Genomic DNA, 269,692 nt, shown 5'->3' with positions numbered 1-269,692 from the left:
TCAGAACGTGTCCCGCATAATCGATGCTTGCTGAGGGGGATGTCGCTCTCCCCGGGCCACCCAGGCAGCCAAACAAATATTACTTGACATTTCAGCACACCACCGTCGCCACTATAGACTGTAGAACAAAACCACACACACCCCTCACAACTGACTGGTTGTTGTCAACTTTTTGTTGTTGCCATGACACCGCACTCACGTGCACAGACAGTGACGAGGGACGCAGGTGCAACGCATGCATTGCTTTCATATTAAAAAATGGAGAAAGGTACCGGGGAGATGGCAGGTGAGGCACCGCCACCTCCAGTTAAAAAGAGAAGGTGTATGTACAGGAAAGAGTGGGGAAATGAATATTTGTGGCTGAAAGGGGTTGAGGGGGATACCGAGAGGGCTTTTTGTGACCTTTGCAAAACATCTTTCTCAATCGGACATGGCGGGAAATACGATGTGAAACAAGACAGGCTCGCGGAGACTCACAAGAAACGTGTGCAACAGAAAGAAACGTCTAAATCTACGGATGCTTTCCTCCGACCTAAAAACGACTCTCTAGCTGACAAAGTGACTGCGGCAGAGGTGACGAGTGTGTATCACACTGTCCAACACGCAATATCATATCGGGCAGGAGATTGTGGCACAAAGCTGTGGTTGTGAGTTAAGAGACTTTTTTTCTACTGTTTCTGTGGTGCTGAGCCACTACAATTCCTGTTAATCCACTGAAAACTAAATGGAGACTTGTCACTATTCCTGCTGTACTGATGCACTGCAAAGCCTCAGACTCAATATTATATTATGATTGATTTAAAGTGAATAAATTGTAATGGAAAATAAATAAAATTGAGTAGCTTCAGTAAATCATAAGTGGAAGTGTGTCTGTCAAGTCATTGAATGGTCAAAATATTATGAATGTTTATTTAAAAAAAAAACACACATTTGGTGGCCTGTTCATGACCATACCGTACATCACCAATAACAGCAGAATAGGGTATTATTGATATACCATGTAAGGTAGTATGTGCTAGAAATGGGTAAACCACTATCTGTGAGTCTTCCAGCGGCCGGCGCGGCGCAGTGGGGGCGGCGTCCCACATTGTCCCTCAAAAACATACCCCTTGTCCCCCCTTGGGCTTATGAGCAGGTGGTCACCCTAGCCAGAGGTGGTGGTTGGAGAGGTGGAAAGTGAGGCATCTGAAAGGCAATCTGAGAGTGAGGATGAAGACATTCAGGATCAGATTGAGGGACCGAATGAGGGACAACCCAACGAGTCATTGGGACAACCAGATTCACCATGCATATCAAGTACAGCACCATCAGGTTTGTGATGTTGAACAAATGTGTGTGTGTGTGAGAGCAGTGTCGGCCTACAATTCATATAGCCTACCCTGAAAGTGTGAAGTCTGAATAATAAATATAAAATAAAAATAGATATAATAATAAATTAATAAATGAATAATGATAAATAAATGTTGTTCTCAGTCGCACTCTCATATTTACTGTATTCATCTTTCTCCAGATATCAGCAAGTGCTTGGACGACACTCCAGTGCAGCCACATCTGAAGAAAAGGTTCATTGTGTGCAAAAATAGAAATCTTATTTTACAAAAAAGAGAAACATCGTTTTAAGATTTATTGAGCACAATTTATTTTATGTTTAGGCTATTGAGACAGAAGGTTTATCTCATTGTATTTATGCTCAATGTATTTTGTTTTGGTTTTAAATAAACTAAACAAAAATTTGAACACTTAAATATTGTCATGTTTTGTCCATATGTGCTCCCCTGAAAAAACACTGGCCCCACCTTGGCCCCCCTAGTAATTTTGGTCTAGAACCGCCACTGGGGGGTTTGAGATTTTGGATTAAAGCCTCGGTCACAACTGGCCGTACGTGCTCCTACGGCCGGTCTACGTGCAAAAAACACAAGAAACGCACGGAGGGTGCGCTTGTGACGTGCTGATTTTCTAGCCGTAGACTGGCCACAGAGGTTCTTTGTCATGTCAAACAAACTCTACGGGCGCTTACGTTTTTTTCAGGTTGCAAGACAAACTTACGGCCAACGTGCGTCTTTCTCCACGACCAAAAAAAACGCAGCGATTTGGGAAACGCCAAAAATCGCACGGCCAAAAAATCGTATGTCCGGTTGTGACCTAGGCTTTAGTAGATGTTCCTGCATTCTGGTGGATTTTTGGAGTGGCCTGCTGTGCCATACCTACGTTCTTACACACCCTGACTTGCCAGGCCTTCAGCTTGTGGCCAACAAAAGCACCAAGTTTTGGCTTAAAAGCCCCCACACTAGAAAACTACAGATGACTGCCAATGTTCCTGTAGCCCTATAGACCTGTGTTTCAGATTTAAAGGCAAGTTCATGTTTGAAAATATTTCATCAGCTAAGCCTAAACACCTTCTGAATTGAAACTAAATGTTAAGTTTTAATAACTGTTGCAAAAATAAGATTGTCCCTCACTGACTATTCATTATGCATTTAAGGGCTTTCCCCACCACTGGGTTCAGCAGAAGATTGGCATGGGGAAAAATATCAACAGCAAAAGAACAAATAAAATGCTTAAACAGTAAGCAAAATGTGCATGTGCTACAAGAAACATTAAAATGATTAAGTTTGAACAGTATTGAAACACAAAAAGCTGAACCTTGGCCATAGGTGGGAATGTGCACACAAAGTTGGGCTTAAAAATTTTGGTCATACTTAAATAAGCTATATTAATATATTTCTTATTAATTTATTTCTTATCTATATTTCTTATTAGTAATAGAGCATTCGTCAGGGCCTGTTATCTGACAAATATTCTCTACCTGTCTTGCCCTCTTTGAAACGCTGTCTCCTCAGTATATTGTTCTGTCTTTTTTTTTAATTATTCACAACAAGTTCAAGTTCTTTGATATTACAGGTGACCATGCTTTATTTACTTTAACTGAGCAATTACATACATCATAATTAAAAATAAATACCCTGTAAATAAACAATAGGTATGGTGGCTAATGGCTGCTCTTGCATTTGTAATATTATCTCTTACTTGCTTTATTTTACAACATTTCCAGTATGGCTTCAAATAAAGTCATAAAGTATGATAACATACAGTAAACAAACTAAAAATGCGAGTTAATAAACGTGTGCTAAGGAGGTGCTCTCCCGTGCTGCTTGTTGGGGAAGATAGAGGCTGTGGCACGGCAGGAGGCCTATAATGATTTAGCATGCCTAGTACACAGCTCTTGATATGGCATTAAATATTCTCACAACACTTACAGGCTAAAACAATTCAGAAACTTTATATAAGTTCATAATTACGCCAGTAATGCCACACATTGGCGTGCATATGTACAAACCTGTCTGAGACACCCATCTTCAACTTGGACACCTTCTCCCTCCTCTTCCTCTAAATTGACGGTAGGCAATTATCCAACTTCTGGCGAGTGCAGCATCATTAGATGCACCGCCTACCGTAGGGGAGTGTGTACAGAAGGGAACATAGACATATAAACGTAGACGCCGCATTGAGCTGGTGGCCCCATTGCTGGGATACGTCAGAGTGTCCGCCATATTGGATGTGGCAAATCTTCCCCGTAAACCAATGCAAGTAAATGGACTGAACTTCATAAAGCCCCCTTCTACAATAATATTTAACTTGATGCCTTTTATTCACCCATTAAGACACACGTATATATTTGGGAAACAAACAGGCATCAAAACAACATAATATAACTTTTAATGTGATGGTTATAAATAGTGTGCGAAATACCCAGTACACTGCAAACTAGCGACAGATACGCGATAGATAGCTCAGGTAAGCTAATCAGTCAGCATACCGTAGCAAGCTACCAAAACCTGAGGCCACAATAACCAACCTACAAGACTGAAGATGATAAATGATGGAAATAGTGGAAAAATTGGAAATAGTGAATGAAAATAAAAATTTACTGTTTTATTTATTGAGTCACCACACAGACCTACTCTCGTTGAATAAAGTGAGCTGAATGACCGCCAAACTGAGTTCGGCCAGGTTCTAACGTCATACCAAAACAAAATACATCACGGATTCCTTCACATTCAGAAAGGTTAAAAACATTCATCATATGTTCAAAAATGTTCATCATAGTGTGGCACTTCATTATCTAATTCTCATTGCTTATAACTATACACCTACCCGGTGGAGATGAGCTGGGAAACTGAAGACTGAAGGAACAGCTCCCTCTCTGATCCTGACTGTCTGACCTGTTCTGTCAAAATCCTCCGTTCTGAAGTGAGCATGGATGACGGAGTAGCAGAAAACCCTTCCCGTCGCACAGCTGTCTCCCACTGCTTTTTCATGTCTTTATTTTTGGGAAACCTACATAGTATGTGAAAAGTTAGCTAAGCAGCTAACAACAATCAGCGTAGTTATGAAGGAAATACTTCGTTGTTTGGAGACAGGTTTCACCGAGCGGCTATTATGCGCGAGACTTCATATTAGCCACAAAGTCAGAAAAATCTGTTCGTAAAATTACGTTATAATGACCAAATACAATGAAAAGTATTTTTCCAGTCTCACCTGTGAAAGGTAATCGCATGTGATCTCGTTTGGACGGTAAACCTGTTGGTACAGTTAAACGCAGCACATGAATGAGGCATCTTTATTCTCGGCTACTGTCTAGACCAGGGGTGGCCAACCAGTTGGAGACCAAGAGCCATATTTTTTACTGTGTTACCGCAAAGAGCCACATCATACACATGGGCACACGACATCACCCATCCCTTCCCCTCTCTCTCTCTCTCTCTCTCTCTCTCTCTCTCTCTCACACACACACACACCTCTGCTCAGCCAAATTAATAGTAAATGTCACACACCAACATATTTACTCCTACAGTACTAAGACCACAGGCTGAGGCCAGTCATTTTTAACAATGAACATTGTGTACACTTACTATGCATGCTACTTAGTGGGACTTATGGCATTACCAAAAAAAAGCCACACCATACACATGACCGCACATGATTACATCGCCATCCCCCCCCCAGGGCCGTGCAAAGACCTTTGGAGGGGCAGGGGCTCAACATTCAAAAAAGGGCACTTGGAACAAATTTTTCACACAAGTTAACTTTATTCAAAACTAAATTTCAGTTGCAACTGAACATTGTGTGTGTATGTGTTTTCAAAGCTGCTAGAATATGTTATTAACGCCGTCATTCAAACTAAAGTTTCCGAATCTGCCACGTTAATGAAATGGATGGAGCAAACGGTTTAAATATAGCCTAGGCGGCTTCATTAAATGATAAACAACCCTACGCATTTACTGTTGTGTTCTAAGCTGCACAATATTGCATGTTCAGATAAGAAATGAAAGGAGACTTTCAGTGTGACCTTACCATGCCGTTCCTCGCACTGTCTCCCACTGTCAACCGCCTGCATGCGCTTTCTGCACGGAGGCTCACTGAATGCATGACTTCACGGATTGATGCCCGTATTTACATAGAAAAATGTTATTTTATAAATCTATAATTTCATATATTATTGTCAAATTGTAGAGAATATTGATGTTGGAGCTAACTTATCTTTTACAAATATTTAAAAAAAAAAAACAGTCCCTATGAAAAGGGCACTTTGGACAGCAAACAGAAAAGGGGCAGGGGCTAGAGCACCTGTAGCACCGGTTCATTGCACGTGGGTGTCCCTCACAGACACACACGCTCACGCACGCACCTCTGCTCAGCCAGATTAATAGTAAATGTCACACGCCAACATGAGAGAAATTTACTCCTTCAGTCAGTACTAATACCACAGGCCAGTCATTTACAGCAATCAATATTGTGTGCACTTTACTATGCATGTTGCTTAAATGAGCTAATGACGACTGATATATAAGGCAGAATGGCTTGCCATTACGTTCAACAAAAAAGTATAAACTCTCCCACTCTTAAAAATGTCCTATGTTCGTCTTCATATTTTCGTTTTGCTGTGCATTTTTTCATTGCCATTTTGAGAGGCTACTTGACACAAGATACACCTTACCCAAAAACTTAGCGATTATCTCATGCACATGCGCATTTGACATGACCTGAAAATACCGTAATATACCCAAGCAAAGCGAAGATGCATTTGATGAAAATACCATACTGAACTCAAGCAAAGCGCACACGCACATAAAAAAAAAACCCCACAAACTTCGATATGAACATAAGAGCCGCATGACACCGGGCAAAGAGCCGCATGCGGCTCGCGAGCCGCGGGTTGGCCACCCAAGGTCTAGACGCTATACCAGAGATGGTTGAAGAATCTCTACTTTGCCACATCCAATATGGCGGCGAGGATGACGTATGATTCTACGCAGAAGGCAGCGTCTATGTTTATATGTCTATGGAAGGGAACACCTCTCTGCCTGTTTAGCCGTGCATAAGGCATAATTGATCGATCACAAGTGGTTGGCGTGACGCAATGGGTAGCCGAGATCAGATAGATAAACTAGATTTTTTTCTAGCATGAGAAACTGGAGGTATGGCGTGTGAGCGTGTGAAGACAGTCAAATGCGTATGTCTTATGCTCATTGCGTGAGAGTTGGCAGCCAAGTCCCTATTAATCAGGAAGTCATGGATTACAGCTTGAAAGTTCCTGCACACTCCAATCAACTTGAACATGTACAGTTTAAATGGGAAACATGCTTCAGTTACATTGTTTGCTGTCTTTTCCAGGGGTGCCAATAATAGTGGCACATGTGTTTTTTGTTGAAAATAATTATTTCTTGAAGTATGTTCTTTTCTTAATACATTTTTTATTAGAGGTTGGAGTTTTCTCATTTTTTTCAGTGTGAGATGAAGTGACTTCACCAAAAGGTGGATCTTTTTCTAACCATTTTTACTAATCTTTACAAGGGGTGCCAATAATTGTGGAGGGTCCTGTATAAGCCGATGTTCGATGTTTCCTGTGTTTGTTTGTTTGTTTGTTTGTTTTTGGGTTAAATTGTTTCAAAAGAAAGACAGAAATCATCTGAGCCCCAACACTGTGAAACAAATTCTATTCATTAATAAAAATCAATAAGATTTTTGAGTCCAGTCCCACAAGCACATTGTTTCCTACTTCTCATTAAGCACCACTGGAGCTGCAGTAACACCATTATTATGATCTATCATCTTGCTCAATTCGGGGTGGCACGGTGGTGTAGTGGTTAGCGCTGTCGCCTCACAGCAAGAAGGTCCGGGTTCGAGCCCCGTGGCCGCCGAGGGCCTTTCTGCGTGGAGTTTGCATGTTCTCCCCGTGTCCGCGTGGGTTTCCTCCGGATGCTCCGGTTTCCCCCACAGTCCAAAGACATGCAGATTAGGTTAACTGGTGACTCTAAATTGACCGTAGGTGTTAATGTGAGTGTGAATGGTTGTCTGTGTCTATGTGTCAGCCCTGTGATGACCTGGCGACTTGTCCAGGGTGTACCCCGCCTTTCGCCCATAGTCAGCTGGGATAGGCTCCAGCTTGCCTGCGACCCTGTAGAACAGGATAAAGCGGCTACAGATAATGAGATGAGATCTTGCTCAATTCCTTCATATGACACAACTTTGAAATATATAAAATATTACTAATTCTATATACTAAAATATATTGTATATACACTATTTGAATTTCTAAGTTCTATTCAGATGTGTAGAATATATTTTTTATAAATGTATCTTTCTTTAACACTGGATTGATGAACTGCTGTCCACCAGCCTCTGGACTGTCTGTGTGATTGGATGATTGATCGTTTGACCAGCAGGTGGCTCTAGTGAGCAAGTGAAGCCTCGAGAAATGAACCGATTCTCAACACAACTGGCTGGAAAACTTCAGTGTTTCATGAAGATTTATCTGATCATCACTAACTATAAGATTGTGTTTGGAGTCGCGGATAACCGCAGTGGAAACTGTAAAGCTAACGATCCTCATCACAAACAAGGAGTTCTCAAAATGCGGTGTCTCGGGTTGCAGTCACGTGACGACAGGCCAGTATCTGTGTGCGCATGCGCGCGTCCAAGAGGGGAGGAGGCGGGGTCTGATTGGTCTGGGGTTATTTTTGGACTTCATTCCTGCGCGCGCTCAAATCTGCCTGCACGCTCGCGCAACCTGACACAGCGTTACAAACGTGCCACAAAACCAGCCAATCACAAACTTGGAGAAAGTCATTCTGATTGGCTGTTTCTTATCCAATCACATAGCTACAGCCGTAATGGCGGTCGGCGTTGAGAGATATTACATATACAAACTAACTAACATATATATATATATATATATATATATATATATATATATATATATATATATATCGACAGCCAAGTTTGGTGTAATATATATATATATATATATATATATATATATATATTTTTTTTTTTAACTTTTTTTTTTTACTGGTGTATGGTGCCAAATTAGCTTTGCGTGCTAACCCAAACAGGTTGACAGGCGAGGTAGCTGCAGCCATTCCAACTATCCCGGAAGTTCCAGAGAGAGAGAGCGCGCATCCTGATTGGTTTACTTAGCAAGACAGACCAATCAGTGTTGTGTGTGGGCGGGCTTTAGGTCTTCTCTCCCGGACCGAGACTCCATCAGTTCAGTGTCTCCAGGAGCGTCATGGCGGAGTCGCTGTTCACTGAGGAGGCGACTGTATTACTTTATGGGGCACAGCGTTTACACACAACACCAGCATTAGTGACTGATACAAAGAGCAGGTTTTATTGCCAGAACCTCGACAAATCTGTTATTTTCTTAGAAACAAGTCCAAAATAAAGAAATGTATCTATTTACACCTGAATTTATTACACTGGATGATAAACTGAGAGACTTAATACAAGGTCTATCGTAAAAAGAAATGTGCAGAATCCTGAAGCTCTTGCAGTTTTACAATCCCATATTCTGTAACTGTGAGTTTATAAAAGGTCGAATCCCTTCAACCTCAGAGCATCAGAAACATCTGTTTCATATTTAGTAAACAGTAACTGATATTTAACATTATGTACACACATTACTCTGTCTGACAGAAGAATAGAGAACATGTGGATCCACATTTTCATCACGTCTCTCGCTCCTCTTGGTTTTCTTCTTTGAGAACTGTAGTGCAGCATAACGCAACGAGTCCGAGTCCGGATCCTGCAGAGACACAGAGGACACACAGAGATGATCAGATATAAATAATAAATCAGGTGAACCTCACATATTTCCTCGAGATGTGTTGAGATCATAAAACCCTCATGGTGGAGAAACTTGAGAGCCTCATTCTCTGAGAACCTTGAGGATTTTCTCCTCGACTTTAGCATGTGTGCTTTCATTGTTCCTGAGAATAAACCTGATGGAGCAAAACACCTGAAGATCAAACTATTCAGATTAAAATGCTCTACTCATGAAGGCTGACGAGAAACAGGCCTTTGCACAGTGGTTGAAATCAAAACCAAGGAAAATCATTAAAGTTATCTGTTTATTGTTATTACTATTAATATTAATATTATATTGGTTGTTCTTTATATTTATCATTCTGTTATTACAGTTATAATTATTGTGTCTCCTGTGGATTTAATCCAAACCTCAGTAAGTAAAAAACAAGTCGCCTATAAATAATATCAGCTTGGGCCGAATGTTCTTTCAGTGAACTTTTCAAGAATAAAAATATTTGTGATTTATAAAGAGAGATGCAAAAATATACTTGTATTTAAATAATGAGTCTAACATTTGAACAGTTGGATTATAATCATTAAAAATATGCACTGAGGAGTTTCTGGAAATTTAATTTTACAGGTAAAATGTTTGAGAAACTCTGTTTTAAAGAATGAACACATTTTCATGAAGCGTGATCTAATTCTATTATTGACAAAATATCACTAAGTTCTATTTAACTATATATTTTCTGCTGATTTTTACTGTTTGCTTTCAGCTGCATTCAAACATTTTGATTTAAAACAAAAATGTTTCTAAAATATCCTCAGATGGTAAAAATGAAATGTGACGTGTCCTGCAACAAGAGAGCAGTGAAATATTTTGAGCCTCTCAGTTTCCAGGTCTGAGTTGAAGACAGCAGCGTCGGGTTCAAGCAGAAACGACAAGAACAAGAGGAGCAGACTGCCTCGGCTACAGAAACCACACATTACAACCTGAGAGCTCAAACTCAATCTGCTCAGAAATTATCAGAGAGATACAGTTTTAAATCATCATTATTTAATCTTCAACAAAGCATATTTTTGTTTTTTATTTTTCTTTACAGTATATATGTATACTCTGTGTTATACACTGTATATATTTTAAGAAAATAATAAAATAAATAAATAAAAGGGGCGGCACGATGGAGTAGTGGTTAGCACTGTGGCCTCACAGCAAGAAGGTCCGGGTTCGAGCCCCGTGGCCGGCGAGGGCCTTTCTGTGTGGAGTTTGCATGTTCTCCCCGTGTCCGCGTGGGTTTCCTCTGGGTGCTCCGGTTTCCCCCCCAGTCCAAAGACATGCAGGTTAGGTTAACTGGTGACTCTAGATTGACCGTAGGTGTGAGTGTGAATGGTTGTCTGTGTCTATGTGTCAGCCCTGTGATGACCTGGCGACTTGTCCAGGGTGTACCCCGCCTTTCGCCCGTAGTCAACTGGGATAGGCTCCAGCTTGCCTGCGACCCTGTAGAACAGGATAAAGCGGCTAGAGATAATGAGATGAGATGAAAAAAATTTCCACTAGCTCAAAAAAAAGCATTGATTTCTGTTTCAGTTTAAATCAGGATTAATAAATCAGATCAGTGTATAGATTAGTTTTAAAGATTGTAGTGTCACATTTACTTCCTTATCTTCTGCTCCAGCACCTAAAGCAACGATTATTATTATTATCTCTCATCTCATCATCTCTAGCCGCTTTATCCTTCTATAGGGTCGCAGGCAAGCTGGAGCCTATCCCAGCTGACTACGGGCGAAAGGCGGGGTACACCCTGGACAAGTCGCCAGGTCATCACAGGGCTGACACATAGGTGGGGTTTACATTAGACCGTATCAGCGGATCATCAGATTAACGTTTTTAAAACGATTAACATGCACACAGCAACACCAATACACGATTCACCTGCACACAGCAACGCCAATACACGGATACGCTCGGCTCCGCAGGCATCCTGCGCTCCAAATCACTCCGCCCTGAACAGCGAGTGCCCTCTGGAGGGTGCGCACTCCGGCCCTGCGCAGCTCACAGAGCGCGCGAGCGGAGTGCACGAGCAGTGATTCGGGACTGAGCCGCTGTGTGTGTGCTCTCAGTGCATATCGGGGTATGCGCGTCACTTACCACTTGCAAGTGGAAGGATGGCAAGCCTAAAGACAATCATAACTACACAATGGGCAGTATTTGCATCAGTATTTGCAGTATTTTCATACTTTTATACTCGTTAATGAAAGGTGATACAAGGCGGAAGTCCGCGCCGTTTTTCAGCAGTCACGTCACATGACCAACGCCAGCGAATCAGGAAGGTGGATGTCACAGTGACGTTGTCCAATGACGACGCCAGCTAGAGCTCAGCACAGCGTATCCGCGTATCTCAATGTTTACACAGCACCGGACCAGATACGATCTAGATTGAATACGTGGACGCTGGCGGATTCCCGTTTCCCGGCGTTTCCAGGCGGTTTAATGTAAACGGACAGTGCATCCGCAAAGAAAAACGAGACAGATACGGTCTAATGTAAACTTGGCCATAGACAACCATTCACACCCACGGTCAATTTAGAGTCACCAGTTAACCTAACCTGCATGTCTTTGGACTGTGGGGGAAACCGGAGCACCCGGAGGAAACTCACGCGGACACGGGGAGAACATGCAAACTCCATACAGAAAGGCCTTCGCCGGCCATGGGTCTCGAACCCAGAACCTTCTTGCTGTGAGGCGACAGCGCTAACCACTACACCACCGTGCCGCCTATTATTATTGTTATTATTGTTGTTGTTGTAGTAATATTTTACCTCTGTGTTTTTTTCAGTTCTTCAGTATGATGAAGATCAGGACACTGAGAAGAATTACAGTCGCAGTTACTGCACTAAACACCACATTCAGTATGAAGAACACAGGAGAAGAGACTGAACCTTGGAGAAAAACATTACAGAAAACATTTAGATCCTGAAACCTGCATCATATTTTAATTGAAAAATGTACAGAAGCCTTTTGAAGAACAAAAACAGCAAACCTTTCGCTCTGTCCGGGTTCTCAGAAAGTGTTTTATTTCTGTCTGAAAAATGAAACATTATTTTTACAACCTCAACCATCTGAATCAACTTTTACTGCAACGATTTACTTTATAAATTTACCTTTCACTTGTAAAAAGGTCGAGTTTCTAAAGTTCACTTGGTCCAGATCTATGAAGCTGCAGTAATACAGTCCTGTATCAGAGACATTTACTGCGGTGATGGTGAGAGACGTGTTCTTGCCATGAACAGACATCACTATTCGCTCAATTTCATTATAGAAGTAACAGTTTTGTGATGGAGCTGATGTCCTAAACTTTTTGCACCCAAGAAGAAGTGGAACCGAAGCACTTGTGTGTTTAAACCAGACAATGTAACCTGTATCACTCAGCTCATGTTGGCACCAAACAGTGGCGTTATCTCCAGCTTCCACCTCCACAGTTAAAGAGCACAGAGTCTCTGAGAGCAAACCTGCAACCCAGAAAACACACAACCTCTTTCACACATTACACACAACTTTAATACAGTCAGGATAGATGAGCTTTTATCAGTGTTTCTAACTGGAGCTGATCATCTGTGTTTCATCTTTAATTGAATGAATTTAAAAAGTCTATAAATTCTCAGGAACAAAATCACAAATCTGGACAGGAAAAAAAAAATTTCCCCCCTGAATAATTAAAAATTTTCAGTTACAGAACAATGTAATGAATACAAATATAATTATAATTTACAGTGTGAGATTCTATTGTCAGAGCTATAATGTGCTGGACTGTATGAAGTTCTTCTCATTTCTACAAAATTTCAACATTTTCTTTCATTTAGTGAAGCATTAATGAGATTATTAACACTCACCCATGACACAGAGGGACACATGCAGAATTTCAAACCCAATCATTGTTGAACTATCAGACAAGAGACAAAGAGGAAACGGTCTGTGGGGCAAAACTAATGCAAGGTTTATTTATGTGTGTGGGTGGAGTGTGTATTTTTACAGCTTACTGCTCTGTGGTCACTAAAAAGGCCCAAGGGGGGGGGAATCTAAAACCAGGTGTCTTTATCATGATGTACAGCTTAGTATGGATTTATTTTCATGGCTGAACATATTTGAAGAAAAGTCCTAGTTTGAGTCCACGAGTATATTTTGATATGATAACATTTGTAAGTTTATTAGGTGCCAATGAATCTCTATTCCAGCTCAGAATAATGAATTGGTTTGCAGTGCTGTGCTCACTCTGATGGATTATTGGGGAAAAGCCTTTATGCTCATTGTTTATAGCAGTACCTTACAGTGACCTCTTTAATTTAATTCAACAAGCTAAATTAATTAATTATACAATTTAATACGTCTGATTCAGTTAATCAGGAGCATCTGAATGTGATGTGTGTCAAAATGCAGCCAAACCATTTTTATGTTAATAAATACAGTACATTAGTCTCACTTTTTAATCCAGATTTTCACCTGTTTATATAATTATCAGTAAAATGAACTGCTCTGTGGATGATGTACAGTAATTAAACTTCAAACATCATTTTAGCAAGATGATCATGCCTATAATCTTTCAGGGTGGGTGTTTAATTTAGTGAATAGTGGGAAAAAGATGGGTGGCACGGTGGTGTAGTGGTCAGCACTGATGTTTCATAGCAAGAAGGTTCTGGGTTTGAACCTCATAGCTGACGGGTGCCTTTCTGTGTGGAGTTTGCATGTTCTCGTCGTATTTGCATGGTTTCTTCTAGGGAAGCTGCGACAGGCCGAGCAAGCTCGTAGCATAGATGAAGCATGCTCAAGATAGATGCAGACAGCCTCATGAGAGGCGAGCAACTGACAGGCCACTTGGCCTCCAGGCATCAGGATGAGTGAGTGAAAAAAACGGTGTGAGAAAGAAGCAGCTGGTGGTCAGAATGATAAAATGCAGGTGAGAGAGTCAGAAGTCTTTGCGGTTCAAATGCAAAAGTCATGTGTGCAGAGTGCCAGTTCTGTGGTTGGAAAATGTTCAAACTGTGAAAAGGGCAGTTGCTGCGTGTGGTTGAGTCTCACTGAGCCTCGTGGTTTAAGAGATGGCGGCCTTCTTTGTGCAACTCTGCCTACAAGACAGTTAAAACTTGACTTATAAAAAGTACAAAATTGTTTTATCAATTCAGTTGAAGAATTAATTAAAAAATATCTTAATACCCTAATAATGTGTGTACGGTGGGAAAATATTCAGATCCCATTCACTTTTTGGACTTTAGTTTGTTATAGCTTTAATTTAAAATAGACCGGGTTTTTTCATTAATCTACACACAATAACCAATAATGACAAAGCAAAAAGATGTTTTAGACATTTTTGCAAATTTATTACAAATCAAACACTGAAACCTCTGATTTAGATAAGTGCCGTATTCAGATCCACTCCAACTTCTCAGGATAATCAGATAATGAAAGCACACGGTGGTGTAGTGGTTCGTACTGTCGCCTTCACAGCAAGAAGGTTCTGGGTTTGGGCCCAGTGGTTGGTGGGGGCCTTTCTGTATGGAGTTTGTATGTTCTCCCTGTGTCTGCATGAGTTTCCTCCGGGAGTTTCCCCCACAGTCCAAAGACATGCTGTTAGGTTAACATGGGGCAGCCTTGGGCTGAAGTGCCTTTGAACAAGGTACCTAACCCCTGACTGCTCCCTGGGTGCTGTAGCATGGCTGCCCACTGTTCTGAGTGTGTGTGCATGTGTTCATTGCTTCAGATGGGTTAAATGCAGAGGATGAATCTCACTGTGCTTGAAGTGTGCATGTGATAAATAAAGGTTAGGTTAACTGGCTTCTCTAAATTGTCCAAAGGTGTGAATGGTTGCTTCCCCAAGCCCAGAAATGGGAGGGTTGTGGCAGGAAGGGCATCCAGCGTCAAACTATGATCCTAAAAATTGGGTCCACATGGCAGCGACCCCACACACATAAGTGGGACAAGCTGGAATGAGAGAGAGGGAGAGAGAGAGAAAGAGAGCAGGGGTATTCAATTAAAATTCAGAGAGGTCCAGTTAGAGAAAATTTCTTCAAGCAAAGTCCAGAACATCATGCGTTATGATTCAGTGCCATATATTTTGAAGGAGCCTAGTAGTTGTATCAATGTCTGTATGGAGTCAACAACTGACTGTCAAATAAAATAAAGAAAATACAATTCAGTGGTACTTCAACAATATTTATTATTAATTTTCACAATGAAAATGGAGGGTACCTTAATAATAAAGTAATAATACAATAAATGTTCTTTTCTCATTTAAAGTAAAATAAGGTTTGCATTGAAAGATAAAATAAAGGGGTTTCTGAAAAAGACATCTTAAAAGAAAGTGCTTAATTTTAGAAAAAAAGCTGTAGCTTGAGTTCTCCCTTTTTTCTTATCTGCATTTCACATCTAAACAATCTCAAACATTAACAACTAAACAGCTTTAACACCTCATTTTCTCTTCGTTCCCCACTTTCTCTCGCTCAGTGAGAGAAGTCAGCTCGACCTTGTGCTGCCAGGATTTTAAATCTGTGCCGGAATGGTGTCAGGGCCGTTCTCATCCACACGTCTCAGTGTCCATCTGTGATCCTGGAGCTATGTTTAGTTATTATGTTCATAGTAGAGAAAGCTGCCTCACAGTTGTATGAGGAGCTGAACATGGTCAAGATGTACAGGGCTACTTTCCTCAGACCTGGGAAAGCTGTCTCTGAGAACCAGGAAAGTTTTGGAACCAGGAAGTGGCAGGGTCAGTTCCTCCAAACTGCTCTTTCAGGGCCACATCTGCTTGTAGATCTATCAGTTGCATCTGGAGAGGCCCAGCATTTGACCACTTGAAGTGCTGTGTGAGTTCCTTTGAGAACCCGGTGATATCTGTGGTCTCCAGATGCCTTCACTTGATGCCTTGTGAATTGCTTCATCCAGCTCTCGCACATCCTGGGTGAATATTTCTGTTCTTCTTGTGGCTGTTAATGCTTACGTGGGGATTTGATTGATCTTTTCACAAACTCTTGTGTTTGTTTTCCTTCCAGTAAGGGTTCAGCCACTGCACTCATGCCCTCCTTGACCATTCCTGAGTCAGTAAAAGGTTTTATATGTTTTTCCAAAATCCATGCAGCTTTAAGGGAACATTAACTGGCACATTGTTTCAATGTTTTCATTGTCATTTCAATTCATTTTTCAATCAATACAAAATCAAATTTTGTATTGGTTATAAAATACCACTATTGATCTTTAAAGCACGGAATGGTCTTGCACCACAGTACCTGAGTGAACTTCTGGTCCTTTATGATCCACCACACCTATTTAGATCAAAAGGTGCAGGCTATTTGTTGGTGCCTCATATAGTGAAGGCTTTTCTCACAAAGCCCCACAGTTATGGAACAGCCTTCCAAGTAGTATTTGGGAATTCGACACAGTCTCAGCATTTAAGTCGAGGCTAAAAACATGTCTTTTTACTCAAGCCCTTTGTTAATAGCTTTTTTTTTAAATTAGGTAAAGGAATAGATCTGGAGGGTCTTCAGGCATAGTGTTTCAGTAAACTGGGATGTATGGATGCTGTTGCCCCCCCACTCTCACTCGCTCACTCGGGTTTGTTGACGGTGGAGTGACTGCTGCTTTATGCCCCAGGGCTCCCTCATGTCTGTATTACCTTCTGGCTCTCCCCTTTTAGTTATGCTGTCATTGTTAGTTTTGCACTCAGTGCAAAATGTATTCTGTTCTTCCTCTTCAGGTGACATTGGGCATACCTAACAACCTGTGTTCTCTCTCTTTCTCTGTTGAGTTGCATGTAGATCCTGAGACACCAGTGATGCTGAACCTCTTCTGCTCCTCGGACTCACCTGATCCACCCTGATGCCCTACTTCTGGCTGGAGTCTCATCACGTTGCTCCTGTGGAGGACGGCTCCATATGGACAGTGGAAAGTCGCACTTGGAAGACGCTCTGGACACGTACAGCGATACATTTATGTCTGAGGCCTACAGTTGACTTGATAACTTTAGGACTGTAGTTGTCATGAACAGTTTTACACTCAAGTTTCCATCAATGAACAGTTTATAACATCAACAAAACAGACTTCATGTTAAAACTATAATGAATTTCCTGGTTACACAGTTTTACTTTGTGACTCTACAGGACACAGTTACAGAAGAGAGTTATTTATAATCCCGCTGTCTGTTATCGCCCAGATGAGGGTGGGTTCCATTTTGAGTCCGGTTCCTCTCGAGGTTTCTTCCTCACCACAGATGCCACAGGTTTACTCACTGGGGATAAAACAGCTCATGTTTAAAGTCTTTAGTTGTCTGTAAAGCTGCTTTGCGACAGTGTCTGTTGGTTAAAGCTGCACAAATAAACTTGACTTGATGTTGTTGGGCAGTGAATGATTGTGTCAGGATTGTGGTGGGTCGATCATATTGGGATTTGATCCTGTATGTTCTGAGCCCTCAGTTCGGATTTGAGTGTGTATGATCGCTCAAAACATTTGTGCTTTGTCCCGCAGTGGCACTTCACATTGCTGCTTTTAATTCCAGCCACAGTCTCGGAGCATCTGAGGGAAACTGCTGCTGAACTTCCTGTGGGAAGTGTGAACATATCCGAGTCTGCCATTCTGCACTAAAAGCTCTGTTTTCTGTCTGTTCTCCTTATTTTACAGCACGCCATGTCTGTTTCCCTCATTCACTTCTTCACACTGCTGTATCTCTCTCTGTCTCCTCGAGGCTCTGTGTGTGTGTGTTTCTATTTACTTCTTCTGGTTTTATGGTGGTTGGCAAACCAGCGTATTTGGTGCATTACCGCCAGCGTTTCTATTTACTTACACTTACTCACTTTTACACACACGCCCGCGCGCGCTCCCCTCACAACGTTGCTATGAATACATTATTTGATTGGCTGAGTAGAGTCACGTGGGATGAGTCACACTGCACGCGACTGGTCTGTGCGTTTCCTGTGTACGAACATTGATTACCGTGAAGGCAAGAAAAGCTGCGCAGTTCAAAATGAGACTACCGTAAATGCGAAACACGTCGCGCAGAAAATAGAAACGGTCCGTTAAACTCTAATAACAGGTCTGGGTTCGGATCCGGACCGCGCTCCGCCATTTGGTGACGCCGGCTTTAGAGTTTGGCCAGAGTTTATCTTATGGGACATGGTTTTGAAAAGCACACACTTATTCCCAAAATTCACAGTGTATGTCAGACAAAAAAAAAAACCCTGTGAAGTCAAGTGAACTCTCCACAGACCCTCTGAATAATATGTGTCAACACACAGACTTGAGCAAGAGTATAAATCCATTTCTGGGTTCAGAACAGGCCTCTGAATATCCAGCCAAACCCCAGGCTTGAACTCCAGAGAACAGAAGCTCCCAACCTTTTAAATCAAGTCAGTTTATTTGTATCACACTTTTACCAACAGACACTGCAACAAAGCAGCTTTACAGAAAATTTAAAAGCATAAACATATGAGCTAATTTTATCCCTAATAAATGTATCCCTCATGAACAAGCCTGAGGTGATGGTGGTGAGGAAAAACTCCCTCAGACAATGCGAAGAAGAAACCTCGAGAGGAACCAGACTCAAAATGGAACCCATCCTCATCTGGGTGATAACAGGGTGAATTTTAAATAACTCACTTCTCTAACTGTGTCCTGTAGAGTCACAAAGTAAAACTGTGTAACCAGGAAATTCATGATAGTTTTAACATGAAGTCTGTTTTGTTGAAGTTATAAACTGTTTTTTGATGGAAACTTGAGTGCAAAACTGTTCATGACAGCTGCAGTCCTAAAGTTATCCTGGTGATTGTAGTCCTCAGCCATCATAGCAAAACTGTAAGAGTCCAGAGCGTCTTCCAAGTGTGACTTTCGACTGTCCATATGGGGCCGTCCTCAACAGGAGCAATGTGATGAGACTCCAGCCAGACGTAGGGCATCAGCATGGATCAGACGAGTCCAAGGAGTTCAGGATCACTGGTGTCTCAGGATGGACATGTAATTCGACAGTGAGACAGATATATATATTTTTATATGATAATGATGAGGGGCGGTACGGTGGTGTAGTGGTTAGCGCTGTTGCCTCACAGCAAGAAGGTCCTGGGTTCGAGCCCAGTGGCCGGTGAGGGCCTTTCTGTGTGGAGTTTGCATGCTCTCCCCGTGTCCACCTGGGTTTCCTCTGGGTGCTCCGGTTTCCCCCACAGTCATGCAGGTTAGGCTAATTGGTGGCTCTAAATTGACCGTAGGTGTGAATGTGAGCATGAATGGCTGTATGTGTCTATGTGTTAGCCCTGCGATGACCTGGCAACTTGTCCACGGTGTACCCTGCCTCTCGCCCATAGTCAGCTGGGATAGACTCCAGCTTGCCTGCGACCCTGTAGGACAGGATAAGTGGCTACAGATAATGGATGGATGGTGATGATTTTTGTGTCTCTGCACTGCTTTGGGATGCTTTTATCTTCCCAAGCCATAGCTATGTATAGGTGAAGTGTTCTTGTGCAGAAGTACCCTTCCTGCTTCTGGACCTGAGCAGGGCTGTTGTCACCACCAAGATTGAGGACATGAAGTGGACATTGAAGCAGTTCTTCAAGGATGGAGTTACCTTCACAGAAATGAGAGAGTGACTTCTTGGCTGATGTTCTTACAGTCTTTTGTATCCCTCTGTGAGCTTTCTGCCATCTGAGCACACCAGGTGAGGGGTTGTTCAAGTATATGCGCTTTATGCTTATTGTCCGGCAAGGTGATGATGGTGAATGAGTTCTCATCAAACCAATTGTGATTTAAATAATTAATTAATTAATTAATTTAGTCAAGCAGGGTGCTCCGGTTTCCCCCACAGTCCAAAGACATGCAGGTTAGGTTAACTGGTGACTCTAAATTGACCGTAGGTGTGAATGTGAGTGTGAATGGTTGTCTGTGTCTATGTGTCAGCCCTGTGATGACCTGGCGACTTGTCCAGGGTGTACCCCGCCTTTCACCCGTAGTCAGCTGGGATAGGCTCCAGCTTGCCTGCGACCCTGTAGAACAGGATAAAGCGGCTAGAGATAATGAGATGAGATGAGAACTTATAGAGTATCACTTTGTATCCATGGATGCTGAAGCCAAAGATGGCTTAATCTCTGTTAGCTACTGAGCTACAGTGCATCAAAACACAGCTCTAGCCTCAGCTTTTCTCAAGTAAGCTCAGTGTAGCATCTTCTTGCTTGCTTTTTGCAATTGGAAAGGTTGTTGCACTGCTACATGGAATTTGGTGTCTGCACTTCTCATAGTTCATCCATCCATTACCTGTAACCGCTTATCCTGTGCAGGGTCGCAGGTAAGCTGGAGCCTATCCCAGCTGACTATGGGCGAGAGGCGGGGTACACCCTGGACAAGTCACACCTATGGTCAATTTAGAGCCACCAATTAGCCTAACCTGTGTGTCTTTGAACTGTGGGGGAAACCGGAGCACCCGGAAGAAACCCATGCAGACACGGGGAGAACATGCAAACTCCACACAGAAAGACCCCCGTCAGCCACTGGGTTCGAACCCAGAACCTTCTTGCTTTGAGGTGACAGTGCAAACCACTACACCACCGTGCCGCCCTTCTCATAGTTCATGTTACAAGAAAATCAGTGAAGTCTTTGCACCACACAATGATGCAGTCAGTTAGGTGCCAGGATACCTGTTTTATATTTATTCTTTTGCTGGAAGAATTTGTTTCTGAAGTCTGCATGTGCAGAACAGATAGCAGTCAGAGGAGTGTGGGGAGGGATGTGTTTTTATTCCCAGTCCCACCCTGAAAGGATGTCCACCAGCAGGATATCGTTTTGAGAAGAAGGTGGAGCCCATTGCCTCCTCTAAACCATCACCACAACCAACAAAGCTCTCACACACTAGTGGGGTTTGAAAGCACAGGATCATACAGGTGCTCTGACTGCACCCTACTGGTCTATTCATGCAACTTCACAAAAACCCTCCCATCTCCCAATGAGAGGGCAGAGCTCTGAGTGCTTCCTCATGAGTTGTTGAGAAGTTCTGTGTGCTTTCTGTAATACTGGATTCAGTTCTACTGCCTTGTTTTTGTCAAACAGAATTATCTGGTGCGTTCAATATGTGGAGTAAACTTGCCGGACAATAAGCATAAAGCACATCCTTGAACAACCCCTCACCTGGTGTGCTCAACGGCAGAGAAAAAGAAACTATTTTTGATAATAGGCTACCGGATGTGTCAGCATCATTGATGTCAACTTTTCCAACTCCGTAACAAAATAAACTCCACAAATTCCCCAGTGCTCTGTTTTAAAGTGAGGAGGTGAGGGTCGGACACACTGACGTCAGCGTTCCCTCACTACAGTAAAGTTAGATTAATGTTCATTACCAATGATAACTTCAACAGTGACCTTATCTGTTTACTGTCTTACACTGATAACTATAAGATTGTGTCTGGAGTCGCGGATAACTGCAGTGGAAACTGTAAAGCTAACGATCCTCATCACAAACAAGGAGTTCTCAAAATGCGGTGTCTCGGGTTGCAGTCACGTGACGACAGTCCAGTGTCTGTGTACGCATGCACACGTCCAACAGGAGAAGGGGCAGGGTCTAGGGGCCTCTGCATGCTCTTGCGACAAGGCTTTCGCAGATAGCTTTTCTCAGACAGTTGTAATTTATCGTTGAGCGGGGAGTAATAGGCGTGCGTGATGTTATTCACCGCCACAACGCAAGGGGGCGCGAAGTCGCGAAATCGCTAGGAGTAGTTGGTGGGTGTGGTTAGTGGAGTGTTTATCCTCCGGTTACTTATAATGACTAGAACTGGAGTCGTATAGATGTACGTACTTCCTCACTTCCTCGATTAACCGCTCTTCGTGCTGCTCCATCTTCGCTCGTGTTTTTAAAAATGGCGGTCATGAAAACAAACCAAACCGGGAAAGTAGGGAAGCGGAAGTGTGTGTACAGCGGATGTAGAGTGGACCAATCAGAGCCCTCTTGTCTGCGACGCTGTCTGCGAGGCTTCTGCGGTGGTCAAAATTTTTGGGAGGTGCGCGCAGAGCGTCTGCCAAGGTGGGGGGGCTACGCAGACGCTGTCTGCGACGCCATCTGCGAGGACTGGGTTGTCAGCATAAATTGGCCTTAACTGGTCAAAGCTTTTGCGCTTCGTTCCTGCGCGTGCAGTGGGACTTTCACGAACACAAAAGTTATATTTTAAAGAGAAATATTAATTTGAGCAGCTTGACACAGAGTTACAAAAAACTAATTTGACTGAGAGGACATGAGTTGGGAGAGTTTTTTGTATAGACCCCTTTCACATGACGTCACCGTGCTGCGAGATTTTGTTAGGCGCCATATTGGAAGACCAAGTACATGCACTCACAATATAAAACAAAGTACGAGCGAGAGTAAAGTGACACGATGGATGATAATTCGGGTTATGTGAGTACCAGTTGCAGAAAGGGCACGGTATGTGGAGAAACTGGCTGTGATTGATGGGTTTGACCTATATGATAAGACTAAGAAAAAATTATGTGAATCCAAGCACACAGTTTAACGCAAAAGTTCGTTTATATCCCGACCTTGTCAGCTGTCAGATTTATGTTAATGGACCCGGTAAGCTAGTAAATAATATTTTTTTTTCTTTACCAAATTCTAACAGAAAACGAGAGCGCCCGCAAGGGAAAACCGAGCCGAGCTGCCTCACGGCTGTAATGCAAATTGCTTTCCTCCTCGGTATACAAGTGCGCTTCCATGGCAGGGAAAAAGAAACCACATTTTGCCGCCTATGTAGTCCCCTATTTAAACAAATAGGAGTCATTCAGGATTCAGCCATGTTTTTGCTCCGTGCTTTTACTCGACCAAAGTTATACAGTATTATGAGCTTTAAATTGCATAAATAAAACCATTTGGTGAAACTTTGAAGAAGAGATTGTACTGGTTTAAAGTTTTTACCTAACGTTTTCATGTCGACTCCAATTAATACACTAGTAGAATCGATGACTAGTTTAGTAGGCCAAAACTTTTTTCAATTTTTGACTGTACCAGCCTGAAAAAACTTGCGACAGTCAAATGGAAAAAAAGCAAGCTGGTCATGTTGTACTCGACTAATCTATGACTGATGAGTATAGTAAGTGATACTAGTACTGATACAATAAAACAGACGACTGTAATCTGGTAGGCAGCATGATGTATATTATTTCTCCATGTCAGATACATAAGGAGGACCGGACACCAATTCTGCCATCTGTTTGCTACCCAGACATTGTAAACTATTTGTTGTTTACACCCAGTGCCTACACTGCTGATGACTTGAAAGACTACAAAGGGCTACAGGCTTACAATTATGTTGTTAGTGGCTTGGTTCGTGATATTACAGCTGTTATTAAGAATAACCTACACATAGTTATTATTATTAAATTGTAGAAGTCTGGGAGGCTTGCTCCTCATACAGTTATCAACTTGAGGCCAATTTAGCATGTTTTAAATCTGAATTTCTTGCGTTTGCTTACCTCAAAGTGTCCACAGATCATGCACAGACTTATCCATTATATCCACAGTTTTTTGCCAAGTCTCACACAGGTTTCTTTCAAGTCTACTGTTGGGCCAATAAATCATAAATAAAACAGCTCAGATTTGTTTGTTTAAGTCGTTTGCCACTCCACTTTATTCTCGTGGATTCACATACCGCTGCCATTATCACGAGTTTGTTGGTCTTCCAAAATGGCGCAGGGTCTGTTTACTTCCAGTTTCAGGTGACGTCAGTGAAAGGGGTCTATAGTTTAAAGGGCTGATGACACGTTTTTGACATCTTTGGCGATGTTCATTATCTCTAGCCGCTTTATCCTTCTACAGGGTCGCAGGCAAGCTGGAGCCTATCCCAGCTGACTACGGGCGAAAGGCGGGGTACACCCTGGACAAGTTGCCAGGTCATCACAGGGCTGACACATAGACACAGACAACCATTCACACCTACGGTCAATTTAGAGTCACCAGTTAACCTAACCTGCATGTCTTTGGACTGTGGGGGAAACTGGAGCACCCGGAGGAAACCCACGCGGACACGGGGAGAACATGCAAACTCCACACAGAAGGGCCCTCGCCGGCCCCGGGGCTCGAACCCGGACCTTCTTGCTGTGAGGCGACAGTGCTAACCACTACACCACCGTGCCGCCCCCTCTTTGGCGATGTTTTATAACATAAAAAGTAATTCCCGATGATCCATATATTAATTCACGAAGGCGCCTATTTTACAAGTTATGATAAAAAACGCGGCTATTTGGGCAAATTTGACGGGGCTGCAGCACCCAGGAGACGAAAGAGGAGGAGGAGCTATATGACGTCAGCAAAAGAACCTTCCTCCTAACTTACCAGTTTGTTGTTGATGTGACAGGTGTTCAGTTTGTCATTATTAGTATTATTATTATACATTTTATATATATATATATATATATATATATATATTAGTTATTATGCCTTCGCGTTGTGTTGCCGGCTTTTGCTCCAAAACCTACAAGGATGGGGTAAGTTTATTCAAGTTTCCCAGAGATCCCGAGCTGCATGCGAAGTGGGTGAAGCAAGTCAGGCGCACTCGTGACAAGTGGGAGCCCTCACCAACATCCGTCCTGTGCTCTGAACACTTCGATTTGGATTGTTTTGACACCCTTCCCAGCTTAAAAGAATCTCTTGGGTGTTCAGTTCAGCACAAACGTGTGTTACTACCATCAGCAGTGCCTAACAGTGTTGCCAGATTGGGAGGTTTCCCGCCCAGTTGAGCGGTTTCAAGTGCATTTTGGTGGGTTTTGAACATATTTTGGGCTGGAAAACGTCAGCAGTATCTGGCAACATACTGCTGACGTTTTCCAGCCCAAAATATGTTCAAAACCCACCAAAATGCACTTGAAAACGCCCAACTGGGCGGGATTCCTCCCAAGCTGGCAACACTGCCAGTATTCCGGAGGGGGTCTACTAGTAGCTATGCCAGATCCAAAGACAGTCCTCCTGTTAGAACATGTGTTGTGAAACGACATAAGATAAAGGTACGTAGAGCTATAGATTCTACATGATAATCATAAATGTAATCATAAAGTCAGCGTGATATCACCCAGATAGCAGAGGGTCGTTGATTCGACGTGGAATCATCGGCATGTTCTTCGACCTATACGCCGTCGAATCACCGTCAATCACCGACGTTGATCCAACACCGCTTTGCTCATACGAGTTTCCGTTGAAACGACGTTGAAAAGTGGCTGGTGGTCGACAGAGAATAGACCCCCTTTCACCCTTTATTCAACTACGTATTTCGGTTGATTTATAGTTGAATTTTCGGCGATGATTCCTCCAACTTTACTTCCTGTTTTATGTACAACAGGAAGGCTACAAATCAAGCAAAACAGGCTAAATTAAACTAGCTAACAATAAAGCATCGGGGCTCTTGCCTAGGATGAACACACACATGCATACTTCAACCATGAAAGTGAAACTTTATTTATATCAATGTGCGTAGGCTACGTCCTGTTTAATGTACAACAGGATATAAAAATGCATGCAACAATGCACTTCTCCTAATGTTTGTCAAGCTATCTAATGAGGCATAACTTTTAACATTTATAAGGAACAGAACACACTTGAACAAGTTCTTAGAAACATTTTATGATTTATTTATAATTGTGGCCTATTCCTCCTACGGCGCAGACCTGTACATGGAAACAGAAAAACATAACCAAAATTAATTTGATGCAGCATTGATAAAGAAAGTCAGCAGTAGGCTATGGGTTTCTAAATGCCACCCTACCTCATTATTTGGACATGGGGAAAAACTATATTTAAAATCCAAAGAGGGATGGAGGGAGGAAAATTAAAACAAAAGAAAGAAATGAAATATAGAGTAGAGAATATTTGATAAAATTAAGGATGTTTTTATTCAGTAAACATTTAAAAAAATGTTCTACAACACTCTAGCCTAGTGACTTACCAGTAACAAAATAGACTTGAAGTATTCAGATCCGCTCTGCATAAAGCAGCTAAATCCTCTCTCTGTCTCCTGGCAGAAAGCTCCTTGGTTTGCTTGTGTCTCAATCACAGCTGGTATTCTGTAGAAAGACTTCTTTTCACCTTTCCCATCAGCTTTGTTAGAACCCTAACACAGCACAAAAGTTTACCATTGTAGGTTTATGATGATCCAAGTGCCTCGTGGGTTCACATACCGCGCGCTGCCTTTATTTCCCCCTAATCACGAGTTTGTTGGTCTTCCAATGTGGCGCAGGGTTTGTTTACTTCCGGTTTCGGGTGACGTCAGTGAAAGGGGTCTAATGGGGGCATTACCGCCACCCACTGGATTGGGGTGTAAAGCAGTCTGAACAAAACGTGTAAACATAAACATAGGAGAAATGAACCCGTTTTTCTAACTCGTCCTCACTTAGTCTACTTTTCTTTTTTGATTAGTCTGGATTTGATATTGTAAATTTAAATGTGAATCAATGTATATTCATCGGACATGAACAAATAAATAAATCTTGAGTAATCTTGAGGCGTGTGTGTCCGGGGTGCGGTGTCGCGGGGGGGGATCGAACGAACCCTCCGATCCCCCCTGGCTACGGGCCAGTTGCTCATCCTACCAATGTTGAAAACTGGCCGGCAAAAGTGATGATGGTTCAACGTCGTATATTCAACCTTCTCTGACGGTCGACAGATCAACCTTTACCCACGTTGATTCAACGGTGATAAATCGACCCTCTCAGACGGCGGAGAAATCGACGTTTCACGGTGCCTTTTCAACGTTGATTTTCTGACGTACGACGGAAACCGACCATTCTGACCAAAACTCTACGTCGTTTCAACGACCCTCTGCTATCGGGGCAGTCATGTATTTGCTTGTGAAAGCTTGCGGCTTTCATGTAACTGCCGCCTAGCAACGAGAGGCAAAGGGTAAAGAGGGTAGGCTATCATAGATTCTATTCGGAAGAGATCAACACAATTCTAGACTCCCAGAAGAGGAACAGCTAGCACTAGAGAGTTCACCGGCGTTTTCATGCGCCTTTTCCATTGAGTAGAACCAGAGTAGAACAGTAGTGAACCACAGCGTGTCCTCCTGCTGACGTCACAACATGGCCGCGAGCCACGGACCCAGTTTTCTTGTGCTGTGCAATTAAAAGTTGGATATTTGCGTAACAACAGCTTCTTTTCACGTAATTATAACAGAAATCTAACATGTTTGCCATGTTGTATAGTTTATTTAAGAAATTGCATAGAGTCATGTTCGTGTCATCAGCCCTTTAAATTAGATATCCGGATCCACACTCCATGCCAGTAGGTGGCGGTAATGCACCAATTCATTGTTGCCAACCGCCAACAAAGCTCAAAGAAGTCGCCGCCACTAAACCTGTAATGGCTGTGTTTGGAGATTTTACACAATATTACGCACCCAAATTATACATATTTTTAAAACTTGGCCCCAAATTTGGTATATATATATATATATATATATATATATATATAAAATTGTTTTTTTGTGGGGTTTTTTTTTTGCTGTTTTTACTATGCACTGGTGCCAAGTTAGCTTTGCGTGCTAACTCAGACAGATTGGCGTGCGAGGTAGATGCCAAAATAAAAACTTTTGTGTGCATGTAAAACTTTTAGTTGCCCAAGTGAATTTCAGGGGGAAAAAAGAATATAAAACGCTACAAGCCCGGTATTTATTCTCAAACTTGCACGTTGACGATAGTCAAAACCACCATCCGTCAGCTAAATTATTAACTGAGTCATAACAACAACTTCCGTTCAAAATGTCTTGATGTCGGGCTTGACCACGCCCACTTAGTGACGTAAGCGAATCGTTGCTCAAGAAATTTAATTTTCTTTGGACTCAATTACAGTTCACTTTTAATTAGTAAAATAAACATTTGAGTGAAATGAACACATGTTTATTACATCCTCAGATAACACAGTTTATTTAATGCCGAACCAGGTCGGTATTTTAAAGAGACATGTATAGTTGGTGTGTGTGATGTGTAAAATGTCTCCACAGTGCTAAACGTAGCCATTCCGGCTCCAGTGAGGCTGTGAGAGAAGCTTTTCTGAAGGAACGGGGCAAAGCACAACACCAGGGCTCTCAAGTTTTGAAGTCAGTTCAGAGTGAGATTTTGTTGGGAAGGGCAGGGGTGGTGTTGGTGAGGGGTGTCGGCGGGGGCGGGGGGGGGGGGGGGGGGGGGGGGGGGGTTATGATTGGTGTTTTGTTAGGGCCTCTGCATGCTCTTGCGACAAGGCCTTCGCAGATAGCTTTTCACAGACAGTTGTAATTTATTGTTGAGCGGGGAGTAATAGGCGTGCGCGATGTTATTCACCGCCACAATGAAAGAGGGCGCGAAGTCGCGAAATCGCTAGGAGTAGTTGGTGGGTGTGGTTAGTGGAGTGTTTATCCTCCGGTTACTTATAATGACTAGAACTGGAGTCGTATAGATGTAAGTACTTCCTCACTTCCTTGATCAACTGCTCTTCGTGCTGCTCCATCTTCGCTCGTGTTTTTAAAAATGGCGGCCGTGAAAACAAAACAGACCGGGAAAGTAGGGAAGCGGAAGTGCGTGTACAACGGATGTAGAGTGGACCAATCTGAGCCCTCTTGTCTGCAACGCTGTCTGCGAGGCTTCTGCGGTGGTCACAATTTTGGGAGGTGCGCGCAGAGCATCTGCGAAGGTGGGGGGCTACGCAGACACCATCTGTGATGCCGTCTGCAAGGACTGGGTTGTCAGCATAAATTGGCCTTTAGTGGCAGATTTTGAGGCCTTCAGGATGGGGGTAGGGGGCTCCCACTTGAAACACAGAGGTTCCAGGCCTGCCATTTTAACAGGCATGATTGAGGAGAGAGTTCTGTCAAGGGCCAAGCTGTTTCTGGTCTTGGTCTTATTTAAGTCAACCATGGAGAAAACCCTCTCTGCATCAGCAGGGTTAATTCTGATATCTTGGATAGCCTCCCAAACTGGAGTATAAAATTGTGCAACACTGCTGGCTGAGTTAAGAGCCTGTTCCTTGGCCCAATGTCCCTTACTTTCGACGTGCCTGCTTACGTTCCTCACGCCTTGATGGACACAGGAGTTCTCTTGTTTGCAGACAGAGCACCAGTAGTAGGAGCTGGTGGTGCCTATAGTGATGAATGGCCATTTGGTTGACCATTCATTCCTAAAAGAACATCTATAATACCCTGTCCACACGAGGGATTTTGTACCAATATGAAACTACTTTCGTACCGCAACACCTGTCCACACTAGCAACTATACCGGTACTGTAGCGGTATAACTGTATCGGTACGAAACCCACAAATGTATGGGTTTCGTACCGGTACAGTATCGGTACTGTAGCGCTTCGCGTAGTGTGGACAGATGAAGCGGCTCTGTATCGATACAAATACAGTGGTGCTTGAAAGTTTGTGAATCCTTTAGAATTTTCTATATTTTTGCATAAATATGACCTAAAACATCATCAGATTTTCACACAAGTCCTAAAGGTAGATAAAGAGAACCCAGTTAAACAAATGAGACAAAAATATTATACTTGGTCATTTATTTATTGAGGAAAATGATCCAATATTACATATCTGTGAGTGGCAAAAGTATGTGAACCTCTAGGATTAGCAGTTAATTTGAAGGTGAAATTAGAGTCAGGTGTTTTTAATCAATGGGATGACAATCAGGTGTGAGTGGGCACCCTGTTTTATTTAAAGAACAAGGATCTATCAAAGTCTGATCTTCACAACACATGTTTGTGGAAGTGTATCATGGCACGAACAAAGGAGATTTCTGAGGACCTCAGAAAAAGTGTTGCTGATGCTCATCAGGCTGGAAAACATTACAAAACCATCTCTAAAGAGTTTGGACTCCACCAATCCACAGACAGACAGACTGTGTACAAATGGAGGAAACTCAAGACCATTGTTACCCTCCCCAGGAGTGGGCGACCAACAAAGATCACTCCAAAGCAAGGCGTTTAATAGTCGGCGAGGTCACAAAGGACCCCAGGGTAACTTCTAAGCAACTGAAGGCCTCTCTCACATTGGCTAATGTTAATGTTCATGAGTCCACCATCAGGAAAACACTGAACAACAATGGTGTGCATGGCTGGGTTGCAAGGAGAAAGCCACTGCTCTCCAAAAAGAACATTGCTGCTTGTCTACAGTCTGCTAAAGATCATGTGGACAAGCCAGAAGGCTATTGGACAAATGTTTTGTGGCTGGATGAGACCAAAATAGAACTTTTTGGTTTAAATGAGAAGCGTTATGTTTGGAGAAAGGAAAACACTGCATTCCAGCATAAGAACCTTATCCCATCTGTGAAACATGGTGGTGGTAGTATCATGGTTTGGGCCTGTTTTGCTGCATCTGGGCCAGGATGGCTTGCCATCATTGATGGAACAATGAATTCTGAATTATACCAGCGAATTCTAAAGGAAAATGTCAGGACATCTGTCCATGAACTGAATCTCAAGAGAAGGTGGATCATGCAGCAAGATAACGGCCCTAAGCACACAAGTCGTTCTACCAAATAATGGTTAAAGAAGAATAAAGTGAATGTTTTGGAATGGCCAAGTCAAAGTCCTGACTTTTATCCAATCAAAATGTTGTGGAAGAACCTGAAGTGAGTAGTTCATGTGAGGAAACCCATCAACATTCCAGAGTTGAAGCTGTTCTGTATGGAGGAATGGGCTAAAATTCCTCCAAGCCAGTGTGTAGGACTGATCAACATAAGTGGCCACAAACATTTAGTTGCAGTTATCGCTGCACAAGGGGGTCACACCAGATACTGAAAGCAAAGGTTCACATACTTTTGCCACTCACAGATATGTAATATTGGATCATTTTCTTCAATAAATAAATGAGCAAGTATAATATTTCTGTCTCATTTGTTTAACTGGGTTCTCTTTCTCTACTTTTAGGACTTGTGTGAAAATCCGATGATGTTTTAGGTCATATTTATGCAGAAATATAGAAAATTCTAAAGGGTTCACAAACTTTCAAGCACCACTGTATAATGCGCATGCGCAAAGTCACACACCTCAATCGATGTCTTCGCTGAATAAAATAGTGAAGAACGGAGATTTGTTTGTTTCTTTCTCAACTGCCTCGCGCGTTTTATACGATTCGACTGAATAAATGACCACCAGAAATACAGACTGTACATTGACAACAAAAAGCACACACACGTTGTTTCATCCGCCATATTCTCGGAAGGAAGTTACTCGGTAACCATGGAAACATTTCGCGCACGTGCATTTCAACTACCGTGAAAGAAAACCGCAAACATTTCTCGCTAGTGTGGACAGATGCACTAAACTGTACCAGTATACTTTGTATCGATACAGTTATACCACTTTCGTACCGGTATAAGTGTGAACACAGCATAAGTGGCCGCTCCAGACAATCCTCTCTTTTTTCCTGTTTCCACTGGCTTGCCCACTGTCTCCTCTATTGAGGTATTTCACCTGACGTCACAGGGTCACGTGACGCCCCGGTGTCCACCATTTTGGACGGCAAGCTAGCTAATGTCAACAACAGTAGCTAGTATGTTACTGTAGCAATATTTACGTTCAGTCATTTGGATGACTGTTAAAACCTTTCAGTCTCAAGTTTTTCCTTTACTGGATTTACTAGTTTACTGAGCTAGCGCGCGATGGCTCCCGGCTCGGCCGGAGAGCGCGCGATGGCTCGGCTGGAGAGCGCGCGATGGCTCGGCCGGAGAGCGCGCGATGCCTCGGCCGGAGAGCGCGCGATGCCTCGGCCGGAGAGCGCGCGATGCCTCCCGGCCTGGCCAGAGAGCGCGCGATGCCTCCCGGCCTGGCCGGAGAGCGCGCGATGGCTCCCGGCCTGGCCGGAGAGCGCGCGATGGCTCCCGGCTTGGCCGGAGAGCGCGCGATGGCTCCCGGCCTGGCCGGAAAGCGTGCGATGGCTCCCGGTTTGGCCGAGCGCGCTAGCTCAGTAAACTAGTAAATCCAGTAAAGGAAAAACTTGAGACTGAAAGGTTTTAACAGTCATCCAAATGACTGAACGTAAACATTGCTACAGTAACATACCAGCTACGATGTTGTTGACATTAGCTAGTGCTAACAGCTAGCTGCTAGTACACTGCTACAACACAGACACCGACCCTAATAATACAGTTCTTAGTCATTGCCTGGTAACAGCAAATTTATAACGGGCCATGTCTCAACAGACTAAGAAGTTATTTCAGTGACATTTAATAACATTTTGTTTATCCTGAGGACCGAAAGTAAATAAAAATGTGAACAAACCTTAGCTGTAATCAGATGGCGACCACCGGCTCCAGGGACGACCCGCTGATGTAGGCATGTTACCCAGCCTGACAAAATATTTGTAGGCATCCAAACTCTTCTACGCTTTCAGATCAATACCTGTGTATGGCGATGGGTTTTTAACGACATAGGTATACAGATCATGTGGGCCGAAGTCAGGTAAAGACGAGGGCTTCGTGTACTTCCGTACGTCAGTGAACAATCCTGGTGGAAGCAGGTAAACATCGTTCTCTAAGCCTGCTAACCTCAATTTTTGCAAATACCTCTCCCTCTGCTCACCCTGTAAATGCCCTACATTGCTGGATAGTGAAGGTGTTTTCTGCATCTCGCTCCTTTTTCTTTTATGTTTTTCGTTTGTCGCCTTCCTCGCATTCAAACTGATTCGAGCCGTGCCATCCAAAATGGCAGCATCACATGACTTGGTCACGTGAGTGAAATACCTCAATAGTCTCCTCGATGGTCTCTTCCACTGACTCTTCTGCTACTGATACCCTAGCTGTCTCCTTCACTGCCTCCTCCACTGTCTCATCTACTGCCTCCACCATTGCCTCTTCCACAGTCTCCTCCTCTGACCTGGCAACCTTTTTAGGGGGCTGACCCTTCAGAGTGAAGCATGAAAGAATGCTCATTTGCTTCTTCCCCGACATCTCTGAAACAGATAAATCTCATCTCATTATCTCTAGCCACTTCATCCTGTTCTACAGGGTCGCAGGCAAGCCGGAGCCCATCCCAGCTGACCATGGGCGAGAGGCGGGGCACACCCTGGACAAGTCGCCAGGTCATCACAGGGCTGACACATAGACACAGACAACCATTCACACTCACATTCACACCTATGGTCAATTTAGAGTCACCAGTTAACCTAACCTGCATGTCTTTGGACTGTGGGGGAAACCGGAGCACCCGGAGAAAACCCATGCGGACACGGGGAGAACATGCAAACTCCGCACAGAAAGGCCCTCGCCGGCCACGGGGCTCGAACCCGGACCTTCTTGCTGTGAGGCGACAGCGCTAACCACTACACCACTCTGCCACCCTGAAACAGATAAATGCAATGATTAATGTATGCATGGCCAGGACATAAAATATAAATGAAATATTACAACTAAAATAGCCTACGGGCGGCACGGTGGTGTAGTGGTTAGCGCTGTCGCCTCACAGCAAGAAGGTCCTGGGTTCGAGCCCCGGGGCCGGCGAGGGCCTTTCTGTGTGGAGTTTGCATGTTCTCCCCATGTCCGCGTGGGTTTCCTCCGGGTGCTCCGGTTTCCCCCACAGTCCAAAGACATGCAGGTTAGGTTAACTGGTGGCTCTAAATTGACCGTAGGTGTGAATGTGAGTGTGAATGGTTGTCTGTGTCTATGTGTCGGCCCTGTGATGACCTGGCGACTTGTCCAGGGTGTACCCCGCCTTTCGCCCGTAGTCAGCTGGGATAGGCTCCAGCTTGCCTGCGACCCTGTAGAAGGATAAAGCGGCTAGAGATAATGAGATGAATGAGAAAATAGCCTACTGACTAAAATGGACTATGCAACGATGGAATTGTATTTACTAGAACTGCACTAAAACTGGTAAGCCTAACAACAAAAACAGATAATGGAAATATGACTACACTAGTGGAGGACAAGAAGTGATAACAGAATAAGCCACCCCCTTCCTATATATTTTTCAAGTTATTTCATTTCAAATGTATTGTTCTGTGTAGAGCCCTGTGATGACCTGGCGACTTGTCCAGGGTGTACCCCGCCTTTCGCCCGTAGTCAGCTGGGATAGGCTCCAGCTTGCCTGCGACCCTGTAGAACAGGATAAAGCGGCTAGAGACAATGAGAGATGAGATGTTCTGTGTAGCTCACAAAATAGTATCTGCGCTGAGAAGTAGTACATAAAGAGAGGTGTGGTTTCTCCTTTTGGCCACAAGGTGGAGTATCCGCTAAAGTGGGCACTGCTCATGAGGAAACAAGGCAAGCACATGGACTGTAGTGCTAAGCGAGAGACCATGTAAACATAAGCGCCTGACCATCTGCTACTCTATCTGTGTATTTTGCAGTTTGGCGAGTACCCAGTAAAGGAAGAGAGGGAAAAAAATCACACAGTTTTCATTCAAGTGTGCAACACTAGGACTAGAAACAGGTGTCAAAAATAGGTGCTGAAATTAGCAACGATTCAAGATTGAAGTGGCGAGACAAGCTCTCAGACTCTGGGCAAACTGATAGTTAACATTATTAGCTGGAGACAATATTCCCCAACATCAGCCCTCATTATTTTTGTCATGCAAGTACTAATTTCGATCAGGAAATACAAACTCATATGAGATGATTTACTGTGCTGTAGGCGACTCGTCAAATATGGCACTCCCGCGTCGTCCAGTGTGTGTCGGTCTGCACTTCACCACATCGACTGCTTTGGAAAGTTATTGGCGGGATCACGCAAGTTTTACCCGGATACAACAATGCTATTTTTTGATTGGCTGTTGGGTAGCTACATTTCTCAATTTATTGACAGTTAAAAAGTAGCGGTGCACCTTGGTGGGCGGTGGCCGAGTGATTTCTGTGCGTGAGAGATGCAGGGTGTGGCATGTGAACTGCTTGAAATGCGTGTGTGAGACTTGAGAGCCCTGACAACACTGTTTATGTTCATCTGAGAAGCGGAAAGATATTTTCGGCTCATGGTGAAACTATGGCGGAGCCCACAGTCTACAGACAGGGGCGCTTTATCAACACCCGTGGCCCAGGGGCTACTGGGTTTTTTGAGGCCCCTCATAGGCTACCTGTCAACCCTACCCTTACCATTGGCCAGGAAAACACTCTTATTTTATTTGCAATACGTGTCAAGCATTTACAGTGTAAGCGCGTAATTAGCCTAGAAGCCTACGATAGGTTACGTTTGGCTCAGCGTAGCTGCGCAAGCCCCATGCTCACATCGCTCAACACATCCGACCACAGAGGGAGAGAAGAACGCCCGCATTATCATTACAGAGCCGGTTGTGATTACGGACAGGACAGTGATACTGCGTAACTTTCACGCAGGGGCATGACCAGAGATAACCACACAAGTGCACGTGCGCTATAATGTAGACCTATGTGTTGTAAACATAAAACACACACACACCTACAGACAAGTCCTTTTAAAAAATAAAATACATAAAAATAGCTCGGCGGCATGAAAACAAACATTCACTGCAAGTCAAGGTACTTGGCTCGGCGGCCACATGGAACATAAACACCATGGACAGCGGCCAAACTCATAACTCTACAGACCGAAATACACGAAACCAAGTCCTACTAGGGTCTATTTTACCGATCTATGTTCAAGCATCATGCAAGTCTTCCTTCTTGAATTAGACCGTGCATTCAACGGCCTTTTTGACATGACTGCATCGAAATACCACTTGCAACAATATTTCACGCACTCCATCAAGAAAAAAGTTAAGCATGATGAACACGGGCATACTGTTTTGAGCATGCGATTTTTTAAAAAGAAACTAGCTACATCAAAGTCCTTCAATAAACCCATCCTTTAGCGCAAATGAGCTTAACCTAGTTCAAAGCATGACGCTAGCAGTAGCTGCATAAGGCAAAATCATGTGGGCCTTTCGTCAACAACAAGCCACGGCGGGCAAACATTAATAATCAAGCGTCCTTACCTTAAAACGTTGTCTTGACCACAGAACTTCTCAAGTATTTCACTTAAATCCACACGGGTTAGCAACACACCCAACACAGCTAGCGAGAAATGTGGATCTGCGCTAGCTTTGTATTGCTATTCCCCTCAGTATGCTTACTCTGTCTGCTGCCCGAACTGTGACAATTATAGGCTCCAATCTTTTCATCAATTTCTTCAGTAGATGCCGTTTTAGACATTTTATTATCCCCATCGAAATATGCTATTACATGCTATCCCTCCTCCTCTCGGTTTCATTTGAGCAGTTGACACCCTCCTCTTCCTCAGCACAGTTCCAGTTTGTCTCATCTGCCTCGCTGACTTGGTTCTCCTCCACCTTCACAAACGTAAAAAACAGTACCTTAATGTAATAATATGCTATCCGTTACCTCATAGCATATCTAGCCTACAGTAGCTACACATAGCCTAGCTGCTGGTACGGCTGATAACTGATAAGTAGCTGATATTCTGAACAGATTGGTGATCCTTACCTTAAAAAAGTCTGTGACTTTAGGCAACGATTCTATCATTACCTGCATCTCTCTTTTTTTTTCCTTTTATGCGCCCCGCTAACATGTGAACGCTTCATCTTTCAAAGCCTCTAAATTTGTGTCTCAGTAGTCTGCAGTCTTTGGCGCACTTTCGTGCGTGACGTTACATTTTGTTACATTTTATTCTGGTACAGTTGTGGGTGTTCATTTTGCGAACCACATCCACCATGTCTCTTACAGCAGGCTACTGTGCGCTCATTTATTTCTAACCTTATTTTCAGGGCTGGTTCTGCCCTAATCTGGACCCGGGTGCAACATCGCACAACACCCCCCCCCCCCCCCCCCCCCCCCCCAAAAAAAAAAAAAAAAAAACACACACACACACACACACACACCAGTCTAAATCAGGACAACCATCACATAACTATAACTATAAACATTTTACATCAACTATTTTAACTAAATGGGCTATAATAAATAAGCCTGCAGCCACGGCGGGCTGCCTCAGAAAAGTAACCATTCAATGACACAACTGAAAGCCTGCAGCCACGGCGGGCTGCCTCAGAAAAGTAACCATTTGTCCTACCTTAAAACTCGTTTTGCATTTTCTGCCTCCTTTTTTGTATTTTCGACCCTGCGTTTTTCTTTCCTTTTCTGAAAACCCGATTTGTGTCCAGACATTTTGTTCTGCTACTGTTGGGGTTCACCCAGAAAGAGACCTCGATTCCTTCGTGAGCCCCCTCGGATCCGAGGACGAGAATGATCAGGTCGAGAGAAACAGACAGGGGAAAAGAGTTCACATGCCAGTTTATTCGCACAGTCACTTCGTCCAAATGAAAACATTTTTGAAAACGTCTTATAGTGTCTCTGTGTTTATGTTTTGTCTTCGTGTGTGTGTGTGTGTGTGTGTGTGTGTGTGTGTGTGTGTGTGATGGGTGTGCGTCTATGTGGAAGTGTGTAATAATCTTGAATCAATCATAATATAATAACATATTTCTGATGACAGTAAGGTACAGATAGATATCAGAGTCTCGGCTTATAATCAATATTATGGTTAATATCCATGGAATAGCATGGAATGTTAAACATAGATAATGTCTAGTCTGCGGAGAAGGTCAAAGACACTAGTTTGCACAGAAAGGATCTTAATAATTGACATGAATAATTCTTAACACATGCATGTGTGTTCAGTCAGTAAATTACATCTTGATTTCATCAACATAAGTAAAATAACAAATAACAATGTCTTTAATAATGCTAAAACAAGGAATGTCATAAAATAAACATAAAAATAAGAACAACTTAAACATAAGAACAATGAGAATATGTCTGAAAGAGAGAGAACAATTAAACAACTCACAGGATTAAACTCATAACTAAATTAGGTTAATGCTTTTAAACTAAAAACCCTTAGAATCATAAGATCTTAACTATAATTATAATGTCATTATGAAACTAATCTCAAACTATAAAACTAACAATCACGGAATGCATTCATTAATTACGGGATCCAAATCACTACCATAGTATATTTCAAGCTTTTAAGAAGCTATAAACCTAAGTTTAATCTAAACATGAATTAGCATAAACATGAACCTTAATTCTACCATTTCAGAGTGTGTGTGGGTCGATCTGACACCAAAACAGACCTTGGTGAATCTTTCAGACACCTCTCTGAATGAATACACATTCATATCAAAAAATAAACAAAATGTTCCCAAACAATGTCCAGCCGAGACAGAAGGTCATTTTTAACTGAACCCTAAGTTAATCCTTAATTTTGTCACCATTTTAATAAATTACTTAATAATTAATAATAATTAATAATTACTGCCTTCTTGGTCAAGAATAATACTTATATAAACCTAACAGCTACCAACGAACTAACTCGTCAGGTCTTGTCTCTCGAGACCACGATGATTCCCGTGGGAAGGGCAACAATTAATACATTTTTACAAACAACCAATAAACAGCCAATAGGGAGGTTGCAACGTTCAGGCTCTCCTTTGCTCAGAGACACTCAGTAATGCACTTATTCAGGAGCAGAGAGAACTCTTTATTTTATCTTATTTTTTGGGGCCCCTCTCCACACCAGTCCCGGGTGCAAATGCTACCGTTGCTACCCCTCCAGAACCCGCCCTGCTTATTTCTATCCGTACATTAATGTAGGCCCACGATTCCGACAGTTTATTATTTTATTAATATTACAAGGCCCCTTTACGAGGCCCCTGATTGGCTGTGGCCCAGGGGCTGGAGCCCCCCGAAGCCCCCCCCCTTAAAGCGCCGGTGTCTACAGAGCCTCATTAATGGGCAACAGGGGGTTATTGAGCAACTCCAACACACAATCCAGTCATTTTAATGATATTAGGTGAATGATCTTTTTAAAAATCCCATGTAATGATTAATTAGTACACACTACTACAATAAAAATAAATGATTAAAACTACGTCCATGAAATTCAAACATGTGTCCTGGTTAAAGAGAGTAAAGTGTCCCACTTTAACAGGATCACAGGAAAAGAAATAAACAGAGATGAGAAGATGGGCCATTTTAACTGTGTTGGGTTTCACCTGAGGTTTGTTTCTGAATCGTGTAAGGGGAATTTTAACCTTTTTTATATAATGATATGGTGTTAGACTATAAGACTGGGATGATGATAAAAAGTGCAGAAAAAGTCACATTTTCAAAAGTGTCCCACTTTACCAACATTCACTATAAAATTGTTCACACATTAACGACTCATCCTGACTGAAAAAGATTTCAGACTCCTGAGATTCCACTTGGAACAGATGGATTAACAAATATTTTATTTCATTGAGGAGGCGACTGTATTACTTTATGGGGCACAGCGTTTACACACAGCATCAGCATTAGTGACTGATACAAAGACCAGGTTGTATTGCCAGAGCCTCGACAAATCTGTTGTTCCTAAGAAAATCAGTCCAAAATAAAGAAATGTATCTACTAGTATTTGCACCTGAATTTATTGCACTGGATGATAAACAGAGACTTAATGCAAGGTCTATAGTTAAATAAAGTGCCAAATCCTGAAGCTCTTGCAGTTTTACAATCCCATATTCTGTAACTGTGAGTTTATCTCATCTCATTATCTCTAGCTGCTTTATTCTGTTCTACAGGGTCGCAGGCAAGCTGGAGCCTATCCCAGCTGACTACGGGCGAAAGGCAGGGTACACCCTGGACAAGTCGCCAGGTCATCACAGGGCTGACACATAGACACAGACAACCATTCACACTCACATTCACACCTACGGTCAATTTAGAGTCACCAGTTAACCTAACCTGCATGTCTTTGGACTGTGGGGGAAACCGGAGCACCCGGAGGAAACCCACGCGGACACGGGGAGAACATGCAAACTCCACACAGAAAGGCCCTCGCCGGTCACGGGACTCGAACCTGGACCTTCTTGCTGTGAGGCGACAGCGCTAACCACTACACCACCGTGCCACCCCTTACAGACCTTCTAATGTTGTAAATATTGAAAATCATCAACAACTTGTTTCAGTCCTATGTTAAAGAAAACAGAAGGAAAAACAATCCCTGTGTCCCTGAACATGTGAAACTGCTTGGATTCAGTGCAGTGTATACAACTGTGACAGATGAGGGATCAGAGACATTTACACTGAGAGGACAACAGGAGCTTTGGACACACTGAGTGTGTGATCTATAAAACACACAAAGACTAGCTTTTCACCTGATGGACATTGATTACACATGAATAATGAGAAGTCTTTTCTTTAAGAAAGAAAGAAGTCGGTCTCAGTGATGTGAATGTAAAGCCACACCCATCCTCTCTACATGAATAATGTAAAAAATAATGGAAATATTTCACAAAATCCATTTTCATAAATTAGTTAAAGGTTTCATGTTCACTTCCACATGGGTTGTGCTGAGACAAGTGTTGTCTTTTACAGAGGGTTGAAATACTGTAATCTGTCTCAGATATGTGTTTTCTAAAGAGTTTCTATCAGGAAAAATATCACAAATCCTCCATATGATCAATTTTCACAAACTAGTAAAAATGTTTCAGACGGTCAATTATTATACTTAGATTGTTTTTCTCTGTGTGTGTGTGTGTGTGTGTTTCAACAGAGACCTAAAATTGGGTTATTAATGTGTGTAGCGTGGTGTCAGCTTTTATTTTGAAGTTCTGTAGAGTACAGAAGAATAGAGGAGCAGCCAGTATGAAGTGCCGCACGAGTATGAACTTTATGGATTGTCTAAAGTTATAATGACTGAGAATCAGTCACCCTTCCTCTAGTATGTTACCGCCTATAGACAGGACTTTACTTAAGTTTAGACATGGAGCTGTTTTTTTTTTCTTTTTGTTTATTTTGCCTCTTTCCTGGGAAATGTTTGGACTATAACACGGAGCTGGACAGTTCCGGAAGTTCTGTTTATCTTCCGCTTTCTGTTCATCTTTCATCAGCAGGTGAGTTTAGTGTAATTCCTTCTCACTAAAAGATACGTGGACACCAGTGGAAAGTTTTAACTGTTTACTGAACACATGCCGGCATCATTACACGTGTCGTAGCCCTAACAGGAACATACACTACTTCCGCCATACAGCCTTTTTAATCAGACTGTCATGAGCCTATACTGCCACCTACAGGGCATTTCTGAGATCACACTCCCATTTACTCCATTCAGGCTGGGTTGCACCAATGCGGTTTAATTTTTAAACTGGATTAAATCACAGTTTACTGACTAATTATATTGCACCAAACTTCAACCTAGTTTAAATATAGTTTACATTAATCTCTGGTTTAATCTAAACCATGGATAATCTCAGGTTTAAATCACATTTAAACGTAGATTAAATGTAAATCTGTTGCACCAGTGATTTTAAACCCAGGATAAACCTGGATTGCCAGTTTAAAATAAACCACCCCTGGAGGAGGTTTAAGTTAGAGGTTTTCAGTGTTACTGACAACATGGCTGCATATATTCGCTTGTTGGAATTAGAAGAAAGAGTTCCACGCAGGAATATTCGAGATAGGCTTAACCCTATGCTATTTTATAGCAACAGTGAGTTTTTCCAGCGGTACAGATTCACAAAAGAATCTGTAATTTACCTCAATGGGAAAGTTGGACCAGCTATCAAGCACAGAAGTGACAGGAACGCTGCTGTGCCGCTACTTCTCCAGCTCTTGGTTGCTTTGCGCTTTTATGCCACAGGTTGCTTTCAAATGGTTGATGGGGATCTATTTGGAGTTCACAAGTCCACAGTTTGCAGAATTGTCAACAGGGTGTCAAAGGCTATTGCAAGCTTGAGAGATCAGTTCATTCGTTTTGAGCAAAGTAGGGAGATAACAGCTGGATTCTACAGAAAAGCAGGATCTCTTGGGGTAATTGGCACTATTGACTGCACACATATTTTAATATCTAACCCAGGTGGTGAGAATGGGGAACTTTTCCGTAATCGCAAGGGCTACTTCTCTATCAATGTCCAAGTTGTGTGCGATAACCAGGCCCAGATTACAAACATTGTTGCAAGATGGCCAGGATCCTCACATGACAGTCGGATTTTTGAGAACAGCCATCTCTGTGCACTTCTGGAAGGAGGGCAGATAGGTGGATATCTAGTGGGAGACAGTGGCTATGCATGTCACTCATACCTGATGACTCCACTCTTGAACCCTGAAACTCAAGCTGAAAGGAACTACAACAACTCTCACATTCAAACAAGAGCAGTTGTTGAGAGAGCGTTTGGGATGTGGAAGCGAAGATTTCCATGTTTGAGATTGGGACTACGCACCAAACTGGACACTACCCTAACAGTAATAGTAGCAGTGGCTGTGCTTTACAACTTTGGGAAGAGAGTCAGAGACGAGCTGCCAGAGGAGAATGAGGACCCACATGAGGATGAGGATGTTGAGGAAGTGCAAGCAGGCCTACAAAATGCTGCAAATATCAATGGAAATGCTGTGAGGAGAACACTGATTGAAAACCACTTTGCAGTCTAATCAAGGTAAATCAGTAATTCCAGAGCTATGATTTAAATTTGTTATGACCCAACTAATATACAAAATATTTTTTGTCATCCATACAGGGAGGAACCCTGATGGGACTTTTTATTTACACAATGTAACAATTTAAATACACATGAAACATTTAAAGCATATGCAATGAAAAAGCAATAAACTTATTAAAACAAAAATATGATTACATCATTTCATTCAACAGAGCCCCGAGGGAGGCCTCGGGTGGCTGGCTCATCTCCTCCAATTTTTGCTTTTGAAGTGTTAAAACTTCCTTTTTATGTAAAAGTACTTCTTTGAAAAGCTTTGCATTTTCAGTGTCCAGAAGACACCGCTCTTTCTCAAGTTCTATAATTTCATGATGGGTCAGCTTGGTGCGCTTCTCAGGAGGTGGTCTAAGAGATGGTACTGTTGCTCCAATGACATTGTTCACAGGTTCCAGGACAATGACGGTGTCCTCTATTATCCCAAAACACAAACACGCAAAGGAGTAATCATTAGACCAGAGAGGCATCATCCTCAGCTTTTACTGCCCTCTCCTAACTGGCCATTATTTTCCAAGCCAAGACAAATCAGGACAAAATAAAAAAAAACATAAATATAATAAATTGTTATTTAGAATATAAGTTAAAAATTAACAAGTGTATGCCTGTGTCATTACATTGTATTTGATGTTTGTGGGCCTCGGTCTAATTAGTCACTTTAAATTTTGGCATGAGCCTAATGCTAGGCTACAGGACTTTGGTGAAACCACAAACTTTGCTTTTAATTTTATGCAAGGTGCTAGTGGAAATCAGTAGGCTGCTGTAGATGTTAATGTTTATTTTTATGTTTTCTATTGCATCAGTTATAAATAAATATTCATAAACAATCTTCATTGGATTATAGGAGAGATGTGTCTAACAAGAATGTTATCCTTTTGGTGAGTAACTTTAAGCAGCTACATTAGCCTACTGTGTATAGATGAATATAGCGTTAGCATCGTTAGCAACTTACCAAAGTCTGTTGTTTTATCCAGAGTTCCGTCGTCGTCGTAAGGGTTGGGGAGGGGAGAAATCTGCTGTGGGATAATCTCGGTGACTTTAGCAGACAACGGGTCGGTGTTTTCTTTTTGTCTTCCCCCGCCAGTTTTAAATCTCTCTTGTCTGTCTTCAGCCGCATCCCCTTTCGCCTTGCTCTTCAGATTTTTCCAGCAGCCTTTAAGTTGAGCCTTGTCCCTTGACTCCTTAATGCCAGCTGATGCATTGAACCTCTCCGTTAACTCCAACCACGCCTGCTCCTTCTTTTCAGATGTGACACTGTCTGTTTTCTTGTCCTCAATCACTTTACCAAACTCCTCCATGAGCTCAGCCAGCAAGTTTTTTTCAAATGATGAAAAATTTGAGCCTCTGTGCCGTGGTGCCATGATGGTAAAAGATCACAGGCCGTTACTTATTATAACCATTTAAGCGTGAGCGATAATAATGATACAGTATAACGGTAGTCACGAGACGTTTGTTTAAAAAGTAGTAAATGTTCTACTCCTTGTATCATTATTTTGGTGTCATTTATTAGACTTTGTATTTATTTACATCTTGTCAGAATCCATCATGGTGGACAATAAACATAGATTAATTTTATTTTAATCCTCGCTTAAAGGGGTTCGGGATTTTTGACATGAATCTGTATGGCATCCCCATCAATAGTGTCGTGCAAACACAGTCACTACGTTTACATGCACATAGAGAGAATCGAATTTCTGCCGTTGCTCGACTGAAATCGAAGTTCAAAATGCCATGTATACACCTTAATTCGGCTGAAATTGAACCGAACTTGATTTCTCGGAATCGAGCTACACGACCTAGTTTATGCGATTTCTGCCGAGCTACTTTGTGCATGTATACCCTATCGAGCTAGTAGTCGAGCTACTTCCGGAAGTGACGAGTGACGAGACCACAAGCGGGAAACACAACAGCCTCGGTCAGCATGACAACAGTAGTAGCGAGCAGCAGAAGAGGTCAGGAGGAACAAACGAAGAAGAGAAAATGGCGATGTAGAGCTCTCTGAAGTGTGGGTGGAGCACAGAGGACGGCAGGACAAAGCTTCTGGTACTAATAGGCTTTTTATTGTCAGACTTTTCAGTTTAACAGCGTACTTTTATTCTTGAGAGAAAAACGCGCGCGCGCTGTGTTCTAGTCCCGGGATGAGCTTTCCCCTCTGCTCTCCCTCTGCCTCCTTAAATAGGGCGCGGTTACTGGGAAGACACACAAACACAGGTTAATTACCGTCAGGTGAAGTGATTCTGCCACTCACCTTCCCTGGCTCCGCCCTCCTGTCACAGACCGGTGCTTGACCACGCCCCCACTGCCACAGGCAAGCAGAAACGTGCACTTCTGGAGCAATGAGGAGACAGAGTTCATGCTCATTCAGCTTAAGGAGTTGAATATATTAAAATTCATGGACGGGAGAAAAACGCACAATGGAGAACACGGAACTGATAACTTTGTTTACACTCTTGAATAGCTCTTCTTCATGACGACAACCGGAAGTGTACCAACACGATGGGGCGTGTTGTGCCACCTGTGGCTCGGATGCACAATGCACCTCACACAATAGCCCGATTTCATTGTGTGCATGTAGGATTGGATTTCTCTGGCACCCTGCTGGGACCTTCAGCTCGATTACCGACAGCAACTCGATTTGGATGTGCATGTAAACGTAGTCAGTGACTTACCCCTGACAGCATCCTGTGAGTCCAGTTCTTGTCCAGTTTTGGTCCAGACGAAAGTAGTCCGGCAAGTTTGTTGGGGTCACGAAAGTAAAACGTTTTTCGTCTCAAAACAGTATGTGTTCAAAAGAGTGATATATTTGCATCACAAAACCGTTGCCAAATAAAAAGTCAGACCTCGAAATCGCTTGGCACTATTTTCTCTCCCTTCTTATCACTGCACGCTGTCATGTTGACATCTGCGCAGGAATCAACACCTTTCCCATTGTTTGGCAGTGATTAGGAGTTCAGATCAGCGGCACTAACAAGCTAATTTGAGAGCAAGAACAGCGACAAATTTATCACCTTCTATAACCTATACAATAATATATTTGTGAAAATGGTGCGCACTTGCGACTATCCAGGCTGTAGCAACAAAGTTGTGGCTGAATCTCCGCACACATTTCACCGTCGTAGTCAGACATGTTGTCGCTAACTTTGCTAGCAGTAAACAATGTAGTGATGTGTCGGTCGCGAACGATCCGGTTCAAAGAGCCGGCTCTTTGAAGTGAACGACGGGAGCCGGCTCTTCGGTGGGAGCCGAGTTGGGGAGCCGAATTAGTTTTTTGTCCTTAGGTGCCTCAGAGAGAGAGAGAGGGAGACAGAGTTCAGCTCAGCTGAAGGATGATTGTCTATTTGACAACCATGATCATTGTTTTGTTGCCGTGAATTCCTAAAGCTCATGATATAAATTGTCGCTCATAAATTGACAGGTTCGGTCGGCAACCGCCTTGGCATGGCCAGATTAATCTGCGGTATACAACGAGACAGCAGTCATTATAACAGGAGCATATTTGCTGTTCCAGCGGCTTCTCATTACTGGTGGAGCAGAGTGCGGCACTTTTTTCTCTTTTTACATGCGCTCAAGGTGCCACATATTTTGTTGCACATTGTTCTGTGTTTGTTAAAATAATTTCCAACTTTGCTTCATAGTTTCTTAAGCCTGATTTATACTTCATAATTTATTTTGTGGCATTTTGTTCAAGGTCGAGTGTGAAATAAAGCCATAAAGGATAAACAGTTGATGTCTTCTGTGTATTTTATATTGGTAATATAACACAGTTTTGCATTATGTTTGTGAGAAAATAATTTATTAATTGGTAAGTTTTATTTCTATAGCTAGAACATTGTTACACTGCTATACTTTACAAAGCTTTACAATGGCTACAAAAACTAAAAAATAAAATGGAAAACATCCTATTGATAAAATATAAATAATAATGTAATTAATTAACTAGTTAACTGCAGCAATTAAATCAAAAATAAAATCTCAGGAGCCGTTTGGGAGCCGAAAGAGCCGGGTCCTTATAGTAAGAAGAGCCAAAAGAGCCGGCTCTCGAAAAAGAGCCGAAATTCCCATCACTAAAACAATGAATGAAACAGCTGTGGCTGTCACCTGGCGGCAGCACGCAGTGATAAGAAGGGAGAGAAAATAGTGCCAAGCGATTTCGAGGTCTGACTTTTTATTTGGCAGCGGTTTTGTGATGCAAATATATCACTCTTTTGAACACATACTGTTTTGAGACGAAAAACGTTTTACTTTCGTGACCCCAACAAACTTGCCGGACTACTTTCGTCTGGACCAAAACTGGACAAGAACTGGACTCACAGGATGCTGTCAGGGGTAAGTCAGTGTGTTTGCACGACACTATTGATGGGGATGCCATACAGATTCATGTCAAAAATCCCGAACTATCCTTTTAAAATGGTTTAACTAATCCAAGGTTAAAATTAAGACGTGCAACATATCTCTGATTAATTTAAACCCGATTTAAACATAGATTTACTAAACCTAGTTTAGGCCTAAACTAGGTTTAATTTATGTTGGTGCAACCCAGCCTTAGAAATGTAAAATATCAACTCATTGAAAGGTGTGTGTGTGTGTGTGTGTGTGTGTGTGTGTGTCAGTAGTGACAGAGTGTAAATTACACAGCTCACTCTGGGGAATAAAAAAGTGTAATCTGGTACTGAAGGTGTCACCAGAGGTTTTCTTTTGAGGTGCTTCACTTTTCAGTGAGGTTTTGCTCTCCGCTCTGAAATTGAGGGTTTTCAATTAATTGCTGCCAAGGAGGGTGTTGTCATATATATATTTTTAATTTGTGTGTGTTTGTCTGTAAACAGGATTATGCAAATACTAACAACCCAAGTTTAATTAAACTTGGGTTGTTTTTGGCAGGGGCCAAAGAGGAACCCGTTAGATCTCAGAGCGGGACCGACTCGCAGGCCGGTTTGCTCGGTTGCGACGTTTTGTCTTGGTGGAGGTCTGAACTCTGAGTGCCCTTGAACACCGACCACTCGCGCGTGCATGCGCAGTACCCGCTCAGCGGCAGACCGCCATTTTGTATGAAACATGACATATTCAGGTCATGGGATAATTTTGTTTTGTTTTTTTCCAAATACAACCCCAATTCCGGGGGCGGCATGGTGGTGTAGTAGTTAGCGCTGTCGCCTCACAGCAAGAAGGTCTGGGTTCAAGCCCCGTGGCCGGTGAGGGCCTTTCTGTGCGGAGTTTGCATATTCTCCCCGTGTCCGCGTGGGTTTCCTCCGGGTGGGGGAAACCGGAGCACCCGTTTCCCCCACAGTCCAAAGACATGCAGGTTAGGGCCAAGTTTACATTAGACCGTATCTGTCTCGTTTTCTTCGCGGATGCACTGTCCATTTACATTAAAACGCCGGGAAACGGGAATCCGCCAGGGTCCACGTATTCAATCCAGATCGTGTCTGGTCCAGTGCTGTGTAAACATTGAGGATACGCGGATACGCTGTACTGAGCTCTAGCTGGCGTCGTCATTGGACAACGTCACTGTGACATCCGCCTTCCTGATTCGCTGGCGTTGGTCATGTGACGCGACTGCTGAAAAACGGCGCGGACTTCTGCCTTGTATCACCTTTCATTAAAGAGTATAAAAGTATGAAAATACTGCCCATTGTGTAGTTATGATTGTCTTTAGGCTTGCCATCCTTCCACTTGCAAGTGGTAAGTGACGCGCATACCCGATATGCACTAGGATCACACACACAGCAGCTCAGTCCCGAATCACTGCTCATGCACTTCACTCACGCGCTTTGTGAGCTGCGCAGGGCCGGAGTGCGCACCCTCCAGAGGGCACTCGCTGTTCAGGGCGGAGTGATTTGGAGCGCAGGATGCCTGCGGAGCCGAGCGTATCCGCGTATTGGCGTTGCTGTGTGCACGCAAATCGTGTATTGGCGTTGCTGTGTGCACGCTAATCGTTTTAAAAACGTTAATCTGATGATCCGCTGATACGGTCTAATGTAAACCCCACCTAGGTTAACTGGTGACTCTAAATTGACTGTAGGTGTGAATGTGAGTGTGAATGGTTGTCTGTGTCTATGTGTCAGTCCTGTGATGACCTGGCGACTTGTCCAGAGTGTACCCCACCTTTCGCCCGTAGTCAGCTGGGATAGGCTCCAGCTTGCCTGCGACCCTGTAGAACAGGATAAAGCGGCTAGAGATAATGAGATGAGATGAGACAACCCCGATTCCAAAAAAGTTGGGACAAAGTACAAATTGTAAATAAAAACTGAATGCAATAATTTACAAATCTCAAAAACTGTTATTGTATTCACAATAGAACATAGACAACATATCAAATGTCGAAAGTGAGACATTTTGAAATTTCATGCCAAATATTGGCTCATTTGAAATTTCATGACAGCAACACATCTCAAAAAAGTTGGAACAGGGGCAATAAGAGGCTGGAAAAGTTAAAGGTACAAAAAAGGAACAGCTGGAGGACCAAATTGCAGCTCATTAGGTCAATTGGCAATAGGTCATTAACATGACTGGGTATAAAAAGTGCATTTTGGAGTGGCAGCGGCTCTCAGAAGTAAAGATGGGAAGAGGATCACCAATCCCCCTAATTCTGCGCTGACAAATAGTGGATCAATATCAGAAAGGAGTTTGACAGTGTAAAATTGCAAAGAGTTTGAACATATCATCATCTACAGTGCATAATATCATCAAAAGATTCAGAGAATCTGGAAGAATCTCTGTGCGTAAGGGTCAAGGCCGGAAAACCATACTGGGTGCCCATGATCTTCGGGCCCTTATGGCCCTTTTCCACTACCCTTTTTCAGCTCACTTCAGCTCGCTTCAGCTCACTTCAGCCCGACACGGCTCGCGTTTCGACTACCAAAAACCAGCACGACTCAGCTCGTTTCAGCCCTGCTTAGCCCCTAAAACTCGCACCGTTTTGGAGTGGGGCTGAAGCGAGCCAAACCGTGCCGAGTGAGGTTGGGGGCGTGAGCAGACACTCCCCTGTGCACTGATTGGTGAGGAGGAGTGTCCTCACATGCCCACACACGCCCCGCGAGCGCGCTGGGATCTGTAAACACCGCAAACCCGGAAGAAGGAGAATTATGAAGCCTTATGCGCCTCGCCTCATCTATACGCTCTTGCCAGTATCTGTCCGCGTTGTCGGTGACAACAAGCCACAGAACCAAGACCAGCAACACTAACGACTCCATGTCCTCCATGTTTATTGTTTACTATTCGGGTCGTGAGACTACCGCTTAAAAGCTCACTGATGTCACTGTTTGCGCTGCTTAACGACATCACGTGACGTCCACCGACTTTCGCTAACTCCACCCAATGTGTCCACCCACTTCCAGCCAGCACGGTTCAGCGCGGTTGTAGTCGAAATGCAACTCCAACAGCCCCGCTCAGCCCGACTCAGCACGGCACGGCTCAGCCCAACTCAGCCGCGTTTGTAGTGGAAAAGCGGCATTAGACGGCACTGCATCACATACAGGCATGCTTCTGTATTGGAAATCACAAAATGGGCTCAGGAATATTTCCAGAGAACATTATCTGTGAACACAATTCACCGTGCCATCCGCCGTTGCCAGCTAAAACTCTATAGTTCAAAGAAGAAGCCGTATCTAAACATGATCCAGAAGTGCAGACGTCTTCTCTGGGCCAAGGCTCATTTAAAATGGACTGTGGCAAAGAGGAAAACTGTTCTGTGGTCAGACAAATCAAAATTTGAAGTTCTTTATGGAAATCAGGGACGCCGTGTCATTCGGACTAAAGAGGAGAAGGACGACCAAGTTGTTGTTGTTGTTGTTCTTCTTCTTCTTCTTCTTCTTCTTATTATTATTATTATTATAATAAGTTAAATTTATATAGCGCCTTTCAGAAAACCCAAGGACGCTTTACAATTATAGACAAGGAAAGAAAAAATAAAAATAAATAAAAAGTAAAAAGTCCACCAAGTAGGGTCAGAATGTAATTCCAGTGGTGTAGCAGCCACAGTCCCACCAAAAGGCGCATGAAAACAAGTCCCACATCTCCAGCACCGCCGCCGTGACGCCGTCAGCAACATCGCTCGAACACCACGCTGTGGATCCACAAAGTGAGCAGAGAAGCTCCGCCACACAGAGCGCTGGTGTGTCCCAAACCGCCTGCACAGCTGCTGCGACACCACCGAGCAACATCGCTCGGAACATCACGCCAAGCGTTAAAGCACAGAGCGCTGGACAACCACGATGTAAAATGAGCAACGAGCTCACTGCAGTCCACAGCTGGGAGCGCAGGCATCACCCACAGCGAACCAAGGCCTGGAGGGAACCAACGCCCAAAACTAGGTCCGGAGCTACACCACAACCGGCGGACAAAACACTCAAACAAACATCAAACTACACAAACACACAGAAAAAAAATTAGAAAAAGAAATAAAATAAAATAAAAAAGCCCTGGTGAGATGCGGCAGCCAGAACGCGCACGACGTACTCTCAACCGGAAATGGAAACGAAAAAAAAAGAGTAAAAATCAGCGCTCAGTTCAGAAGCCTGCATCTCTGATGGTATGGGGTTGCATTAGTGCGTGTGGCATGGGCAGCTTACACATCTGGAAAGACACCATCAATGCTGAAAGGTATATCCAGGTTCTAGAGCAACATATGCTCCCATCCAGACGACGTCTCTTTCAGGGAAGACCTTGCATTTTCCAACATGACAATGCCAAACCACATACTGCATCAATTACAGCATCATGGCTGCCTAGAAGAAGGGTCCGGGTACTGAACTGGCCAGCCTGCAGTCCAGATCTTTCACCCATAGAAAACATTTGGCGCATCATAAAACGGAAGATATGACAAAAAAAAGACCTAAGACAGTTGAGCAACTAGAATCCTACATTAGACAGGAATGGGTTAACATTCCTATCCCTAAACTTGAGCAACTTGTCTCCTCAGTCCCCAGACGTTTACAGACTGTTGTAAAGAGAAAAGGGGATGTCTCACAGTGGTAAACATGGCCTTGTCCCAACTTTTTTGAGGTGTTGTTGTCATGAAATTTAAAATCATCTAATTTTTCTCTTTAAATGATACATTTTCTCAGTTTAAACATTTGATATGTCATCTATGTTCTATTCTGAATAAAATATGAAATTTTGAAACTTCCACATCATTGCATTCCGTTTTTATTTACAATTTGTACTTTGTCCCAACTTTTTTGGAATCAGGGTTGTACTACTACTAATAGACCCCTTCGCATGTTTGTAAACAAACCGACCGTTGCCAGGATGCGCGCGCAGCCTGGACTCAGAAACAATGGCGCTGCCCATAGACCGGCATTATGAGCTGTCATATTATGCAAAACAATTGTCGTTACAAGATCGAGAATGCTACATAAATAAGTTAACTCTAACAAGTGGACATCATCTACCGGATCCGTATTTAATTAAAGAGTGGACGGACGATGTTAGTAAGTTCCCTGGTATACAATGGCCAGATATATACTCGTAGCTTTAGCTACAACAGCAAATACCAACACTAAACAGCAATTTGCAGGAGGTAATGGCATGAAAGGAATAGTGTTGCCACCTGTCCCGGTTTTTCCTGATTGTCCCGGATTTTCATGGTCTGTCCCGGAAAAAAAAAAAAAAATCCGGGACACTGAATGTCCCGGTTTTTTGTACATGATGGGCAAAATGTGTATTTCAACTTGCGAGCCAGCTGAGAACCAGTTTGCTTTTCCATAGCTCGCCCGTGCTAAGCGCCGCTAAGCGGAGCCACGTCATCATGTCACTGAATACGTTATTACGTCGCTGTATACGTCACTTACGTCGCTGTATACGTCAGTTACGGCGCTACGTTTACATAAACCTTGGCGCGAATATCAAAGCAAAAACACGGAAGAAGCAGCAGTAACAACAACAACAATAATAATAATAATAATAATAATAATAATGGATGACTTCGCGTTTGTACAGCTGCTGCTTCTCGGCGCTTAAAAATGACGATCTTTCGCGGTCTTGTTATTGTTGTTGGTCTTAACAACTCCGCCCCGCTGCTGACGTAAGCGGTTCTTTCCTCTGGCCCAGCAGAGAGTTGGTGCTAGCCTGGAACCGGTTTGGACTGATAAAAGAAACATACTCTCTGTTGCAATGGTGAAGGCTGAGCTTCAAGTCAGGCTAAACTTTCAGTTGTCCTGTACTGAGTTCAAGACATTCATTGAAAATCAGCCAGGACTCATAGCAGCAGCAAAGAAAAACACCAAATATAAATGGAAGATTAGGTAAGGTTTTGGTGAATTAAATGAAATAGTGTAGTGTAGTACATACTCCTGTATGTGCTCAGTTATATCAGTTACATGTCCTCCTATGTATTTGTTTAGCCAAGAGCAGCAGAGGCACAGGCAAGCACAAGCAAAGCACACACCACACTCTAAGCAATCAGGTAAGCTGTTTGACACTACACCTTACATTGTTACATTCAGGTATTCTTAGATACAATGAAAAATTAGATTATTTATTTTTATTCCAGTGTACCCCGCCTTTCGCCCGTAGTCAGCTGGGATAGGCTCCAGCTTGCCTATAGAAGGATAGAAGGATAAAGCGGCTAGAGATAATGAGATGAGATGAGATTTTTATTCCACATAAGCAAACAAACAGAACTTAATTATGTATTCCCCTTTTACCTCTGCCCACTACTCCCCCAGGTGTCCACAACCAAAAATTGTTGGAAATAAACCAAAATAATGAAGACCTAGCCTAGTAAACTAGACCCACCCGCCTAGCGGCCAAAAATATTTTTGCCTAGCGAATGGGTCTAGCCTCGCACCATATAAACAAAAACACTCCGGGCATGAAATCGTGCCCGCCAATCACAACGCAAGGTTTTTGTTTGGATTCTTTGGGCAGGCTTTTGCAGGAGTGACGACAAAGCTGCGCGACGCTGGAGAAAGCGCAGCAGGAAAGATGGCTACGGCTAGTGAACAGCGCGCGTTTGACTCCGCTTTGGAATCAGTTTTAGAGGAATTAGACTTGGAGTTTTCTTTGAAACATGAGCAGGAAGAGGCTCTCCGCTCATTCCTTTTCAAGGACATTTTCGCTGTTTTGCCGACCAGCTATGGCAAAAGTCTGATCTACCAGCTGGCTCCGCTCGTAGCCAAAAGGATGGGGCTAGTTTGTGCAGTACGAAGAATTAATAAACAGCTTTGAAGCATTACTTTTTGATTGTTTCTTATTTTCCCGTTATTTTAAATTTAAGGGAAATGATTTCACCAAACACCACTAAATAAAAACTCTCAAAAACAGTTTAAGCAAACCCTTGAAAAACACTTGGGAAAAAAAATGAGTGTATGTTAAGTATGTGGTACAGACTCCAAACTTCTTAATATCTAGAACCTGTTTATTAATTAATACGCATTTTGAAAAATTATTTATTTCAAGGTCTCCCCCACTGCTTTCTGTCGCTCTGACTACGTCACAGTCACTGTTGCGCTGATTGGTCAGAGCGTTGGCCTATACGCACAGAGACAGTTTGAAAGACAGCGGTTTGTTCATCCCACCCCCGTCAGAAATGTCTACGGATCGAGGCCAGACTAAATATTCACATTTAGTCTGGCTTGCCAGGCTAATGAAAACCTGCTATATTATGTAAAGCAATTAACTAAACAAATAATTAGCAAAAGCGTCATTTTTACTAATTAGAGCAATACAATTTCAGCGTAGAAGGGCGATTTTTGTCTTGGGTTAGATGTGCGAAGGGCGCCGTTGCTTACAAGCAAAAAGGTCGATTGGATGGTCGAAATGTCCAGGATTTTTGTCAGACACAGGTGGCAACCCTAGAAAGGAATGATAGTGTAAAGAGTGCAGCTAAGAGAAATCAGAGCTGCGTAAAAAGCGAGAGGCAGAGACCAGAAATGAAACTGAACGGGGCGGGAGCTAGGTTAGAGCCAGTGTTGGGCACGTTACTTTCAAAAAGTAATTAGTTATAGTTACTAGTTACTTTTCCCAAAAAGTAACTGAGTTAGTAACGGAGTTACTTTGTCATAAAAGTAACTAATTACCAGGGAAAGTAATTATTCCGTTACATTTTGTTCCCCCTCAAAAAAAAAATCAAATTCAGTTAGTGTAATCATAATAAAAGTGAATGTTAAATGTGTTTAATGACTGAAATGGACACTTAACAGAACCAATTAGTAATGTTATCTACACTATATTAATATTTTTGTGGGACAATGTGAGATAAGACATCTATCAAATGTACTAATATATTTTTGTAGTTATTAAAATTATGTTACTAATTACTGGCCACTGATGAGGACAAACGCTTTGTTCCTCGACATAATGTGCATTGCACGTAAACACTCTTGCCTTTTATTTCAAGTAATGAAAAGTAATGGCTGTATTTCCAATGTGAAAGCGCAGTGCTGGGCTGACCGCTCGCCATCGCTGGGTCTTCCGATTGAAAGAGCGCGCAGTAGTGCAGTAGGTGTGGCCTACCTACGTATCTATGTTGTCCAAATCTACTCTGATTGGCTGACTGTGCCGTTGTCTTGCGTCTCCCCGCCCCACACGAAAGCAGAGTAAAGAAAGGCTGAGCGAGCAGCGTGCCAGATGAGAACAGCTTTAATAAAGTAACGCATAGCATTTTATTGTAAGTAACGGGAACGGCGTTATAACGATGTAAAAAGTAATTAGTTAGATTACTCGTTACTAAAAAAAGTAACGCCGTTAGTAACGCCGTTTATTTCTAACGCCGTTATTCCCATCACTGGTTAGAGCAGTCACCGTAAGTTGGCATTTAGAGTGAGGGCACGCAATTTTACCTTTCCATCCTTGCTTTAAAATTGTGATTTTCGGCATACACAAATGATGATGGCACAAAATCTGGACTGCTTGAGTCAAGCGAGACCTCTCCTACAAACAAAATTGCATGCAAAGCTAAGTTAACTTGCTAACAATATTCATTACATTGTGTAACTATGACCCAGCTAATCAGACAAACGTTACCAAAATATTTTGCTACATCAATAAACGAAGACTAGAAAGAATAAAAAAGAAAGATTTAATAAATAGCCTGATCTTACCTGTGATGAAGTGGGCGCTGCAAACCCACGCATTTTTGATAGTGCTTTCATCCCAGTCTACACGTTTGATGGCTTGTAGCCATAGACGTCAGCGATTTTTTTGGAATGGGTGAGATCCTGCTGGAATTCTGTACATTTTAACCCCATCACTGCTACGATTCTGACACCCGACAACACAACAACTAGGCATTCGCTGAGTCTTTTTTGAGTCCAGGCTGCGCGCGCAATTTCCGCTTACGTATGAATGACGTTTACTGCGAAGGGGTCTATAATAATAATAATAATAATAACATTAACAACAAGTATTACTAGTAGTATTATTGTTTATTATCAGTTCAATCATTATATCAATGTTCACTATTAAAAACAAATTATCTATAATCCATGAATAATTGTTTGTATCACTACTACTACTACTAATAATAATAATAATAATTACTACTTTTTTAATAATTTTAACTATTCTTATAACTCAATTTTATAGCATTTTAATAATCACTACTTATTATTTCTTAGTATAATTTAGTAGTTGATAATAATTACTACTTATTATTAAATTACATTTTGATAATCACTGCTTATTAAGTAGTAATTAATAATACTGAATTATAATAATTGCTACTCTAATTATTAATATAGCCAATAAGTAGTGCTTATTAAAATGTTATAAAATTGAGTTAATTTTTTTTAATTATTATTAAAAAAGTAGTTTTTTATTATTATTATTATTAGTAGTAGTAGTAGTAGTAGTAGTAGTAGTAATACAAACAATTATTCATGGATTATAGATAATAATTAATGATTATTTTTGAATAATGAACATTGATATAACAATTGCACTGATGATTAGTTTGCAGTTATTACAACACATTGATTAATATTGATAATGGTTATGAAAGGTGACAGTTGTTTTTCTGTGTTTAATGTAGGGGTGGGCGATGTGGCAAAAATGTCATATCACGATTTTTTAACATAAAATCTCGATTTCGATTTTTTATCACGATCTTCCATCAAAAAAAACAAAAACAGGCATTTTGGGGCTACAAACCTTTCTGAACAGATTTTAATGAATAGTAGCAATTTTGCATGTGCAAACATTGTAAACACACTGATAACACTGATAAAGTGCACTATTGGTTGTGAAGACAACAACACTAAGTAAACATCACTCTGATAAAGTGAACATCCTCACTCTGATAAACATCACTCTGATAAAGTGCATTCTTAGAATATAAAAAAAGAAAGTAAAATATGAAATGTTGAATAACACACAGTCTTCGGTTATTTTGAAATGATTTAAGTATCAAAACACCAAATAGCTTTTTGAAAATGGTCCAGACTGGTGGTGGGGAGGCTTCTGCATAGCTTTATTGTGGCTGTTTGAATGTTGCTAGCACCAGCCTCTTGTGCTCGAAATGTAGTTTATATTTAAAGAAGCTTCCCCAAACTTGACAGCCAGAGACCTCTGCCCTCTCCCCAAAGAACCAGCGCGGGCACGGCGCACCAGCCTCGGGACGTATTTCGCCCCAAGGCGCGCCGCAGGGCTCCGCTTAGGTTTCGTTTCTATCCCGGGCTCCAGCCCGACTTTACAGCGCCTCCGCACGAAGAGCCACGGTGCTCGGCTTTAGTTTCATTTTCCCATCGGCGGCTCCAGCCCCACTTTGGACGCATAGCTTGGGCAGGGGAGGTCCCAGCCTCCCCAAGCTTAGAATGTGTAGATTCCATTTCTGACAATAAATTCCGTTTCAGACGCATAATTCCGCGATTTCCGTCCGTTTTCCGCGATCGCGGATTTTCAGTCCCTCTACAGGTTAAGGACGTCTTACGTCTGCCGCGTCGGTGGGAACCAGCATAGAACGTCAAGTTATTGTACCCAAAGGGAAAAAAAGTTATTGCGCTCATTGGCCAAGGCGATCTATACGATTTCTCCACTTTGGCAGATCGTCTGCGATCTTCTACTCATTCTTAACGATTTTATATCGTCAGATCGCACACCCCTAGTTTAATGTAACGCTGTGATGATTGTATGACTGCATAAACAGGTTTATGCTGTTACCTGCTATAATGCAGAAGATACTCGAGAACTTCCTCAGCCAGCTGTGTACTGTACGACACTCAGACTGATTTTGCTGTCAGACACAAAATCACACATCAAAGATAATCTTTGGGGATTGAAATAATGCCGGCTAAGGTTGTTCAGCTGGTTCTACTTGCCGTTTATTGTTTTTGTTTTTGAAATGATTTATGGTGTTTTCTCCAGTAAACACCAGTCTTCTCCTTGCTGCTACAGTAGTTCTGCAGGCCCAAAACACACGACTTTGCTTCAGCTGTTTGCATGGCTCTGCATGCTCTTGCGACAAGGCTTTCGCAGATAGCTTTTCGCAGACAGTTGTAATTTATCATTGAGCGGGGAGTAATAGGCGTGCGCGATGTTATTCACCGCCACAACGCAAGGGGGCGCGAAGTCGCGAAATTGCTAGAAGTAGTTGGTGGGTGTGGTTAGTGGAGTGTTTATCCTCCGGTTACTTATAATGACTAGAACTGGAGTCGTATAGATGTACGTACTTCCTCGATCAACCGCTCTTCGTGCTGCTCCATCTTCGCTCGTGTTTTTAAAAATGGCGGTCGTGAAACCAAACCAAACCGGGAAAGTAGGGAAGCGGAAGTGCGCGTACAGCGGATGTAAAGTGGACCAATCAGAGCCCTCTTGTCTGCGACGCTGTCTACGAGGCTGTCTGCAGTGGTCACAATTTTTGGGAGGTGCGCGCAGAGCGTCTACGAAGGGGGGGGGCTTCGCAGACGCCATCTGCGAGGACTGGGTTGTCAGCATAAATTGGCCTTAACAGTTGCCATTGATTCACCCTGTTGTTCACCAATTGTGTGCATTCTTCTTCAAGTTAGTAAAAAAAAGCTATCGCAGAAAACAGTTTTAAGTTGTCATATTTATCATTTTCTTTGCCATGGTACAGTCTTAATTTTTCCATTTAGAAGTCTTGAAAAGGTCTTAAAAGTCTTTAAATTTGTACTTGAAAAATGTGCAGACACCCTGCTTATCCATGTAAATTCATTCTCCCAGGCAACCTGGTATTTGCTTTCATATTTTTGCCGTTTGGTATTGGGTTTAGTGGCCATAGTGAATGACTGCTTGTAAAAAATGTCGGACAGCCTACGTTACGGAAGTGACTGTCGTTCTGTTCGTTGATTGGTTAAAAATCAGTTGACGTCAGCAGTGTTTCTCATACGATTCTGAATGGACATATTCTGGAGTATTTTTAACTTGGTGGTAGGGATTTCCCAAAACCGGGAGATTATCCAGTTTTTAACAAATACGATCGGGAGGCAGGAGACAACAGAGGCTAAAATCGTGAGCCTCCCGCCGAAATCGGGAGGGTTGGCAAATATGTAGTTGGGGCCCCAGAAAAGGATATCTGGTAAGTGCGAGTCATGCAAGTACAGGGCTCAACATTAACGCTTGTCCGGGACAAGTGATACTTTATGTCGGACAAGTTCATTGTCTCAGTTCCTTGTCCGATCGGACAAGTGCCAAAATACGCCGATATTCGGGTTACATATCAAATTTTATCAGTTTATTCACATGATTTTCGAAGCATCTCACTCGGCATATTGTTTTGATGAATCGCCGGATGTTTCTATTCGGAAAGAGCGATGTGCGCATGCGCAATATTCCACTTGCAAAACCAGCCAATGGGGTCCGAACACGCAGAACTCAAGGGTTGATAGATGAAGATGAATAGAAACTTTATTTGTATCCATTCATCTGAGGGTCAATAGAGGTGTGGAGGTTTTCATAACAAGATATATTATCTTGTCATTTGATAACTAGATTTCAGTGTATAATAATCAGTGATTTACAGTATTAATCAGTCAATTTTGTTATCAGTTGTTTTTATTTGTAGCATTGTTGTTATTTGTTTCTCTTGTCCAAACTAGTGATATCTCATCAAGTCATAAATTTTATGATAATGTTACTTTTTGTGATATTTGTTACTGAACTGCAGAGTACTGATCTGTGTGTATATAACGATTAGTGTTTCTGGATCTCATAGTATAGTTATTTTGTTCTTAAAATGTTGTGTTCATAATTTCTACTCTATTGGAATATATTGCTTCTGAACTTCAGCATAATAATTGGTGAATTATGGTATCAATCAGTCTGTTTTACTATATTGTAGGTGTATGTATGTATGTGCAATTGGTCTTAAGTGATCAATCTCATTAAATCATTCAACCAGTCTCATTAAATCAGTCTCATTAATAATACCATTAATTTTGGTGCTTAATAATAAATTACCAAACAGCTAAATTATGGTATATTGCAAATTGTTATGATCACTACCGTATTACCTAAATACTACAACCAATGGCATTCATATACACTTTGGAATTCTTTGAGATTGTGTGACTTCAAAAATATCGGTACAACAGACACAGTTTAACAGAATAGTTGAATTTATTATAACAAAGATAAAAATGAGTAATAGCAGTTGAAATACATTCAAATGGTCCTCAGTGATATATATGTCGGTATGTAAGCATAAACAATGATATATCTGGGTGTGTGTGGATGTGTGTTGGAGAGTGTGTGTGTGTGTGTGTGTGTGTGTGTGTGTGTGTGTGTGTGTGTGTGTGTGTGTGTGTGTGTGAGAGAGAGTTGGGAGAGGGGGGCAGTCCCATCTCGTGTTTTAAGGAGAACAAAGGGGCGTATGTGTGGGGGAGGTGACCACGTGGGGTTTGAGAAGACAAAGGATTAGCTCAGATTTGCTAATTCACTAGCTTATACCATTCCTAAATTCACTGAAATCTTGATGAGGTCAAAATATGTGTAATAATGAAATTAAAGGTGTTAGGAAGGAATAGAGAAAAGAGCATGCAACGCTTATCTATTAACAATTGAGAGATCAAAACAAAATAGAACAATGATCAATTCAACATACTGAGTGTCTACAGTGTAAACAATTAAACCGTTCCTGAGTTTAAATTCACACTACTTCATAATAGCTAATTCCTATGACTAGTTTTGTGCCCAAAAATGCCAGTCTTACTTCAGTATCTTGCTTATATGCAAGATTATAGAGACGTTCCAAAACTTCTGAGTTCACAGGAGCACGTGAGTCGCTTCCATGGAAGTGCAGAGAATCCTTGGTCCGACGCTTTGTCGTTCGTGAAGGAAAGTCTCTGATCAAACAATGTGCACAGCAATTTAGTTAGAAGGAATCCGGTCGCTTCTAACTTTTAATTAAACTGCTTTGGGCGGCAGTCGTAATGCTACTCATAATACAAATAAAGGAAACCGGTTGTAACTCATCTGAGTTAGATCGTGCGATTTTGGAAGTTTACCGTGGCCAGTGGTAAATGAAAACGCGCTGAATTCTTACTTGCAAAGCAGACGTCTGTATCTTGGATGCTCTGGTGAGCGGGCCTCTTTATCTCTGTAGAATGCGCCGGTTGTGACAAGATTCACAGCACCAAAGAGGCCGAGTTGGAAGTTTCCGGGTCACTTATAGCTTCAGGGAGGATGTGACGTAGGTGATCCCACCCAGGTGTGACATAGGGCATTGCGGAAGTTGGTTGATGGGATCTGTAGTTCTTAGATGGGACGTGACTGTACCTACAATATTTTTGAACTTTTGCCTCAGTATATCAAGTATTGATTACTTTTGATTCATAGATATTATGCATGTTGTGAATTCGGAAACAAATGCCATAAAGATTGTTGGGTTACAAATAGTTTTTGTGTTTTTTTTTCTCAAATATTTCTTTGGACAAGTCAACTTCACATTTGGACAAGTAAATTTCCTTTCAACTTGCCCGACAGGACAAGTGGTTTCAAAAGTTAATGTAGAGTCCTGCAAGTATATATATATATTTTTTATGTAATTTGGTCTAATAAAACCAATCTCTCCCCACAAGCAGGCCCAGCCAAACGTGCTTGTCACTCGCTGATTCCCATAATTTCCGGTTTCATTTTCATTTTGCAATGGCAGTCCGCAACATGTGCAAGGAAGGAGTTTTTGTTGAACATTTCTTGGATTTTACATGAATACTAGGTGGGAACCCATCGTTTTGACCGTACTCGCAGAGCTGGTGCAATCTTTACTCGCTATTCGATTTCACAACTCACATTTGGCGAATGGCGAGTGGTTAAACTACATGCTGCAAATGCATTACATTTATAATTAGCAACAGAGGAAAAATATCATGCTGGATATCTTCAGAATAAAACAGTGTGTCTGTTGATTGAGCCTCCACATGTGGATGTTTATGAAGTAAAAAAAAAAAAATGCATTATGATATGCTCACCATAATGTTTGATCTATTACAAAACCCTGCAGTAATGATGTCCCACTTTATCAGTATCCTCAAAAAAGTTTTGGGGTTTGGTAAGTTGAGTGTTTTATAATGATATGCATGGATAAACTGGAAACTTTTTTTTTTTTTAAACCAGAAAGTAACAAGATAGTAAGCATGTGATAACATTTGCTTTTTGAAAAAAAAATGTGAAAACTGAAAATGTTATGAAAAAAAGAAACTGCATTTTCTCCTTTTAGCACTGTCGCCTCACAGCAAGAAGGTTCTGGGTTCGAACCTGTCGGTCGACTGGGGCCTTTCTGTATGGAGTTTACGTGTTCTCCCATGTCACAGCTCCTCTTTTTGTAATTTGTGAAGGGAATGTGATATTTTACAGAGTTGCCATGGTGATGTGATCAGCTGATGTCACACTGCAGAAACAGTAAAGTGTGGCAGGATTCCACTGTACATTGACTGATGTGGCACAAAATTCACATGGATGTTAAATTCTGGGGCAGAATCACATGCTAATAGTGACGAACTGTCATAGTGTCACTAACAGGAAATAGGTTTTATATACAGTACTGTGCAAAAGTCTTAGGCCCCTTTTTTCATCCGAACTTTGTTATAGATTTCTATTTTATAACTTCTACATTATTGAGTACAAAAACATTTTAGAGTCCAAATGTTCATTTTCCAGCACAAAATTAAATGTTACAGAAAAAAAGTTTGCATTTGAGCAGCATATTCCATAAGAGAGCACTTTTCAGATTACAAAAGAAAACATAATGAAGGCTGCTGGGTTTTAGTGCAAAATGAAGAAGCGAGTGTGACAGTGTCCAGAAGAACTGGGGCTGGTCCTGTAAGATGCTCAGTAAAACCTACAGCTCATTTCCGCATAAAACTGCCCTCACTGGACCGGAGACTACTGTTTTTTTTTTGTTTGTTTGTTTTTTTTAAAGCAAAGGATCACCTTACACCAGATATCTCATCTCATCTCATTATCTCTAGCCGCTTTATCCTGTTCTACAGGGTCGCAGGCAAGCTGGAGCCCATCCCAGCTGACTACGGGCGAAAGGCGGGGTACACCCTGGACAAGTCGCCAGGTCATCACAGGGCTGTTCAAACATTTAATTTCATTATTTTTGAAGGCAGTTTTGGTCTACAGCATTTCTTTACATGTGCCTAAGACTTTTGCACAGAACGGGATATTAGAGCTTTAATAATCATGTTGGAGAAATGATAATCATTCATAATGCTAAATTGTGAAGGAATTTGTGAGGTTTTTGTCATAGTGCCACCAACTGGCAATGAAACATGATGTTTAAATAACATTTTACATTCTGCTCCATAAAAATAATAATATTCACAGGAATTCATCACACCTACCCTTCTACATTAAAATGAAAACTTTTTACTTTATCGAATAAATGTTAAATAGCAACACAATTAATTCACATCTGACACTGAAAATCTTCCTGAATTATTCCACAGTGCATCCTGTGATGGAGCTGTTATTAAAAGCACTGTTCCTCCTGCTTTAACATGCCAACAGAGTAATAGCACTTTTTACTGCTAACAGGAAGTGACACTCATATCACACACAGTTTATTGGTTTTAGATGACCTTTACCATGGAAGCACATGAGGATGACGTGCAGATAACGTTGCCACACTCTTGGTGTTTGGATCCTCCAATCGCTGTTGCAGCTCGATTTTATCTTGCTGTTGATAATAAATCTATCGCTTTGCTCTCAACGAAGGTGGTCACGTTTTTCTCCCTCTCCCTTATCTTCCCTACTTTGCTCCTCTCGTCTCGTCTGTCTGCTGTCTATACCTTTGAGAGACTCTCTCCTCACTGCTCTCCAAACTAAAAAATCATGGAATTGATAAATTGGTCTCTCAACGCAACTGACACTATTTTCTCGATGAGAAGTCTGCGTTCGGGGGAGCCGGCCTGCCCTGCTGGAACGTTCACAGCTGGCTACACGATGGACGCGTGGGAGAGGTGGCGGGTCGTGTGCCTGGCGGTTCTTTCTGTGGAGGACGTTGAAGACATCTACCCATTCGGAACCGTGATTACAGGTCTTTTGCTGATTGGATTAGGCATTGCCCTGGTTTATCGAGGAAATCAGAAAACAGTGACAGCTGTCCAAAGCCCCATAAAGCTGCCCGACATGATTGAAGCGGTGGGCAGAGCTGTCGGCACTCAGACTGTGGCTATTCAGAACTTGAACCGCAACATGGATAACATCATGGAGAAGCTTTTGGCTTTGCAAAGGAAAATGGATCGATTCGGAGACCAGAATGGACAAATGGCGTAGTCGTGTAAAATAATGCGTCTACTTGCCCCAAGACCAAACAATCCCAATTTTATCTGCTTTTGGCCCCCTCAAACAGCACTGGCCTCGGTCAAGGCCGTTGCTGGAACAACAACTCCCCCGAAGATCACTGCAGTGAGACGCTCTTGCATCCCTTCCCCCACTTCCCACGGTCACCTGCTGATTGTTGACTCTGTCTGGGACCCGATCAAGGTTTGTCTCCATGGCAACTTGCTGTGTTGTCGCTATGACAATCCTGCGGACTGAGGCACCAAGATTGTGATGCCAGGCGAAGCGACTCTCCAGGCCTACACATACACGAACTCCTACATACATACATATGCAATCACCCCTCCTACACCCCCCCCCCATCCAACGCCTTTGCCGCTTTTACCCCCAGTGTGACAAGCGGGTCCACGACCAGCTCCTTGAATGGCTGCAGGAACGGACGACTGCTTGCTTGCGCTGGGTTAACTCCATCCCTCCCCCCTCCCCTGATGCAAGTCCCGAGTTTTTTCATGTTGTAAAAGTGTACTTATTATGTGCTTATGTTGCTGAGGTGTTTTTTTGTATGTTCTCACACTACTCCCCACAGGAGCATAGTGTGGGGGTTGCTTTTTTCTCCTCCTCTCTCCTCATGTTACTCTTTTTTTTTCCCATCCCTATCTTCCTGTCCTGTCTACCCCCCCTGTCAAATTGTATATGTACGGACGGGTTGATGGCTAATTTCGCTTGTACTTGTGACTAGTGACAATAAAGGTTCATTCATTCATAAACACTGCAGCCTGTGTCACTAAACAGATCTGACATTGTCTGGGCTCCGATTCTAATCCCTTAATCTACAATGGGTTAAATAGATGTTTTATCATTATTTTAAAATCAATAATCTATAATGAAAAGGCAAAAACATTATTTTTTTTTTTAGTAATTGCGAATTAAAAATCTTATTTACTTCCACCCGTGATCTTTGAAAGCGAGTGTGTGTGTGTGTGTGTGTGTGTGTGTTGAGCAGTCTTATTAACTCAGTCAGTCGGTGGGGATTTTGGTGACATTGTTCTGAATTTTGTAGAATTTATACATCTTTATAGTTTTACTTTAAATGTAATTAGTTACTAAAACTTTACCCTTTTACAGGCTCACACACTCTGCAGTACCAGTACACTGCTGTCAGAGGAATAAATCTCCCAGAATTCACTGCTGCTGGTCTGGTGGATGAAGAGCAGTTTGTATTCTATGACACCAACAAAAAGGAGATGATCCCAAAGACAGAGTGGATACAGAAGATGAGAGGAGATGATCCACGTTACTGGAACAGAGAGGCAGAGCGTATGGTGGATCAACAGGACCGTTTCCATGTCTTGATGAAGCCAGACACGCATATCTTTAATCACACTGAAGGTGAAACACACTCAGAGTTTTAATCACTAATGCACACACTGTACTTTGTGTACACACACACACACACACACACACACACACAAGAATTTTATTGAACACTTAAATAAAATAGTCATATTTTGTCAGTTTTCAGGCTCCATATGATGTTTTTAATAATAATAATAATAATAATAATAATAATAATAATTTTATTATTATTATTATTATTATTATTATTATTATTATTATAATACCCCTGCTCCGAAGGAGGAGGGTATACTGGTTTACCTCTGTCCGTCCGCCTGTATCTCCGTCTGTCTGAAACACCCTTTTTCTCAGCAAACACATATCATAGCCACTTGGGACCAAACTTCAGCTTGGGGCTCTATACCATGTGTATTCCATTTTATGGCTTTGATGTAAAGCACTTTGGGTACCTTTTGGTTATTGTAAAGGGCTATATAAATAAAATTTGATTGAAATTTGATTGATGTGTACCGTTTTCAGGTCTGTCGCACATTGACGTCCTGTTTACTGACTGAATGTATTTACGAAACATATAGAGTGGATTTACAAAATTTTTGTAACACTTTTCTCAGCAACTACAAATCACAACTGCTTGATATTTGGTACTGAGCTTCAGCTTGGGGTTCTATACCATGCACACCGTTTTCAGGTCTGTCGCATGTCGACTTCCTGTTTACTGACTGAATGTATTTATGAAACATATAGGGTGGATTTTAACACTATTTCAAGAAGCAAAATGCTATTTCAGAATGACAGTTTACCAGGATGCTGTTTGAAATCCCTGGGGAGAGACACTGCTCTTTACTTACTTGTTTCAGGGTTCATTATTTGTTGAAGTCAACATTCATAATAAGTGTCCTATTCCTTCGATCGCTTGCGTTCTGATCTACCGTAAGTGAGAGCGGCGGGGGGATACGGAAGCGAGCAGTAGCTCACAGTTGCTCTTGTTTATATTCTGCAGTAGACCTGGTCCATCAGAGCCTGCATTGGTATTTTCTGCTTCCTGTGATGCTGTTTAAATGCTTAATATCCCTAAAATTAGCACAAGCTGCTAAAGCTAAAAGGCTATACTTTATTTCAGAAGTTTACATACACTCATATTGGACATGATCATCATGGGAATATTGGACTTTCACTGATTTCTTTGAACAATTCTTTATCTGTGGCAGAATGATTGTACAATTTACATCTTTAATTAAAAACAAAACAAGAATTTAGTGCAAATGTTTTAATTTATTTTAGGTTTTCTGAAAACAATACATTGTCAAACATATACATACAGCACACCTATTCTTTGGTGAAATGCCCCTTAACAAGCTTCACTTTGACCAGATGCTTTTGTTAGCCATCAACAAGCTTCTGGCAGAATTCAGGTTGGATATTTGACCAATTTTTTGGCAGAATTGGTAAAGTTCGGTTAAATTTGTGTGTTTCCTGGAACAGACCTGACTTTTATATGCATTCCATATATTTTCAGGAGGGCCATTCCAAAAGCTTCATGTTAGCCTGCTTTATCCCTCACAACCAGCTCTGATGTGGGTTTGGGGTCACTGTCCTGCTGGAATACCCAATTGTGTCCAAGTTTATGATGGTTTGAGGTTATGCTCACGCAGTAAGACGTGTAAAATAGCTGTTGAGGAAAGACAGGGGAGGTGATTTTTAAAGCACTTCCTGTTTCTGACAGTACACCACTCTGTGTGGCTGCTCACCTGCTGAACTCCGAATGAGACGATGTCTTTATTTTAAATGACCTGTTAAAGACGATCCCCGTGAAATAAAGTTGTGACTGTTCAGCTCTGTGTAATAAACCTGTTAAAGTAACACAGAAATACAGTTTCCTTTCTGACTTCATCTCAGGATTTATTGTGAATCCACAAACGAGCACAGAACAATACTGATGTGCAAAATAATGTTCTGTATTCTCAGTAGTACACAGTGGTTCTGTAACATCGATTAAACAGCAGCAGGTCATTATATCATCAGAGTCACAAACCCTTGGGCTTTGTCTCAAACTGCAGACTCTCACACTAAAGAGCTTCTCTCTACACTTTTAATGTTTTTTCTATTTAGGCAAACTACTGAGTGTCCATTATACAGTTTGGGTCACAGATTAAAACGATCCGAATGTGTTTTTACTTTACACACAGAGCTGTGAATCCATGCAGTGTAGAAGGACACAAAACACACATTATTAAATATTCTTTTACTGACAATAACATTGTTCTACTACAAAGGACAAAATGTAAAAAGGACGAGTAGAAAAACGCGGTGTAGCAGTTTGAATAGAGAGTGTAGAAGGAAAGTCAGCTCATCTGATCTCACCTCATTACGTGTGTGTGTGTGCAGGAGTTCATACACTCCAGAGGATGTATAGCTGTGAGCTTGATGATGACGGCACCCCTAGAGGATATGATCTGTACGGTTATGATGGAGAAGATTTCATGAGTCTGGATCTGAAAACTGGAACCTGGACTGAAGCGAATCCTCAAGCTAGAAAACTTCTAAAGAAGTGGGATCGTAAAGATGAAGCTAAATACTGGAAGAGCTACCTGGAGAATGAATGTATCGAGTGGTTAAAGAAGTTTGTGTCTTACGGCAGAGAGACTCTGGAGAGGAAAGGTAAAGTGTGTGATCTGCTCTGTTACTGTAACTGCAGCTGTTAGACAAACACACATCTTATACACACACATTGTGCATATACTAATAACACACTCCTTCCCTGCAACACACACACACACTGATGGTGCACTATGGCAGGGTTTTTTATACCAAAAGTTAAATAAAAATCCAAACCCCATTTTTCCATTTCTTTTCCCATATACTGTATGTGCACAAAGATGGTCCCACAATGAAATAATAGAATTCCATTTGCATTTAAATTTTCCATTAAAGCGTTCAACATTAGTGTCAAAATTAACAATAAATCAAAAATTAAAACATCAGCCATATTCAAACCGAGCCAACCTGTGAATATTTGAACATTGCATGTTTTTATTGTAAAATGTGTTGTGATCTAAAAATACCTCAGAGATCGACCGCTACATCGCAAACAGCAGGTTAATGACCGCTGGAGTACAGGAGAAATACTGCACTCTTTAATGTTTATACCTCCATCTTAATAATTCATGCAGCCAGAAAATGTTGATCACATGACAAATAACACTTAATTTTCAATGTCAAAAAATATTCATGCCTCTGTGTCTCTGCAGTTCGTCCCGAGGTGTCACTGTTCCACAAACACTCGCCTTCTCCAGAGGTGGTATGTCACGCTACAGGTTTCTTCCCCAAAGCCCTGAATATCACCTGGCAGAAGGACGGAGAGGACATGATTGAGGACGTTGAGCTCAATGAGACGTTACCCAACCAGGATGGAAGCTTCCAGAAGAGGAGCATTCTGAAAGTCCCAGCTGAGGAGCTGCAGAAACACAAATACACCTGCGTGGTTCAGCACAGCAGCTGGGAGAAGGATTTAATCCTAGAAGTAGCAAAAGGTCTGAATAAAACTACGCATTTAGAGGGTAAAAGCTGATTTACTGCTGCAGCAGAGAATAAAGACTCTGTGCTGATTTAACAGGTGGAGGATCAGATGGAGAATCAGGTGGAGGATCGACTGGTATCATCATTGGTGTCCTTGTGGCTCTTGTTGCTGTTGTCGCTGTTGTCGCTGCTGTTGTCCTCTGGAAGAAGAGGAACTCTGGTGAGAGGAGGAAGGAGGCAGATGTGAAGTTTTCAGAGAACAGATTTACACTTTCTCATTCTGAGAGGATTTGATGAATATTGTGCATATTTTTAATCTTCATTAATAAATTAGACGAGACAATAAACTGATATGAACTCATTATCTCATGAAGCCAAACACAGCACTGAGATTTTATAATAACTGTCTGTCCATCATCTGTGTTTCAGGATTCAAACCTGTTCCCCCCAGACCCTGTAAGTGAACCTTTATGATCCATAAATGATGTTTAAAACCACTACATTATTTATTAGCAGTGTTTAGTTCACTTTGTGACGGATTTGAATGTTTTACAGCCTCTGAAGGAAATTCTTCCTCCAACAACTCTTCAGCTGTGGTTGTGTGTCTTCCTGCTGGAGTGAGAGAGTAAGACCTGATGATGTTTACAGTGTAATATGGAATAAAAATGGGTGTATGGAGTGAAAATCCAGCAGAAAAGCCTGAGCTCACATTAAATCTCAGATCAGAGCTGATATTTGTCTCCATTGTCAAGTGCAGTTTAATGTCCAGCTATAAGATTGTGCGGAAATATTTCTCTCCCTGTTGCTCTCCTCTTTCACAGGTGAGGAGGTGCAGTCATGCTTCTTCTGCTTCTTATCGCATTTAGCAGAGTGTGTAATGCCTTACTGCCACAAACTGGAATGCAGTGTGTAACACTGGGATCGGGTCTTTATATCTGTATTTTAACAAGAAATGAAAAATTCTACAAAAACAAATAAGTCCTGTAATAATGCCCTGTCGCGCTTAGAAACTTTATATATCCTGTACATATTCTTCCTTTTTATTGTGGAATCCTTTGTAAATATTACTCTACTGTAAATATTACTCTACTGTAAATATTACTCTACTATCCTGTCCTCTGTAAAAAGGATTGAAATTCTCACAGTTGGTGCTGAACACTTTACCTCCATCACTCATGTAATAAATTTTACTTTGTCAGTCCATGAATAAATCTTTATTTACTCTGTCCTGGTGTTTGTATGGCTGTTCTTTGGGTTGAGGATTTTATTTCTGCTGGTTTTTCCAGCCTGATGAGCATCAGCACCGCTTTTTCTGAGGTCCTCAGAAATCTCCTTTGTTCGTATCATGATACACTTCCACAAACATGTGTTGTGAAGATCAGACTTTGATAGATCCCTGTTCTTTAAATAAAACACCTGATTGAAGACACCTGACTCTAATTTCACCTTCAAATTAACTGCTAATCCTAGAGGTTCACATACTTTTGCCACTCACAGATATGTAATATTGGATAATTTTCCTCAATAAATAAATGACCGAGTGTAATATTTTTGTCTCATTTGTTTAACTGGGTTCTCTTTATCTACTTTTAGGACTTGTGTGAAAATCTGATGATGTTTTAGGTTATATTTATGCAGAAATATGGAAAATTCTAAAGGGTTCACAAACTTTCAAGCACCACTGTATTTTTGATAATAGGCTATAACTTCTACAGTGACCTTGTTGACATATGTAATGTGAATGTGTATGACTGACAGATGTATTCTGTACATATGTTTTGGTTCCACTCCACAAGGGGGAGCTATCGATTTTTCAATAAGAGGTCAAGTGTATTGGTGACGTCACTCCCAATATAAAAGACGGTTCCCTCTTGTGATCATTCTCTTCTCTTCTCTTGAACTCTTGGCTCTGTGCCTGATCTAGAGGACATGCAAGAAAGAGCAATGTTTAGTTTGCCAATTTAATAAATATGCCTCAACGGCTGAAGATGGACACTCGACTCGCCTACTTTTCTAACTTGCACTATTGATTCCTGCTGTGTGTTGGTATACTCTGCCAACAGGTTATGGGCCCAGTAACGACGAAATAGTTGCAACGGAAGGAAGTCCGGCGTCGAGCACGTTAGCTAGTAAGCTAAAAGTGTGGTAGCTAGTTAAGCGCGGTGAAACCGGGGAAGCTCAACTAAGCAAAGAAGATGGCAAACAACAAGACAAAGTGGCCAACGTTCGACGGCAGAGCCGAGGAATATGAACTCTGGGAGGAACGGATGCTGTGTTGCATGCACCGTGTCGGATTAAAAGAGATTATTCTGAACGAGCCAGGTGGACCACTGACTGTGGAGGAACAGGCCGAGTACGACAGGCTAAATGCTGATGCATACTGCGCGTTAGCTCCACTGCTGGACAACGTGAGTTTGGGACTAATATTTCGAGAGACTAAAAACAAGGGACGCGAGAGTCTGGAAGTGCTGAGAGAGCACTACATTGGCAAAGGTAGGCCGAGAATTGTTTCCATGTACATAACTTTGACATCGCTAAAGAAAGCCGACACAGAGACTGTAACCGAGTACATTATACGGGCAGAGCAAATCATTACGGCACTGAAGGCAGCAGGTGAAGCGCCTAGTGAGGGACTAATGATGGCCATGATTATGAGAGGACTTCCAGAAAAATACAAGCCGTTTACGCTGATGGTAACACATGGTTCAGCGGACGTGAAACTGGCGGAGTTTAAGGCAAAACTGCGCAACTTCGAGGCTTCGGAGGATGCAGAGCCAGTAGCCGAGGAGGCGGGAGAAAGGGTGCTAAAAGCCCGCGCGGCACCGAAGAAAAAGAACAGTGGATTTCCGAGCGACATGGCGTGTTGGCGATGCGGAGAAAGGGGACATCGAAAAGACGAATGCACAAGGAACGCTTGGTGCAATTCCTGCAAAAGCTCAAGTCACACGGACAAAGCGTGCAGAAAGAAAGAGCGTGCACAAGGCTCCAGGTGCGCTCGCGCTCAAGATGGCAGCGGCGGCGGTCGTGCAGCCAGTCGTGGAGGACGGATCGAAGCGCGGGGACCAGCGAGAAGCGATGCGACGTTCTGGGTAGAGGCGGAGGACACCTGCGAACCGGCGCAGGTGCACCAGATCGACAGAGGAGGGCTGATCGTGGACACGGGCGCCTCATCCCACATCCTGAACGACAGGAGTAGGTTCAAGACATTCGACAGCGCATTCAAACCGGAGAGGCACAGCATGGAGCTGGCCGACGGGAAGCGAACTTTCGGGTTGGCGCAAGGCAGAGGAGACGCACAAGTGTGTCTCATTGACAGCGAAGGATGCCGACGTACAGTGACTCTTAAGAACGCCCTGTACATCCCTTCATTCCCTCAAGAGCTGTTCTCAGTAAAATGTGCCACTGCACATGGTGCCATGGTATTCTTCGAGGAAGGTAACAATGTTATTGTACAAAATGGGTTAAGGTTTAACATTGAAGTGTGTAACAGAATGTACTACTTACAAGTGGAACGTAATGACAATGATGTGTGCAATGTTAGCCATGATATCCAAACCTGGCACGAGATTATGGGTCATTGCAATTACGATGACATACTAAAACTACAGGATGTAACAACAGGCATGCACATTAAAGGTGCAAAGCGGAAGCCTGAGAAAGAGTGTTATGTGTGCATAGAAGGAAAGTTTACTCAGACGAGAAACAGAAATGCAACTGACAAGGTGAAAAAGCCACTTGAGATGGTAAATACCGATCTAGCGGGTCCAGTGACAAATGAGTCAATTGATGGTTACAAGTACATGCAGTCTTTTACAGATGTGTGCACAGGAGTAGTCTTCACTTACTTTCTCAAAGCAAAAAGCGATGCAGTACAAGCTACTGAAAAGTTTCTGGCTGATGTAGCGCCTTATGGCACTGTGAAGTGTATCAGGTCGGATAACAGGACCGAGTTTACTAACAGAGAATTTCTGACACTACTGAGAAAGAACAAAATCAGACACGAGACGTCCTGTCCTTACTCACTGCACCAGAACGGGATAGCTGAGAGGGAAGGGCGCACTCTCTTCGAGATGGCTAGGTGTAAACTCATTGACAGCAACTTGCCAAAGAGTCTATGGCATTATGCGGTTCAGGAAGCAGCCTACACTAGGAACAGATGCTTTAACAAGCACATTGGTACAACACCGTACACAGCACTGACAGGGAAGAAGTGTGATCTAGCCAAAATGCACAAATTCGGGTCAGAATGTTACGCATACTTGCAAGACAAGGGTAAACTGGATCCTAGGTGTGAGAAGGGGCTCTTTGTAGGGCATGACAAGGGCAGCCCAGCTTTCCTAGTTTACTATCCCAGTAAGGAAAAAGTGCAGAAGCACAGGTTAGTCAAGTTCATCACAAAGACCACAACTGAGAGCGAGACTCAGACACAGGGAGTAGGATTTAACCCCAGTGTAAATGACAAGACTGACGCATCACAACTCAGTGCTACTACTAGCACAGACGTAGCGACTGACCGTCCACAATCTCCTAGAGATGATGATGGCGAGGAGCACCACATGGTGACGCCACAGGCCCAAAGCAGTGGGAGATACCCCACGAGAGAGCGTAAGCCCCCGAGTTATCTTAACGACTATAATCAGGAAGACAGTGGTGAAGATGACAGCACGCTCACTACTGTAGACTATTGCTATCGAGCAGTGTGTGGAATGCCACTTACCTTTAAGGATGCGATGGCATCACCACAGTCCAGTAGATGGAAGAGGGCAATGGACGAAGAGATGCAGTCACTAGAGGAAAACCGGACATTTACCTTGACCAAATTGCCAGAGGGCAGAAAGACAGTGGGAGGTAGGTGGGTATACTCCATTAAGGAGGATAGTGATGGACAAGAACAGTACAAGGCCAGATTTGTGGCAAAAGGATATAGCCAGAGGGCGGGGATAGACTATGGTGAGACATTTTCTCCCACGGCCAATCTAACCAGTGTTCGCAAAGTCATGCAGAAAGCAGCTCAGGAGAATTTGGTACTACACCAAATGGATGTAAAGACGGCGTATCTACACGCACCCATAGACAGAGACATCTATATGGATCAACCTGAGGGTTATGAAAAAGATGGAGAGAACTTAGTGTGTAAACTAGAGAAATCTCTCTATGGCCTGAAGCAGTCTGGACGAAATTGGAATGACATGCTACACCAATGTTTGATAAATGACGACTTTACACAGAACCCAGCGGACCATTGTGTCTACACGAAAGAGTCTAAGCAGGCAGGGAAAGTGATTATTGTGATTTGGGTGGATGATCTTATCATCGCAGCAAATAACATGACGAGTCTAAAGCAAGTGAAAGCAATGCTTTCAACAAGGTTTAAAATGAAGGACCTAGGCAGATTGAAAAATTTTCTAGGCATAGACTTCAGTCAACCTGATGAGTGTGTGACAATGTCACAAAAGAGGTATGTGGAGAAGATCCTCAACCGTTATGATATGCAGGAGTGCAGAACACGTGAGACACCATGTGAACAGAAGTTAGATTACTCTGAAGATGCACCAAAGATGACTGATGTGAGGAAGTACAGAGAAGCAGTAGGTAGCCTTATCTATTTAGCTACTTGTACTAGACCTGACTTATGTTTTGTAGTAGGCAAGCTATCACAACATTTTGCGAACCCCACAGATGAAAACTGGATGACAGTGAAACATGTATTGCGTTATTTAAGAGGTACTACAGACAAGCAGCTGACTTTTAGGAAAAGCAGCCATGGTTTAGGCCTACGGGCATACAGTGACGCAGATTGGGGGTCAGACACCAGCGACAGGCGGAGCACGTCTGGTTACTGTGTGAGCATGAGCGAAAACAGCTCACTGGTATCTTGGAGGAGTAAAAAGCAACCAACGGTAGCTTTATCCACATGTGAAGCCGAATACATGGCTTTAGCTCTAACAATACAGGAGGGTATCTATTTGGAGCAGTTACTGAAGGGTATTGACAACTGTGAATATGTTAAAACTGTTGTCTATGAGGATAACCAAGGAACGATTGCACTTGTTAAAAACCCGGTGTGCAGACAACGATGTAAACATGTGGATATCAAGTATCATTTCATCAGGTCAACCATTAAAGAAGGAAAAATGACACTTGTGTACTGTCCGACAGATGAGATGATTGCAGATGCTATGACCAAACCTGTTACAAAGGTTAAACTGATGAGATTTTCAGGAAAGATGTTTGGTGTAAGTGTCTGATCGTCAAGTGTATATATGTTAGTACATAGGGATGTACTGAAATGTTTGACATCTGTCATTTACTTTTGAAGTTGTTTATTTTGATTGTTAAAAGCTGTACAGAATATAGTCATTCATAAGTGGGAGTGTTGACATATGTAATGTGAATGTGTATGACTGACAGATGTATTCTGTACATATGTTTTGGTTCCACTCCACAAGGGGGAGCTATCGATTTTTCAATAAGAGGTCAAGTGTATTGGTGACGTCACTCCCAATATAAAAGACGGTTCCCTCTTGTGATCATTCTCTTCTCTTCTCTTGAACTCTTGGCTCTGTGCCTGATCTAGAGGACATGCAAGAAAGAGCAATGTTTAGTTTGCCAATTTAATAAATATGCCTCAACGGCTGAAGATGGACACTCGACTCGCCTACTTTTCTAACTTGCACTATTGATTCCTGCTGTGTGTTGGTATACTCTGCCAACAGGTTATGGGCCCAGTAACGACGAAATAGTTGCAACGGAAGGAAGTCCGGCATCGAGCACGTTAGCTAGTAAGCTAAAAGTGTGGTAGCTAGTTAAGCGCGGTGAAACCGGGGAAGCTCAACTAAGCAAAGAAGATGATCTGTTTACTGTCTGACACTGATTACTTTTAGATTGTGTTTGGAGTCGCGGATAACTGCAGTGGAAACTGTAAAGCTAACGATCCTCATCACAAACAAGGAGTTCTCAAAATGCGGTGTCTCGGGTTGCAGTCACGTGACGACAGTCCTCTGTGTGTGCACGCGTCCAAAGGAGGAAGGGGCGGGGTCTGACTGGTCTGGGGTTATTTTTACACTTCCTTCCTGCACTTGCAGTGGGACTGGGGAGGCACCAAGATGGCGGACTGATAAGTCGTGTTTTGCAGGAGCTCCGGAAAAAAAAAAAACCCGCAAAATTTGTTTGTAAAACGTGTTATCTTCCGCTTGAAATGTAACAATGGACGTACAGAAGCTGATTAAACCGGCAAAACTTCAATTAGCACGTTCGAAATCCAACCGCAAAATGCAGTCGCAAATAATGGAAGTTGAACACGACTATGTTAATGTGGAGCTAGCTAACGCAGGGCTAAACAAGCGGGAGAGGGGAGAAGATTCTGCGCCCCCAACTCCTTCAAAACAACCACCAGAGGAGAAAAGGTCCAAGCCAGCGGAGGAAGGAGATGGCATCTCCAACAAAAAAATACTCGAAGCTATCTTGGGGCTAGAGAAGAAATATGAAGCACAGCTGGAGGACATTAAAGAACAAAACAGACAGAGCGCCGCCATGATTGCTAGTTTGGCAAAGGCAGTAGAGTTTAACGCTGCAGAAGTGAAGGATTGCAAAAACAAAGTTATCCAACTGGAGAATAAAAATTAACAACTGCTCAAAGAAAACAGATTTGAAAGAAAGAGTGAGGGAGCAAGAGCGATACAGAATGAGATGGTGCCTACGATTGAAAGGTATGAAAGAAACCAAAGACGAGAACATAAGAGAAAATGTTTTACAAATCCTCCAGAAGATTACTCCGGAGCTGAAGTTGGAAGAGGCAGTGGATATCGTCCACCGGTTAGGAAAACGAGCAGATGGCAGAAACAGAAATGTTGTTCTCTTCACTCAAAGACGAATCAAAGAGGGAATCTGGAAACGCAGCAAGGATTCACCAGTCTGCAAACGAGAAGGCATTAGCTTCACAGAGATGTTACTGCAAGAGGACCTGGAAGACCGAAGGCGCCTGTGGCCTTTGATTGACGAGGCAAGACGTGCAGGTAAACGGGCCTACTTTCGAGCAGAGCCCTGCACTCTCGCGGGACCCGCCGCAAAGCAGTGCGGCGCGGGACAAATTTTGAAAGCTCATTGCGGGCGGGAGTGGTGATAAGCTGCAGTCCCGCTAACTAAAAACGTGTTTGAAATAAAATTTATAAATTATTAATTTATGTCTATCATATATAATTTGTGCTGGATATTTTATTTGGCATCAATAAAAACATTTTAAGATGCCTAAATTTGCAGAGAGAGTCAGGCCAAGTTTACAGTAGACCGTATCTGTCTCGTTTTCTTCGCGGATGCACTGTCCGTTTACATTAAACCGCCTGGAAACGCCGGGAAACGGGAATCCGCCAGCGTCCACGTATTCAATCCAGATCGTGTCTGATCCGGTGCTGTGTAAACGTTGAGATATGCGGATACGCTGTGCTGAGCTCTAGCTGGCGTCTCATTGGACAACGTCACTGTGACATCCACCTTCCTGATTCGCTGGCGTTGGTCATGTGACGCGACTGCTGAAAAACGGCGCGGACTTCCGCCTTGTATCACCTTTCATTAAAGAGTATAAAAGTATGAAAATACTGCAAATACTGATGCAAATACTGCCCATTGTGTAGTTATGATTGTCTTTAGGCTTGCCATCCTTCCACTTGCAAGTGGTAAGTGATATGCGCTGGGATCACACACACAGCGGCTCAGTCCCGAATCACAAGCTGTGCACTTCACTCGCGCGCTCTGTGAGCTGCGCAGGGCCGGAGTGCGCACTCTCCAGAGGGCACTCACTGTTCAGGGCGGAGTGATTTGGAGCGCAGGATGCCTGCGGAGCCGAGCGTATCCGTGTATTGGTGTTGCTGTGTGCACGCAAATCGTGTATTGGCGTTGCTGTGTGCACACTAATCGTTTTAAAAACGTTAATCTGATGATCCGCTGATACGGTCTAATGTAAACATGGGCTCAGATTGCCAGATTGAGTGAGGAATGGCATCTTAAATTTGCCATTGATCGCTCTAACGGGCAATCCTTTGATCACTCTAATGACTCGCCGTTCACACCCAGCCTCCAGTGACCCACACTAACATGATGCCTCAATGACACCTTAGATGAGCTGGTCATCAGGATTCTGATTCTGATCCAGGAGAGGATAAATAACTCTCGTACGTTTCCGATTCCTTTCCTCTTCCGTGTTTGAGATCTCCGATCATGGCAGAAGAGCAGAGCTCCTTTACTGAAGCTCACAGTGCTTCAAAAGTAAGTGCTGCTTACTTTTATGCTGCTTAATTTTTTTTTATCGCGAGATTAACGCTCTGTGACATGATGTAGGTTTTTCATAAGCTTTTGAAACTGCCAGGAACTTGGAACAGAGACTTTGCTTAGAAAAACGATAACAGCTAGACTGTAAAGAGTGCGATCCATCTCTCCTTTCACACTAATTATTCATAGGAAATGCACCACGGGAGAGCGCATACTTAAATGATTAGCCTACTTAAATAATAATAATTTATTATTATTATTATTATTATTATTATGTCTACATGCTGCCATTTCAACATTCTGAATTCAGAAACAAGGTAAATAATAATAAACGTGAACGTGAGCTGTAGATATTTATGCTCAAATCCACTCAAAGTAGGGGGCGGGGCACCATCACGCTGTGTCAAGACAAGAACTTTCCTGAGAAATAACGCGAACGTCTGCATCATGCGGGATTTGCGGGTGGGAGCGGGACTGAAAATCATAATTCTTTGCGGGCAGGAGCGGGACTGAAAAATCCAACCCGCGCAGACCTCTACTTTCGAGGTCCCCATGGATTCATCGACGGGCGCAAAATTGAAGATAAACAAGTGAACTAAACATGCCAAAAACTGAAACAGTGGAAATTAGTGAGCGGTTTGAGGAGCTCAACCTTTATACCGTTTTTTGGGTGTTTTTTTTTCTTTCTTCCTTTTCACACGTGGAGGAAATTTTATAATTCTTTATAGTTCATGATAAATGTTAATATTTTATTTGGTTCTTTAAATGTTAGGGGCTTGAAAGAAATTGTTAAAAGAAAGGCTTTATTTTTATACTGCAAAGGTCGAAAATCTGTGTATTTCTACAAGAAACTCATTCTTCAGACAGTGATACAACTTTTTGGACAAACCAATGGGGTGATGAGATCCTGTTCAGCCACGGCTCATCACGATCGGGAGGTGTGGCTATATGTTTCAACAACTTTCCTGGAGATATCATGACACACCGCACTGATACGAATGGACACTGGTTGATTGCTGTAACGAAAGTTGAAGGTTTGTTTGTCATTCTAACTAATGTATACGGGTATAACAATGACAATCAGAACAAAATAATGTTGGAAGAAATAACAAATAGTATTTCAGAACTAAAAGGTCGATATCCTACCGAGTACATTCTGATGGGGGGTGATTGGAATATGACACCGAATGAGTGGCATGACAGGTGGCCCTCAAGAACTAGCAGACCCCAATATAACAATTTAATTTGTGACTTTATGGCAAATAATAATTTAACAGATGTTTGGAGAGCAATGAATCCAGGGCTTCAGTGTTTTTCATGGTTTAAACCAAATGGAGCATCTAAATCTAGAATTGACTTTTGGATGGGAAGTGACGGTACTTAATCAAACCTCAAAAGCTTTGATTTCAAATACACCTCTTTCAGATCATTGTTTTATAGAGCTGAATTTTGAACCTGAAATAAGGAAAGTCAATAAGAAGAGTTATTGAAAGTTTAATGCTAAACTTTTACAAAATGAAGACTATTGTAATATAGTTAGAAGGATTATTAAAGATATTTTGGCTAATGTTTCGATTGTAGGGTATATCAATAAATGGGAATTTATAAAATTTAAAATTAGAGAATTTAGTATTCAGTTTAGTAAAGACCAAATTCGAAAACAAAAAGATGAAAGTAAGTTACTGCAAGAAATAAGTGAATGCTGCAGTCAAAGCAATCTGACTATGCAAGAAAAAAGTAGACTTATGGAATTGCAAACTCAATTAGATCAACATTATCTGAATAAAGCACAGGGAGCTTTTGTAAGATCCCGTGCTAAATGGATCGAAGCTGGGGAAAAAAATTCCTCATATTTTTCCAACCTGGAGAAAAGTAGACAAAAAGGAAACTTTATATCTAGCCTATTAATTGATGATAATGTAAAGATCCCAAAGTCTTAGAAAATGAGATTTATACATTCTATTCTAAATTGTACTCTTCTCACTTTTCCCAAATAGATTGTGATGCTTTTTTTTGATAAAATTGGTCATTTGATTCCACAGATTGATAGTTCATTTAACGAATTCTGTGAATCAGATCTTAAAATTGAAGAATTAGATGCAGTTATCAGAAAAATGACATCAAATAAGTCCCCAGGGTCAGACGGGCTCACAGTTAATTTTTTCAAATTCTTTTGGGAGGATGTGAGAATTTTATTTTATTTTTTTTTTATGTATGATTTATTTATAAAAGTTATACAAGACAATATGCACAACAGTCTTCACAAATAGTTACGTAGCTACAAAACGTATCAGACAACCAAATAGTGAAGACACACTATACAACAAACCCCCACCCCCACCCTTCCCAAAAAAAAAAAAAAAATACCAGCAAAGAACCTGTACCAATGGCAGTTGGGAGGTTAGAGTCTCATACTGTATTGTAACCCATGTTCATTCATCATCAATTCAACCACTCACATTCACACCAATGTACACACACACACCACACACTCACTTCCACTCACATCCATAAGGATACACACACACACACACACACACACACACACACACACACACACACACACAGGCTCCTCCACTTGCATTAAGTGAGTAGTTTATAGGAAGCATATGGAAAGAAAAAAAAATTCTTGCATGCTGCTAAACTAACTTACTGTTATTATAGGCTGTCATGGTACTGGGCTATGGTGCATTGGAGGAGGTTATTTAATCAATGGTGGCGACATCTAGTTAAAAGGAATTGACATAATCTAAAACAGGTTCCCAAACCCTATAAAATTTGGGTGAGATACCACGCAAAGAATATTTGACTTTCTCCAGAGTCATGAAATGAACGGCATCCCTAATCCATTGAGAAAGGGAGGGGGGGTGGGAATCTTTCCAGTGCAGCAATATGATACGTCTTGCTAAAAGTGATAGAAAGGCCACCAGTTCACAAAAATAGGGTGGTAGTTTATTGCCAACAGGTAGGACACCAAACAATGCAGTTAATGGTGACGGACAGATGTTAGTGGATGTGATAGCAGACAGAGCGTCAAACACACCCTGCCAAAAGTGCCCAAGAGCAGGACAAGCCCAGAACATATGGCCAAGAGTGGCTGGTCCTAAATGGCACCGGTCACAGCTAGAGTCTACCCCTGGATATACACGGGCTAGTCTACTTTTGGACCAATGGACCCTATGCACTACTTTACATTGTAAGACTCCATGCCGGGCACAGACAGAGGATGAATGCACCCATTTCAGAGCAGGATCCCACTCCACAGGGTCTATCTCTGTATTGAGATCAGTCGACCATGCAGTGCGTAGTGCATTGGAGGCTGAGGAGTGGTGCGCAAGGAGAGTGCAGTAAATCCTTGAGATACTACCTTTCATGTAAGGGTTGATTTTGAGAATGATGTCTATGAGTGTGGGAGGGGGTTTAGTGGGAAATTCAGAAAAATGTTTCCGTACAAAATCTCTTATCTGCAAGTATCTGAAAAAATGGGTTGAAGGCAAGTCATAGGCCTGTGCTAACTGACCAAAAGAAGCAAATTTACCATCAATATAAAGATGGTTAAATGATATAATTCCCTTATCTCTCCAAATTAAGAAAGCGTTATCAATGCTAGATGGAGTGAACAGGGGATTAGAGTACACAGGAGCCAAAGCAGGCATAGATTGTAATGCAAAATGTTGCTTAAATTGTGTCCAGATTTTAAGACAATTTTTAACAACTACACTATCTGAATGCACAGACGGTGATGAAGTTGTGGGAAAGCACAGAAGGGAAAGTAGAGATGATGGACTACATGAGGCCTCCTCAACTTGTAGCCAAGGTGGAGGTTGGTCACTAGAATAATAGCAGTGTAACAAGGCTCTAATATTTGCTGCCCAATAATAAAGTAAGAAGCTGGGGAGAGCCAGACCACCCAGCTCTTTAGATTTTTGCAAGGTGTCTTTCTTAATTCTAGGGGCCTTATTATTCCATAAGAAGTGAGAGATGATTTGATCCAATGAATGAAAGAAACGTTTACTAAGAAAGATAGGTATACATTGAAAGAGATATAATAATTTGGGGAGCACATTCATTTTAACACAGTTTATCCATCCTGCAAGAGAGAGAGGCAAGAGAGACCATCGCTGAAAATCCAGAGACAGCCTGAACAGAAGTGGGGAGAAATTACACTTAAATAAATCTGAATAATTTTTGGTTATACAAACACCCAAGTACTTGAAACATTCTAAAGATGTTTTGAAAGGTAAGTCAGATAACGGATATGCCCTGGCCGCTGCATTAATTGGCATTACCTCACTTTTATGGAAATTTAGTTTGTAACCTGAAATCTGACCAAATTTCTGCAGCACATTTAACACAAGAGGGACAGCCCTGTCCAAGTCTGATATAAAGAGAAGAAGGTCATCGGCATATAGGGAAACCTTATGTTCAACACCACCCCTTAAAATGCCAGGTATCTGGCTGGACCTAAGGGCCACTGCCAGTGGTTCAATGGCAATGGCAAATAATAATGGAGAGAGCGGGCAGCCCTGCCGAGTCCCACGCTTAAGAGAGAAGTAGTCAGAATAATCATTGTTTGTGCGAACACAAGCTTGGGGGGACATATAAAGAAGCCTAATCCATGATATAAAGGTATAACCAAAACCAAACCGTTTCAACGCATAGAACAGGTAAGGCCATTCGACACGATCAAATGCCTTTTCTGCATCCATGGAGACTACCACCTCAGGGGTGTCAGAGGAAGTTGGAGCATAAATGATATCAAATAAACGACTAACATTATGAAAAGAATGTCTGTTTTTAACAAACCCTGTCTGGTCAGAAGCCACAATAGTTGGTAGAACCTTCTCCAGACGCCTAGCTAACATTTTGGCCAATAGCTTAACATCTGCACAGAGCAAAGATATGGGGCGGTAGTTACCACAAGAAAGTGGATCTTTATCCTTTTTTAAAAGAAGGGAAATGGTGGCCTGTCTTAATGTGAGGGGGAGACAACCATTTTGTAAAGATTCATTGAACATGTTAAGTAAAATTGGAGCTAACTGATCTGAGAATGACTTATAAAATTCAGCAGGAAGCCCATCAGGGCCCGGGCATTTGCCATTCTGCATTAGCATTAAGGCACTTCTGAGCTCATCTACTGAAAAGGGTTCATCTAAACCAGATGATGTTGCATTGTCTAAAGAGGGAATATCTAAAGAGTCAAAGAAACTGTCATACTGCCTCTCATCAGCCACGCATTCAGAGGTGTATAATTCAACATAGAAGTCTCTGAACTGTTTATTAATTAACTGTGGATCGATAGTTGACCCATTCGTAGTACTAATCTGAGTAATATGCTGTAGTGAAGATGCCTGCCGGATTTGATGTGCAAGGAGTTTACTAGACTTATCTCCAAACTCATAGTATTTATGACGTGATTTTAACAATGACTCTGCAGCATCATTGGAAGCCAAAAGGTCAAATTCAGCCTTTTTCATGAGCAATTCTTTTGAAAGATCTGCATTAGGCGAACCCACACATTTAGATTGGAGTTCTGATATATCTCTAGCAAGGCCAACCCTTGCCTCTGAGGAGACCTTTCTCTGATAAGCTGAGTATGATATGATTTCTCCTCTTAAGTAGGCTTTGCATGCCTCCCAAATGGCTGCTGCTGATGTATCAGTGTTTACATTAGTAGAGATATAGAGCTCAATGGAGTTCTTAATAGTAGAAACAAAATTTGGATCAGAAAGCAAAAAAGAGTTAAAGCGCCAGGGGGAACGCGTCATAGATCTACCAGAAAGGGAGATGTCCAACGCCACTGGTGCATGGTCTGATATCACAATAGGATTGTAGGAACATGAACTGACAGATGGAAGAATTTTACTGTCAATGAGAAAGTAATCAATGCGGGAGAATGTACCATGAACAGGAGAAAAGAAAGAAAACTGTTTTGAACTAGGGTTGAGGAAGCGCCAGGCATCTACAACTGCATACTGCTCCATAAACATCTGAATTACTTTTGAGGATTTAGATAAACTACAAGGTTTACTGGATGAACGATCAAGTGAAGGGTCAAGACAGCAATTGAAATCACCGCCAAGGATAAGTTGGTGGGAGTTCAAGTTGGGAAGAGAGAAAAAAAAGTTTTTGAAAAAATTATCATTATCCCAGTTTGGGCCATATACATTCGCTAAAATCAGGTTATTACTTCCCATTTTACCTATGATAATAACATAGCGCCCATTTGTGTCAGACATCACTTTAGTCACAGAGAATGGTACGGATTTATGAATAAGAATTGCTACCCCCCGGGCCTTACTTGAAAAGGAGGAATGAAAAAATTGACCCACCCACCCCCTGCGGAGCCGAAGGTGATCCGAAGGCAGAAGGTGAGTCTCTTGTAAAAAGGCAATTTTAGTGTTTAGATGTTTAAGATGGTCAAACACTTTATTGCGCTTGACAGGAGAGTTCATACCCTTAACATTCCAACTAACAAATCTTAGAGCGCCACCCGATGTACGCAGTGTGTTTGTGTGCGCCATTATGTGATAGAATGACAATGAAGGCCTATAACACCACCAATAATTGATTCGTCCACCAAAAATAATTGCACCTGCCCCCACCCAAGCACCAGATATAAGAAATAAAGCACTTGGCTACCTTGAGTAGGCCTATATAAAGTAAAAGCGACATGCATGCAAGAGAAAACAAAATGCACATAAAACACAGAAAATCTAACTGAAAATACGATAACCCAAGACCCACCCACCACCCTCCCAAATCCCGTAGATCCAGCTACTGCACTAAAGAGCAGCAACATGGCGCACTCTGATTCTATGATCAGCATATTTTCCACACTTCCTAAAGTAACGCGCTGCTCCCACACACACAAAAAAAACTCGTATTCTATTGCATGGTGATACTATAACAGAAAACGGTTTCTGCATAGGCAGGCTCACATTTAACACTAATAACACGCCAACTAGGCATAACATTGTCCAAACTCAAACCAACCAACCTCGCATAAAACATGGAAGGAAACAAAACAGCTCACGGCGCTATATCTAAGCACGTAGCAGGCTAAGCAAAAAAAAACCATTCTCGTTGTGAAACATTGACACCTGGAGCAATGTCGAGGAGTTCAATGTTAGCATAGTCTGTATAGCTAATGAGACAAAAAAAAAAAAAAAACATTCATTAACGTTAGCACTGCCAAATACACACACACACACCAAAAAGGACGCTTACGCTCATGGCACTAAATGCAAAGTTCAGTCACTTTCAGTCACACTGTTATCCACCTACAGATTGCGAACAAACTTAGTAGCCTCTGCGACAGACAAAAGCCATGCCCTCTCTCCGTTAGGCAGAGTAACGCGCAGCTTGGCTGGATAGATAAGAGCCGGCTTGTATCCACGCTGATAGAGTTCAGACATACAGGTTTTGTACTCGGCGCGCTGTTTCAACAGGTCCGGACTGTAATCATCGTAGAGGCGAATCTTGTGGCCATTGTAGAGCAGTTCACCTCGCTTGCGTGCTTCACGAATAACCTGGTCCTTGACCTGAAAACGATGGAACCGTACGATCACTGGTCGTGGCCGCTCGCCCGGAGCAGGTTTAGGAGCTAGACTTCTGTGGGCTCGGTCCAGCTCAGGAAGAGAGGCAAGCATGTCCGAGCCAAAGACGTCAACGAGGAGTTGGGAGAAGAAAGTGGACGGGCGGTTGCCTTCGATGTTCTCAGGTAGGCCGATTATCCTTATGTTTTGTCGTCTACTTCGACCCTCTAGATCAGCCACCTTGGTTCTAAGATACTCGTTGTTACATTTAATAGCAGAGCATGCAAACTCCAATTGTTGTCTGCGGTTATCCATGTCGGTAGCATTGTCCTCCAAAGAGGAAATTCTTTGACCAAGGTCTGTAACCATATTGTGGAGGGAGTCCAATGTAGAAGAAAAGGAGTCAAATGATGACTTGAAGTCAGCAGCAAGAGCATTCCTGTGTTCCTCCAGTAAAGAGCTAATTTCAGCCATGCTGATGCTAGCGCTGGCCGGAGTAGAATTGTTTTTATCGAGTTTCCTGTTAGGCTTGGACATTTTGAGCTTGCCAGAATGAACAACAGTCGATGTAAAACTGTTTTCAAGAAAATAGTTTAAAAAAGATACTAGATAAAAAGGTAAATAAAAAGCTTATTGTGGGAGCGAGCTGCGCACACGTCTACTCCACACACTACATACCGGAAGTGTGAGAATTTTATTTAAAGCATTATTAGATTGTATGGAAAATAGAGAACTAATGACAAGTATGAAACAAGGGATAATCACCTTAATTACTAAACCAGGAAAAGATAAACGGCAATTAGATAACTTAAGACCCATAACACTATTAAATACAGACTACAAAATCTTCTCTAGCTCACTTGCAGCAAGAATTAAACATGGGGTGTCAGATATAATCAGTGAGACACAATCAGGTTTTTTAAAAGAAAGGAATATTCATAATAACATTAGACTTGTCTTAGATTTAATTGATTATAGTGACTTAATTGAGTGACAGTTTTATTCTTTTCTTAGATTTTTATAAGGCATTTGACTCTGCAGAGCATCCTTTTATTTTAAACTCTCACACGATTTGGATTTGGAAAAAAATTTAGAAATACAATTAGTATGCTCTATAACGATATAAATAGCTCAGTGTCTTTAGGCCACGGAACATGCAAAAGATTCAGCATCAAAAGGGGCATTCGTCAAGGTTGTGGAAGCTCACCTTTGCTGTTTATAATGGTTGCAGAGATGCTCGCCATTTTAATTAAAAACAGTAATATTGCTGGTATTGAGGTCATGGGTAAATCATTAATAATTAGTCAGTTAGCTGATGACACAGCCCTTTTTTTAAAGAATAAACATCAAATTCCTTTGGCTCAACAAATTATTGTTAAATTTTCTAAAGCCTCAGGACTGCAACTAAACTTGAATAAATGTGAACTATTTGCTTTAAAAGACCATCCCTTGCAATCGTTGTACAATAGAAAGGTGAAGAAAGAGGTGAAATACTTAGGTATAGTCATTACAAAAGATAGTAATATTCGGGACAAAGCAAATATATCTGATGTTGACAAATGTAAACTAATCTTAAATAGATGGTTAAAGCGAGATGTCACTGTCTTTGGCAGGATATTACTGACCAAAATGGAGAGTCTCTCTAGATTAATTTATCCTGTGTATTCCCTCCCTATTTCAAAAAGAATGATAAAAACATTTAATAGATTAAACTTTAACTTCATTTGAAAGAACAAATGTCATTATATAGGTAAAGATGATCTAATCAAACCCTATGGTGAGGGAGGGGGAAATGCAATAGATTGACATCATGAACGGTGTACTAAAACTTAAATGGCTAAAGTCTTTTCTAAATAATAGTCACTCTATCTGGTATTACATACCCGACCTCATTTTCAATAAGCTCGGTGGAATCGACTTCCTATTAAAATGTGATTTTGAGTTAAATAAACTTCCTCAGACACTTTCTGACTTTCATCAACAGGTCCTCCTTTATTGGAAAATAATATTTAAGCATAATTTTACCCCTCATAATAGCCCAGTGTGGAATAATAGGTATATATTGGTTAATAGAAAATCTATTTTTATTGAGGAATGGTTTTCCAAAGGTGTGTGGGCTATTGCTCACTTTATGAATGATGGACAAATTTTACAACATGGTCATTTCTGTCAGAAATTTCAGATTCAATGTACAAAAAGAAAATACAACCAAATCGTAAAGGCTATTCCTGTACCAATCTGAACTATGGTGGAACAGGATATGGTGTACTCTGACATCTCTCCTGGACTGAGACAACTTTGGATTGAAGGTGTCGAATTTTGTAATAAAAAGTGCAATAACAAATTTTTAAGACGTTCCTTACAAAATAATTGCTTTCCTAATTCTGTCAAAAGAGATTACATATTAAAAGATTTTGAAACAGTAGAAATTAAAAAGATTAGAACTAAATATCTCTCCTTTCTAATTCCCTTCAAAGTGAAAGAAATACAGTTCAAAATTTTGAATAGAATTTACCCAACCAAAGAATTTCTTAAGAAGAAATTTTAAATTTGAAACTGGTAAATGTGTGTTTTGTGAAACAGAGGAGGAGGATTTGGAACGTCTTTTCTTTCTATGTGATTTTAATACAAAGATTTTGGATTGATTTTCAGGCTTGGCTACAGTCTAGGGGGATTCAGTTTGCCCCTTTATCCATTAAAGAAATTAAATTTGGAGTGTTTTTAAATAATAACAAAATTGAATATGGTATTAATAATTTACTACTTTTAGGTAAACACTTTATTCACAAATGTCGTTTTTTTAAAACTAAACCTTATGTTACACACTGGAAGAATGACCTCAAGCTTTTTTCCAAATCTTTAAAGTTAGTTGAAAATAAGGATGTTGGTTATTTTATATCCTTTTTGGATGACTTTGATTTACTCGATTAACATATGTAAAGATAGTTAAGTAGCCCCTTTCTTGTTCATATTTTTTACTTTTGCTATGTGTGTGTTTTACTACTTTGATGTTTTTGGATCTGTATATATATGATGCTCTATTTGTTTGTATTTTGAATGTTTTGGGAAATAAAAAAAAAACTTGCAGTGGGACTTTCACAAACACAGAAATTATATTTTAAAGATAAATATTAATTTGAGCAGATATGTGTTTTCTAAAGAGTTTCTATCAGGAAAAATATCGCAAATCTTCCATATGATCAATTTTCACAAACTAGTAAAACTCTTTCAGATGGTCATTTATACTTGAATTGTCCTTTGTGTGGGTTATTATTTTTCAATTGAGACCTGAGACCGGGTTATTAATGTGTGTAGTGTGGTGGCGGCTTTTATTTTGAAATTTGTGTTCAGAGCAGGAAGAGAAATCGAAAGTAGATCAGCAGTGGTAATCTGTGGTTGGTATACGCAGTGGTAGTTTTACTGACATTCTAAAAAGCTGTAAACACTGAGAATCATCCGCCTTTACTCCAGTGTGTTACCGCCTATAGACAGGACTTTACTAAAGTTTAGTTATGAAATTGTTTATTTTTGTTTATTTTTCCTCTTTGCTGGGAAATGTTGGGACTGTAAGATGGAGCTCGACAGTTCCGGAAGTTCTGCTTTTTCTCCTGTTTTCTGTTCATCCTTCATCAGCAGGTGAGTTTAGAAATGTAAAATATCAGCTCATTGAAAGCTGTGTGTGTGTGTGTCAGTAGTGACAAAGTGTAAATTACACAGCTCACTCTGGGGAATAAAGAAGTGTAATGTGGCACTGAAGGTGTTTATCTCTGGTGCCCCGATATTCTTTTGAGCTGTTTGACTTTTCAGTGAGGTTTCTCTCTCTGCTCTGGACGGGTCCCTGCCAATATGTCTGACTGAAGAGAAAAAGAAAACCAGTTCCGCTCCGTGCGCGGTACACAGTTACTAGCCCAGGAGTAATAGGGTTATACCCGGAACAAATTAGTAACAAGCTGAAAATTTCAGAATACCTTTAGGAATAACATACTAAAAGTCCCCGGAAATCCCCCTTGTGCTCTCTGAGAAATTCAAGATGGCGTCCAAAATGGCCGCCAAATGTAGCTCTGCCCATATCTCAGGCCCAAAACAAAATATTAATGCAATTAAAAGGTCAGAATATATGTTTTGTAGGGTAGGAGAGTAAATTCCAACATGTGTGTATTAATTACATTGTGTATTAACATTATATAATAATAAATGTACACATTATTATAACAGTATATTTGTGTATAATGTGTTCGCTTGCCATGTCTGGTTAGATTGCCATATTTTTGGCACTTCACCAGTTCACATTTATGAATGTGCACAGTACTATGAATGTGTGTAGGTTTCATCCAGTCCGATCCTTGAATCAAGTATCAATCTTGAAACGCCCTGGCCCATAAATTCACATCCAAGAAGAAATAACAATGACTGTTATGACAAAATAATCATGGTATCATGAAGATATCTCATATGTTTTTGAAATGGCTTCAGTTCTTAATGTTTAGGACTAATAATTACAGACTTATAATTGTAAATCTATACATGTGCTATTTAATGTACACTACCGATTATAGAGTGTGGATCCATTGGTTACTCGTTCACTCCGTATCATCCTATTCTGTTCACAAAACAACAAACACAATTACCAGGGGTTGGAGCACTTATTTTCATTAATATTAATTAAAGTAAATTGGTGGTGTAAAATGAAAAATGGCATGTTAAAAGGTCATGCTGAGTTCAGTCATTTTTAAAAGGTCATGCTGAGTTTAGTCATTTTTTGTCCGAATACACTGGCATTGCTAGTAGTAAAGACTGGTGCTAGAAACTCAAAGATTAATTTTTTTCCACCCTTAAACAAGCTTGAATAAATTCCCTACTTCATTGATGGTACAACAAAGGTCCAAGCATTACAACTGAGGCACTGAGAAGTGTTTAAGTCTACTCATTGTTTATAAGCAAGAGCTTTTATTGAGGCAGACCTTTTTGTCATGAAAGTCGCCAGAATGTTGAAGAAGTGTACTGAAACAGCTTGCCATTGTAGTTTTAGAAGATAGAGTTCTCAAATTTAATTTCCCTTTAATATTTTATCAAAGCTTAAAGATGCACTAAATATTAAGGAAATTGATGTCTAATTGTTGTCTTACATTATGTTCATGTATGTAGGTAGCCTACTAAGGTGGTGTTTACATTAGACCGTATCAGTGGATCATGAGATTAACGTTTTTAAAACGATTCGCGTGCACACAGCAACGCCAATACACGGATACGCTAATCACATGACTAATTAGACGGCACGTAAGTTGAAATGTGTCAGTGCGGCTCAGCGCTTCCTCCTCAGTGGCTGCGCTCCAAATCACCCCGCCCTGAACAGCGAGTGCCCTCTGGAGGGTGCGCACTCCGGCCCTGCACAGCTCACAGAGCGCGCGAGTGAAGCGCACGAGCAGTGATTCGGGACTGAGCCGCTGTGTGTGTGATCCCAGTGCATATCGGGCATGTGCAAGTCACTCACCACTTGCAAGTGGAAGGATGGCAAGCCTAAAGACAGTCATAACTACACAATGGGCAGTATTTGCATCTTACCATGAACAACATTAAGAATGACAAAGCAAAGCATTATAGTCATGCTTTTATACTCTTTGATGAAAAACAAAAAGGTGATACAAGGCGGAAACAATAGCAGGAAGTGAAGTCCGCGCCGTATTTCAGCAGTCGCGTCACATGACCAACGTGGCATGAACAACGCCAGCGAATCAGGAAGGTGGATGTCACAGTGACGTTGTCCAATGGCGACGTCAGCTAGAGCTCAGCACTGCGTTTCCTCGTATCTCAATGTTTACACAGCACCGGATCAGATACGAACTGGGTTGAATACATGGGCCCTAGCGGATTCAAGTTGTTCCGCCTGTGGAGTCGTTTCCTCGCGTTTTAATGTGAACTGACAGTGCATCCGCGACGAAAACGAGACGGATACGGTCTAATGTAAACACCACCTAAGCTAATCTGTCAATCATGTCAACCATCAAATTCCATGTAATTTCCACATTAATGACCTTGTAATCTTGGTTAATTTTAATTTTAACAGTGTGACAATGGTGAATTTGCATTGCTTGTATGAGAGAACATATAATTTAACATTTTAATTGCATTTATATTATGTTTTATCCCTGAGATATTGAAAAATCTCCAATCGGCGGCCATTTTGGACGCCATCTTGAATTTCTCAGAGAGCACATGGTGGATTCCCGGGGACTTTTATGGCCCTTTTCCACTACCCTTTTTCAGCTCACTTCAGCTCACTTCAGCCCGACACGGCTCGCGTTTCGACTACCTCAGAGCGACGCGACTCAGCTCGCTTCAGCCCTGCTTAGCACCCAAAACTCGCACGGTTTTGGAGTGGGGCTGAAGCGAGCCAAACCGAGCCGAGTGGGGCTAGGGGCGTGAGGAGACACTCCCCTGTGCACTGATTGGTGAGGAGGAGTGTCCTCACATGCCCACACACGCCCCGCGAGCACGCTGGGATCTGTAAACACCGTAAACCCGGAAGAAGAAGAATTACGAATTACGAGAATTTCTGAATCCTTATGCGCCTCGCCTCATCTATATGCTCTTGTCAGTATCTGTTGGCGTTGTTGGTGACAACAAGCCACAGCACCAAGACCAGCAACACTAACGACTCCATGTCCTCCATGTTTATTGTTTACTATCCAGGTCGTAAGATGACCGCTTAAAAGGTCACTGATGTCACTGTTTGCGCCGCCTAACGACATCACGTGACGTCCACCCACTTTCACTAACTCCACCCAATGTATCCACCCACTTCCAGCCAGCACGGTTCAGCGCGGTTGTAGTCGAAATGCAACTCCAACAGTCCCACTCAGCTCGACTCAGCCCGACTCAGCACGGCACGGCTCAGCCACGTTGGTAGTGGAAAAGCGGCAATAGTATGTTATTCCTAAGGGTATTCTGAACATATTCTGAATAGTGCTGTCAAAAATGTCACGTTATTAACGCGTTAACTTGACTCAATTTTAACGGCGATAATTTTTTTATCGCGAGATTAACGCTCTGTGACATGATGTAGGTTTTTCATAAGCTTTTGAAACTGCCAGGAACTTGGAACAGAGACTTTGCTTAGAAAACCGATAACAGCTACCACGCCCCGCACAGCCAGAGTCCTCTGCCCCCCCCCCCCCCCCCCCCCCCCCCAAGAATCAGCGCGGGCAGGGCGCGCTAGTAGAGATGGGATTTATGGCTCTTTGATGGGATCCGCATCTTTGTGATCCGTTCTTTGAAAAGAGCCGTTCAAAAGACTGGCTCATTTGGCTCTTTTTAAATATTTATTCAGTTTTAAGAAGACAGCGTCTAAAGAAGCTAGATCCCTCTGAACTGTAAACTCAATGCTATCCCAGAAATCCTTCCTGTAATATGCAAATTTGGCCACCTCTGATTGGACAGCGCGACGCATCAACAGGCAGAAAGTGTAAAAGTACAAAATGTGTTAAGTGAGCTGAAACAGTAAAGATCAGATTCAATGCAATATTTATCAACGAACAACTTAAACTTAATATAATAGTGTACTTTATATTATAATCAAGCATGTCAAGCCTACCGTCACTGTGAGTTGTAGACTAACTCAAGCAGTAGATCACTTCACTCATGGTTCTTTTGCTAGCACTGGTGCTTGGCTTAGGTTTCACTTTGCAGTGGCTGTGTCAAGACGTGTTATGCTTTACAACAAAAAAAACATTGGTACAAAGCAAGCCCATTCACTTTTTTTATGCTGATAAGAGAATTACAATGGTTTTTCATGTGACAAAAATGTGCGATTAAATTGCGATTAATCGTGAGTTAACTATGACAGTCGCGACATTAATCGCGATTAAATATTTTAATCGCTTGACAGCACTAATTCTGAAAAATTCAGCTTGTTACTAATTTGTTCCGGGTTGGACTCAATTTTAAGCTAATGCTCTTGGGCTATACTGTAGGTTTCCACTGGGCGAAACACACAATTCGCTCACGACACGAATATTCACTCTGGGGGTGTGCTCGCGAAAACCGGAAGTATGTTCGGCTACCAAGTCAATTAGGAAGTGCAGTGAGCGGCTGCTAGCTAACAAGCAAGACTCTGTGCAATATTAGCCAACATTAGCACAATCTGATAGGATTTAATAATGTCTTTGTGACCTTAATAAACACCAGTTGTTGTCGGTATCAAGTCGGATTGTTATTTATTGATATTATAAAATGAATTTGAGAAGTAAATTATTTAATACTAGTGAAATTATTTTCCTGAATGGACAGATGATTTTACTTCACAAGGACATCTTGGAATAAGTTGGTTACAAACTAGAACTAGGTTTAATAATTTCAGAGTTGGTCTCTTGTGTCCTTCTAATAGGAAAATGCGAGATCGTTTCAACTATGTTCAAGATATTGTTATTATTACACAGTGCAGTGGTGCAGTGGTCATCACTGTCACCTCATAGCAAGAAGGTTCCAAGTTTGAATCTCACAGTCGACGAGGGCCTCTCTGTGTGGAGTTTGCATGTTCTCCTCATGTCCGTGTGAGTTTCCTCCCAATTCAAAGACATGCAGTTTAGGTAAAAAATTGCTGAACTTGTTGTTTGTTGCTCTGGATAAGAGCAGCTGCTAAATGCCTGCCATGTAATTTGCTAAGATGCGATGTTTTACAGTGTAGGGATTTGACTTTCTGATCTCTGCTGCCTGGAGGCATTTATTCCACCAAGTTTGTTCCAATCGAGAACAGAAAGAAGAGGGAGGGAAGAAAATAAAGGGAGTAGAAGATTAGGGAAACAAAATATTGAAAAAGATTAAAAAGCAAGCAAAGAGTAGTTCATAGAGTAAAGTAAATGTCAGGCTACTTACAGGCTTCATGTCAGTAAATGCCTTCTTGGTCTCTTCCACACCGTGTCACATTTTTCTGCCTACTTTATGAACTGCGGGTGGTTGAAGAGAGGGCAGCATGCGGAGCACGAGTACTCCCTTGGCATCTGTAGGTTACATGAAACCTTGCCATCAAGATAACTTGTCTGCTCAGGCTAATTTTAGCTAAGTGTCTTTGGTGCTAGCTAGCTACAGTTATGTTCAAATAGATAACAGTGCGTTTAAAAAAATGTGAATAAAGTGAAATATTTTGAATAGCTTTTATTTCCATATTTCAAATGTAGTGGAAACATTTACACATCCAATTCCAAATCAAAGCATGCAGAGATTTTATCAAGTCTGTGTTATTATTTTACAGAAAGGAAAGAAAAGGAATATTAATCTGTTAAAAAAAAGCAGCGTTGACATTTTTCTCTTCAAACTCAAACTGAACTCATATTTAGCTGCATAAACATTGTTTTTGATAACTGCTGCACTTCTGCGTTGCACTGAATCAACCAACATCTGGCGCCTATCAGCAGGTATTTCAGCTCAGGATGAACGAACTACATGCCACAGTTCCTGTGAATTTTTGGGTTTTGCTTCAGAAACTGCATTTTTAATGGCACCCTACAGGTTTTTAGTGGGGTTGAGGTCTGGGGATTGAGCTGCCACTCCATTACCTCAATCCGTTTTGTCTGGAACCAAGATGTTACTCGTTTATTCGTGTGTTTGGGGTCGTTGTCTTGTTGAAACACCCATTTCGGGGCATTTCCTCTTTGGCATACGGCAACATAATCTCTTCAAGTATTGTGATATATTCAGACTGATCCATGATCTCTGGTACAGTGCCTTGCAAAAGTATTCTTACCCCTTGAACTTTTTCACATTTTTCCACCTTACAACCACGAACTTAAGTTTTTTATTGAGATTTTATGTGATAGACCAACACAGAGTAGCACATAATTGTGAAGTGAAACAAAAATGATAAATGGTCTTCAAAAATTTAAACAAATAAAAATCTGAAAAATGTGGTGTGCATTAGTATTCAGCCCCCTGTACTCTGATACCTCTAAATACAATCCAGTGCAATCAATTGCCTTCAGAAGTCATCTAATTATTTAATAGAGTCCTACTGTGTGTAATTTACTCTCAGCATAAATACACTTGTTCTGTGAAGGCCTCAGTGGTTTGTTAGAGAACACTGAAGAACAAACAGCATCATGAAGACCAAAGAACTCACCAGACACGTCAGGGATAAAGTTCTGGAGAAGTTTAAAGCAGGGTTAGGTTATAAAAAAATATCCCAAGCTCTGAACATCTCAAGAAGCACTGTTCAATCCATCATTCAAAAATGGAAAAAGTATGGCACAACTGCAAACCTACCAAGACATGGCCGTCCACCTAAACTGACAGAGCGAGCAAGGAGAGCACTGGTCAGAGAAGCAGCCAAGAGGCCCATGATCACTCTGGAGGAGCTGCAGAAATCCTCAGCTCAGGTGGGAGAATCAGTGCACAGGACAACTATAAGTCGTACACTCCACAAATCTGGCCTTTTTGGAAGAGTGGCAAGAAAGGCATAAGAAGCCATGTAGGGGACACAGCAAACATGTGGAAGAAGGTGCTTTGGTCAGATGAGACCAAAGTGGAACTTTTTGGCCTAAATGCAAAGCGCTATGTGTGGCAGAAAACTAACACTGCTCATCACCCTGCACACACCATCCTCACTGTGAAACATGGTGGTGGCAGCATCATGCTATGGGGATGCTGTTCTTCAGCAGGGACAGGGAAGCTGGTCAGAGTTGATGGGAAGATGGATGGAGCTAAATACAGGGCAATCCTGGAAGAAAACCTGCTGGAGGCTGCAAAAGACTTGAGACTGGGAAGGAGCTTCACCTTCCAGCAAGACAATGACCCTAAACATACAGCCAGAGCTACAATGGAATGGTTTAGATCAAAGAATATTCATGTGTTAGAATGGCCCAGTCAAAGTCCAGACCTAAATTCCATTGAGCATCTGTGGCAAGACTTGAAAATTGCTGTTCACAGATGCTCTCCATCCAATCTGGCTGAGCTTGAGCTATTTTGCAAAGAAGAATGGGCAAAAAATTCAGTGTCTAGATGTGCAAAGCTGGTAGAGACATACCACAAAAGACTTGCAGCTGTAATTGCAGCAAAAGGTGGCTATACAAAGTATTGACGCAGGGGGGCTGAATACTAATGCACACCACATTTTTCAGATTTTTATTTGTTTAAAATTTTGAAGACCATTTATCATTTTCGTTTCACTTCACAATTATGTGCTACTCTGTGTTGGTCTATCACATAAAATCTCAATAAAAAACTTTTAAGTTCGTGGTTGTAAGGTGGAAAAATGTGAAAAAGTTCAAGGGGTATGAATACTTTTGCAAGGCACTGTGTACGATCAATAGGTCCAACACTGTAGTATGAAAAACATCCCCATACCATGATTTTTACGCCACCGTGTTTGTGTACTGTGGCTTGAATTCAGAACCCGGGGTTCGTCTGATGTACTGTTGATGACCACTCGACCTGAAAAGAACAATTTTACTCTCATCAGTCCACAGGATGTTACGCCATTTCTCTTTGGGCCAGTTGATGTGTTCCTTGGCAAATTTTAACTGATTCTGCACATGGCGTTTTTTCAACAACGATGCTTTACAGGAGCTTCTTGCTGATGTTTGATCGAAGCTCAGCTGTCTTCTGACTATGACAGCACTTACAGGTCATTTTAGATCGTTTTTCAACCTGATGAACCAGTTCAGTTTGAGTTTGAAGAGAACAAAATGTTGACACTGCTGTTTTTTTTTTAACAGATTAATATTCCTTTTATTTTCTTCCTGTAAAAGAATAACACAGACTTGATAAAATTTGTGAACACTTTGATTTGGAACTGAATGTGTAATGTTTCCACTACATTTTGAAATATGGAAAAAAAAAAAGCTATTAAAAACATCCATCCATCTGTTATCTGTAGCCGCTTATCCTGTGCAGGGCGAGCTGGAGCCTATCCCAGCTGACTTTGTGTGAGAGGCAGGGTTCACCCTGGACAAGTCGCCAGGTCATCACAGGGCTGACACATAGACACAGAACTATTCACACTCACACCTACGGTCAATTTAGAGTCACCAGTTAACCTAACCTGCATGTCTTTGGACTGTGGGGGAAACCGGAGCACCCGGAGGAAACCCACGGGGAGAACATGAAAACTCCGCACGGAAAGGCCCTCGCCGGCCACGGGGCTCGAACCCAGAACCTTCTTGCTGTGAGATGACGGTACTAACCACTACACCACCGTGCTGCCCTATTAAAAACATTTCACTTTATTCACTTTTTTTAATGCGCTGCTGTTTATTTGAACACAGCTGTATATGTGCGCTCTCTGTCCGTCACTCGATCTCCTCCGCTGCGTGGCTACTACAAAATCGTCTCTGGCTCCTATTATAGCACGACACCTCCACAAAACACTCAGCACCATTAATACACTGCCCTGCTGATCCGCCCAAACCACTCAGCACCTTCAATACCTCCATCAGTTCTGGCAGCTACCCGGTTGGCCATTGGCGCAAATCCATTTTCAGATCTCACTTGATTAAAAAAACAAAAACAAAAAAAAACCCATGGTGGATTTCAAAGTTTGAAGTTTACACAACAATACTCCAGCTAGCTAGAGGTTGACTGCGAGATTTTTTTTTCGATGTGCACCGTCTAACCTCCAGCATCTCAACGCTAAAAATAAGGAGCAAATTTTTACGCATCACAATATCACTGAAGAGCTGTAAATATGCTGTCAGTTTCAAATATAAACATGCATTCCTGATTATTTCTGGAGCAGTTGATAATTATCGATCCTATGCCAGATTGTGTTCTAAAATTGTATTATTTCAATGTAATGAACATTTTATTCTTGCAATGAACAGTGAACCTCCTACACGTGCTGTAATCCAGAAGCTGTGGTAATTACAAAATGCAGAAGCCGTATTGTATTGAGCGAAACCAGTGTGACATAGCATATGTTTACATGTAAATTTTGTTTTCTAAAATTAATAATTTTTTTCTGTGTGAGAAATAAATGAACTTCCATGCAAATACATACAACAGCGATAATCTTTATAAAAAATTTTATGGACATGCCTTCACTCAAAACTGTGGTTTTTTTTGGTCGATTAACCGAAAGTAATGAAATTTGCATACACAATTTCATGGGAAATTTGACTGGATGGTTTTGTCACTTTGGAATTTAATGATAACGTTATCGTTTTTCATAAACTCTTCCTGTCTATGACATTCAACAATATTTGGTCATGTTAGTCTGAAATTATTGATTAAAAGAGCAAATTTACCTCTTCCAGCTACTGCAAGTTCTCTGCTGCCGAATATTGGCGTGAATTTCGATTGTTTTAACTGTAGAATGCCCTCATATATCTGTATGCAGCCAGCTGGATGTTTTTCTGTTGCAATCGCGTGGCCACTTCAGGTCGCCCCGTATGTGTTCATTTAATGGTCTTCTGCGTGTTAAATAGTTACAAAATTATAATAAAGCAAATACTTTGATTTATTTGGTGTATACTGAAGTAATTTTTTTTTTTTGGCCATGGGAAGGGTGGCGGGCCAGAATTATAATGTAGCGGTGTGCCACTTTAAAAGGGCCCGTGGAGAACGCTGCACTGTGTTTATTTCACCCCAAAATCAGCTCTTTTCCAGTGCATTTGAAAACTACTGGTCAGGATGGTTTTTTAAACTTGTGTTGCTCAAATCCTATAACAGCCGAGTTAAATTGACCAGCTGCTGGGTAGATTGTGTTATATCTGCCAGAGGAGAGGCCACCGTCCTCAAACACTAACCCAGCTGCTGGCTTACGGGAAACAACCCAGAATGAGTTAAAAATAACCCCACGGTACGACCCAACAGCCTTAACCCAGTGTTTGGGTGCTGCTTTTTACACTGTTTCGACAATTTAAAGTGCTGATGACACGTTTTTGACATCTTTGGCGATGTTTTATAACATAAAAAGTAATTCCCGATGATCCATATATTAATTCACGAAGGCGCCTATTTTACAACTTATGATAAACGCGGCTATTTGGGCAAATTTGACGGGGCTGCAGCACCCAGGAGACGAAAGAGGAGGAGGAGGAGCTATATGACATCAGCGAAAGAACCTTCATCCTAACTTACCAGTTTGTTGTTGATGCGACAGGCGTTCGGTTTATCATTATTAGTATTTTTATTATACATTATTATACATTTTATTTATATATATATATATATATATATATATATATATATATATATAGAGAGAGAGAGAGAGAGAGAGAGTTATTATGCCTTCGCGTTGTGTTGCCGGCTTTTGCTCCAAAACCCACAAGGATGGGGTAAGTTTATTCAAGTTTCCCAGAGATCCCGAGCTGCATGCGAAGTGGGTGAAGCAAGTCAGGCGCACTCATGACAAGTGGGAGCCCTCACCAACATCCGTCCTGTGCTCTGAACACTTCGATTTGGATTGTTTTGACACCCTTCCCAGCTTAAAATAATCTCTTGGGTGTTCAGTTCAGCACAAACATGTGTTGCTACCATCAGCAGTGCCTACACAGTGTTGCCAGATTGGGAGGTTTCCCACCCAGTTGGGCGGTTTCAAGTGCATTTTGGTGGGTTTTGAACATATTTTGGGCTGGAAAATGTCAGCAGTATCTGTTGCCAGCGTTTGTCATCAGATGTAAAAAAAAAAAAAAAGACCATGATAATTTCAAAACTTTTCCCACCTTTAATGTGAACTATAATCTGTACAATTCAATTGAAAAACAAACAAATCGGTTTGGGGGGAAAACATAAAATATGCAACCAGCTTACTGTATGTTTAAGTGTACACACCCTTAAACTAATACTTTTGTTGAAGCTCCTTTGGATTTAATTACAGCATTCAGTCTTTTTGGGTCGGAGTCTATCAGCCTGCCACATCTAGACTTGGCAATATTTGCCCACTCTTCCTTGCAAAAGCGCTCCAAATCTGTCAGATTGCAAGGGCGTCTCTTGTGCACAGCCCTCTTCAGGTCACCCCACAGAGTTTCAATTGAATTTAGGTCTGGGCTCTGGCTGGGCCGTTCCAAAACTTGAATTTTCTTGTGGTGAAGCCATTCTTTTGTTGATTCGATGTGGGTGATTCTCATGAAGCTGCAGTGAACATGTCCAGGACGCATTTTCCAAAATCAGTACTTAATTCACATAAAGTCTGATATTTTGTGTAAAGAAAATAGGGAGCACTGTATGGATAAATGGTTTTCATCGTCATATAAACTAATTTTTATATCAATTAAACAAAAAATCTATGGAAATTCTCATTACCGTTATGTGTCTGCATCCCTTTTTTTAATGTTTACTTTAAATCATATAAAAATTCCTTATTATATAAAAAATAGTGTAAAGTTATTTTAAAATATCTGTTTATGCATAATATTAATATTTTTTGTGTTGAACAAAAAAAGGTACTCGATTTTAAACAAAATAACTGTGTCCGCACCGAATGTTTCTCATTACCGTTTCATGATTTCACCCCCCTATAAAAAGTACACCGTGCCTTTTAAATTGATCAGCTATCCCATGATGCATCACTTCAGATACAAGATTCAAAATGGAGACAAGGTCAGTTGCTCACTCTTCTCTTACTTTGTGATATTTATGTTAATGTTGCTAAATCTGTCCTCAGTTACACTGTCTATTATCATTACCGTTATGGTTTAATACGCATTACTTTTAAAAAATAAAAATATATATTATTTTATGATTATTATCACAATATAAGGCTTTAACATGTGGCAAAGTTATAGGTTGCTAGCATTTCAGGTTATTTGTGAAATTAGCCAAGAGTATCTCATTACCGTTACTCAATATTCTCATTACCATGCACTGTGAGGGCAATAAATAAATGTCAAAAAATATATAAAATAATTGTAATGGACTGTGCTGTTCATTTAATGGGATATTTTGTGTAAATATGAAATAAATTGTCAAATGTTTTTAACTCATGATCTAGCTTCATCATTTACTGTAATGGTGATGAGAATTATTCTGGATCATGTAAGCCTCAAATAAGAAGAAAATTCCATTAAAATATTTTTCCATTAAAAAAAGATCAACATAGTAAAGTTCATGCTCTATTTTAGGCTCTCAACTTGAAAAAATACCGAAATGAGGTGAAAAACTTTGTTAATGTGAAGGTCTTCATGAGAATCACCCATGTATGCTTGAGGTCATTGTCATGCTGAAAGATGAAATTCCTCTTCAGCTTTCTAGCAGACACCTACAGGTTTTGGGCCAAAATTGACTGGTATTTAGAACTGTTGATAATTCCCTCCACCTTGACTAAAGCCCCTGTTCCAGCTGAAGAAAAACAACCCCAAAACATAATGCTGCCACCACCATGCTTCACCATGGGTATGGGGTTCTTTTGGTGATGTGCAGTGTTTTTGCACCAAACATACCTTTTGGAATTGTGGCCAAAAAGTTCAACCTTGGTTTCATCAGACCAGAACACTTTTTCCCATGTGCTTTTGGGAGAGTTGGGTTTTGTTTTGTTTTTCACAAAATTTAGCCAGGCCTGGATGTTTTTCTTTGACCCTACTTCATAGTCCAGACATATGGAGAATACGGGAGATTGTTCTCACATGTAGTACACAACCAGTACTTGCCAGAAATTCCTGGAGCTCCTTCAGTGTTGCTGTAGGCCTCTTGGCAGCCTCCCTGACCAGTTTTCGTCTTGTCTTCATCAATTTTGGAGGGATGTCCAGTTCTCAGTAATGTCCCTGTTGTCACATTTTCTCCACTTTTTGATGACTGTCTTCACTGTGCTCCATGGTATATCTAATGCTGCAGAAATGTTTTTGTCCCCTTCTCCTGACTGATACCTTTCAACAATGAGATCCTTTAGCTCTCTGGGAACCCTGGCTTTTGCTGGACGATGCAACTGAGTAAATGTCTGAACTTTATTTGGGGTTAATCAGTCATTTTAATTGATAGCAGGTGTGAACCCAAAATGACTGAATGCTGTAATTAAATCAAAAGGTGCTTCAACAAAGTATTAGTTTAAGGGTGTGCACACTTGTACAACCAGCTTTATTGTACATTTTTTGTTTTTGTCCCCCCCCCCCAACAGATTTTTCAATTGAACTGTACAGGTTATAGGTCGGGGCGGCACGGTGGTGTAGTGGTTAGCGCTGTCGCCTCACAGCAAGAAGGTCCGGGTTCGAGCCCCGTGGCCGGCGAGGGCCTTTCTGTGTGGAGTTTGCATGTTCTCCCCGTGTCCGCGTGGGTTTCCTCCGGGTGCTCCGGTTTCCCCCACAGTCCAAAGACATGCAGGTTAGGTTAACTGGTGACTCTAAATTGACTGTAGGTGTGAATGTGAGTGTGAATGGTTGTCTGTGTCTATGTGTCAGTGGATGACAAGAAAATTGTTTTTATAGTCTTTAACGTACTGAAGACTTTGGAGCGGCTCTTCCTCAGCCTCCTCAGACCCCAGGTACAACATGCCCAGGACTGTCTGCAGTTTGCGTACCGGGTAGGTGTTGGTGTGGAAGACGCCATCCTCTACCTGCTACACAGAGCCCACTTGCATCTGGATAAGGGAAATGGCACAGTGAGGATCCTCTTCTTGGACTTCTCAAGTGCCTTCAACACCATCCAGCCCTTACTGCTTCAGGACAAACTGAACAGGATGCGAGTGGACCCCTGCCTGGTCACCTGGATCTCCAGCTACCTCACTGACAGGCTGCAGTACGTCAGGCTGAAGGACATCACGTCTGACACTGTAATTGGCAGCACCGGAGCACCCCAGGGCGCAGTGCTGGCCCCTCTTCTCTTCACCCTGTACACCGCGGACTTCTGCTACAACTCGGAGCTGTGTCACATTCAGAAGTTTGCCGATGACAGCCATCGTTGGGTGTATCAGTGATGACAGAGAGGAGGAGTATAGGAGCCTGCTGAGGGACTTTGCTGTGTGGTGCAACAGGAATTATCTGCAGCTCAACACCTCGAAGACCAAGGAGCTGGTCATTGACTTTGGGAAGTCCAGACCAAGGTCACGACCAGTTCTGATCGAGGGAGTCAAGGTGGAGGCTGTGGATTCCTACAAGTACCTCGGGCTGTGGCTGGACAGCAAGCTGAACTGGACTTTTAACACCAATCACTTATACAGGAAGGGACAGAGCAGGCTATACTTCCTTAGGAGGCTGCAGTCCTTTAACATCCGCAGGAAACTCCTGTGGATGTTCTATCAGTCTGTGGTCGCCAGTGTCCTGTTTTACACCATGGTGTGCTGGGGGGAACGGCAGCAGATCCAAGAAGGACACATCCAGGCTGGACAAACTGATCAGGCGGGCCGGCTCTGTGGTCGGCATGAAGCTGGACTCTCTGGTGACTGTGGCAGAGAAGAGGTCTATGGACAAACTTTTGAACATCATGGATGATGCTAGTCACCCTCTGCACACCGTCATCAGCAACCAAAGGAGCCTGTTCAGTGACTGAATGCTCCTTCCCAAGTGCAGGACGAATAGGCTCAAACTCCTTTGTCCCTCACTCCATCAGACTGTACAACTCCCCTCTGGGGGGGAGGAGGGGTAACAGGAGGACAGAGGACGGGAAGGAGCAGTAGCCTAGCCTAACAATAAGCAATTGAGGTTTTTCACCCACGTGACCAAGTCATGTGATGCATCGTTAGGCTGCCATTTTGGACGTCACAGCTCGAATCAGTTTGAATGCGAGGAAGGCGACAAACGAAAAACATAAAAGAAAAAGGAGCGAGATGCAGAAAACACCTTCACTATCCAGCAACGTAGGGCATTTACAGGGCGAGCAGAGGGAGAGGTATTTGCAAAAATTGAGGTTAGCAGGCTTAGAGAACGACGTTTACCTGTTTCCACCAGGATTGTTCACTGACGTATAGAAGTACACGAAACCCTCATCTTTACCTGACTTCGGCCCACATGATCTGTATACCTATGTCGTTAAAAACCCATCGCCATACACAGGTATTGATCTGAAAGTGTATAAGAGTTTGGATGCCTACAAATATTTTGTCAGGCTGGGTAACATGCCTACATCACTGGGTCGTCCCTGGAGCCGGTGGTCGCCATCTTATTACAGCTAAGGTTTGTTCACATTTTCATTTACTTTCGGTCCTCAGGATAAACAAAATGTTATTAAATGTCATTGAAATAACTTCTTAGTCTGTTGAGACATGGCCCGTTATAAATTTTTGGCACTAGCTAGCTACAGATAAATAGCAATGCGTTTAAAGGTCCCATGGCATGAAATTTTCACTTTCTGAGGTTTTTTAACATTAAAATGAGTTCCTCTGACCTTCTTAAGTCACCCCAGTGGCTAGAAATTTCATAATGTGTAAACCAAACTATGCCCAATATTTGAGAATGGCGCGTTAAAATGGCGCGTTGAGAAGCTCTTCCCTTGCCCACGTCAGCAAGGGAGATGATCCCCACGCCCCCCCTCTGGATTCCCACCCACCGTATGGATTGCCCGCCCAGTTGTAGTGAGTAGACCATAGAGGACACAACAACATGGCACCACCTAAGCGAGCGAAACATGGAAATTGCGCTGTACATGGATGTGACAACACAGAAAAGAGTCTGTTTTTACTGCCAACGGGAGAGCCCCTGAAGACGCAGTGGCTTAATTTTATTTACTTCAATAATACGCCGTTGAGTCTACCTAAGACGGTGTATGTTTGTCGGAAGCATTTTACTGATGAATGTTTCCACAACTTGGGACAGTACCAGGCAGGTTTTGCACATCAACTGTTACTGAAGCCTGGGTCCATACCAAGCATCCCTGCCGTATCAGCCACAAACACCGAACAAGTAAGTGTATAACTGGTCGTTTTGCCGTGTTTTAAAATCGGTGCCACGTTAGCCTAGCAATGGCTACATTAGCTGTGCAGCTAACTGCTTCCTGCAGTTAGCCAGGTACTCTGCGCTACAAAACCAAAAAGCATGCAGCATGCTCTGTTAAACTGAGTTTAGTCTGGAAATTGACTAACTTATGAGCTTATGTTTTGCCCTGTTTTAAAATTGGTGCCACGTTAGCCTTGCAATGGCTACATTAGCTGTGCAGCTAACCGCTTCCTGCAGTTAGCCAGGTACTCTGTGCTACAAAACCAAAAAGCATGCAGCATGCTCTGTTATAATAGCCAATCAAAACAATTTTTACAAAGACACCCACTTTTTTTTTTAAGTCACTCGTTCATTTTATGTGTTTGTTTGTTCAGTAAAAACCCAAACATTTGTTGAATTTATTTTATTTCCTCGCGTCGCACCTTAATGACGTCAGTGCACGGTATTTTTCCCTTCGCGGTTTGTTCCTTCTCTCTCACCATAGTAAGACGCCCACATCCGCTTGTTCTGACCCACTGGAGGTAGCGTCACAGTGCTGTTAGCCAATCAGAGGTAACCAGGGGTGTAGTGGTAAAAAAAGAGGTGGGTAAACTATAAATTTTGGGATCGGGGGACCACGACGTTGTAAGGGCCAATTCATAGTCGACGCAAGCATGACGCAAGGATGCTACGATGCGTATTGTATGAAACAACTTTTCTGACACATAGGAGTGTGTGTGTGTGTGTGTGTGTGTGTGTGTGTGTGTGTGTGTGTATGTGTGTGCATGACAGTGCATGTGTGTGTGTATATGACAGTGTTTGTGAATGTGCATGTGTGTGTACTTGTGTGTGTGAGTGCATGTATGTATGTGTGTGACAAGGGTTCCCTGAGGTCTCTACTCTATATCATTCATAAAACAAGATACACAATAAGTATGTTTGAGGTTTATTAAATCTTAATAAAGAGAAATATAATGTCAGTGTGAAAGAATGGCAAATTACACATACCAACAGTAGGCCATATGAAATCCATAAGCTGACAGATATATCACAGCAGTAGACCTTGCACTAGAAGAATGTTAACTTTTGTATGTGTGTGTATGAAAGTGTTTGTGTGTGTGTGTGTGTGAGTGTGAATGTGCATGTGTGTTTACTTGTGTCCATGTGTGAGTGAGTCCAAGCATTTGTGTGTGTGTGTGTGTGTGTGTGTGTGAGACACCAAGTAGAGTGGTGTTTATGAAATCAAAATAATCAATAAAGAGAGAAAAATAAAGACTGTGTAAGAATGGCAAATTACACATACTTTCAGTCCAGATGTGTGGATGGCATCTGATGCTTTCTGATACTGTCTCAGTTTCCTCTGCCTCCATTTCGTCTGTCTCTGCATCTTCTCTGTCTGATTCTCCTCCCTCATTTTCTCTTCCTTCTGTTCCGTATATTTCTGTTTTTCTTCCCTCATTTTCTCCTCTCTCTGTTTCTCCCTCAGTTTCCTCTATCAAAGTTTCTCTTAAAGGCCTATCTGATTCTCCATCCATTTGCCTTCTCTCTTTTCCTCCCTTTTCTCCTCTTGTAGTTGATCCTGTTTCATCCTCTCTTTGCCCTATTTTCCTCCTCTCACTCTCTCCTCCTTCTGTCTCTCCTCCTGCTGTTTCTCCTGGCCCCGCAACACTGTCTGTCTCTCCACCACTATCTGTAAAATAAAATTAAAACGGCTAAGTACACCAATCATGTGGACAAGTATTTCTGCCCAATCTGAATGCTATAGCCTTCTTTAAAAAATAAACACACACACCCACACACCGAGAAGGGCGGGGAGGAGTGACTTGCCTAACGTTACTTTAGGCTAAGTTCTCTATATTATGTCCGTGACATGAAGCTAGCATGCTGTCATCATGACTTCGAGATTAACATGAAATGACAACTATTTGTCTTACAATGCGCTACAAATACTGAATTTATGTTGATATAATAATTACCAAAAACTTTAGACTGCACTAACAACGTCATTTGTCTGCCAGAAAGGTAGGCTAATTTGTTGGCACAAGTGAACAACCTAACGTTAGTTAGTGGCATGGTTCACAAACCAAAACGATGGGGAGTTTATCCTAAAAACGTGAAGTTCAGGATTCTTTTTGGACTCACTGTGTCGAGACGTTTTGCTGGTATCACCTGGAAGGGTGATGCTCCGACGCTTCAGAAATCGCCTAATATCCATTTCTTCACCATTTCTTCACACACGTAATCAGTGACTAATGAATCTCGCAGTCTGCTGGCTCCCGCAAGAGGGCGAGCGGTAGACAGACAATTACTACACGTAGGCTATGCAGTGTTGATAAAACCCACAAGAACTTGTGCAGGATCTACTAGGTGTAGGCAATTGAAAAATAACGGAAAAGCTGTTTTAATATCTGTATAAAACAAGAGACATACGTGCGTAAACTGTATTTAGAGGTGGGTAAACTATGCTTGGACGTGCGTAAACTATATTTAGAGGTTCATAAACGCTATTTCCTAAAATCTGGAGGTGGGTAAACGGCGTTTATGTGCGTTTACGCACCACTACATCCCAGGAGGTAACACGTTTACATGTCATGAATATTAATGATAAGACCCGCCCCACTCTCTACCCTTCCCCGCCTCCTGCTTCTCATTAGCAAAACGACGCACTGGGAAAAGCGCTGAAATGGAGCTTTCTCCCAGGAGGCTATATCTACGTGCCGAGGGTTCATTTCGAGAAAGGCTGCGGATATAACATCCGGAAACCTCCACGAGCCCGTTTAAAGCATCAACAAACCACCATGCCATGGGTCCTTTAAAAAAACGTGAATAAAGTGAAATATTTTGAATAGGTTTTATTTCCATATTTTAAATGTAGTGGAAACATTTACACATCCAATTCCAAATCAAAGCGTTCACAAATTTTATCAAGTCTGTTATTATTTTACAGAAAGGAAAGAAAAGAAATATTAATCTGTTCAAAAAATAGCAGTGTTGACATTTTTCTCTTCAAACTCAAACTGAACTCATATTTAGCTGCATAAACATTGTTTTTGATAACTGCTGCACTTCTGCGTTGTAGCAAGTCAACCAACATCTGGCGCCTATCAGCAGGTATTTTAGCTCAGGCTGAACGAACTACATGCCACAGTTCCTGTGAATTTTTGGGTTTTGCTTCAGAAACTGCATTTTTAATGGCACCCCACAGGTTTTCAGTGGGGTTGAGGTCTGGGGATTGAGCTGCCACTCCATTACCTCAATCCGTTTTGTCTGGAACCAAGATGTTACTCGTTTATTCATGTGTTTGGGGTCGTTGTCTTGTTGAAACACCCATTTCAGGGGCATTTCCTCTTCGGCATACGGCAACATAATCTCTTCAAGTATTGTGATGTATTCAGACTGATCCATGCTCCCTGGTATACGATCAGTAGGTCCAACACCGTAGTGTGAAAAACCTCTCCATACCATGATTTTTGCGTCACCGTGCTTCAGTGTACTGTGGCTTGAATTCAGAACCCGGGGTTCGTCTGATGTACTGTTGATGACCACTCGACCTGAAAAGAACAATTTTACTCTCATCAGTGCACAGGATGTTACGCCATTTCTCTTTGGGCCAGTCGATGTGTTCCTTGGCAAATTTTAACTGATTCTGCACATGGCGTTTTTTCAACAACGATGCTTTACAGGAGCTTCTTGCTGATGTTTGATCGAAGCTCAGCTGTCTTCTGACTGTAACAGCGCTTACAGGTCATTTTAGATCATTTTTCAACCTGATGAACCAGTTCAGTTTGAGTTTGAAGTAGGGGTGGGCGATATGGGCAAAAAATAGTATCTCAATATTTTTTAGGATTTTAACGATAACGATATTTTGACGATATTAAAAAAAAAAAAAACACTTGCTTAAAGATTACAATAATTACAATGACTAAAAGAATCATTGCAGTGACACAAGTATTTAAGGTAAAGCCATATTTATTTCCTTAAACAACTTTAAATTAATAAAAATGAATAATTCAATTGACAGTTCGTAACGGCAGCAAACATTCTAATCAACCGTCTCTGACGGCAGTACGGGTCTGCAAATATCCCGCCTGTTCCACTGCCAACAACCAATCATATGTCGATCTGAACCAACAGCTTTCCAATCATCTTGCAGCTTCGTGCTCCGCTGTCCCTCTCCTGCCGTTATAGAAGTACTGCGCCTGCGCAGTGTCAAAATAATCCACGAGAAAAGTGGATTTTAAAGCTTTGAGTCATGAGAACCAACCTAACACTCAAGTATAATCAACTTTTCATGGCGATTTCAATCATATGCTCTTCGCGACCATTAGTTTTCGCAGAGTCCAGTATTGATATCTTCCCATTCATGTTCAGAGGGTCTGGTCTCACTAATCCGAAAAAGATGCCTGAAAGTGGCCGGCGAGTGACCGCACTTGGCCTGATAGGAGCCCGTCACAGCTTCTTCTTCTTCTTTTTTTTTCCCCTCAAAAAAAAAAACGTAAACTACAAGTCAATGTTTTTCAGTATAACAATAAAAAGAAAAATGTGCTCAATTTAAAATGTATTGAAACTATTCGAAATCGGCTGATCGGTTCATTCATTATTATCCGTGAGTACAGAAACACTAGTAATAATTTCTGGGTCATTGCTATAAACGTGGACTAATATTTCTTGGGAACCAATGGGTTAATGTAATGGAATGAACCAACCGACCAATCGCATTTTTCCTTCAAATGGTATCTGGGTAAATGAGCAGCTGTCTCAGCCAATCACATTTTATTGCTGGACGGGATCATATCACGACATCTTCCGGTAGATACCCGAAATCAGCTTTGTGCGTTGTGAGGCCAGCAGAGCAAAAAAAAAAAAAACTTTTAATATGCTGAGCAATGTTTGATACATTTTGGAAAGTTGTTTTGGTTGCTTTATAGGTTTCTTAGAATATTTAACTCGTCATGTCTGTGCTGCTCTCCTGGCTTGCTAGAAACAGTTGTGTTGTCCTGGCTTGGCGTATAAAATGTGTGCCCCCCCCCCCCAAAGCAATTCAAGGCCAGTCCGTGTCTGGCGCCGGGTCTGCTCCGCTCTGTATTGATTTTTGGCGGCTTAATTAAAAAAACTCGATAATGCAAAATTACACATCGTCAAAACAACATTCACGATGACATCGCAGACGATACATATCGCCCATCCCTAGTTTGAAGAGAAAAAAAATGTTGATGCTGCTATTTTTTTTTGAACAGGTTCATATTCCTTTTCTTTTCTTCCTGTAAAAGAATAACACAGACTTGATAAAATTTGTGAACGCTTTGATTTGGAACTGAATGTGTAATGTTTCCACTACATTTGAAATATGGAAAAAAGCTATTAAAAACATCCATCCATCCGTTATCTGTAGCCGCTTATCCTGTGCAGGGGGAGCTGGAGCCTATCCCAGCTGACTTTGGGTGAGAGGCAGGGTACACCCTGGACAAGTTGCCAGATCATTGCAGGGCCGACACATATGCCCCTTTTCCACCAAAGCAGTTCCAGGGCTGGTTCGGGGCCAGTGTTTAGTTTGGAACCGGGTTTTCTGTTTCCACTGACAAAGAACTGGCTCTGGGGCCAGAAAAACCGGTTCCAGGCTAGCACCAACTCTGCTGGGCCAGAGGAAAGAACCGCTTACATCAGCCGGGGGGGCAGAGTTGTTAAGACCAACAACAATAACAAGACCATGAAAGATCACCATTTTTAAGCGATGAGAAGCAGCAGCTGTACAAACGCGAAGTCATTTATTATTATTATTGTTGTTGCTGCTGCTTCCGTGTTTTTGCTTCGATATTCACGCCAAGGTTTATGCAAATGTAGCGACGTAACTGACGTATACAGCGATGTAATGACGTGGCTTCCCTTAGCACCGCGAGCTATGGAAAAGCAAACTGGTTCTCAGCTGGCTCGCAAGTTGAATGAGTTGTGCACCAGCACTGGCCCCAAACCAGCCCTGGAACTGATTTGGTGGAAAAGGGGTAATGGAGACAAACAACCATTCACACTCATATTCACAACTATGATCAATTCAGAGCCACCAAGTAGCCGAACCTGCATGTCTTTTGGACTGTGGGGGGAAACTGGAGCACCTGGAGGAAACCCGCGGGGAGAACATGCAAACTCCGCACAGAAAGGCCCCTGTTGGCTACTGGGCTCGAACCCAGAACCTTCTTGCTGTGAGGCGACAGTGCTAACCACTACACCACCGTGCCGCCCTATTAAAAACATTTTCACTTTATTCACTTTTTTAATGCGCTGCTGTTTATTTGAACACAACTGTATTTGTGCGCTCTCTGTCAGTCACTCGATCTCCTCCGCTGCGTGGCTACTACAAAATCGTCTCTGGCTCCTATTACAGCGCGACACCTCCACAAAACACTCAGCACCGTTACACACTGCTCTGCTGATCCGCCCAAACCACTCAGCACCTTCAATACCTCCATCAGCTCTGGCAGCTACCCGGTTGGCCATTGGCGCAAATCCATTTTCAGATCTCACTTGATTTAAAAAACAAAACAAAACAAAAAAAAAAAACCATGGTGGATTTCAAAGTTTGAAGTTTACACAAGAATACTCCAGCTAGCTAGAGGTTGACAAGATTTTTTTTTCGATGTGCACTAGGGTTATGCCTGTGAAAGTGTTTTCAAAATTTCTGCTTTCCTGATGTTGCATTTGGTGAACTTTTACTCATATATTACTTTTTTGAAGTTATTTTTATTGGGTCATGCAAAAACCTCCTGTACCCATCACCTCACTTTTGATAAATACATGTATATTAAATAAATAAATTATGATTATAAAATAAATTCATTGAAAGATGTGTAAAGTACTTTTATATAACAATAAATTGCTTAACAATTGTTGTAATGATTATAATTGTTAATACAAATTTAATAATAAATTATTATTAAATTTGTATTATAATTATAATTGTATTAATTATAATTGTTAATACAAATTTAATAATTTATTATTACATTTGTATTAACAATTATAATTATTATTACAACAATTGTTACAGCTGAAACACAATCACTGGTTCTTGGGTATTTGCTTATTTAAATCCAAAAAGTGATTTATTTATTGGCCAGGCAGTGTGTGTGTGTGTGTGTGTGTGTGTGTGTGTGTGTACACAGTGTGTGTATATATAAACATAGTGATCAACTGATAGATACGACACATGTGAAATTATATATGAACACTAACATGAGGCTGTACAGACCGAACACTTGTGATTCTGTTGGTGTTTAGTGCTCGATTTGCAGAGAGTTATAAAAATTAAATTCTTGTGCGTGCACACATTTTTCTGATTTGATTTTTTTTTTTTTTCTCGCAAAACCAGAAAGTAACAATATGGTAAGTGGTGCATGTGAGAACATTTGCTTCCAGAAAAAATTGTGAAAATAGAAAGTGTGAAAAGAAGCTGCGGTTTCTCCTTTTATCACTGTCGCTTCACAGCAAGAAGGTGTTGGGTTCGAACCTGCCGGTCGACTGGGGCCTTTCTGTACGGAGTGTACATGTTCTCCCGTGTTACAGCTCCTCTGTTTGTAATTTTGCAAAGGAAATGTGATATTTTCGAGTTGCATGGTGATGTGATCTGCTGATGTCAAGTGTGTTTTTTTGTTTGTTTGTTTTTTAAATTGGAAACTGAAATCGGTTATTTACTTCCATGTGTTATCTCAGAGAGGGAGAAAGTGTGTTTGTGTGATAGGTGATATTTTAGATTTGCCATGGTGATGTAATCAGCTGATGCCACTTTTTTTTATTATTATTATTATTTTTTTTTTTAAATAGGAAACTGAAATGTTATTTACGTGTGTGTGTGTGTGTGTGTGTGTGTGTGTTAGGTGGCCTTATTAACTCAGTCAGTCAGTGGGGATTTTGGTGACATCGTTCTGAATTTTGCTGAATGTATGCATCTTTATCGTTTTACTTCATCTGTGATGAGTTACTGAAACTATTTACCCTTTTACAGTCACACACACTCTGCAGTACCAGTACACTGCTGTCGGAGGAATAAATTTCACAGAATTCACTGCTGTTGGTCTGGTGGATGGAGAGCAGTTTGTGTTCTATGACACCAACATCAAGGAGATGATCCCAAAGACAGAGTTGGCACAGAAGATCAGCGCTGATGATCCAGATTACTGGAACAGGGAGACAAAACGTATGCGGGAAGAAGATGACAGATTCAGAGACAGACTGGTTAACATAATTCAGAGTTTTAATCAGACTCAAGGTGAGGGTGAACCACACTGAGCTTTTATAACTAGTGTGCACACTCACTCACTCACTCACTCACTCACTCACTCACTCAATGGCAGTTTAATAAGCTGGTGAAACAGCTCTGTGTAATAAACCTGTTAAAGTAACACAGAAATACAGTTTCCTTTCTGACATTATCTCAGGATTTATTGTGAATCCACAAACGAACACAGAACAATACTGATGTGCAAAATAACGTTCTGTATTCTCCAGTGTTTTTGGCAGCCATTTCTGATTTAGTTTTAGTCTTAGTCTTTTGGACGAAATGCTTATTAGTTTTAGTCACATTTTAGTCAATTCCATCCTTGGCAGTTTTGGTCCAGTTTTAGTCATTCATTTTAGTCGAAAAAATAATTACTTTAAAACATTAAATTAGGCCAATACAGAGATAGGAAATTGTAATCAAGGTTGACAGGTTGTGCATAACATATTCTCGACAGAAACGCTGCCTAGTGCACGCGCTCTACAGAAACGCTGTAGAGTGTTTCTGCCTCTGTTTAACATGTCGCAATGCGCTGATAGAGCACAAACATGTCATGATGAACACACAACTAGAAGATGACCACGCTGTCCGTTAATGTAAATATGATGGCTAAACATGCTGCTAATGTTAGAGTAGCCAGGTGTGCTGCTGCTCATTTAAGGCACAGCAACAGGTGTGAAAAGCTACGTTCCCCCCGTATGTTTCACAGTAACTCAAATATGGGTCAATATATGACAAAGCATTCAGTTGCTGTCCCACCAAAAATCCCTGCAGGACAAGTTTTTGTAACCCTTGTTACGATGTAATAACAGAGCACAGGTAAGTAATAGTAAATGTTAATAGATGGACCAGTAATAGAAGACTATGAACTTGTGAGAGCCTTTGTTGTTGAGTATTCAAAAGACATGGGCAACAGTGGTTTGAGGGGTTTTTTTGTGTGGCCACTTGTTATTAATAACCAATAACACAATAAAAATACACAGTTTGTTGCAAGGCATTCAATGAAAAATAACAACTAAAATAATAAAGCCGGCAAAATAAAACCCTCTGTCCCAAAGTTAGCGTTGGGGCCCTTTTTCTTCAGATCCATGTCAAGTGTATCAGTGTATGTGTATTCTGTCCTACCACACAGTCCGTGAGGAAGGGGGAATGAAGGAATCCTTCACCACTCTCAGTTCAATATCGGTGGTTTCAATGTGGCTCGCCACCCAGCTCACACTGGGAATCTATGGATCATGGACTCTAGAAACAATCTCTCTGGATCTCTGGAAACCTCACATGAACCCAGCTGGAAACTCCCCGATAGACGATGGACCGTGGCTGGGACCTCATCAAATAAAGTCACAGAGAAAAACCTGACCTACAGATACCCCTTTTCCACCAAATCAGTTCCAGGGCTGGTTCGGGGCCAGTGCTGGTGCTGGTTCACAACTCGTTCAACTTGCGAGCCAGCTGAGAACCAGTTTGCTTTTCCATAGCTCGCGGTTCTAAGGGAAGCCACGTCATTACGTCGCTGTATATGTCAGTTACGTCGCTACGTTTGCATAAACCTTGGCGCGAATATCGAAGCAAAAACAACACAGAAGAAGCAGTAGCAGCAACAACAATAATAATGGATGACTTGGCGTTTGTACAGCTGCTGCTTCTCGTCGCTTAAAAATGGCGATCTTTCGCGGTCTTGTTGTTGTTGGTCTTAACAACTCCGCCCCCCGCTGACGTAAGCGGTTCTTTCCTCTGGCCCAGCAGAGAGTTGGTGCTAGCCTGGAACCAGTTTTTTCTGGCCCCAGAGCCAGTTCTTTGTCAGTGGAAACACAAAACCCAGTTCCAAACTAAGCACTGGCCCCGAACCAGCTCTGGAACTGCTTTGGTGGAAAAGGGGCAAGAGAGGTCAAAGCAGATCCAAATAGCATGTTATCACCAATCAATAATACTCATTTGCATTAACTGGTTTAAATCATGCTCTCAAAAGGTTTAGTTGTACAACAAAAATCAAATCTATCTTTAGTTCAAGAGTTCAAGTATTAATTTGTAGTTGCGAAACTATAAATACATTCAAAGTGCTTTTTTTATATTCAAGTACTGTAGTTACATTAACTGTTTTCAAGAGCTGAAATAGTTTGTTACATTAGTAACAAAGAAAATATAATTTTTCAAAATTATAAAAAAAATATATATTGCATAGTAGCCTTTAATTTGGTAGAAAACTGCATTAAATTCAGAAACCCCATGGTAGCTAGAGGCATTAAGGCCTAATGTGCTTAATTGTCTCTCCTTGCACCGGTAACAATGAGAAACTGCACTAAATATTTACCTCTTTAAGTACCACAAGCACACACTTTCATCAAGCAGTCTCACCAATATCTTATTTTTTTTCAACATATGCAATGAACAACAGCTTAGAAAAATATTCCTTAGTAAATAATAAACAACACTGAAATGATTTAGGTGGTGTTTACATTAGACCGTATCAGCGGATCATCAGATTAACGTTTCTAAAACGATTCGCGTGCACACAGCAACGCCAATACGCGGATACGCTAATCACGTGACTAATTAGACGGCACGTAAGTTGAAATGTGTCAGTGCAGCTCAGCGCTTCCTACTCAGCGGCTGCGCTCCAAATCACTCCGCCCTGAACAGCGAGTGCCCTCTGGAGGGTGCGCACTCTGGCCCTGCGCAGCTCACAGAGCGCGCGAGTGAAGTGCACGAGCAGTGATTCGGGACTGAGCCGCTGTGTGTGAGATCCCAGTGCATATCGGGCATGCGCAAGTCACTCACCACTTGCAAGTGGAAGGATGGCAAGCCTAAAGACAATCATAACTACACAATGGGCAGTATTTGCATCTTACCATGAACAACATTAAGAATGGCAAAGCATTATATTCATACTTTTATACTCTTTAATGAAAAACAAAAAGGTGATACAAGGCGGAAACAATAGCAGGAAGTGTAGTCCGTGCCGTTTTTCAGCAGTTGCGTCACATGACCAACGTGGCATGAACAACGCCAGCAAATCAGAAAGGTGGATGTCACAGTGACGTTGTCCAATGACAACGTCAGCTAGAGCTCAGCACTGCGTTTCCTCGTATCTCAATGTTTACACAGCACCGGATCAGATACGAACTGGGTTGAATACGTGGGCCCTGGCGGATTCAAGTTGTTCCGCCTGTGGAGTCGTTTCCCGGCGTTTTAATGTGAACGGACAGTGCATCCGCAACGACAACGAGACGGATACGGTCTAATGTAAACACCACCTTAGATGTGACCCCAACAAGCTAAGGTGGGGTTTACATTAGACCGTATCAGCGGATCATCAGATTAACGTTTTTAAAACGATTAGCGTGCACACAGCAACGCCAATACACGATTTGCGTGCACACAGCAACGCCAATACACGGATACGCTCAGCTCTGCAGGCATCCTGCGCTCCAAATCACTCCGCCCTGAACAGCGAGTGCCCTCTGGAGGGTGCGCACTCCGGCCCTGCGCAGCTCACAGAGCGCGCGAGTGAAGCACACGAGCAGTGATTCGGGACTGAGCCGCTGTGTGTGTGATCTCGGTGCATATCGGGCATGCGCGTCACTTACCACTTGCAAGTGGAAGGATGGCAAGCCTAAAGACAATCATAACTACACAATGGGCAGTATTTGCATCAGTATTTGCAGTATTTTCGTACTTTTATACTCTTTAATGAAAGGTGATACAAGGCGGAAGTCCGCGCCGTTTTTCAGCAGTCGCGTCACATGACCAACGCCAGCGAATCAGGAAGGTGGATGTCACAGTGACGTTGTCCAATGACGACGCCAGCTAGAGCTCAGCACAGCGTATCTGCGTATTGTCAATGTTTACACAGCACCGGACCAGACACGATCTGGATTGAATACGTGGACCCTGGCGGATTCCCGTTTCCCGGCGTTTCCAGGCGTTTTAATGTAAACGGACAGTGCATCCGCGAAGAAAACGAGACAGATACGGTCTAATGTAAACTTGGCCTAAGCTGCTAAGTTCAGGTCAATGGCCCATTAATCATCACAACACAGTCTCAGGCCCTGTCCACACGGCAACGGATTCAGGTGACTCCGATACAATTGCTTATCGTTTAGGCCTGGCGTCCACACGGCACCGGCGTTTTGGGTGCCCAAAATGCAATCTTTTTGAGAACGGGTTCCAGAGTGGAAAGATCTGGCAACGTTGCCGTTGTGAAGTTGTCTGGATGAGTAGAACAGATTTGTTTACGATGACGTCACAACCACATGACTGTGAGTGCTTCACGCCGGGTAGAAGTGTAACGAATATCACCAGGAAAAAGCCTTACAGAGCACTAGTGAGAGTGAAACACGAGCTTGGATATTATTATTATTATTATTATTATGTTCAGTGTTAGTTCACAGTAGTAATGCAAGAAGCAGAATAGTGACAGTAATAGTGAAGCAAAAACATGCAATTGTACAAACACTGCAGCTCTACAGCAAAATATTCATTTATGAAATGGTCTGATTCTTAACACCAGTAGTGCCAATGATCTTCTCATTGCAATGCGATGCGAGTTGTCAACAAATCCTATAACTTGGTTCATGAAACGCGCTTACAAAATATTTTCACTGTGAATATTTATTGTGTAATGGTGCAAAGTGAGAGAGAGAGATAGAGAGAGACTCTGTCCTTAGGGCAGAGTCAATCCCACCAGCAAAAATAGGGAAAAAAAGGAGCGATCTCACCTCTTCAGATGTTGATTTAAGTCCAACAATACATTCCTCAAAAAGGGCGTAGAGGAGCAAATTAATCCATCAACGTGTATCATTCAATTTATTCCGGACCATTAAAGATGCCGCCTTCCGCGTAGAATCATACGTCATCCTCGCCGCCATATTGGAGAGGTCAAAGCGGAGAATAAAGATTAGCTGCGTTTAACTGTACCAACAGGTTTACCGTCCAAACGAGATCACATGGGATTACCTTTCACAGGTGAGACTGGAAAAATACTTTTCATTGTATTTGGTCATTATATTGTAATTTTACAAACAGATTTTCCTGACTTTGTGGCTAATATGAAGTCTCGCGCATAATAGTTTATGCGCATGCGTCCTTACTACTTCTGTTGTCCTGGTGTCTCCGAAGGGACCGTCTTACAGCGCCCCGAGAGGTGTGGCATGTGTATTGCATCGTTTTCAGCAAGCGTTGCGTTGCCATATGGACCTGATATTTTACTGATCGTTGCCCATTTGGACGCGATATAGTTTTAAATAACATCTCGTTGCCGTTGTCGTGTGGATGTAGCCTCAGGCAGCTATAGCACCATTAGCACCTTCTTCATGGCTGCTGCGCCGATTAACATAACTTTCAGATGCTTTACAAATCAACCAAACAAGTTAGGCCAAGTTTACATTAGACCGTATCTGTCTCGTTTTCTTCGCGGATGCACTGTCCGTTTACATTAAAACACCGGGAAACGGGAATCCGCCAGGGTCCACGTATTCAATCCAGATCGTGTCTGGTCCGGTGCTGTGTAAACATTGAGAATACGCGGATACGCTGTGCTGAGCTCTAGCTGGCGTCGTCATTGGACAACGTCACTGTGACATCCACCTTCCTGATTCGCTGGCGTTGGTCATGTGACGCGACTGCTGAAAAACGGCGTGGACTTCCGCCTTGTATCACCTTTCATTAAAGAGTATAAAAGTACGAAAATACTGCAAATACTGATGCAAATACTGCCCATTGTGTAGTTATGATTGTCTTTAGGCTTGCCATCCTTCCACTTGCAAGTGGTAAGTGACGCGCATGCCCGATATGCACCGAGATCACACACACAGCGGCTCAGTCCCGAATCACTGCTCGTGTGCTTCACTCGCGCGCTCTGTGAGCTGCGCAGGGCCGGAGTGCGCACCCTCCAGAGGGCACTCGCTGTTCAGGGCGGAGTGATTTGGAGCGCAGGATGCCTGCAGAGCCGAGCGTATCCGTGTATTGGCGTTGCTGTGTGCACGCGAATCGTGTATTGGCGTTGCTGTGTGCACGCTAATCGTTTTAAAAACGTTAATCTGATGATCCGCTGATACGGTCTAATGTAAACCCCACCTTAGTGTGTTTGGGTTTTTTTTTTTTTCCCACTCACCGAGTGATCAGTTTAGGAATGAGCATTCCAGCAATTACCCTCGCCTGATCGGCAGAAATCGTCCGGTCTCACACTGCTCTATAAAGTTTAAATATTAACAATATACCGGTCAACCAGTGTTTAACATCATTAAGAATTATTCCAACTCAGTTTAAAACATTATTTTCAGGTCTTACCCCGTGGATGAAAACAGGTTTTATCTGCGTTTGGATCAGACAATGCACGAGGCAGCAACCGTAAACATGACCGCAAAACAGGAAGCGACGACTGGATTTAACCTACGAGGTTGATCACCTGGGGCGCACGAGGTGCACTAATTGGCTATTTGGGAAGATCGTTCTACGTAGCCCTCTGCAGCAACTCTTTTTTTTTTTCTTTTTCTCCATTTTAAACACTTTTCAATAGTTTTTAGTGCATATAACCAATTTCAATGAATTATTTATTTCAAAATAAGATGAATTGCTTTTAGAATTTTAATGACTGCTCAATGACTTTTTCAATGAATTGTTTTTTTGTTTGCTTTTTTCCACAAATAAAATGGATTATTTTAAGGGGATAGTCTTAACAAAATTATGCCACTTTACAGCCTGGGCTACATTTTACTCATGTTAATTGAATTTAAGTTAGCTTAACCAAGCCAACTTTAGCATGAAGCTAGCAGTCCCATTCATTTTCGCCAGGTCGCGGTGTTTTGGAAAACTTCATAGGAAATTCATCACAGCCCGATTGCTGAGTGACATTAACCAAAGCTAGCAAACGTATACATGATCTGTTAAGGACTTATGGTAACGTTAACTTACTGTCGCAGAAATAGCAGCATGGTGAGCTTTAGATGCCTCTTGAGGTTGGTCGTATTCTTGCCACGTAGTTTATAGCCACAGCGTGTACCTCTGTCTCCCACTGCAAGGCATTCCGTTTTATTTTCTGCTGGATTATGTGTAAAGTATGTCCATAAATCATCACGTCTTTTCTGCCCACCAAGCCCTTGTGCTGGCATTGCCGCCGCCATGGTCCATGAACTGTGTGTGGCTGCCCTGGTGTTCACTGTGCCCGGACATGCCCGGTGGTGGGCGTGACCAAATAAGGACAGGATGCAGGTGCATTGCTGATATTGTCAGCATTTGGCAGACACCGTTGGAGGAAACGCCATGCATTTTGATAGTCCTATAGCCAACCCACTAACATTTTCGTCTCGTCTAGTCAACGAAAACGACAGATACGTCTCGTCATGTTTTCGTGATCAAAGAGTTATGTTTAGCTCGTCACTGTCTCATTTTAGTCATGAAAAAAAGGTGCGTTAACGAAATCATTGTCATCGTTAATGAAAACAACACTGGTATTCTCAGTAGTACACAGTGGTTCTGTAACATCGATTAAACAGCAGCAGATCATTATATCATCAGAGTCACAAACCCTTGGGCTTCGTCTCAAACCGCAGACTCTCACACTAAAGAGCTTCTCTCTACACTTTTAATGTTTTTTCTATTTAGGCAAACTACTGAGTGTCCATTATACAGTTTGGGCCACAGATTAAAACGATCCGAATGTGTTTTTACTTTACACACAGAGCTGTGAATCCATGCAGTGTAGAAGGACACAAAACACACATTATTAAATACTCTTTTACTGACAATAACATTGTTCTACTACAAAGGACAAAATGTAAAAAGGACGAGTAGAAAAATGCAGTGCAGCAGTTTGAATAAGCCTGGGTCACAACCGGACGTACGATTTTTTGGCCGTGCGATTTTTGGCGTTTCCCAAATCGCTGCGTTTTTTTTTTTTTTTTGTTCATGGAGAAAGACGCACGTTGGCCGTAAGTTTGTCTTGCAACCTGAAAAAAAACATAAGCGCCCGTAGAGTTTGTTTGACATGACAAAGAACCTCTGCGGCCGGTCTAAGGCTCGAAAATCAGCACGTCACACGTGCGCGCCCTCCGTGCGTTTCTTGCGTTTTTTGCACGTAGACCGGCCGTAGGAGCACGTATGGCCGGTTGTGACCAAGGCTTTAGAGAGTGTAGAAGGAAAGTCAGCTCATCTGACCTCACTTCATTACGTGTGTGTGTATGTGTGTGTGTGTGTGTGTGTGTGTGTGTAGGAATTCATACACTCCAGAGGATGTACAGCTGTAAGCTTGATGGTGACGGCACCACTACAGGATATGATCTGTACGGTTATGACGGAGAAGATTTCATGAGTCTGGATCTGAAAACTGGAACCTTGACTGAAGCGAATCCTCAAGCTGGAATCTTTATAAAGAAGTGGGATCCTACAGACGCTAAAGCTAAACACTGCAAGAGCTACCTGGAGGATGACTGTATTTATTGGTTAAAGAAGTTTGTGTCTTACGGCAGAGAGACTCTGGAGAGGAAAGGTAAAGTGTGTGATCTGCTCTGTTACTGTAACTGCAGCTGATAGACAAACACGCAGCTTATTACACACACATTGTGCATATACTAATAACACACTGATAATGCACTACGAGGTTGTTTTTTTGTTTTTGTTTTTGTTTTGTTTTTTTTTAAATGCCAAAAGTAAAATAAATGGGAACTGGGGTTTGTATTTTTCTTTTCCCATATGTGTGCACAAAGATGGTCCCACAATGAAATGATAAAATGCCACTTGCATTTAAATTTTCCATTAAAGCGTTCAACATTAGTGTCAAAATTAACAATAAATCAGAACATTTAAAGAATTAACTCGTGGCCTTTCTGGACTTACAGTTGTGTTCAAATAAATAAAAGTGCGTTAAAGTAAATAAAGTGAAATATTTTGAATAGCCTTTATTTCCACATTTCAAATGTAGTGGAAACATCCATCCATCCGTTATCTGTAGCCGCTTATCCTGTGCAGGGTCACGGAAGAGCTGGAGCCTATCCCAGCTGACTACGGGTGAAAGGCGGGGTACACCCTGGACAAGTCGCCAGGTCATCACAGGGCTGACACATAGACACAGACAACCATTCACACTCACATTCACACCTACGGTCAATTTAGAGTCACCAGTTAACCTAACCTGCATGTCTTTGGACTGTGGGGGAAACCGGAGCACCCGGAGGAAACCCACGCGGACACGGGGAGAACATGCAAACCCCGCACAGAAAGGCCCTCGCCGGCCATGGGGCTCGAACCCAGAACCTTCTTGCTGTGAGGCGACAGTGCTAACCACTGCACTGCTATGCTGCCCACTAGTGAAAACATTACACATTCAAATCCAAATCAGTTCCAGGACGGAAAGAAAAGGATCTGTCCAAAAAAATAGCAGTGTCGACATTTTTTTCTCTTCAAACTCAAACTGAACTCATATTTAGCTGCATAAACATTGTTTTTGATAACTGCTGCATTTCTGCGTTGCACTGAATCAACCAACATCTGGTGCCTATCAGCAGGTATTTCAGCTCAGGATGAACGAACTACATGTCACAGTTCCTGTGAATTTTTGGGTTTTGCTTCAGAAACTGCATTTTTAATGGCACCCCACAGGTTTTCAGTGGGGTTGAGGTCTGGGGATTGAGCTGCCACTCCATTACCTCAATCCATTTTGTCTGGAACCAAGATGTTACTCGTTTATTCGTGTGTTTGGGGTCGTTGTCTTGTTGAAACACCCATTTCAGGGGCATTTCCTCTTCGGCATACGGCAACATAATCTCTTCAAGTATAGTGATGTATTCAGACTGATCCATGCTCCCTGGTATATGATCAATAGGTCCAACACCGTAGTGTGAAAAACCTCCCCATACCATGATTTTTGCGTCACCGTGCTTCAGTGTACTGTGGCTTGAATTCAGAACCCGGGGTTCGTCTGACGTACTGTCAATGACCACTCGACCTGAAAAGAACAGTTTTACTCTCATCAGTGCACAGGATGTTACGCCATTTCTCTTTGGGCCCGTCGATGTGTTCCTTGGCAAATTTTAACTAATTCTATACATGGTATTTTTTCAACAACGATGCGTTACAGGAGCTTCTTGCTGATAGCTGAGCTTCGATCAAACGTCTTCTGACTGTAACAGCACTTACAGGTCATTTTAGATCATCTTTGATCTTTCTGGAGGTGATGATTGGCTGATTCTGTGCAATTCTGACTGTTCTTCAATCCGTTTTAACAGTGGTTGCTTGTTTTCTTCTGCATGTTTCGGGTTTTTGTTGCCACTTTAAAGCATTTGAGAATTTTTGCTGAGCATCCTATACTTTACTGCACTTCTTTGTACGTTTCCCCCTCTCCAATCAGCTTTTTAATCAAATTACCATACATTGTTCCTCCAATCAGTGTTTGGAACGGTCCATTTTACTGAGCAATTCAGAACGAAATGTATTTTATAACAGCGTGTGAAACATTTACTTCCCTTCTTCCTTAATAAAGGACAATTAATGGCCTTTTATTATAATTATTAAACTCCACACTGCTATTATTTTGAACAGTGAATTCAGTGAATGAGTCAGTTACTCAGAATAAGCAGCGTGCATGTCATAACGGTTGGGTCTGTTGTTTTTCTATTACACTATTACATCTACAAGGAAATGATTTGCCAGGCAGAAATATCAGTATTACTAATAACAGTGGTTCATCAGGTTACTGATGTTGTCCTGCTATTTTTTTTTTTTTAACACAAGTGTAACTATAATAACTAGACTGCATTTCCACAGAGAAAATGCAATGTGTGCTTGCTGAGCTGTAGCAGAACAGCTAGCATGCTAAAAGCTAGCATACCAACATGCTAATAGATTACATGGTAACAGCTAGCATTCTAACTTGCTAATGATTAACATGCTATTTGTTAAAATTCTAACACTTTAAGCTAATATGCTAACAGGCTAACATGCTAATGGCTAGTATGTTAACTTTTAGCATGCTAACACATTGAGGGTGACATGCTAATATGCTAACAGTTAGCATGCTAACATGCTCAGGCGAACTTGCTAACAGCAAACATGCGAACTCTGCATGCTACCATGCTAATCCTAACATGTTAACAGTTCTCATGATAACATGCTAATGGTGAACATGCTAACAACTCGCACGCTAACAGCAGGCATGATATCATAATGGGTAACATGCTAACAGGTAGCATGGTAACATGTGAATGCTTGTATGTTAATTGCTATCGTGTGTGCGCATGTAAGTATTCCTAATAAAGTGGCCATTGAGTTGAAGTTGATTTGCTGTCAAAGTCTCAACAGATTCTTGCCAAATGCATCATCACCTATGGGGGAAGGGAGGAATGACTCAGTCAAGCTTCCATTGATTAGTGGCAAAATGGAGAAAAACTGGACGGATGAAAGGCAAGAGAAAGCCGAGTGCGGGTCAGAACCGATATCATGTGTGTGATGGTGATTTGGCCTGAGGTGCCGTATGAAGTTTGGTGGATGTGTGGTGAAGTGTTACTGAGCAAAACTCCATTCATTTGAATGGGGCCAAAAATCAATGGAAGCCTATGGAGGTAAAAAGAGATGCGTGAAAACCAAGGAAAAGACGAGTGCAGGTCTCAGATGAGGGGATGGATCTGTGCGGGGACTTGGCCTGAGGCATCAAGTGAAGTTTCTTGAAGTTTGGTCACTTGGTTAAAAAAACTGATGGAGAGTGAAAGTTTTTCTCCTGAAACACCATTCATTTCCAATGGGGCCAAAAATCAATGCAAGCCTATGGAGGAAAAAAGGATGAGCAAAAAGAAAGGAAAGATAGTGTGGGTCAGAACCGATCGCATGTATGTGTTGGGGAAGTTGGCTTGAAGTATCACATGAGGTTTGGTGCATCTGCGATGGAGCGTGTCCGAGTAGGACGATTCAATTCATGAGCCCTATTCATTCTCTATGGGGGGAAAAACAAAAGAAAAATGACAAGAACAAGAGAACGGGCACGTTGATCCAAAAGCTGTATTCAGGCACACATCACTTCGGGCCAGACGTCTCAGAGTTGGAACAGTGTCTCTATCTCGAACGGCCTAGGAGGAGTAGTGGATCCAAAAACCGTGTCGGAATAAGGCAGAATAAGTAAACTTAAGAAGAACAATAGTGTGCTTGCCTTTGGCGCAAACACAGCAGCCGAGCAAGCACGCTAATAATCCTGACATTCTGCTGAAGTCATTAATTCCTGAGCGATCTCTCTCATGCTGCTGTTCGCTGCACTTCCGTCCTCCACATTGTTTAAAGGGGAACTGAAGTCATTTTTAAACTTGCTTTATTTCTTAATTAACGTGTTCAATTACGTTTTCGGTTTTGGTAACTTTATATCGTGACTCATATTGGCAACTAATTGCAATTAAATATTATATTTATCGGCCTATTCGGTTTTTAGCCGTGTTGAATTTAGTTCGTTTGGTCCACGGCAGGCGTCGCTTATCCGCGCGATCTTCACGAGACTTGTGCGAGACTTCGAAATGTGACGTGTCAGCCAGGTGTCAGTGCCGCCATTTTGAAAACTGTTTTCCAAACGAAATATTGCACAAAAACAAGTTTAAATGACGATTATTGCCTACTTTTTTTTTTCAAACTTTCCTGATTGCTATCAAAACAAACAACTTCCAGCTTGATCACATCAGCATTCGAAAGAGGACGCGCGCGTCTTTTGACAATGTTGGCAGATGTTGGTCACTTTGATTTCTGCTGTACGTTTTACTTCCGTCCTACGATGTCTTGCACAGAAAAAAGGAAAGACAAAGTATGCATTCAAATATTAATTTTAATGTTGGCACCCAGTTTCCATTTTATGAAGAAAATGAAAGCTAAAGTGTCGTTTCTTTTCTTTTTCCCTGTTAGTGCGTTAACTTTAATTTTGGTCACAAAATACCAATATGAAGACAATTAAATGACAAAATGATGTTTTTAATTTATTTTTGACACTAATGCATGCTTACATTGAAAATCCCATTTTACTTTGCATTGTGTCACTATCTTTACATGATAATGTACACAATAATAACACACACCTTCCCATTTACACTCACTCACACTGATTTCCTGCAGTTTTCACTGTTAATTCGTGGACAGCAGTCAGTTTCACCTTTTAGTGATCGAGAAATGTCCTCGAATAACAACTCCACTCTTCTCATTCCTGCTGCTGGACAAAGTGTATTAGTTTTTAAAGTCTGTGAATAATGTGACTGTCGTGGCTTCTTTTAAAAATCTCACTGTGGTGAAGGGGCGTCTTGTGCTTGGCCAGGAGATGGAGAACACGGAATGACTCCTCAGTAGCAGCTTTAGCTCTCCTGGTGGGTTTTGTGAAAAGTGATGGCTGGGCTTTAAAACCAGTTGTAACTCTTGAATTCTTTTCTCTCCTATTTCACTTTTGGGTGGGAATGAATCCTTGAATTTCAGATGGTAAGTGATGTAATGGCAGGCAGTCTTTTCTTTCACTCCTGTAAAAGCAAGTTCATTTTCCCATTCAGAACGGTAATGATGTATTCTCACCTTCTTTCGTTGCTTGGCCATGGTTTCCTGAACAGAGTTTGCTCAGTAACAGAACACAGCTGTAGTTAACATTAGCTATGGAGCTTAGCAGCAGGTTGATGTGACGCAGCCGGAAACAGTTATCTGCAAAAATTCATCATCATAATCAGCCAGAATTATTTTGTTCTTGGGCTCCTCCCTGCCCATAGAGATGCACAGCACTAATTAAATATGTAGCAGAATTCAAACTGGACCAACCTGTGAATATTTGAACACTGCATGTGGTTTTTTTTTTTTATTGTAAAATGTGTTGTGATCTAAAAATATCTCCGAGATCGACCGGGAGATCGCGAGCAGCAGGTTAATGACCACTGGACTACAGGAGAAATACTGCACTCTTTAATGTTTATACCTCCAGCTTAATCATTCATGCAGCCAGAAAATGTTTAGCACATGATAAATAACAATTGAGCTTCAATTTTCTTTAAATTTGTGTCTCTGCAGTTCGTCCCGAGGCGTCAGTCTTCCACAAACACACTCCTCCTCCAGAGGTGGTGTGTCACGCTACAGGTTTCTTCCCCAAAGCCCTGAATATCACCTGGCAGAAGGACGGAGAGGATGTGATTGAGGACGTGGAGCTCAAAGAGATGTTACCCAACCAGGATGGAAGCTTCCAGAAGAGGAGCATTCTGAAAGTCCCAGCTGAAGAGCTGCAGAAACACAAATACACCTGCGTGGTTCAGCACAGCAGCTTGGGGGAGGAGAACATAGTCCGAGAAGTACCGAAAGGTCCTATTAAAACTACGCATTTAGATGGTAAAAGCTGATTTACTGCTGCAGCAGAGAATAAAACTACACATTTAGAGGGTAAAAGCTGATTTACTGCTGCAGCAGAGAATAAAGACTGTGTTCATTTAACAGGTGAAAGAACAGATCAAGTGTCAGGTAGAAGACAGATTGGAGTCGTCATTGGTGTGGTCGTCGTCCCTCTCTTCGCTATTGTCGCTGCTGTTGTCCTCTGGAAGAAGAGGAACTCTGGTGAGAGGAGGAAGGAGGCAGATGTGAAGTTTTCAGAGAACAGATTTACACTTTCTCATTCTGAGAGGATTTGATGAATATTTTGCATATTTTTAATCTTCATTAATAAATTAGACGAGACAATAAACTGATATGAACTCATTATCTCATGAAGCCAAACACAGCACTGAGATTTTATAATAACTGTCTGTCCATCATCTGTGTTTCAGGATTCAGACCTGTTCCCCCCCCAGACCCTGTAAGTGAACCTTTATGATCCATAAATGATGTTTAAAACCACTACATTATTTATTAGCAGTGTTTAGTTCACTTTGTGACGGATTTGAATGTTTTACAGCCTCTGAAGGAGATTCTTCCTCCAAAAAATCAACTGTTTCTTCCTGCTGAAGAGAGAGAGAGAGTAAGACATGATGATGTTTACAGTGAAATATGGAATAAAAATGTGTGTGGAGTGAAAATCCAGCAGAAAAGCCTGAGCTTACATTAAATCTCAGATCAGAGCTGATATTTGTCTCCACTGTCAAGCGCAGTTTAATGTCCAGCTATAAGATTGTGCTGAAATATTTCTCTCCCTGTTGTTCTCCTCTTTCACGGGTGAGGAGATGCAGCCATGCTGCTTCTGCTTCTTCTCTTACTGCCACAACTGGACTGCAGTATGCAACACTGCAGTCGAGTCTTTTATATCTGTATTTTATAGGGAGATGAAGAAAAATGTTATAAAAACAAAACTCCTGTAATAACATCCTGTAGCTCTTAAAAACTTCAGATTTCCTGCTTGTATTCTTCCTTTTTTTGTGGAAGCCTTTGTAAATGTTACTCTACTGTAAATATTACTTTACTGTAAATATTACTCTGCTATCCTGTATTTTGTAAAAACTGTAAAAAGAATTGAGATTCTAACAATTGGCGCTGAACACTTAAAGGGGAACTGAAGTCATTTTTTAAAAACTTGCTTTATTTCTTAATTAACGCAGTGTTCGAAATACCCGTCTGCAGTCTGCATTTTGCAGAATGATTTTCAAGATTGCACAATGAAAAAATCAGGCTCAGGATTCAATGGTTCTCAATTTAGCAAACTAGCGGCGCTGTAAATAAACTGAAACCTGCGCCGCGCGAACCTGACGGCGTTTTCCAGGTCAAAGTTGAGCAATATTTGCGTAATGGGAGGACCCGACAACTACCTCAGCAGTGTTCGGCAGTTTCCGCTATGCATCTCCCAGAATTCAATGCGGCACAACAAACATGGCTCCCAAGAAGAGGATTGTTTCTTCGGGGCATGAGTCCGGCAAAAACGCCAAGAAAACAAGGACGATTTTGTCGTATCTCGGCAAAACCAGCAGCCAGCGTGACTCCAACAGCGACAGATCGCGCGTCCGCGAGGGTGACAAAAATGAAGACGGTTGCTGTTATAGTTGGATTGCTGTGGCGGGTACATCGCAGTCAAGCGAGGCCTACAGAGAAAATCGCGATCATGGTGACCCAGAAATAGAGGGAACTTTCCGCGAAGATCATGAGCACATGATCATGGTCAGTTGGGTTTTATTCCTTAATGGTATCAATTCTTTGCATCATCGTAAGATGTAACAGTGTACAGGGCTGTGAAATTTTCACGGAATTCCGCGGATTCTGTCGCGAAAAATATCATCTTCACAAAACGTCTATTTTTACATTAAAAATCATTGGGGGGTGGGGGGTCTAGTCGGTTTTAATCGCCTTGCACGAGACCAGTGGCTCAATACAGCCGGACTCGCGGAGTTTTATGCCAGCTGAGCATGGAACACGTCTTGACTGCGACTCAGGAGTGCATGACAGAGCTAAAAATAGCGTGACCTGGCACCGCGTATGTGAATTTTACAGACGAACGACATTACAATACTTCCTATTTTTACAACATTGCAACGAATGCTTTGCAGCATTCGCGCCAACTTCTGTCTTTCCTGTCTTGGAAATTCGCTTTCTATTCAAGAAGAAGGACTTTCTTCATGATGCAGTTGACAGTAAGTTATGCCAAAATCTTAGGACATCTTACAAGGCCTACAATGATGAGAAAGCAGAGAAGGCAAGACTTAAGCAGCAGAGGGCACAGGCAGGGGCAGGGTGTAAGATCAGACATAGTTAAGATGCCATCAGAAAGGAAGCTAAGGAGGTGTTTGAGAGAGATGCAAAGAGGGCTAGAAAAGAACACACAGACAGACTGAAGGAAAAGATGAAAAAGAACAAGTTTGCAAAACTGAAAGAGATGGTGTTAAAAAAAAGAAAATTAAAAGACTTTCATTAGATGCTGTTTGACAGACTATGAACATTTTGTAAATAGCTTTAATAGAGGAATGCAAATACTGTAGAACTAATAACTAATAGCCTTACTGAAAGATGAATTGAAAGAAATAGCTGGGAGTGATGCAAAGAGGAATAGAAGGAGCCAGAAGTAAAAGAAAAGATGTAAATAATATATTAGATAAGAAACATTAGTTTTTTTTAAACTTTTGCTCTGTAGACAAGAGACATTGTGAGAGATTCTTGGAAAAAGCCAGGACATAATACAAGAATTAAGTGTAATTTGGAAGACAACAGGTATCTCTCACTTAAATATTGAGCATGATTTTTCACAAAGTCATTTTGAAAGGCCCATCAAAGTTTTCTTTTATTAACATTTCTTTAAATTATTTACACATTTTTTACTTTTATTTTGATTAAGAGATAAAATACATAGGCACTTATTAGATATTTCAAGGTATTTTACATGGATCTTTCATTTTAAAAGAGAAAACTGTTGATAGGTATTTTATATGGCAAAATGAAGACCAAGACTAGTCAAATATTTACTTGTTGAGAAATTTTTTACTTGCAGGAAATGCTCAGAATACACCATATAACACCTAAAATGGCTTGGTGTCTGGGGCCCTGCGGGCCCCAGACACCCCCCCCCCCCTTTTCCTCGGATTTCTTATTTACAATTTCACAGCCCTGAGTGTAGAATTGAAACCTTGCTTTCAATTTAAAACTTCAGGTTGCAGATGCAAACACTGAATGAAGTGCATTTTGGGTAACAATCTATTGTTCAAGCTAGAAACTTAAACTTGACAAAATGTAACGACGTGTAACATGAAAATGAATGTTTGTTTTGTTTCTTGAAGAACAGCTGTGTTCTATTTTTATTGTGGTGATGCCTTTATTAGTATGTTGTGTGGAAGGATGATGTGTGCGTGTGATAACTAGTACATTTATGAATTAGTTGGTATACTTCAAGTTGTAGTAGCCCGTAGTGTCAGGGTGAGGGGGATGAAAGACCTGTGGCGGTATCATGGAATGATAACTTTGCTGCAGAGAAGGATCTGTGTAGACTGAAATTAAAAATAGTGAGAGAATAAAGAATTACAGTAATGCTATGAGTTGTAAAGCTAGATATGATGTTAATATAGGCATTATTAGGTTGAGAAGGGTGTAGTGTGGAGGCTTGTGTATTTGCAGAAAATATTTCCAAATTGCAGAACAAAATTTTGACATTCTGCAATATTGCAGAACACTGGAAAAAAATATTTCGACCACTGTAATGTGTTCAATTACGTTTTCGGTTTTAGTAACCTTATATCTTGACTTGTATTGGCAACTAATTGCAATTAAATATGACACTTATTGGTCTATTCGGTTTTTAGCCGTGTTGAATTTAGTTCATTTGGTCCACGGCAGGCATCGTTTATCCGCGCGATCTTCACGAGACTTGTGCGAGACTTCGAAATGTGACGTGTCAGTGCCGCCATTTTGAAAACTGTTTTCCAAACAAAATATTGCACAAAAACGAGTTTAAATGACGATTACTGCCGACTTTTTTTCAAACTTTCCTGATTGCTATCAAAACAAAACTTCCAACTTAATTACATCAGCATTTGAAAGCGAGCACGCGTGTCTTTTGACAACGTTGGCAGATGTTGCTCTGTGTCTGAAATCACTCCCTACTCACTATATAGGGCACTATATAGTGAGGAGCCATTTTGTAGTGAGGCTTATTTACACCGTATATAGTGCACTCAAAGTATCCCACAGTGCATCATGGAAAGTAGTGTACAACCGATGGTCACTAACCAAAGCAATATATCCCATCATGCATTGCGGTTGTGCTGAAAAAAATCAAGTCTCAGATTTGATTTAATAAAAGGCGGCGGCAAAATAAGTATTCGGCCTTGATTTAAAAAAAAAACTGAAGGCTGCAGGTATTTTGTATTTGTTAATGTGGGAAATGCGCTCCAGTACAATATGTATTTTTCACAAAAATACACGCATGTGTTTAGAAGAAGAAACCTTTATTCATCACATGCACACTTCAAGCACAGTGAAATTCATCCTCTGCATTTAACCCATCTGAAGCAGTGAACACACGCACGCACACACCCAGAACAGTAGGCAGCCACACCAGAGCGCCCGGGGAGCAGTCAGGGGTTCGGTACCTCACTCAAGGGCACCTCAGCCCAAGGCCGCCCCACGTCAACCTAACTGCATGTCTTTGGATTGCGGGGGAAACCGGAGCACCCGAAGGAAACCCACGCAGACACGGGGAGAACATGCAAACTCCACACAGAAAGGCCCTCGCCAGCCACTGGGTTCAAACCCAGAACCTTCTTGCTGTGAGGCGACCGTACTAAACACTACACCACCGTGCTGCCCTATTTTGTAATAACTTTATTTTGTAAACCCACCAGCAGACTGATCTGGCATGTTTTAGTCATGTGACAGTAATGACGTAAATACCAGCTTGACGGACTAGTGTCCAAAAGTGTTTTTTCATTTTACCAATGAGCTCACTATATAGTAATTCCCTATATAGGGAGTAGTGAACGAGTGAGTGATTTCAGACACAGGGAATGTTGGCAGATGTTGGTTACTTTGATTTCCGCTGTATGTTTTTCTTCCGTCCTACGATGTCTCGCACAGGTCTCGATGAATCTCATTTACGGCCATTGCTTTGACATATTTCAAACACTCATAACTTGCTATAGCAGTGACAAAATGGCCATCAAGAGCGGCATAGTGGTGTAGTGGTTGGCACTGTCGCCTCACAGCAAGAAGGTCTGGATTCGAGCCCCGTGGCCGGCGAGGGCCTTTCTGTGCGGAGTTTGCATGTTCTGTCTGCATGGGTTTCCTCCAGGTGCTCCGGTTTCCCCCACAGTCCAAAGACATGCAGGTTAGGCTAATTGGCGGCTCTAAATTGACCGTAGGTGTGAAATGTGCGTGTGAATGGTTGTGTGTCTCTATATGCCAGCCCTGCAATGACCTGGCAACTTGTCCAGGGTGTACCCCGCCTCTCACCCATAGTCAGCTGGGACAGGCTCCAGCTCGCCTGTGACCCTACACAGGATAAGCGGTTACAGATAACCGATGGATGGAAAATGGCTATCCAAAATGCATTCCTATATTTAATAAAATGAGAAATAGAATTTTGATGATAAAAAAATTTGCCTTCAGTTCTCCTTTAACTACCTTTATCACAATGCTATAAATGCTATTTTGTCAGTCCATGAATAAATCTTTATTTACTCTGTGCTGGTGTTTGTGTGGCTGTTATTTGGGTTGAGGATTTTATGTCTGCTGGTTTTGATTTTGTCAGGATTCTCCTTCCTGCTCTCCTCCATATCCAGTACTACAGGACTATACTGACCTCCACAGATGCAACACTTCACTCTTTCCCCAGACCTGCATCTTCATGTTTCCTTCCACATCCAGCACATTGCTGTTTACCAGGAGACAGTGGGGCTCGTCCACAGGGGCAGGTGGAGCACAAACCTGATTCACAGATCCACACATTTTACTGTCACCAATTTATTTGACAGATACGGTGCCCTCCACAATTATTGGCACCCCGGTAAAGATTTGTTTAAAAAAAAAAGGTTACAAAAAAAATCCACCTTTTGGCGAAGTTGCTTCATCTCACACTGAAAAAAATTAGAAAAATCCAACCTTTTTGACTAAAATTTATTCAGAGAAAAACAATTCCCTCGTCAAGAAATAATTATTTTTCAATAAAAGCACGTGCCACTATTATTGGCACCCCTGCATTTAATACTTTCTACAACCTCCTTTGCCTGTAAAACAGCACTGAGTCTCTCCGGTAACATTTTATAAGGTTGGAGACACAGAACAGGGCATCTGAGACCATTCCTCTTTCCCCAATCTCTCCAGATCATCCAGAGTACTCAGCCCTCTCTCGTGCTCTCTCCTCTTCAGCTCCGCCCACAGGTTTTCACTGGGGTTCAGCTCAGGGGACTGAGATGTTCATGGCAGAAGCTTGATTCTGTGTTCAGTGAACAGTTTTTTTCATTGTCCTGCTGGAAGATCCAGTGACGACCCAATTTTAGTTTCCTGACAGAGGAGCCAGATTCTGATTTAAAATGTCCTGCTATTTCATGGAGTCCATGATGCCATATTCAAGGTTTCCAGGCCTTTGGAGGAAAAACAGACCCAAAACATTACAGAACCTTCACCACATTTTACAGTTGGGATTGGTTTCTTTTCATTAGAGCTATCCTCCTTTTTACACCAAACTCACCTTGCGTGTTTATTGCCAAAAAGCTCCAGTTTTGTTCTATCAGACCGGAGAACACGGTTCCAGTCAAAGTTGTAGTTGCGTTTCCCAAACTTCAGGTGCTTAAGTTTGCGGTTAACTGACAGAAAAGGCTTTTTTCTGGCAAATCTTCCAAATAATCTGTTGGTATGGAGGTGGAGTCTGATGGTGGTTTTGGAGACTTGGAAACCCCAAGATTTTACTTTTTTCTTGTAATTCATCAACAGTGATCCTTGGTGATTTTATTTATTTTTGCCTCTCTTTGCCCTTCTCACTGTACATGGGGCAAAATAAACTTGGGTTCTCTTCCAGGCAAGTTTGTAGCAGTTCCAGTTGGTGTCCACTTTTTTATTTTTGCTTGAGCAATAGAAAGGGACATTTTCAGGTGAGGAGATATTTAAAAAAAAAAAAAAAAACATTCTGACTTATGAAGGTCAACACACTTCATTTGGTTTGTGTGTTCTCTTCTCTTTCCCATGTTTATGGATGACTAAGGGAATTTGGCCTCTGTATCACCTCATGTTTGTTCCCCAGGGCTGCCAACTTTTCACAATTCCTTGGAGTGAGAGGTTTTTTTTGGGGGGGAGGGGGGTTGACGGCAAAGTTTTTCCGCACACCACGCAGTAAGTGAGGAATTTTGTATTCAGTTTGATATTCACTTGTCCCCCTGCATTCTGGTGTTTTGTTTGTGGGGGGGGGTTCATAGGCGGTTTTAAACGGGGGCCAGAGGGGGCCAGTGCCCCTTTAAAATTGCTCCTGGCCCCTGTTGTGGCCCCTGTGCTGAACAGATAATAAGTTTTATTAATTTCGACGTGCGCTGGCTTGAAGATCGGAACTGACATGACTGAGTGTTCTACACGGACTCCTTAAAGCGCTGCACGCACACTGTTACCTGCAGCAGAAAGACCAGCAGCAGCGCGAATTGCAAACTTCGGACGTGAGAGATAACAGCTGCAGCCCTGCAAGGACTAGGCTACTGCAAAGAGGCGAAGGTAAGGAAAATTATTCAATTTCGTAACGTCAGTGTTTGCACATATCCGTGTTTTACTGTTGTTGTTCACTACAATAATAAATCCGTTTTATTGCGCTTTCTTAAAAGTGCGTTGCACAGCAATAAGTAGCCTAACTTGATATTTTTGGGAAATGGGTAAAATAACCGACAGTGTTTAACCTTCTTGTAAAACTTGAATGGCCTTGTGATATGTAGAGGCTACATTCCTCTCCGTTTACTTTTTAGTATAGGCCTACTGTAGGCTATCATCATGCAAAGGAGCAAGAAGGACATTATGTCCTTTTTTGCCCCTGTTGGCAAAAAGCAACATAGAGTAAGGAAGATGAAGATTATGAAAAAGGAGAGAGAGCCAGAGGTGGAGAGAGAGCCAGAGGTAGGGTGACCACCTGTCCCGCATAGCGCGTACAGCATTTGAAGCCGAATTTATGCGTCCCGCAAATTCAGAACGTGTCCCGCATAATCGATGCTTGCTGAGGGGGATGTCGCTCTCCCCGGGCCACCCAGGCAGCCAAACAAATATTACTTGACATTTCAGCACACCACCGTCGCCACTATAGACTGTAGAACAAAACCACACACACACCCCTCACAACTGACTGGTTGTTGTCAACTTTTTGTTGTTGCCATGACACCGCACTCACGTGCACAGACAGTGACGAGGGACGCAGGTGCAACGCATGCATTGCTTTCATATTAAAAAATGGAGAAAGGTACCGGGGAGATGGCAGGTGAGGCACCGCCACCTCCAGTTAAAAAGAGAAGGTGTATGTACAGGAAAGAGTGGGGAAATGAATATTTGTGGCTGAAAGGGGTTGAGGGGGATACCGAGAGGGCTTTTTGTGACCTTTGCAAAACATCTTTCTCAATCGGACATGGCGGGAAATACGATGTGAAACAAGACAGGCTCGCGGAGACTCACAAGAAACGTGTGCAACAGAAAGAAACGTCTAAATCTACGGATGCTTTCCTCCGACCTAAAAACGACTCTCTAGCTGACAAAGTGACTGCGGCAGAGGTGACGAGTGTGTATCACACTGTCCAACACGCAATATCATATCGGGCAGGAGATTGTGGCACAAAGCTGTGGTTGTGAGTTAAGAGACTTTTTTTCTACTGTTTCTGTGGTGCTGAGCCACTACAATTCCTGTTAATCCACTGAAAACTAAATGGAGACTTGTCACTATTCCTGCTGTACTGATGCACTGCAAAGCCTCAGACTCAATATTATATTATGATTGATTTAAAGTGAATAAATTGTAATGGAAAATAAATAAAATTGAGTAGCTTCAGTAAATCATAAGTGGAAGTGTGTCTGTCAAGTCATTGAATGGTCAAAATATTATGAATGTTTATTTAAAAAAAAAACACACATTTGGTGGCCTGTTCATGACCATACCGTACATCACCAATAACAGCAGAATAGGGTATTATTGATATACCATGTAAGGTAGTATGTGCTAGAAATGGGTAAACCACTATCTGTGAGTCTTCCAGCGGCCGGCGCGGCGCAGTGGGGGCGGCGTCCCACATTGTCCCTCAAAAACATACCCCTTGTCCCCCCTTGGGCTTATGAGCAGGTGGTCACCCTAGCCAGAGGTGGTGGTTGGAGAGGTGGAAAGTGAGGCATCTGAAAGGCAATCTGAGAGTGAGGATGAAGACATTCAGGATCAGATTGAGGGACCGAATGAGGGACAACCCAACGAGTCATTGGGACAACCAGATTCACCATGCATATCAAGTACAGCACCATCAGGTTTGTGATGTTGAACAAATGTGTGTGTGTGTGAGAGCAGTGTCGGCCTACAATTCATATAGCCTACCCTGAAAGTGTGAAGTCTGAATAATAAATATAAAATAAAAATAGATATAATAATAAATTAATAAATGAATAATGATAAATAAATGTTGTTCTCAGTCGCACTCTCATATTTACTGTATTCATCTTTCTCCAGATATCAGCAAGTGCTTGGACGACACTCCAGTGCAGCCACATCTGAAGAAAAGGTTCATTGTGTGCAAAAATAGAAATCTTATTTTACAAAAAAGAGAAACATCGTTTTAAGATTTATTGAGCACAATTTATTTTATGTTTAGGCTATTGAGACAGAAGGTTTATCTCATTGTATTTATGCTCAATGTATTTTGTTTTGGTTTTAAATAAACTAAACAAAAATTTGAACACTTAAATATTGTCATGTTTTGTCCATATGTGCTCCCCTGAAAAAACACTGGCCCCACCTTGGCCCCCCTAGTAATTTTGGTCTAGAACCGCCACTGGGGGGTTTGAGATTTTGGATTAAAGCCTCGGTCACAACTGGCCGTACGTGCTCCTACGGCCGGTCTACGTGCAAAAAACACAAGAAACGCACGGAGGGTGCGCTTGTGACGTGCTGATTTTCTAGCCGTAGACTGGCCACAGAGGTTCTTTGTCATGTCAAACAAACTCTACGGGCGCTTACGTTTTTTTCAGGTTGCAAGACAAACTTACGGCCAACGTGCGTCTTTCTCCACGACCAAAAAAAACGCAGCGATTTGGGAAACGCCAAAAATCGCACGGCCAAAAAATCGTATGTCCGGTTGTGACCTAGGCTTTAGTAGATGTTCCTGCATTCTGGTGGATTTTTGGAGTGGCCTGCTGTGCCATACCTACGTTCTTACACACCCTGACTTGCCAGGCCTTCAGCTTGTGGCCAACAAAAGCACCAAGTTTTGGCTTAAAAGCCCCCACACTAGAAAACTACAGATGACTGCCAATGTTCCTGTAGCCCTATAGACCTGTGTTTCAGATTTAAAGGCAAGTTCATGTTTGAAAATATTTCATCAGCTAAGCCTAAACACCTTCTGAATTGAAACTAAATGTTAAGTTTTTCATAACTGTTGCAAAAATAAGATTGTCCCTCACTGACTATTCATTATGCATTTAAGGGCTTTCCCCACCACTGGGTTCAGCAGAAGATTGGCATGGGGAAAAATATCAACAGCAAAAGAACAAATAAAATGCTTAAACAGTAAGCAAAATGTGCATGTGCTACAAGAAACATTAAAATGATTAAGTTTGAACAGTATTGAAACACAAAAAGCTGAACCTTGGCCATAGGTGGGAATGTGCACACAAAGTTGGGCTTAAAAATTTTGGTCATACTTAAATAAGCTATATTAATATATTTCTTATTAATTTATTTCTTATCTATATTTCTTATTAGTAATAGAGCATTCGTCAGGGCCTGTTATCTGACAAATATTCTCTACCTGTCTTGCCCTCTTTGAAACGCTGTCTCCTCAGTATGTTGTTCTGTCTTTTTTTTTTAATTATTCACAACAAGTTCAAGTTCTTTGATATTACAGGTGACCATGCTTTATTTACTTTAACTGAGCAATTACATACATCATAATTAAAAATAAATACCCTGTAAATAAACAATAGGTATGGTGGCTAATGGCTGCTCTTGCATTTGTAATATTATCTCTTACTTGCTTTATTTTACAACATTTCCAGTATGGCTTCAAATAAAGTCATAAAGTATGATAACATACAGTAAACAAACTAAAAATGCGCGTTAATAAACGTGTGCTAAGGAGGTGCTCTCCCGTGCTGCTTGTTGGGGAAGATAGAGGCTGTGGCACGGCAGGAGGCCTATAATGATTTAGCATGCCTAGTACACAGCTCTTGATATGGCATTAAATATTCTCACAACACTTACAGGCTAAAACAATTCAGAAACTTTATATAAGTTCATAATTACGCCAGTAATGCCACACATTGGCGTGCATATGTACAAACCTGTCTGAGACACCCATCTTCAACTTGGACACCTTCTTCTCCCTCCTCTTCCTCTAAATTGACGGTAGGCAATTATCCAACTTCTGGCGAGTGCAGCATCATTAGATGCACCGCCTACCGTAGGGGAGTGTGTACAGAAGGGAACATAGACATATAAACGTAGACGCCGCATTGAGCTGGTGGCCCCGTTGCTGGGATACGTCAGAGTGTCCGCCATATTGGATGTGGCAAATCTTCCCCGTAAACCAATGCAAGTAAATGGACTGAACTTCATAAAGCCCCTTTCTACAATAATATTTAACTCGATGCCTTTTATTCACCCATTAAGACACACGTATATATTTGGGAAACAAACAGGCATCAAAACAACATAATATAACTTTTAATGTGATGGTTATAAATAGTGTGCGAAATACCCAGTACACTGCAAACTAGCGACAGATACGCGATAGATAGCTCAGGTAAGCTAATCAGTCAGCATACCGTAGCAAGCTACCAAAACCTGAGGCCACAATAACCAACCTACAAGACTGAAGATGATAAATGATGGAAATAGTGGAAAAATTGAAAATAGTGAATGAAAATAAAAATTTACTGTTTTATTTATTGAGTCACCACACAGACCTACTCTCGTTGAATAAAGTGAGCTGAATGACCGCCAAACTGAGTTCGGCCAGGTTCTAACGTCATACCAAAACAAAATATATCACGGATTCCTTCACATTCAGAAAGGTTAAAAACATTCATCATATGTTCAAAAATGTTCATCATAGTGTGGCACTTCATTATCTAATTCTCACTGCTTATAACTATACACCTACCCGGTGGAGATGAGCTGGGAAACTGAAGACTGAAGGAACAGCTCCCTCTCTGATCCTGACTGTCTGACCTGTTCTGTCAAAATCCTCCGTTCTGAAGTGAGCATGGATGACGGAGTAGCAGAAAACCCTTCCCGTCGCACAGCTGTCTCCCACTGCTTTTTCATGTCTTTATTTTTGGGAAACCTACATAGTATGTGAAAAGTTAGCTAAGCAGCTAACAACAATCAGCGTAGTTATGAAGGAAATACTTCGTTGTTTGGAGACAGGTTTCACCGAGCGGCTATTATGCGCGAGACTTCATATTAGCCACAAAGTCAGAAAAATCTGTTCGTAAAATTACGTTATAATGACCAAATACAATGAAAAGTATTTTTCCAGTCTCACCTGTGAAAGGTAATCGCATGTGATCTCGTTTGGACGGTAAACCTGTTGGTACAGTTTTAGCCATATTTTTTACTGTGTTACCGCAAAGAGCCACATCATACACATGGGCACACGACATCACCCATCCCTTCCCCTCTCTCTCTCTCTCACACACACACACACACCTCTGCTCAGCCAAATTAATAGTAAATGTCACACACCAACATATTTACTCCTACAGTACTAAGACCACAGGCTGAGGCCAGTCATTTTTAACAATGAACATTGTGTACACTTACTATGCATGCTACTTAGTGGGACTTATGGCATTACCAAAAAAAAGCCACACCATACACATGACCGCACATGATTACATCGCCATCGCCCCCCCCCCCCCCCCCCCCCCCCCCCAGGGCCGTGCAAAGACCTTTGGAGGGGCAGGGGCTCAACATTCAAAAAAGAGCACTTGGAACAAATTTTTCACACAAGTTAACTTTATTCAAAACTAAATTTCAGTTGCAACTGAACATTGTGTGTGTATGTGTTTTCGAAGCTGCTAGAATATGTTATTAACGCCGTCATTCAAACTAAAGTTTCCGAATCTGCCACGTTAATGAAATGGATGGAGCAAACGGTTTAAATATAGCCTAGGCGGCTTCATTAAATGATAAACAACCCTACGCATTTACTGTTGTGTTCTAAGCTGCACAATATTGCATGTTCAGATAAGAAATGAAAGGAGACTTTCAGTGTGACCTTACCATGCCGTTCCTCGCACTGTCTCCCACTGTCAACCGCCTGCATGCGCTTTCTGCATGGAGGCTCACTGAATGCATGACTTCACGGATTGATGCCCGTATTTACATAGAAAAATGTTATTTTATAAATCTATAATTTCATATATTATTGTCAAATTGTAGAGAATATTGATGTTGGAGCTAACTTATCTTTTACAAATATTTAAAAAAAAAAAACAGTCCCTATGAAAAGGGCACTTTGGACAGCAAACAGAAAAGGGGCAGGGGCTAGAGCACCTGTAGCACCGGTTCATTGCACGTGGGTGTCCCTCACAGACACACACGCTCACGCACGCACCTCTGCTCAGCCAGATTAATAGTAAATGTCACACGCCAACATGAGAGAAATTTACTCCTTCAGTCAGTACTAATACCACAGGCCAGTCATTTACAGCAATCAATATTGTGTGCACTTTACTATGCATGTTGCTTAAATGAGCTAATGACGACTGATATATAAGGCAGAATGGCTTGCCATTACGTTCAACAAAAAAGTATAAACTCTCCCACTCTTAAAAATGTCCTATGTTCGTCTTCATATTTTCATTTTGCTGTGCATTTTTTCATTGCCATTTTGAGAGGCTACTTGACACAAGATACACCTTGCCCAAAAACTTAGCGATTATCTCATGCACATGCGCATTTGACATGACCTGAAAATACCGTAATATACCCAAGCAAAGCGAAGATGCATTTGATGAAAATACCATACTGAACTCAAGCAAAGCGCACACGCACATAAAAAAAAAACCCCACAAACTTCGATATGAACGTAAGAGCCGCATGACACCGGGCAAAGAGCCGCATGCGGCTCGCGAGCCGCGGGTTGGCCACCCAAGGTCTAGACGCTATACCAGAGATGGTTGAAGAATCTCTACTTTGCCACATCCAATATGGCGGCGAGGATGACGTATGATTCTACGCAGAAGGCAGCGTCTATGTTTATATGTCTATGGAAGGGAACACCTCTCTGCCTGTTTAGCCGTGCATAAGGCATAATTGATCGATCACAAGTGGTTGGCGTGACGCAATGGGTAGCCGAGATCAGATAGATAAACTAGATTTTTTTCTAGCATGAGAAACTGGAGGTATGGCGTGTGAGCGTGTGAAGACAGTCAAATGCGTATGTCTTACGCTCATTGCGTGAGAGTTGGCAGCCAAGTCCCTATTAATCAGGAAGTCATGGATTACAGCTTGAAAGTTCCTGCACACTCCAATCAACTTGAACATGTACAGTTTAAATGGGAAACATGCTTCAGTTACATTGTTTGCTGTCTTTTCCAGGGGTGCCAATAATAGTGGCACATGTGTTTTTTGTTGAAAATAATTATTTCTTGAAGTATGTTCTTTTCTTAATACATTTTTTATTAGAGGTTGGAGTTTTCTCATTTTTTTCAGTGTGAGATGAAGTGACTTCACCAAAAGGTGGATCTTTTTCTAACCATTTTTACTAATCTTTACAAGGGGTGCCAATAATTGTGGAGGGTCCTGTATAAGCCGATGTTCGATGTTTCCTGTGTTTGTTTGTTTGTTTTGGGGTTAAATTGTTTCAAAAGAAAGACAGAAATCATCTGAGCCCCAACACTGTGAAACAAATTCTATTCATTAATAAAAATCAATAAGATTTTTGAGTCCAGCCCCACAAGCACATTGTTTCCTACTTCTCATTAAGCACCACTGGAGCTGCAGTAACACCATTATTATGATCTATCATCTTGCTCAATTCGGGGTGGCACGGTGGTGTAGTGGTTAGCGCTGTCGCCTCACAGCAAGAAGGTCCGGGTTCGAGCCCCGTGGCTGCCGAGGGCCTTTCTGCGTGGAGTTTGCATGTTCTTCCCGTGTCCGCGTGGGTTTCCTCCGGGTGCTCCGGTTTCCCCCACAGTCCAAAGACATGCAGGTTAGGTTAACTGGTGACTCTAAATTGACCGTAGGTGTGAATGTGAGTGTGAATGGTTGTCTGTGTCTATGTGTCAGCCCTGTGATGACCTGGCGACTTGTCCAGGGTGTACCCCGCCTTTCGCCCATAGTCAGCTGGGATAGGCTCCAGCTTGCCTGCGACCCTGTAGAACAGGATAAAGCGGCTACAGATAATGAGATGAGATCTTGCTCAATTCCTTCATATGACACAACTTTGAAATATATAAAATATTACTAATTCTATATACTAAAATATATTGTATATACACTATTTGAATTTCTAAGTTCTATTCAGATGTGTAGAATATATTTTTTATAAATGTATCTTTCTTTAACACTGGATTGATGAACTGCTGTCCACCAGCCTCTGGACTGTCTGTGTGATTGGATGATTGATCGTTTGACCAGCAGGTGGCTCTAGTGAGCAAGTGAAGCCTCGAGAAATGAACCGATTCTCAACACAACTGGCTGGAAAACTTCAGTGTTTCATGAAGATTTATCTGATCATCACTAACTATAAGATTGTGTTTGGAGTCGCGGATAACTGCAGTGGAAACTGTAAAGCTAACGATCCTCATCACAAACAAGGAGTTCTCAAAATGCGGTGTCTCGGGTTGCAGTCACGTGACGACAGGCCAGTATCTGTGTGCGCATGCGCGCGTCCAAGAGGGGAGGAGGCGGGGTCTGATTGGTCTGGGGTTATTTTTGGACTTCATTCCTGCGCGCGCTCAAATCTGCCTGCACGCTCGCGCAACCTGACACAGCGTTACAAACGTGCCACAAAACCAGCCAATCACAAACTTGGAGAAAGTCATTCTGATTGGCTGTTTCTTATCCAATCACATAGCTACAGCCGTAATGGCGGTCGGCGTTGAGAGATATTACACATACAAACTAACTAACATATATATATATATATATATATATATATATATATATATATATCTCGACAGCCAAGTTTGGTGTAATATATATATATATATATATATATATATATATATATATATATATATATATATAAACTTTTTTTTTTTACTGGTGTATGGTGCCAAATTAGCTTTGCGTGCTAACCCAAACAGGTTGACAGGCGAGGTAGCTGCAGCCATTCCAACTATCCCGGAAGTTCCAGAGAGGGAGAGCGCGCATCCTGATTGGTTTACTTAGCAAGACAGACCAATCAGTGTTGTGTGTGGGCGGGCTTTAGGTCTTCTCTCCCGGACCGAGATTCCATCAGTTCAGTGTCTCCAGGAGCGTCATGGCGGAGTCGCTGTTCACTGAGGAGGCGACTGTATTACTTTATGGGGCACAGCGTTTACACACAACATCAGCATTAGTGACTGATACAAAGAGCAGGTTTTATTGCCAGAACCTCGACAAATCTGTTATTTTCTTAGAAACAAGTCCAAAATAAAGAAATGTATCTATTTACACCTGAATTTATTATTACACTGGATGATAAACTGAGAGACTTAATACAAGGTCTATAGTAAAAAGAAATGTGCAGAATCCTGAAGCTCTTGCAGTTTTACAATCCCATATTCTGTAACTGTGAGTTTATAAAAGGTCGAATCCCTTCAACCTCAGAGCATCAGAAACATCTGTTTCATATTTAGTAAACAGTAACTGATATATAACATTATGTACACACATTACTCTGTCTGACAGAAGAATAGAGAACATGTGGATCCACATTTTCATCACGTCTCTCGCTCCTCTTGGTTTTCTTCTTTGAGAACTGTAGTGCAGCATAATGCAACGAGTCCGAGTCCGGATCCTGCAGAGACACAGAGGACACACAGAGATGATCAGATATAAATAATAAATCAGGTGAACCTCACATATTTCCTCGAGATGTGTTGAGATCATAAAACCCTCATGGTGGAGAAACTTGAGAGCCTCATTCTCTGAGAACCTTGAGGATTTTCTCCTCGACTTTAGCATGTGTGCTTTCATTGTTCCTGAGAATAAACCTGATGGAGCAAAACACCTGAAGATCAAACTATTCAGATTAAAATGCTCTACTCATGAAGGCTGACGAGAAACAGGCCTTTGCACAGTGGTTGAAATCAAAACCAAGGAAAATCATTAAAGTTATCTGTTTATTGTTATTACTATTAATATTATATTGGTTGTTCTTTATATTTATCATTCTGTTATTACAGTTATAATTATTGTGTCTCCTGTGGATTTAATCCAAACCTCAGTAAGTAAAAAACATGTTGCCTATAAATAATATCAGCTTGGGCCGAATGTTCTTTCAGTGAACTTTTCAAGAATAAAAATATTTGTGATTTATAAAGAGAGATGCAAAAATATACTTGTATTTAAATAATGAGTCTAACATTTGAACAGTTGGATTATAATCATTAAAAATATGCACTGAGGAGTTTCTGGAAATTTAATTTTACAGGTAAAATGTTTGAGAAACTCTGTTTTAAAGAATGAACACATTTTCATGAAGCGTGATCTAATTCTATTATTGACAAAATATCACTAAGTTCTATTTAACTATATATTTTCTGCTGATTTTTACTGTTTGCTTTCAGCTGCACTCAAACATTTTGATTGAAAACAAAAATGTTTCTAAAATATCCTCAGATGGTAAAAATGAAATGTGACGTGTCCTGCAACAAGAGAGCAGTGAAATATTTTGAGCCTCTCAGTTTCCAGGTCTGAGTTGAAGACAGCAGCGTCGGGTTCAAGCAGAAACGACAAGAACAAGAGGAGCAGACTGCCTCGGCTACAGAAACCACACATTACAACCTGAGAGCTCAAACTCAATCTGCTCAGAAGTTATCAGAGAGATACAGTTTTAAATCATCATTATTTAATCTTCAACAAAGCATATTTTTGTTTTTTATTTTTCTTTACAGTATATATGTATACTCTGTGTTATACACTGTATATATTTTAAGAAAATAATAAAATAAATAAATAAAAGGGGCGGCACGATGGAGTAGTGGTTAGCACTGTGGCCTCACAGCAAGAAGGTCTGGGTTCGAGCCCCGTGGCCGGCGAGGGCCTTTCTGTGTGGAGTTTGCATGTTCTCCCCGTGTCCGCGTGGGTTTCCTCCGGGTGCTCCGGTTTCCCCCACAGTCCAAAGACATGCAGGTTAGGTTAACTGGTGACTCTAAAATTGACCGTAGGTGTGAATGTGAGTGTGAATGGTTGTCTGTGTCTATGTGTCAGCCCTGTGATGACCTGGCGACTTGTCCAGGGTGTACCCCGCCTTTCGCCCGTAGTCAGCTGGGATAGGCTCCAGCTTGCCTGCGACCCTGTAGAAGGATAAAGCGGCTAGAGATAATGTGATGTGTGTGAAATAAAAGGGGCGGCACGATGGAGTAGTGGTTAGCACTGTGGCCTCACAGCAAGAAGGTCCGGGTTCGAGCCCCGTGGCCGGCGAGGGCCTTTCTGTGTGGAGTTTGCATGTTCTCCCCGTGTCCGCGTGGGTTTCCTCTGGGTGCTCCGGTTTCCCCCACAGTCCAAAGACATGCAGGTTAGGTTAACTGGTGACTCTAGATTGACCGTAGGTGTGAGTGTGAATGGTTGTCTGTGTCTATGTGTCAGCCCTGTGATGACCTGGCGACTTGTCCAGGGTGTACCCCGCCTTTCGCCCGTAGTCAACTGGGATAGGCTCCAGCTTGCCTGCGACCCTGTAGAACAGGATAAAGCGGCTAGAGATAATGAGATGAGATGAAAAAAATTTCCACTAGCTCAAAAAAAAGCATTGATTTCTGTTTCAGTTTAAATCAGGATTAATAAATCAGATCAGTGTATAGATTAGTTTTAAAGATTGTAGTGTCACATTTACTTCCTTATCTTCTGCTCCAGCACCTAAAGCAACGATTATTATTATTATCTCTCATCTCATCATCTCTAGCCACTTTATCCTTCTATAGGGTTGCAGGCAAGCTGGAGACTATCCCAGCTGACTACGGGCGAAAGGCGGGGTACACCCTGGACAAGTCGCCAGGTCATCACAGGGCTGACACATAGGTGGGGTTTACATTAGACCGTATCAGCGGATCATCAGATTAACGTTTTTAAAATGATTAACATGCACACAGCAACACCAATACACGATTCGCCTGCACACAGCAACGCCAATACACGGATACGCTCGGCTCCGCAGGCATCCTGCGCTCCAAATCACTCCGCCCTGAACAGCGAGTGCCCTCTGGAGGGTGCGCACTCCGGCCCTGCGCAGCTCACAGAGCGCGCGAGCGGAGTGCACGAGCAGTGATTCGGGACTGAGCCGCTGTGTGTGTGCTCTCAGTGCATATCGGGTATGCGCGTCACTTACCACTTGCAAGTGGAAGGATGGCAAGCCTAAAGACAATCATAACTACACAATGGGCAGTATTTGCATCAGTATTTGCAGTATTTTCATACTTTTATACTCGTTAATGAAAGGTGATACAAGGCGGAAGTCCGCGCCGTTTTTCAGCAGTCACGTCACATGACCAACGCCAGCGAATCAGGAAGGTGGATGTCACAGTGACGTTGTCCAATGACGACGCCAGCTAGAGCTCAGCACAGCGTATCCGCGTATCTCAATGTTTACACAGCACCGGACCAGATACGATCTAGATTGAATACGTGGACGCTGGCGGATTCCCGTTTCCCGGCGTTTCCAGGCGGTTTAATGTAAACGGACAGTGCATCCGCGAAGCAAACGAGACAGATACGGTCTAATGTAAACTTGGCCATAGACAACCATTCACACCCACGGTCAATTTAGAGTCACCAGTTAACCTAACCTGCATGTCTTTGGACTGTGGGGGAAACCGGAGCACCCGGAGGAAACTCACGCGGACACGGGGAGAACATGCAAACTCCATACAGAAAGGCCTTCGCCGGCCATGGGTCTCGAACCCAGAACCTTCTTGCTGTGAGGCGACAGCGCTAACCACTACACCACCGTGCCGCCTATTATTATTATTATTGTTATTATTGTTGTTGTTGTAGTAATATTTTACCTCTGTGTGTTTTTCAGTTCTTCAGTATGATGAAGATCAGGACACTGAGAAGAATTACAGTCGCAGTTACTGCACTAAACACCACATTCAGTATGAAGAACACAGGAGAAGAGACTGAACCTTGGAGAAAAACATTACAGAAAACATTTAGATCCTGAAACCTGCATCATATTTTAATTGAAAAATGTACAGAAGCCTTTTGAAGAACAAAAACAGCAAACCTTTCGCTCTGTCCGGGTTCTCAGAAAGTGTTTTATTTCTGTCTAAAAAATGAAACATTATTTTTACAACCTCAACCATCTGAATCAACTTTTACTGCAACGATTTACTTTATAAATTTACCTTTCACTTGTAAAAAGGTCGAGTTTCTAAAGTTCACTTGGTCCAGATCTATGAAGCTGCAGTAATACAGTCCTGTATCAGAGACATTTACTGCGGTGATGGTGAGAGACGTGTTCTTGCCATGAACAGACATCACTATTCGCTCAATTTCATTATAGAAGTAACAGTTTTGTGATGGAGCTGATGTCCTAAACTTTTTGCACCCAAGAAGAAGTGGAACCGAAGCACTTGTGTGTTTAAACCAGACAATGTAACCTGTATCACTCAGCTCATGTTGGCACCAAACAGTGGCGTTATCTCCAGCTTCCACCTCCACAGTTAAAGAGCACAGAGTCTCTGAGAGCAAACCTGCAACCCAGAAAACACACAACCTCTTTCACACATTACACACAACTTTAATACAGTCAGGATAGATGAGCTTTTATCAGTGTTTCTAACTGGAGCTGATCATCTGTGTTTCATCTTTAATTGAATGAATTTAAAAAGTCTATAAATTCTCAGGAACAAAATCACAAATCTGGACAGGAAAAAAAAAAATTTCCCCCCTGGATAATTAAAAATTTTCAGTTACAGAACAATGTAATGAATACAAATATAATTATAATTTACAGTGTGAGATTCTATTGTCAGAGCTATAATGTGCTGGACTGTATGAAGTTCTTCTCATTTCTACAAAATTTCAACATTTTCTTTCATTTAGTGAAGCAGTAAATGAGATTATTAACACTCACCCATGACACAGAGGGACACATGCAGAATTTCAAACCCAATCATTGTTGAACTATCAGACAAGAGACAAAGAGGAAACGGTCTGTGGGGCAAAACTAATGCAAGGTTTATTTATGTGTGTGGGTGGAGTGTGTATTTTTACAGCTTACTGCTCTGTGGTCACTAAAAAGGCCCAAGGGGGGGGAATCTAAAACCAGGTGTCTTTATCATGATGTACAGCTTAGTATGGATTTATTTTCATGGCTGAACATATTTGAAGAAAAGTCCTAGTTTGAGTCCACGAGTATATTTTGATATGATAACATTTGTAAGTTTATTAGGTGCCAATGAATCTCTATTCCAGCTCAGAATAATGAATTGGTTTGCAGTGCTGTGCTCACTCTGATGGATTATCGGGGAAAAGCCTTTATGCTCATTGTTTATAGCAGTACCTTACAGTGACCTCTTTAATTTAATTCAACAAGCTAAATTAATTAATTATACAATTTAATACGTCTGATTCAGTTAATCACGAGCATCTGAATGTGATGTGTGTCAAAATGCAGCCAAACCATTTTTATGTTAATAAATACAGTACATTAGTCTCACTTTTTAATCCAGATTTTCACCTGTTTATATAATTATCAGTAAAATGAACTGCTCTGTGGATGATGTACAGTAATTAAACTTCAAACATCGTTTTAGCAAGATGATCATGCCTATAATCTTTCAGGGTGGGTGTTTAATTTAGTGAATAGTGGGAAAAAGATGGGTGGCACGGTGGTGTAGTGGTCAGCACTGATGTTTCATAGCAAGAAGGTTCTGGGTTTGAACCTCATAGCTGACGGGTGCCTTTCTGTGTGGAGTTTGCATGTTCTCGTCGTATTTGCATGGTTTCTTCTAGGGAAGCTGCGACAGGCCGAGCAAGCTCGTAGCATAGATGAAGCATGCTCAAGATAGATGCAGACAGCCTCATGAGAGGCGAGCAACTGACAGGCCACTTGGCCTCCAGGCATCAGGATGAGTGAGTGAAAAAAACGGTGTGAGAAAGAAGCAGCTGGTGGTCAGAATGATAAAATGCAGGTGAGAGAGTCAGAAGTCTTTGCGGTTCAAATGCAAAAGTCATGTGTGCAGAGTGCCAGTTCTGTGGTTGGAAAATGTTCAAACTGTGAAAAGGGCAGTTGCTGCGTGTGGTTGAGTCTCACTGAGCCTCGTGGTTTAAGAGATGGCGGCCTTCTTTGTGCAACTCTGCCTACAAGACAGTTAAAACTTGACTTATAAAAAGTACAAAATTGTTTTATCAATTCAGTTGAAGAATTAATTAAAAAATATCTTAATGCCCTAATAATGTGTGTACGGTGGGAAAATATTCAGATCCCATTCACTTTTTGGACTTTAGTTTGTTATAGCTTTAATTTAAAATAGACCGGGTTTTTTCATTAATCTACACACAATAACCAATAATGACAAAGCAAAAAGATGTTTTAGACATTTTTGCAAATTTATTACAAATCAAACACTGAAACCTCTGATTTAGATAAGTGCCGTATTCAGATCCACTCCAACTTCTCAGGATAATCAGATAATGAAAGCACACGGTGGTGTAGTGGTTCGTACTGTCGCCTTCACAGCAAGAAGGTTCTGGGTTTGGGCCCAGTGGTTGGTGGGGGCCTTTCTGTATGGAGTTTGTATGTTCTCCCTGTGTCTGCATGAGTTTCCTCCGGGAGTTTCCCCCACAGTCCAAAGACATGCTGTTAGGTTAACATGGGGCAGCCTTGGGCTGAAGTGCCTTTGAACAAGGTACCTAACCCCTGACTGCTCCCCGGGTGCTGTAGCATGGCTGCCCACTGTTCTGAGTGTGTGTGCATGTGTTCATTGCTTCAGATGGGTTAAATGCAGAGGATGAATCTCACTGTGCTTGAAGTGTGCATGTGATAAATAAAGGTTAGGTTAACTGGCTTCTCTAAATTGTCCAAAGGTGTGAATGGTTGCTTCCCCAAGCCCAGAAATGGGAGGGTTGTGGCAGGAAGGGCATCCAGCGTCAAACTATGATCCTAAAAATTGGGTCCACATGGCAGCGACCCCACACACATAAGTGGGACAAGCTGGAATGAGAGAGAGGGAGACAGAGAGAAAGAGAGCAGGGGTATTCAATTAAAATTCAGAGAGGTCCAGTTAGAGAAAATTTCTTCAAGCAAAGTCCAGAACATCATGCGTTATGATTCAGTGCCATATATTTTGAAGGAGCCTAGTAGTTGTATCAATGTCTGTATGGAGTCAACAACTGACTGTCAAATAAAATAAAGAAAATACAATTCAGTGGTACTTCAACAATATTTATTATTAATTTTCACAATGAAAATGGAGGGTACCTTAATAATAAAGTAATAATACAATAAATGTTCTTTTCTCATTTAAAGTAAAATAAGGTTTGCATTGAAAGATAAAATAAAGGGGTTTCTGAAAAAGACATCTTAAAAGAAAGTGCTTAATTTTAGAAAAAAAGCTGTAGCTTGAGTTCTCCCTTTTTTCTTATCTGCATTTCACATCTAAACAATCTCAAACATTAACAACTAAACAGCTTTAACACCTCATTTTCTCTTCGTTCCCCACTTTCTCTCGCTCAGTGAGAGAAGTCAGCTCGACCTTGTGCTGCCAGGATTTTAAATCTGTGCCGGAATGGTGTCAGGGCCGTTCTCATCCACACGTCTCAGTGTCCATCTGTGATCCTGGAGCTATGTTTAGTTATTAATTATGTTCATAGTAGAGAAAGCTGCCTCACAGTTGTATGAGGAGCTGAACATGGTCAAGATGTACAGGGCTACTTTCCTCAGACCTGGGAAAGCTGTCTCTGAGAACCAGGAAAGTTTTGGAACCAGGAAGTGGCAGGGTCAGTTCCTCCAAACTGCTCTTTCAGGGCCACATCTGCTTGGAGATCTATCAGTTGCATCTGGAGAGGCCCAGCATTTGACCACTTGAAGTGCTGTGTGAGTTCCTTTGAGAACCCGGTGATATCTGTGGTCTCCAGATGCCTTCACTTGATGCCTTGTGAATTGCTTCATCCAGCTCTCGCACATCCTGGGTGAATATTTCTGTTCTTCTTGTGGCTGTTAATGCTTACGTGGGGATTTGATTGATCTTTTCACAAACTCTTGTGTTTGTTTTCCTTCCAGTAAGGGTTCAGCCACTGCACTCATGCCCTCCTTGACCATTCCTGAGTCAGTAAAAGGTTTTATATGTTTTTCCAAAATCCATGCAGCTTTAAGGGAACATTAACTGGCACATTGTTTCAATGTTTTCATTGTCATTTCAATTCATTTTTCAATCAATACAAAATCAAATTTTGTATTGGTTATAAAATACCACTATTGATCTTTAAAGCACGGAATGGTCTTGCACCACAGTACCTGAGTGAACTTCTGGTCCTTTATGATCCACCACACCTATTTAGATCAAAAAGTGCAGGCTATTTGTTGGTGCCTCATATAGTGAAGGCTTTTCTCACAAAGCCCCACAGTTATGGAACAGCCTTCCAAGTAGTATTTGGGAATTCGACACAGTCTCAGCATTTAAGTCGAGGCTAAAAACATGTCTTTTTACTCAAGCCCTTTGTTAATAGCTTTTTTTTTTAATTAGGTAAAGGAATAGATCTGGAGGGTCTTCAGGCATAGTGTTTCAGTAAACTGGGATGTATGGATGCTGTTGCCCCCCCACTCTCACTCGCTCACTCGGGTTTGTTGACGGTGGAGTGACTGCTGCTTTATGCCCCAGGGCTCCCTCATGTCTGTATTACCTTCTGGCTCTCCCCTTTTAGTTATGCTGTCATTGTTAGTTTTGCACTCAGTGCAAAATGTATTCTGTTCTTCCTCTTCAGGTGACATTGGGCATACCTAACAACCTGTGTTCTCTCTCTTTCTCTGTTGAGTTGCATGTCGATCCTGAGACACCAGTGATGCTGAACCTCTTCTGCTCCTCGGACTCACCTGATCCACCCTGATGCCCTACTTCTGGCTGGAGTCTCATCACGTTGCTCCTGTTGAGGACGGCTCCATATGGACAGTAGAAAGTCGCACTTGGAAGACGCTCTGGACACGTACAGCGATACATTTATGTCTGAGGCCTACAGTTGACTTGATAACTTTAGGACTGTAGTTGTCATGAACAGTTTTACACTCAAGTTTCCATCAATGAACAGTTTATAACATCAACAAAACAAAACTTCATGTTAAAACTATAATGAATTTCCTGGTTACACAGTTTTACTTTGTGACTCTACAGGACACAGTTACAGAAGAGAGTTATTTATAATCCCGCTGTCTGTTATCGCCCAGATGAGGGTGGGTTCCATTTTGAGTCCGGTTCCTCTCGAGGTTTCTTCCTCACCACAGATGCCACAGGTTTACTCACTGGGGATAAAATAGCTCATGTTTAAAGTCTTTAGTTGTCTGTAAAGCTGCTTTGCGACAGTGTCTGTTGGTTAAAGCTGCACAAATAAACTTGACTTGATGTTGTTGGGCAGTGAATGATTGTGTCAGGATTGTGGTGGGTCGATCATATTGGGATTTGATCCTGTATGTTCTGAGCCCTCAGTTCGGATTTGAGTGTGTATGATCGCTCAAAACATTTGTTCTTTGTCCCGCAGTGGCGCTTCACATTGCTGCTTTTAATTCCAGCCACAGTCTCGGAGCATCTGAGGGAAACTGCTGCTGAACTTCCTGTGGGAAGTGTGAACATATCCGAGTCTGCCATTCTGCACTAAAAGCTCTGTTTTCTGTCTGTTCTCCTTATTTTACAGCACGCCATGTCTGTTTCCCTCATTCACTTCTTCACACTGCTGTATCTCTCTCTGTCTCCTCGCGCCTCTGTGTGTGTGTGTGTGTTTCTATTTACTTCTTCTGGTTTTATGGCGGTTGGCAAACCAGCGTATTTGGTGCATTACCGCCAGTGTTTCTATTTACTTACACTTACTCACTTTTACACACACGCCCGCGCGCGCTCCCCTCACAACGTTGCTATGAATACATTATTTGATTGGCTGAGTAGAGTCACGTGGGATGAGTCACACTGCACGCGACTGGTCTGTGCGTTTCCTGTGTACGAACATTGATTACCGTGAAGGCAAGAAAAGCTGCGCAGTTCAAAATGAGACTACCGTAAATGCGAAACACGTCGCGCAGAAAATAGAAACGGTCCGTCAAACTCTAATAACAGGTCTGGGTTCGGATCCGGACCGCGCTCCGCCATTTGGTGACGCCGGCTTTAGAGTTTGGCCAGAGTTTATCTTATGGGACATGGTTTTGAAAAGCACACACTTATTCCCAAAATTCACAGTGTATGTCAGACAAAAAAAAAAAAAACCCTGTGAAGTCAAGTGAACTCTCCACAGACCCTGTGAATAATATGTGTCAACACACAGACTTGAGCAAGAGTATAAATCCATTTCTGGGTTCAGAACAGGCCTCTGAATATCCAGCCAAACCCCAGGCTTGAACTCCAGAGAACAGAAGCTCCCAACCTTTTAAATCAAGTCAGTTTATTTGTATCACACTTTTACCAACAGACACTGCAACAAAGCAGCTTTACAGAAAATTTAAAAGCATAAACATATGAGCTAATTTTATCCCTAATAAATGTATCCCTCATGAACAAGCCTGAGGTGATGGTGGTGAGGAAAAACTCCCTCAGACAATGCGAAGAAGAAACCTCGAGAGGAACCAGACTCAAAATGGAACCCATCCTCATCTGGGTGATAACAGGGTGAATTTTAAATAACTCACTTCTCTAACTGTGTCCTGTAGAGTCACAAAGTAAAACTGTGTAACCAGGAAATTCATGATAGTTTTAACATGAAGTCTGTTTTGTTGAAGTTATAAACTGTTTTTTGATGGAAACTTGAGTGCAAAACTGTTCATGACAGCTGCAGTCCTAAAGTTATCCTGGTGATTGTAGTCCTCAGCCATCATAGCAAAACTGTAAGAGTCCAGAGCGTCTTCCAAGTGTGACTTTCGACTGTCCATATGGGGCCATCCTCAACAGGAGCAATGTGATGAGACTCCAGCCAGACGTAGGGCATCAGCATGGATCAGACGAGTCCAAGGAGCAGAAGAGTTCAGGATCACTGGTGTCTCAGGATGGACATGTAATTCGACAGTGAGACAGATATATATATTTTTATATGATAATGATGAGGGGCGGTACGGTGGTGTAGTGGTTAGCGCTGTTGCCTCACAGCAAGAAGGTCCTGGGTTCGAGCCCAGTGGCCGGTGAGGGCCTTTCTGTGTGGAGTTTGCATGCTCTCCCCGTGTCCACCTGGGTTTCCTCTGGGTGCTCCGGTTTCCCCCACAGTCATGCAGGTTAGGCTAATTGGTGGCTCTAAATTGACCGTAGGTGTGAATGTGAGCATGAATGGCTGTATGTGTCTATGTGTTAGCCCTGCGATGACCTGGCAACTTGTCCACGGTGTACCCTGCCTCTCGCCCATAGTCAGCTGGGATAGACTCCAGCTTGCCTGCGACCCTGTAGGACAGGATAAGTGGCTACAGATAATGGATGGATGGTGATGATTTTTGTGTCTCTGCACTGCTTTGGGATGCTTTTATCTTCCCAAGCCATAGCTATGTATAGGTGAAGTGTTCTTGTGCAGAAGTACCCTTCCTGCTTCTGGACCTGAGCAGGGCTGTTGTCACCACCAAGATTGAGGACATGAAGTGGACATTGAAGCAGTTCTTCAAGGATGGAGTTACCTTCACAGAAATGAGAGAGTGACTTCTTGGCTGATGTTCTTACAGTCTTTTGTATCCCTCTGTGAGCTTTCTGCCATCTGAGCACACCAGGTGAGGGGTTGTTCAAGTATATGCGCTTTATGCTTATTGTCCGGCAAGGTGATGATGGTGAATGAGTTCTCATCAAACCAATTGTGATTTAAAAAATTAATTAATTAATTAATTAATTAATTAATTAATTAATTTAGTCAAGCAGGGTGCTCCGGTTTCCCCCACAGTCCAAAGACATGCAGGTTAGGTTAACTGGTGACTCTAAATTGAGCGTAGGTGTGAATGTGAGTGTGAATGGTTGTCTGTGTCTATGTGTCAGCCCTGTGATGACCTGGCGACTTGTCCAGGGTGTACCCCGCCTTTCACCCGTAGTCAGCTGGGATAGGCTCCAGCTTGCCTGCGACCCTGTAGAACAGGATAAAGCGGCTAGAGATAATGAGATGAGATGAGAACTTATAGAGTATCACTTTGTATCCATGGATGCTGAAGCCAAAGATGGCTTAATCTCTGTTAGCTACTGAGCTACAGTGCATCAAAACACAGCTCTAGCCTCAGCTTTTCTCAAGTAAGCTCAGTGTAGCATCTTCTTGCTTGCTTTTTGCAATTGGAAAGGTTGTTGCACTGCTACATGGAATTTGGTGTCTGCACTTCTCATAGTTCATCCATCCATTACCTGTAACCGCTTATCCTGTGCAGGGTCGCAGGTAAGCTGGAGCCTATCCCAGCTGACTATGGGCGAGAGGCGGGGTACACCCTGGACAAGTCACACCTATGGTCAATTTAGAGCCACCAATTAGCCTAACCTGTGTGTCTTTGAACTGTGGGGGAAACCGGAGCACCCGGAAGAAACCCATGCAGACACGGGGAGAACATGCAAACTCCACACAGAAAGACCCCCGTCAGCCACTGGGTTCGAACCCAGAACCTTCTTGCTTTGAGGTGACAGTGCAAACCACTACACCACCGTGCCGCCCTTCTCATAGTTCATGTTACAAGAAAATCAGTGAAGTCTTTGCACCACACAATGATGCAGTCAGTTAGGTGCCAGGATACCTGTTTTATATTTATTCTTTTGCTGGAAGAATTTGTTTCTGAAGTCTGCATGTGCAGAACAGATAGCAGTCAGAGGAGTGTGGGGAGGGATGTGTTTTTATTCCCAGTCCCACCCTGAAAGGATGTCCACCAGCAGGATATCGTTTTGAGAAGAAGGTGGAGCCCATTGCCTCCTCTAAACCATCACCACAACCAACAAAGCTCTCACACACTAGTGGGGTTTGAAAGCACAGGATCATACAGGTGCTCTGACTGCACCCTACTGGTCTATTCATGCAACTTCACAAAAACCCTCCCATCTCCCAATGAGAGGGCAGAGCTCTGAGTGCTTCCTCATGGGTTGTTGAGAAGTTCTGTGTGCTTTCTGTAATACTGGATTCAGTTCTACTGCCTTGTTTTTGTCAAACAGAATTATCTGGTGCGTTCAATATGTGGAGTAAACTTGCCGGACAATAAGCATAAAGCACATCCTTGAACAACCCCTCACCTGGTGTGCTCAACGGCAGAGAAAAAGAAACTATTTTTGATAATAGGCTACCGGATGTGTCAGCATCATTGATGTCAACTTTTCCAACTCCGTAACAAAATAAACTCCACAAATTCCCCAGTGCTCTGTTTTAAAGTGAGGAGGTGAGGGTTGGACACACTGACGTCAGCGTTCCCTCACTACAGTAAAGTTAGATTAATGTATATTACCAATGATAACTTCAACAGTGACCTTATCTGTTTACTGTCTTACACTGATAACTATAAGATTGTGTCTGGAGTCGCGGATAACTGCAGTGGAAACTGTAAAGCTAACGATCCTCATCACAAACAAGGAGTTCTCAAAATGCGGTGTCTCGGGTTGCAGTCACGTGACGACAGTCCAGTGTCTGTGTACGCATGCACACGTCCAACAGGAGAAGGGGCAGGGTCTAGGGGCCTCTGCATGCTCTTGCGACAAGGCTTTCGCAGATAGCTTTTCTCAGACAGTTGTAATTTATCGTTGAGCGGGGAGTAATAGCCGTGCGTGATGTTATTCACCGCCACAACGCAAGGGGGCGCGAAGTCGCGAAATCGCTAGGAGTAGTTGGTGGGTGTGGTTAGTGGAGTGTTTATCCTCCGGTTACTTATAATGACTAGAACTGGAGTCGTATAGATGTACGTACTTCCTCACTTCCTCGATTAACCGCTCTTCGTGCTGCTCCATCTTCGCTCGTGTTTTTAAAAATGGCGGTCATGAAAACAAACCAAACCGGGAAAGTAGGGAAGCGGAAGTGTGTGTACAGCGGATGTAGAGTGGACCAATCAGAGCCCTCTTGTCTGCGACGCTGTCTGCGAGGCTTCTGCGGTGGTCAAAATTTTTGGGAGGTGCGCGCAGAGCGTCTGCCAAGGTGGGGGGGCTACGCAGACGCTGTCTGCGACGCCATCTGCGAGGACTGGGTTGTCAGCATAAATTGGCCTTAACTGGTCAAAGCTTTTGCGCTTCGTTCCTGCGCGTGCAGTGGGACTTTCACGAACACAAAAGTTATATTTTAAAGAGAAATATTAATTTGAGCAGCTTGACACAGAGTTACAAAAAACTAATTTGACTGAGAGGACATGAGTTGGGAGAGTTTTTTGTATAGACCCCTTTCACATGACGTCACCGTGCTGCGAGATTTTGTTAGGCGCCATATTGGAAGACCAAGTACATGCACTCACAATATAAAACAAAGTACGAGCGAGAGTAAAGTGACACGATGGATGATAATTCGGGTTATGTGAGTACCAGTTGCAGAAAGGGCACGGTATGTGGAGAAACTGGCTGTGATTGATGGGTTTGACCTATATGATAAGACTCAGAAAAAATTATGTGAATCCAAGCACACAGTTTAACGCAAAAGTTCATTTATATCCCGACCTTGTCAGCTGTCAGATTTATGTTAATGGACCCGGTAAGCTAGTAAATAATATTTTTTTTTCTTTACCAAATTCTAACAGAAAACGAGAGCGCCCGCAAGGGAAAACCGAGCCGAGCTGCCTCACGGCTGTAATGCAAATTGCTTTCCTCCTCGGTATACAAGTGCGCTTCCATGGCAGGGAAAAAGAAACTACATTTTGCCGCCTATGTAGTCCCCTATTTAAACAAATAGGAGTCATTCAGGATTCAGCCATGTTTTTGCTCCGTGCTTTTACTCGACCAAAGTTATACAGTATTATGAGCTTTAAATTGCATAAATAAAACCATTTGGTGAAACTTTGAAGAAGAGATTGTACTGGTTTAAAGTTTTTACCTAACGTTTTCATGTCGACTCCAATTAATACACTAGTAGAATCGATGACTAGTTTAGTAGGCCAAAACTTTTTTCAATTTTTGACTGTACCAGCCTGAAAAAACTTGCGACAGTCAAATGGAAAAAAAGCAAGCTGGTCATGTTGTACTCGACTAATCTATGACTGATGAGTATAGTAAGTGATACTAGTACTGATACAATAAAACAGACGACTGTAATCTGGTAGGCAGCATGATGTATATTATTTCTCCATGTCAGATACATAAGGAGGACCGGACACCAATTCTGCCATCTGTTTGCTACCCAGACATTGTAAACTATTTGTTGTTTACACCCAGTGCCTACACTGCTGATGACTTGAAAGACTACAAAGGGCTACAGGCTTACAATTATGTTGTTAGTGGCTTGGTTCGTGATATTACAGCTGTTATTAAGAATAACCTACACATAGTTATTATTATTAAATTGTAGAAGTCTGGGAGGCTTGCTCCTCATACAGTTATCAACTTGAGGCCAATTTAGCATGTTTTAAATCTGAATTTCTTGCGTTTGCTTACCTCAAAGTGTCCACAGATCATGCACAGACTTATCCATTATATCCACAGTTTTTTGCCAAGTCTCACACAGGTTTCTTTCAAGTCTACTGTTGGGCCAATAAATCATAAATAAAACAGCTCAGATTTGTTTGTTTAAGTCGTTTGCCACTCCACTTTATTCTCGTGGATTCACATACCGCTGCCATTATCACGAGTTTGTTGGTCTTCCAAAATGGCGCAGGGTCTGTTTACTTCCAGTTTCAGGTGACGTCAGTGAAAGGGGTCTATAGTTTAAAGGGCTGATGACACGTTTTTGACATCTTTGGCGATGTTCATTATCTCTAGCCGCTTTATCCTTCTACAGGGTCGCAGGCAAGCTGGAGCCTATCCCAGCTGACTACGGGCGAAAGGCGGGGTACACCCTGGACAAGTTGCCAGGTCATCACAGGGCTGACACATAGACACAGACAACCATTCACACCTACGGTCAATTTAGAGTCACCAGTTAACCTAACCTGCATGTCTTTGGACTGTGGGGGAAACTGGAGCACCCGGAGGAAACCCACGCGGACACGGGGAGAACATGCAAACTCCACACAGAAGGGCCCTCGCCGGCCCCGGGGCTCGAACCCGGACCTTCTTGCTGTGAGGCGACAGTGCTAACCACTACACCACCGTGCCGCCCCCTCTTTGGCGATGTTTTATAACATAAAAAGTAATTCCCGATGATCCATATATTAATTCACGAAGGCGCCTATTTTACAAGTTATGATAAAAAACGCGGCTATTTGGGCAAATTTGACGGGGCTGCAGCACCCAGGAGACGAAAGAGGAGGAGGAGCTATATGACGTCAGCAAAAGAACCTTCCTCCTAACTTACCAGTTTGTTGTTGATGTGACAGGTGTTCAGTTTGTCATTATTAGTATTATTATTATACATTTTATATATATATATATATATTAGTTATTATGCCTTCGCGTTGTGTTGCCGGCTTTTGCTCCAAAACCTACAAGGATGGGGTAAGTTTATTCAAGTTTCCCAGAGATCCCGAGCTGCATGCGAAGTGGGTGAAGCAAGTCAGGCGCACTCGTGACAAGTGGGAGCCCTCACCAACATCCGTCCTGTGCTCTGAACACTTCGATTTGGATTGTTTTGACACCCTTCCCAGCTTAAAAGAATCTCTTGGGTGTTCAGTTCAGCACAAACGTGTGTTACTACCATCAGCAGTGCCTACACAGTGTTGCCAGATTGGGAGGTTTCCCGCCCAGTTGAGCGGTTTCAAGTGCATTTTGGTGGGTTTTGAACATATTTTGGGCTGGAAAACGTCAGCAGTATCTGGCAACATACTGCTGACGTTTTCCAGCCCAAAATATGTTCAAAACCCACCAAAATGCACTTGAAAACGCCCAACTGGGCGGGATTCCTCCCAAGCTGGCAACACTGCCAGTATTCCGGAGGGGGTCTACTAGTAGCTATGCCGGATCCAAAGACAGTCCTCCTGTTAGAACATGTGTTGTGAAACGACATAAGATAAAGGTACGTAGAGCTATAGATTCTACATGATAATCATAAATGTAATCATAAAGTCAGCGTGATATCACCCAGATAGCAGAGGGTCGTTGATTCGACGTGGAATCATCGGCATGTTCTTCGACCTATACGCCGTCGAATCACCGTCAATCACCGACGTTGATTCAACACCGCTTTGCTCATACGAGTTTCCGTTGAAACGACGTTGAAAAGTGGCTGGTGGTCGACAGAGAATAGACCCCCTTTCACCCTTTATTCAACTACGTATTTCGGTTGATTTATAGTTGAATTTTCGGCGATGACTCCTCCAACTTTACTTCCTGTTTTATGTACAACAGGAAGGCTACAAATCAAGCAAAACAGGCTAAATTAAACTAGCTAACAATAAAGCATCGGGGCTCTTGCCTAGGATGAACACACACATGCATACTTCAACCATGAAAGTGAAACTTTATTTATATCAATGTGCGTAGGCTACGTCCTGTTTAATGTACAACAGGATATAAAAATGCATGCAACAATGCACTTCTCCTAATGTTTGTCAAGCTATCTAATGAGGCATAACTTTTAACATTTATAAGGAACAGAACACACTTGAACAAGTTCTTAGAAACATTTTATGATTTATTTATAATTGTGGCCTATTCCTCCTGCGGCGCAGACCTGTACATGGAAACAGAAAAACATAACCAAAATTAATTTGATGCAGCATTGATAAAGAAAGTCAGCAGTAGGCTATGGGTTTCTAAATGCCACCCTACCTCATTATTTGGACATGGGGAAAAACTACAGTATATTTAAAATCCAAAGAGGGATGGAGGGAGGAAAATTAAAACAAAAGAAAGAAATGAAATATAGAGTAGAGAATATTTGATAAAATTAAGGATGTTTTTATTCAGTAAACATTTAAAAAAATGTTCTACAACACTCTAGCCTAGTGACTTACCAGTAACAAAATAGACTTGAAGTATTCAGATCCGCTCTGCATAAAGCAGCTAAATCCTCTCTCTGTCTCCTGGCAGAAAGCTCCTTGGTTTGCTTGTGTCTCAATCACAGCTGGTATTCTGTAGAAAGACTTCTTTTCACCTTTCCCATCAGCTTTGTTAGAACCCTAACACAGCACAAAAGTTTACCATTGTAGGTTTATGATGATCCAAGTGCCTCGTGGGTTCACATACCGCGCGCTGCCTTTATTTCCCCCTAATCACGAGTTTGTTGGTCTTCCAATGTGGCGCAGGGTTTGTTTACTTCCGGTTTCGGGTGACGTCAGTGAAAGGGGTCTAATGGGGGCATTACCGCCACCCACTGGATTGGGGTGTAAAGCAGTCTGAACAAAACGTGTAAACATAAACATAGGAGAAATGAACCCGTTTTTCTAACTCGTCCTCACTTAGTCTACTTTTCTTTTTTGATTAGTCTGGATTTGATATTGTAAATTTAAATGTGAATCAATGTATATTCATCGGACATGAACAAATGAATAAATCTTGAGTAATCTTGAGGCGTGTGTGTCCGGGGTGCGGTGTCGCGGGGGGGGGATCGAACGAACCCTCCGATCCCCCCTGGCTACGGGCCAGTTGCTCATCCTACCAATGTTGAAAACTGGCCGGCAAAAGTGACGATGGTTCAACGTCGTATATTCAACCTTCTCTGACGGTCGACAGATCAACCTTTACCCACGTTGATTCAACGGTGATAAATCGACCCTCTCAGACGGCGGAGAAATCGACGTTTCACGGTGCCTTTTCAACGTTGATTTTCTGACGTACGACGGAAACCGACCATTCTGACCAAAACTCTACGTCGTTTCAACGACCCTCTGCTATCGGGGCAGTCATGTATTTGCTTGTGAAAGCTTGCGGCTTTCATGTAACTGCCGCCTAGCAACGAGAGGCAAAGGGTAAAGAGGGTAGGCTATCATAGATTCTATTCGGAAGAGATCAACACAATTCTAGACTCCCAGAAGAGGAACAGCTAGCACTAGAGAGTTCACCGGCGTTTTCATGCGCCTTTTCCATTGAGTAGAACCAGAGTAGAACAGTAGTGAACCACAGCGTGTCCTCCTGCTGACGTCACAACATGGCCGCGAGCCACGGACCCAGTTTTCTTGTGCTGTGCAATTAAAAGTTGGATATTTGCGTAACAACAGCTTCTTTTCACGTAATTATAACAGAAATCTAACATGTTTGCCATGTTGTATAGTTTATTTAAGAAATTGCATAGAGTCATGTTCGTGTCATCAGCCCTTTAAATTAGATATCCGGATCCACACTCCATGCCAGTAGGTGGCGGTAATGCACCAATTCATTGTTGCCAACCGCCAACAAAGCTCAAAGAAGTCGCCGCCACTAAACCTGTAATGGCTGTGTTTGGAGATTTTACACAATATTACGCACCCAAATTATACATATTTTTAAAACTTGGCCCCAAATTTGGTATATATATATATATACCAAATTTGGGGCCAAGTTTTAAAAATATGTATAATTTGGGTGCGTAATATTGTGTAAAATCTCCAAACACAGCCATTACAGGTTTAGTGTCTACCTCGCACGCCAATCTGTCTGAGTTAGCACGCAAAGCTAACTTGGCACCAGTGCATAGTAAAAACAGCAAAAAAAAAACCCCACAAAAAAACCATTTTATATATATATATATAAAATGGTTTTTTTGTGGGGTTTTTTTTTGCTGTTTTTACTATGCACTGGTGCCAAGTTAGCTTTGCGTGCTAACTCAGACAGATTGGCGTGCGAGGTAGATGCCAAAATAAAAACTTTTGTGTGCATGTAAAACTTTTAGTTGCCCAAGTGAATTTCAGGGGGAAAAAAGAATATAAAACGCTACAAGCCCGGTATTTATTCTCAAACTTGCACGTTGACGATAGTCAAAACCACCATCCGTCAGCTAAATTATTAACTGAGTCATAACAACAACTTCCGTTCAAAATGTCTTGATGTCGGGCTTGACCACGCCCACTTAGTGACGTAAGCGAATCGTTGCTCAAGAAATTTAATTTTCTTTGGACTCAATTACAGTTCACTTTTAATTAGTAAAATAAACATTTGAGTGAAATGAACACATGTTTATTACATCCTCAGATAACACAGTTTATTTAATGCCGAACCAGGTCGGTATTTTAAAGAGACATGTATAGTTGGTGTGTGTGATGTGTAAAATGTCTCCACAGTGCTAAACGTAGCCATTCCGGCTCCAGTGAGGCTGTGAGAGAAGCTTTTCTGAAGGAACGGGGCAAAGCACAACACCAGGGCTCTCAAGTTTTGAAGTCAGTTCAGAGTGAGATTTTGTTGGGAAGGGCAGGGGTGGTGTTGGTGAGGGGTGTCGGCGGGGGGGGGTTATGATTGGTGTTTTGTTAGGGCCTCTGCATGCTCTTGCGACAAGGCCTTCGCAGATAGCTTTTCACAGACAGTTGTAATTTATTGTTGAGCGGGGAGTAATAGGCGTGCGCGATGTTATTCACCGCCACAATGAAAGAGGGCGCGAAGTCGCGAAATCGCTAGGAGTAGTTGGTGGGTGTGGTTAGTGGAGTGTTTATCCTCCGGTTACTTATAATGACTAGAACTGGAGTCGTATAGATGTAAGTACTTCCTCACTTCCTTGATCAACTGCTCTTCGTGCTGCTCCATCTTCGCTCGTGTTTTTAAAAATGGCGGCCGTGAAAACAAAACAGACCGGGAAAGTAGGGAAGCGGAAGTGCGTGTACAACGGATGTAGAGTGGACCAATCTGAGCCCTCTTGTCTGCAACGCTGTCTGCGAGGCTTCTGCGGTGGTCACAATTTTGGGAGGTGCGCGCAGAGCGTCTGCGAAGGTGGGGGGCTACGCAGACACCATCTGTGATGCCGTCTGCAAGGACTGGGTTGTCAGCATAAATTGGCCTTTAGTGGCAGATTTTGAGGCCTTCAGGATGGGGGTAGGGGGCTCCCACTTGAAACACAGAGGTTCCAGGCCTGCCATTTTAACAGGCATGATTGAGGAGAGAGTTCTGTCAAGGGCCAAGCTGTTTCTGGTCTTGGTCTTATTTAAGTCAACCATGGAGAAAACCCTCTCTGCATCAGCAGGGTTAATTCTGATATCTTGGATAGCCTCCCAAACTGGAGTATAAAATTGTGCAACACTGCTGGCTGAGTTAAGAGCCTGTTCCTTGGCCCAATGTCCCTTACTTTCGACGTGCCTGCTTACGTTCCTCACGCCTTGATGGACACAGGAGTTCTCTTGTTTGCAGACAGAGCACCAGTAGTAGGAGCTGGTGGTGCCTATAGTGATGAATGGCCATTTGGTTGACCATTCATTCCTAAAAGAACATCTATAATACCCTGTCCACACGAGGGATTTTGTACCAATATGAAACTACTTTCGTACCGCAACACCTGTCCACACTAGCAACTATACCGGTACTGTAGCGGTATAACTGTATCGGTACGAAACCCACAAATGTATGGGTTTCGTACCGGTACAGTATCGGTACTGTAGCGCTTCGCGTAGTGTGGACAGATGAAGCGGCTCTGTATCGATACAAATACAGTGGTGCTTGAAAGTTTGTGAATCCTTTAGAATTTTCTATATTTTTGCATAAATATGACCTAAAACATCATCAGATTTTCACACAAGTCCTAAAGGTAGATAAAGAGAACCCAGTTAAACAAATGAGACAAAAATATTATACTTGGTCATTTATTTATTGAGGAAAATGATCCAATATTACATATCTGTGAGTGGCAAAAATATGTGAACCTCTAGGATTAGCAGTTAATTTGAAGGTGAAATTAGAGTCAGGTGTTTTTAATCAATGGGATGACAATCAGGTGTGAGTGGGCACCCTGTTTTATTTAAAGAACAAGGATCTATCAAAGTCTGATCTTCACAACACATGTTTGTGGAAGTGTATCATGGCACGAACAAAGGAGATTTCTGAGGACCTCAGAAAAAGTGTTGCTGATGCTCATCAGGCTGGAAAACATTACAAAACCATCTCTAAAGAGTTTGGACTCCACCAATCCACAGACAGACAGACTGTGTACAAATGGAGGAAACTCAAGACCATTGTTACCCTCCCCAGGAGTGGGCGACCAACAAAGATCACTCCAAAGCAAGGCGTTTAATAGTCGGCGAGGTCACAAAGGACCCCAGGGTAACTTCTAAGCAACTGAAGGCCTCTCTCACATTGGCTAATATTAATGTTCATGAGTCCACCATCAGGAAAACACTGAACAACAATGGTGTGCATGGCTGGGTTGCAAGGAGAAAGCCACTGCTCTCCAAAAAGAACATTGCTGCTTGTCTACAGTCTGCTAAAGATCATGTGGACAAGCCAGAAGGCTATTGGACAAATGTTTTGTGGCTGGATGAGACCAAAATAGAACTTTTTGGTTTAAATGAGAAGCGTTATGTTTGGAGAAAGGAAAACACTGCATTCCAGCATAAGAACCTTATCCCATCTGTGAAACATGGTGGTGGTAGTATCATGGTTTGGGCCTGTTTTGCTGCATCTGGGCCAGGATGGCTTGCCATCATTGATGGAACAATGAATTCTGAATTATACCAGCGAATTCTAAAGGAAAATGTCAGGACATCTGTCCATGAACTGAATCTCAAGAGAAGGTGGATCATGCAGCAAGATAACGGCCCTAAGCACACAAGTCGTTCTACCAAATAATGGTTAAAGAAGAATAAAGTGAATGTTTTGGAATGGCCAAGTCAAAGTCCTGACTTTTATCCAATCAAAATGTTGTGGAAGAACCTGAAGTGAGTAGTTCATGTGAGGAAACCCATCAACATTCCAGAGTTGAAGCTGTTCTGTATGGAGGAATGGGCTAAAATTCCTCCAAGCCAGTGTGTAGGACTGATCAACATAAGTGGCCACAAACATTTAGTTGCAGTTATCGCTGCACAAGGGGGTCACACCAGATACTGAAAGCAAAGGTTCACATACTTTTGCCACTCACAGATATGTAATATTGGATCATTTTCTTCAATAAATAAATGAGCAAGTATAATATTTCTGTCTCATTTGTTTAACTGGGTTCTCTTTCTCTACTTTTAGGACTTGTGTGAAAATCCGATGATGTTTTAGGTCATATTTATGCAGAAATATAGAAAATTCTAAAGGGTTCACAAACTTTCAAGCACCACTGTATAATGCGCATGCGCAAAGTCACACACCTCAATCGATGTCTTCGCTGAATAAAATAGTGAAGAACGGAGATTTGTTTGTTTCTTTCTCAACTGCCTCGCGCGTTTTATACGATTCGACTGAATAAATGACCACCAGAAATACAGACTGTACATTGACAACAAAAAGCACACACACGTTGTTTCATCCGCCATATTCTCGGAAGGAAGTTACTCGGTAACCATGGAAACATTTCGCGCACGTGCATTTCAACTACCGTGAAAGAAAACCGCAAACATTTCTCGCTAGTGTGGACAGATGCACTAAACTGTACCAGTATACTTTGTATCGATACAGTTATACCACTTTCGTACCGGTATAAGTGTGAACACAGCATAAGTGGCCGCTCCAGACAATCCTCTCTTTTTTCCTGTTTCCACTGGCTTGCCCACTGTCTCCTCTATTGAGGTATTTCACCTGACGTCACAGGGTCACGTGACGCCCCGGTGTCCACCATTTTGGACGGCAAGCTAGCTAATGTCAACAACAGTAGCTAGTATGTTACTGTAGCAATATTTACGTTCAGTCATTTGGATGACTGTTAAAACCTTTCAGTCTCAAGTTTTTCCTTTACTGGATTTACTAGTTTACTGAGCTAGCGCGCGATGGCTCCCGGCTCGGCCGGAGAGCGCGCGATGGCTCGGCCGGAGAGCGCGCGATGGCTCGGCCGGAGAGCGCGCGATGGCTCGGCCGGAGAGCGCGCGATGCCTCGGCCAGAGAGCGCGCGATGCCTCGGCCGGAGAGCGCGCGATGCCTCCCGGCCTGGCCGGAGAGTGCGCGATGGCTCCCGGCCTGGCCGGAGAGCGCGCGATGGCTCCCGGCTTGGCCGGAGAGCGCGCGATGGCTCCCGGCCTGGCCGGAAAGCGTGCGATGGCTCCCGGTTTGGCCGAGCGCGCTAGCTCAGTAAACTAGTAAATCCAGTAAAGGAAAAACTTGAGACTGAAAGGTTTTAACAGTCATCCAAATGACTGAACGTAAACATTGCTACAGTAACATACCAGCTACGATGTTGTTGACATTAGCTAGTGCTAACAGCTAGCTGCTAGTACACTGCTACAACACAGACACCGACCCTAATAATACAGTTCTTAGTCATTGCCTGGTAACAGCAAATTTATAACGGGCCATGTCTCAACAGACTAAGAAGTTATTTCAGTGACATTTAATAACATTTTGTTTATCCTGAGGACCGAAAGTAAATAAAAATGTGAACAAACCTTAGCTGTAATCAGATGGCGACCACCGGCTCCAGGGACGACCCGCTGATGTAGGCATGTTACCCAGCCTGACAAAATATTTGTAGGCATCCAAACTCTTCTACGCTTTCAGATCAATACCTGTGTATGGCGATGGGTTTTTAACGACATAGGTATACAGATCATGTGGGCCGAAGTCAGGTAAAGACGAGGGCTTCGTGTACTTCCGTACGTCAGTGAACAATCCTGGTGGAAGCAGGTAAACATCGTTCTCTAAGCCTGCTAACCTCAATTTTTGCAAATACCTCTCCCTCTGCTCACCCTGTAAATGCCCTACATTGCTGGATAGTGAAGGTGTTTTCTGCATCTCGCTCCTTTTTCTTTTATGTTTTTCGTTTGTCGCCTTCCTCGCATTCAAACTGATTCGAGCCGTGCCATCCAAAATGGCAGCATCACATGACTTGGTCACGTGAGTGAAATACCTCAATAGTCTCCTCGATGGTCTCTTCCACTGACTCTTCTGCTACTGATACCCTAGCTGTCTCCTTCACTGCCTCCTCCACTGTCTCATCTACTGCCTCCACCATTGCCTCTTCCACAGTCTCCTCCTCTGACCTGGCAACCTTTTTAGGGGGCTGACCCTTCAGAGTGAAGCATGAAAGAATGCTCATTTGCTTCTTCCCCGACATCTCTGAAACAGATAAATCTCATCTCATTATCTCTAGCCACTTCATCCTGTTCTACAGGGTCGCAGGCAAGCCGGAGCCCATCCCAGCTGACCATGGGCGAGAGGCGGGGCACACCCTGGACAAGTCGCCAGGTCATCACAGGGCTGACACATAGACACAGACAACCATTCACACTCACATTCACACCTATGGTCAATTTAGAGTCACCAGTTAACCTAACCTGCATGTCTTTGGACTGTGGGGGAAACCGGAGCACCCGGAGAAAACCCATGCGGACACGGGGAGAACATGCAAACTCCGCACAGAAAGGCCCTCGCCGGCCACGGGGCTCGAACCCGGACCTTCTTGCTGTGAGGCGACAGCGCTAACCACTACACCACTCTGCCACCCTGAAACAGATAAATGCAATGATTAATGTATGCATGGCCAGGACATAAAATATAAATGAAATATTACAACTAAAATAGCCTACGGGCGGCACGGTGGTGTAGTGGTTAGCGCTGTCGCCTCACAGCAAGAAGGTCCTGGGTTCGAGCCCCGGGGCCGGCGAGGGCCTTTCTGTGTGGAGTTTGCATGTTCTCCCCATGTCCGCGTGGGTTTCCTCCGGGTGCTCCGGTTTCCCCCACAGTCCAAAGACATGCAGGTTAGGTTAACTGGTGGCTCTAAATTGACCGTAGGTGTGAATGTGAGTGTGAATGGTTGTCTGTGTCTATGTGTCGGCCCTGTGATGACCTGGCGACTTGTCCAGGGTGTACCCCGCCTTTCGCCCGTAGTCAGCTGGGATAGGCTCCAGCTTGCCTGCGACCCTGTAGAAGGATAAAGCGGCTAGAGATAATGAGATGAATGAGAAAATAGCCTACTGACTAAAATGGACTATGCAACGATGGAATTGTATTTACTAGAACTGCACTAAAACTGGTAAGCCTAACAACAAAAACAGATAATGGAAATATGACTACACTAGTGGAGGACAAGAAGTGATAACAGAATAAGCCACCCCCTTCCTATATATTTTTCAAGTTATTTCATTTCAAATGTATTGTTCTGTGTAGAGCCCTGTGATGACCTGGCGACTTGTCCAGGGTGTACCCCGCCTTTCGCCCGTAGTCAGCTGGGATAGGCTCCAGCTTGCCTGCGACCCTGTAGAACAGGATAAAGCGGCTAGAGACAATGAGAGATGAGATGTTCTGTGTAGCTCACAAAATAGTATCTGCGCTGAGAAGTAGTACATAAAGAGAGGTGTGGTTTCTCCTTTTGGCCACAAGGTGGAGTATCCGCTAAAGTGGGCACTGCTCATGAGGAAACAAGGCAAGCACATGGACTGTAGTGCTATGCGAGAGACCATGTAAACATAAGCGCCTGACCATCTGCTACTCTATCTGTGTATTTTGCAGTTTGGCGAGTACCCAGTAAAGGAAGAGAGGGAAAAAAATCACACAGTTTTCATTCAAGTGTGCAACACTAGGACTAGAAACAGGTGTCAAAAATAGGTGCTGAAATTAGCAACGATTCAAGATTGAAGTGGCGAGACAAGCTCTCAGACTCTGGGCAAACTGATAGTTAACATTATTAGCTGGAGACAATATTCCCCAACATCAGCCCTCATTATTTTTGTCATGCAAGTACTAATTTCGATCAGGAAATACAAACTCATATGAGATGATTTACTGTGCTGTAGGCGACTCGTCAAATATGGCACTCCCGCGTCGTCCAGTGTGTGTCGGTCTGCACTTCACCACATCGACTGCTTTGGAAAGTTATTGGCGGGATCACGCAAGTTTTACCCGGATACAACAATGCTATTTTTTGATTGGCTGTTGGGTAGCTACATTTCTCAATTTATTGACAGTTAAAAAGTAGCGGTGCACCTTGGTGGGCGGTGGCCGAGTGATTTCTGTGCGTGAGAGATGCAGGGTGTGGCATGTGAACTGCTTGAAATGCGTGTGTGAGACTTGAGAGCCCTGACAACACTGTTTATGTTCATCTGAGAAGCGGAAAGATATTTTCGGCTCATGGTGAAACTATGGCGGAGCCCACAGTCTACAGACAGGGGCGCTTTATCAACACCCGTGGCCCAGGGGCTACTGGGTTTTTTGAGGCCCCTCATAGGCTACCTGTCAACCCTACCCTTACCATTGGCCAGGAAAACACTCTTATTTTATTTGCAATACGTGTCAAGCATTTACAGTGTAAGCGCGTAATTAGCCTAGAAGCCTACGATAGGTTACGTTTGGCTCAGCGTAGCTGCGCAAGCCCCATGCTCACATCGCTCAACACATCCGACCACAGAGGGAGAGAAGAACGCCCGCATTATCATTACAGAGCCGGTTGTGATTATTACCACACTGTAAAATATAATAAGTTGACTTTACTTAAAAAAAATATGCAAAGTCGTTGCCTCAAAAAAAGTCATTTATGTTGATTTAGATAAATTAGATTGGGTTAACTTATTTTTTGTGAGTTTGCAGTACTCAAATTAACTTAGATTAGTTTGATTACATTAACTTATTTATTGTGAGTTTGCAGTACTCATCTTATATAATTTTGATTACATTAACTTATTTATTTTAAGTTTACAGTACTCAAATCAATGGCTTTCAGATATCTTTTTTCATAAATTTAACTTAATATTCATGAATTGTGAAAGCTTAATTCTCTAGTTTTACTCATCCTTCATATTGAGGCCAATTTAACTTTAATTTTCTTGACCAAAGAGTTTTGCGAAAGACAATAGGACACATGCTAATTTAATAAAAAAAAAAACACACACAATACAAGGTAATGAGCCCCCAAACAAATGAATGGTGAACACATTGGATTTACTTTGCAATTAACATTTATTTTAAATGCTAAACAACGCATCATTTAAGGCTCTGGAAACATGTTCCACTTTTGTTAATCCTGGTGCATGTGCTGAAAAGACCGCGCGTAGATGGGGCAGGTCTGCGCATGTCTAAACACAACGCCCAAAGGACTCTGGGACAATAAATTATATTTTCTAATTTAACTGAAGTGGAGTACACTAAGTTAAGCGTGTTCTCCAACTTGAAATTAGCAGTTATTTATTTAATATTAGTGTTGACAACAGGTTGATGATTTCTAAGTTTGATTCACTAATCATTTCTAATTAATTTGAATATTTGCATTTACAGTGCACGGACAGGACAGTGATACTGCGTAACTTTCACGCAGGGGCATGACCAGAGATAACCACACAAGTGCACGTGCGCTATAATGTAGACCTATGTGTTGTAAACATAAAACACACACACACCTACAGACAAGTCCTTTTAAAAAATAAAATACATAAAAATAGCTCGGCGGCATGAAAACAAACATTCACTGCAAGTCAAGGTACTTGGCTCGGCGGCCACATGGAACATAAACACCATGGACAGCGGCCAAACTCATAACTCTACAGACCGAAATACACGAAACCAAGTCCTACTAGGGTCTATTTTACCGATCTATGTTCAAGCATCATGCAAGTCTTCCTTCTTGAATTAGACCGTGCATTCAACGGCCTTTTTGACATGACTGCATCGAAATACCACTTGCAACAATATTTCACGCACTCCATCAAGAAAAAAGTTAAGCATGATGAACACGGGCATACTGTTTTGAGCATGCGATTTTTTAAAAAGAAACTAGCTACATCAAAGTCCTTCAATAAACCCATCCTTTAGCGCAAATGAGCTTAACCTAGTTCAAAGCATGACGCTAGCAGTAGCTGCATAAGGCAAAATCATGTGGGCCTTTCGTCAACAACAAGCCACGGCGGGCAAACATTAATAATCAAGCGTCCTTACCTTAAAACGTTGTCTTGACCACAGAACTTCTCAAGTATTTCACTTAAATCCACACGGGTTAGCAACACACCCAACACAGCTAGCGAGAAATGTGGATCTGCGCTAGCTTTGTATTGCTATTCCCCTCAGTATGCTTACTCTGTCTGCTGCCCGAACTGTGACAATTATAGGCTCCAATCTTTTCATCAATTTCTTCAGTAGATGCCGTTTTAGACATTTTATTATCCCCATCGAAATATGCTATTACATGCTATCCCTCCTCCTCTCGGTTTCATTTGAGCAGTTGACACCCTCCTCTTCCTCAGCACAGTTCCAGTTTGTCTCATCTGCCTCGCTGACTTGGTTCTCCTCCACCTTCACAAACGTAAAAAACAGTACCTTAATGTAATAATATGCTATCCGTTACCTCATAGCATATCTAGCCTACAGTAGCTGCACATAGCCTAGCTGCTGGTACGGCTGATAACTGATAAGTAGCTGATATTCTGAACAGATTGGTGATCCTTACCTTAAAAAAGTCTGTGACTTTAGGCAACGATTCTATCATTACCTGCATCTCTCTTTTTTTTTCCTTTTATGCGCCCCGCTAACATGTGAACGCTTCATCTTTCAAAGCCTCTAAATTTGTGTCTCAGTAGTCTGCAGTCTTTGGCGCACTTTCGTGCGTGACGTTACATTTTGTTACATTTTATTCTGGTACAGTTGTGGGTGTTCATTTTGCGAACCACATCCACCATGTCTCTTACAGCAGGCTACTGTGCGCTCATTTATTTCTAACCTTATTTTCAGGGCTGGTTCTGCCCTAATCTGGACCCGGGTGCAACATCGCACAACCCCCCCCCCCCCCCCCCCCCCCAAAAAAAAACACACACACACACACACACACACACACACACACACACACACACACACACACACACACACCAGTCTAAATCAGGACAACCATCACATAACTATAACTATAAACATTTTACATCAACTATTTTAACTAAATGGGCTATAATAAATAAGCCTGCAGCCACGGCGGGCTGCCTCAGAAAAGTAACCATTCAATGACACAACTGAAAGCCTGCAGCCACGGCGGGCTGCCTCAGAAAAGTAACCATTTGTCCTACCTTAAAACTCGTTTTGCATTTTCTGCCTCCTTTTTTGTATTTTCGACCCTGCGTTTTTCTTTCCTTTTCTGAAAACCCGATTTGTGTCCAGACATTTTGTTCTGCTACTGTTGGGGTTCACCCAGAAAGAGACCTCGATTCCTTCGTGAGCCCCCTCGGATCCGAGGACGAGAATGATCAGGTCGAGAGAAACAGACAGGGGAAAAGAATTCACATGCCAGTTTATTCGCACAGTCACTTCGTCCAAATGAAAACATTTTTGAAAACGTCTTATAGTGTCTCTGTGTTTATGTTTTGTCTTCGTGTGTGTGTGTGTGTGTGTGTGTGTGTGTGTGTGTGTGTGTGATGGGTGTGCGTCTATGTGGAAGTGTGTAATAATCTTGAATCAATCATAATATAATAACATATTTCTGATGACAGTAAGGTACAGATAGATATCAGAGTCTCGGCTTATAATCAATATTATGGTTAATATCCATGGAATAGCATGGAATGTTAAACATAGATAATGTCTAGTCTGCGGAGAAGGTCAAAGACACTAGTTTGCACAGAAAGGATCTTAATAATTGACATGAATAATTCTTAACACATGCATGTGTGTTCAGTCAGTAAATTACATCTTGATTTCATCAACATAAGTAAAATAACAAATAACAATATGTCTTTAATAATGCTAAAACAAGGAATGTCATAAAATAAACATAAAAATAAGAACAACTTAAACATAAGAACAATGAGAATATGTCTGAAAGAGAGAGAACAATTAAACAACTCACAGGATTAAACTCATAACTAAATTAGGTTAATGCTTTTAAACTAAAAACCCTTAGAATCATAAGATCTTAACTATAATTATAATGTCATTATGAAACTAATCTCAAACTATAAAACTAACAATCACGGAATGCATTCATTAATTACGGGATCCAAATCACTACCATAGTATATTTCAAGCTTTTAAGAAGCTATAAACCTAAGTTTAATCTAAACATGAATTAGCATAAACATGAACCTTAATTCTACCATTTCAGAGTGTGTGTGGGTCGATCTGACACCAAAACAGACCTTGGTGAATCTTTCAGACACCTCTCTGAATGAATACACATTCATATCAAAAAATAAACAAAATGTTCCCAAACAATGTCCAGCCGAGACAGAAGGTCATTTTTAACTGAACCTTAAGTTAATCCTTAATTTTGTCACCATTTTAATAAATTACTTAATAATTAATAATAATTAATAATTACTGCCTTCTTGGTCAAGAATAATACTTATATAAACCTAACAGCTACCAACGAACTAACTCGTCAGGTCTCGTCTCTCGAGACCACGATGATTCCCGTGGGAAGGGCAACAATTAATACATTTTTACAAACAACCAATAAACAGCCAATAGGGAGGTTGCAACGTTCAGGCTCTCCTTTGCTCAGAGACACTCAGTAATGCACTTATTCAGGAGCAGAGAGAACTCTTTATTTTATCTTATTTTTTGGGGCCCCTCTCCACACCAGTCCCGGGTGCAAATGCTACCGTTGCTACCCCTCCAGAACCGGCCCTGCTTATTTCTATCCGTACATTAATGTAGGCCCACGATTCCGACAGTTTATTATTTTATTAATATTACAAGGCCCCTTTACGAGGCCCCTGATTGGCTGTGGCCCAGGGGCTGGAGCCCCCGAAGCCCCCCCCCTTAAAGCGCCGGTGTCTACAGAGCCTCATTAATGGGCAACAGGGGGTTATTGAGCAACTCCAACACACAATCCAGTCATTTTAATGATATTAGGTGAATGATCTTTTTAAAAATCCCATGTAATGATTAATTAGTACACACTACTACAATAAAAATAAATGATTAAAACTACGTCCATGAAATTCAAACATGTGTCCTGGTTAAAGAGAGTAAAGTGTCCCACTTTAACAGGATCACAGGAAAAGAAATAAACAGAGATGAGAAGATGGGCCATTTTAACTGTGTTGGGTTTCACCTGAGGTTTGTTTCTGAATCGTGTAAGGGGAATTTTAACCTTTTTTATATAATGATATGGTGTTAGACTATAAGACTGGGATGATGATAAAAAGTGCAGAAAAAGTCACATTTTCAAAAGTGTCCCACTTTACCAACATTCACTATAAAATTGTTCACACATTAACGACTCATCCTGACTGAAAAAGATTTCAGACTCCTGAGATTCCACTTGGAACAGATGGATTAACAAATATTTTATTTCATTGAGGAGGCGACTGTATTACTTTATGGGGCACAGCGTTTACACACAGCATCAGCATTAGTGACTGATACAAAGACCAGGTTGTATTGCCAGAGCCTCGACAAATCTGTTGTTCCTAAGAAAATCAGTCCAAAATAAAGAAATGTATCTACTAGTATTTGCACCTGAATTTATTGCACTGGATGATAAACAGAGACTTAATGCAAGGTCTATAGTTAAATAAAGTGCCAAATCCTGAAGCTCTTGCAGTTTTACAATCCCATATTCTGTAACTGTGAGTTTATCTCATCTCATTATCTCTAGCTGCTTTATTCTGTTCTACAGGGTCGCAGGCAAGCTGGAGCCTATCCCAGCTGACTACGGGCGAAAGGCAGGGTACACCCTGGACAAGTCGCCAGGTCATCACAGGGCTGACACATAGACACAGACAACCATTCACACTCACATTCACACCTACGGTCAATTTAGAGTCACCAGTTAACCTAACCTGCATGTCTTTGGACTGTGGGGGAAACCGGAGCACCCGGAGGAAACCCACGCGGACACGGGGAGAACATGCAAACTCCACACAGAAAGGCCCTCGCCGGTCACGGGACTCGAACCTGGACCTTCTTGCTGTGAGGCGACAGCGCTAACCACTACACCACCGTGCCACCCCTTACAGACCTTCTAATGTTGTAAATATTGAAAATCATCAACAACTTGTTTCAGTCCTATGTTAAAGAAAACAGAAGGAAAAACAATCCCTGTGTCCCTGAACATGTGAAACTGCTTGGATTCAGTGCAGTGTATACAACTGTGACAGATGAGGGATCAGAGACATTTACACTGAGAGGACAACAGGAGCTTTGGACACACTGAGTGTGTGATCTATAAAACACACAAACACTAGCTTTTCACCTGATGGACATTGATTACACATGAATAATGAGAAGTCTTTTCTTTAAGAAAGAAAGAAGTCGGTCTCAGTGATGTGAATGTAAAGCCACACCCATCCTCTCTACATGAATAATGTAAAAAATAATGGAAATATTTCACAAAATCCATTTTCATAAATTAGTTAAAGGTTTCATGTTCACTTCCACATGGGTTGTGCTGAGACAAGTGTTGTCTTTTACAGAGGGTTGAAATACTGTAATCTGTCTCAGATATGTGTTTTCTAAAGAGTTTCTATCAGGAAAAATATCACAAATCCTCCATATGATCAATTTTCACAAACTAGTAAAAATGTTTCAGACGGTCAATTATTATACTTAGATTGTTTTTCTCTGTGTGTGTGTGTGTGTGTGTTTCAACAGAGACCTAAAATTGGGTTATTAATGTGTGTAGCGTGGTGTCAGCTTTTATTTTGAAGTTCTGTAGAGTACAGAAGAATAGAGGAGCAGCCAGTATGAAGTGCCGCACGAGTATGAACTTTATGGATTGTCTAAAGTTATAATGACTGAGAATCAGTCACCCTTCCTCTAGTATGTTACCGCCTATAGACAGGACTTTACTTAAGTTTAGACATGGAGCTGTTTTTTTTTTTCTTTTTGTTTATTTTGCCTCTTTCCTGGGAAATGTTTGGACTATAACACGGAGCTGGACAGTTCCGGAAGTTCTGTTTATCTTCCGCTTTCTGTTCATCTTTCATCAGCAGGTGAGTTTAGTGTAATTCCTTCTCACTAAAAGATCCGCGGACACTAGTGGAAAGTTTTAACTGTTTACTGAACACATGCCGGCATCATTACACGTGTCGTAGCCCTAACAGGAACATACACTACTTCCGCCATACAGCCTTTTTAATCAGACTGTCATGAGCCTATACTGCCACCTACAGGGCATTTCTGAGATCACACTCCCATTTACTCCATTCAGGCTGGGTTGCACCAATGCGGTTTAATTTTTAAACTGGATTAAATCACAGTTTACTGACTAATTATATTGCACCAAACTTCAACCTAGTTTAAATATAGTTTACATTAATCTCTGGTTTAATCTAAACCATGGATAATCTCAGGTTTAAATCACATTTAAACGTAGATTAAATGTAAATCTGTTGCACCAGTGATTTTAAACCCAGGATAAACCTGGATTGCCAGTTTAAAATAAACCACCCCTGGAGGAGGTTTAAGTTAGAGGTTTTCAGTGTTACTGACAACATGGCTGCATATATTCGCTTGTTGGAATTAGAAGAAAGAGTTCCACGCAGGAATATTCGAGATAGGCTTAACCCTATGCTATTTTATAGCAACAGTGAGTTTTTCCAGCGGTACAGATTCACAAAAGAATCTGTAATTTACCTCAATGGGAAAGTTGGACCAGCTATCAAGCACAGAAGTGACAGGAACGCTGCTGTGCCGCTACTTCTCCAGCTCTTGGTTGCTTTGCGCTTTTATGCCACAGGTTGCTTTCAAATGGTTGATGGGGATCTATTTGGAGTTCACAAGTCCACAGTTTGCAGAATTGTCAACAGGGCGTCAAAGGCTATTGCAAGCTTGAGAGATCAGTTCATTCGTTTTGAGCAAAGTAGGGAGATAACAGCTGGATTCTACAGAAAAGCAGGATCTCTTGGGGTAATTGGCACTATTGACTGCACACATAATTTAATATCTAACCCAGGTGGTGAGAATGGGGAACTTTTCCGTAATCGCAAGGGCTACTTCTCTATCAATGTCCAAGTTGTGTGCGATAACCAGGCCCAGATTACAAACATTGTTGCAAGATGGCCAGGATCCTCACATGACAGTCGGATTTTTGAGAACAGCCATCTCTGTGCACTTCTGGAAGGAGGGCAGATAGGTGGATATCTAGTGGGAGACAGTGGCTATGCATGTCACTCATACCTGATGACTCCACTCTTGAACCCTGAAACTCAAGCTGAAAGGAACTACAACAACTCTCACATTCAAACAAGAGCAGTTGTTGAGAGAGCGTTTGGGATGTGGAAGCGAAGATTTCCATGTTTGAGATTGGGACTACGCACCAAACTGGACACTACCCTAACAGTAATAGTAGCAGTGGCTGTGCTTTACAACTTTGGGAAGAGAGTCAGAGACGAGCTGCCAGAGGAGAATGAGGACCCACATGAGGATGAGGATGTTGAGGAAGTGCAAGCAGGCCTACAAAATGCTGCAAATATCAATGGAAATGCTGTGAGGAGAACACTGATTGAAAACCACTTTGCAGTCTAATCAAGGTAAATCAGTAATTCCAGAGCTATGATTTAAATTTGTTATGACCCAACTAATATACAAAATATTTTTTGTCATCCATACAGGGAGGAACCCTGATGGGACTTTTTATTTACACAATGTAACAATTTAAATACACATGAAACATTTAAAGCATATGCAATGAAAAAGCAATAAACTTATTAAAACAAAAATATGATTACATCATTTCATTCAACAGAGCCCCGAGGGAGGCCTCGGGTGGCTGGCTCATCTCCTCCAATTTTTGCTTTTGAAGTGTTAAAACTTCCTTTTTATGTAAAAGTACTTCTTTGAAAAGCTTTGCATTTTCAGTGTCCAGAAGACACTGCTCTTTCTCAAGTTCTATAATTTCATGATGGGTCAGCTTGGTGCGCTTCTCAGGAGGTGGTCTAAGAGATGGTACTGTTGCTCCAATGACATTGTTCACAGGTTCCAGGACAATGACGGTGTCCTCTATTATCCCAAAACACAAACACGCAAAGGAGTAATCATTAGACCAGAGAGGCATCATCCTCAGCTTTTACTGCCCTCTCCTAACTGGCCATTATTTTCCAAGCCAAGACAAATCAGGACAAAATAAAAAAAAAACATAAATATAATAAATTGTTATTTAGAATATAAGTTAAAAATTAACAAGTGTATGCCTGTGTCATTACATTGTATTTGATGTTTGTGGGCCTCGGTCTAATTAGTCACTTTAAATTTTGGCATGAGCCTAATGCTAGGCTACAGGACTTCGGTGAAACCACAAACTTTGCTTTTAATTTTATGCAAGGTGCTAGTGGAAATCAGTAGGCTGCTGTAGATGTTAATGTTTATTTTTATGTTTTCTATTGCATCAGTTATAAATAAATATTCATAAACAATCTTCATTGGATTATAGGAGAGATGTGTCTAACAAGAATGTTATCCTTTTGGTGAGTAACTTTAAGCAGCTACATTAGCCTACTGTGTATAGATGAATATAGCGTTAGCATCGTTAGCAACTTACCAAAGTCTGTTGTTTTATCCAGAGTTCCGTCGTCGTCGTAAGGGTTGGGGAGGGGAGAAATCTGCTGTGGGATAATCTCGGTGACTTTAGCAGACAACGGGTCGGTGTTTTCTTTTTGTCTTCCCCCGCCAGTTTTAAATCTCTCTTGTCTGTCTTCAGCCGCATCCCCTTTCGCCTTGCTCTTCAGATTTTTCCAGCAGCCTTTAAGTTGAGCCTTGTCCCTTGACTCCTTAATGCCAGCTGATGCATTGAACCTCTCCGTTAACTCCAACCACGCCTGCTCCTTCTTTTCAGATGTGACACTGTCTGTTTTCTTGTCCTCAATCACTTTACCAAACTCCTCCATGAGCTCAGCCAGCAAGTTTTTTTCAAATGATGAAAAATTTGAGCCTCTGTGCCGTGGTGCCATGATGGTAAAAGATCACAGGCCGTTACTTATTATAACCATTTAAGCGTGAGCGATAATAATGATACAGTATAACGGTAGTCACGAGACGTTTGTTTAAAAAGTAGTAAATGTTCTACTCCTTGTATCATTATTTTGGTGTCATTTATTAGACTTTGTATTTATTTACATCTTGTCAGAATCCATCATGGTGGACAATAAACATAGATTAATTTTATTTTAATCCTCGCTTAAAGGGGTTCGGGATTTTTGACATGAATCTGTATGGCATCCCCATCAATAGTGTCGTGCAAACACAGTCACTACGTTTACATGCACATAGAGAGAATCGAATTTCTGCCGTTGCTCGACTGAAATCGAAGTTCAAAATGCCATGTATACACCTTAATTCGGCTGAAATTGAACCGAACTTGATTTCTCGGAATCGAGCTACACGACCTAGTTTATGCGATTTCTGCCGAGCTACTTTGTGCATGTATACCCTATCGAGCTAGTAGTCGAGCTACTTCCGGAAGTGACGAGTGACGAGACCACAAGCGGGAAACACAACAGCCTCGGTCAGCATGACAACAGTAGTAGCGAGCAGCAGAAGAGGTCAGGAGGAACAAATGAAGAAGAGAAAATGGCGATGTAGAGCTCTCTGAAGTGTGGGTGGAGCACAGAGGACGGCAGGACAAAGCTTCTGGTACTAATAGGCTTTTTATTGTCAGACTTTTCAGTTTAACAGCGTACTTTTATTCTTGAGAGAAAAACGCGCGCGCGCTGTGTTCTAGTCCCGGGATGAGCTGTCCCCTCTGCTCTCCCTCTGCCTCCTTAAATAGGGCGCGGTTACTGGGAAGACACACAAACACAGGTTAATTACCGTCAGGTGAAGTGATTCTGCCACTCACCTTCCCTGGCTCCGCCCTCCTGTCACAGACCGGTGCTTGACCACGCCCCCACTGCCACAGGCAAGCAGAAACGTGCACTTCTGGAGCAATGAGGAGACAGAGTTCATGCTCATTCAGCTTAAGGAGTTGAATATATTAAAATTCATGGACGGGAGAAAAACGCGCAATGGAGAACACGGAACTGATAACTTTGTTTACACTCTTGAATAGCTCTTCTTCATGACGACAACCGGAAGTGTACCAACACGATGGGGCGTGTTGTGCCACCTGTGGCTCGGATGCACAATGCACCTCACACAATAGCCCGATTTCATTGTGTGCATGTAGGATTGGATTTCTCTGGCACCCTGCTGGGACCTTCAGCTCGATTACCGACAGCAACTCGATTTGGATGTGCATGTAAACGTAGTCAGTGACTTACCCCTGACAGCATCCTGTGAGTCCAGTTCTTGTCCAGTTTTGGTCCAGACGAAAGTAGTCCGGCAAGTTTGTTGGGGTCACGAAAGTAAAACGTTTTTCGTCTCAAAACAGTATGTGTTCAAAAGAGTGATATATTTGCATCACAAAACCGTTGCCAAATAAAAAGTCAGACCTCGAAATCGCTTGGCACTATTTTCTCTCCCTTCTTATCACTGCATGCTGTCATGTTGACATCTGCGCAGGAATCAACACCTTTCCCATTGTTTGGCAGTGATTAGGAGTTCAGATCAGCGGCGCTAACAAGCTAATTTGAGAGCAAGAACAGCGACAAATTTATCACCTTCTATAACCTATACAATAATATATTTGTGAAAATGGTGCGCACTTGCGACTATCCAGGCTGTAGCAACAAAGTTGTGGCTGAATCTCCGCACACATTTCACCGTCGTAGTCAGACATGTTGTCGCTAACTTTGCTAGCAGTAAACAATGTAGTGATGTGTCGGTCGCGAACGATCCGGTTCAAAGAGCCGGCTCTTTGAAGTGAACGACGGGAGCCGGCTCTTCGGTGGGAGCCGAGTTGGGGAGCCGAATTAGTTTTTTGTCCTTAGGTGCCTCAGAGAGAGAGAGAGGGAGACAGAGTTCAGCTCAGCTGAAGGATGATTGTCTATTTGACAACCATGATCATTGTTTTGTTGCCGTGAATTCCTAAAGCTCATGATATAAATTGTCGCTCATAAATTGACAGGTTCGGTCGGCAACCGCCTTGGCATGGCCAGATTAATCTGCGGTATACAACGAGACAGCAGTCATTATAACAGGAGCATATTTGCTGTTCCAGCGGCTTCTCATTACTGGTGGAGCAGAGTGCGGCACTTTTTTCTCTTTTTACATGCGCTCAAGGTGCCACATATTTTGTTGCACATTGTTCTGTGTTTGTTAAAATAATTTCCAACTTTGCTTCATAGTTTCTTAAGCCTGATTTATACTTCATAATTTATTTTGTGGCATTTTGTTCAAGGTCGAGTGTGAAATAAAGCCATAAAGGATAAACAGTTGATGTCTTCTGTGTATTTTATATTGGTAATATAACACAGTTTTGCATTATGTTTGTGAGAAAATAATTTATTAATTGGTAAGTTTTATTTCTATAGCTAGAACATTGTTACACTGCTATACTTTACAAAGCTTTACAATGGCTACAAAAACTAAAAAATAAAATGGAAAACATCCTATTGATAAAATATAAATAATAATGTAATTAATTAACTAGTTAACTGCAGCAATTAAATCAAAAATAAAATCTCAGGAGCCGTTTGGGAGCCGAAAGAGCCGGGTCCTTATAGTAAGAAGAGCCAAAAGAGCCGGCTCTCGAAAAAGAGCCGAAATTCCCATCACTAAAACAATGAATGAAACAGCCGTGGCTGTCACCTGACGGCAGCGCGCAGTGATAAGAAGGGAGAGAAAATAGTGCCAAGCGATTTCGAGGTCTGACTTTTTATTTGGCAGCGGTTTTGTGATGCAAATATATCACTCTTTTGAACACATACTGTTTTGAGACGAAAAACGTTTTACTTTCGTGACCCCAACAAACTTGCCGGACTACTTTCGTCTGGACCAAAACTGGACAAGAACTGGACTCACAGGATGCTGTCAGGGGTAAGTCAGTGTGTTTGCACGACACTATTGATGGGGATGCCATACAGATTCATGTCAAAAATCCCGAACTATCCTTTTAAAATGGTTTAACTAATCCAAGGTTAAAATTAAGACGTGCAACATATCTCTGATTAATTTAAACCCGATTTAAACATAGATTTACTAAACCTAGTTTAGGCCTAAACTAGGTTTAATTTATGTTGGTGCAACCCAGCCTTAGAAATGTAAAATATCAACTCATTGAAAGCTGTGTGTGTGTGTGTGTGTGTGTGTGTGTGTGTGTGTGTGTGTGTCAGTAGTGACAGAGTGTAAATTACACAGCTCACTCTGGGGAATAAAAAAGTGTAATATGGTACTGAAGGTGTCACCAGAGGTTTTCTTTTGAGGTGCTTCACTTTTCAGTGAGGTTTTGCTCTCCGCTCTGAAATTCAGGGTTTTCAATTAATTGCTGCCAAGGAGGGTGTTGTCATATATATATATATATATATATATATATATATATATATATATATATAATATATATTTTTTTATTTTTTTTTTAATTTGTGTGTGTTTGTCTGTAAACAGGATTATGCAAATACTAACAACCCAAGTTTAATTAAACTTGGGTTGTTTTTGGCAGGGGCCAAAGAGGAACCCGTTAGATCTCAGAGCGGGACCGACTCGCAGGCCGGTTTGCTCGGTTGCGACGTTTTGTCTTGGTGGAGGTCTGAACTCTGAGTGCCCTTGAACACCGACCACTCGCGCGTGCATGCGCAGTACCCGCTCAGCGGCAGACCGCCATTTTGTATGAAACATGACATATTCAGGTCACGGGATAATTTTGTTTTGTTTTTTTCCAAATACAACCCCAATTCCGGGGGCGGCACGGTGGTGTAGTAGTTAGCGCTGTCGCCTCACAGCAAGAAGGTCTGGGTTCAAGCCCCGTGGCCGGTGAGGGCCTTTCTGTGCGGAGTTTGCATATTCTCCCCGTGTCCGCGTGGGTTTCCTCCGGGTGCTCCGGTTTCCCCCACAGTCCAAAGACATGCAGGTTAGGGCCAAGTTTACATTAGACCGTATCTGTCTCGTTTTCTTCGCGGATGCACTGTCCATTTACATTAAAACGCCGGGAAACGGGAATCCGCCAGGGTCCACGTATTCAATCCAGATCGTGTCTGGTCCAGTGCTGTGTAAACATTGAGGATACGCGGATACGCTGTACTGAGCTCTAGCTGGCGTCGTCATTGGACAACGTCACTGTGACATCCGCCTTCCTGATTCGCTGGCGTTGGTCATGTGACGCGACTGCTGAAAAACGGCGCGGACTTCTGCCTTGTATCACCTTTCATTAAAGAGTATAAAAGTATGAAAATACTGCCCATTGTGTAGTTATGATTGTCTTTAGGCTTGCCATCCTTCCACTTGCAAGTGGTAAGTGACGCGCATACCCGATATGCACTAGGATCACACACACAGCAGCTCAGTCCCGAATCACTGCTCATGCACTTCACTCACGCGCTTTGTGAGCTGCGCAGGGCCGGAGTGCGCACCCTCCAGAGGGCACTCGCTGTTCAGGGCGGAGTGATTTGGAGCGCAGGATGCCTGCGGAGCCGAGCGTATCCGCGTATTGGCGTTGCTGTGTGCACGCAAATCGTGTATTGGCGTTGCTGTGTGCACGCTAATCGTTTTAAAAACGTTAATCTGATGATCCGCTGATACGGTCTAATGTAAACCCCACCTAGGTTAACTGGTGACTCTAAATTGACTGTAGGTGTGAATGTGAGTGTGAATGGTTGTCTGTGTCTATGTGTCAGTCCTGTGATGACCTGGCGACTTGTCCAGAGTGTACCCCACCTTTCGCCCGTAGTCAGCTGGGATAGGCTCCAGCTTGCCTGCGACCCTGTAGAACAGGATAAAGCGGCTAGAGATAATGAGATGAGATGAGACAACCCCGATTCCAAAAAAGTTGGGACAAAGTACAAATTGTAAATAAAAACTGAATGCAATAATTTACAAATCTCAAAAACTGTTATTGTATTCACAATAGAACATAGACAACATATCAAATGTCGAAAGTGAGACATTTTGAAATTTCATGCCAAATATTGGCTCATTTGAAATTTCATGACAGCAACACATCTCAAAAAAGTTGGAACAGGGGCAATAAGAGGCTGGAAAAGTTAAAGGTACAAAAAAGGAACAGCTGGAGGACCAAATTGCAGCTCATTAGGTCAATTGGCAATAGGTCATTAACATGACTGGGTATAAAAAGTGCATTTTGGAGTGGCAGCGGCTCTCAGAAGTAAAGATGGGAAGAGGATCACCAATCCCCCTAATTCTGCGCTGACAAATAGTGGATCAATATCAGAAAGGAGTTTGACAGTGTAAAATTGCAAAGAGTTTGAACATATCATCATCTACAGTGCATAATATCATCAAAAGATTCAGAGAATCTGGAAGAATCTCTGTGCGTAAGGGTCAAGGCCGGAAAACCATACTGGGTGCCCATGATCTTCGGGCCCTTATGGCCCTTTTCCACTACCCTTTTTCAGCTCACTTCAGCTCGCTTCAGCTCACTTCAGCCCGACACGGCTCGCGTTTCGACTACCAAAAACCAGCACGACTCAGCTCGTTTCAGCCCTGCTTAGCCCCTAAAACTCGCACCGTTTTGGAGTGGGGCTGAAGCGAGCCAAACCGTGCCGAGTGAGGTTGGGGGCGTGAGCAGACACTCCCCTGTGCACTGATTGGTGAGGAGGAGTGTCCTCACATGCCCACACACGCCCCGCGAGCGCGCTGGGATCTGTAAACACCGCAAACCCGGAAGAAGGAGAATTATGAAGCCTTATGCGCCTCGCCTCATCTATACGCTCTTGCCAGTATCTGTCCGCGTTGTCGGTGACAACAAGCCACAGAACCAAGACCAGCAACACTAACGACTCCATGTCCTCCATGTTTATTGTTTACTATTCGGGTCGTGAGACTACCGCTTAAAAGCTCACTGATGTCACTGTTTGCGCTGCTTAACGACATCACGTGACGTCCACCGACTTTCGCTAACTCCACCTAATGTGTCCACCCACTTCCAGCCAGCACGGTTCAGCGCGGTTGTAGTCGAAATGCAACTCCAACAGCCCCGCTCAGCCCGACTCAGCACGGCACGGCTCAGCCCAACTCAGCCGCGTTTGTAGTGGAAAAGCGGCATTAGACGGCACTGCATCACATACAGGCATGCTTCTGTATTGGAAATCACAAAATGGGCTCAGGAATATTTCCAGAGAACATTATCTGTGAACACAATTCACCGTGCCATCCGCCGTTGCCAGCTAAAACTCTATAGTTCAAAGAAGAAGCCGTATCTAAACATGATCCAGAAGTGCAGACGTCTTCTCTGGGCCAAGGCTCATTTAAAATGGACTGTGGCAAAGAGGAAAACTGTTCTGTGGTCAGACAAATCAAAATTTGAAGTTCTTTATGGAAATCAGGGACGCTGTGTCATTCGGACTAAAGAGGAGAAGGACGACCAAGTTGTTGTTGTTGTTGTTCTTCTTCTTCTTATTATTATTATTATTATTATTATTATTATAAGTTAAATTTATATAGCGCCTTTCAGAAAACCCAAGGACGCTTTACAATTATAGACAAGGAAAGAAAAAATAAAAATAAATAAAAAGTAAAAAGTCCACCAAGTAGGGTCAGAATGTAATTCCAGTGGTGTAGCAGCCACAGTCCCACCAAAAGGCGCATGAAAACAAGTCCCACATCTCCAGCACCGCCGCCGTGACGCCGTCAGCAACATCGCTCGAACACCACGCTGTGGATCCACAAAGTGAGCAGAGAAGCTCCGCCACACAGAGCGCTGGTGTGTCCCAAACCGCCTGCACAGCTGCTGCGACACCACCGAGCAACATCGCTCGGAACATCACGCCAAGCGTTAAAGCACAGAGCGCTGGACAACCACGATGTAAAATGAGCAACGAGCTCACTGCAGTCCACAGCTAGGAGCGCAGGCATCACCCACAGCGAACCAAGGCCTGGAGGGAACCAACGCCCAAAACTAGGTCCGGAGCTACACCACAACCGGCGGACAAAACACTCAAACAAACATCAAACTACACAAACACACAGAAAAAAAATTAGAAAAAGAAATAAAATAAAATAAAAAAGCTCTGGTGAGATGCGGCAGCCAGAACGCGCACGACGTACTCTCAACCGGAAATGGAAACGAAAAAAAAAGAGTAAAAATCAGCGCTCAGTTCAGAAGCCTGCATCTCTGATGGTATGGGGTTGCATTAGTGCGTGTGGCATGGGCAGCTTACACATCTGGAAAGACACCATCAATGCTGAAAGGTATATCCAGGTTCTAGAGCAACATATGCTCCCATCCAGACGACGTCTCTTTCAGGGAAGACCTTGCATTTTCCAACATGACAATGCCAAACCACATACTGCATCAATTACAGCATCATGGCTGCCTAGAAGAAGGGTCCGGGTACTGAACTGGCCAGCCTGCAGTCCAGATCTTTCACCCATAGAAAACATTTGGCGCATCATAAAACGGAAGATATGACAAAAAAAAGACCTAAGACAGTTGAGCAACTAGAATCCTACATTAGACAAGAATGGGTTAACATTCCTATCCCTAAACTTGAGCAACTTGTCTCCTCAGTCCCCAGACGTTTACAGACTGTTGTAAAGAGAAAAGGGGATGTCTCACAGTGGTAAACATGGCCTTGTCCCAACTTTTTTGAGGTGTTGTTGTCATGAAATTTAAAATCATCTAATTTTTCTCTTTAAATGATACATTTTCTCAGTTTAAACATTTGATATGTCATCTATGTTCTATTCTGAATAAAATATGAAATTTTGAAACTTCCACATCATTGCATTCCGTTTTTATTTACAATTTGTACTTTGTCCCAACTTTTTTGGAATCAGGGTTGTACTACTACTAATAGACCCCTTCGCATGTTTGTAAACAAACCGACCGTTGCCAGGATGCGCGCGCAGCCTGGACTCAGAAACAATGGCGCTGCCCATAGACCGGCATTATGAGCTGTCATATTATGCAAAACAATTGTCGTTACAAGATCGAGAATGCTACATAAATAAGTTAACTCTAACAAGTGGACATCATCTACCGGATCCGTATTTAATTAAAGAGTGGACGGACGATGTTAGTAAGTTCCCTGGTATACAATGGCCAGATATATACTCGTAGCTTTAGCTACAACAGCAAATACCAACACTAAACAGCAATTTGCAGGAGGTAATGGCATGAAAGGAATAGTGTTGCCACCTGTCCCGGTTTTTCCTGATTGTCCCGGATTTTCATGGTCTGTCCCGGAAAAAAAAAAAAAAATCCGGGACACTGAATGTCCCGGTTTTTTGTACATGATGGGCAAAATGTGTATTTCAACTTGCGAGCCAGCTGAGAACCAGTTTGCTTTTCCATAGCTCGCCCGTGCTAAGCGCCGCTAAGCGGAGCCACGTCATCATGTCACTGAATACGTTATTACGTCGCTGTATACGTCACTTACGTCGCTGTATACGTCAGTTACGGCGCTACGTTTACATAAACCTTGGCGCGAATATCAAAGCAAAAACACGGAAGAAGCAGCAGTAACAACAACAACAATAATAATAATAATAATAATGGATGACTTCGCGTTTGTACAGCTGCTGCTTCTCGGCGCTTAAAAATGACGATCTTTCGCGGTCTTGTTATTGTTGTTGGTCTTAACAACTCCGCCCCGCTGCTGACGTAAGCGGTTCTTTCCTCTGGCCCAGCAGAGAGTTGGTGCTAGCCTGGAACCGGTTTGGACTGATAAAAGAAACATACTCTCTGTTGCAATGGTGAAGGCTGAGCTTCAAGTCAGGCTAAACTTTCAGTTGTCCTGTACTGAGTTCAAGACATTCATTGAAAATCAGCCAGGACTCATAGCAGCAGCAAAGAAAAACACCAAATATAAATGGAAGATTAGGTAAGGTTTTGGTGAATTAAATGAAATAGTGTAGTGTAGTACATACTCCTGTATGTGCTCAGTTATATCAGTTACATGTCCTCCTATGTATTTGTTTAGCCAAGAGCAGCAGAGGCACAGGCAAGCACAAGCAAAGCACACACCACACTCTAAGCAATCAGGTAAGCTGTTTGACACTACACCTTACATTGTTACATTCAGGTATTCTTAGATACAATGAAAAATTAGATTATTTATTTTTATTCCAGTGTACCCCGCCTTTCGCCCGTAGTCAGCTGGGATAGGCTCCAGCTTGCCTGCGACCCTGTACACGGAGTGCAGAATTATTAGGCAAGTTGTATTTTTGAGGATTAGTTTTATTATTGAACAACAACTATGTTCTCAATCAACCAAAAAGACTCATAAATATCAAAGCTGAATATGTATGGAAGTTAGAGTGGGGCGTTTTTAGTTTTGGCCATTTTAGGAGAATATGTATGTGTTCAGGTAACTTTCACTGTGCAGAATTATTAGGCAACTTAATAAAAACCAAATATGTAGCCATTTCACTTATTTATTTTCACCAGGTACACTGATATGACAACTCCAGATTTGCAAATAAACATATCTGACATTCAAACACAAAACAAAAACAAATCAGTGACCAATATAGCCACCCTTCTTCATGAGGACACTCAAAAGCCTTCCATCCATAGATTCTGTCAATTTCTTTATCTGTTCACGACCAACATTGTGTGCAGCAGCAACCACGGCCTCCCAGACGCTGTTCAGAGAGGTGTACTGTTTTCCCTCTTTGTAGACCTCACGTTTTATAATGGACCACAGGTTCTCTATGGGGTTTAGGTCAGGTGAACAAGGGGGCCATGTCATTATTTTTTCACCTTTCAGACCTTTACTGGCTAGCCACACAGTGGAGTATTTGGACGCATGAGATGGAGCATTATCCTGCATGAAAATCATGTTCTTCTTGAAAGATGCTGACTTTGTCCTATACCACTGCTTGAAGAAGGTTTCTTCCAGGAACTGGCAGTAGGTCTGGGAGTTGAGTTTGAGTCCATCCTCAACTCAAAAAGGTCCAACAAGCTCGTCTTTGATGATACCAGCCCATAGCAGTACTCCACCTCCACCTTGCTGGCGTGTGAGTCGGAGTGGAGCTCTGTGCCCATTACTGATCCAGCCACAGGCCCATCCAGAGTCACTCTCATCTCATCAGACCACAGCACCTTAGAAAAATCAGTCTTAAGATATTTCTTGGCCCAGTCTTGACGTTTTATCTTGTGTGCCTTACTCAGTGGTGGTCGTTTTTCAGCCTTCCTTACCTTGGCCATGTCCCTCAGTATTGCACACCTTGTACTCTTTGACACTCCAGGAATGTTGCAACTCTGGAATATGGCAGAACTGGATGCTAATGGCTGCTTGTTAGCTTCACGCTTGATTTTCCGCAGATCATGTGCAGTTATTTTGCACCTTTTTTTTTTCCACATGCTTCTTTCGACCCTGTTGACTATTTGCAATGAAACGCTTGATTGTTCGGTGATCACGTTTCAACATCTTCGCAATTTCAAGAGTGCTGCATCCATCTGCAAGACATCTCACAATTTTAGACTTTTCAAAGTCTGTCAGATCTCTCTTCTGACCCATTTTGCCAGAGGAAAAGAGGTTGCCTAATAATTATGCACACCTGATATAGGGTGTTGATGTCATTAGACCACACCCCCTCTCATTACACAGATGCACAGCACCTGATATACTTAATTGGTAGTAGGCTTTCAAGCCTAAACAGCTTGGAGTGGGACAACATGCATTAAAAGGATGTTGTGGTCAAAATACTCACTTGCCTAATAATTCTGCACTCAGTGTAGAAGGATAAAGCGGCTAGAGATAATGAGATGAGATGAGATTTTTATTCCACATAAGCAAACAAACAGAACTTAATTATGTATTCCCCTTTTACCTCTGCCCACTACTCCCCCAGGTGTCCACAACCAAAAACTGTTGGAAATAAACCAAAATAATGAAGACCTAGCCTAGTAAACTAGACCCACCCGCCTAGCGGCCAAAAATATTTTTGCCTAGCGAATGGGTCTAGCCTCGCACCATATAAACAAAAACACTCCGGGCATGAAATCGTGCCCGCCAATCACAACGCAAGGTTTTTGTTTGGATTCTTTGGGCAGGCTTTTGCAGGAGTGACGACAAAGCTGCGCGACGCTGGAGAAAGCGCAGCAGGAAAGATGGCTACGGCTAGTGAACAGCGCGCGTTTGACTCCGCTTTGGAATCAGTTTTAGAGGAATTAGACTTGGAGTTTTCTTTGAAACATGAGCAGGAAGAGGCTCTCCGCTCATTCCTTTTCAAGGACATTTTCGCTGTTTTGCCGACCAGCTATGGCAAAAGTCTGATCTACCAGCTGGCTCCGCTCGTAGCCAAAAGGATGGGGCTAGTTTGTGCAGTACGAAGAATTAATAAACAGCTTTGAAGCATTACTTTTTGATTGTTTCTTATTTTCCCGTTATTTTAAATTTAAGGGAAATGATTTCACCAAACACCACTAAATAAAAACTCTCAAAAACAGTTTAAGCAAACCCTTGAAAAACACTTGGGAAAAAAAATGAGTGTATGTTAAGTATGTGGTACAGACTCCAAACTTGTTAATATCTAGAACCTGTTTATTAATTAATACGCATTTTGAAAAATTATTTATTTCAAGGTCTCCCCCACTGCTTTCTGTCGCTCTGACTACGTCACAGTCACTGTTGCGCTGATTGGTCAGAGCGTTGGCCTGTACGCACAGAGACAGTTTGAAAGACAGCGGTTTGTTCATCCCACCCCCGTCAGAAATGTCTACGGATCGAGGCCAGACTAAATATTCACATTTAGTCTGGCTTGCCAGGCTAATGAAAACCTGCTATATTATGTAAAGCAATTAACTAAACAAATAATTAGCAAAAGCGTCATTTTTACTAATTAGAGCAATACAATTTCAGCGTAGAAGGGCGATTTTTGTCTTGGGTTAGATGTGCGAAGGGCGCCGTTGCTTACAAGCAAAAAGGTCGATTGGATGGTCGAAATGTCCAGGATTTTTGTCAGACACAGGTGGCAACCCTAGAAAGGAATGATAGTGTAAAGAGTGCAGCTAAGAGAAATCAGAGCTGCGTAAAAAGCGAGAGGCAGAGACCAGAAATGAAACTGAACGGGGCGGGAGCTAGGTTAGAGCCAGTGTTGGGCACGTTACTTTCAAAAAGTAATTAGTTATAGTTACTAGTTACTTTTCCCAAAAAGTAACTGAGTTAGTAATGGAGTTACTTTGTCATAAAAGTAACTAATTACCAGGGAAAGTAATTATTCCGTTACATTTTGTTCCCCCTCAAAAAAAAAATCAAATTCAGTTAGTGTAATCATAATAAAAGTGAATGTTAAATGTGTTTAATGACTGAAATGGACACTTAACAGAACCAATTAGTAATGTTATCTACACTATATTAATATTTTTGTGGGACAATGTGAGATAAGACATCTATCAAATGTACTAATATATTTTTGTAGTTATTAAAATTATGTTACTAATTACTGGCCACTGATGAGGACAAACACTTTGTTCCTCGACATAATGTGCATTGCACGTAAACACTCTTGCCTTTTATTTCAAGTAATGAAAAGTAATGGCTGTATTTCCAATGTGAAAGCGCAGTGCTGGGCTGACCGCTCGCCATCGCTGGGTCTTCCGATTGAAAGAGCGCGCAGTAGTGCAGTAGGTGTGGCCTACCTACGTATCTATGTTGTCCAAATCTACTCTGATTGGCTTACTGTGCCGTTGTCTTGCGTCTCCCCGCCCCACACGAAAGCAGAGTAAAGAAAGGCTGAGCGAGCAGCGTGCCAGATGAGAACAGCTTTAATAAAGTAACGCATAGCATTTTATTGTAAGTAACGGGAATGGCGTTATAACGATGTAAAAAGTAATTAGTTAGATTACTCGTTACTAAAAAAAGTAACGCCGTTAGTAACGCCGTTTATTTCTAACGCCGTTATTCCCATCACTGGTTAGAGCAGTCACCGTAAGTTGGCATTTAGAGTGAGGGCACGCAATTTTACCTTTCCATCCTTGCTTTAAAATTGTGATTTTCGGCATACACAAATGATGATGGCACAAAATCTGGACTGCTTGAGTCAAGCGAGACCTCTCCTACAAACAAAATTGCATGCAAAGCTAAGTTAACTTGCTAACAATATTCATTACATTGTGTAACTATGACCCAGCTAATCAGACAAACGTTACCAAAATATTTTGCTACATCAATAAACGAAGACTAGAAAGAATAAAAAAGAAAGATTTAATAAATAGCCTGATCTTACCTGTGATGAAGTGGGCGCTGCAAACCCACGCATTTTTGATAGTGCTTTCATCCCAGTCTACACGTTTGATGGCTTGTAGCCATAGACGTCAGCGATTTTTTTGGAATGGGTGAGATCCTGCTGGAATTCTGTACATTTTAACCCCATCACTGCTACGATTCTGACACCCGACAACACAACAACTAGGCATTCGCTGAGTCTTTTTTGAGTCCAGGCTGTGCGCGCAATTTCCGCTTACGTATGAATGACGTTTACTGCGAAGGGGTCTATAATAATAATAATAATAACATTAACAACAAGTATTACTAGTAGTATTATTGTTTATTATCAGTTCAATCATTATATCAATGTTCACTATTAAAAACAAATTATCTATAATCCATGAATAATTGTTTGTATCACTACTACTACTACTAATAATAATAATAATAATTACTACTTTTTTAATAATAATTTTAACTATTCTTATAACTCAATTTTATAGCATTTTAATAATCACTACTTATTATTTCTTAGTATAATTTAGTAGTTGATAATAATTACTACTTATTATTAAATTACATTTTGATAATCACTGCTTATTAAGTAGTAATTAATAATACTGAATTATAATAATTGCTACTCTAATTATTAATATAGCCAATAAGTAGTGCTTATTAAAATGTTATAAAATTGAGTTAATTTTTTTTAATTATTATTAAAAAAGTAGTTTATTATTATTATTATTATTATTATTATTATTATTATTAGTAGTAGTAGTAGTAGTAGTAGTAATACAAACAATTATTCATGGATTATAGATAATAATTAATGATTATTTTTGAATAATGAACATTGATATAACAATTGCACTGATGATTAGTTTGCAGTTATTACAACACATTGATTAATATTGATAATGGTTATGAAAGGTGACAGTTGTTTTTCTGTGTTTAATGTAGGGGTGGGCGATGTGGCAAAAATGTCATATCACGATTTTTTAACATAAAATCTCGATTTCGATTTTTTATCACGATCTTCCATCAAAAAAAACAAAAACAGGCATTTTGGGGCTACAAACCTTTCTGAACAGATTTTAATGAATAGTAGCAATTTTGCATGTGCAAACATTGTAAACACACTGATAACACTGATAAAGTGCACTATTGGTTGTGAAGACAACAACACTAAGTAAACATCACTCTGATAAAGTGAACATCCTCACTCTGATAAACATCACTCTGATAAAGTGCATTCTTAGAATATAAAAAAAGAAAGTAAAATATGAAATGTTGAATAACACACAGTCTTCGGTTATTTTGAAATGATTTAAGTATCAAAACACCAAATAGCTTTTTGAAAATGGTCCAGACTGGTGGTGGGGAGGCTTCTGCATAGCTTTATTGTGGCTGTTTGAATGTTGCTAGCACCAGCCTCTTGTGCTCGAAATGTAGTTTATATTTAAAGAAGCTTCCCCAAACTTGACAGCCAGAGACCTCTGCCCTCTCCCCAAAGAACCAGCGCGGGCACGGCGCACCAGCCTCGGGACGTATTTCGCCCCAAGGCGCGCCGCAGGGCTCCGCTTAGGTTTCGTTTCTATCCCGGGCTCCAGCCCGACTTTACAGCGCCTCCGCACGAAGAGCCACGGTGCTCGGCTTTAGTTTCATTTTCCCATCGGCGGCTCCAGCCCCACTTTGGACGCATAGTTCGGGCAGGGGAGGTCCCAGCCTCTCCAAGCTTAGAATGTGTAGATTCCATTTCTGACAATAAATTCCGTTTCAGACGCATAATTCCGCGATTTCCGTCCGTTTTCCGCGATCGCGGATTTTCAGTCCCTCTACAGGTTAAGGACGTCTTACGTCTGCCGCGTCGGTGGGAACCAGCATAGAACGTCAAGTTATTGTACCCAAAGGGAAAAAAAGTTATTGCGCTCATTGGCCAAGGCGATCTATACGATTTCTCCACTTTGGCAGATCGTCTGCGATCTTCTACTCATTCTTAACGATTTTATATCGTCAGATCGCACACCCCTAGTTTAATGTAACGCTGTGATGATTGTATGACTGCATAAACAGGTTTATGCTGTTACCTGCTATAATGCAGAAGATACTCGAGAACTTCCTCAGCCAGCTGTGTACTGTACGACACTCAGACTGATTTTGCTGTCAGACACAAAATCACACATCAAAGATAATCTTTGGGGATTGAAATAATGCCGGCTAAGGTTGTTCAGCTGGTTCTACTTGCCGTTTATTGTTTTTGTTTTTGAAATGATTTATGGTGTTTTCTCCAGTAAACACCAGTCTTCTCCTTGCTGCTACAGTAGTTCTGCAGGCCCAAAACACACGACTTTGCTTCAGCTGTTTGCATGGCTCTGCATGCTCTTGCGACAAGGCTTTCGCAGATAGCTTTTCGCAGACAGTTGTAATTTATCGTTGAGCGGGGAGTAATAGGCGTGCGCGATGTTATTCACCGCCACAACGCAAGGGGGCGCGAAGTCGCGAAATTGCTAGAAGTAGTTGGTGGGTGTGGTTAGTGGAGTGTTTATCCTCCGGTTACTTATAATGACTAGAACTGGAGTCGTATAGATGTACGTACTTCCTCGATCAACCGCTCTTTGTGCTGCTCCATCTTCGCTCGTGTTTTTAAAAATGGCGGTCGTGAAACCAAACCAAACCGGGAAAGTAGGGAAGCGGAAGTGCGCGTACAGCGGATGTAAAGTGGACCAATCAGAGCCCTCTTGTCTGCGACGCTGTCTACGAGGCTGTCTGCAGTGGTCACAATTTTTGGGAGGTGCGCGCAGAGCGTCTACGAAGGGGGGGGGCTTCGCAGACGCCATCTGCGAGGACTGGGTTGTCAGCATAAATTGGCCTTAACAGTTGCCATTGATTCACCCTGTTGTTCACCAATTGTGTGCATTCTTCTTCAAGTTAGTAAAAAAAAGCTATCGCAGAAAACAGTTTTAAGTTGTCATATTTATCATTTTCTTTGCCATGGTACAGTCTTAATTTTTCCATTTAGAAGTCTTGAAAAGGTCTTAAAAGTCTTTAAATTTGTACTTGAAAAATGTGCAGACACCCTGCTTATCCATGTAAATTCATTCTCCCAGGCAACCTGGTATTTGCTTTCATATTTTTGCCGTTTGGTATTGGGTTTAGTGGCCATAGTGAATGACTGCTTGTAAAAAATGTCGGACAGCCTACGTTACGGAAGTGACTGTCGTTCTGTTCGTTGATTGGTTAAAAATCAGTTGACGTCAGCAGTGTTTCTCATACGATTCTGAATGGACATATTCTGGAGTATTTTTAACTTGGTGGTAGGGATTTCCCAAAACCGGGAGATTATCCAGTTTTTAACAAATACGATCGGGAGGCAGGAGACAACAGAGGCTAAAATCGTGAGCCTCCCGCCGAAATCGGGAGGGTTGGCAAATATGTAGTTGGGGCCCCAGAAAAGGATATCTGGTAAGTGCGAGTCATGCAAGTACAGGGCTCAACATTAACGCTTGTCCGGGACAAGTGATACTTTATGTCGGACAAGTTCATTGTCTCAGTTCCTTGTCCGATCGGACAAGTGCCAAAATACGCCGATATTCGGGTTACATATCAAATTTTATCAGTTTATTCACATGATTTTCGAAGCATCTCACTCGGCATATTGTTTTGATGAATCGCCGGATGTTTCTATTCGGAAAGAGCGATGTGCGCATGCGCAATATTCCACTTGCAAAACCAGCCAATGGGGTCCGAACACGCAGAACTCAAGGGTTGATAGATGAAGATGAATATAAACTTTATTTGTATCCATTCATCTGAGGGTCAATAGAGGTGTGGAGGTTTTCATAACAAGATATATTATCTTGTCATTTGATAACTAGATTTCAGTGTATAATAATCAGTGATTTACAGTATTAATCAGTCAATTTTGTTATCAGTTGTTTTTATTTGTAGCATTGTTGTTATTTGTTTCTCTTGTCCAAACTAGTGATATCTCATCAAGTCATAAATTTTATGATAATGTTACTTTTTGTGATATTTGTTACTGAACTGCAGAGTACTGATCTGTGTGTATATAACGATTAGTGTTTCTGGATCTCATAGTATAGTTATTTTGTTCTTAAAATGTTGTGTTCATAATTTCTACTCTATTGGAATATATTGCTTCTGAACTTCAGCATAATAATTGGTGAATTATGGTATCAATCAGTCTGTTTTACTATATTGTAGGTGTATGTATGTATGTGCAATTGGTCTTAAGTGATCAATCTCATTAAATCATTCAACCAGTCTCATTAAATCAGTCTCATTAATAATACCATTAATTTTGGTGCTTAATAATAAATTACCAAACAGCTAAATTATGGTATATTGCAAATTGTTATGATCACTACCGTATTACCTAAATACTACAACCAATGGCATTCATATACACTTTGGAATTCTTTGAGATTGTGTGACTTCAAAAATATCGGTACAACAGACACAGTTTAACAGAATAGTTGAATTTATTATAACAAAGATAAAAATGAGTAATAGCAGTTGAAATACATTCAAATGGTCCTCAGTGATATATATGTCGGTATGTAAGCATAAACAGTGATATATCTGGGTGTGTGTGGATGTGTGTTGGAGAGTGTGTGTGTGTGTGTGTGTGTGTGTGTGTGTGTGTGTGTGTGTGTGTGTGTGTGTGAGAGAGAGTTGGGAGAGGGGGGCAGTCCCATCTCGTGTTTTAAGGAGAACAAAGGGGCGTATGTGTGGGGGAGGTGATCACGTGGGGTTTGAGAAGACAAAGGATTAGCTCAGATTTGCTAATTCACTAGCTTATACCATTCCTAAATTCACTGAAATCTTGATGAGGTCAAAATATGTGTAATAATGAAATTAAAGGTGTTAGGAAGGAATAGAGAAAAGAGCATGCAACGCTTATCTATTAACAATTGAGAGATCAAAACAAAATAGAACAATGATCAATTCAACATACTGAGTGTCTACAGTGTAAACAATTAAACCGTTCCTGAGTTTAAATTCACACTACTTCATAATAGCTAATTCCTATGACTAGTTTTGTGCCCAAAAATGCCAGTCTTACTTCAGTATCTTGCTTATATGCAAGATTATAGAGACGTTCCAAAACTTCTGAGTTCACAGGAGCACGTGAGTCGCTTCCATGGAAGTGCAGAGAATCCTTGGTCCGACGCTTTGTCGTTCGTGAAGGAAAGTCTCTGATCAAACAATGTGCACAGCAATTTAGTTAGAAGGAATCCGGTCGCTTCTAACTTTTAATTAAACTGCTTTGGGCGGCAGTCGTAATGCTACTCATAATACAAATAAAGGAAACCGGTTGTAACTCATCTGAGTTAGATCGTGCGATTTTGGAAGTTTACCGTGGCCAGTGGTAAATGAAAACGCGCTGAATTCTTACTTGCAAAGCAGACGTCTGTATCTTGGATGCTCTGGTGAGCGGGCCTCTTTATCTCTGTAGAATGCGCCGGTTGTGACAAGATTCACAGCACCAAAGAGGCCGAGTTGGAAGTTTCCGGGTCACTTATAGCTTCAGGGAGGATGTGACGTAGGTGATCCCACCCAGGTGTGACATAGGGCATTGCGGAAGTTGGTTGATGGGATCTGTAGTTCTTAGATGGGACGTGACTGTACCTACAATATTTTTGAACTTTTGCCTCAGTATATCAAGTATTGATTACTTTTGATTCATAGATATTATGCATGTTGTGAATTCGGAAACAAATGCCATAAAGATTGTTGGGTTACAAATAGTTTTTGTGTTTTTTTTTCTCAAATATTTCTTTGGACAAGTCAACTTCACATTTGGACAAGTAAATTTCCTTTCAACTTGCCCGACAGGACAAGTGGTTTCAAAAGTTAATGTAGAGTCCTGCAAGTATATATATATTTTTTTTATGTAATTTGGTCTAATAAAACCAATCTCTCCCCACAAGCAGGCCCAGCCAAACGTGCTTGTCACTCGCTGATTCCCATAATTTCCGGTTTCATTTTCATTTTGCAATGGCAGTCCGCAACATGTGCAAGGAAGGAGTTTTTGTTGAACATTTCTTGGATTTTACATGAATACTAGGTGGGAACCCATCGTTTTGACCGTACTCGCAGAGCTGGTGCAATCTTTACTCGCTATTCGATTTCACAACTCACATTTGGCGAATGGCGAGTGGTTAAACTACATGCTGCAAATGCATTACATTTATAATTAGCAACAAAGGAAAAATATCATGCTGGATATCTTCAGAATAAAACAGTGTGTCTGTTGATTGAGCCTCCACATGTGGATGTTTATGAAGTAAAAAAAAAAAATGCATTATGATATGCTCACCATAATGTTTGATCTATTACAAAACCCTGCAGTAATGATGTCCCACTTTATCAGTATCCTCAAAAAAGTTTTGGGGTTTGGTAAGTTGAGTGTTTTATAATGATATGCATGGATAAACTGGAAACTTTTTTTTTTTTAAAACCAGAAAGTAACAAGATAGTAAGCATGTGATAACATTTGCTTTTTGAAAAAAAAATGTGAAAACTGAAAATGTTATGAAAAAAAGAAACTGCATTTTCTCCTTTTAGCACTGTCGCCTCACAGCAAGAAGGTTCTGGGTTCGAACCTGTCGGTCGACTGGGGCCTTTCTGTATGGAGTTTACGTGTTCTCCCATGTCACAGCTCCTCTTTTTGTAATTTGTGAAGGGAATGTGATATTTTACAGAGTTGCCATGGTGATGTGATCAGCTGATGTCACACTGCAGAAACAGTAAAGTGTGGCAGGATTCCACTGTACATTGACTGATGTGGCACAAAATTCACATGGATGTTAAATTCTGGGGCAGAATCACATGCTAATAGTGACGAACTGTCATAGTGTCACTAACAGGAAATAGGTTTTATATACAGTACTGTGCAAAAGTCTTAGGCCCCTTTTTTCATCCGAACTTTGTTATAGATTTCTATTTTATAACTTCTACATTATTGAGTACAAAAACATTTTAGAGTCCAAATGTTCATTTTCCAGCACAAAATTAAATGTTACAGAAAAAAAGTTTGCATTTGAGCAGCATATTCCATAAGAGAGCACTTTTCAGATTACAAAAGAAAACATAATGAAGGCTGCTGGGTTTTAGTGCAAAATGAAGAAGCGAGTGTGACAGTGTCCAGAAGAACTGGGGCTGGTCCTGTAAGATGCTCAGTAAAACCTACAGCTCATTTCCGCATAAAACTGCCCTCACTGGACCGGAGACTACTGTTTTTTTTTTGTTTGTTTGTTTTTTTTAAAGCAAAGGATCACCTTACACCAGATATCTCATCTCATCTCATTATCTCTAGCCGCTTTATCCTGTTCTACAGGGTCGCAGGCAAGCTGGAGCCCATCCCAGCTGACTACGGGCGAAAGGCGGGGTACACCCTGGACAAGTCGCCAGGTCATCACAGGGCTGTTCAAACATTTAATTTCATTATTTTTGAAGGCAGTTTTGGTCTACAGCATTTCTTTACATGTGCCTAAGACTTTTGCACAGAACGGGATATTAGAGCTTTAATAATCATGTTGGAGAAATGATAATCATTCATAATGCTAAATTGTGAAGGAATTTGTGAGGTTTTTGTCATAGTGCCACCAACTGGCAATGAAACATGATGTTTAAATAACATTTTACATTCTTCTCCATAAAAATAATAATATTCACAGGAATTAATCACACCTACCCTTCTACATTAAAATGAAAACTTTTTACTTTATCGAATAAATGTTAAATAGCAACACAATTAATTCACATCTGACACTGAAAATCTTCCTGAATTATTCCACAGTGCATCCTGTGATGGAGCTGTTATTAAAAGCACTGTTCCTCCTGCTTTAACATGCCAACAGAGTAATAGCACTTTTTACTGCTAACAGGAAGTGACACTCATATCACACACAGTTTATTGGTTTTAGATGACCTTTACCATGGAAGCACATGAGGATGACGTGCAGATAACGTTGCCACACTCTTGGTGTTTGGATCCTCCAATCGCTGTTGCAGCTCGATTTTATCTTGCTGTTGATAATAAATCTATCGCTTTGCTCTCAACGAAGGCGGTCACGTTTTTCTCCCTCTCCCTTATCTTCCCTACTTTGCTCCTCTCGTCTCGTCTGTCTGCTGTCTATACCTTTGAGAGACTCTCTCCTCACTGCTCTCCAAACTAAAAAATCATGGAATTGATAAATTGGTCTCTCAACGCAACTGACACTATTTTCTCGATGAGAATTCTGCGTTCGGGGGAGCCGGCCTGCCCTGCTGGAACGTTCACAGCTGGCTACACGATGGACGCGTGGGAGAGGTGGCGGGTCGTGTGCCTGGCGGTTCTTTCTGTGGAGGACGTTGAAGACATCTACCCATTCGGAACCGTGATTACAGGTCTTTTGCTGATTGGATTAGGCATTGCCCTGGTTTATCGAGGAAATCAGAAAACAGTGACAGCTGTCCAAAGCCCCATAAAGCTGCCCGACATGATTGAAGCGGTGGGCAGAGCTGTCGGCACTCAGACTGTGGCTATTCAGAACTTGAACCGCAACATGGATAACATCATGGAGAAGCTTTTGGCTTTGCAAAGGAAAATGGATCGATTCGGAGACCAGAATGGACAAATGGCGTAGTCGTGTAAAATAATGCGTCTACTTGCCCCAAGACCAAACAATCCCAATTTTATCTGCTTTTGGCCCCCTCAAACAGCACTGGCCTCGGTCAAGGCCGTTGCTGGAACAACAACTCCCCCGAAGATCACTGCAGTGAGACGCTCTTGCATCCCTTCCCCCACTTCCCACGGTCACCTGCTGATTGTTGACTCTGTCTGGGACCCGATCAAGGTTTGTCTCCATGGCAACTTGCTGTGTTGTCGCTATGACAATCCTGCGGACTGAGGCACCAAGATTGTGATGCCAGGCGAAGCGACTCTCCAGGCCTACACATACACGAACTCCTACATACATACATATGCAATCACCCCTCCTACACCCCCCCCATCCAACGCCTTTGCCGCTTTTACCCCCAGTGTGACAAGCGGGTCCACGACCAGCTCCTTGAATGGCTGCAGGAACGGACGACTGCTTGCTTGCGCTGGGTTAACTCCATCCCTCCCCCCTCCCCTGATGCAAGTCCCGAGTTTTTTCATGTTGTAAAAGTGTACTTATTATGTGCTTATGTTGCTGAGGTGTTTTTTTGTATGTTCTCACACTACTCCCCACAGGAGCATAGTGTGGGGGTTGCTTTTTTCTCCTCCTCTCTCCTCATGTTACTCTTTTTTTTTCCCATCCCTATCTTCCTGTCCTGTCTACCCCCCCTGTCAAATTGTATATGTACGGACGGGTTGATGGCTAATTTCGCTTGTACTTGTGACTAGTGACAATAAAGGTTCATTCATTCATAAACACTGCAGCCTGTGTCACTAAACAGATCTGACATTGTCTGGGCTCCGATTCTAATCCCTTAATCTACAATGGGTTAAATAGATGTTTTATCATTATTTTAAAATCAATAATCTATAATGAAAAGGCAAAAACATTATTTTTTTTTTTTAGTAATTGCGAATTAAAAATCTTATTTACTTCCACCCGTGATCTTTGAAAGCGAGTGTGTGTGTGTGTGTGTGTTGAGCAGTCTTATTAACTCAGTCAGTCGGTGGGGATTTTGGTGACATTGTTCTGAATTTTGTAGAATTTATACATCTTTATAGTTTTACTTTAAATGTAATTAGTTACTAAAACTTTACCCTTTTACAGGCTCACACACTCTGCAGTACCAGTACACTGCTGTCAGAGGAATAAATCTCCCAGAATTCACTGCTGCTGGTCTGGTGGATGAAGAGCAGTTTGTATTCTATGACACCAACAAAAAGGAGATGATCCCAAAGACAGAGTGGATACAGAAGATGAGAGGAGATGATCCACGTTACTGGAACAGAGAGGCAGAGCGTATGGTGGATCAACAGGACCGTTTCCATGTCTTGATGAAGCCAGACACGCATATCTTTAATCACACTGAAGGTGAAACACACTCAGAGTTTTAATCACTAATGCACACACTGTACTTTGTGTACACACACACACACGCACACACACACACACAAGAATTTTATTGAACACTTAAATAAAATAGTCATATTTTGTCAGTTTTCAGGCTCCATATGATGTTTTTAATAATAATAATAATAATAATAATAATTTTATTATTATTATTATTATTATAATACCCCTGCTCCGAAGGAGGAGGGTATACTGGTTTACCTCTGTCCGTCCGCCTGTATCTCCGTCTGTCTGAAACACCCTTTTTCTCAGCAAACACATATCATAGCCACTTGGGACCAAACTTCAGCTTGGGGCTCTATACCATGTGTATTCCATTTTATGGCTTTGATGTAAAGCACTTTGGGTACCTTTTGGTTATTGTAAAGGGCTATATAAATAAAATTTGATTGAAATTTGATTGATGTGTACCGTTTTCAGGTCTGTCGCACATTGACGTCCTGTTTACTGACTGAATGTATTTACGAAACATATAGAGTGGATTTACAAAATTTTTGTAACACTTTTCTCAGCAACTACAAATCACAACTGCTTGATATTTGGTACTGAGCTTCAGCTTGGGGTTCTATACCATGCACACCGTTTTCAGGTCTGTCGCATGTCGACTTCCTGTTTACTGACTGAATGTATTTATGAAACATATAGGGTGGATTTTAACACTATTTCAAGAAGCAAAATGCTATTTCAGAATGACAGTTTACCAGGATGCTGTTTGAAATCCCTGGGGAGAGACACTGCTCTTTACTTACTTGTTTCAGGGTTCATTATTTGTTGAAGTCAACATTCATAATAAGTGTCCTATTCCTTCGATCGCTTGCGTTCTGATCTACCGTAAGTGAGAGCGGCGGGGGGATACGGAAGCGAGCAGTAGCTCACAGTTGCTCTTGTTTATATTCTGCAGTAGACCTGGTCCATCAGAGCCTGCATTGGTATTTTCTGCTTCCTGTGATGCTGTTTAAATGCTTAATATCCCTAAAATTAGCACAAGCTGCTAAAGCTAAAAGGCTATACTTTATTTCAGAAGTTTACATACACTCATATTGGACATGATCATCATGGGAATATTGGACTTTCACTGATTTCTTTGAACAATTCTTTATCTGTGGCAGAATGATTGTACAATTTACATCTTTAATTAAAAACAAAACAAGAATTTAGTGCAAATGTTTTAATTTATTTTAGGTTTTCTGAAAACAATACATTGTCAAACATATACATACAGCACACCTATTCTTTGGTGAAATGCCCCTTAACAAGCTTCACTTTGACCAGATGCTTTTGTTAGCCATCAACAAGCTTCTGGCAGAATTCAGGTTGGATATTTGACCAATTTTTTGGCAGAATTGGTAAAGTTCGGTTAAATTTGTGTGTTTCCTGGAACAGACCTGACTTTTATATGCATTCCATATATTTTCAGGAGGGCCATTCCAAAAGCTTCATGTTAGCCTGCTTTATCCCTCACAACCAGCTCTGATGTGGGTTTGGGGTCACTGTCCTGCTGGAATACCCAATTGTGTCCAAGTTTATGATGGTTTGAGGTTATGCTCACGCAGTAAGACGTGTAAAATAGCTGTTGAGGAAAGACAGGGGAGGTGATTTTTAAAGCACTTCCTGTTTCTGACAGTACACCACTCTGTGTGGCTGCTCACCTGCTGAACTCCGAATGAGACGATGTCTTTATTTTAAATGACCTGTTAAAGACGATCCCCGTGAAATAAAGTTGTGACTGTTCAGCTCTGTGTAATAAACCTGTTAAAGTAACACAGAAATACAGTTTCCTTTCTGACTTCATCTCAGGATTTATTGTGAATCCACAAACGAGCACAGAACAATACTGATGTGCAAAATAATGTTCTGTATTCTCAGTAGTACACAGTGGTTCTGTAACATCGATTAAACAGCAGCAGGTCATTATATCATCAGAGTCACAAACCCTTGGGCTTTGTCTCAAACTGCAGACTCTCACACTAAAGAGCTTCTCTCTACACTTTTAATGTTTTTTCTATTTAGGCAAACTACTGAGTGTCCATTATACAGTTTGGGTCACAGATTAAAACGATCCGAATGTGTTTTTACTTTACACACAGAGCTGTGAATCCATGCAGTGTAGAAGGACACAAAACACACATTATTAAATATTCTTTTACTGACAATAACATTGTTCTACTACAAAGGACAAAATGTAAAAAGGACGAGTAGAAAAACGCGGTGTAGCAGTTTGAATAGAGAGTGTAGAAGGAAAGTCAGCTCATCTGATCTCACCTCATTACGTGTGTGTGTGTGCAGGAGTTCATACACTCCAGAGGATGTATAGCTGTGAGCTTGATGATGACGGCACCCCTAGAGGATATGATCTGTACGGTTATGATGGAGAAGATTTCATGAGTCTGGATCTGAAAACTGGAACCTGGACTGAAGCGAATCCTCAAGCTAGAAAACTTCTAAAGAAGTGGGATCGTAAAGATGAAGCTAAATACTGGAAGAGCTACCTGGAGAATGAATGTATCGAGTGGTTAAAGAAGTTTGTGTCTTACGGCAGAGAGACTCTGGAGAGGAAAGGTAAAGTGTGTGATCTGCTCTGTTACTGTAACTGCAGCTGTTAGACAAACACACATCTTATACACACACATTGTGCATATACTAATAACACACTCCTTCCCTGCAACACACACACACACTGATGGTGCACTATGGCAGGGTTTTTTATACCAAAAGTTAAATAAAAATCCAAACCCCATTTTTCCATTTCTTTTCCCATATACTGTATGTGCACAAAGATGGTCCCACAATGAAATAATAGAATTCCATTTGCATTTAAATTTTCCATTAAAGCGTTCAACATTAGTGTCAAAATTAACAATAAATCAAAAATTAAAACATCAGCCATATTCAAACCGAGCCAACCTGTGAATATTTGAACATTGCATGTTTTTATTGTAAAATGTGTTGTGATCTAAAAATACCTCAGAGATCGACCGCTACATCGCAAACAGCAGGTTAATGACCGCTGGAGTACAGGAGAAATACTGCACTCTTTAATGTTTATACCTCCATCTTAATAATTCATGCAGCCAGAAAATGTTGATCACATGACAAATAACACTTAATTTTCAATGTCAAAAAATATTCATGCCTCTGTGTCTCTGCAGTTCGTCCCGAGGTGTCACTGTTCCACAAACACTCGCCTTCTCCAGAGGTGGTATGTCACGCTACAGGTTTCTTCCCCAAAGCCCTGAATATCACCTGGCAGAAGGACGGAGAGGACATGATTGAGGACGTTGAGCTCAATGAGACGTTACCCAACCAGGATGGAAGCTTCCAGAAGAGGAGCATTCTGAAAGTCCCAGCTGAGGAGCTGCAGAACCACAAATACACCTGCGTGGTTCAGCACAGCAGCTTGGAGAAGGATTTAATCCTAGAAGTACCAAAAGGTCTGAATAAAACTACGCATTTAGAGGGTAAAAGCTGATTTACTGCTGCAGCAGAGAATAAAGACTCTGTGCTGATTTAACAGGTGGAGGATCAGATGGAGAATCAGGTGGAGGATCGACTGGTATCATCATTGGTGTCCTTGTGGCTCTTATTGCTGTCGCTGCTGCTGGAATTGTCCTCTGGAAGAAGAGGAACTCTGGTGAGAGGAGGAAGGAGGCAGATGTGAAGTTTTCAGAGAACAGATTTACACTTTCTCATTCTGAGAGGATTTGATGAATATTGTGCATATTTTTAATCTTCATTAATAAATTAGACGAGACAATAAACTGATATGAACTCATTATCTCATGAAGCCAAACACAGCACTGAGATTTTATAATAACTGTCTGTCCATCATCTGTGTTTCAGGATTCAAACCTGTTCCCCCCAGACCCTGTAAGTGAACCTTTATGATCCATAAATGATGTTTAAAACCACTACATTATTTATTAGCAGTGTTTAGTTCACTTTGTGACGGATTTGAATGTTTTACAGCCTCTGAAGGAAATTCTTCCTCCAACAACTCTTCAGCTGTGGTTGTGTGTCTTCCTGCTGGAGTGAGAGAGTAAGACCTGATGATGTTTACAGTGTAATATGGAATAAAAATGGGTGTATGGAGTGAAAATCCAGCAGAAAAGCCTGAGCTCACATTAAATCTCAGATCAGAGCTGATATTTGTCTCCATTGTCAAGCGCAGTTTAATGTCCAGCTATAAGATTGTGCGGAAATATTTCTCTCCCTGTTGCTCTCCTCTTTCACAGGTGAGGAGGTGCAGTCATGCTTCTTCTGCTTCTTATCGCATTTAGCAGAGTGTGTAATGCCTTACTGCCACAAACTGGAATGCAGTGTGTAACACTGGGATCGGGTCTTTATATCTGTATTTTAACAAGAAATGAAAAATTCTACAAAAACAAATAAGTCCTGTAATAATGCCCTGTCGCGCTTAGAAACTTTATATATCCTGTACATATTCTTCCTTTTTATTGTGGAATCCTTTGTAAATATTACTCTACTGTAAATATTACTCTACTGTAAATATTACTCTACTATCCTGTCCTCTGTAAAAAGGATTGAAATTCTCACAGTTGGTGCTGAACACTTTACCTCCATCACTCATGTAATAAATTTTACTTTGTCAGTCCATGAATAAATCTTTATTTACTCTGTCCTGGTGTTTATATGGCTGTTCTTTGGGTTGAGGATTTTATTTCTGCTGGTTTTTCCAGCCTGATGAGCATCAGCACCGCTTTTTCTGAGGTCCTCAGAAATCTCCTTTGTTCGTATCATGATACACTTCCACAAACATGTGTTGTGAAGATCAGACTTTGATAGATCCCTGTTCTTTAAATAAAACACCTGATTGAAGACACCTGACTCTAATTTCACCTTCAAATTAACTGCTAATCCTAGAGGTTCACATACTTTTGCCACTCACAGATATGTAATATTGGATAATTTTCCTCAATAAATAAATGACCGAGTGTAATATTTTTGTCTCATTTGTTTAACTGGGTTCTCTTTATCTACTTTTAGGACTTGTGTGAAAATCTGATGATGTTTTAGGTTATATTTATGCAGAAATATGGAAAATTCTAAAGGGTTCACAAACTTTCAAGCACCACTGTATTTTTGATAATAGGCTATAACTTCTACAGTGACCTTGTTGACATATGTAATGTGAATGTGTATGACTGACAGATGTATTCTGTACATATGTTTTGGTTCCACTCCACAAGGGGGAGCTATCGATTTTTCAATAAGAGGTCAAGTGTATTGGTGACGTCACTCCCAATATAAAAGACGGTTCCCTCTTGTGATCATTCTCTTCTCTTCTCTTGAACTCTTGGCTCTGTGCCTGATCTAGAGGACATGCAAGAAAGAGCAATGTTTAGTTTGCCAATTTAATAAATATGCCTCAACGGCTGAAGATGGACACTCGACTCGCCTACTTTTCTAACTTGCACTATTGATTCCTGCTGTGTGTTGGTATACTCTGCCAACAGGTTATGGGCCCAGTAACGACGAAATAGTTGCAACGGAAGGAAGTCCGGCGTCGAGCACGTTAGCTAGTAAGCTAAAAGTGTGGTAGCTAGTTAAGCGCGGTGAAACCGGGGAAGCTCAACTAAGCAAAGAAGATGGCAAACAACAAGACAAAGTGGCCAACGTTCGACGGCAGAGCCGAGGAATATGAACTCTGGGAGGAACGGATGCTGTGTTGCATGCACCGTGTCGGATTAAAAGAGATTATTCTGAACGAGCCAGGTGGACCACTGACTGTGGAGGAACAGGCCGAGTACGACAGGCTAAATGCTGATGCATACTGCGCGTTAGCTCCACTGCTGGACAACGTGAGTTTGGGACTAATATTTCGAGAGACTAAAAACAAGGGACGCGAGAGTCTGGAAGTGCTGAGAGAGCACTACATTGGCAAAGGTAGGCCGAGAATTGTTTCCATGTACATAACTTTGACATCGCTAAAGAAAGCCGACACAGAGACTGTAACCGAGTACATTATACGGGCAGAGCAAATCATTACGGCACTGAAGGCAGCAGGTGAAGCGCCTAGTGAGGGACTAATGATGGCCATGATTATGAGAGGACTTCCAGAAAAATACAAGCCGTTTACGCTGATGGTAACACATGGTTCAGCGGACGTGAAACTGGCGGAGTTTAAGGCAAAACTGCGCAACTTCGAGGCTTCGGAGGATGCAGAGCCAGTAGCCGAGGAGGCGGGAGAAAGGGTGCTAAAAGCCCGCGCGGCACCGAAGAAAAAGAACAGTGGATTTCCGAGCGACATGGCGTGTTGGCGATGCGGAGAAAGGGGACATCGAAAAGACGAATGCACAAGGAACGCTTGGTGCAATTCCTGCAAAAGCTCAAGTCACACGGACAAAGCGTGCAGAAAGAAAGAGCGTGCACAAGGCTCCAGGTGCGCTCGCGCTCAAGATGGCAGCGGCGGCGGTCGTGCAGCCAGTCGTGGAGGACGGATCGAAGCGCGGGGACCAGCGAGAAGCGATGCGACGTTCTGGGTAGAGGCGGAGGACACCTGCGAACCGGCGCAGGTGCACCAGATCGACAGAGGAGGGCTGATCGTGGACACGGGCGCCTCATCCCACATCCTGAACGACAGGAGTAGGTTCAAGACATTCGACAGCGCATTCAAACCGGAGAGGCACAGCATGGAGCTGGCCGACGGGAAGCGAACTTTCGGGTTGGCGCAAGGCAGAGGAGACGCACAAGTGTGTCTCATTGACAGCGAAGGATGCCGACGTACAGTGACTCTTAAGAACGCCCTGTACATCCCTTCATTCCCTCAAGAGCTGTTCTCAGTAAAATGTGCCACTGCACATGGTGCCATGGTATTCTTCGAGGAAGGTAACAATGTTATTGTACAAAATGGGTTAAGGTTTAACATTGAAGTGTGTAACAGAATGTACTACTTACAAGTGGAACGTAATGACAATGATGTGTGCAATGTTAGCCATGATATCCAAACCTGGCACGAGATTATGGGTCATTGCAATTACGATGACATACTAAAACTACAGGATGTAACAACAGGCATGCACATTAAAGGTGCAAAGCGGAAGCCTGAGAAAGAGTGTTATGTGTGCATAGAAGGAAAGTTTACTCAGACGAGAAACAGAAATGCAACTGACAAGGTGAAAAAGCCACTTGAGATGGTAAATACCGATCTAGCGGGTCCAGTGACAAATGAGTCAATTGATGGTTACAAGTACATGCAGTCTTTTACAGATGTGTGCACAGGAGTAGTCTTCACTTACTTTCTCAAAGCAAAAAGCGATGCAGTACAAGCTACTGAAAAGTTTCTGGCTGATGTAGCGCCTTATGGCACTGTGAAGTGTATCAGGTCGGATAACAGGACCGAGTTTACTAACAGAGAATTTCTGACACTACTGAGAAAGAACAAAATCAGACACGAGACGTCCTGTCCTTACTCACTGCACCAGAACGGGATAGCTGAGAGGGAAGGGCGCACTCTCTTCGAGATGGCTAGGTGTAAACTCATTGACAGCAACTTGCCAAAGAGTCTATGGCATTATGCGGTTCAGGAAGCAGCCTACACTAGGAACAGATGCTTTAACAAGCACATTGGTACAACACCGTACACAGCACTGACAGGGAAGAAGTGTGATCTAGCCAAAATGCACAAATTCGGGTCAGAATGTTACGCATACTTGCAAGACAAGGGTAAACTGGATCCTAGGTGTGAGAAGGGGCTCTTTGTAGGGCATGACAAGGGCAGCCCAGCTTTCCTAGTTTACTATCCCAGTAAGGAAAAAGTGCAGAAGCACAGGTTAGTCAAGTTCATCACAAAGACCACAACTGAGAGCGAGACTCAGACACAGGGAGTAGGATTTAACCCCAGTGTAAATGACAAGACTGACGCATCACAACTCAGTGCTACTACTAGCACAGACGTAGCGACTGACCGTCCACAATCTCCTAGAGATGATGATAGCGAGGAGCACCACATGGTGACGCCACAGGCCCAAAGCAGTGGGAGATACCCCATGAGAGAGCGTAAGCCCCCGAGTTATCTTAACGACTATAATCAGGAAGACAGTGGTGAAGATGACAGCACGCTCACTACTGTAGACTATTGCTATCGAGCAGTGTGTGGAATGCCACTTACCTTTAAGGATGCGATGGCATCACCACAGTCCAGTAGATGGAAGAGGGCAATGGACGAAGAGATGCAGTCACTAGAGGAAAACCGGACATTTACCTTGACCAAATTGCCAGAGGGCAGAAAGACAGTGGGAGGTAGGTGGGTATACTCCATTAAGGAGGATAGTGATGGACAAGAACAGTACAAGGCCAGATTTGTGGCAAAAGGATATAGCCAGAGGGCGGGGATAGACTATGGTGAGACATTTTCTCCCACGGCCAATCTAACCAGTGTTCGCAAAGTCATGCAGAAAGCAGCTCAGGAGAATTTGGTACTACACCAAATGGATGTAAAGACGGCGTATCTACACGCACCCATAGACAGAGACATCTATATGGATCAACCTGAGGGTTATGAAAAAGATGGAGAGAACTTAGTGTGTAAACTAGAGAAATCTCTCTATGGCCTGAAGCAGTCTGGACGAAATTGGAATGACATGCTACACCAATGTTTGATAAATGACGACTTTACACAGAACCCAGCGGACCATTGTGTCTACACGAAAGAGTCTAAGCAGGCAGGGAAAGTGATTATTGTGATTTGGGTGGATGATCTTATCATCGCAGCAAATAACATGACGAGTCTAAAGCAAGTGAAAGCAATGCTTTCAACAAGGTTTAAAATGAAGGACCTAGGCAGATTGAAAAATTTTCTAGGCATAGACTTCAGTCAACCTGATGAGTGTGTGACAATGTCACAAAAGAGGTATGTGGAGAAGATCCTCAACCGTTATGATATGCAGGAGTGCAGAACACGTGAGACACCATGTGAACAGAAGTTAGATTACTCTGAAGATGCACCAAAGATGACTGATGTGAGGAAGTACAGAGAAGCAGTAGGTAGCCTTATCTATTTAGCTACTTGTACTAGACCTGACTTATGTTTTGTAGTAGGCAAGCTATCACAACATTTTGCGAACCCCACAGATGAAAACTGGATGACAGTGAAACATGTATTGCGTTATTTAAGAGGTACTACAGACAAGCAGCTGACTTTTAGGAAAAGCAGCCATGGTTTAGGCCTACGGGCATACAGTGACGCAGATTGGGGGTCAGACACCAGCGACAGGCGGAGCACGTCTGGTTACTGTGTGAGCATGAGCGAAAACAGCTCACTGGTATCTTGGAGGAGTAAAAAGCAACCAACGGTAGCTTTATCCACATGTGAAGCCGAATACATGGCTTTAGCTCTAACAATACAGGAGGGTATCTATTTGGAGCAGTTACTGAAGGGTATTGACAACTGTGAATATGTTAAAACTGTTGTCTATGAGGATAACCAAGGAACGATTGCACTTGTTAAAAACCCGGTGTGCAGACAACGATGTAAACATGTGGATATCAAGTATCATTTCATCAGGTCAACCATTAAAGAAGGAAAAATGACACTTGTGTACTGTCCGACAGATGAGATGATTGCAGATGCTATGACCAAACCTGTTACAAAGGTTAAACTGATGAGATTTTCAGGAAAGATGTTTGGTGTAAGTGTCTGATCGTCAAGTGTATATATGTTAGTACATAGGGATGTACTGAAATGTTTGACATCTGTCATTTACTTTTGAAGTTGTTTATTTTGATTGTTAAAAGCTGTACAGAATATAGTCATTCATAAGTGGGAGTGTTGACATATGTAATGTGAATGTGTATGACTGACAGATGTATTCTGTACATATGTTTTGGTTCCACTCCACAAGGGGGAGCTATCGATTTTTCAATAAGTGGTCAAGTGTATTGGTGACGTCACTCCCAATATAAAAGACGGTTCCCTCTTGTGATCATTCTCTTCTCTTCTCTTGAACTCTTGGCTCTGTGCCTGATCTAGAGGACATGCAAGAAAGAGCAATGTTTAGTTTGCCAATTTAATAAATATGCCTCAACGGCTGAAGATGGACACTCGACTCGCCTACTTTTCTAACTTGCACTATTGATTCCTGCTGTGTGTTGGTATACTCTGCCAACAGGTTATGGGCCCAGTAACGACGAAATAGTTGCAACGGAAGGAAGTCCGGCGTCGAGCAAGTTAGCTAGTAAGCTAAAAGTGTGGTAGCTAGTTAAGCGCGGTGAAACCGGGGAAGCTCAACTAAGCAAAGAAGATGATCTGTTTACTGTCTGACACTGATTACTTTTAGATTGTGTTTGGAGTCGCGGATAACTGCAGTGGAAACTGTAAAGCTAACGATCCTCATCACAAACAAGGAGTTCTCAAAATGCGGTGTCTCGGGTTGCAGTCACGTGACGACAGTCCTCTGTGTGTGCACGCGTCCAAAGGAGGAAGGGGCGGGGTCTGACTGGTCTGGGGTTATTTTTACACTTCCTTCCTGCACTTGCAGTGGGACTGGGGAGGCACCAAGATGGCGGACTGATAAGTCGTGTTTTGCAGGAGCTCCGGAAAAAAAAAAAAACCCGCAAAATTTGTTTGTAAAACGTGTTATCTTCCGCTTGAAATGTAACAATGGACGTACAGAAGCTGATTAAACCGGCAAAACTTCAATTAGCACGTTCGAAATCCAACCGCAAAATGCAGTCGCAAATAATGGAAGTTGAACACGACTATGTTAATGTGGAGCTAGCTAACGCAGGGCTAAACAAGCGGGAGAGGGGAGAAGATTCTGCGCCCCCAACTCCTTCAAAACAACCACCAGAGGAGAAAAGGTCCAAGCCAGCGGAGGAAGGAGATGGCATCTCCAACAAAAAAATACTCGAAGCTATCTTGGGGCTAGAGAAGAAATATGAAGCACAGCTGGAGGACATTAAAGAACAAAACAGACAGAGCGCCGCCATGATTGCTAGTTTGGCAAAGGCAGTAGAGTTTAACGCTGCAGAAGTGAAGGATTGCAAAAACAAAGTTATCCAACTGGAGAAGAAAAATTAACAACTGCTCAAAGAAAACAGATTTGAAAGAAAGAGTGAGGGAGCAAGAGCGATACAGAATGAGATGGTGCCTACGATTGAAAGGTATGAAAGAAACCAAAGACGAGAACATAAGAGAAAATGTTTTACAAATCCTCCAGAAGATTACTCCGGAGCTGAAGTTGGAAGAGGCAGTGGATATCGTCCACCGGTTAGGAAAACGAGCAGATGGCAGAAACAGAAATGTTGTTCTCTTCACTCAAAGACGAATCAAAGAGGGAATCTGGAAACGCAGCAAGGATTCACCAGTCTGCAAACGAGAAGGCATTAGCTTCACAGAGATGTTACTGCAAGAGGACCTGGAAGACCGAAGGCGCCTGTGGCCTTTGATTGACGAGGCAAGACGTGCAGGTAAACGGGCCTACTTTCGAGCAGAGCCCTGCACTCTCGCGGGACCCGCCGCAAAGCAGTGCGGCGCGGGACAAATTTTGAAAGCTCATTGCGGGCGGGAGTGGTGATAAGCTGCAGTCCCGCTAACTAAAAACGTGTTTGAAATAAAATTTATAAATTATTAATTTATGTCTATCATATATAATTTGTGCTGGATATTTTATTTAGCATCAATAAAAACATTTTAAGATGCCTAAATTTGCAGAGAGAGTCAGATGGCCCTTTTCCACTACCCTTTTTCAGCTCGCTTCAGCTCACTTCAGCCCGACACGGCTCGCGTTTCGACTACCAAAAACCAGCACGACTCAGCTCGTTTCAGCCCTGCTTAGCCCCTAAAACTCGCACCGTTTTGGAGTGGGGCTGAAGCAAGCCAAGCCGTGCCGAGTGAGTCTGGGGGCGTGAGCAGACACTCCCCTGTGCACTGATTGGTGAGGAGGCGTGTCATCACATGCCCACACACGCCCCGCGAGCGCGCTGGGATCTGTAAACACCGCAAACCCGGAAGAAGAATAATTATGAATTACGAGAATTTCTGAAGCCTTATGCGCCTCGCCTCATCTATACGCTCTTGCCAGTATCTGTTGCCGTTGTCGGTGACAACAAGCCACAGCACCAAGACCAGCAACACTAACGACTCCATGTCCTCCATGTTTATTGTTTACTATTCGGGTCATGAGACTACCACTTAAAAGATCACTGAATCAGTGACATACAGAGCATCGTGGACGAGTTCGCGGAGCGCAAGGCTCGTCGTATGCCCTTCAAATAATGCGCGCAGTAGGCTATTGATGTTTTATTATGAGCCATGTACAGTATGTCGCCTAATGTTTTTTTGTTTCTGAGTTACATGTTCGTTTGAAGGACTTAATGTACAAAATAACATAGTTGCACCCCGTAGTGTTAAAATTGGTAAACACAGTGCATTCAGTGAGGTTTGCACCGCCCTCCTTTTATTTCTGACTCTTCCTGTCACCGTTGCAACCTCTGAGCGCTCATTCGTATGCCCTTCAAATAATGTGCGCAGTATAGGCTATTGATGTTTTATTATGAGCCATGTACAGTATCCTAATGTTTTTTGTTTCTGAGTTACATGTTCGTTTGAAGGACTTGATGTACTAAATAACATAGTTGCACCCGGTAGTGTTGAAATTGGTAAACACCGCAGTTGCGGACATTTTGTAGCCTAAAATGATGTTATGATAAGCTTTAATAAAGGGCCCGGTCATTTGCCCCGCCCCCGGCCCGGCTCTGACTTGTTCCGCCACTGTCACTGATGTCACTGTTTGCGCTGCTTAACGACATCACGTGACGTCCACCCACTTTCGCTAACTCCACCCAATGTGTCCACCCACTTCCAGCCAGCACGGTTCAGCGCGGTTGTAGTCGAAATGCAACTTCAATAGCCCCGCTCAGCTCGACTCAGCTCGACACGGCACGGCTCAGCCGCGTTTGTAGTGGAAAAGCGGCAAGATTGAGTGAGGAATGGCATCTTAAATTTGCCATTGATCGCTCTAACGGGCAATCCTTTGATCACTCTAATGACTCGCCGTTCACACCCAGCCTCCAGTGACCCACACTAACATGATGCCTCAATGACACCTTAGATGAGCTGGTCATCAGGATTCTGATTCTGATCCAGGAGAGGATAAATAACTCTCGTACGTTTCCGATTCCTTTCCTCTTCCGTGTTTGAGATCTCCGATCATGGCAGAAGAGCAGAGCTCCTTTACTGAAGCTCACAGTGCTTCAAAAGTAAGTGCTGCTTACTTTTATGCTGCTTAATTTTTTTTTATCGCGAGATTAACGCTCTGTGACATGATGTAGGTTTTTCATAAGCTTTTGAAACTGCCAGGAACTTGGAACAGAGACTTTGCTTAGAAAAACGATAACAGCTAGACTGTAAAGAGTGCGATCCATCTCTCCTTTCACACTAATTATTCATAGGAAATGCACCACGGGAGAGCGCATACTTAAATGATTAGCCTACTTAAATAATAATAATTTATTATTATTATTATTATTATTATTATTATTATGTCTACATGCTGCCATTTCAACATTCTGAATTCAGAAACAAGGTAAATAATAATAAACGTGAACGTGAGCTGTAGATATTTATGCTCAAATCCACTCAAAGTAGGGGGCGGGGCACCATCACGCTGTGTCAAGACAAGAACTTTCCTGAGAAATAACGCGAACGTCTGCATCATGCAGGATTTGCGGGTGGGAGCGGGACTGAAAATCATAATTCTTTGCGGGCAGGAGCGGGACTGAAAAATCCAACCCGCGCAGACCTCTACTTTCGAGGTCCCCATGGATTCATCGACGGGCGCAAAATTGAAGATAAACAAGTGAACTAAACATGCCAAAAACTGAAACAGTGGAAATTAGTGAGCGGTTTGAGGAGCTCAACCTTTATACCGTTTTTTGGGTGTTTTTTTTTTTTCTTTCTTCCTTTTCACACGTGGAGGAAATTTTATAATTCTTTATAGTTCATGATAAATGTTAATATTTTATTTGGTTCTTTAAATGTTAGGGGCTTGAAAGAAATTGTTAAAAGAAAGGCTTTATTTTTATACTGCAAAGGTCGAAAATCTGTGTATTTCTACAAGAAACTCATTCTTCAGACAGTGATACAACTTTTTGGACAAACCAATGGGGTGATGAGATCCTGTTCAGCCACGGCTCATCACGATCGGGAGGTGTGGCTATATGTTTCAACAACTTTCCTGGAGATATCATGACACACCGCACTGATACGAATGGACACTGGTTGATTGCTGTAACGAAAGTTGAAGGTTTGTTTGTCATTCTAACTAATGTATACGGGTATAACAATGACAATCAGAACAAAATAATGTTGGAAGAAATAACAAATAGTATTTCAGAACTAAAAGGTCGATATCCTACCGAGTACATTCTGATGGGGGGTGATTGGAATATGACACCGAATGAGTGGCATGACAGGTGGCCCTCAAGAACTAGCAGACCCCAATATAACAATTTAATTTGTGACTTTATGGCAAATAATAATTTAACAGATGTTTGGAGAGCAATGAATCCAGGGCTTCAGTGTTTTTCATGGTTTAAACCAAATGGAGCATCTAAATCTAGAATTGACTTTTGGATGGGAAGTGACGGTACTTAATCAAACCTCAAAAGCTTTGATTTCAAATACACCTCTTTCAGATCATTGTTTTATAGAGCTGAATTTTGAACCTGAAATAAGGAAAGTCAATAAGAAGAGTTATTGAAAGTTTAATGCTAAACTTTTACAAAATGAAGACTATTGTAATATAGTTAGAAGGATTATTAAAGATATTTTGGCTAATGTTTCGATTGTAGGGTATATCAATAAATGGGAATTTATAAAATTTAAAATTAGAGAATTTAGTATTCAGTTTAGTAAAGACCAAATTCGAAAACAAAAAGATGAAAGTAAGTTACTGCAAGAAATAAGTGAATGCTGCAGTCAAAGCAATCTGACTATGCAAGAAAAAAGTAGACTTATGGAATTGCAAACTCAATTAGATCAACATTATCTGAATAAAGCACAGGGAGCTTTTGTAAGATCCCGTGCTAAATGGATCGAAGCTGGGGAAAAAAATTCCTCATATTTTTCCAACCTGGAGAAAAGTAGACAAAAAGGAAACTTTATATCTAGCCTATTAATTGATGATAATGTAAAGATCCCAAAGTCTTAGAAAATGAGATTTATACATTCTATTCTAAATTGTACTCTTCTCACTTTTCCCAAATAGATTGTGATGCTTTTTTTTGATAAAATTGGTCATTTGATTCCACAGATTGATAGTTCATTTAACGAATTCTGTGAATCAGATCTTAAAATTGAAGAATTAGATGCAGTTATCAGAAAAATGACATCAAATAAGTCCCCAGGGTCAGACGGGCTCACAGTTAATTTTTTCAAATTCTTTTGGGAGGATGTGAGAATTTTATTTTATTTTTTTTTATGTATGATTTATTTATAAAAGTTATACAAGACAATATGCACAACAGTCTTCACAAATAGTTACGTAGCTACAAAACGTATCAGACAACCAAATAGTGAAGACACACTATACAACAAACCCCCACCCCCACCCTTCCCAAAAAAAAAAAAAAAATACCAGCAAAGAACCTGTACCAATGGCAGTTGGGAGGTTAGAGTCTCATACTGTATTGTAACCCATGTTCATTCATCATCAGTTCAACCACTCACATTCACACCAATGTACACACACACACCACACACTCACTTCCACTCACATCCATAAGGATACACACACACACACACACACACACACACACACACACACACACACACACACACACACACACAGGCTCCTCCACTTGCATTAAGTGAGTAGTTTATAGGAAGCATATGGAAAGAAAAAAAAAATTCTTGCATGCTGCTAAACTAACTTACTGTTATTATAGGCTGTCATGGTACTGGGCTATGGTGCATTGGAGGAGGTTATTTAATCAATGGTGGCGACATCTAGTTAAAAGGAATTGACATAATCTAAAACAGGTTCCCAAACCCTATAAAATTTGGGTGAGATACCACGCAAAGAATATTTGACTTTCTCCAGAGTCATGAAATGAACGGCATCCCTAATCCATTGAGAAAGGGAGGGGGGGTGGGAATCTTTCCAGTGCAGCAATATGATACGTCTTGCTAAAAGTGATAGAAAGGCCACCAGTTCACAAAAATAGGGTGGTAGTTTATTGCCAACAGGTAGGACACCAAACAATGCAGTTAATGGTGACGGACAGATGTTAGTGGATGTGATAGCAGACAGAGCGTCAAACACACCCTGCCAAAAGTGCCCAAGAGCAGGACAAGCCCAGAACATATGGCCAAGAGTGGCTGGTCCTAAATGGCACCGGTCACAGCTAGAGTCTACCCCTGGATATACACGGGCTAGTCTACTTTTGGACCAATGGACCCTATGCACTACTTTACATTGTAAGACTCCATGCCGGGCACAGACAGAGGATGAATGCACCCATTTCAGAGCATGATCCCACTCCACAGGGTCTATCTCTGTATTGAGATCAGTCGACCATGCAGTGTGTAGTGCATTGGAGGCTGAGGAGTGGTGCGCAAGGAGAGTGCAGTAAATCCTTGAGATACTACCTTTCATGTAAGGGTTGATTTTGAGAATGATGTCTATGAGTGTGGGAGGGGGTTTAGTGGGAAATTCAGAAAAATGTTTCCGTACAAAATCTCTTATCTGCAAGTATCTGAAAAAATGGGTTGAAGGCAAGTCATAGGCCTGTACTAACTGACCAAAAGAAGCAAATTTACCATCAATATAAAGATGGTTAAATGATATAATTCCCTTATCTCTCCAAATTAAGAAAGCGTTATCAATGCTAGATGGAGTGAACAGGGGATTAGAGTACACAGGAGCCAAAGCAGGCATAGATTGTAATGCAAAATGTTGCTTAAATTGTGTCCAGATTTTAAGACAATTTTTAACAACTACACTATCTGAATGCACAGACGGTGATGAAGTTGTGGGAAAGCACAGAAGGGAAAGTAGAGATGATGGACTACATGAGGCCTCCTCAACTTGTAGCCAAGGTGGAGGTTGGTCACTAGAATAATAGCAGTGTAACAAGGCTCTAATATTTGCTGCCCAATAATAAAGTAAGAAGCTGGGGAGAGCCAGACCACCCAGCTCTTTAGATTTTTGCAAGGTGTCTTTCTTAATTCTAGGGGCCTTATTATTCCATAAGAAGTGAGAGATGATTTGATCCAATGAATGAAAGAAACGTTTACTAAGAAAGATAGGTATACATTGAAAGAGATATAATAATTTGGGGAGCACATTCATTTTAACACAGTTTATCCATCCTGCAAGAGAGAGAGGCAAGAGAGACCATCGCTGAAAATCCAGAGACAGCCTGAACAGAAGTGGGGAGAAATTACACTTAAATAAATCTGAATAATTTTTGGTTATACAAACACCCAAGTACTTGAAACATTCTAAAGATGTTTTGAAAGGTAAGTCAGATAACGGATATGCCCTGGCCGCTGCATTAATTGGCATTACCTCACTTTTATGGAAATTTAGTTTGTAACCTGAAATCTGACCAAATTTCTGCAGCACATTTAACACAAGAGGGACAGCCCTGTCCAAGTCTGATATAAAGAGAAGAAGGTCATCGGCATATAGGGAAACCTTATGTTCAACACCACCCCTTAAAATGCCAGGTATCTGGCTGGACCTAAGGGCCACTGCCAGTGGTTCAATGGCAATGGCAAATAATAATGGAGAGAGCGGGCAGCCCTGCCGAGTCCCACGCTTAAGAGAGAAGTAGTCAGAATAATCATTGTTTGTGCGAACACAAGCTTGGGGGGACATATAAAGAAGCCTAATCCATGATATAAAGGTATAACCAAAACCAAACCGTTTCAACGCATAGAACAGGTAAGGCCATTCGACACGATCAAATGCCTTTTCTGCATCCATGGAGACTACCACCTCAGGGGTGTCAGAGGAAGTTGGAGCATAAATGATATCAAATAAACGACTAACATTATGAAAAGAATGTCTGTTTTTAACAAACCCTGTCTGGTCAGAAGCCACAATAGTTGGTAGAACCTTCTCCAGACGCCTAGCTAACATTTTGGCCAATAGCTTAACATCTGCACAGAGCAAAGATATGGGGCGGTAGTTACCACAAGAAAGTGGATCTTTATCCTTTTTTAAAAGAAGGGAAATGGTGGCCTGTCTTAATGTGAGGGGGAGACAACCATTTTGTAAAGATTCATTGAACATGTTAAGTAAAATTGGAGCTAACTGATCTGAGAATGACTTATAAAATTCAGCAGGAAGCCCATCAGGGCCCGGGCATTTGCCATTCTGCATTAGCATTAAGGCACTTCTGAGCTCATCTACTGAAAAGGGTTCATCTAAACCAGATGATGTTGCATTGTCTAAAGAGGGAATATCTAAAGAGTCAAAGAAACTGTCATACTGCCTCTCATCAGCCACGCATTCAGAGGTGTATAATTCAACATAGAAGTCTCTGAACTGTTTATTAATTAACTGTGGATCGATAGTTGACCCATTCGTAGTACTAATCTGAGTAATATGCTGTAGTGAAGATGCCTGCCGGATTTGATGTGCAAGGAGTTTACTAGACTTATCTCCAAACTCATAGTATTTATGACGTGATTTTAACAACGACTCTGCAGCATCATTGGAAGCCAAAAGGTCAAATTCAGCCTTTTTCATGAGCAATTCTTTTGAAAGATCTGCATTAGGCGAACCCACACATTTAGATTGGAGTTCTGATATATCTCTAGCAAGGCCAACCCTTGCCTCTGAGGAGACCTTTCTCTGATAAGCTGAGTATGATATGATTTCTCCTCTTAAGTAGGCTTTGCATGCCTCCCAAATGGCTGCTGCTGATGTATCAGTGTTTACATTAGTAGAGATATAGAGCTCAATGGAGTTCTTAATAGTAGAAACAAAATTTGGATCAGAAAGCAAAAAAGAGTTAAAGCGCCAGGGGGAACGCGTCATAGATCTACCAGAAAGGGAGATGTCCAACGCCACTGGTGCATGGTCTGATATCACAATAGGATTGTAGGAACATGAACTGACAGATGGAAGAATTTTACTGTCAATGAGAAAGTAATCAATGCGGGAGAATGTACCATGAACAGGAGAAAAGAAAGAAAACTGTTTAGAACTAGGGTTGAGGAAGCGCCAGGCATCTACAACTGCATACTGCTCCATAAACATCTGAATTACTTTTGAGGATTTAGATAAACTACAAGGTTTACTGGATGAACGATCAAGTGAAGGGTCAAGACAGCAATTGAAATCACCGCCAAGGATAAGTTGGTGGGAGTTCAAGTTGGGAAGAGAGAAAAAAAAGTTTTTGAAAAAATTATCATTATCCCAGTTTGGGCCATATACATTCGCTAAAATCAGGTTATTACTTCCCATTTTACCTATGATAATAACATAGCGCCCATTTGTGTCAGACATCACTTTAGTCACAGAGAATGGTACGGATTTATGAATAAGAATTGCTACCCCCCGGGCCTTACTTGAAAAGGAGGAATGAAAAAATTGACCCACCCACCCCCTGCGGAGCCGAAGGTGATCCGAAGGCAGAAGGTGAGTCTCTTGTAAAAAGGCAATTTTAGTGTTTAGATGTTTAAGATGGTCAAACACTTTATTGCGCTTGACAGGAGAGTTCATACCCTTAACATTCCAACTAACAAATCTTAGAGCGCCACCCGATGTACGCAGTGTGTTTGTGTGCGCCATTATGTGATAGAATGACAATGAAGGCCTATAACACCACCAATAATTGATTCGTCCACCAAAAATAATTGCACCTGCCCCCACCCAAGCACCAGATATAAGAAATAAAGCACTTGGCTACCTTGAGTAGGCCTATATAAAGTAAAAGCGACATGCATGCAAGAGAAAACAAAATGCACATAAAACACAGAAAATCTAACTGAAAATACGATAACCCAAGACCCACCCACCACCCTCCCAAATCCCGTAGATCCAGCTACTGCACTAAAGAGCAGCAACATGGCGCACTCTGATTCTATGATCAGCATATTTTCCACACTTCCTAAAGTAACGCGCTGCTCCCACACACACAAAAAAAACTCGTATTCTATTGCATGGTGATACTATAACAGAAAACGGTTTCTGCATAGGCAGGCTCACATTTAACACTAATAACACGCCAACTAGGCATAACATTGTCCAAACTCAAACCAACCAACCTCGCATAAAACATGGAAGGAAACAAAACAGCTCACGGCGCTATATCTAAGCACGTAGCAGGCTAAGCAAAAAAAACCATTCTCGTTGTGAAACATTGACACCTGGAGCAATGTCGAGGAGTTCAATGTTAGCATAGTCTGTATAGCTAACGAGACAAAAAAAAAAAAAAAAAACATTCATTAACGTTAGCACTGCCAAATACACACACACACACCAAAAAGGACGCTTACGCTCATGGCACTAAATGCAAAGTTCAGTCACTTTCAGTCACACTGTTATCCACCTACAGATTGCGAACAAACTTAGTAGCCTCTGCGACAGACAAAAGCCATGCCCTCTCTCCGTTAGGCAGAGTAACGCGCAGCTTGGCTGGATAGATAAGAGCCGGCTTGTATCCACGCTGATAGAGTTCAGACATACAGGTTTTGTACTCGGCGCGCTGTTTCAACAGGTCCGGACTGTAATCATCGTAGAGGCGAATCTTGTGGCCATTGTAGAGCAGTTCACCTCGCTTGCGTGCTTCACGAATAACCTGGTCCTTGACCTGAAAACGATGGAACCGTACGATCACTGGTCGTGGCCGCTCGCCCGGAGCAGGTTTAGGAGCTAGACTTCTGTGGGCTCGGTCCGGCTCAGGAAGAGAGGCAAGCATGTCCGAGCCAAAGACGTCAACGAGGAGTTGGGAGAAGAAAGTGGACGGGCGGTTGCCTTCGATGTTCTCAGGTAGGCCGATTATCCTTATGTTTTGTCGTCTACTTCGACCCTCTAGATCAGCCACCTTGGTTCTAAGATACTCGTTGTTACGTTTAATAGCAGAGCATGCAAACTCCAATTGTTGTCTGCGGTTATCCATGTCGGTAGCATTGTCCTCCAAAGAGGAAATTCTTTGACCATGGTCTGTAACCATATTGTGGAGGGAGTCCAATGTAGAAGAAAAGGAGTCAAATGATGACTTGAAGTCAGCAGCAAGAGCATTCCTGTGTTCCTCCAGTAAAGAGCTAATTTCAGCCATGCTGATGCTAGCGCTGGCCGGAGTAGAATTGTTTTTATCGAGTTTCCTGTTAGGCTTGGACATTTTGAGCTTGCCAGAATGAACAACAGTCGATGTAAAACCGTTTTCAAGAAAATAGTTTAAAAAAGATACTAGATAAAAAGGTAAATAAAAAGCTTATTGTGGGAGCGAGCTGCGCACACGTCTACTCCACACACTACATACCGGAAGTGTGAGAATTTTATTTAAAGCATTATTAGATTGTATGGAAAATAGAGAACTAATGACAAGTATGAAACAAGGGATAATCACCTTAATTACTAAACCAGGAAAAGATAAACGGCAATTAGATAACTTAAGACCCATAACACTATTAAATACAGACTACAAAATCTTCTCTAGCTCACTTGCAGCAAGAATTAAACATGGGGTGTCAGATATAATCAGTGAGACACAATCAGGTTTTTTAAAAGAAAGGAATATTCATAATAACATTAGACTTGTCTTAGATTTAATTGATTATAGTGACTTAATTGAGTGACAGTTTTATTCTTTTCTTAGATTTTTATAAGGCATTTGACTCTGCAGAGCATCCTTTTATTTTAGAAACTCTCACACGATTTGGATTTGGAAAAAAATTTAGAAATACAATTAGTATGCTCTATAACGATATAAATAGCTCAGTGTCTTTAGGCCACGGAACATGCAAAAGATTCAGCATCAAAAGGGGCATTCGTCAAGGTTGTGGAAGCTCACCTTTGCTGTTTATAATGGTTGCAGAGATGCTCGCCATTTTAATTAAAAACAGTAATATTGCTGGTATTGAGGTCATGGGTAAATCATTAATAATTAGTCAGTTAGCTGATGACAGCCCTTTTTTTAAAGAATAAACATCAAATTCCTTTGGCTCAACAAATTATTGTTAAATTTTCTAAAGCCTCAGGACTGCAACTAAACTTGAATAAATGTGAACTATTTGCTTTAAAAGACCATCCCTTGCAATCGTTGTACAATAGAAAGGTGAAGAAAGAGGTGAAATACTTAGGTATAGTCATTACAAAAGATAGTAATATTCGGGACAAAGCAAATATATCTGATGTTGACAAATGTAAACTAATCTTAAATAGATGGTTAAAGCGAGATGTCACTGTCTTTGGCAGGATATTACTGACCAAAATGGAGAGTCTCTCTAGATTAATTTATCCTGTGTATTCCCTCCCTATTTCAAAAAGAATGATAAAAACATTTAATAGATTAAACTTTAACTTCATTTGAAAGAACAAATGTCATTATATAGGTAAAGATGATCTAATCAAACCCTATGGTGAGGGAGGGGGAAATGCAATAGATTGACATCATGAACGGTGTACTAAAACTTAAATGGCTAAAGTCTTTTCTAAATAATAGTCACTCTATCTGGTATTACATACCCGACCTCATTTTCAATAAGCTCGGTGGAATCGACTTCCTATTAAAATGTGATTTTGAGTTAAATAAACTTCCTCAGACACTTTCTGACTTTCATCAACAGGTCCTCCTTTATTGGAAAATAATATTTAAGCATAATTTTACCCCTCATAATAGCCCAGTGTGGAATAATAGGTATATATTGGTTAATAGAAAATCTATTTTTATTGAGGAATGGTTTTCCAAAGGTGTGTGGGCTATTGCTCACTTTATGAATGATGGACAAATTTTACAACATGGTCATTTCTGTCAGAAATTTCAGATTCAATGTACAAAAAGAAAATACAACCAAATCGTAAAGGCTATTCCTGTACCAATCTGAACTATGGTGGAACAGGATATGGTGTACTCTGACATCTCTCCTGGACTGAGACAACTTTGGATTGAAGGTGTCGAATTTTGTAATAAAAAGTGCAATAACAAATTTTTAAGACGTTCCTTACAAAATAATTGCTTTCCTAATTCTGTCAAAAGAGATTACATATTAAAAGATTTTGAAACAGTAGAAATTAAAAAGATTAGAACTAAATATCTCTCCTTTCTAATTCCCTTCAAAGTGAAAGAAATACAGTTCAAAATTTTGAATAGAATTTACCCAACCAAAGAATTTCTTAAGAAGAAATTTTAAATTTGAAACTGGTAAATGTGTGTTTTGTGAAACAGAGGAGGAGGATTTGGAACGTCTTTTCTTTCTATGTGATTTTAATACAAAGATTTTGGATTGATTTTCAGGCTTGGCTACAGTCTAGGGGGATTCAGTTTGCCCCTTTATCCATTAAAGAAATTAAATTTGGAGTGTTTTTAAATAATAACAAAATTGAATATGGTATTAATAATTTACTACTTTTAGGTAAACACTTTATTCACAAATGTCGTTTTTTTAAAACTAAACCTTATGTTACACACTGGAAGAATGACCTCAAGCTTTTTTCCAAATCTTTAAAGTTAGTTGAAAATAAGGATGTTGGTTATTTTATATCCTTTTTGGATGACTTTGATTTACTCGATTAACATATGTAAAGATAGTTAAGTAGCCCCTTTCTTGTTCATATTTTTTACTTTTGCTATGTGTGTGTTTTACTACTTTGATGTTTTTGGATCTGTATATATATGATGCTCTATTTGTTTGTATTTTGAATGTTTTGGGAAATAAAAAAAAACTTGCAGTGGGACTTTCACAAACACAGAAATTATATTTTAAAGATAAATATTAATTTGAGCAGATATGTGTTTTCTAAAGAGTTTCTATCAGGAAAAATATCGCAAATCTTCCATATGATCAATTTTCACAAACTAGTAAAACTCTTTCAGATGGTCATTTATACTTGAATTGTCCTTTGTGTGGGTTATTATTTTTCAACTGAGACCTGAGACCGGGTTATTAATGTGTGTAGTGTGGTGGCGGCTTTTATTTTGAAATTTGTGTTCAGAGCAGGAAGAGAAATCGAAAGTAGATCAGCAGTGGTAATCTGTGGTTGGTATACGCAGTGGTAGTTTTACTGACATTCTAAAAAGCTGTAAACACTGAGAATCATCCGCCTTTACTCCAGTGTGTTACCGCCTATAGACAGGACTTTACTAAAGTTTAGTTATGAAATTGTTTATTTTTGTTTATTTTTCCTCTTTGCTGGGAAATGTTGGGACTGTAAGATGGAGCTCGACAGTTCCGGAAGTTCTGCTTTTTCTCCTGTTTTCTGTTCATCCTTCATCAGCAGGTGAGTTTAGAAATGTAAAATATCAACTCATTGAAAGCTGTGTGTGTGTGTGTCAGTAGTGACAGAGTGTAAATTACACAGCTCACTCTGGGGAATAAAGAAGTGTAATGTGGCACTGAAGGTGTTTATCTCTGGTGCCCCGATATTCTTTTGAGCTGTTTGACTTTTCAGTGAGGTTTCTCTCTCTGCTCTGGACGGGTCCCTGCCAATATGTCTGACTGAAGAGAAAAAAAAAAAACAGTTCCGCTCCGTGCGCGGTACACAGTTACTAGCCCAGGAGTAATAGGGTTATACCCGGAACAAATTAGTAACAAGCTGAAAATTTCAGAATACCTTTAGGAATAACATACTAAAAGTCCCCGGAAATCCCCCTTGTGCTCTCTGAGAAATTCAAGATGGCGTCCAAAATGGCCGCCAAATGGAGATCTGCCCATATCTCAGGCCCAAAACAAAATATTAATGCAATTAAAAGGTCAGAATATATGTTTTGTAGGGTAGAAGAGTAAATTCCAACATGTGTGTATTAATTACATTGTGTATTAACATTATATAATAATAAATGTACACATTATTATAACAGTATATTTGTGTATAATGTGTTCGCTTGCCATTTCTGGTTAGATTGCCATATTTTTGGCACTTCACCAGTTCACATTTATGAATGTGCACAGTACTATGAATGTGTGTAGGTTTCATCCAGTCCGATCCTTGAATCAAGTATCAATCTTGAAACGCCCTGGCCCATAAATTCACATCCAAGAAGAAATAACAATGACTGTTATGACAAAATAATCGTTATGGTATCATGAAGATATCTCATATGTTTTTGAAATGGCTTCAGTTCTTAATGTTTAGGACTAATAATTACATACTTATAATTGTAAATCTATACATGTGCTATTTAATGTACACTACCGATTATAGAGTGTGGATCCATTGGTTACTCGTTCACTCCGTATCATCCTATTCTGTTCACAAAACAACAAACACAATTACTAGGGGTTGGAGCACTTATTTTCATTAATATTAATTAAAGTAAATTGGTGGTGTAAAATGAAAAATGGCATGTTAAAAGGTCATGCTGAGTTCAGTCATTTTTAAAAGGTCATGCTGAGTTTAGTCATTTTTTGTCCGAACACACTGGCATTGTTAGTAGTAAAGACTGGCGCTAGAAACTCAAAGATTAATTTTTTTCCACCCTTAAACAAGCTTGAATAAATTCCCTACTTCATTGATGGTACAACAAAGGTCCAAGCATTACAACTGAGGCACTGAGAAGTGTTTAAGTCTACTCATTGTTTATAAGCAAGAGCTTTTATTGAGGCAGACCTTTTTGTCATGAAAGTCGCCGGAATGTTGAAGAAGTGTACTGAAACAGCTTGCCATTGTAGCTTTAGAAGATAGAGTTCTCAAATTTAATTTCCCTTTTTAATATTTTATCAAAGCTTAAAGATGCACTAAATATTAAGGAAATTGATGTCTAATTGTTGTCTTACATTATGTTCATGTATGTAGGTAGCCTACTAAGGTGGTGTTTACATTAGACCGTATCAGCGGATCATCAGATTAACGTTTTTAAAACGATTCGCGTGCACACAGCAACGCCAATACACGATTCGCGTGCACACAGCAACGCCAATACACGGATACGCTAATCACATGACTAATTAGACGGCACGTAAGTTGAAATGTGTCAGTGCGGCTCAGCGCTTCCTCCTCAGCGGCTGCGCTCCAAATCACTCCGCCCTGAACAGCGAGTGCCCTCTGGAGGGTGCGCACTCCGGCCCTGCGCAGCTCACAGAGCGCGCGAGTGAAGCGCACGAGCAGTGATTCGGGACTGAGCCGCTGTGTGTGTGATCCCAGTGCATATCGGGCATGCGCAAGTCACTCACCACTTGCAAGTGGAAGGATGGCAAGCCTAAAGACAATCATAACTACACAATGGGCAGTATTTGCATCTTACCATGAACAACATTAAGAATGACAAAGCAAAGTATTATAGTCATACTTTTATACTCTTTAATGAAAAACAAAAAGGTGATACAAGGCGGAAACAATAGCAGGAAGTGTAGTCCTTGACGTTTTTCAGCAGTCGTGTCACATGACCAGTGGCATGAACAACGCCAGCGAATCAGGAAGGTGGATGTCACAGTGACGTTGTCCAATGACGACGTCAGCTAGAGCTCAGCACTGCGTTTCCTCGTATCTCAATGTTTACACAGCAACGGATCAGATACGAACTGGGTTGAATACGTGGGCCCTAGCGGATTCAAGTTGTTCCGCCTGTGGAGTCGTTTCCTGGTGTTTTAATGTGAACGGACAGTGCATCCGCGACGAAAACGAGACGGATACGGTCTAATGTAAAAACCACCTAAGCTAATCTGTCAATCATGTCAACCATCAAATTCCATGTAATTTCCACATTAATGACCTTGTAATCTTGGTTAATTTTAATTTTAACAGTGTGACAATGGTGAATTTGCATTGCTTGTATGAGAGAACATATAATTTAACATTTTAATTGCATTTATATTATGTTTTATCCCTGAGATATTGAAAAATCTCCAATCGGCGGCCATTTTGGACGCCATCTTGAATTTCTCAGAGGGCACAAGGTGGATTCCCGGGGACTTTTATGGCCCTTTTCCACTACCCTTTTTCAGCTCACTTCAGCCCGACACGGCTCGCGTTTCGACTACCTCAGAGCGGCGCGACTCAGCTCGCTTCAGCCCTGCTTAGCACCCAAAACTCGCACGGTTTTGGAGTGGGGCTGAAGCGAGCCAAACCGAGCTGAGTGGGGCTAGGGGTGTGAGGAGACACTCCCCTGTGCACTGATTGGTGAGGAGGAGTGTCCTCACATGCCCACACATGCCCCGCGAGCACGCTGGGATCTGTAAACACCGTAAACCCGGAAGAAGAAGAATTACGAATTATGAGAATTTCTGAAGCCTTATGCACCTCGCCTCATCTATACACTCTTGCCAGTATCTGTTGGCGTTGTTGGTGACAACAAGCCATAGCACCAAGACCAGCAACACTAACGACTCCATGTCCTCCATGTTTATTGTTTACTATCCGGGTCGTGAGACGACCGCTTAAAAGGTCACTGATGTCACTGTTTGCGCCGCCTAACGACATCACGTGACGTCCACCCACTTTCACTAACTCCACCCAATGTGTCCACCCACTTCCAGCCAGCACGGTTCAGCGCGGTTGTAGTCAAAATGCAACTCCAACAGCCCCGCTCAGCCCGACTCAGCACGGCACAGCTCAGCCCAACTCAGCCGCGTTGGTAGTGGAAAAGCGGCAATAGTATGTTATTCCTAAGGGTATTCTGAACGTATTCTGAAAAATTCAGCTTGTTACTAATTTGTTCCGGGTTGGACTCAATTTTGAGCTAATGCTCTTGGGCTATACTGTAGGTTTCCACTGGGCGAAACACACAATTCACTCACGACACGAATATTCACTCTGGGGGTGTGCTCGCGAAAACCGGAAGTATGTTCGGCTACCAAGTCAATTAGGAAGTGCAGTGAGCGGCTGCTAGCTAACAAGCAAGACTCGGTGCAATATTAGCCAACATTAGCACAATCTGATAGGATTTAATAATGTCTTTTGTGACCTTAATAAACACCAGATGTTGTCGGTATCAAGTCGGATTGTTATTTACACTCCACACAAACTTAAACAGTCATATTCTTATGTTGTCTTTTTTACATACTGAATAACAAGCTAGCAAACTGTCCTTGAGGAATGTAGCGTTAGATCAGCTCATAAAATTAATCAGTTCACAACAGTTCATATTCAGCGTGTAAAAACGACAACATGCGAATATGACTGTTTTCTAAGTTTGCGTGGCGTGTAAATAACAATCCGACTTGATACCGACAACAACCGGTGTTCATTAAGGTCCCTAAGACATTATTAAATCCTATCAGATTGTGCTAATGTTGGCTAATATCGCACCGAGTCTTGCTTGTGAAGCGCCTGCAAGCTTTAGTAGCCCGCTAACCAGGGGCGTGTTTAGCCTATTTTGGGGGGTGCTCAAGCACCCCCAAAAACGAGCTCAGCACCCCCTAGCTCAGCACCCTCAAAAACGCTGCTTTTGGACGTAATTTTCAGAAATAAGTGCCCTTGCGCAATGAATGTGTGCGCGGGCGTGTGTGTGTGTGTTCTTGAATTAACCTGTTACGTGATAGTTCTATGAGCAGTAAAATCCCTCTCCTCCTTGCGTCCCCTCTGATTGGGTTGCCTGTCCGCGTGAGTGCTTGCTACGACATGGTGTTTTTTTTAACTGGATTCCACGCCGATGAGGAACTCGAAGTAGCACCTGAGTATTACTGGCATAGCAAGATGTGAAGGTACGGACTGGAGTTACAATTGTTAAACACATCACAATAATATGCATAATGCAATATTGATGTTCCCTGGTCTATGAACAGAATGATAAAAACGACATTTATCATCCATATCGAGATACTTTTGTGCAGAGCTGTACAAGTGCTACGGTGCAAGACCACCGTGTGTTAGTCAATTTTATTTAATGTAACATAGCATTTACATTTGCTTAGATGCTAGAATCGCCCCTGCCACTAACCCTGAATCTGAAGCGCTTCAGTTCAGACCTGCAGAGCCCTGACCGAGTTCGGGTAACAGGACACATGGAAACAACAACCCGATGGTGATGTGGACATTGTTCGAGACCCAGACACCTTTTAATCAAATCAAACATTTTCACATAATTAGCATAGGGTGACCAGATTTCCCTAGTCTGAAACCGGGACACTTTTGCGCGCGACCATGCTCGTGCACGCACACCTTTTTTTTATTTTATTTTTTTTTTTACGTAAACGTGACACTCAGAGAGGTGCTCTTATTTTGTTGAAGCTCACATTTATCAACATCTTACATGAAATAAAACAAACAGGCATTTTGTTATCTAGTAGCATAGTGGTATACAGATCAGTTAAATTATGGTCAGACAACAGATTTTGTAATGGCTGAGAATAGGCCAGGCTATGTCCATAGGCCAAATTTAAACTGATTTATTTCACCTGTTTGTGAGAACACCAAGAAGAATGCATATGCACATGTAGGCTATATCTCTAAAATTGTATGCACTATAGCATGAACTTAAAAAGTAGATATGTGACCTCAATATAGCCTAGGTCAGAATCAACCTTACTAACCATTCCCCACAACTGAATGAATAAAGCAAGAAGATGTAGACAAAAGTGAACACTTTAATGGAAGCTGCAACAAGCTGTTCAACACAGCAATATGGCCAAACTGTCAGAATGGTATGTTAAACAGAAACAAAAAAGAGAAATGATTTGAGAATATACACTCAAACAAGACAGCAATAAAGGAGGAGAGGGGCGACAGCCCGAGGAAAGCCCCCACAGGAGCGCACAGCATTTGCAACATAGGCTACCCAACTCAGTACAAGAACAAAGCACTTAGTGTGTGCAGTAGGCTTCGTGCACAGTGTTCTGCACCTCTCGGAGGAAGGGGTAGGTGCCCTGTAAATCTTTGGAAAAGGTACATTTTCTTTCCGGCATAATTGCTGCGGCATTACTGCTGCTAGCTGCTAGACAAAGAACATTCGCGCCAGTTAATGTTTATTTTATTGTTGCGTGGCAACACGTTCTGTTGTCTGGAATAATGTGGCTAAATAAACACCCATGCCAGGGGGCAGTAACCAGGAAAGTTTGCGATTCCTGTTGTGGCAGCGGGGGCGTGGTCAAGCGTCGGTCTGTGACCGGAGGGTGGAGTCAGGGAAGGTAAGTGGCAGAATCACTACACCTGATGTGAATTAATGTGTTTATGTGTCTTCCCCAGTGACCACGCCCTATTTAAGGAGAGAGAGAGAGCTCTCTCCCCAACCAGACGACTGGAGTGTGTACGTTGGCTGGGAGAGTTAAAAGTTTGCTGAAAAGTGAAAATAAAAAGAGTTTTGTGAACTCCGTTCTGGCCTGCCGTCCTTCTGTGCTCAGTCCCGGGTTTCAGCACCACTGTGACAGTCTGTATGGGTGGGTGGAGCACAGAAGGACGGCAGGTCAGAACTGAGTTCACAAAACTCTTTTTATTTTCACTTTTCAGCAAACTTTTAACTCTCCCAGCCAACGTACACACTCCAGTCGTCTGGTTGGGGAGAGAGCTCGCTCGCTCTCCTTAAATAGGGCGCGGTCACTGGGGAAGACACGCAAACGCATTAATTCACATCAGGTGTAGTGATTCTGCCACTTACCTTCCCTGACTCTGCCCTCCGGTCACAGACCGATGCTTGACCACGCCCCCGCTGCCACACCGGTCAATTCATCAAAATAGTAAATGCAGACATTTCTCCGCTAATGATTCCCACGCTGCTCAGTCGCAAACGTCGCGAGTGGCGAAAACCGGGACATATCCGTGTCCCGACAGACTTTTGTCGGGACTCGGGACACACAACCCCAAATCGGGACTGTCCCGGTAAAACCGGGACGTCTGGTCACCCTAAATTAGCAGAACAGCCTCCGCCTTCTGGATCAGACATGTTTGGTGACTCCGCCTCTTTTGAAAATGTCACATCCTGAGTCACACATCCGCGGAGCTGATTGGTTTTCAAAGCGGTTCATTTGAAAGCGGGAGACTAAAAACTTCTGAGGTTTCAGGCTCTGGATGTGCTTTACTTCCGTTTATGAGGGAAAGGAACATATACCCTCCCGACAGTCAGTGCAGTATTCGCTTGTAAAGCACATTTACAAATTGGTAAAATGAGTTAACCATCACATGCAAGATATGCAATTAATCAAGTGAATTGCCTTCTTCTTCTTCTTCATGAATTACTTCAGTTCTGAACTTTCAAATGTTAAAAGTCTGGCCTTTGGAGAGATGATGGAGACTCTTTTGGTGGAACACAACGGAGCAAAATATTGTGACCCTCTAATGTTGACCTGAAGTTGGCACCACTGGGGGTTGGTATTGGGTTTATGCCCCCACCAGTGTTAATACCAAACCTGCGCCCTTGCCAACATGTTATCTTGTTCTAATTTTTACTTTTATCCAAATGACAGCTGGCAATACGTTGTTCTTTTACACTTTTTGTTGATCTGGGTACTAATCTCTGAGAAACTGGATTGGCAGAATGTTGCCTGTGAAGAAAAGAATGTCTTTATTACCCTGTGCCAAGTTAATATTTACTTAAGTGCAATTTTTAAGAGCCATAGATTGGATTTTATGTATTGTTTTTGTTGTGAGTGGTTTTGTTTGTTTTATTTCTTTAGGTTATTTATTTATATATATTTTTTACGTTCTTCTGTTGAATTGAATAAGTTGACTTAATGAAAAAGTTTACTGCTCTTTGAAAGGGTGTATTTGCATGATCATTTATTATTTTACTAATGGCATAAAATTGTCTTGAAAAGACGTCAACAGTAATATCGTTTATCGCAATAATTTCTGAGACAATATATCGTCCAACAAAATTTATTGTGACAGGCCTGTGTGTGTGTGGAGGCAGGCAGGCCCTGGAGTGTGTGCTGCTCTAGAGTCTGCCCTGCCAATGTCACAAACGCTTGGGAGCATGTATTGTCATCTCCGAGCATTAATATATACACTCCAAAAACTGAATTTGAGGAGAAAATTATTTAATACTAGTGAAATTATTTTCCTGCATGGACAGATGATTTTACTTCACAAGGACATCTTGGAATAAGTTGGTAACAAACTACAACTAGGTTTAATAATTTCAGAGTTGGTCTCTTGTGTCCTTCTAATAGGAAAATGTGAGATCGTTTCACCTATGTTCAAGATATTGTTATTATTAAAAAATTATATATAAAAAATTGCTGAACTTGTTGTTTGTTGCTCTGGATAAGAGCAGCTGCTAAATGCCTGTAATGTAATTTGCTAAGATGCGATGTTTTACAGTGTAGGGATTTGACTTTCCGATCTCTGCTGCCTGGAGGCATTTATTCCACCAAGTTTGTTCCAATCGAGAACAGAAAGAAGAGGAAGGGAAGAAAATAAAGGGAGTAGAAGATTAGGGAAACAAAATATTGAAAAAGATTAAAAAGCAAGCAAAGAGTAGTTCATAGAGTAAAGTAAATGTCGGGCTACTTACAGGCTTCATGTCAGTAAATGCCTTCTTGGTCTCCTCCACACCGTGTCACATTTTTCTGCCTACTTTATGAACTGCAGGTGGTTGAAGAGAGGGTAGCATGCGGAGCGCGAGTACTCCCTTGGCATCTGTAGGTTACATGAAACCTTGCCATCAAGATAACTTGTCTGCTCAGGCTAATTTTAGCTAAGTGTCTTTGGTGCTAGCTAGCTACAGTTATGTTCAAATAGATAACAGTGCGTTTAAAAAAACGTGAATAAAGTGAAATATTTTGAATAGCTTTTATTTCCATATTTCAAATGTAGTGGAAACATTGACACATCCAATTCCAAATCAAAGCGTTCAGAGATTTTATCAAGTCTGTGTTATTATTTTACAGAAAGGAAAGAAAAGGAATATTAATCTGTTCAAAAAATAGCAGTGTCAACATTTTTCTCTTCAAACTGAACTCGTATTTAGCTGCATAAACATTGTTTTTGATAACTGCTGCACTTCTGCGTTGCACTGAATCAACCAACATCTGGCGCCTATCAGCAGGTATTTCAGCTCAGGAAGAACGAACTACATGCCACAGTTCCTGTGAATTTTTGGGTTTTGCTTCAGAAACTGCATTTTTAATGGCACCACACAGGTTTTCAGTGGGGTTGAGGTCTGGGGATTGAGCTGCCACTCCATTACCTCAATCCGTTTTGTCTGGAACCAAGATGTTACTCGTTTATTCGTGTGTTTGGGGTCGTTGTCTTGTTGAAACACCCATTTCGGGGCATTTCCTCTTTGGCATACGGCAACATAATCTCTTCAAGTATTGTGATGTATTCAGACTGATCCATGATCTCTGGTACAGTGCCTTGCAAAAGTATTCATACCCCTTGAACTTTTTCACATTTTTCCACCTTACAACCACGAACTTAAGTTTTTTATTGAGATTTTATGTGATAGACCAACACAGAGTAGCACATAATTGTGAAGTGAAACAAAAATGATAAATGGTCTTCAAAAATTTAAACAAATAAAAATCTGAAAAATGTGGTGTGCATTAGTATTCAGCCCCCTGTACTCTGATAGCTCTAAATACAATCCAGTGCAATCAATTGCCTTCAGAAGTCATCTAATTAGTTAATAGAGTCCTACTGTGTGTAATTTACTCTCAGCATAAATACACTTGTTCTGTGAAGGCCTCAGTGGTTTGTTAGAGAACACTGAAGAACAAACAGCATCATGAAGACCAAAGAACTCACCAGACACGTCAGGGATAAAGTTCTGGAGAAGTTTAAAGCAGGGTTAGGTTATTAAAAAAATATCCCAAGCTCTGAACATCTTAAGAAGCACTGTTCAATCCATCATTCAAAAATGGAAAAAGTATGGCACAACTGCAAACCTACCAAGACATGGCCGTCCACCTAAACTGACAGAGTGAGCAAGGAGAGCACTGGTCAGAGAAGCAGCCAAGAGGCCCATGATCACTCTGGAGGAGCTGCAGAAATCCACAGCTCAGGTGAGAGAATCTGTGCACAGGACAACTATAAGTCGTACACTCCACAAATCTGGCCTTTTTGGAAGAGTGGCAAGAAGAAAGTCATTGTTGAAAGACAGGCATAAGAAGCCATGTAGGGGACACAGCAAACATATGGAAGAAGGTGCTTTGGTCAGATGAGACCAAAGTGGAACTTTTTGGCCTAAATGCAAAGCACTATGTGTGGCAGAAAACTAAGGCCCTGTCCACACGGCAACGGATTCAGGTGACTCCGATACAATTGCTTATCGTTTAGGCCTGGCGTCCACACGGCACTGGCGTTTTGGGTGCCCAAAACGCAATCTTTTTGAGAACGGGTTCCAGAGTGGAAAGATCTGGCAACGTTGCCGTTGTGAAGTTGTCTGGATGAGTAGAACGGATTTGTTTACGATGACGTCACAACCACATGACTGTGAGTGCTTCACGCCGGGTAGAAGTGTAACGAATATCACCAGGAAAAAGCCTTACAGAGCACTAGTGAGAGTGAAACACGAGCTTGGATATTATTATTATTATTATTATTATTATTATTATTATTATGTTCAGTGTTAGTTCACAGTAGTAATGCAAGAAGCAGAATAGTGACAGTAATAGTGAAGCAAAAACATGCAATTGTACAAACACTGCAGCTCTACAGCAAAATATTCATTTATGAAATGGTCTGATTCTTAACACCAGTAGTGCCAATGATCTCATTGCGATGCGAGTTGTCAACAAATCCTATAACTTGGTTCATGAAACGTGCTTACAAAATATTTTCACTGTGAATATTTATTGTGTAATGGTGCAATCCCGCCAGCAAAAATAGGGGAAAAAAGGAGCGATCTCACCTCTTCAGATGTTGATTTAAGTCCGACAATACATTCCTCAAAAAGGGCGTAGAGGAGCAAATTAATCCAATTTATTCCGGACCATTAAAGACGCCGCCTTCCGCGTAGAATCATACGTCATCCTCGCCGCCATATTGGAGAGGTCAAAGCGGAGAATAAAGATTAGCTGCGTTTAACTGTACCAACAGGTTTACCGTCCAAACGAGATCACATGGGATTACCTTTCACAGGTGAGAAACAGCGAATTAATCCATCAACGTGTAGTATTCAATTTATTCCGGACCATTAAAGACGCCGCCTTCCGCGTAGAATCATGTGTCATCCTCGCCGCCATTTTGGAGAGGTCAAAGCGGAGAATAAAGATTAGCTGCGTTTAACTTTACCAACAGGTTTGCTGTCCAAACGAGATCACATGGGATTACCTGTCACAGGTGAGACTGGAAAAATACTTTTCATTGTATTTGGTCATTATAATGTAATTTTACAAACAGATTTTCCTGACTTTGTGGCTAATATGAAGTCTCGCGCATAATAGTTTATGCGCATGCGTCCTTACTACTTCTATTGTTCTTGTGTCTCCGAAGGGACCGTCTTACAGCGCCCCTAGAGGTGTGGCATGTGTATTGCATCGTTTTCAGCAAGCGTTGCGTTGCCATATGGACCTGATATTTTACTGATTGTTGCCCATTTGGACGCAATATACTTTTAAATAACATCTCGTTGCCGTTGTCGTGTGGATGTAGCCTAACACTGCTCATCACCCTGCACACACCATCCCCACTGTGAAACATGGTGGTGGCAGCATCATGCTGTGGGGATGCTTTTCTTCAGCAGGGACAGGGAAGCTGGTCAGAGTTGATGGGAAGATGGATGGAGCTAAATACAGGGCAATCCTGGAAGAAAACCTGCTGGAGGCTGCAAAAGACTTGAGACTGAGAAGGAGATTCACCTTCCAGCAAGACAATGACCCTAAACATACAGCCAGAGCTACAATGGAATGGTTTAGATCAAAGAATATTCATGTGTTAGAATGGCCCAGTCAAAGTCCAGACCTAAATCCCATTGAGCATCTGTGGCAAGACTTGAAAATTGCTGTTCACAGACGCTCTCCATCCAATCTGGCTGAGCTTGAGCTATTTTGCAAAGAAGAATGGGCAAAAAATTCAGTGTCTAGATGTGCAAAGCTGGTAGAGACATACCACAAAAGACTTGCAGCTGTAATTGCAGCAAAAGGTGGCTCTACAAAGTATTGATGCAGGGGGGCTGAATACTAATGCACACCACATTTTTCAGATTTTTATTTGTTTAAAATTTTGAAGACCATTTATCATTTTTCTTTCACTTCACAATTATGTGCTACTCTGTGTTGGACTATCACATAAAATCTCAATAAAAACTTTTAAGTTCGTGGTTGTAAGGTGGAAAAATGTGAAAAAGTTCAAGGGGTATGAATACTTTTGCAAGGCACTGTGTACGATCAATAGGTCCAACAGTGTAGTATGAAACATCCCCATACCATGATTTTTACACCACCGTGTTTGTGTACTGTAGGGGTGTGCAAAATAATCGTCATGACAATGCATCGCGATACTAACTTTCACGATATACTGCATCGATTCTTGACGCCAAATATCGATTATTAATTTTAAAAAATGAATAAATAAAATTGTATGAATGGTTGGCGAACATCAGCTAAAAACAAGTAGAATACAACTTCCAGTCCTGTAGATGTTGCCGTGGAGTTTTTGACGCCTGCTGCCTTCATGCCAGTGGCATTTCCAGCGGCGGGCTACTGCGACCTAGACATTCTGCATAGACATCATATGCGACTGCGACTCTGTTTACAAATCTCGCTGGAACAGCGCGCACGACATGCTTGAGCGCTTTTTAGAGCAACAGCCTGCCATCCACGCTGCACTCCTGTCTGCAGAAATACGTAAATCTGAGAAGGACATCTGCACACTCACCGAGTCTGACATAACTGCTGCGGTACTACAACATGCTAAAAGAAATATGCTTAGTGAGTGTATTGTTTCCTAATTTGAGGATGCTCCACAAACTATAAATGCATAAGGCATTTAAATATAATGTAAAGTAATGTAACAAATAATATAATGATGATAATTTAATGCACTGAGTAATATAGTATATATATTTTGATATTTATTATTGCCTTGTCCTCCCATACTGCAGGTGCTGCAAAGAAATTGAAAACTGCTGCTATTAGTTTTCTTTTATTATTTTTAGTTTTATAAATCCTATGCAATTTTTGTCATTAGTGTGTCCACTTGTTAAGTATGGAAACAGTAATATTCATTTTAATGGCAACTACCTCCAAAGTCGTTTCAATAAATTCAGTTATGAACTGAGTTGCTCTGAGTTATGCATCAATTGGAGACACTATCCAGATCGTACACAGCCACTGGTAATTATGCTCTTTTTTTTTTTTTTTTTTACATTTTCACTGAAGTATGTTGAATATATCGCAATGCATCGCAATAATTCAAGAATCGTGATGCATCGTGATAGTATCGCATCGTAGCATGTGAATCGTGATTCGAATTGAATCGTGACTTCTTTGCCAATACCCACCCCTAGTGTACTGTGGCTTGAATTCAGAACCCGGGGTTCGTCTGACGTACTGTTGATGACCACTCGACCTGAAAAGAACAATTTTACTCTCATCAGTGCACAGGATGTTACGCCATTTCTCTTTGGGCCAGTTGATGTGTTCCTTGGCAAATTTTAACTGATTCTGCACGTGGCGTTTTTTCAACAACGATGCTTTACAGGAGCTTCTTGCTGATGTTTGATCGAAGCTCAGCTGTCTTCTGACTATGACAGCACTTACAGGTCATTTTAGATCATTTTTCAACCTGATGAACCAGTTCAGTTTGAGTTTGAAGAGAACAAAATGTTGACACTGCTATTTTTTTTTAACAGATTAATATTCTTTTTCTTTTCTTCCTGTAAAAGAATAACACAGACTTGATAAAATTTGTGAACGCTTTGATTTGGAACTGAACGTGTAATGTTTCCACTACATTTTGAAATATGGAAAAAAAAAAGCTATTAAAAACATCCATCCATCCGTTATCTGTAGCCGCTTATCCTGTGCAGGGGGAGCTGGATCCTATCCCAGCTGACTTTGGGTGAGAGGCGGGGTTCACCCTGGACAAGTCGCCAGGTCATCACAGGGCTGACACATAGACACAGAACTATTCACACTCACACCTACGGTCAATTTAGAGTCACCAGTTAACCTAACCTGCATGTCTTTGGACTGTGGGGGAAACCGAAGCACCCGGAGGAAACCCACGGGGAGAACATGCAAACTCCGCACAGAAAGGCCCTCGCCGGCCACGGGGCTCGAACCCAGAACCTTCTTGCTGTGAGATGACTGTGCTAACCACTACACCACCGTGCCGCCCTATTAAAAACATTTCACTTTATTCACTTTTTTTAATGCGCTGTTGTTTATTTGAACACAGCTGTATATGTGCGCTCTCTGTCCGTCACTTGATCTCCTCCGCTGCGTGGCTACTACAAAATCGTCTCTGGCTCCTATTACAGCACGACACCTCCACAAAACACTCAGCACCGTTAACACACTGCCCTGCTGATCCGCCCAAACCACTCAGCACCTTCAATACCTCCATCAGCTCTGGCAGCTACCCGGTTGGCCATTGGCGCAAATCCATTTTCAGATCTCACTTGATTAAAAAAAAAAACATGGTGGATTTCAAAGTTTGAAGTTTACACAACAATACTCCAGCTAGCTAGAGGTTGACGGCGAGATTTTTTTTTCGATGTGCACCGTCTAACCTCCAGCATCTTAACGCTAAAAATAAGGAGCAAATTTTTACGCATCACAATATCACTGAAGAGCTGTAAATATGCTGTCAGTTTCAAATATAAACATGCATTCCTGATTATTTCTGGAGCAGTTGATAATTATCGATCCTATGCCAGATTGTGTTCTAAAACTGTATTATTTCAATGTAATGAACATTTTATTCTTGCAATGAACAGTGAACCTCCTACACGTGCTGTAATCCAGAAGCTGTGGTAATTGCAAAATGCAGAAGCCGTATTGTATTGAGCGAAACGAGTGTGACATAGCATATGTTTACATGTAAATTTTATTTTCTAAAATTAAAAATTTTTTTCTGTGTGAGGAAATAAATTAACTTCCATGCAAATACATACAACAGCGATAATCTTTATAAAAAATTTTATGGACATGCCTTCACTCAAAACTGTGTGTTTTTTGTCGATTAACCGAAAGTAATGAAATTTGCATACACAATTTCATGGGAAATTTGACTGGATAGTTTTGTCACTTTGGAATTTAATGATAACGTTATCGTTTTTCATAAACTCTTCCTGTCTATGAAATTCAACAATATTTGGTCATGTTAGTCTGAAATTATTGATTAAAAGAGCAAATTTACCTCTTCCAGCTACTGCAAGTTCTCTGCTGCCGAATATTGGCGTGAATTTCGATTGTTTTAACTGTAGAATGCCCTCGTATATCTGTATGCAGCCAGCTGGATGTTTGGCCACTTCAGGTCGCCCCGTATGCGTTCGTTTAATGGTCTTCTGCGTGTTAAATAGTTACAAAATTATAATAAAGAAAATACTTTGATTTATTTGGTGTATACTGATGAAGTAATTAATTTTTTTTTTTTTTTTTTTTGGCCATGGGAAGGCTGGCGCCAGAATTATAATGTAGCGGTGCGCCACTTTAAAAGGGCCCGTGGAGAACGCTGCACTGTGTTTATTTCACCCCAAAATCAGCTCTTTTCCAGTGCATTTGAAAACTACTGGTCAGGATGGTTTTTTAAACTTGTGTTGCTCAAATCCTATAACAGCTGAGTTAAACTGACCAGCTGCTGGGTAGATTGTGTTGTATCTGCCAGAGGAGAGGCCACCGTCCTCAAACACCAACCCAGCTGCTGGCTTACAGAAAACAGCCCAGAATGAGTTAAAAATAACCCCACGGTACGACCCAACAGCCTTAACCCAGTGTTTGGGTGCTGCTTTTTACACTGTTTCGACAATTTAAAGTGCTGATGACACGTTTTTGACATCTTTGGCGATGTTTTATAACATAAAAAGTAATTCCCGATGATCCATATATTAATTCACGAAGGCGCCTATTTTACAAGTTATGATAAAAAAACGCGGCTATTTGGGCACATTTGACGGGGCTGCAGCACCCAGGAGACGAAGGAGGAGGAGGAGCTATATGACGTCAGCAAAAGAACCTTCCTCCTCACTTACCAGTTTGTTGTTGATGCGACAGGTGTTCAGTTTATCATTATTAGTATTTTTATTAGACATTATTATACATTATTTTATATATAGTTATTATGCCTTCGCTTGTGTTGCCGGCTTTTGCTCCAAAACCCACAAGGATGGGGTAAGTTTATTCAAGTTTCCCAGAGATCCCGAGCTGCATGCGAAGTGGGTGAAGCAAGTCAGGCGCACTCGTGACAAGTGGGAGCCCTCACCAACATCCGTCCTGTGCTCTGAACACTTCGATTTGGATTGTTTTGACACCCTTCCCAGCTTAAGAGAATCTATTGGGTGTTCAGTTCAGCACAAACGTGTGTTGCTACCATCATCAGTGCCTACACAGTGTTGCCAGATTGGGAGGTTTCCCGCCCAGTTGGGCGGTTTCAAGTGCATTTTGGTGGGTTTTGAACATATTTTGGGCTGGAAAATGTCAGCAGTATCTGGCAACAGATACTGCTGAAGTTTTCCAGCCCAAAATATGTTCAAAACCCACCAAAATGCACTTGAAACCGCCCAACTGGGCGGGAAACCTCCCAATCGGGCAACACTGCCAGTATTCCGGAGGGGGTCTACTAGTAGCTATGCCGGATCCAAAGACAGTCCTCCTGTTAGAACATGTGTTGTGAAACGACATAACATAAAGGTACGTAGAGCTATAGATTCTACATGATAATCATAAATGTAATCATAAAGTCGGCGTGATATCAGTCATGTATTTGCTTGTGAAAGCTTGCGGCTTTCATCTAACTGCCGCCTAGCAACGAGAGGCAAAAGGTAAAGAGGGTAGGCTATCATAGATTCTATTCGGAAGAGATCAACACAATTCTAGACTCCCAGAAGAGGAAGAGCTAGCACTAGAGAGTTCACCGGCGTTTTCATGCGCCATTTCCATTGAGTAGAACCAGAGTAGAACAGCCAGTGAACCGCAGCGTGTTCTTCTGCTGAGGTCACAACATGGCCGCGAGCCACGGACCCAGTTTTCTTGCGCTGTGCATTTAAAAGTTGGATATTCGCGTAACAACAGCTTCTTTTCATGTAATTATAACAGAAATCTAACATGTTTGCCATGTTGTATAGTTTATTTAAGAAATTGCATAGAGTCATGTTCGTGTCATCAGCCCTTTAAATGGTGCATTTTATGCCTTTTTTTTTTAAGCAAAAACAATACACGTTTTTTAAACAACCATGTCAGAAGATGTATATGTGATCGTGGAACAGATGTTACTGTGTTTCAGAAGAATCAAATTATTGTCCTGCACCAAGTAAATAAAACAGCTAAGGAGATCTTGAGTGAACCACTGTTTCACAGTTTGAGCCTGATGATTCCTGACATTGTTGTCCTGGAATATGCCGGGGACATAAGGGACACAGTAACATCTTTTCCATCGCCACAGGATACGACTTCTGACCTGGCTGTTTAAGAAATGAGAAGCTACTCACTGCATCACTCAGGGTTAAAACAATTGTTACAGCTGAAACACAATCGCTGGTTCTTGGGTATTTGCTTATTTAAATCCAAAAAGTGATTTTTATTTTATTTATTTATTGGCCAGGCTCTGTGTGTGTGTGTGTGTGTGTGTATATACAGTGTGTATATATAAACATAGTGATCAACTGATAGATATGACACATGTGAAATTATATATGAACACTAACATGAGGCTGTACAGACCGAACACTTGTGATTCTGTTGGTGTTTAGTGCTCGATTTGCAGAGAGTTATAAAAATTAAATTCTTGTGCGTGCACACATTTTCTGATTTGATATATAATTTTTTTTTTTCTCGCAAAACCAGAAAGTAACAATATGGTAAGTGGTGCATGTGAGAACATTTGCTTCCAGAAAATATTGTGAAAAGAAGCTGCAGTTTCTCCTTTTAGCACTGTCACTTCACAGCAAGAAGGTGTTGGGTTCGACCCTGCTGGTCGACTGGGGCCTTTCTGTACGGAGTTTACATGTTCTCCTGTGTTACAGCTCCACTTTTTGTAATTTTGCAAAGGAAATGTGAGATTTTACAGAGTTGCATGGTGATGTGATCAGCTGATGTCAAGTGTGGTGTTTGTTTGTTTGTTTGTTTGTTTGTTTGTTTGTTTGTTTGTTTTAAATCGGAAACTGAAATCTGTTATTTACTTCCACGCGTTATCTCAGAGAGGGAGAAAGTGTGTGTGTGTGTGTGTGTGTGTGTGTGTTAGGTGAGATTTTACAGAGTTGCCATGGTGATGTGATCAGCTGATGCCACTTTTTATTATTTATTTATTTATTTATTTTTAAATAGGAAACTGAAATGTAATTTACGTGTGTGTGTGTGTGTGTGTGTGTGTGTGTGTGTGTGTTAGGTGGCCTTATTAACTCAGTCAGTCAGTGGGGATTTTGGTGACATCATTCTGAATTTTGCAGAATGTATGCATCTTTATCGTTTTACTTTATCTGTGATGAGTTACTGAAACTATTTACCCTTTTACAGTCACACACTCTCTGCAGTACCAGTACACTGCTGTTACACCAGGAATAAATCTCCCAGAATTCACTGCTGTTGGTCTGGTGGATGGAGAGCAGTTTGTGTTCTATGACACCAACATCAAAAAGATGATCCCAAAGACCGAGTGGGTACAGAACATCAGCGCTGATGATCCACGTTACTGGAAGAGAGAGACAGAACGTATGCAGGATGAAGATTACACACTCACAGTCAGATTGGGTCTCATAATGGAGTGTTTTAATCAGACTCAAGGTGAGAGTGAAACACAATTAGCTTTTATAACTATTGTATATACGCGCACACACTCAATGGCAGTTTAATAAGCTGGTGAAACAGCTGTGTGTAATAAACCTGTTAAAGTAACACAGAAATACAGTTTCCTTTCTGACATCATCTCAGGATTTATTGTGAATCCACAAACGAGCACAGAACAATACTGATGTGCAAAATAACGTTCTGTATTCTCCAGTGTTGTTTTTGGCAGCCATTTTTGATTTAGTTTTAGTCTTAGTCTTTTGGACAAAATGCTTATTAGTTTGTCATATTTGAGTCAATTCCATCCTTGACAGTTTTGGTCTAGTTTTAGTCGACGAAAACTAAGTGTTTTAGTCCAGTTTTAGTCATTCATTTTAGTCGAAAAAATAATTACTTTAAAACATTAAATTAGGCCAATACAGAGATAGGAAATTGTAATCAAGGTTGACAGGTTGTGCAAAACATGCTCTCTACATAAACGCGGTCTAGTGTGCATGCTCTCTACATAAATAGTGTCTAGTGCACGCGCTCTCTGCATAAACGCTCTGTAGCGCGCGCGCTCTCTGCATAAACGCTCTGTAGCGCGCGCGCTCTCTGCATAAACGCTCTTTAGCGCGCGCGCTCTCTGCATAAACGCTCTTTAGCGCGCGCGCTCTCTGCATAAACGCTCTGTAGCGCGCGCGCTCTCTACATCAACGCTCTGTAGCGCGCGCGCTCTCTACATCAACGCTCTGTAGCGCGCGCGCTATCGACGTCAACGCTCTGTAGCGCGCGCGCTCTCTACGTCAACGCTCTGTAGCGCGGGCGCTCTCTACGTCAACGCGCTGTAGCGCGGGCGCTCTCTACGTCAACGCGCTGTAGCGCGGGCGCTCTCTACGTCAACGCGCTGTAGCGCGGGCGCTCTCTACGTCAACGCGCTGTAGCGCGGGCGCTCTCTACGTCAACGCTCTGTAGCGCGGGCGCTCTCTACGTCAACGCTCTGTAGCGCGGGCGCTCTCTACGTCAACGCGCTGTAGCGCGGGCGCTCTCTACGTCAACGCGCTGTAGCGCGGGCGCTCTCTACGTCAACGCGCTGTAGCGCGGGCGCTCTCTACGTCAACGCTCTGTAGCGCGGGCGCGCTCTACGTCAACGCTCTGTAGCGCGGGCGCTCTCTACGTCAACGCTCTGTGGCGCGGGCGCTCTCTACGTCAACGCTCTGTGGCGCGGGCGCTCTCTACGTCAACGCTCTGTGGCGCGGGCGCTCTCTACGTCAACGCTCTGTGGCGCGGGCGCTCTCTACGTCAACGCTCTGTGGCGCGGGCGCTCTCTACGTCAACGCTCTGTGGCGCGCGCGCTCTCTGCATAAACGCTCTTTAGCGCGCGCGCTCTCTGCATAAACGCTCTGTAGCGCGCACGCTATCGACGTCAACGCTCTGTAGCGCGGGCGCTCTCAACGTCAACGCTCTGTAGCGCGGGCGCTCTCTACGTCAACGCTCTGTAGCGCGGGCGCTCTCTACGTCAACGCTCTGTAGCGCGGGCGCTCTCTACGTCAACGCTCTGTAGCGCGGGCGCTCTCTACGTCAACGCTCTGTGGCGCGGGCGCTCTCTACGTCAACGCGCTGTAGCGCGGGCGCTCTCTACGTCAACGCTCTGTAGCGCGGGCGCTCTCTACGTCAACGCTCTGTGGCGCGGGCGCTCTCTACGTCAACGCTCTGTAGCGCGGGCGCTCTCTACGTCAACGCTCTGTGGCGCGGGCGCTCTCTACGTCAACGCGCTGTGGCGCGGGCGCTCTCTACGTCAACGCGCTGTAGCGCGGGCGCTCTCTACGTCAACGCTCTGTAGCGCGGGCGCTCTCTACGTCAACGCGCTGTAGCGCGGGCGCTCTCTACGTCAACGCGCTGTAGCGCGGGCGCTCTCTACGTCAACGCTCTGTGGCGCGGGCGCTCTCTACGTCAACGCTCTGTGGCGCGGGCGCTCTCTACGTCAACGCTCTGTGGCGCGGGCGCTCTCTACGTCAACGCTCTGTGGCGCGGGCGCTCTCTACGTCAACGCTCTGTGGCGTGGGAGCTCTCTACGTCAACGCTCTGTGGCGCGGGCGCTCTCTACGTCAACGCTCTGTGGCGCGGGCGCTCTCTACGTCAACGCTCTGTGGCGCGGGCGCTCTCTACGTCAACGCTCTGTGGCGCGCGCGCTCTCTGCATAAACGCTCTTTAGCGCGCGCTCTCTGCATAAACGCTCTGTAGCGCGCACGCTATCGACGTCAACGCTCTGTAGCGCGGGCGCTCTCAACGTCAACGCTCTGTAGCGTGGGCGCTCTCTACGTCAACGCTCTGTAGCGCGGGCGCTCTCTACGTCAACGCTCTGTGGCGCGGGCGCTCTCTACGTCAACGCTCTGTGGCGCGGGCGCTCTCTACGTCAACGCTCTGTGGCGCGGGCGCTCTCTACGTCAACGCTCTGTAGCGCGGGCGCTCTCTACGTCAACGCTCTGTAGCGCGGGCGCGCTCTACGTCAACGCTCTGTAGCGCGGGCGCTCTCTACGTCAACGCTCTGTAGCGCGGGCGCTCTCTACGTCAACGCTCTGTAGCGCGGGCGCTCTCTACGTCAACGCGCTGTAGCGCGGGCGCTCTCTACGTCAACGCGCTGTAGCGCGGGCGCTCTCTACGTCAACGCTCTGTGGCGCGGGCGCGCTCTACGTCAACGCTCTGTGGCGCGGGCGCGCTCTACGTCAACGCTCTGTGGCGCGGGCGCTCTCTACGTCAACGCTCTGTGGCGCGGGCGCTCTCTACGTCAACGCTCTGTGGCGCGGGCGCTCTCTACGTCAACGCTCTGTGGCGCGGGCGCTCTCTACGTCAACGCTCTGTGGCGCGGGCGCTCTCTACGTCAACGCTCTGCAGCGCGCGCGCACTCCCCGTAGGTAAACGCTCTGCAGCGCGCGCGCTCCCCGTAGGTAAACGCTCTGCAGCGCGCACGTGCACCCCGTAGGTAAACGCTCTGCAGCGCGCGCGCGCGCTCCCCGTAGGTAAACGCTCTGCAGCGCGCGCGCGCGCTCCCCGTAGGTAAACGCTCTGCAGCGCGCGCGCGCTCCCCGTAGGTAAACGCTCTGCAGCGCGCGCGCGCTCCCCGTAGGTAAACGCTCTGCAGCGCGCGCGCGCTCCCCGTAGGTAAACGCTCTGCAGCGCGCGCGCGCTCCCCGTAGGTAAACGCTCTGCAGCGCGCGCGCGCTCCCCGTAGGTAAACGCTCTGCAGCGCGCGCGCGCTCCCCGTAGGTAAACGCTCTGCAGCGCGCGCGCGCGCTCCCCGTAGGTAAACGCTCTGCAGCGCGCGCGCGCGCTCCCCGTAGGTAAAAGCTCTGCAGCGCGCGCTCCCCGTAGGTAAACGCTCTGCAGCGCGCGCGCTCCCCGTAGGTAAACGCTCTGCAGCGCGCGCGCGCTCCCCGTAGGTAAAAGCTCTGCAGCGCGCGCGCGCGCGCTCCCCGTAGGTAAACGCTCTGCAGCGCGCGCGCTCCCCGTAGGTAAACGCTCTGTAGCGCGCGCGCTCTCTACGTCAACGCTCTGTAGCGCGCGCGCTCTCTACGTCAACGCTCTGTAGCGCGCGCGCTCTCTACGTCAACGCTCTGTAGCGCGCGCGCTCTCTACGTCAACGCTCTGTAGCGCGCGCGCTCTCTACGTCAACGCTCTGTAGCGCGCGCGCTCTCTACTTCAACGCTCTGTCGCGCGCCTGCTCTCTACGTAAACGCTGTCTAGCGCGCCTGCTCTCTACGTAAACGCTGTCTAGCGCGCCTGCTCTCTACGTAAACGCTCTGTAGCGCGCGCGGGCTCCGTACGTAAAGAGTACGTAGAGAGCGCGCGCGCTACAGAGCGTTGACGTAGAGAGCGCGCGCGCTACAGAGCGTTGACGTAGAGAGCGCGCGCGCTACAGAGCGTTGACGTAGAGAGCGCGCGCGCTACAGAGCGTTGACGTAGAGAGCGCGCGCGCTACAGAGCGTTGACGTAGAGAGCGCGCGCGCTACAGAGCGTTGACGTAGAGAGCGCGCGCGCTACAGAGCGTTGACGTAGAGAGCGCGCGCGCTACAGAGCGTTGACGTTGAGAGCAGGCGCGCTAGACAGTGTTGACGTAGAGAGCGCGCGCGCGACAGAGCGTTTACGTAGAGAGCGTGCGCGATCTCTTCGTCAACACTGTCTAGCGCGCCTGCTCTCTACGTAAACGCTCTGTAGCGCGTGCTCCGTACGTAAATGCTCTGTAGCGCGCGCGCTCTCTACGTCAACGCTCTGTAGCGCGCGCGCTCTCTACGTCAACGCTCTGTAGCGTGCTCGCTCTCTACGTCAACGCTCTGTAGCGCGCCTGCTCTCTACGTAAACGCTCTCTCGCGCGCCTGCTCTCTACGTAAACGCTCTGTAGCGCGCGCCTGCTCTCTACGTAAACGCTCTGTAGCGCGCGCGGGCTCCGTACGTAAACGCTCTGTAGCGCGCGCGGGCTCCGTACGTAAACGCTCTGTAGCGCGCGCGGGCTCCGTACGTAAACGCTCTGTAGCGCGCGCGGGCTCCGTACGTAAACGCTCTGTAGCGCGCGCGGGCTCCGTACGTAAACGCTCTGTAGCGCGCGCGGGCTCCGTACGTAAACGCTCTGTAGCGCGCGCGGGCTCCGTACGTAAACGCTCTGTAGCGCGCGCGGGCTCCGTACGTAAACGCTCTGCAGCGCGCGCGCGCGCTCCCCGTAGGTAAACGCTCTGCAGCGCGCGCGCGCTCCCCGTAGGTAAACGCTCTGCAGCGCGCGCGCGCTCCCCGTAGGTAAACGCTCTGCAGCGCGCGCGCTCCCCGTAGGTAAACGCTCTGCAGCGCGCGCGCGCTCCCCGTAGGTAAACGCTCTGCAGCGCGCGCGCGCTCCCCGTAGGTAAACGCTCTGCAGCGCGCGCGCGCGCGCTCCCCGTAGGTAAACGCTCTGCAGCGCGCGCGCTCCCCGTAGGTAAACGCTCTGCAGCGCGCGCGCTCTCTACGTCGACCCTGTCTAGCACGCCTGCTCTCTACGTTAACGCTCTGTCGCGCGCGCGCTCCGTACGTAAACGCTCTGTAGCGCGCGCTCCGTACGTAAACGCTCTGTAGCGCGCGCTCCGTACGTAAACGCTCTGTAGCGCGCGCTCCGTACGTAAACGCTCTGCAGCGCGCGCTCCGTACGTAAACGCTCTGTAGCGCGCGCTCCGTACGTAAACGCTCTGTAGCGCGCGCTCCGTACGTAAACGCTCTGTAGCGCGCGCGCTCTCTACGTCAACGCTCTGTAGCGCGCGCGCTCTCTACGTCAACGCTCTGTAGCGCGCGCGCTCTCTACGTCAACGCTCTGTAGCGCGCGCGCTCTCTACTTCAACGCTCTGTCGCGCGCCTGCTCTCTACGTAAACGCTCTGTAGCGCGCCTGCTCTCTACGTAAACGCTGTCTAGCGCGCCTGCTCTCTACGTAAACGCTCTGTAGCGCGCGCGGGCTCCGTACGTAAAGAGTACGTAGAGAGCGCGCGCGCTACAGAGCATTGATGTAGAGAGCGCGCGCGCTACAGAGCGTTGACGTAGAGAGCGTGCGCGCTACAGAGCGTTGACGTAGAGAGCGCGCGCGCTACAGAGCGTTGACGTAGAGAGCGCGCGCGCTACAGAGCGTTTACGTTGAGAGCAGGCGCGCTAGACAGTGTTGACGTAGAGAGCGCGCGCGCGACAGAGCGTTTACGTAGAGAGCGCGCGCGATCTCTACGTCAACACTGTCTAGCGCGCCTGCTCTCTACGTAAACGCTCTGTAGCGCGTGCTCCGTACGTAAACGCTCTGTAGCGCGCGCGCTCTCTACGTCAACGCTCTGTAGCGCGCTCGCTCTCTACGTCAACGCTCTGTAGCGCGCCTGCTCTCTACGTAAACGCTCTCTCGCGCGCCTGCTCTCTACGTAAACGCTCTGTAGCGCGCGCCTGCTCTCTACGTAAACGCTCTGTAGCGCGCGCGGGCTCCGTACGTAAACGCTCTGTAGCGCGCGCGGGCTCCGTACGTAAACGCTCTGTAGCGCGTGCGGGCTCCGTACGTAAACGCTCTGTAGCGCGCGCGGGCTCCCTATGTAAACGCTCTGTAGCGCGCGCGCGCTCCGTACGTAAACGCTCTGTAGCGCGCGCGAGCTCCGTAGGTAAATGCTCTGTAGCGCGCCTGCTCTCTACGTCGACCCTGTCTAGCGCGCCTGCTCTTTACGTAAAAGATCTGTCGCGCGCGCGCTCTTTACGTACACGCTCAGTCGCGTGCGCGCTCTCTACGTAAACGCTCTGTAGTGCGCGCGCTCTCTACGTAAACGCGCTGTAGTGCGTGCGCTCTCTACGTAAATGCTGTCTAGTGTGCATGCTTCATTGTTCACAGACTCATGTTTCTGCCTCTGTTTAACATGTCGCAATGTGCTGATAGAGCACAAACATGTCATGATGAACACACAGCTAGAAGATGACCACGCTGTTTGTTAATGTAAATATGCTAAACATGCTGCTAATGTTAGAGTAGCCAGGTGTGCTGCTGCTCATTTAAGGCACAGCAACAGGTCTGATAAGCTACATTTCCCCCCCGTATGTTTCACAGTCACTCAAATATGGGTCAATATATGACAAAGCATTCAGTTGCTGTCCCACCAAAAATCCCTGCAGGACAAGTTTTACTCATGACATGTTAATTGAATTTAAGTTAGCTTAACCAAGCCAACTTTAGCATGAAGCTAGCGGTCCCATTCATTTTTGCCAGGTCACGGTGTTTTGGAAAACTTCATAGGAAATTCATCACAGCCCGTTTGCTGAGTGACATTAACCAAAGCTCGCAAACGTATCCATGATCTGTTAAGGACTTATTATAACGTTAACTTACTGTCGCAGAAATAGCAGCATGGTGAGCTTTAGATGCCTCTTGAGGTTGGTCGTATTCTTGCCACGTAGTTTATAGCCACAGCGTGTACCTCTGTCTCCCACTACAAGGCATTCTGTTTTATTTTCTGCTGGATTATGTGTAAAGTATGTCCATAAATAATCACGTCTTTTCTGTCCACCAAGCCCTTGTGCTGGCATTGCTGCTGCCATGGTCCATGAACGGTGTGTGGCTGCCCCGGTGTGCACTGTGCCCGGACATGCCCGGTGGTGGGCGTGACCAAACAAGGACAGGATACAGGTGCATTGCTGATATTTTCAGCATTTGGCGGACACCGTTGGAGGAAACGCCATGCATTTTGATAGTCCTATAGCCAACCCACTAACATTTTCGTCTCGTCAGCGAAAACAACCGATACGTCTCGTCATATTTTCGTGATCAAAGAGTTATGTTTAGCTTGTCACTGTCTCGTTTTAGTCATGAAAAAAGGTGCATTAATGAAATCATTTCATCATCGTTAACGAAAACAACACTGGTATTCTCAGTAGTACACAGTGGTTCTGTAACATCGATTAAACAGCAGCAGATCATTATATCATCAGAGTCACAAACCCTTGGGCTTTGTCTCAAACTGCAGACTCTCACACTAAAGAGCTTCTCTCTACACTTTTAATGTTTTTTCTATTTAGGCAAACTACTGAGTGTCCATTATACAGTTTGGGCCACAGATTAAAACGATCCGAATGTGTTTTTACTTTACACACAGAGCTGTGAATCCATGCAGTGTAGAAGGGCACAAAACACACATTATTAAATAGTTTTTTTACTGACAATGACATTGTTCTACTACAAAGGACAAAATGTAAAAAGGACGAGTAGAAAAGTGCAGTGTAGCAGTTTGAATAGAGAGTGTAGAAGGAAAGTCAGCTCATCTGATCTCACCTCATTGTGTGTGTGTGTGTGTGTGCAGGAGTTCATAGACTCCAGAGGATGTACAGCTGTGAGCTTGATGATGATAGCACCACTAGAGGATATGATCTGTACGGTTATGATGGAGAAGATTTCATGAGTCTGGATCTGAAAACTGGAACCTGGACTGAAGCGAAACCTCAAGCTGGAATCTTTATAAAGAAGTGGGATCCTACAGACGCTAAAGCTAAACACTGGAAGAGCTACCTGGAGGATGAATGTGTTGATCGTTTAAAGAAGTTTGTGTCTTACGGCAGAGAGACTCTGGAGAGGAAAGGTAAAGTGTGTGATCTGCTCTGTTATTGTAACTGCAGCTGATAGACAAACACGCAGCTTATTACACACACATTGTGCATATACTAATAACACATTGATGATGCACTACGAGGTTGTTGGGGTTCTTTTTTTGTTTTTTTTTTAAATGCCAAAAGTAAAATAAATGGGAACTGGGGTTTGTATTTTTCTTTTCCCATATGTGTGCACAAAGATGGTACCACAATGAAATGATAAAATGCCATTTACATTTAAATTTTCCATTAAAGCGTTCAACATTAGTGTCAAAATTAACAATAATTCAAAACATTTAAAGAGTTAACTCGTGGCCTTTCTGGACTTACAGTTGTGTTCAAATAAATAGCAGTGTGTTAAAGTAAATAAAGTGAAATATTTTGAATAGCCTTTATTTCCACGTTTCAAATGTAGTGGAAACATCCGTCCATCCGTTATCTGTAGCCGCTTATCCTGTGCAGGGTCACGGAAGAGCTGGAGCCTATCCCAGCTGACTACAGGTGAAAGGCGGGGTACACCCTGGACAAGTCGCCAGGTCATCACAGGGCTGACACATAGACAACCATTCACACTCACATTCACACCTACGGTCAATTTAGAGTCACCAGTTAACCTAACCTGCATGTCTTTGGACTGTGGGGGAAACCGGAGCACCCGGAGGAAACCCACACGGACACGGGGAGAACATGCAAACTCCACACAGAAAGGCCCTCACCGGCCACGGGGCTCGAACCCGGACCTTCTTGCTGTGAGGCGACAGTGCTAACCACTGCACTGCTATGCTGCCCACTAGTGGAAACATTACACATTCAAATCCAAATCAGTTCCAGGAAGGAAACAAAAGGATCTGTCCAAAAAAATAGCAGTGTCGACATTTTTCTCTTCAAACTCAAACTGAACTCATATTTAGCTGCATAAACATTGTTTTTGATAACTGCTGCACTTCTGTGTTGCACTGAATCAACCAACATCTGGCACCTATCAGCAGGTATTTCAGCTCAGGATGAACGAACTACATGCCACAGTTCCTGTGAATTTTTGGGTTTTGCTTCAGAAACTGCATTTTTAATGGCACCCTACAGGTTTTCAGTGGGGTTGAGGTCTGGGGATTGAGCTGCCACTCCATTACCTCAATCCGTTTTGTCTGGAACCAAGATGTTACTCGTTTATTCGTGTGTTTGGGGTCGTTGTCTTGTTGAAAAACCCATTTCAGGGGCATTTCCTCTTCGGCATACGGCAACATAATCTCTTCAAGTATAGTGATGTATTCAGACTGATCCATGATCCCTGGTATACGATCAGTAGGTCCAACACCGTAGTATGAAAAACATCCCCATACCATGATTTTTGCGTCACCGTGCTTCAGTGTACTGTGGCTTGAATTCAGAACCCGGGGTTCGTCTGACGTACTGTCTGACCACTCGACCTGAAAAGAACAGTTTTACTCTCATCAGTCCACAGGATATTACGCCATTTCTCTTTGGGCCCGTCGATGTGTTCCTTGGCAAATTTTAACTAATTCTATACATGGTGTTTTTTCAACAATGATGCTTTACAGGAGCTTCGATCAAACGTCTTCTGACTGTAACAGCACTTACAGGTCATTTTAGATCATCTTTGATCTTTCTGGAGGTGATGATTGGCTGATTCTTTGCATTTCTGACTGTTCTTCAATCCGTTTTAACAGTAGTTGCTTGTTTTCTTCTGCACGTTTCGGGTTTTTGTTGCCACTTTAAAGCATTTGAGAATTTTTGCTGAGCATCCTATAATTTACTGCACTTCTTTGTACGTTTCCCCCTCTCCAATCAGCTTTTTAATCAAATTACCGTACATTCAGTGCGTTTACATGCACATAGAAAAAATCAAATTTCTGCCGTTGCTTGACTGAAATCGAAGTTCTAAATGCCATGGAAACACCTTAGCTCGGCTGAAATCGAACCGAACTGGATTTCTCGTAATCAAGCTACACGACCTAGATTATGCGATTGTAGCCGAGCTACTTGGTGCATGTAAACCCTATCGAGCTACGTAGTCGAGCTACTTCCTTCAGCACTGCCCCTTCCGGAAGTGACGAGTGACGAGACCACAAGCGGGAAACACAACAGCCTCGGTTGGCATGACACTTCACCTTAGCCGCCACTTTATTAGGAACACTTGTGTCTGGGCATGTACGCACCCATTTCCAATTAGTTGGTAAGTTATTAGCATGTTAGCAGGCTAACAGTTAATATGTTCACCATTACAGATAAACTTCAACTTAGTGGCCATTTTATTAGGAACACTTCTGTTCGTACATACAAACTACAAACACTTCTTGTGAACACGGAACTGATAACTTTGTTTATACTCTTGAATAGCTCTTCTTCATGACGACAACCGGAAGTGTACCAACACGATGGGGCGTGTAGCGCCACCTGTGGCTCGAGTGCACAATGTACCTCACACAATAGCTCGATTTCCTTGTGTGCATGTAGGATTGGATTTCTCTGGCACCCCTGCTGGGACCCTTAGCCATACCTGTCAACTTTGAGGTTTGAAAAAAAGGGATATTTCCCAGATTTTAACTCAAAATAAGGGAAAATTTCAGAAAGTCGGTAATCGAACTGACTTTTCTTCACAAAATTAAATTCGTCCTGCCATTTGGGTAAGTAGCGGCAATACACCTTTTTTGGTTTTGCCTCGCTCCTTTCTTTATTCATGTCTCTAGTCTCGCCGTCTACTGAAACTCGCTCCCTGAGGAAAGAATTACGACCATCTTTTAGTTTTGTGAGAAGTTCCGAGCAGTGACCTTGGTCAGACCATAGATTTACATAGAAGACTAGATGCCTCGTCCCCGTTGCCCGTCAACGAAGTCGAACGTCCACACATGGCGGCCATCTTACCTCAGACAGCTGGCTTACCCATTACATTGTGTTGGTAGCGATATGTACTTTTCAGATGACCGTAACTTCCTCAAATTTCAATCGATATTCAAACGGTTTGGTTTGTTATATAAAAAAAAAAAACGGAAGTATGTATTTATGATCTTAATGATGAATAATCATTTTATGTTTTAAAAAAATACGCATAGCTTGGCGAAAATATTTCAGTATACTACAGACTGTAAGACAGGATGCATGCTGAAATTCCTATGCTGTGAGAAGCCTAACACTGCATACTTATGGATAACTGCGGCCTTAGGACAAATAACCATACAATTTATTTCCAATTTTTAGTGAAAATATTTTTACATGTGATAGGGCCGTAGGGGAAGCTAAAGTTAAATAAACAGCTTACTCACTTCTGAAACTTCAGAAATACTTCATCCACCTCAAAAACCTAATGCACTCACATCGCATAATAACAAATGTAAACTCACATCATAGCATAATAACAAATGTAAACTCACATCATAGCATAATAACAAATGTAAACTCACATCATAGCATAATAACAAATGTAAACTCACATCATAGCATAATAACATGTAAACTCACATCATAGCATAATAACAAATGCACTGCCCGAGTAAGTAATAGTATAAAACAGTGACAGCGACTCACGGTAGTTTGTGACAAAAAAAGCACTTAATTAATCACGTGGTTATACTTTCAAGGATAAAAAGATATCTTTACATTTACAAAAAGAACATTCAAAGCTGATTATCATGTCAAAGTCAATATATGTTAACACAGAAGATTGAAATTTCATTTGACTAGGCTCCAATGTGCAGTTAAAATAAAACTAAACATACTGATATAAACATCTACAATTAAAACACACACACATCAGCTTGTCATCAAAGTCAGTACTTTGATTTCCTGTAAATCATAATGTGGGTGCTGGGATGTGCTTGCGTAAGTCTTCATACCCATAGGATGTCTATGTTCATACCCCTTGTCTGTGGTAAGATGGCCGCCCTGTGCGGACGTTCTGGAATACGCGGTGAGGAATCTAGTCTTCTATGTAAATCTATGGGTCAGACTAGCGCTATGGTTCTGACAGTCTTCTTCACAGACATGCAATTAAAATCAATGTGTAATTACTAGACTGGCACCTGCTGTACTGGAGAGGGCGGGGACGTGAATTCATGGCCCGACTTCCTGCTGTAAACTCCTGTCAGAGGCGCGTCATGAATTCTGGACCTACCAACTTTTATATAATGTGAAAATACGGGATATTTTCGGGAAAATAAAAAAACGGGAAGACAGCGGGAAATAAGTCAAAATAAGGGATTTCCCGGGAAAAACGGGAGGGTTGACAGGTATGCCCTTAGCTCGATTACCGACAGCAGCTCGATTTGGATGTGCATGTAAACGCACTGATTGTTCCTCCAATCAGTGTTTGGAACGGCCCATTTTACTGAGCAATTCAGAACGAAATGTATTTTATAACAGCGTGTGAAACATTTACTTCCCTTCTTCCTTAATAAAGGACAACTAATGGCCTTTTATTATAATTATTAAACTCCACACGGCTATTATTTTGAACAGTGAATTTAATGAATGAGTCAGTTACTCAGAATAAGCAGCGTGCATGTCCTAACGGTTGGGTCTGTTTTTCTGTTACACTATTACATCTACAAGGAAATGATTTGCCAGGTAGAAATATGAGTATTACTAATAACAGTAGTTCATCAGGTTACTGATGTTGTCCTGCTATTTTTTTTAACACAAGTGTAACTATAATAACTAGACTGCATTTCCACAGAGAAAATGCAGTGTGCTTGCTGAGCTGTAGCAGAACAGCTAGCATGCTAAAAGCTAGCACGCCAACATGCTAATAGATAACATGCTAACAGCTAGCATTCTAACTTGCTAATGATTAACATGCTATTTGTTAAAATTCTAACATTTTAAGCTAATATGCTAACAGGCTAACATGCTAATGGCTAGTATGTTAACTTTTAGCATGCTAACACGCTGAGGGTGACATGCTAATATGCTAACAGTTAGCATGCTAACATGCTCAGGCGAACTTGCTAACATCAAACATGCGAACTCTGCATGCTACCATGCTAATCCTAACATGTTAACAGTTCTCATGATAACATCTCGCACGCTAACAGCAGGCATGATATCGTAATGGGTAACATGCTAACAGCTAGCATGGTAACACGTGAATGCTTATATGCTAATTGCTATTGTGTGTGCGCGTGTAAGTATTCCTAATAAAGTGGCCATTGAGTTGAAGTTGATTTGCTGTCAAAGTCTTAAATGAGCAGATCCTTGCCAAATGCATCATCACCTCTGGGGGAAGGGAGGAACGACTCAGTCAAGCTTCCATTGATTAGCGGCAAAATGGAGAAAAAATGGACGGATGAAAGGCGAGAGAAAGCCGAGTGCGGGTCAGAACCGCTATCATGTGTGATGGTGATTTGGCCTGAGGTGCCGTATGAAGTTTGGTGGATGTGTGGTGAAGTGTTACTGAGCAAAACTCCATTCATTTGAATGGGGCCAAAAATCAATGGAAGCCTATGGAGGTAAAAAGAGATGCGTGAAAACCAAGGAAAAGACGAGTGCAGGTCTCAGATGAGGGGATGGATCTGTGCGAGGACTTGGCCTGAGGCATCAAGTGAAGTTTCTTGAAGTTTGGTCACTTGGTTAAAAAAAATTGATGGAGAGTGAAAGTTTTTCTCCTGAAACACCATTCATTTTCAATGGGGCCAAAAATCAATGCAAGCCTATGGAGGAAAAAGGGATGAGCAAAAAGAAAGGAAAAATATGAGTGCGGGTCAGAACCGATCGCATGTATGTGTCGGGGGAGTTGGCCTGAAGTATCACATGAGGTTTGGTGCATCTGCGATGGAGCGTGTCCGAGTAGGATGATTCGATTCATGAGCCCTATTCATTCTCTATGGGGGGGAAAAAACAAAAGAAAAATGACAAGAACAAGAGAACGGGCGCGTTGATCCAAAAGCTGTATTCAGGCACACATCATCACTTCGGGCCAGACGTCTCAGAGTTGGAACGGTGTCTCTATCTCGAATGCCCTAGGAGGAGCAGTGGATCCAAAAACCGTGTTGGAATAAGGCAGAATAAGTAAAAATTAAGAAGAACAATAGTGTGCTTGCCTTTGGCAAACACACAGCAGCCAAGCAAGCACACTAATAATCCTGACATTCTGCTGAAGTCATTAATTCCTGAGCCATCTCTCAAACGCTGCTGTTCGCTGCACTTCCGTCCTCCACATTGTTTAAAGGGGAACTGAAGTCATTTTTAAACTTGCTTTATTTCTTAATTAACGTGTTCAATTATGTTTTCGGTTTTGGTAACTTTATATCGTGACTCATATTGGCAACTAATTGCAATTAAATACTTGTGTAGGTGTAATTGTGCTTATGTGTATGTAGGTTGGTGTTAAGTGATCAATCTTTAATAATTAAATTGATTCAATCCCATTGAATCGTTTAATTTGACTCAACTGAATTGAATCATACCATGGAATCAGTCTCATTGAATCATTTGAAGTGAATCATTCAAGTGAATCATACCAGTATTTGATATAACTCAAAATTTTGATCACTTACCAAGCTGCAACTAATATCATATACACCTTAAGAGTTCTTTTGTGATGTGGGTGGCTTCAAAAGTATCGAAACAGCAGACAGACACCACACAAAATCTCATCTCATCTCATTATCTCTAGCCGCTTTATCCTTCTACAGGGTCGCAGGCAAGCTGGAGCCTATCCCAGCTGACTACGGGCGAAAGGCGGGGTACACCCTGGACAAGTCGCCAGGTCATCACAGGGCTGGCACATAGACACAGACAACCATTCACACTCACATTCACACCTACGGTCAATTTAGAGCCACCAGTTAACCTAACCTGCATGTCTTTGGACTGTGGGGGAAACCGGAGCACCCGGAGGAAACCCACGCGGACACGGGGAGAACATGCAAACTCCGCACAGAAAGGCCCTCACCGGCCACAGGGCTCGAACCCGGACCTTCTTGCTGTGAGGCGACAGTGCTAACCACTACACCACCGTGCTGCCCCACCACACAAAATTCCAATAATAATGGAGTTTATTATAACAAAGATAAAAAAGGCAAAAACAAAAGGAGAAAAAAGAAAATTGAATGGCAGCAGAATGAAATCTTCTATGAACAGTGTGTGTGTGTGTAAGCCACGTGATTAGCTTGTAGGCTAATCAGACAAAGGGGATGCTAGGCTAGCATGTGTTTTTCAGGCTTAGTGGGTGTGTGATAAAATTAACAATTAAAATACATTCAAACGATCATCCATGATATATATATGGCTTTAAATGTAGGCACAGGAGAATTTGCTATAAAGGTTGAATTAAATCAAGACTTGGGATATTATCTAAGGTTGAGATAAGGACCTCTTGGTAAAGAACAAAGGAGGGGGAAGGGCTACCACATGTCCCCTTTATTGAGGTATTTCACCTGACGTCACAGGGTCACGTGATGCCCCGGTGTCCGCCATTTTGAACGTCAAGCTACATACTAACGCTGCAGACAGAGAGGGAGAACCGGCTTGAAAAAAAATGTGTTACAGACACCTAGAATAGATTAATTTGTCAGTAAGCACTCTATAAATAACCATGGTGTTTGCTTGTTGTGCTGTGGGCTGCCACAACAGACAGGGACAGCGTGCAGGACGTTCCTTTTACTGGTTTCTAGTGATGGGAATTTCGGCTCTTTTTCGGGAGCCGGCTCTTTTGGCTCTTCTTACTATAAGGACCCGGCTCTTTCGGCTCCCAAACGGTTCCTGAGATTTTATTTTTGATTTAATTGCTGCAATTAACTAGTTAATTAATTACATTATTTATATTTTATCAATAGGATGTTTTCCATTTTATTTTTTATTTTTTGTAGCCATTGTAAAGCTTTGTAAAGTATAGCAGTGTAACAATGTTCTAGCTATAGAAATAAAACTTACCAATTAATAAATTTTTTTCTCACAAACATGATGCAAAACTGTGTTATATTACCAATATAAAATACACAGCTGATTTTCCCCTCCTCAGGTGCCTCACAGACTCCTCTCCCCTGCGCTCCACAGCTTTAAACATTACACCAATTTTCGTATTTTCGCAGCTGTGAATGACATCAACCCCCCCAACCAAAAAAAAGTAGGCGTACACCATGCTACTTTTTTCCTTTGAATGGTAATAGACAACACAAAGACGCAATCGGACAGCAACTTTTTTTGTGAAAGTCTCTCTCTCTCTCTGAGGCACCTAAGGACAAAAAAATAATTCGGCTCCCCAACTCGGCTCCCACCGAAGAGCCGGCTCCCGTCGTTCACTTCAAAGAGCCGGCTCTTTGAACCGGATCGTTCGCGACCGACACATCACTACCGGTTTACTACTGACCCAGACAAGAGGGATTACAGCTGTGAAGAGACAGGATTGGGAGCCAACAGAGTACTCCAGACTTTGCAGTGATCATTTCATTTCAGGTTAGTTTATCAGTTAACGCAATTTTGATAAAATATATAGCAAAAAGTAAATGGGTCAGTGTTTGTTAACCCATCTGAGCAGTGAAACAAGGCAGTGTTAATTTGTCTAGGGTTGCATGTAGCAGACATCAGACATAAAACGCAATAACAGAGGCCAGAAAGAAACAGGACACAGAAATAAACAGGGAAATTAAGTAAAAAGAAAGAAAGAAAGAAAGAAAGAAAGAAAGAGGAAAAAAAAGAAAAAAAAAAAAGAGCGTGGATCTCCAAACACGAGAAGCCTATCTTACGCACATATCATGCGGGCTCCACATCTCCACACACGCATCGCGTCTGAAGTCATAACTCATCAGGGGAAATCGTGTCCACATTGGCATGTTCAAAAAACAACCTCGCGTCAACAATGATACCACACGCAAGAAAAAAAAAAAACAGTCAGGCTACTCAACAACCAACCTGGCAGCAGCAGTCGTTGTCATGTAAACACAACACTTCGAATATGCAAATGCTTCCCGTTACACACGATTGCTATGTCAATAAACATCATTTTGCCAATATTTTAGAGACCCCCCAACATTTCGCAAATCAAGTTTTCAAAGGATCTCATGTCTGTTTCAGGGGATCTCGGATCCCCCGAGTAACAAGACAGTGTTGTGAACATAGCCTACCTTGTACCGTTTCAAACTGCTGGGGTCATCCTTCATCAAACTGTTAACTTCTGTCGACAACCTTGGCTCCATACCAAGGCTGGGTACAGTGTTTGTGATAAAAGACAGATCCAATTTAACACGAATCACAGCTTACTTTCTTGTTAAAATGTGCAAAGGTCTCCAGCATCTCATACTGCCTTGCACTGAAGGACTTAAGCGTGCCGTCCAAAATGGCTGCATCACGTGACTTGGTCACGTGGGTGAAATACCTCAATAGAACAAAGAGTTAGCTCTGCCTTGCTAGCTAAGCATGCGGTCAGGGCCTGTTTAGGCCTGTGAACACGTGGTAAAGCCTTCTTTGGAGACAAAGACTTTCCAAACAGCTAACCCCCTAGCTTTATAGTATTATTCAATTTACTGAAATCTTAATGAGGTCAAAAATATGGGTGAGTAATGAAATTAAAATGTTAAAAGAGAGAGCGAGCATGCAAAAACTTATTGATTTAAACAATTGAAATCAACAATAACAAATGATAGAAAATTAAAATTCAGTGTGCACACTTCATTTCCTGCATATAACTTCACACTAAGTGAATAACTAATTTCTAAAACTAGTCTTAATGCCCAATGCCAGTCTTACTTCAAAAGTCTCGTCTTTTGAAGAAAGCAGTCTTCCTGGAGCTTAGGAAAAACTTTGTAGTAGGGAGTAATTTTAATTTTAATTTTAATTTTAAGAGGTTCTTTGAGAAGGCTTCGTAGCTTGTGAGAAGGAGTCTCTGATCAGAACACGTGCACGGGTCCAGGAGGGTCCAGCCGCTTCCCGAACAGATGAAAAACAAAGAAAACTGCCTTTTGCTTGCAGTTTTTGTACGTACTTAAAAGAATAATTGAAAACCGGTTTATAACTCGCTTGAGTTAAAGCGCGCGTGTTTCCGGAGTCTACCGTGATCAAGGGTAGACAGAAGGAGGAAAACGCGCTGAAACGTGGTTTCGGACGGTCCGATGGTGAGCGTCTCTTTTTGGTCTGTTCTTCGCTGAGTTCAGACACCAGAGATAGCGAAAATGGAGTCTTCCAAGTATCTTATGGTATGATGGAAGATGTGATGTAAGTGATCCCGCCCAGGCGTGACGTAGGTCAACGCGGAAGTTGGCTGGGAGTTGTAGTTCTTAGACACAAGATGGCGCATGGTACCTACACTTGCAAATATTTTATACTTATCGGCCTATTCGGTTTTTAGCCGTGTTGAATTTAGTTCGTTTGGTCCACGGCAGGCGTCGCTTATCTGCGCGATCTTCATGAGACTTGTGCAAGACTTCAAAATGTGACGTGCCAGCCAGGTGTCAGTGCCGCCATTTTGAAAACTGTTTTCCAAACGAAATATTGCACAAAAACGAGTTTAAATGACGATTACTGCCTACTTTTTTTTCAAACTTTCCTGATTGCTATCAAAACAAACAAAACTTCTGGCTTGATCACATCAGCATTCGAAAGAGGGCGCGCGCGTCTTTTGACAACGTTGGCAGATGTTGGTCACTTTGATTTCCGCTGTATGTTTTACTTCCGTCCTACGATGTCTCGCACAGGAAAAAGGAAAGACAAAGTATGCATTCAAATATTAATTTTAATGTTGGCACCCAGTTTCCATTTTATGAAGAAAATGAAAGCCAAAGTGTCGTTTCTTTTCTTTTTCCCTGTTAGTGCATTAATTTTATTTATGGCCACAAAATACTGATATGATGAAGAAAATTAAACGACAAAATGATGTTTTTAATTTATATTTGACACTAATGCATGCTTACATTGAAAATCCCATTTTACTTTGCATTGTGTCACTATCTTTACGTGATAATGTACACAATAATAACACACACCTTCCCATTTACACTCACTCACACTGATTTCCTGCAGTTTTCACTGTTAATTCGTGGACAGCAGTCAGTTTCACCTTTTAGTGATCGAGAAATGTCCTCGGATAACAACTCCACTCTTCTCGTTCCCGCTGCTGGACAAAGTGTATTAGATTTTAAAGTCTGTGAATAATGTGACTGTTGTGGCTTCTTTTAAAAATCTCACTGTGGTGAAGGGGCGTCTTGTGCTTGGCCAGGAGATGGAGAACACGGAATGACTCCTCAGTAGCAGCTTTAGCTCTCCTGGTGGGTTTTGTGAAAAGTGATGGCTGAGCTTTAAAACCAGTTGTAACTCTTGAATTCTTTTCTCTCCTATTTCACTTTTGGGTGGGAATGAATCCTTGAATTTCAGATGGTAAGTGATGTAATGGCAGGCAGTCTTTTCTTTCACTCCTGTAAAAGCAAGTTCATTTTCCCATTCAGAACGGTAATGATGTATTTTCACCTTCTTTCGTTGCTCGGCCATGGTTTCCTGAACAGAGTTTGCTCAGAGACAGAACACAGATGTAGTTAACATTAGCTACGGAGCTTAGCAGCAGGTTGATGTGACGCAGCCGGAAACAGTTATCTGCAAAAATTCATCATAATCAGCCAGAATTATTTTGTCCTTGCGCTCCTCCCTGCCCATAGAGATGCACAGCACTAATTAAATATGTAGCAGAATTCAAACTGGACCAACCTGTGAATATTTGAACACTACATGTGGTTTTTTTTAATTGTAAAATGTGTTGTGGTCTAAAAATATCTCTGAGATCGACCAGGTTAATGACTGCTGGACTACAGGAGAAATACTGCACTCTTTAATGTTTATACCTCCAGCTTAATCATTCATGCAGCCAGAAAATGTTTAGCACGTGATAAATAACAATTGAGCTTCGGTTTTCTTTAAATTTGTGTCTCTGCAGTTCGTCCCGAGGCGTCAGTCTTCCACAAACACTCTCCTTCTCCAGAGGTGGTGTGTCTCGCTACAGGTTTCTTCCCCAAAGCCCTGAATATCACCTGGCAGAAGGACGGAGAGGACGTGACTGAGGACGTGGAGCTCAATGAGACGTTACCCAACCAGGATGGAAGCTTCCAGAAGAGGAGCATTCTGAAAGTCCCAGCTGAGGAGCTGCAGAAACACAAATACACCTGCGTAGTTCAGCACAGCAGCTTGGGGGAGGAGAAGATAGTCCGAGAAGTACCAAAAGGTCCTATTAAAACTACGCATTTAGATGGTAAAAGCTGATTTACTGTTGCAGCAGAGAATAAAACTACGCATTTAGATGGTAAAAGCTGATTTACTGCTGCAGCAGAGAATAAAGACTCTGTGCTGATTTAACAGGTGGAGGATCAGATGGAGAATCAGGTGGAGGATCAACTGTTATCATCATTGTTGTCCTTGTGGCTCTTGTTGTTGTCGCTGCTGCTGGGATTGTCCTCTGGAAGAAGAGGAACTCTGGTGAGAGGAGGAAGGAGGCAGATGTGAAGTTTTCAGAGAACAGATTTACACTTTCTCATTCTGAGAGGATTTGATGAATATTTTGCATATTTTTAATCTTCATTAATAAATTAGACGAGACAATAAACTGATATGAACCCATTATCTCATGAAGCCAAACACAGCACTGAGATTTTATAATAACTGTCTGTCCATCATCTGTGTTTCAGGATTCAAACCTGTTCCCCCCAAACCCTGTAAGTGAACCTTTATGATCCATAAATGATGTTTAAAACCACTACATTATTTATTAGCAGTGTTTAGTTCTCTTTGTGACGGATTTGAATGTTTTACAGCCTCTGAAGGAGATTCTTCCTCCAAAAAACAACTGTTTCTTCCTGCTGAAGAGAGAGAGAGAAAGACAGACATGATGATGTTTACAGTGTAATATGGAATAAAAATGTGTGTGTGGAGTGAAAATCCAGCAGAAAAGCCTGAGCTCACATTAAATCTCAGATCAGAGCTGATATTTGTCTCCATTGTCAAGCGCAGTTTAATATCCAGCTATAAGATTGTGGTGAAATACTTCTCTCCCTGTTTTTCTGCTCTTTCACAGGTGAGGAGGTGCAGCCATGCTGCTTCTGCTTCTTCTCTTACTGCCACAAACTGGACTGCAGTGTGTAACACTGCAATCGAATCTTTTATATCTGTATTTTAGAGGGAGATGAAGAAAAATGTTATAAAAACAAAAGTCCTGTAATAACGTCCTGTAACTCTTAAAAACTTTAGATTTCCTGTTTGTATTCCTCCTTTTTTTGTGGAAGCCTTTGTAAATGTTACTCTACTGTAAATATTACTTTATTGTAAATATTACTCTACTATCCTGTATTTTGTAAAAACTATAGAGCCCAGGAGTAATAGGGTTATACCCGGAACAAATTAGTAACAAGCTGAAAATTTCAGAATATGTTCAGAATACCTTTAGGAATAACATACTAAAAGTCCCCGGAAATCCCCCTTGTGCTCTCTGAGAAATTCAAGATGGCATCCAAAACGGCCGCCAAATGGAGATCTACCCATATCTCAGGCCCAAAACAAAATATTAATGCAATTAAAAGGTCAGAATATATGTTTTGTAGGGTAGGAGAGTAAATTCCAACATGTGCGTATTAATTACATTGTGTATTAACATTATATAATAATGTACACATTATTATAACAGTATTTGTGTATAGTGTGTGGATCCATTGGTTACTCGTTCACTCCGTATCATCCTATTC

General features: G+C 42.3%; 3 protein-coding genes across 6 annotated transcripts; all 3 read left to right on the top strand.

Annotated features, from left to right (window-relative positions):
- The first annotated feature begins 40,670 nt into the window (after positions 1-40,670).
- Positions 40,671-70,310, top strand: LOC132872841 (BOLA class I histocompatibility antigen, alpha chain BL3-7-like). 2 transcript variants are annotated; one of them, XM_060907936.1, is made up of 7 exons: positions 40,671-40,941; positions 65,338-65,601; positions 67,954-68,226; positions 68,817-69,098; positions 69,182-69,304; positions 69,514-69,540; positions 69,640-70,310. In XM_060907936.1, exons 1-7 carry the CDS (start codon positions 40,812-40,814, stop codon positions 69,711-69,713), a joined length of 1,173 nt encoding a protein of 390 aa, XP_060763919.1. In that variant the 5' UTR covers positions 40,671-40,811; the 3' UTR covers positions 69,714-70,310. The 2 variants fall into 2 exon arrangements, with proteins under 2 accessions (XP_060763919.1, XP_060763920.1); XM_060907937.1 differs by lacking the exon at positions 65,338-65,601.
- An 18,931-nt stretch (positions 70,311-89,241) lies between these two features.
- On the top strand, positions 89,242-209,672 carry LOC132872838 (BOLA class I histocompatibility antigen, alpha chain BL3-7-like). Of its 2 annotated transcripts, none has more exons than XM_060907932.1 (7): positions 89,242-89,522; positions 204,733-204,996; positions 207,322-207,594; positions 208,185-208,466; positions 208,550-208,666; positions 208,876-208,902; positions 209,002-209,672. In XM_060907932.1, exons 1-7 carry the CDS (start codon positions 89,399-89,401, stop codon positions 209,073-209,075), a joined length of 1,161 nt encoding a protein of 386 aa, XP_060763915.1. In that variant the 5' UTR covers positions 89,242-89,398; the 3' UTR covers positions 209,076-209,672. The 2 variants fall into 2 exon arrangements, with proteins under 2 accessions (XP_060763915.1, XP_060763914.1); XM_060907931.1 differs by lacking the exons at positions 204,733-204,996; positions 207,322-207,594; positions 208,185-208,466; ... (1 more) ...; positions 208,876-208,902; positions 209,002-209,672 and adding exons at positions 113,649-113,912; positions 122,131-122,406; positions 127,923-128,234; ... (1 more) ...; positions 128,666-128,694; positions 128,794-133,989.
- Positions 209,673-229,170: 19,498 nt separating this feature from the next.
- LOC132872831 (BOLA class I histocompatibility antigen, alpha chain BL3-7-like) lies at positions 229,171-269,207 on the top strand. Of its 2 annotated transcripts, none has more exons than XM_060907927.1 (7): positions 229,171-229,451; positions 247,661-247,927; positions 255,740-256,015; positions 267,898-268,182; positions 268,317-268,433; positions 268,643-268,669; positions 268,769-269,207. In XM_060907927.1, the coding sequence occupies exons 1-7, from the start codon at positions 229,328-229,330 to the stop codon at positions 268,858-268,860; spliced, it is 1,188 nt and encodes a 395-aa protein (XP_060763910.1). In that variant the 5' UTR covers positions 229,171-229,327; the 3' UTR covers positions 268,861-269,207. The 2 variants fall into 2 exon arrangements, with proteins under 2 accessions (XP_060763910.1, XP_060763909.1); XM_060907926.1 differs by having other exon boundaries at positions 267,898-268,209.
- Positions 269,208-269,692: the final 485 nt, after the last annotated feature.

Source organism: Neoarius graeffei, chromosome 24 (genome assembly GCF_027579695.1).
Source record: "Neoarius graeffei isolate fNeoGra1 chromosome 24, fNeoGra1.pri, whole genome shotgun sequence".
Lineage (NCBI taxonomy): Eukaryota > Metazoa > Chordata > Actinopteri > Siluriformes > Ariidae > Neoarius > Neoarius graeffei.
Note: the sequence above shows the minus strand (reverse complement) of the source record. Positions and strands in the feature narration are given on the sequence as shown.

Coding starts and splice junctions, on each gene's coding strand:
- LOC132872841 (XM_060907936.1), top strand. CDS start 40,812: ATGGAGCTGTTTTTTTTTTCTTTTTGTTTATTTTGCCTCTTTCCTGGG. Junction 65,602..67,953: donor TATCTTTAATCACACTGAAG/GTGAAACACACT, acceptor GTGTGTGTGCAG/GAGTTCATACACTCCAGAGG. Junction 68,227..68,816: donor AGAGACTCTGGAGAGGAAAG/GTAAAGTGTGTG, acceptor GTGTCTCTGCAG/TTCGTCCCGAGGTGTCACTG.
- LOC132872838 (XM_060907931.1), top strand. CDS start 89,399: ATGAAATTGTTTATTTTTGTTTATTTTTCCTCTTTGCTGGGAAATGTT. Junction 89,523..113,648: donor TGTTCATCCTTCATCAGCAG/GTGAGTTTAGAA, acceptor ACCCTTTTACAG/TCACACACACTCTGCAGTAC. Junction 128,457..128,665: donor CTGGAAGAAGAGGAACTCTG/GTGAGAGGAGGA, acceptor TCTGTGTTTCAG/GATTCAGACCTGTTCCCCCC.
- LOC132872831 (XM_060907926.1), top strand. CDS start 229,328: ATGAAATTGTTTATTTTTGTTTATTTTTCCTCTTTGCTGGGAAATGTT. Junction 256,016..267,897: donor AGAGACTCTGGAGAGGAAAG/GTAAAGTGTGTG, acceptor GTGTCTCTGCAG/TTCGTCCCGAGGCGTCAGTC. Junction 268,670..268,768: donor ACCTGTTCCCCCCAAACCCT/GTAAGTGAACCT, acceptor AATGTTTTACAG/CCTCTGAAGGAGATTCTTCC.